The sequence below is a fragment of the Mustela erminea genome, chromosome 9 (genome assembly GCF_009829155.1).
Source record: "Mustela erminea isolate mMusErm1 chromosome 9, mMusErm1.Pri, whole genome shotgun sequence".
NCBI classification, from domain to species: domain Eukaryota; kingdom Metazoa; phylum Chordata; class Mammalia; order Carnivora; family Mustelidae; genus Mustela; species Mustela erminea.
In genome coordinates this window covers 57748764-57994033 of record NC_045622.1, presented here as the reverse complement: position 1 = coordinate 57994033, position 245270 = coordinate 57748764, and the positions used below count along the sequence as shown (strand labels likewise).

The 245270-nt window shown below is 43.0% G+C and overlaps 2 protein-coding genes, 1 non-coding gene and 1 pseudogene across 9 annotated transcripts; 2 read left to right on the top strand and 2 right to left on the bottom strand.

Annotated features, from left to right (window-relative positions):
• Positions 1 to 16402: 16402 nt before the first annotated feature.
• On the bottom strand, positions 16403 to 53351 carry RRM1 (ribonucleotide reductase catalytic subunit M1). 2 transcript variants are annotated; one of them, XM_032359523.1, is made up of 19 exons: positions 52927 to 53344; positions 45710 to 45798; positions 43107 to 43284; positions 41762 to 41862; positions 39511 to 39570; positions 38395 to 38434; positions 37982 to 38144; positions 33639 to 33780; positions 32004 to 32087; positions 29488 to 29649; positions 29040 to 29119; positions 28163 to 28364; positions 25350 to 25499; positions 24920 to 25141; positions 22786 to 22862; positions 20319 to 20454; positions 19325 to 19420; positions 18057 to 18245; positions 16403 to 17046 (listed from the first exon to the last, which is right to left on the bottom strand). In XM_032359523.1, exons 1-19 carry the CDS (start codon positions 52943 to 52945, stop codon positions 16858 to 16860), a joined length of 2379 nt encoding a protein of 792 aa, XP_032215414.1. In that variant the 5' UTR covers positions 52946 to 53344; the 3' UTR covers positions 16403 to 16857. The 2 variants fall into 2 exon arrangements, 1 of the variants encoding a protein (XP_032215414.1); XR_004289432.1 differs by lacking the exons at positions 16403 to 17046; positions 18057 to 18245 and adding an exon at positions 21909 to 21975 and having other exon boundaries at positions 52927 to 53351.
• On the top strand, positions 24406 to 24510 carry LOC116600410. Its single transcript, XR_004289624.1, has one exon. It is a non-coding gene; the product is annotated as a U6 spliceosomal RNA (small nuclear RNA).
• On the top strand, positions 30091 to 30973 carry LOC116599607 (annotated as a pseudogene).
• Positions 53352 to 54291: 940 nt separating the features above from the next.
• STIM1 (stromal interaction molecule 1) lies at positions 54292 to 243213 on the bottom strand. 6 transcript variants are annotated; one of them, XM_032359525.1, is made up of 15 exons: positions 242444 to 243213; positions 215602 to 215622; positions 143342 to 143530; positions 141309 to 141439; positions 111646 to 111760; positions 92210 to 92321; positions 88865 to 88980; positions 77045 to 77222; positions 72500 to 72677; positions 65204 to 65371; positions 64618 to 64718; positions 64104 to 64339; positions 62877 to 62969; positions 61117 to 61183; positions 54292 to 56226 (listed from the first exon to the last, which is right to left on the bottom strand). In XM_032359525.1, the coding sequence occupies exons 1-15, from the start codon at positions 242580 to 242582 to the stop codon at positions 55710 to 55712; spliced, it is 2361 nt and encodes a 786-aa protein (XP_032215416.1). In that variant the 5' UTR covers positions 242583 to 243213; the 3' UTR covers positions 54292 to 55709. The 6 variants fall into 6 exon arrangements, with proteins under 6 accessions (XP_032215416.1, XP_032215417.1, XP_032215418.1 ...); XM_032359526.1 differs by lacking the exon at positions 143342 to 143530 and having other exon boundaries at positions 242444 to 243211; XM_032359527.1 differs by lacking the exons at positions 143342 to 143530; positions 215602 to 215622; positions 242444 to 243213 and adding an exon at positions 178604 to 178670.
• Positions 243214 to 245270: the final 2057 nt, after the last annotated feature.

The following is a 245270-nucleotide window of genomic DNA, read 5'->3' as shown; positions in this document are numbered from 1 at the left end:
TATTATTTGAGAGAGAGAGCATGAGTGGGGGCAAAGGGAGAGAAAGAAGCACACCTCCCAGCTGAGTGGGGAGCCCAATGGAGGGCTCAATTCCGGGACTCTAAGATCATGACCTGAGCAGAAGGCAGATGCTTAACCAACTGAACCACCCAGTGCCCCTGTCATTCTTTTTTTATTTAAAAAAAGTATTTATTTTATTTGAGAGAGAAGGAGAGAAAGCAGGGAGGGATAGGCAGAGGGAGAGGGAAAGAATCTCAAGCAGACTCCATGCTAAGCCCAGAGCCCAAAGTGGAGCTTTTTCTCATGACCCTGAGATTATGACTTGGGCTAAAATCAAGTCAGATGCTTAACCAACCACACAGGTGCCAAATTACCTATTTATCTTTCTGTTTAGTTTTTTTGTCCTCTTCTCCCTGAGAAAGCCCCAATTGATATCTGGATGTATAGAGCCCCACTGGAAGTTGTACAAAGCAAGTCAGACAGACCACAACCCACTCTGAACATTCAGCCTGGAATAAATAAACAGGCCAAGCCCTTCCCTGGGGCCCAGCCTCTCCCAAATACAGCCTACACGCAGTCTGACCAAATATACAGATCAGCCTTGCGGTTTCCAGTCTAACCCAAGCACACTGGTTGGGTTCTAGAGTCTTATCGGTCTCAATCTTTCCTCTTGCCCCAGGCCTGATATCCCCAATCTGACACAGGCACATAGGTCAGGCCTACCCCAAGTATCCAACTAGCCCACACAAACAGGTCAGGTCCTGCCCAGGATCAGTTAGTCTGACAGACACCCAGACCAGGTCTTCTCCTGGGGCCCAGTCTGACCCAAAGACCAAACCAGACCGATAGGTTACTTAAGTCTGACCCAAACCCATAGGTTAGGCCACTCTTCTCATGACAGCCACTGTAAGCTACCTAAAAGTTAACTCCCTACTTAAAGGACTTCCACAATAGTCAATGGAATAGAATGCCCTTCAGGGATTTCCCAAAAAGGGGCTATGGTGCCTGCATACTGTGCGGAGCCATGTGTAATCCATGCCCGAGTCTTCTCTCCTTCTGTTTACTGATCATAGGGAACTCCCCATTAGGCCACAGGTGCAGGTTGGGAGAGGTGGAGTGGGAGTGAGGACCACAGGCATTTGGGCCACTTCTTCAGTAACTTACATGTACTTCCAGGGCCTCGTAAGCCAAATCTTGTACATACCACTTCAATGTGCATACCACTCAATGATGGAATGCTGCTGTGCATGCCCAGCTTTATGGCTTTGTGGGTCCAACACCAACCAGTTCATGATGGGCAGCTCAGGTTGCTTAGTGGCCCATGGTGAGGCATTTAATCTCTACTAAGGCTAAATAGCAAGCCAAAAGATGTTTCTCAAAAAGTGAGTAGTTATCAACAGAGAAGGGTAGGACTTTGCTCCAAAATCCTAAAAGTTTGCTAGAGGCTCCAAACAGCATCCTTATCTGCCACTGCCACTTCAACACCGCAGACCTGCTGGAGCATATGGCCCAGGGGGCAGAGCAGCTCATGTGGCAGCTTAGGCCTGCTGCAGAGCCTTCTCTTTTTCCAAGCCCCACTCAAAACTAGTAGCTTTTCAGGTCATTTGGTAAAGAGGCCAGACTAGCACACCCAAATGAGGAATGTGATGCCATGCTGCCTCCAAAATCCAAAGAAGCCCACTAGGCACTGTGTCTGTCCTTTGGTTGTAAGAGGAGCCAGATGCAACAATCTCTCTTTCACCAGAGAAGGAACATCTCAACATATCTCAAAAAAAAAAATCACTTATAGAAGAAGGCCCCTGAGTTTTTGTCAGATTTATTCCCCACCCTCTGACACACAAACATTTTATCAATAAGTCTAGAGTAGTTGCTACTTTTTAGGTCCAATCAGCAGATCATCAATGTACTGGAGCAGTGTCATATATTGTAGAAAAGGTGACCAAGATAAACTAAATTATAACATAGGGCCAGAGAGCTGATATACCCTTGATGTGGAACATATACATGATCACCCAGAACCTTGCCTCCTAAAGTATTTTATTGGGAGTACCCAGTGGTGGTATTTTGAGTGTCTCTATTACCACATCGCACTATAAACTATCAGTACTTTTACTACTAGAAATAGTCATGTGGCTTTAAATATAATCAGATTAGAGAACCAATTCCAGAAACTGTAGAACAAATTCAGAAGACTCATCCTGAGGATTCTATTCCTCTAGAAACACTTTTGATAACAAAATCTGTATCAGTCAGGGTTCTCACTTTCTAGAGAAACAAAACCAATGAGAGAATGGGTGGTGGGTTGGTAAAGGTGGTTAGGCAGGAGAGGGAGAAGGAGGGGGAGAGGGTGAGAGAAATTTTAATTGTCTCACATAACTGTGGAACTAGCAAGTCTGAAGTTGTCACAGCAGGCTAACATGCAGAAGACCTAGAGAAGAAATGATATTGTAGCTCAAGTCCAAAGGCCGCCTGAAGGCAGAAGTCCTTCTTTCTTAGAAGACCTCAATCTTTCTTCTCTAAAGGTCTTCAACTGGTTGGATGAGGAAACTCACATTATGAAGGGTAACCTGATTTACTCCAAGTCTACCAATTTAAATGTTAATTTCATCTTTAAAAAAAATAATAATCTTCACAGCCGTACCTAGGCTAGTGTTTGACAAAATACCTGTATACCATGGCCTAGCCAGTTGGCACATAAAATTTACCATCACAGATCCCTAGGCTCAAAGCAAGCCTAGTCACATGCAGAAAAAGTACCCCAGCACAGAGTCAATCTGCACAGAGAGCTCCTGAAACTCAAGGAAATCTGTCAAAACATTAACTTAATATGCACTAAAGGTATGGAGACTACAGTCATCACATGTACTAGGGAATAGTCTCTGCCAAAGTAGTTTGGAAAAGTCTCAAACAGAATATTCCAGTAACAATAAAAAAAATCACAGGCATTACAAAGAAACAGGAAAATATAGCTCATTCAAAGGAACAAAAATTGGCAGAAAACATCCATGAGGAAGCCCAGCCAGCAGACTTACTATACAAAGGTATTAAAACAACTGTCTTGGGAGAGGCAAGATAGTGGAGCAATAGTAGATTGAAATGACGTCAGATACCAGGAGTTCAGCTAGATAGGTATCATACCATTCCAAACACCTAAAAACTCAACAGGAAATAGAAGAGAAGAGCTGCAATTCTAGGAACAGAAAATCGAACACTTTCTGAAAGGGAGGCTGTGCGGAGAAGTGAAACCGAAGCAACAGGAAGACAGACTGCGGGGGATAGGGGCCGAATCCTGGGAAGCGGTGGAGCAGTGGAGCACAAAATCTGAACTTGTAGAAGTCTGCTCCACTGAGTAATGTCGCTCCAGAGGCTAAGTGGGGGGTGGAGCCCTCGTGGGGACATTGTGGTCTCAGGTCCTGCAGGGTCACAGAAATATTGGGGGTGTCTGAGTGTGGCAGAGCTGCCAGGTATCAGAGCAGGGACGCTGGCTACAGAGACAGAGCCAAAGAGAGAGCTTTCAGCTCGGGGTTACATTAAACCATAATCCAAGGCAAGTCGTGCCACTACTTTTCAAGAAGAGACCCCACAAGTGGCAGATCTGGGGAGACTCACCTTCCTGCTCTGGGAGGAGCAGCACAGCAGGAATCTGCTGGGTTTGGAGACTCCAAACAGAGCTGTGTGCCAGAGACAGAAACGGTTGGTCACAGGCAGAGTGAGCACGGAGTGCAGCCAGAGACCAGGGAGACAGGAGTGATTGGCTGCTTTTCTCTGACTGTGCAGAGGAGTGCGGCCCGAGCTCTCGGCTCCTCTGGGCTGGAGACTGGGAGGCCGCCATTTTCATTCCTGTTCTGTTCTCCACAGAAAGTGTTCAGGGAACAAAAGCTCCAAGAGCAAACCCAAGCAGATTACTTAGCCGTGATCCTGACAAGGGCCCCTCAATTCCAGCTTGGGCAAAGACATTTGAGAGTCACAGCAACATGTCCCTCCCACAGAAGATCAACAAGAACATCGAGCCAAGACCAAGCTCACTGTCAAGGAGAACAGCGGAACTCCAGAGCCAGGGTAAAGCGACACATAGAATTCATGGCATTTTCCCAATGATCCTTTAGTCTTACAAAGTTAAATTTTTTTTATTTTTTTTCTTATTCTATTTTTTTAAACTTTTCCTCTTTCCCCTTTTAACATTTTTTAACTAGTTTATCTTAACAATACCTTTCTAAAACAATCTTCTTAAACCTTCATTGTTATAGTCATAATTTTATCCCTTCATTGTATTTAACCTTATTTTTCTATACATATAGATTGCTTTGTTTTCTAAAAAAATTTTGGGATACAATTTCTTCCAATAGATCAAAATATAACCTAATCTAGCACATGGCTTTGTTCTAGTATCCAGCATGAGCACATTTTCTCTTCCTTTTTTTTTTTTCCAACCAACTTATCAATTCCTTTTTTAGTTTCTTTTTTAAATTTTCATCTTTACAGTCTTATTCCATCCCTTCATCGTGTTTACCCTTATTTTTGTATATAAGTTTATCTTTCTTTAAATTTTTGGTAAGTATGGGGCGCCTGGGTGGCTCAGTGGGTTAAAGCCTTTGCCTTCAGCTCAGGTCATGATCCCAGGGTCCTGGGATCAAGCCCCACATCGGGCTCCCTGCTCAGCAGGGAGTCTGCTTCCCCCCACCCCTCTCTGCCTGCCTCTCTGCCTACTTGTGATCTCTGTCAAATAAATAAATAAAATCTTAAAAAAAAAATGGGGGAAAGTAGTTTCTTCTAAGAGACCAAAATACACCCAAATCAAGTGGGTGGCTCTGCTCTATTCATCAGTCTAATATATATATATATATATATATAATTTTTAACTTTTTTAACTTTTTATTTCCTTTTCCCCCCTTTCTTCTCCCCCTGGGTTTGGGTCACTTCTGATTTGGTTAACGTACATTTTGGGGGTCATTGCCACCCTTTTAGTATTTTATTCTCTTGTTCATATGTTGGGAGCCTTGTGCCTAGAAGGGGTTAACCCAATAGAGCAACAGTTCTTAGGAACCTCTTCAACCGAGGACTTTCACAGGTGGTGAGCTAGAGTACCACCTTTTTTCCCTGGTGATTGTTATGAGAACATCGTAAGGTTTGGCTTGTTGCCATTGCAGCTGCTGTCTCAAGACTAAGTTAATAAGGCTCCTATGTTTTGTGAATATTGAGTTATGGCCTAAGTGTCGAAACCACGAAGGTCAAGGCTGTCTGATATCTCTGCATGGCCAGCTACTCTCAGGCCAAAATAGAAACTAGCACCAGATGTACAGGAGGTGATTCCCTTACTGTATGGTATAAATCAGAACTCTGCAAAATAAACTTTGGCACTATGGGACATCTCCCTTGGTGCTCCTCCTGCCCCCATCTTTGTCTCTTAATTTCTTTTCACCATCCTCTTACCCTCACGTTCCTGGTCAGTTTGTCGCGCCGGCCGCGACAAGTGGCACCCGAACGGGGACATGAGAACATTTCAAGGGAGTGCACATACAGGCAAGTAGTTGCCGACAATCAGGTGAAAGGAGCCCGGGTTGACCGGTGACAGCAGGAGTAAAATAACATGGGGCAAGGTCAATCAGTGAAACAAACTTTCTTTTTGTCACTGCATTGCAGGCCCTTATGAAGCAAAAAAGGTCCAAGGTCTCTAAAAGGGCCTTGCAGATAATTACGTAAATAGGCCTTCTTCTAGTATACCCAGGTTGCTGGGCCATCCCTAGCAAAGGGGACTCTGCCTTTTTCTCTCTCTGTTCCTCCTAATAGACGTAGGGGCTTCTCCCTCACTCATTTCCCGTGTTATTTCTTCACTGTCAGGAAACAAAAAGAGCACCCCCTGGATCTAATGTCCCCCAATCCAGATCTTTCCACCCAGGTAAACATTCAAAGTGGAGTGGGCCCAGGAGGAATGAAAATCAGGATTTGAACTAAGTTAAGTTTGTCAGGTTAATTAGGGTAAACATGTCCTTTGAGTTAACAGTAGTAAATGTAAAACTTCAAAATTTTTACTACAGGTCAAATAAGCTCATGTTATTTGTTAAAATCTGTTAAAATCTGTTAGCAAAGAGATGACTAAGTTGATGATTAATTGTCTGTCTCAGAGTTTTAATGGGTGATTATTAAAGTAGCTTTCAGTCTTTGGTAACCTGAAACTTTAAAGCTTTGCTTGGATGACAAATGAAATTAAATTTGTTGGACATCTAGGTCTTTTCCAGATAGGATAAAGTGCTAAAGCATTGAGTATCGAATATACGTATGTGCTTTTAACTAATTACAGCAAAGAAAATAACAATATTTAAATCTGTTGGTAAACATGTTTTATACTTAACTGATTGATAAATTTGCCATCTGAAGAATTCTGTTGTAACAGTTGACAATTGGTTAATACTTAGTCTTCACTAGAGATTAAGGTGTTTCTAAGAGTACAAAATTCTACTAACTGTAAGACTGATCACATCCCATTAGCCAGGGATACCCAAAGGGGAGGGTGTCCAACCTGTCTAAAGAGTGCCTGACTGTGTGAATGTGTCTGTATGGCTCCACCGCTTCGGCTCTGGAGTCTGAGTGGGCTGCACCCTGAGTCTTGCGGGGCGTCATATGGCATAACGGTCATCTACTCCACGGAGTAGCCTGGTCCGGGGTTTATACGGACAGACCTTAGCTAAGTCGCTCCTAAGTTCCCGCGAGGGACGCGAGCAGGACAACATCTGAAAGATCCCCCTCCCTTTGTCTGTGACATCATTCATGATGGGAGGGAAACCCAATAAACCCACTATCTTAGGACTACATGCTTAATAATAATAAAAAAGAAAAGACACATATAGAAAAGCTGGTTTTCTATCTGTTTAAAGGGGCAAAATTTTCTTAGGTTAATTGATCTGTTATGGTTTTTTTTTTGCCTGTCCAGAAAACCCAGTTTCTATGTTTTATCAGGTGTTTAATATCCCTAATTATATTTAGGCATGTATTTTAAAACTTTCTAAGGTTTTAGCAATTGCTGACAAGATTTAAATTATAAATGAGATCTCTGTAACTCATAAGGCCTTTCCTTGATATACTAAAATACTCAATAAGTACTACTAAACCTTGGGTTACATTTGAGTAAATGCTGTAACTACTCTAAGAGTTCTATACATTTCCTAAAGTTTTAATATTTTGATAAGGTCATCACCTGGTAACTTAACCATATCTATTCTGAGTTTTGTCATTTGTAATTGTTTTAATTCTCTTTTAAGATAAATTCTGTCTTAGAAAAAATTCATATGGGAGACTTTCAAGACAAACACAAATATTTGATATACTTAAAAATCCTAAAACTGGAATGGGTAAAAATTTCCAGAACTAACTAAAACTGCATTCACCAGATTTAGTAACATGGAACTATATGAACTAAATAATTATAATGTTCTATCTTTTAATGTTTTGTCTTATTTCAAACATTACTGGTTCTCTAATGTTTGCTCTTCCAGACTAAAATTTTTTTTTCTTAAGATGTCTATAACTTAAAAATGTAAAAATATTTATTTACAAACAAATCAAAACATTCAATAAACATCCCCTATAATTCACAAGGACAAGCCATTGTCAAAAAACCTAATGGTACCCTTAAATCATATCTCAAAAAAATTAAAAGAGGGGGAGATTCTACAGGGAACAGTGAAATACTCTCCTTATATGCATTTAATTTTAACTCTTTATGTTTAAAATTTTTAAATGTCAATGATATAGATCACACAGCAGCTGAATGCTTTTGGCATCCAGACTTTTCTCCTCTTCCTTATGCTAGGTGGAAAGACCCCCTAACGGGCACTTGGGAGGGTCCTAACCCTGTCCTCCGCAGAGGACACGGTTTTATTTGTGTTTTTCCACAGAATGAGGACACCTCACGCTGGATGCCAGAGAGATGGTGCCGACTCCTCACCCCTGCGACAACAAATTGCAACACTGACCCTGAATCGGAGAAATCAGCAGAGGAAAAGAAGATATCTCCCCACTTACAGCAGAGGGATGTTTCATGCAGAATTCTAGAAACTGGTTGCTGCCCTGGGACCATTGGGAGTGCAAATAGCCAGAAATGGTTATACTGCCACAAAAGACTTCAATCTGACTTTGCGGGCCTATGTTCCTAAACCTTTTTTTTACTGGAAGTGGGATTGAGATAATTCTCACCTCTTTTCAACAAGAACATCTATTGTATAATATCCATTGTGACCATTGTGTGTTAACAAATTGTCTACCTGTGTCCCTGCCTTAATCAGGCACAGGTCCCATAATAGTGTTTATAACTATGCAACCTCCATATATGTTATTGCCTATAGAAGTTACAGGACCTTGGTATGCTAACTATGGATATCAGTTCGCTTTGGAATTAGAAAAACAGTTAAAGCAAACATGTCGATTTGTTGGTACAATTAAAATGAGCAGGGCGCCTGAGTGGCTCAGTGGGTTAAGCCGCTGCCTTCGGCTCAGGTCATGATCTCAGAGTCCTGGGATCGAGTCCCGCATCGGGCTCTCTGCTCAGCGGAGAGCCTGCTTCCCTCTCTCTCTCTCTGCCTACCTCTCCATCTATTTGTGATTTCTCTCTGTCAAATAAATAAATAAAATCTTTAAAAAAAAATAAAATAAAATAAAATAAAATAAAATGAGCAATACATCGAATAGCCAAAAGGAATGTTGCTTATAACAGGTATTGCAGCTTTAGTTTCCCTAATAGCCACAGCCACTGTCTCTTCTTTGGCATTATCTCAGAGCCTTCACACTGCAGAACATGTGAATACTCTGTCTCAAAATATATCTTATGCTTTATCCCCTCAGGAGACCATTGATAGAAAGATATTGAGTAGACTAGATGGCCTTAAAAAGCAGTAGAATATTTGGGAAATCAATTATCTTTGCTCCGGACTCAAATGTCATTAATATGTCATGGAGGATATAAACACATATATGTTACGCCCTTACCCGCAGATAACCACTCCTGGGAAAATGTTCAGAGACATTTGCGTGGCATCTGGCATCATACCAATTTGAGCCTGGACCTGGCTGAGCTACAATCGCAGATTAACGCCATCAGACAATCACATTTGGACATTATAGACCCTTCTAATATTGTTGAACAATTCCTGAAAACTCTCAGGGGGTTTAACCCTGGGAACATTTTGCAACATTCCTTTTGGCTATTCGATGTATTGCTCATTTTAATTGTACTAATTGCAATCATATGGTGTTATATGTGTGATAGGTGGAACAGGTCAGCTGCTTTGACATAGGCACAAATCTATTTTCTACATTTAAAACAAAAAGGGGGAAATGTTGGGAGCCTCGTGCCTAGAAGGGGTTAACCCATTAGAGCAACTGTTCTTGGGAACCTCTTCAACCGAGGACTTTCACGGGTAGTGAGCTAGAGTGCCACCTTTTTTCCCTGGTGATTGTTATGAGAAAGAACATCGTAAGGTTTGGCTTGTTGCCATTGCAGCTGCTGTCTCAAGACTAAGTTAATAAAGCTCCTGTTTTGTGAATATTGAGTTATGGCCTAAGTGTCCAAACCATGAAGGTCAAGGCTGTCTGATATCTCTGCATGGCTGGCTACTCTCAGGCCAAAATAGAAACTAGCACCAGATATACAGGAGGTGATTCCCTTACTGTATGGTATAAATCAGAACTCTGCAAAATAAACTTTAGCACTATGGGACATCCTCCTTGGTGCTCCTCCTGCCCCCATCCCTGTCTCTTAATTTCTTTTCACCATCCTCTTACCCTCACATTCCTGGTCGGTTTGTCGCGCCGGCCGCGACATTCATATATTTTTTTTTCTTTTTAATAGCAGAGTAGAGATTTTTTTTCCTTTTTAAAAAGATTTTATTTATTTGACAGAAAGAGAGGTCACAAGTAGACAGAGAGGCAGGCAGAGAGAGAGGAAGAAGCAGGTTCCCTACTGAGCAGAGAGCCCAGTATGGGGCTTGATCCTAGGACCCAGAGCTCATGACCCAAGCTGAAGGCAGAGGTTTAACCCACTGAGCCACCAGGTGCCTCATTCACATATTCTAATCTGGATGAAATGACAAGGCAGAAAAACTCACCACAAAACACACACATACACACACAACCAAGAGGCAGTACCAATAGCTAGGGACCTAATCAATACAGACATTGGTAATATGTCAGAACTAGAGTTCAGAATGATGATTCTCAAGGTGCTACCTGGGCTCAAAAAAGGCATGGAGTACATTAGAGAAACCTTTTCTGGAGAAATAAAAGAACTAAAATCTAACCAAGTTGAAATAAAAAAAGCTATTAATTAGGTGCAGTCAAAAATGGAGGTTCTTACTGCTAGGATAAATGAGGCAGAGGAGAGAATTAGTGATATAGAAGACCAAATGACAGAGAATAAAGAAGTTGAGCAAAAGAGAGACTAACAACTACAGGGTCACGAAGGGAGAATTCAAGAGATAAGTGACACCATAAGACAAAACAATATTAGAATAATTAGGATTCCAGAAGAAGAAGAGAGAGGGGGGCAGAAGGTATATTGGAGTGAATCATAGTAGAGAATTTCCCTAATATGGCAAAAGGAACAAGCATCAAAATCCAGGAGGCACAGAGAACCTGCCTCAAATTCAATAAAGACAGGTCCACACCCCATCATCTAATAGTAAAACTTACAAGTCTTAGTGACAAAGAGAAAATCCTGAAAGCAGCTCGGGACAAGAAGTCTGTAACATACAATGGTAGAAATATTAGATTGGCAGCAGACTGATCCACAGAGACCTGGCAGGCCAGAAAGAACAGGCATGATACATTCAGAGCACGAAATGAGAAAAATATGCAGCCAAGAATACTATATCCAGCTAGGCTATCATTGAAAATAGGAGAGATAAAAAGCTTCCAGGACAAACAAAAATTAAAAGAATTTGCAAACACCAAACCAGCCCTATAGGAAATATTGAAAGGGGGCCTCTAAGCAAAGAGAGAGCCTAAAAGTAGCAGACCAGAAAGGAACACAGACAATATATAATAACAGTCACCTTCAGGCAATACAATGGCACTAAATTCATATCTTTCAATAGTCACCCTGAATGTAAATAGGCTAAATGCCCCAATCAAAAGACACAGGGTATCAGAATGGATAAAAAAACAAAATCCATCAATATGGTATCTAAAAGAAACTCATTTTAGACCCAAAGACACCTCTAAATTTAAAGTGAGGGAGTAGAAAATAATTTACCATGCTAATGGACATCAAAAGAAAGCTGGGATGGCAATCCTTATATCAGATAAGTTAGATTTTAAGCCAAAGACTATAAGAGATGAGGAAGGACACTATATTATACTTAATGGGTCTGTCCAACAATTCTAAATACTTTTAAATAAAGAGCTAACGATTTTAAATACTTATGCCCCTAACATGGGAGCAGCCAACTATATAAACCAATTAATAACAAAATTAAAAAAAAAAAAAAACACACACATCAACAATAATACAATAATGGTAGGGGAATTTAATACCCCCCTCACTGAAATGGACAGATCATCCAAGCAAAATATCAACAAGGAAATAAAGGCCTTAAGTGACACACTGAAACTGATGGACATCACAAATATATTTAGAACATTCCATCCCAAAACATCAGAATACACATTCTTTTCTAGTGCACATGGAATATTCTCCAGATCACATCCTGGGTAACAAACCTGGTCTCAACCGGTACCAAAAGACTAGAATCATTCCCTGCATATTTTCAGACCACAATGCTTTGAAACTAGAACTCAATCACAAGAGGAAAGTTGGAAAGAACTCAAATACATGGAGGCTAAAGAGCATCCTATTAAAGAATGAATAGGTCAACCAGGAAATTAAAGAAGAATTTTAAAAATTCATGGAAACAAGTGAAAATGAAAATACAACTATTCAAAATCTTTCAGACACAGCGAAGGGGGTCCTGAGAGGAAAGTATATAGCAATAAAAGACTTTCTCAAGAAACAAGAAAGGTCTCACATACACAACCTAACCCTACACACCTACAGGAGCTGGAAAAAGAACAGCAAAAAAAGCCTAAACCCAGCAGAAGAGAAATAACAAAGATCAGAGCGGAAATGAATGAAATAGAAACCAAAAGAACAGTAGAACAGATCAATGAAACTAGGAGCTGGTTCTTTGAAAGAATTAGTAAGACTGATGAACCCCCTAGCCAGACTTATCAAAAAGAAAGAGATAGGACCCAAATAAAATCATGAATGAAAGAGGAGAGCTCACAACCAACACCAAAGAAATACAATTATAAGAACATATAATAAGCAATCATACACCAGCAAAGTTGAAAATCTGGAAGAAATGAATGCATTCGTAGAGACACATAAACTACCAAAACTGAACCAGGAATAGAAAACCTGAACAGACTTATAACCAGTAAGGAGACTGAAGCAGTCATCAAAAATCTCCCAACGAACAAGAGCCCAGGGCCAGATGGCTTTCCATGGGAATTGTACCAAGCATTTAAAGAAGAATTGATATCTATTCTCCTGAAACTGTTTCAATAAATAGAAATGGAAGGAAAACTTTCAACTCATTTTATGAGGCCAGCATTACCTTGATCCCAAAACCAAAGACCCCATCAAAAAGGAAAATTACAGACCAATATCCTTGAACACAGGTGCAAAAATTCTCACCAAAATACTAGCCAATAGGATCCAACAGTACATTAAAAGGATTATTCCCCCCAACCAAGTGAGATTTATTCCAGGGTGGCAGGGTTGGTTCAACATCCACAAATCAATCAATGTGATACAATATATTAATAAAAGAAAGAACAAGAGCCATATGATACTCTCAATTGATGCTGAAAAAGCATTTGACAAAGTACAGCATCCTTTCTTGATCAAAACTCTTCACAATATAGGGATAGAGGGTACATACCTCAATATCATAAAAGCCATCTATGAAAAACCCACAGCAAATATCATTCTCAACCAGGAAAAACTGAGAGCTTTTCTCCTAAGGTCAGGAACTCGGCAGGGATGTCCACTATCACCACTACAATTCAACGTAGTACTAGAAGTCCTAGTCTCGGCAATCAGACAACAAAAAGAAATAAAAGGCATCCGAATCAACAAAGAAGTCAAACTCTCAGTCTTTGCAGATGTTATGATACTTTATGTGGAAAAGACAAAAGACTTCCCTCCATAACTGCTAGAACTCATGCAGGAATTCAGTAAAGTGTCAGGACATAAAATCAATGCACAGGAATCAGTTGCATTTCTATACACTAACAGCAAGACAGAAGAAAGAGAAATTAGGGAGTCGATTCCATTTACAATTGCACCCAAAACTGTAAGATACCTAGGAATAAACCTAACCAAAGAGGCAAAGAATCTGTATTCAGAAATGTATAGAATACTCATGAAGGAAATTGAGGAAGACACAAAGAAATGGAAAAACGTTCCGTGCTCATGGATTGGAAGAATAAATATTGTGAAAACGTCTATGCTACCTAAAGCAATCTACACATTTAGTGCAATCCCTGTCAAAATACCATCAATTTTTTTCAAAGAAAGGGAATAATCCTAAAATTCATATGGAACCAGAAAAGACCCTGAGTAGGCAGAGGAACGTTGAAAAACAAAAACCAAAGGTGGCGGCATCACAATTCCAGACTTCAAGCTCTGTTACAAAACTGTACTCATCAAGACAGTATGGTACGGGCACAAAAACAGACATATAGATCAATGGAACAGAATAGGGAGCCCAGAAACGGTCAACTACTCTTCGACAACGCAGGAAAGAATGTCCAGTGGGGGAAAAAAAAACAGTCTCTTCAACAAATGGTGTTGGGAAAATTGGACAGCCACATGCAGAAGAATGAAACTGGACCATTTCCTTACACCATACACAAAAATAGACTCAACATGGATGAAAGATCTCAATGTGAGAAAGGAATCCATCAAAATCCTTTTGGAGAACGTAGGCAGCAACCTCTTTGACCTCGGCCACAGTAACTTCTTCCTAGTAATATCACCAGTCAATGGAAGCAAGGGCAAAATGAACTACTGGGACTTCATTAAGATCAAAAGCTTTTGCACAGCAACGGAAACAGTCAACAAAACCAAAAGATTACTTACAGAATGGGAAAAGATATTTGCAAATAACATATCAGATAAAGGGCTAGTATCCAAAATCTAGAAGGAACTTATGAAACTCAACACCCAAAGAACAAATAATCCAATCAAGAAATGGGCAGAAGACATGAACAGACATTTCTGCAAAGACATCCAAATGGCCAACAGACACATGAAAAAGTGCTCAGTACCACTAGCATCAGGGAGATACAAATCAAAACCACAGTGAGATACCACCTCACGCCAGTCAGAATGGCTAAAACTAACAAGTTAGGAAACAACAGATGTTGGCAAGGATGCAGAGAAAGGGGAACCCTTCTACACTGTTGGTGGGAACACAAGCTGGTGCAGCCGCTCTGAAAACAGCATGGAGGTTCCTCAAAAAGTTGAAAGTAGAGCTACCCCACAACCCAGCAATCGCACTATTGGGCATGTACCCTAACGATACAAATGTAGTGATCCAAAGGGGCATATGCACCCTAATGTTTATAGCAGCAATGTCCACAATAACCAAAGTAGACATCCATCAAAAGATGAATGGATAAAGATGTGTATACACACACACACACAAACACACACACACTGGAATACTATCCAAAAAATGAAATCTTGTCATTTGCAATGATTCGGATGGAACCAGAGGGTATTATGCTAAGCGAAATAAGTCAACCAGAGAAAGACAATGATCCTATGATCTCTCTAAGGAATTTGAGAGGCAGGGCAGGAGGCTTGTGGCAGGGTAGGGAAGGAAAAAGTGAAACAAAATGAGTTTAGGAAGGAGACAAACCATAAGAGACTCTTAATCTCATGAAACAAACTGAGGGTTGCTGGGGGGTAGGGGGGAGGGATGGGTGGTTGGGTTATGGACATTGGGGAGGATATGTGCTATGGTGAGTGCTGTGAAATGTGTAAGATTGATGATTCACCGACCTGTACCCCTGAGGAAAATAATACATTATATGTTAATATTTAAAAAAAAAAAAAAAAGAGGGACGCCTGGGTGGCTCAGTTGGTTGGACGACTGCCTTCGGCTCAGGTCATGATCCCGGAGTCCCACGATCGAGTCCTGCATCAGGCTCCCAGCTCCATGGGGAGTCTGCTTCGCTCTCTGACCTTCTCCTCGCTCATGCTCTCTCTCATTCTCTCTCAAATAAATAAATAAAATCTTAAAAATAAATAAATAAAAATTTTTAAAAAAAGAAGAAAAAGTGAATGAACTCTAAAGGATCAAAAGGAAAAAGAAAGGGGCAAAAAGATTATCTGAAGATATGTAAGAAATAATGGCTGAAAACTTCCCAAATTTAATGAAAGATGTGAATCTACTTACCAAGCAGCTCAACAAATATCAAGGAGGATAAACTCAGAGATCCACACCAAGACACATTAAAATCAAACTGTCAAAAACCATTAGGATGGCTATTATAAAAAAAAACAAAACAAAACAAAACAAAAAACTAGCAAGTGTCGACAAGAATGTGGAGTAATTGGACTCTCATCCTCTACAGGTAGGAATGTACTATGGTGCAATGCCGACAGAGAAGTTTGGCAGTTCCTCAAAAAGTTAAACTAAATATTGTATTATGATTATATATGTATAATTATAATATATTCCCACAATTCCACTTCTAGGTATATACCCACCAAAACTGAAAACAGTAATTGAAACAGATACTTGTGCATCAATGTTCATAGCAGCATTATTCACAATAGCCAAAAGGTGAGAATAACCCCTAATGTCTAATAACGTATGAATGGGGAGACAAAATGTAATATATACACACAATGGAGTATTACTCAGCTTTTAAGAGGAATTAAATTCTGCTACATGCTACATGGATGAACCTTGAAAACATGCTAAGTGAAGTAAGCCAGACATAAAAGGTCACGTATCGTAGTATCCCATTTATATGAGGTACCTGGAATAAGTAAATTCAAAGATAGAAAGTAGGACAGAGTTTATCAGGGACTGAGAGAAGAGAATGAAGATGTTGTTTAGAGTTTCTGTGCAGGATGATAAAAAAATTTCTGGAAATAGGTAGTGGTGATGCCACTAAACTTCATGCCACTAAACTGTATGCTTTAAAGTGGGTAAAAATGGTAACATTTATGTTATGTATATTTACCACAATAAAAAGAGGAAATAGGCATATGTTAAAATCAGAATTCTACACAGCATCTATGTAATTTTTCTTAAAATTTCTTCTCTGAACTCTCAAAGCACAGAAAACATTTTTTTTCACATTTGACTTTTGTATGAAAATAAATGACAAATTTGGTCTCACACAATCACTTAGAAATGTTTATTTCAGAATGACCTATAGGAGCTTATCCAGATAAAGGTCCTGATAGCACTTCTCACAGGTTATGACTCAGTTTTGCTTCTCTGGACCCACCAGTCAAAGCAGCAAAACTGTGTCTCCTTTCAAAAACTGAGGTCACCAGAAAAAGGGTGCCAGGTGGGCAATGAAACCCTACTCAATCACTTCCTATTTGCAAGGTGACTTCTTTTGCACTCCTAAAACTTCTACTTTGATTCCAGAGATAACAATTTTAAAAAATTAATACTTTCACTCTATATAGAAACAGTACTTTAAATTGACTGACACTTTTGCTGCAGTAAGGTCCAGCAAAGGCTTAGTACTTCAAGCAAACCTACTACATACACCTATCTATGCTCAAGAAGTAGTTTGGCTGTGAGGAAGTGCTGGTCTCCTCCAAGCCTTTCCTCAGGACCCACACATCAGACACTCCTCTCTATTCTCCAGAGAGCACACCATGGCTGCTGTGTTCCTCTCCTTCTCTTCTTCTTCTTTTGTTGCCTTCTCCTTATCTTTCAGCTTCTCCTTATTTAGAGTGAACTGGATTGGATTTGCTGCTGGTCGTGTCCTTAAGTAATACATCCCAGTCTTCAAACCCTACAAAGGAAGCAAATACAGCTATTAGAAATTTTAAGAACACTAGGCATTCAGGACCAATGTTTAAAATACACTTCCATAAATCAAATCAGATTGTTTTCTAAACCTGAAATTCCAACTCCTTTAGGAAGCCTTCTCAAAAATACTGAAGAGGTAGAAAGAGTCAGACAGTATACTGTGTTCCTTTTGCCACTAAAAATGCTTCTCTTTGGAAGTGTCAAATATTTTTGTTCTCTAGTCTTTTCTTGTATTTAGGTGTATGACTTCCAAGTTTGCCTAAAACAACACGTCTACTTTATAACTATTTATGGAGATAGACTGTGTCTCTGTAAAGAACAGATGATGACTACTTCAAGGGTCAGGATCATCTTCTATTCAGTAAACCCAAAGACATAGTGTGTGGTCAATAAATATCTCTTAAATTTAAAAAACAAACTGTACATCTGTATAAATACCCAGAAGATTACCAGGTACTAAGGATAGAATCCAGAATCACAGGACTTTACCGCTGGCAATGAGAAGCTAAGGAACTGGCCTTTATACTGTAAATAGGTAAAGTGGGGAAACAAAGGATGTTTCTGAATAGGGGCTGGCACACGTAAAGTTTTATTTCAGAAATGGCAGCAGGGCACAAGACAGCCTAGATCAGATACTAGAAGCAGGGAGATCAGTTAAAAAGCTTAAGAATAATGGCAGTGGAACAGGAAGAAAGATACTCAAGAAACAGTACAAAGGAACAACCACCACAACTTGGTGAGTGATTCTATGGAGAATAAGGAGAGGATTGTAGGTAACTCCAAGGTTTCAAAACTGAGAGTGAAATAATCCTAAAAGAAACAAAATCCAAAGTGTGATCTGGTACAAAAACCATGACTTGGTTTTAACATACTGGATTTGAAATGAAAAAACAGCTAGGTGGCAGTATCTAATAGGTAGCTAGAATATAAAACTGTTCCAATTTCAAAATATCCCAAGATGGCAACAAGTCCTCCTTGAGTTCCTCCACGAACCTGCTTCCAGCCATAGAAGTGCATACTAGTGAGTTTGCCGTAGTTAGGCTCAGCGATGTGGATGTTCAAAGACTGGCTTTGATCAATGAAAGCACCTCTTTCAGCTGCCATCTTAAGAACGGTTTTCTGTGAAATTTCCCACACAGTCTTATAAAGTTGCTTCAGGTCATCAGGAATTTCTGGTATGCTCTGAAGAAGGAAAAACAAATGTTTACTGCAGCCTGGCTGAAGAAATCGGGATAATTAACATAATTAATGACACAAGGGTCTGGCCTTAGTTCTACTTCTGCTAGATCTGACCGTACCATTTAGCATCATACAATATGATCCTTATCAGTTTTCCTAAGGCTCTTAACCTTTGGCTTAGAATGTCCAACAAAACTCCATTTAACCAACAAAGTATCTGGCTAGTGGTAATGATTATAAGATCCATTTCTATTTGGATCATAGCCAAACATTCATTATTCTAGAGGTACTTAATAATAAAAAGAGCTAAGCAGCAATAAATGACCCTTGAATTTTGTAGAAAACAAAAGTAGTCAGGGATGTAACTCACATGTAGACAATCAAAGGAAGCAATGAAATAAACCCTTTCTGGAGTCGATAGAAATAATGTTTTCTTAGGTCTAGGGTTAATCTGCTACAGATTAGCTGATTAGCTAATGCTACAATTTCTGCCACAAATAGAGAAATGTTACAGAAATCCTTATCTGTGTTACCAGGGAAACAAATGTTTAAACAGAGCCCTCCATCTACAAATAAATACTTCTTGATTCTTGGCTGCAAATATTTTATTGTTAAATACTATCTGTGGCTCTGTTTTTTGGACTTTGAGTCCTTGGTCTCCACCAAAGACTTCTTAATTAAGTTTGACTCTCTAATTTCACACTTTATACCAGTGGTCCGAAAATTTCGATGCATTTTGGAATGACCTAGGGGGTCTTTAAAAAATACTAATGCCTGTTTTCCATTTCCAGACATTCTAATTTAATTGTTATGGGGTGCAGCCTAAGCTTCAGAATTTTAAAAGCTCCCCAGTTGATTCTAATGTTCAGAGAAATTGGAAACTACTGCTTTATATTATTGCACAAACAAGAGGGTAAAGTCTAGCTATATAAAGATGTATATAAGCCTACCACAACAATGCAGGTGAACACAAGCCCATATGACCACAGTGAATGACTTTTCTCTCTACTGAATGGGGTCAGTGAGAAGGTACCAATGTCCAACTCAGATTCTAAAGAGCACACTTGATTTTCATACTGTACCTGGATAGAACCATTGCATGCGATAATCTGATTTTTCATCTCTTCATTCCATAAGCCCCGCTCAGTAAGATCCTTCAGTAAGTGAGGATTTACAATCTGAACAGAAAACCAAAAAAGATGTCAAGGAATAATAAGAACGATAGGGCCTAAACAGGGTCACAGTCCTTGAGCTTATAATAAATAAGATCACTGAAGAAGTATTTAACATTAAATTAGTTGGTAAAGTCTATCTTTTACAAGATTGAGAGGCCCATCCTACCAAACAAAAGTTATGTTCCTTTAAAATCTTAATCTGTGATTCAAGAAACATAGTATTTGCCAAAGTGAAAAGAAATAGCATTGCCTAAAATGGGTAAATCTGTGTAGATTACTTCTTCCCCCTCCCCCCAAGTAAGGAGAAAATAATACTTAAGAAGAAACATTAGAAATGTATCCACTCCAAACCTTACAGAAATTTATTTCAGGAGATCAGGAAATTCACAAATAAAAATCTTTTAAATTAGTGGTTCTCAACCCTAGTTGCACATTAGAATTACCTGGGAACCTTAAAAAAACACTGGTCCTACCCACCAGGAATTCTAATTTGTAAACCAGGTTGAGAACTACTGTCATGGTTCCATATACTTCTTGCTTTTATATACATCTTGAGTTTCACTGTATACATCTTGAGTATCATCAACTTAAGCATCTGAGGTCATAGTATACATCATTATGATTACAGAATGGTTAAATATCGTGTGAATTCTAGTATCAACAAGTTACTTTCCTACCCACCTATCAATACTTTCCTACCTAACGATCATTCTTTCAACAGATATTTATTAAATGTCTATTATTAAATAACATAGAAAAATATTGGATATGAAAGGGACTTACTTTATCAAAGCTCTGCCCCCATACAAAGCAAAAGGGACATACTAAATATGAGTTGGCATTTACTCCCAACATCAGGTTTTTGCAAGATCTCCTGTAGGTCTACTTGTGATCTTCTCACCTGAAATTCTCCTGACAAAACTCTGCGAGTATAGATGTTGCTGGTGTAAGGTTCGATGGACTCATTATTTCCCAGAATCTGAGCAGTTGAAGCAGTAGGCATCGGGGCAATAAGTAAACTGTTTCTTATACCATACCTAAAGAAAAGGAGATTATTAGGTGCTGGTACTAAAGCTACAATCTGCCCAGAAGGGAGCTACTTCATGTCACTGCAGTAAATGCAGATGGAGTGAGTAACATCATACATGCATTAGACTCACATAATGACTTTTGAATTTGACCCCTATAGAGATGCATCTCACAGTATGGGTGCTATAGCTCACCCCTCTTCTGAACACCTGACTCCTAAACAAAATTAGCACAATTTTACTGCTGAAGTTTCTTATCAGGCCATGACTTATTAGTACTTCATACACTAGCTTGCCTAAGGAAATAATCAAATGGCTGTTGAAGAGTCCCCACCTGTATCAGGGTACATTCATTCAACCCTCACTCTTTTCTACGTGCCCTATGATCACTGTGCTAAGCCCTTTCAGGAAACATAATGATGTGAAAGTGGTCAGAATCCAACATCTATCACCAAAATTCTCCACAGGGAAAGATTATGCTCAAAGTATATTCCTGACTTCCTCTATTACCTCTTCGCTCACAAGTTCCTAGAGGAAGGTTAACATCTTCTGCCTCTATTCACTGCCAAAGAGAGTGCTGAAGGAAGAATATGCCATCTGAACATGCAGAAATCTTCAAGCTGCCCTTAGCTCATCCTTCAAAGCTCAGCCTAAGAGATGACTACTAGAACATCTTTCCTGACCAGGCAGACAATACTAAATACAACTGTAAGTATTTCTTCCGCAAACATTTTCTATGATCTGTACACCTTTACGTATACTTTATGTGTGCTACATGTTTCACCTTAAGTCTTTAAGTTTCTCAAACACCAAGATTTTGTCTTTCCTATATTCTATACCTCTGGAATTATCCAGTACTTAGCGTAAAGCTTCATGTCCTAATGGAATCTGTACTACTGGGATCTTAATCTCACTTTGCCACTCCTAGTTTTGAGGCATCAAGCAAATCACCAGTGAATTTCATGTCTTACTTCCTCAGTAAAGTGGACAGTGATTTTTCCGGTCCAAAGAGAGGAAAACATTTTGAAAAGTCATATATATATATATATATATATATGTATATATATGACATACCAAACTATGGAATTGTCTGTAATCATTAAAAACATTAGGTAAATCTTCAAGTACTAAGAGAAAGACATCGAAAATAAATCACAAAGTCTTAGAAAATATCAAATTTGATCATATTTTTGCAACAAAACTGTGTGCATCTGCAAATGTACTGAAAAAGGTCTAGAAAAATACACACCATTAACAATAGCTATCTCTGGGAAAAGGAGTAAGTTGGTTTGTATTTGTTTTGTGGAACAAGTGGTTGGCAGGAGAGGTATAAAGAAGGGCTTTCACCTTCCATTTTATTTCTGTACTTGAACTTTGTTATTTATGTATTAATTTTGAAATTTTAAAAAGTTCTATATAGAAAAATATCCATAGTATTTTGAAAATAATATAAAATAAAATACATGTCCATTTTTGTAGAAGTTGAATTTGCATATAAATGTACACAGGCACACACGCTTAGAAGAAAGTCTGAAAGATGAAAGACAAAAAGATACAAACAGATTTTTAGGAGGTGGTATTGGGATAATTTCATTTTACTCCCTTTCCCACATACATTTTCCTAAATTTTCTAACAAGTATTATTAAGTAATAAAACAATTTTAAGGCAAATAGATATTTTTTAAAGAGTATTTTTAAAGCTACTGCTTCCTTCCGTAAACATTAAACACTCTGCATATTCATTAATAATCCAGAGACAACAGGCTCATGAAGAAAGTGAAAACAACTTGTTTTATTATTCACTAAGCAAAACATCCTACCCGCCCTTAAATCCTTTTTATTTTTATTAGTTTGAAAGGCCTTAAAAACCTCAAGTTTTACTTTTTCTTTCACAGTTTAACACATTACCCTCCAAAAGCTCTTCCAAATCCCTAACTTACTCCTGTGACAACCAATTCAGCAAAAGCCATTTAGATGCCCAAGGTAGTTAAGCAATAAGTAAAAGTGAAAAACACCTAAAAAGCAAGCACACTCGGAAATATGAAGTTTAATGAGAAAAAGAACTGCTTAATCTGGGTAGTTACGCCCCTAAAACAAGACCAACTAGTAACACCTACCATTTATTAAGATTCATTGTATCAAGCTATTAATAGGCTACTATTCATATATTATCTTACAAAGTATTTTTACAAAAATAATTCTGTAGATAGGTCATTTTTGCCCCATTTTAAAGAGGAAAAGTGAGTTTCAGAAGTTAAAATAACATACCTAACTTCTGAAAGCCAGAATGAGAACCTAAACCCTCCTTACTTTAAAACTACCTTACAGCTCTTTGCTTACTTTGCAATCTTTTCCTTGAGAAGTTTCCAGTCCCACAAGTCTGTGGGAGTAACATTCCACATATCATACTGAAGGATCTAGGGAATAAACAAAGCAAACTTAAGACAAATCACTCTATAACAATTTAAAACCATGACAAAAAGCAAATCACTAACTGCCATGCCCCACAACCAACAGATGTCTTCTAGTGGAACTGTGTGAGGAATACAAGGTCCAGAGATTTCTCTGAACAAACTTTCATGCAGTCATATTGATCAAAAGCAGGCTAAGAAAACTGGCTAAGGCATATCTCTTCCCCATGTCCCTGCTGTGTGCCCTCAGAGGGCCCATAACATATCTACAAACCAGGAAATCCTAACATTCATGTAAATATGTTGCTGAGATGCATTTTTTTTTGTACATAAAAATGTTATTCTAATTTCATCTTTAATTGCTTTGATCTATTTACTTAGCTATTACTAACACCTATTTTCAAACCACTGGTTATCAGATTTCCTAAATACCAGCAGGAACATCAGGACTAAACATAACATAACATTTTACTTCACACTGAAGAGACTCATACTACCAATAATAAAGGCAGTGTGGAAAGCAGAATTCTAACACAGTTCCCAGGTTCCCCAGTTGCACAGGCCATGTATAATGTCCTCCTCCTGAGTGTCACTTACATAATCAAGGCAAAGAGGAAAAGTTTCTACAGATGTAATTAAGGTTACCAATCAGCTAATTTTGAGTTAAACAAAAGAGAGATTATCCTGAGTGGATCTGACTTATCATGTGAAAGCCTTCAAAAGAGAAACTGGACTGGGGCCTTCTTGAAATGAGAGACTCTCTCCTACTGGCTTTCAAGAAACACAATGTCATGAGTTGTACAGGTACAAACAAATGAATTCTGCCAAAGACCAGGTGAGCTTGGAAGAGGACTCTGAGCCTCAGAGCAGACCGGAGCATCTATCAAGACCTTGGTTATAACCTTGAGAGACCCAAACAAAATGACCTAGCTAAGGCAAGACGACCCCGATTCAAGGAAATGGAGATAATGTATGTTGTTTTTATCTACTAAATTTAGCAAAAGAAAACTAATACAGTTAGCATGCTTCTTAAGTCACTTTTACCAATGACTAGTTCTAAATAAAGCATTAAAATAAAGGGGTATCTGGCTGGCTCAGTCGGTGGAGTATGCGACTCTTGATCTCAAGGTTTTAAATTCAAATCCCATGTTGGGTGTAGAGATTACTAAAAAATAAAATCTTGGGGTGCTCAGCTGCTTAAGTGTCTGCCTTCAGCTTGTGTCGTGATCCTGGGATCCCGGGATTGAGCCCCACATGGGGCTCCCTGCTCAGCAAGGAGTCTGCTTCTCCTGGTCCCTTTGCTCCTCCCCCCAGCTTGTTTTCTCTCTCTCTCTCTTCCCATGCTCTCTCAAATTTTAGTGTATGTGCTACTGAAGGAAGTACACTCTCTCTCTCTCAAATAAATAAAAATCTAAAATAAAATCTTTAAAAAACCCCACATTAAAACAGAGTATCTTTTTTACTCTAGAGAACAAAAGTACCGTATTAGTTTCCTGTGTCTGGTATAACAAATCACCATAAATTTCGTGGCTTAAAATAACAAAAATGTATGCTCACTTCGGCAGCACATATACTAAAATTGAAATGATAGAGAAGATTAGCATGGCCCCTATGCAAGGATGACATGCAAATTCATGAAGAATTCCGTATTTTTTTTTTTAAGTGTATTCTCTCATAGTTTTGGAAGCCAGAAGCCCAAATGAACATGTTGGGAGGGCCACGCTCTCTCCAGGTGCTCTGGAGAAGATTCTGTTCTTTGACTCTTCCAGTCTAGTGGCTATAGGCATTCCTGGGTTATGGGTGCATCACTCTGACTTCTGCCTCCATGGTCATGTTGCCTCTCCTCTTCTCTGTCTCTTGTAAGGACTATTGTCGCTGGATTTAGGGCCCACCTGGGTAAGCCAGGATAATCTCATTTCGAAATCCTTAGTCACATCCGCAAAGACCCTTCTGAAATCCAAAAAGGTAACATTCATAGGTTCCAGGGATCAGGATGTGAATACATCTTTTTGAAGGCTACCATTCAGCTTACAGGCAAAAAGAAACATTATCCATATACTTACTCCTCTGCTAACTGGAGAGCCCTCATAGGTTTCATACGGGCCATGCTCCTTGGCCAAGTCACAGCTGGCTTCCAAGGCTCCATAATAAATGGTTTCAAAGATCTGCTTGTTCAGTAGCTGGGCTTCTGGACTCTCAAACGGATACCTCATCAGAATAAAAGCATCTGCCAGACCTTGTACCCCGATTCCAATGGGGCGATGGCGTTTATTTGATAAGCATGCCTTTGTGCCAACAGATTTAGAGAAGAAGGAGACATTACTGAACAGAAAAGGCAACATTCTGCACCAAATGACACACGCTCTTTTTTTAATCTCTATTTTCTCACAAACATTCTAATGACAGCCGTTTAAATGAAGACTGTCAGGCTGACTGTCCCTCCTACTAGTTGGATTTCAAGAATTATCAGTAAGCGGAGACTTCTATTCATACCTCTGGGATAGGGTAGTAGTTAATATCAATAATTTTATTCAAGTTTCGGACAATGACTTTGGTGACTTCAGCCAGCTTCTTAAAGTCATACGTGTGTTCTGACGTGACATACATATTGAGGGCCAAGGAAGCCAAGTTACAGACTGCAACCTGGAATGCAAAGAAAAAGGGTCAAGAATCACACAATTTTTATTTCTTCCCCCTGTGTCAATGACACCACCATGTAAGCCTCTAACGCTCTATATAAATTTTTATATTTATCTCCTCCCTGGTCACTGTTCATTTCTAAATCCCAATACCTATTCATATGTGAGTTGTAAAATGCAGCAGTGAAATAGGTAAGACAGAGAATCTGTGTTCCATAGTCCATGGCTCTATTGCCAGAGAGACCTCCCACTGTGCTCTAATTTCTTAAGTGTACCTGTCTCAGTCAGTAGAGGTACTGTCCAATACAGTAGCCAATAGCCACATATAGCTATTTAAGTAAAATTAAAAATTCAGTTTCTCAGTTGCACTAGTCCTATTTCATGTGCTCAATAGCCACTAGATACACTTCCATTGCTCCAGAAAGCTCTTCCAAATTACACATTCCCACCTTACTCTCACTGAAATTCTGATAAGCCCCTAACAACAGGGGATCCAAGTTTGTGAATTCTGAAAAAGCTTTTCAGGTGATTTACCACTAGGTGGTAAGCTTTTTCAGGAAAGAAACGTATCTTATTTATACTTATATTTTTAGTACTAGTTCCACATCTGGTATATAACAAATGCTTAATAATGTTGAATGAATACACTTTACTTCCCATTTTGATTATGACTATCCAAACACAAAAATCTCAACTCCCCTCACCTAGACTCCCTCATGCCCTTCGTATCTACTCAATTCTACACATATCGCCTAAGTGCCCATTTTTAAAGCACAGCTTGGATTGCTAAGTCTGATAAATGTTACAAAGAAAAATAAGGCAGGAAAAGACAAAATGGTTCTAGGAATAAGGACAGAAGGAGTGCCATTTTAAAACAGAGTTGTCAAGTTAAGACCTCACTGATAATGAGACATATGAACAAAGAACTGAAAAGGTTAGACAGCAAAGCCACGTGGCTATTTGGGAGGGGAGAGCATTTTCACATTCAAAGTAAACAGCAAAAATCCTGATAAAGGGGGTGTGCTTGATATACTTGGAAATTAGTAGGGCTGGAGCACAGTGAACAAAGGGGAAAGTAACAGTAGATGAGATGGGCATACCTAGTTGTGCATGAACTCATATACGGCACTGTAAGAATTCTGGATGGAAATTAAATACTGATACATGTTACAACACAGATAAGCTTTGAAAACATGCTAAGTGAAAGAAGCCTGACACAAAAGACCACTACATTACATGATTCTGTTTATAGGGAATGCCCATAAGAGGGAAATCCAGAGGCAGAAAATAGATTAGTAGTTGCCAGGGGCTGGGGGAAGAGGGCTAATGGGTATTAGGTTTCTTTCTGGATTGATGAGAAGCGTTCTAGAATTAGATATTGGTGATGGTTACACAACCTTGTGGATATACTAAAAAACACTGAAATGTACACTTAGAAGGGTGGATTTTATGGTAGGAGAATTATATTTCAATTTTTAAAAAATGAACAAACTCTGGATGGGTTGGAAAGTCAAAGAAGTGTTTTGTGGAGGAATGTTATGACCTGATTTTTGTTTTAAGGGTCACTCTAGTCTCTATAGCATAATCTATCTTGTACAACAGGTTACTTGAGTACAGTATATGCCAGTTTTCTCCAACAATGAATTATACATTTCCAGAGGGCAGGGCCTGAGCCATAATCATTTACATCCCAGAGCATTTGGTACAGTGTCTTACACATAGCTGGTGCTCAGTAAACTCTGGCTGAATTAAACCACAACCCTAGCAGTATGTTCAATTCACTTCACATTTTCTTCCCAACTTTAAATTTGTTGTGTTTTTTAGGTCCTAGCATATGGGATCTGCTCCTTCCTCCTCATTTCCATAGTTTACATCCAACATCTAAGCAGCCTGTCATCCAACCGCTACAATAATCTCCACAAGCTAACCTCCAACCTCCTCTAACACCAAGACACTCTATTACCAGAAACAAGATCTATCCTTCTCATCCTAGCATTTTTGATGCTATTTTCCTTTCAGGACCTACAAGGGCTTCCTACTCTGTGACATGCCAGACATTTCACCTACTATCTCCCCACCCCCAGCCATAGCCATCTCTGCAGATACCAAACCATAATGTATTTGCTCCATCAGAACAAACTTATTTGACAATCTCTGCACAAAACCTATACCTGTCTCTGATCTGACAGGCTATTCTTCCCTTTTCCATAAACTTAAAAAAAAAAAAAAAAAAATGTCCCATTTCTAGCCTCACCTCTTCTGCAGATCGCCTTAAAGATTTGCCATTAGAATTTTGTCTCTCCATTCACTGAAAAGACTCTCTACCTGCTTACTGAATTAGCATCCTGACACATTCTTGTGTTTGTCCTAAACCGCCATAACGGAACACTGAGAAAATATTATTAAATTTATTTTAATTGTTTATTAAACAATGGGTGTGTAAGAAAAAAAGTGAATCTTTTCTATATAGTTTAGACTCTAAGATATTTAAGGGTACAGATCACATCTGTTCCTTTCTCTTATCACCTCTACTTTAGTGCCCTTCTACTTACAGCAAACTTTGGAAACTTCATTCCCCCATTTCAATAAAATCAAGTAAGGGATTCACAAAGAATAACTGCCTAAGATTCTCCTCTCAGGACTCAGGGCAGAAGTTTGTCTACCTACCTCATCTTTGCTGGTATACTCTACTATTTCTGTGCACAGGTTGCTGCATTTGATTGTTCCCAGGTTCTGCTGGTTGCTCTTCCGATTACAGGAATCTTTGTAAAGCATGTACGGGGTACCTGTCTCTGTCTGAGACTCAATGATGGCATACCAAAGCTGCTGCGCTTTTACAACTTTGCGGACACGACCCTGTTTCTCATAACTGAAAGGCAAAGCTAATATTATTTTAATATTCCCTAAGAAAATCTTTATTGCAGACAACTTGAAGACACTAATGTATAAAATTATGAAAACTCTTATTAAATGTTTACTGTTTTGCTAAGAGAGCAGAGGAAAATCGGGCAGCTCTGGACCCATTAGAATATACCCAAATCCCATTAAATCAATAATACCCATCATAAGGAAAAAGAATAACACCTAAAGTTGTCAGATCTACTACTGTGCTATTATTTAATGAACTAGTGACACATGTCCTGGCTGTTCTTGATTTCTGTGGGCAACATAAAGCGTAACTTTTTATATCATATATCTTATTTATATATTTGCTTTACACTATGAGACAAAGCAAAATATTAACCTTCACCTTAATTTTTATAAGTATCAATTAAAAACCAAAGCACCTCTGTATAAGTCACAAAGGTTTTGTTGTTGCTGTTTTTAAGTCACAAACTTTTAATTAAGAAAGAAGACAGAAGCAAATTTTGGTGAAGATTCAGGTAGCAAATCTGACCACAATAAAATTACTAATCATATTCTCTCCTGGATATTTCTGAAGATTCCTAGAAACTGGTTAATAACTGATGAGGTTTTGAAATTTGAATCCCCCAAATAAAAGAAACACATGATTAAAAATTACTACTTCACATTTTTCCCATACCTTTCATATAGCTTCTCAAATTCCTCTCCCCAAACCTCATCCAGACCAGGACATTCATTTGGACACATCAAAGACCAATCCTACAAAGGGAAGAACCCATAAAAGACTTGAAATAACCAATCACACATAGTCCATTAGGAACATTACAAGGGTTAGGGTGGCTTCCACAGACTCTCCTGGAAATCTGCTATATAAATAATCATTTCGGGCTCAGGCTCAAACATCTAGTTCCGCCTGTTTATACATGACCTTTTAAGCATTTAAGTCAGATGGAATCTGCTTTAGAGAATAAAAACCCAAGAGGGTAGGAATGGCATCTCTTAAATTGCTTAAGATGCCTTCCATAGCATAACACTTAGGTGGATTCTTCTTAACCATGATTTAAGATGACAAAAAAGAAAGCTGATATGAATCAAGTTGTTCTTACCAACAGGTACCTCTTTCTTACCTGATTAGTCTCCACTCGTTTCATGAAAAGATCTGGAATCCAAAGGGCAAAGAAAAGGTCCCTGGCACGCTGTTCTTCCTTTCCTGTGTTCTTCTTTAAATCAAGAAACTCAAAAATGTCTAAATGCCAAGGCTCCAGGTAAATAGCAAATGCCCCAGGTCGCTAAAAGCAAGTAAACCATCATTCTTTTCAGAATCAGAATGAAATAAAGAAACTTCATATTTTCCAAAGCACTTTTAGAATATCACCTTTGATCTACATTACAATTAAGGAATTAAATGAGAGAATACAAATAAAAGTACTACAAATATAAGTAGTAATATTGTTCTTACAAGTCCAGGAGTAAAAAAGTGCACTTGATAAGAACGAGAGGAAATAACTCATCCAAAGTGACCTAGTGAACTGCAGATGGAGCTTCCTTTCAGCTGCCATACAGTTCACTTGACCTTACATAACAGGTACACAAAGCCCACAGGAAATCATCTTAACTTTGACAATAATATGTTGTGCTCTTATTAAAGATCAAAAACGTGATGTCTTATCAAGGTCTCCACAGATCGTTTTTAAAGTCCATCAAGGGAGCTCTCTTTACCATTTTGCAAGATGGCAGGCGAAAAAGCTGAGAAGCTGGATACTAAGAAAAAACCTGAAGCCAAGAAGCTGATGTTGGTGATAAGGCTCAGAAGGGTAACCCGAAGGCTAAAAACGCCAAAGAAGGGGAAGCCCCAGTGCAGCCGAAACCCTGTCCTAGTCAGAGGAATTGGCAGATACTCCCAATCGGCTATGTGTTCCAGAAGGGCCATGTACAAGATGAAGTATTCAGCAGCTAAATCCAGGGTTGAAAAGAAAAGGAGAGGTTCTTGCTACTGTCACAAAACCAGTTGGTGGTGACAAGAATGGTGGTACCCGAGTGGTTAAACTTCACAAAATGCTGAGGTATTATCCTACTGAAGCTGTGCCTCAAAAGCTGTTGAGCCATGGCAATAAACCTTTCAGTCAGCACATGAGAAAACTGCGAGCTAGCATCGCTCCTGGGACCATTCTGATCCTCCTCACTGGCACCACAGAGGCAAGAGGGTAGTTCTCCTGAAGCAACTGAGCAATGGCTTGTTACTTGTGACCAGACCGCTGTCTCTCAACCGAGTTCCTCTGTGTAGAACACAACAGAAATTCATCATTGCCACTTCTACCAAAATTTATATCAGCAGTGTGAAAATCTCCAAACTTCTCAGTGATGCTTACTTTAAGAAGCTGCATAGGCCCAGATACCAGGAGGGTAAGATCTTTGACACCAAGAAAGAGAAATATGAAATTACAGAGCAGGACAAGGTTGATCAGAAAGCTGTGGACTCACAAATTCTGCCAAAAATCAAAGCTGTTCTTCAGCTTCAGGGCTACCTCTGTTCTGTTTTCTCTCACAAATGGAGTTTACCTTCACAAATTGGTGTTCTAAATTTCTTACAAAGAACCTAATTAAATAACTAATTAATTTTTAAAAAATAAAAATAAATAAAGTCCATCAAGGGAAATTCATAAGCTAACAGGTGATTAGTATGCCTACATATCTGTCAGAGGCAGGCTCAAATTGCAAACTATCCTGCTGTTAACACTGGGTAAACAATCCAGTCCTCTCAACTTTACTTCTCCCTCTGTGAAATCGGCAGAGTTGTGTTTTTGTTTTTGTTTTTTAAGATTTTATTTATTTATTTGACAGAGAGAGATCACAAGTAGGCAAAGAGGCAGGCAGAAAGAGAGGGGGAAGCAGGCTCCCCGCTGAGCTCTGTGCTCAGTGGGGAGCAATGTAGGGCTCGATCCCAGGACCCTGAGACCATGACCCAAGCTGAAGGCAGAGGCTTAACCCACTGAGCCACCCAGGCACCCCTGTTTTTGTTTTTTAAAGAAAAAGCTACAAGACTATCACAACCCCTTTTCAAGGTTATGTATTAAGTCACAACTTTAGAAATTCTTTGCCAATCAACTTTCATACAAAAAAGCTGACTAGGGGGTGCCTGGCTGGATCAGTGGGTACAATATGTGACTCTTGATCCTCAGAGTCATGAATTCAAGCCCCGCACTGGGTGTGGAGTTTACTTAAAAAATAAAAAATATAAATATAAATAAATAAATAAAAGCTGGCTAGACCACTGCTTGCCTGGAGCCAGGGGCAAAGCATGTATGGGTGGGAGTGATGTGATTAATCAATGGTGCCTGCAGAAACATTTTGGGGTAATAGGAAATGTTCTAGATCTTGATTACTGTAGTGACTACACAAGTATATAGATTTGTCAAAATCCACCAAACTGTACACTTAAAAGTGTGTACACACTTAAAGTAAGTAAAGTATACCTCATTAAACTGATTTTAAAAGTGAAAAAAAGTAGTTGCAAATATATACAGTATATTAGCAAAGTAGTTAGAAATATACAGAGAGTAAATCATCTTATTTGAAGCATACACGTTTTTAGGTTAAAGATTTCTAGTTCTGATTTCCAGGACTTTCAAGTAACATAACATACCTTGTTTCCACCTTGATCCACATATCGAGCTGTGTTGTTATATACTCTCAGCATTGGTACAAGGCCATTGGAATTGCCATTAGTCTGAAAAAGAAACCAAGAATACAGGCATCTGGAGTAGAACAGTGCGACTAAGAAAGCAAAAGAACAAAATGGCTCAACAGTGAACAAATTACTCTCTTCATATCTGGATCTGCTCTCCATCTCTCCTTTTGCTTTGCAAACAGAATACCCAATATAAAATAAACAAAATGCTGGTTTTCTCTAATTATTGCTGTAATGTTGTTGTTACATCTCTTATTTACAATGAAATATAACATTACAAGTCAAAAGAATCTGAAATCAGGGTAGGTAAATTTAAATTTCATACCTTCTAGTGGACATTTATATAGAACTATTTTGGGTAGAGTAAAAACATTACCACAGTGTCTTTTTCCCTAAAGAATTCAAGGAAACTTACAGTAAGAATTATATACAATGGATAAATGAGGACAATAAAGATAAATGGAGATTCTCAACAATAAAATAGAATCTAGAATAAAGATAAGAAAATATAGACTTCTAAAACTAGGATACCACATCAAATTATTTAAAAATAATCCTTCTAACTCCAAAGCAAGCCTTTAAACAGATTAGAAAAATAAATAAACAGCTCACTCTACTATTATGTGTAAGTGCTCCAAAACACTACATAATACAGTAATTTCCTTCTAGACTCTCTAACTTTATTGGTAGGGTTAGATATTTCCTTCACATTACTGGTGAGGAAACAAACTCAGAGATGTAAAATAACTTATGCTAGCCTCCATTACTGGTAAGCAGTAGAGACAGAATTTAAATCCAGGTCTTACCCAACATCCTTATTTTGACTCTCAACGAATAGTGAACTAGCAAAAGACTAAACTTACATCACAAGGTGCCAATGTTTAAAGCATGAATCCTGGCTCTCTCACATATTAAGTGACTGATCTCTAGAAGTAACTTAATTATCTATGCCTCAGTTTTCTCACTTGTAAAATGAAGCCAATATTGGGACACCTGGGTGGCTCAGTTGGTTAAGCAGCTGCCTTCGGCTCAGGTCATGATCCCAGCGTCCTGGGATCGAGTCCCACATCGGGCTCCTTGCTCAGCAGGGAGCCTGCTTCTCCCTCTGCCTCTGCCTGCCATTCTGTCTGCCTGTGCTCGCTCTCTCCCCCACTCTCTCTCTGGTAAATAAATAAAATCTTTAAAAAAAAATAAAATAAAATGAAGCCAATATTGCCTATACTCACAAAGTTATTATAAGGAGTGAAGTTCCTGCCATGTGTCTATCTCCTACCGTTGTAGTAAGGATTAAATGAGTAACTCAGGTAAAGCTTTTATAACAGACTTAGCATATAGTAAACACTCAATAAATGATAGCTGTGCTATTATTATTGCGAAGACAAATCTGAATTCCAAAATCTGACCTAAAAAAAATCCTACAGATCATCTAATCTAAACCAGAACCTAGAAGTAGTGAAATGACTCCCTCCATGTCAAAAAGCCGGCTAGAACTTATCCGGGAGCCAGGTCTCCCAAGCCCTATAGGGCATATGCCCTCTCAACCTGAATCCCTCTAGCCTACAATTTTTTAGTCACAAAACAGAAGCTTACCCCAGCAATGTAGCTGCCAGTAGCTCGAATACAACTCACAGCAACACCAATTCCCCCAGCAGACTTGGAAATCAATGCACACTGCTTTAGAGTGTCATAAATGCCTTCAATACTATCATCCTTCATACTCAGAAGGAAACAGCTATGGGGGAAGAAAAAGTCACAACTCAGCAAGGAAATGAAACAAAACAGAGAAACAACATTGACTATACACCCCAAAAACAGTAAGTTAGACAAATAAAAGATCTAAGGTTTAAAAAATTCCTAGGTATTTTAGGAAAAAAAAAAACAAAACAAAACTTTTACTGGATATGATACAAGACACATCAATAAATCATATTATTTTAAAAATATCTCGCTGCCTATCCCAGATGCTAGGCCTAGAAGGAAGTTTTATAATAAAATCTAAAATATTAATTTACATGTTCCTCAGACTGCAGATGTGCTTTATCACATTTTCTCATGCAAATTCCTAAGCATACATAACTAATAGGTCTTTCCAACCTATTACTAAGCCAAGTAAAATTAAACATTTATGGAATAAGAAACATCTATCCCATGGTCAAACAATTCATTGAAAGGCCCTCCAAAATTTAGCTCCTTTACAGCCTTTTGGAAGACAGCTCCCCTAACTTGTGATTTGGAACTTATTCTGCTCCCTACTTCAGGAAACTTATTCTACCAATGATCCCTTCACTATCTTGAATCTACACCCACTCAAATGGATTCTATTCAGAAAGATAGTATGACATACTTCGTACTTTTCATCTACTTCAAGAAAACAGACACTACAGATATAGTGAATTAGAATCCCATACGATATCCATGCATTTCTACCTTTTTTTTTTATCATTTTTAAATTTCTGGTTACACATTTATTTGTCCTTCTGCAACTTGCTTTTAACTTAATACTGTGTTAGAGATCCTTTCCTACTGTTGTCACTCTCACTAGCTTACTCTCATTGCTATAAATTGTTGCACTATATGAGTATATCAATATATTTGTCTATTTGCCTGTCGATAGACATTTGGGTTATTTCCAATTTGTTTGGTATTCTAAACAATGTTGCTGTAGAAAATCTTAAACATATCTCCTGGTGCTTAGGTTGAAGGATTTCTGTAGAATACAAACCCAGCAGAGGAATTCCTGGGTCAAAAGACACGTGTGTGTTCCACTTTACTAAAGATTCTCCGAAGTGGATGGGTAAGTATACTCACCTAGCAATGTATGAGACCCTGTGTTCTATATTCTTGGCCAGATTTGTTATTATCAGCCTTTTAATTTTTATCAGTCTGATAAATATGAAACATCTCAATATGTTAACTTTCATTTTCCTAATTACTAAACTCACATGTTTATTCACCAGTCAAGTTTCTTCTGTGAATTATTTCTTTATATCCTTTGCCCATGTTCCTATTTAGTTTTGTCTTGACACAATCCCTTGACAGTTAATATACACTGCCAATATCTTCTCTCAGTCTGGGGGCACCTGGGTGGCTCAGAGGGTTGGGCCACTGCATTTGGCTCAGGTCATGATCTTGGGGTCCTGGCATCGAGCCCTGCATCAGGCTCTCTGCTCAGCAGGGAGCCTGCTTCCTCCTCTCTCTCTCTCTCTCTCTGCCTGCCTCTCTGCCTACTTGTGATCTCTCTCTCTCTGTCAAATAAATAAATTAAAAATATATCTATCTTCTCTCAGTCTGAAACTTGTTTTTCCACTTTGTTTTTGGTTCACAGTTTTTAATTTTAATGTAGTTAATTTTTCCTTAATGTTGTTTTGTCTAACTATTTTAAGAAATCCTTTACCACTGAGATCATACATATTCTCTGATTAAGATGTAGGTTGAAATATTAAGAGTCATTACATCTATAGCTCACTTTCAAATGACTCAGACAAAAGAATATTTTTTTATTTTAAAGATTAAAAAATATATATGTGTGTATATATAGCAAAATGGTAGCAATTTTTAATCTAGGCAGAGGTAAGTATTGGGTGTTCATGACCTTTTCTTTAAGCTTTTCTGAATATTTAAAATTCATAGTAAAAGTAAGGAAAAAAATACACATTTATCTATTTTCTCGAATGTTCTTCCAAACGTTCCTACTTTCATATTTACATTTTCTTTCTTGAACATGTTTCTGTATATGGAATGAAAAAGGGAAAGGTAATTACCTTTCCTTCCATAAGATAACCAATTTCCCTAGCACCATTTCCCCCAATGAATTGCAATGACACCTTCCCATATAAGCCTGAATCTCTTTCCAGGCTCTCTGTTATACTCCACTGGTTTATTTGTATTTATCAGAGTAAATACCACACTGTCTTTTTTTCTTTTCTTTTTTTTAAGATTTTATTTATTTATCTGTCAGAGAGGGAGGGAGAGAGAGTGAGCAAGCACAGGCAGAGTGGTGGGCAGAGGGAGAAGCAGGCTCCCTGCCGAGCAAGGAGCCCGATGTGGGACTTGATCCTGGGGCACTGGATCATGACCTGAGCCGAAGGCAGCCATTTAACCAACTGAGCCACCCAGGCGTCCCAATATCACACTGTCCTATTTACCATGGCATTATGGTAGTCTTGAAACCTGGTAGGGCTTATTCTTTAAAACTTGCTATTACAATTTACATCAGTTTCCTACAGCTGCCCTAACACGTTACCACCAACTTGATGGCTTAGAACAGAAACTTATTATCTCATAGTTCCAGAGGCCAGAAGTTCAACGTAAGTTTCACTAGGCCAGAGTCAAGAACACTCCCTCCAGAGGCTCTAGGGAAAAAAGAGATTCCCTGCCTCTTCCAGCTTCTAGCGGTTCCTCTGCTTGTAGCCACATCACTCCCATTTCTGCTTCTATCTCTATCTTGCCTCTTCTCTCCTGTAGGTATCTTACTCGCTCAGCCTCTTTCTTATAAAGATACTTCTGACTGGATTTAAGGCCCACCTGGGTAATTCAGGAAAACCTCCCTAGGTCGAGATCTTTTTTAATCATACTTTCAAAGACCATTTTTCCTTATAAATTAACATTTACAGGTTCCAGGGATTAGAACTGGTATCTCTGAAAAGCCTAGGAAATTATTCTTAGCCTTTGCTCTCCAGCATAAATTTTGGAATGAGCACATTCGACATTTTGACTGGATCCATAACTTAAGAAAAACTGACATCTTTATATTATCAAATCCATTTATGATATAAAATCACTCTCCATTTGTTTCTTAATGTCCTTCAATTATGTTTTAGAATTTTCTCTTTAAATGCCTTCCACATCTTTTATTGCATTTATTCCTGGGTACCTTCCAGTATCATAAATGATATATCTTAAAATTTAATCTTCTAAAAGCTAAAGTAGAGATCTCCTTAATTCATATTGAACTTATATCCAGATACTTTGCTGAAATCTTTTTAATTCTGATAATTTATGTGTAGATGCTCTTGAATTTCCTATGTAAAAACCATACCATCTGTTCATCACTACAGTTTTGTTCCCTCATTTACAATCTACTTTTTTCTTATCTTACAATGCCAGCTCAAGCCTCCACTACAATGCTGAAAACAGAGGTAATAGACCTAAGTTTTTAGTGGATATCTCTTACCAAATAAAGAAAGTTATTTTCTGTATCTATCTTGTTCATTTTTTTAAATTATAAAAAAGAGTATTTGATGGTATAAAATGTTAGTGCAATGGATTATATTAATGCAGTTTTTGATGTTAGCATATCCTTGAATTCCTCAATATACTAATGTTGCTAAGGGGTATTTTTTTTAAATCATATTACTGGATTCTGTTTCAGTGTTCCCTTTTTCAGAAAACGGCATCACCATTAATTCTGTTATTCTACCCATAAACTCAGGAACCAACTTTGCCCCACATCCAAAACGTCACCAAATTGTCAATTTTACCTCCTAAATATCCCTGAATCTGTCTACTCTCTCAATCTCTACTTCACTTCCCTAATCCAAACTACCACAATCTCTTGTACAGACTATTAAGAGTCCCAAAATTAGTTTTGGTATTTTTTTTCAAAACAATGTTATTGAGATATATTTCATATACCATACAATTCTACACTTAAAGTGTATAAGGGATGGCTTTTAGTATATTCGGAGAGTTGTGCCAACATCATCACAGTCAACTTTAAAAAATTTCATTATCAGTGTTTGTCTCTCCAATTCATTTACCACACTGCAGGAGATCTTTCCAGGATGTAAAACTCATTTGATTAGAGCAGGAGTGATTCAATGTTCATTAAATTAATTCTTATGTGATTAACTGCCTTGTTTCTTCAGGTGGAGCTTTATTTCCCCAATCAAAACCATCTTGGAACATTAAAAATGACCACAGATGACACATACCTAGAAAGCTGTGGGCGGTTGGTACCAGCATTGAAGAGAGTGGGAGAGGCATGGGTAAACCACCTCTCAGAAAGAAGGTTATATGTTTCAATAGCAGCATCAATATCTTCTTCATGAATCCCCACAGACACCCTCATCAACATATGTTGTGGTCTTTCTGCCACTAAAAACAAAAGGGGTTTCAAATGATGGGACATGTCAGGAAAAACTAAACTGAGACACATACCTGAATCAAAAAAGAACACCAGAAGACAATTTAAAAAACTTTCTACCAATAAGCACCAGCAATTATTCAAAAGCCAAACCTAAAGTTAAAAATGTTAGTGTTTAAATAGAAATATTAAGGCTAATAGCTCAGAGCTCTATATTCAATGTAATCAATAGAAAATATAACAAATACGTTCATTTCTCACCTTTCCCATTGATCTTCAACAAATAGGATCGCTCCAGCGTCTAGAAAAACCAAAGCAACCAAAATACTTCCAGAGCACAGTTTTTAAAGACACAAGAGATATATCTTTCACAATAATGCAATCTATTTTATTAATTTTATTTATTTGAGAAACAGAGAGAGAATGCGCACACAAGATAGAACCAGACCGAGCAGGGAGGTAAGGGACAAAGGGAGAGGGAGAAGCAGGCTCCCCACTGAGCAGGAAGCCCGCCCCGCATTGGAGGACCCTGGGATCATGATCTGAGCCTTCGAAGGCAGACTCTTAACTGACTGAGCCACCCAGGCACTCCAAGGCAATCTATTTAAATATTTTCCATTTTTATATTTTAAATGAAAAGAACAGCATATTTACTCTTAACTGGCTTCAGTCTGGAACATTATCAGTTGGCTGTTTTTTTGGAAAAGACTACAAGAAAAATCCTGGAAAAAGCCAGCTCTATATTAATATGTATAATGTTAATTGCAGAAGTTCTGGTATTCTTCATCATCATCATCATCATCATCTTTATGATTAACACTTACAAAGTGCTGTTCTAAGGTTGGGCACTGATGTAAGCAACACACACACACACATTTAATTCTCAAGAGAATTAGTTGTTGAAATTTTATTATTATTATCCCCATTCTAAGATGAGGAAAATGAAGCAGAGATTAAGTAACTTGCTAATAAGAAATAGAACAGAGATTTGAATCTGGATGGTCTACAACAACACATGTTCTTGATCACTACACAATACTGTTTATCAACACAAATGTACTTAAAAAAGCACTTTGCACATAGTAGGGATTCAATAAATAGTTGTTATATAAATAGAATAATAGGGAATAATTCTAGCAAAGTATCTACATAACTCAAGTAATCCACAAGTAGTATTTGGAATTCAAAAAACTGCAAATGGATAAGCTACCTTTCCTTAATTCAAACAACCACCACCACCCTAACCTAATCCGCACCCCAGGTCCATTCTGGCTCCCAAAACTTACTGCCTTTATAATTATATTACTAAAACATAAACAAAAACCTGTATTTCCTGATTTAAGGAGGAATTTCCACTTGTTAAAACCCATTATTTACCTTAAATCCGAAGTAGTTGTAAGAGAAATCTCGGTCATAGATAATGGCAGAGTTCAAGCGCTGAAAGAGGTAAAGAAGAAAAAAAAAAAACCTTGTAATTAAGATAATTAGATTTATTTTCACAAAATCTGATATCTTTTAGCCCTGACTCCAGAACTAAAATGGACACAGAATACAGGAGATAACACTAAGTATTGTGGACTAGAAATTTATAACTAACATTAAGGAAAATAAAATAGTTTATCAAATGAATACGTTACTTACATTTAAAAATGTGTATTAAAAGACTAGAAGAGAACACGTAAACTGTATATAAGTAAAAATATTAATATGATTTTCCAAACTTTCCCCGTTATATTTACAGTTCACCTCTAATTAAAAAAGGAACGAACATGAGCACAAGAGGGACCATATTATTATCCTTGAACATGTTTTTAGACCACCTATTAACCTAAAGGTATTGGTATCACATATTTACTAATACATATTTTTTATCTTAAAATTAGCCCATTTTAAACTGCACGTAACAATATATATGATTACAATGACAGAAGGTAGGATTACATTAATTCAAAGGCTCTTCAAAAAAAATTTAACCAGTTTTAAACAAACTAGTGTGTTACAATGAAATTTATAGCAGAATTGGTCATTGTTACAGAATTTTTCTTGGCTATAAAGCTGTTCAAAGGAAAACAAAAGGAATCAGGTACAAATAATCATTCTGGATAGAAAAAAATGGAGTTAGTATTATTTTTCAAAATACTAACAGTGTTTCTAAATAATGATCCATGGCCAAGGCCTAGAAAAATCTCTATGAAACCTTTCCTTTTCTCTTAAACTTTTAAGAGTGTCTTTGTTGCCAAAAGGAGGTAGGTGCCTAGCACGAATAATGGGGAACTGAAATATTTATCAGTATTTAATTTACAAATACAGGTTTTTGCTGCTGTTCTTTATTTTTGTTTACCTATCTTCCAGATTATACAACACACATCATGAACAACACACAACTCAATTTTCTCTCGGTCTCTTTAACATCAGATACATATTTTGAAAGACAGTTGACTAATCATTGTATTACCCAAGGTTAAAACTGGTTTCTAATCTGTACAAATATCGGTGGTAAATAAACCCATGTACAAAAGGTTGGCAAGATCTATACATCTTTCCCTTTCTCTCCTGTGGGATCTAGTTAAAAAAGGGGTTAAAGGGCGCCTGGGTGGCTCAGTGGGTTAAGCCTCTGCCTTCGGCTCCGGTCATGATCTCAGGGTCCTGGAATCAACTCCCGCATTGGGCTCTCTGCTCAGCTGGGAACCTGCTTCCTTCTCTCTCTCTGCCTGCCTCTCTGCCTACTTGTGATTTCTCTCTCTGTGTGTCAAATAAATAAAAATCTTAAAAAAAAAAAAAAGAAAGAAAGAAAGAGGTTAAAATACAAGTGGATATTTTTAAGTTGCTGGCAAGATCTCTCAAGATTTTATGCTGGGAATCAGTTTGGCAATGTCTACTAATTTTTTTTTTAACAAAATTTTTGAATGTATATATTCTTTGGCAAACTCCACTGAAGGGATTTATCTTATTGATATACTCATCTATGAGCAAAACTCCTACCATACGTGGATATTCACTGCAACAAAAAATGGAAAACAAATATTCATCACTAACAATTCTTACATATACATACAACGACAAGACATCTATAAAATGGAAGGCCTTGCAGCTGTTAGAAAGAATACGGTAGGGGCGCCCGGGTGGCTCAGTGGATTAAAGCCTCTGCCTTCAGCTCAGGTCATGATCTCAGGGTCCCAGGATCGAGCCTGGCATCAGGCTCTCGGTTCAGTGGGGAATCTGCTTACCCCCTCTCTCTGCCTGTCTCTCTGCCTACATGGGATCTATCTGTCAAATAAATAAAGAAAGAATAGGGTAAATTCATAAATGTTGATATAGAATCACCTCTAAGATAAACCTATAGGTGAAAAAAGTATTAGCAAGAACAGTATGCATATTACACTATCACTAAAAGGAAAAATATATATGTACACATATACAAACACACACGTATTATAGAATAGCTCTAGAAAAATATATTTAAAAATGATGAAACATTCTTGCCCTAGAAAAGAAAAGTAGAATTCAGAGGAGAGAAAATAACTTTTTACCTACACTATCTGTAGTGTTTAAGTTCTTTTAAATGTGTTTTAAAAAAAAAAAAAAGAATCTATAAAAAAAGTTTTCACCAGAAGAGCATTATACATACATCTTTATTGGCCAAAACAATATCCAGTGTTGACTTGGCCACCATGGGAGAGTGTCTGCCATTATGTGGATTTATATAATTGTAGAGATCTTCCATCACATCTAAAAAATTTTTTAAATAAATAAATGTCAAAATCACTTAACAACAAATTCAATCCTCCGGTAATAGTCTAAAACCCTTTTTCTCATGCCAACGTCCCTCAGTGCCTAGCACAGAAAGTGCTCAATAACCATATACATGTTGAATAAACACATAATAATGCCTCAATTAGGGAAACAATCTCCCAGAGTTAGCATAAACATAGGTTTTTGTAATTTGAAGAAGATTCCCTGGTGATTCTGATCACCAAACCATTGAGAATTATTGGTTGAAAATAAAGAACAACAGAAGTTATTACCTCCTCTCAATTTTTTTTATCCCAACAGAATAGAAACTCAACTTTAAATTCATGATCTATCACCCCAAGCATTTCATTTCTATAAACAGTTAATAAGCCCTGTCTTTTTGCTCTTCTTCAAGACATCATAGCAGAGTGTGGCCCTCTGCATTTACATATAAAACTTACTTAGGCACACATAATGCTGGCATTTTGATTGGATTGTCTTGAACCCATAGATCAATTCTGGGATAACTAATGTATCTACAATAAATCTAATGAAGAGGTTGATATAACATTTGAGCTCCACATAAAGATCTGGAATTGACAGCCAAAAGATTTCTATCTCGGGTCTACCAATTAACTTTTCATCTATCACTTGTTACATACAGAACAAATTATTTAACCTTCCTTTGTCCACATTCCCAGAACTGTAAAATGGGAATGATGCAATAAAGTGCTTGCCAATGGCGACAAAGGATATTTTGTTCAACCAAGAACTTGTCAATAAATATTACTAATTTTTTCAAGCACACCACCACCAACCACCTAAAGACAGGCTTTAAAAAGAAGGGGGGAGGGGCAGCTGGGTGGTTCAGTCTGTTAAGCCTCCGCCTTCGGCTCAGGTCGTGATCCCAGGGTCCTGGGATCTAGCCCTACATGGGACTCCCTCCTCAGTGAGGAGCTTGCTTCTCCCTCTCCCTGCTGCTCCCCCATTTGTTCTCACTCTCTCTGTCAAATAAATAAGTAAAATCTTTTTAAAGAGAGAGGGAGAAGGGTAAAGAAAAGGACCCAATGACTCTCACATGGCAGGTCAGCAGCATGGAGAACCAGAAAGTTCCAGTCCCCTCTCTGCCACTAACTTGCACATTTTTAAAATAAGATGCAACTTTTCTTTTGACATTTAAGGTTTCATTTGAGGAGCCTTATACATTTTCTGAGAATTCTAACTTTTTCCTTCAGACTCACCACTGAATACTTTCTTTGTTTCTTTGTGCAAGTTGGAGACAGCAATCCTTGCTGCCAGGATGGCATAGTCAGGGTGCTTGGTCGTCAAGGTCGCAGCCGTCTCAGCAGCCAAAGTATCTAGTTCCACAGTGGTGACCCCACTATATAAGCCTTGGATTACTTTCATGGTGATCTGAGCCTATTAAAACAAAACCAAGAACTACTTGAGCTTCCCCAAGAACCATTAGCCTCCTTAAAAGAGCAATGAAGAAAACAATAAAATTTATTATGGAAAAAAAAATTTTTTCCTTTTCTGAAAAATTATCTTTCAGAATGTTGGACTATGGCAAACTTAGTAAACCAAGTAAACCAAGTAAACCAACAAACCAACAAAGCCATTAGAAAAGCCACACTACATTTGCAATGAAGAGGCAGCACCAAACAAACAGAAAACCCAAGGACAGCTTTTAGAAAGAGTAATGGTCTCACCAGAAAACAGCTGAAAACAAACCAGTGATTTTATAAGTATCTCCTCATCTTTCATTCAAATTGTGCCTCTGTGGTCGGGGTTCAAGATACATACTTACCCATTTTCCCCCAATCCTACTTAAGGACAAGTATGAGAAAGCAAATGAATCAAACTTTAATCATTCCAATTAAAGGAGATGAAGGTGTAAATCAGTTAGTGACTACTCTTTTCTTAGCACCTCACAAATTACAAAGTAGCTCGATTTTCACCATCTTCTCTGACATTCCACAGCACTAAGTTAAGATGGGTATTATTAATTATTACTATCACCTCTTCATGTGAGAAACTGAGGCTCAGGATACTGGGACTTGCCAGTTACTATGTTACTACAGTTACCATGACCCCTGCTCTACATCCTATTCAACCTCACTGCAGTCACTGTTTTCAAGACCATATTGTAAGAGATTCTCCTTTTTAAAACACACAAAGCACAAGTTATTACCATACATTTTTTAGAAAAACAAATTCTTGGCTGTTTACTGAATCTTTAAGACACCTTAATTCAACAGAAAATTGATGCACTTCCCAGATGACCAAAGTATGTCCCCTTCAAAAAAGTCTGTGTGTGTGTGTATTACTAGTTTATAATCCATTCTACTTTATTATACATAATACCAAGCTCCTGATCACTTTCTTCTCAGATCCAAGAGGTAAGTTACGTCCAGCAAAAGAATAGTGAAGTCTTCTGAATAGTTTCTGGCACTATATGGCGAGTAATCAGAACTCAGGATAAAATAACAAGTCACTTGTATAAGTCACTCCCCCTCTTTGAACCTTTCTTATTTCTAAAACAGGAGGATGAATTAGGATGATCTCTCAGATACATTACAACTCTAACATTCTACTATTCTAATTATTGTTTAGAATTCCTAAATATAAAATATATTTTATTTATATTTCAAAATATTTATTTATAATTTATTTATAATATATTCCCAAATATAAAAGAGAATTTATGATAAGCATATTTTAAAGTCATTTAAAATTATTTTCTTTTGAACATTTTGGTCAATTCAATATTTATCAAGTGTCTAATTACATACTTGGCAAGTACTACAGATCACAAGAATAAGACAGAGCCCACCCTTGATTCTAGGTGAGAACAGAGACATATAATTAATTTCCATATCATGTGATTAATGCATGGAGGCCAGCATTAATGCCACAGCAATACAGATAAAATACCTAAATAAGGCTGGGGCAATATAGATGGCTTTGGAAAAAGGGTTCTTAGAGACTCCATTTCAAAGATCATTTTGGAAATAATGTGTAAGATGCACCTGAACAGGGCAAGATTAGAGGAAGACACTTTAGAGGCCACAGCAGTCCAGATTAGAGATGATGAGGGTCTAGAGTAAGGGAGTTATAAAAAATAATGAGAAAAACAGAATAACTTGCTTATGAAGCATTCTCTTTAATTTAAATGTTGTCCATGAAATCTACTTTCTATTACTTAAATGTATTTCTACATAAATAACAAAAAAGCAAATTTCAGGGTGCCTGGGTGGCTCAGTCATTGGGCGGCTGACTTCAGCTCAGGTCATGATCCCAGGGTCCTGGGATCAAGACCGACATTGGGCTCCCTGCTCAGCAGGAAGCCTGCTTCTCCCTTTCCCACTCCCCCTGCTTCTGTTCCCTTTCTCGCTGTCTCTCTCCGTCAAATAAAAAAGTAAAAATCTTAAAAAAAAAAAAAAAAAAAGATTAGATACATTATTAAAAAAAAAAAGAAAGCAAATTTCAAACTAGTTCCTATACAAACGACCACAACTCCAAAACAAGCTTTCTATAGGCTTTTCCACTTATGAATAAAACAATTCACCCAAGGAAGTCTCTAATATGAAATGTTAATGTTAAGTTTTCCTCTTTGTTCACTCTGATAATTCTCTGAAAAGAACTCACAGGACCAAAAGTTAGAAACTAAGTTTTATTTTGTTTTATTTTAGAATATAAGTTTTCAGCAATGAATTCATATTTTTATCCAAGGCCGTAACCAAAATACCAAACCAAAATATTTATCAAGTAAATGATAAAAGATAAGGGACTAGTAGAAAGAATCATAGGAAGCAAGGTTTAAATGTAAACCATATTTACTTACAGGATCAACAAAATCCATATTAAGTCCATAACATAGCTTCTGGATTCGAGATGTAATTTTGTCGAACATAACCCGCTCTTGGCGGCCATCTGAAGAATCAAACCATGCAATTCATATTAGCACTCATTAAGACAGCAACATCAAAGAATCGGAGGTAATCAACACATGAACTTTAAAAATTGACAAACATGAGATGCTTTTTCACAGATAAAAGATTCAGATCCCAACACTCATCAAGAAATTATTTTTTTTTAAAGATTTTATTTATTTATTTGACAGAGAGAGATCACAAGTAGGCAGAGAGGCAGGCAGAGTGACAGAGGAAGAAGCAGGCTCCCCGCTGAGCAGAGAGCCCAACGTGGGGCTCAATCCCAGGACCCCGAGATCACAACCCAAGCTGAAGGCAGAGGCTTAACCCACTGAGCCATCCAGGCGCCCCAAGAAATTATTTTTTTATCTTCAAAAAGTAGGGATTCTATACACAAAGTCTTCCCTTCTTCCCTTACATTATATATAAATCAGCTGGATTCTCACAGTAACATCCTAAATGATGTTTCTTCCTTTGTCCCACCCAGCAGCCAGAATTATTCTTTAAAACTTAAGTCAAAATCATGTCATTATCCCCTTCAAAAGTCCTTAACAGTGGTTTATCATCTCCTTCAGAATTAAAGTCAAAATCATTCTAACAGTCCATAGAACCCTGCACAACCTGTCCTATGTGCCCCTTCCCCAACTTCAACTTTTGCTTTCCCACCGTTCCTCACTTCCTCTACCCTGGCAACCCTGGCCTCATGACTATCTATACTTTTTTAGGTCTTTGGTCAATGTCATCTTCTCAGTAAGGCTCCCTTGATCACCTTATTTTAAACTGCAATTCCCCAAACACGGGTGTGCTCTTCTTATCCCCATTCTCATTCTATGCTTTATTTTTCTCTATAGCACTTAGTATCATCTGACACACTATATATTTTACTTATGTATTTGTTTACTGTGTGAGTCTCTCCACTCATCCACGAGAATATAGCTTCCAGAAGGAAAACGAGTTTTTGATGTTTTATTTACCAATATATTCCCCAGCACCCAGACCAAGGACCAAGGACTAGCTCATAGCAGGAACTCAAATATTTACAAAATGTTAAATGATTTAAAACCTCCAGGGAGGGCGCCTGGGTGGCTCAGTGGGTTAAGCCGCTGCCTTCGGCTCAGGTCATGATCTCAGGGTCCTGGGATCGAGGCCCACATCGGGCTCTCTGCTCAGCAGGGAGCCTGCTTCCCTCTCTCTCTCTCTCTACCTGCCTCTCCATCTACTTGTGATTTCTCTCTGTCAAATAAATAAATAAAATCTAAAAAACAAAAAAAAAACAAAAAAAAAAAAACCTCCAGGGATGTCTCCAGGGATGCCTGGGTGGCTAAGCCTGCCTTTGGTTAAGCGCCTGCCTTCCGCTTAGGTCATGATCCCAGGATTCTGGGATCGAATCCCTCATCGGGGTCCCTGCTTAGTGGGGAGTCTGCTTCTCCCTCTGCTCCTCCCCCCACTTGTGCTCCCGCTCTTCTCGTTCTCTCGCTCACTTTCTCAAATATAAATAAAATCTTTTAAAAAATTAAAAATAAATAAAGCCTGTTTCCATTCTAACACCTTCATGATAAATTTGGCTTACATACCCTTCTAAGGTAACAAAAGATTTTGAATGTACTTCACACAATGTAAAGAAGTTCTTCCTTTTTTTAAGATCTTATTTATTTATTTTAGATAGAGAGAGAGAGCATGAGTTGGGGGAGGGGCAGAGAGAGAAAATCCCAAGACTCCCCAGTGAGCACACAGACTGAGGTGAGACAAGATGGGGCCAAGATATCAGGATCTGGGGCACCTGGGTGGTTCAGTGGGTTAAAGCCTCTGCCTTCGGCTCAGGTCATGATCTCAGGATCCTGGGATTGAGCCCCGCATGGGGCTCTCTGCTCAGCGGGGAGCCTGCTTCCCCCCTCTCTCTGTCTGCCCCTGCCTACTTGTGATCTATTAAATAAATAATTAAAATCTTAAAAAAAAATAGTTGCTCTTATTGGGAAAACACCGATCACAGTTATCTGTGATACACAAGAGACACTCAATAAATGTTAATTTATCTCTTTGCCCCTCCCATTCTTTTTAACTAGTAACTAAGGACAACATATTAAATATATGTTTACACTTGGCCTTCTCATTCATGTCTGTATGTTGAAACTTAGCTCAGTGGCTGGCTGAAGAATAAATCAACAGTAAGCACTACTAACCTGTCATCAACAAAACTATCACGAAATAAAACACCTCGGGCTCTCGTGCACTGAATGGCAGCCCTTCTCTTTCTGATCACCATTGTGATCTCCTATTCTGACCAGATTGACATATGCAGGGTTTAACTCTGCAACAGAGTAAATCTACTGGCCCTCACTGGGACTAGGCTGTCAGTGCTCTACCAGTTGGCTAACTAAGCAGACAGGTGACTACAAGGCAATATTAGCAAACAGATTTCTGTAGCTGCCAAGTTAACCAGGTAACTGACAAAAAGTACAATAGCAATTGATTTAACTCGCACGGGAAAGGGGAGGCAGACTAATGGTCTAAAGGACCACTCTCTAGCCTATCATTCCACTTAGTCAACTTTGCAACCCCTAGATGCTAACTTTATCACATCATTAATCCTTGTTTCTCACTGCCTACATTATCCTCTTCTCTCAAGCAAAGTCTTCCTTAATTTGGCCCCTTATCGCCTCTTCACCTGTTCCCAGTGAAACATCATTAAGTCCGAACAGGGCCTCCCAGTCCCATACTCACATCAATACCTGTACCTTGCTCTGCCTACAAGTCCCTCTTCCCACCTTTCCATACATCTAACTCCTACTTAATCTTCAACTCTCACCACATCCACGAGACCTGCCCTGAACACTTACTCACAGTGACCTCTTCCTCTTCTGAAATCTTCTAGAATACTAATTGTCTGATTTCCTCTTGATTATGAACTGTCTTCTCTAGGGGCGCCTGGGTGGCTCAGTTGGTTGGGCGGCTACCTTTAGCTCGGGTCATGATTCTGAAGTCCCAGGATGAGTTCTGCATTGGGCTTCCTGCTCAGGGGAGAGTCTGCTTTTCCCTCTGACCCTCCCCCTTCTCATGCTCTTTCTCTCATTCTCTCTCAAATAAACAAGTGAATAAAATCTTTTTAAAAATAAAATAAAATAAACTATCTTCTCTAATTCTCTCTTCAGCAATATTGCTAATACCGTAAGACCAAGGATGTGTCTCTTCTACAAGATGAACTTTCAATCCCTTCTACCTGGAAGGCTCAGCCCACAGATCTTCACATAGCTGGCTCCTAATATTATTCAGAGCTTAGGGCAAATGCTAACTCCTGAGAGCTTTCCCTGACTATCTAATTCAAGATTACCTTCTCCATCACCTCTATTATGGGTTTACTTGTCATGATCTCCCTAATGACTATCTGGAAATTAACTGATTCCTACCTTTGCCTGTTTCTTATGTATACTTACCACTCTCACCCACACAAGAATGTAAACTCCATGAGAAAAGGGATTTAGCTTGTTTTGTTCATACCTAAAACAGTTCCTGGCACAAAGTAATACTAAAAAAACACTTTCTGAATAACTGAACAAATGGGCTCCTACAGCCTTTACTTTACCTACCACGGTATTTATCGTATTTTATTATATTAAGTTTTCTGATGTGTCTATCTTTTGCAATTGATTATTAAGATCCTTGAAAACAGGACGCAGGTCTACTTCCTCACCACTGTTTCTCAGTGCCAGCAGAACATCCACACAGATTTGTAAGATAATACAGTGGGCTGTGGAGGTGATTAGAAAGAAAGTAGGGAGGGAGTAAGGGGAAAAAAGAGGAAGGGCTAGAGAACAGATTTAGAAGAGAGATTACCAGAGTACACATAGGTGCTTTAAAAGGAATTATTTGGAAATGTTAATTTCATTTTATGAAAACTAGTACACACACACATACACTAGTGTGTTCTCAGTCATGATGTAAAATGTAATTCTTACTGTAGATTGCAACCCAAAGTTTTGAAAACCATATACTATATTCCAAAGCACACTTTAAAACTCTGCTACACTGCGTTTATTGCAATGGTTCTCAACTTTAATTCTTTAACCTTAATCTCCTTGAGCAATACAATACTCTCCCATTAGGAAAAATATCTGAAGATAGCAAGAGAAAAACTCATCTACTATTTCCTTCTGTTATCTAACAATTTTCATGTGGATTATTCCTATGTCCCTAATAATCATAAGATCTCTGAAGATGAAGCTGCTTTCTTCCTCTATTATTTCCCCCAGAATCCTTAGCAAGATATAAGCACATTCAGTAAGTACAGTAGTACTCCCTTAGCAGCAGGGGATACACTCCAAGACTGAAATCACAGAATGTGTGCCTGAAATCACAGAAAAGTACCAAACCCTATATATACTGTTTTTCCTATACATACATACCTATGATAAAGTTTAATTTATAAATTAGGCACATTAAGAGATAAACAATAGGGGCGCCTGGGTGGCTCAGTGGGTTAAAGCTTCTGCCTTCGGCTCAAGTCATGATCCCAGGGTTCTGGGATCAGGCCCCCGCATCGGGCTCTCTGCTCGGCAGGGAGCCTGCTTCCTCCTGACTGCTTGTGATTTCTGTCAAATAAACAAATAAAATCTTTAAAAAAAAGAGAGATAAACAACAAAAACCAGTAATAAAATAGAACTATTATAACTGTATACTACAATGAAAGTTATGTGAAATGTGGTCTTTCTCTCAAACTATCTTGTGGTATTGTATTCACCCTTCTTGTAATGATGTGAGATGATAAATTGCCTCTGTGATGACATGAAGTGAGGTGAAAGATGTAGGCCCTCTGATGTACACTTAGGCTACTACTGATCTGACAATACTCGAGAGGATCATCGGCTTCCAGAACACAGTTGTTAGAGTAACTGGAACCACGGAAAGCAAAACCCTGAATAAGTGGAAGAGGGCTACTACACAAGTTAGGTTGACTGCCAGCTGCCCTCCTGGATAATTACATTAAAATTAACAAAAATGACAGAAGCTAGTCTGCTATTCATTGGTAAGCCAAAAATAAGAGAGAAAAAGAAAAACCCCGAGCACATTAAAAATAAAAAATAAGGGGCACCTGGGTGGTTCAGTCAGTGAAGCGTATGCCTTTGGCTCAAGTCATGATCCAGGGTCCTGGGACTGAGCTCCACTCCAGGCTCCCTGCTCAGCAAACAGTATGCTTCTCTCTCTCCCTCTGCCCCACCCAACAACCACCCACCTCGTGCTCTCTCACACTCTGCCTGAAATACGTAAATAAAATCTTTAAAAATTTTGTTCAAAAATAAAATAAACTCAAGTATAACTGTGTAAATTAACAAGCTCTGCTGAATGCTACACGAGCAGAATCTAGCTGAGAATCATCTGGATCAAATTATGTTCTCTGAAGGAATAAGAAACAAAATAAGCTCCACCTTTTAGAGCTTGTTGTAGGTAGTACTTTTTAAACTACAGTATTTCAAAGTAGACCCTAAGGTTAAAAACACAACACAGGGGTGTTACCTACTCCAGGAATTTAAGTTCACAAGTTTTCAATTCATATTTGTTACAGACTTATCAAAAGGGAATCTACATCCTTCCATACCTTTTTCTAAAGCTCTAAAAAACCAGATGTTTCTTTCATTCACAGGAACAGACCAATAGAAGTGAACTGTGTATTCTGGTCTTTTGGTCTCATCAGCTAAAATGGAGGACAGGGAAATTCAGAGAATGATGTTCTCAAGATACTAAAAACTGGAAGAAGGGCCATCACTGTCCACTTCTCTATCTCTTGGCTTTTAATAAACTCCCTGGACAAAACCAAATCAACCACCTGCCTACCCAGAGAATCCATTAAATCCTGTATTTTTAAATAATTTTTCTCATTCACTCTTTGAATTCCTGTTCGTGGCAAATCCGATGCTAAGTGTGGGCATAAAGTCCGCATCTTCTGAATGGATAACCGGCCAGTGGAGGAAACCACCAGTCAGTCAACCAGTAGTAAGTGCCTACAATTCTGAAATAACTTTATTGTTTTAACAGAGGCAAGCAGATTCAAGTCAAACTTTGTTCCTACCTGCTTACAGTTCTCTGCTAGACACACGTTTTGCTCTTGTTTTTCCAATCTGATTAAAACTTTGGCCAAGGCAGGGGCTGTCTCCTCTTATAATTTCACACTGACAAGCAAAGATCTGGCACAAAGGAGGAACTCGGCAAGTCTAACGGGAAATAATTGCTGGGGAAGAACCCGAGTCCCTGGCTCTTCCCAGTCAGTCCCCATCCTGTCGGAAGTTGTCCTGGCCTTCCTACTCCGATTCGGTATCAGTAGCCCCAGTCCCAAACTTGGCCGCACACCTCCCACAAAGGGCAAATTCCAGGCATGTCTGTGGCTAAGATCTGTTCTTTTCCACCCCACATCCCCACAAAAGAGATCAGGAAACTGAAGAACAGTCCCTTCTTTCTGGCTCCTCCCACTTCCTAGGACAGGTCACCAGCCCCAGGGTGTTCCAGGACACTCCGACGTTAGCCTTGGGTTCGAAAACCGGCCTCACTATCAAGGGTGGCCTTGCGTCAGTCACTCCTCTCTGCACTTCAGATTCTTTGCCCGAGAAGCGGAGCTAATAAATACTGCCCCGAAAATGCTCGGTGCACACAGTAACTACTCGATAAAGGGGAGGTAGTATTTTTTTTTTTTAAGATTTTGTTTATTTATTTGACAGACAGATTACATGTAGGCAGAGAGGCAGGCAGAGAGAGAGGAGGAAGCAGGCTCCCTGCTGAGCAGAGAGCCTGATGCGGGGCTCGATCCCAGGACCCTGAGATCATGACCTGAGCTGAAGGCAGAGGCTTAACCCACTGAGCCACCCAGGCGCCCCGGGAGGTAGTATTCTTTTGAAAGGCGGCAGGATGACAAAGCAGAGGGGGCTCAAGCTGAAGACCAGCGGGGGGCGAATGTGGGGGTGGGACGGGAGGGACAAACTGACGCAAGCCAGAGGCCCAGCGGGCTTGACAGGGCGGGAAGCCGGGGCGGGCCGGGCGGGAAGCGGTAGAGGTGGGCGGGCGTGGCCAATTGCAAGGGCGGCAGCAGCCCGCGACCCCTTTACCTGCTCCCCAGTAACCTGCTGCCCCCTCCCCAGCCTCTCACCTCGCTTGATCACATGCATCGCGGCTAGCGGCTGAGGCGCTGAAGGATTCGAGACGGGGGTGCAATTCAGAGGCGCCGGCGGGATCGAGAAGGTGGTAGAGTGCGAAAGGTCGGGTTCCTGAGGGGCGCTCAGGTGCAAGGACTGGATTTCGGAGCCAGAGAACACTTTCCTCCACGGAGCGGAGGCGCGACAATCCGAATCCCCTTCCCGCTCCCGCCACCCGAGACGCAAAATCGGCGCGACGGAGCTCGAATGACGCTTACTCGACGCTGCCAGCGTCCCGGCTCGTGGGCAGGGCCAGCGCAGCCCCAAACGGGCCTCGCCCGATAGCCGCCATGTTGACTACGGGCAGGGCCCTGGAAACTGCGCCTTTTTATCATGGCCACATTGGGTGTGGGCAAGCCCGGCGAGAAGGCCGTTCTCCTGCCGCCATGTTGATTGTGGGCAAAGCCAACTCTGGGCCGGAACCCCGCGCTGCGCGCACAGCCCGCCAAGCCTGGGCCCGCCCCTCTCCTTGGCGCGCCCCGGCCTTAGTCAAGATGGTTCAGGTATTTTTGAAATAAAAACCCAACCATTCAAAACCCTTTCTTGCCTTGAGGACTGTTAGAATATAATAACCCGACTGCTATCCGATGTGAGCTGCAGCCTGTGATCCATAGCTGGAGGCAGCCGGGAGCCCCACGCTCCTACATCGGAGGAAATCTGACACTCAGTCCTTGGAAGAAAGTCCTGCGAGCCCGTGTTTGATTTTATCCTGATGGGAGTGGGAGCTCTGGAAGAGTTTTGAGCAGACCAAGGCAGAGCCGTGGCCCATTTGCTTTTATAATTCTCCAGTGGGTGGTGGCAGAAACAGTGGAGGCAGAATGGACAGTGCTTGGTGATTGAATGAGGGGAGTGAGAATAGGTAAAAGACGTTAATACACAAGAGTGATGTAGAAGCCTGTGATCTGGACGACACAAACTGATTATCATGAAAGCTCATGTGGCATCCCTTTATAAGATCTTTCCATCGGTTCCTCACTACCCACCAAGCTCCCTGTGAAGTAATTCTTAAAGTCATAGGTGATAGGCAAAGGGTAAGGATGGTCCAAAGATGGGGTTATCAGATTTAGCAAACAAAAATAATGTGTTCCAAATGTTGCAGGGACATGATTACACTAAAAAAGTTTTTATCAGAAATTCAAGTTTAACCAGGCAGGCATCCTATATTTCAACTGGGACATCTGGTATTTCAACTGGCAGCCCTCTCTGGAGACCTTTTGGGTATGTGTATGAGAGTTTCAGTTTTCCCTGTCCAAGGGGAACAGTCCCTTCTTCATCCTGTCTCCAATGCCACAAAGAACACAATGAGAGTCAAAGCCAGCAGAGGTTAAAATCTCCTACATGCTTTATTGGACTTCAAAGAGTCTTATGAAATAACACAGAAAAACCATGTGAGGGTGTCCAGGGGGTACAAGGCAGTCTGCAGCCTAGCACCCTCCTAAGACCAGCCCCAGGTGCCTGCACCCCAGGCCCAAAATAGGATCCCAGAGTAAAGGCATGGGAAGGAGTGGGGCAAAAGGAAAATACCTTTACAGCCATAGCAAAAACAGGTAAGGGAGAGAGTTGCCTAGAGGGTGGGAAGGGTGTGGGGGAAGAGGTCACACAGCTGTCTTCAGCTACACTATCTTCCTCAGCCACCCCCTTCCCTAAACCAGCTGTGTCCTTTTTGAGCCTCTGGCCCAAGCTATGCAGTGACATGAAAATGGGGTCTGACAAGGGGAGTATGTGGTGCAGGCACTTGGGAAATTCAGAAGATTTTCTTTTTTCAATTTAAAAATGATTTTTTGGTTCAAATGCAACAATATCCTGCCCAACAGCTCCAGCGTCCCCTTAGAGCCCTGTATCATGACTGAGGCTCCCATGGCCAGGGGAGCCATTTGTCCTGAGCTCCAGGAGTACTGATGCTTAGAGAGCATTTGGGCAGCACCTCTTATAGTCAAACCCTCCTGCAGTGTGGGAGAGCAGGGCTAAGAAAGAGGCAGGTGTAGGTGAGAGAAGAGAGAAAAGGTGACTGCCCTGTGGCCCACACATCTGGCTTCTACTCATCCCCCAACTAAGAGAGGAGTCTCTCCCAACCTACCCCCTAGCCTAGCCTCTCTTCAAAGTTCTCTAGTAGCTTGTTCTCTAGGAATGTGTTCCACTCCCCCACAAACCCCTAGAGGCTCAAGCGAGCTCCAGGCCAAGTTTCCTTCTGGCCCACCACACTCCCAAAGAACAGACCTCAAATATTGGGCCCTAGGCCCCAGTCTGAGGCAAACAGAACCATCGTGGGTGGGGTGGAACATGTCTGAGGCACAGATGTCGGAAGTTACTCCTCCTATCTTCCCCCCCAGGCTGCCAGGGGAAGTTGGGGAGTGGTGGGAGGGAGGAGCCTGAAAGCAGGAAACAGAGAAACAAGAAACCAAACTTCAAAACTGGGACAGCAGAGACAGAAGCTGGACCCCAGAGGTGGAGGTGAGGGCTGAGGGGACAGCAACTAAGACATGCACTGAAGTAGAGAGGGAGTGGCAGCAGCAGCCCATGGTTGGGAGAAAGGCAGGGCAGGCAGGCCATGGTGGTCAGTTAATAAATAATATTGAAGGACCCAAGGATGAGGGGGGCAGGTATGTACAGTGGCCAGGCCCCTGGGCCAGCCCCTCCCCGTACCCCGCTCTAGGGGCCAGGTATCTTGGAAGGGGAGGAAGGGGGGCAGAAGACCAGGGAAGGACACATTGTCCCGCCACTGCCACTCTCATCCTGCCTATTTCTTAAGAGGCTTCTTAAAGATTTTGAGGGGAAACTTCTTCCGGCCTGGGCTGGCATCTGTCTCCTCGCCAATGGAGCCATTATCCTCCTCAGCCACAGCCTTCTTGCCAGCTAGATGGGGAATGCGTGTATTTCGGCTAGCCTGCAGGGCTCGGCTGTCCCCAACTGGAGATGGCGTGTCTGGGTCTGGGGAGCTGGAGCTGTGAGAACGGGAAGAATCCAAAGGTGGAGAGCCACCAGGTGGGGCTGAGGGGCTCAGCTCCATCAGGCTGTGGGCCTTGTCCAGCCCATGGTTCAGCGCCAGGAGTGCCTTCTTGGCCAGGGCAGGACTGTCAGGCAGTTTCTCCGCCAAAGACCCGGGGTGGACCCCCTCAATCAGCCGGTGGCTGCCATTGGAAGTCATGGCACCGAGGGCCTCATCTGCAGCACGGACCATTGGAGGAGGCTTGGGGGCCACACGCTGGCGGTCACTCATGTGGAGGGAGGACTCCGAATCGGAAAGGGTCAAATCCCTGCAAGACAGGGCAGAGAGGAAGAAAGAGATACATACAGGAGAGGCGGGTGGAAGAAAGGTGAAGAAGAGAGAGGAACAGCATGAGAAGACAAGGAGGGGTGGGAAATGGGTATAGAAATAGGGGGAGGAGCGAGAAAAGAGGATGAACAGGCAGGGAGGCAAGAGAGAAGGATGAAAACCAGAAGGTAGTTGAGTATGCCATAAGTACAGGACAAGAGACAGGCAGGAATAGGGAATGGGGACAGGTTGGGGAAGAAAGAGAGAGAGAGGAGGGTAAAATCAGGGAGAAAGAAAGGCAAAAGGAGGAACAGAAAGAAATAAGAAGGGCCAAGAGGATTAAAGAAAGAAAGAAAGAAAGAAAGAAAGGGAAAAGTGATAGAGAAAGAAGAGAAAAACAAGAAGCAAAACCAAAAGTCATTACACCATCATCTGTCTGGCAAAGGACTTTCTAATGACGGGACCCCACCCTGCTGAGTGGCCAGGTCCTAAACTGGTGCAACCATACGCTTGAATCCACCCCCTCAACAAAATCTCTGCCTTCCCATAGCGGGCTGGATTTCTTAGAACTCAACCCTAAACCAACACAGAACCCACACATTACCCTGAATCACCATTCCCCATGCCTTCCTCCCTGAATGACTCCTGTCACACCCCGGGACACATCCAGACTGGGCCAGGCAGCAAGGAACAGGGCGCATGCAGTAAGTGGGCCTGACCCAGGCTGGGGAGGAGAAGGTTAGAACAGCCTTGCAAATAATCCCTTATGCACCCCCAAAAGGCCAGGCAGCAGGCCAGGCAGCAGTCCCTCACAGGACTCAGGAAAGTGTTTCAGAGTTCAAACCAAAGTCTGCTGGCAGTTGGAAAGGGGGGTCTTTTTCGGAGCTCTGTGAAAGGGAGAGTGTAGGCAGGTGCAGAAAGACAGAACAGGACGCTGGTCTCTAAGGTGGCAGTGGTTCCGAAGAGCTGCCACTAGAAGTCATAATTTCCATCTCTGCTTGAGGCGTGTCGTGTGACCTAGGACAAGTCATCTAACCTTGCTTGGTCCTCAATTTTGGCCAAATGAAGAAATTACCAATTCAATTATCTTGCAAGGCTATTTGGAGGATCTGATATGTTGGCAAATCACTTAGAAATGTAGACAGTTTGGGGGAAGGAAGATGATGAGGCCAGTCAAGCTGGAAGACCCATACGTGGGCCAATCTTAAGAGACTTCTTTGCAAGGCTGAATCATGGGGACGTAGCACTGCACACTGGACATGCACACACAGAGGTTAGTCCAGAAAGCTGAGGCCCTCTAAGGGGCTGGCTATTCCTAAGAAGGCCCATGAACCAATTCCAGATGCCTCCTCTCCTGCCTCTACAGACAAAAGGGTAAATACGGGGGTCCCCTGCCGGTCTCTAAACTCTCCCTCTACTTTCCCAGAGGAGAACCCATAGTAGGGGCAGAGGAGAAGGCTAAGGGAAACACTTAAACACCCAAGTCAGGAAGCAAAGGGGAAAAGTCAGGAGTGGGAGAGGAGAGCACCATAGGATCTGGAAAGGAGGAGGCTGTGGATCAAAAATTAGGGAGGGCACCAGGGCCCAAAAATAAGCAAAAGCAGAAGGTTGACTCATAGCTCCTGAGGTTTATTTCTCTGTAGGAAGCAATTAACTGGGTAGCTACCCTGTGGGCCAGTATCTTCCTGGAGACAAGGAGCAGCAGAGAATAATGCCAGCTACAGCTCCATCCTACAGCTATTGTTTCAACCACATCCTCTACTGTTTACTCACGTTCAGTTTCATATTTGGTTTCGTATATCTGATACGGTCCTCACTTCTGTCTAAACATGCCCTCCTTTCCCTAAGTTTCAAGATGATCCACTCCATACCCTGCCTTTTCCACATACATATGGACCACAGAGCAAGGCGCTGAGACAGTTATGGGGAGCAACCGCACTGGGAAAAGGGGCCCTCTATCCTGATGAGGTGAGGCTCCAGGGGGCTTACTTTTCTAATGCCAAGGGAGAGCGGTCAGTGCGTTGGGGCCTTCCCAGCCTCACTCCTCTTACCCCAAGCCCCATTTGGCCATGATTCCCATCCCTCTGTGCCTTGTCATCAGTTAAAAGCTGAGACTTTCCAAAGCCAGAAAAGAGCCTGAGGAAGCTCCAGTAGACGCAGGAGGTCAAAGGCCTGCTGAGGCAAGCTCACTTTCCCTCCCTGAATCTTTGAGACACTCAGGTCAGGGGTGTCCCTCCCCACAGGCTGGGCTGCCTTGGGCTTCCATACCAAGCTACTAACCTTACTAGAGAGCCTGTTTGTCTTTAGAGATGGTCCTCTGGTGCATGGTGCAAAAGAAAATTAAGTAGTGAACAGGCCAGGTGGGTGCAGGTACCTCCCCGCCCTCCCTCCCCACTGCCCTCAGCTTCGGCCTTTGGAGCATGGGATTCACAGCATCCCCTAGTACCCTGAACCCCAATCCAGTCTTCTCCACCTCTATGGGGAGGGGCAGTCTCCCTGCCTAAGCTTCTGGATGGCAATGAGGATGAGAATGAAAATGAGCCACTGTGCTGGGTGAAAGTGCTAGCAAAGGCAGCCCCTTTGTGAAAGACAAAGGAACAGCCCTCACGGATAACTAAGAAGTAGCAGAGCAAGAGGAACTGGCATCCAGAGTGAAGCATGACCAGAAATCCACAAATCCACAGCAGTCAGCAGGCTGTAGCCCCAAGGCCAGGGCTGGGCCAGGCCACGACTTCCAAGAAGAAAGGTCCCTCTAGAGGAGAGGGACTTTCTAAGGCTCCCCTAAGCTTGTTCCAAGGAAGGTCAAGGCTCTCTCATCTCTGATCCTAGCTTATCTCCTGAGGTATTAGTGGGGAATGGCCCAGCCCCTGCTAGACCAAGCTATGGGAGAAAGCCTCTTATCAGTTCTTCCAGAGTTTGCTTACTGAGACCTCTGGGAAGCACAGAAATACCCAAAAAGTGTTCCGAGACTGGAAAGTCAAGTTCTATACTGTGTTCTGTTCCTAATGAGCTGTGGGACAAGGGGAAAATTACTGGACCCTTCAGAACATTTAAAGTGGGGGCACCTGGGCTCAGTTGGTTAAGTGACTGCCTTTGGCTCAGGTCAAGATCCTGGAGTCCTGGGGCGCCTGGGTAGCTCAGTGGGTTAAAGCCTCTGCCTTGGGCTCAGGTCATGATCCCAGGGTCCTGGGATCGAGCCCCGCATTGGGCTCTCTGCTCAGTGGGGAGCCTGCTTCCTCCTCTCTCTCTCTCTGCCTGCTTCTCTGCCTATTTGTAATCTATCTGTCAAATAAATAAAAATCTTTGCGGGGAAAAAAAAAAAAAACAAAAAAAACAAAGATCCTGGAGTCCCAGGATCGAGTCCCATATTGGGCTCCTTGCTCAGTGGGGAGCCTGCTTCTCCCTTTGACCACCACCCCCATCTTGTGCTCTCTCTTTCAAATAAATAAACAAAATCTTAAAAAAAAAAGTAACTTGAAGTGAGTACTTTAAGCTCATCCCACCGATAAACTTTTCTTGCTCAAAACCCTGAACCTGTTCCCCCTCTTCAGTTCCCTAATTCCGTGTAGGGTCCCAAATCCATTCAGTCACCCAAGCCAGAAACCCGAGTGTCCTCCTAGGTTCCTCCCTCTCCTCCACCCCTCCCAGACACCTGCCAAATTAATCCTCTCCTTTCCACCCCTAGACCTCACTACCTCCCCTACTGGTCTACCCCAGAGTCTACAGAAACTCTGCAGTTTCTGTACTCTCCCCTTCTCTTCTTCATACAGGCCCCTATCTCCAAAATGTAAATCTGATTCTCTTCCTTTTAGAAATCCTTTTGCAGTCCTCCATCTCTTAAAGGGTAATGGCCCAAACCGCCCCCCTCAGAGCCCTTCCTCCTCCTAGCCTCATCTGCCACCCCTTCCCACCAACACACATCCAAGGTCCTAACCACAAATACATCCTATTCTCTTGTACCTCCACGCCTCTGTGCGTCAGGCTTCCTCTGCCTAGACTACACTTTCTTCCTCTCCTGCACACCAGGTGTTGTCGCAAATGTCATCTCTTCCATGAAACATTCCACCCTTTGCACACTGCTGGTCACTCCCTCCTCAACACCCCCGTAGCACTTCTCAAATTGTTCCCTAATTATCTGTGTACCTCTCCTGGATGGCTGGGATTGTATCTTATCACATATGAACCCCATGCCCCGCAGAGCCTGGCCCAGAATGGGTATTCATAAATGTTCCATCAAAGGAGCAAAGGAAGCAAGGCCTCCATTGAAACAGCGGTTGTGAAGGTGCATAGTTTAGGCCCAAGTGTGAGAGGACCATGAGGGAGGAGTGCTGTCCTCATTTTTAGGGTCAGCAAACCCCACACAGAGAAGAGCACAAAGTTGTGGGAAGTGAGGCTGACATTAAGAAGGAGCCCCGGGGCCGGGAGAGGACAGGATGAGGAGAAGATGCCCCACCGCACACTGCCCCCCGTCCCCCAACAGCTGAGCAAGCAGCAACCAGCAGGCAGAGGCCAAGGTAAAGGCAGCAGAAAGGGAAGGAAGGCAGGAAAGAAAGAGAAGAGAGACAGCCAATACCCCAAGCTCTCTGAGTGCCCAGGCATCACAGCGCTGCTGTCAGAAGGGGGTGGGTCAGGGTGGGGCTCCATCTGGAGGAAATAGGAAGTGCTGTGATGGTAATAAACAGGGTGGACATGGACGGTGGTGATGGAGGTGGTGGAGGAGGTGGTGGTGGTGGTGGTGGTGGTGGCAGAGGAGCAGGAAGAAGAAGCAGAGGCAGATGGAGAGCTGGTCCCGTGGCCTTCAGAACTGAAAGACTGTCCAGATGAAAGGCTGCGCATTCGCCGCAGAGAGACCCGGCTTGTCAAGAAGTGGCCAGCCTCGCCCTCTACCAACCTCTGAGATCCCAGGCCATGCTGCGGCTCTGTCAGGCGCTGCCGGACACTGCACTGCAGGGTGGGAGCTGCAAAGAGAGGAAGGAAGGGGTGAGGAAGGGCCAGCCTCCTTTGGGCTGGCAGGCAAGCAGGTTTGCCCCTAGTGAGATGCTTGCTGCGGGCCATTCTGGGCCCTCGGTGCCCATCTGGAGAATGGGGCACCGCCTCCCAAAGACCTCCCACCAGGGGTCCTGAAAGGAAGGGGAGATTAACGATGAGGTGCCCAGGGCAGTTTTAGTGGCAGCTACAATGGAGGGAGAACGAGGGTCACCATGACTAGAAAGGAGAGGCAGGGGGTGAGTGGGAGGACACAGGCAGGGCAGGTTGGGACAGGGGTGTGGGGCAAGGTCCGGGAGAGCACTAAGAACCAGCCTTTCTAGAAAGCCAACCTCAGGAAATAATTCTCAATGCGGACAAGGTTTATACATACACACGCTCATCACATATGAATTAATAAGCGTATGAAAGTACACATAAAGTTGGAACAAGGGGAAAAGGATGGTATATCTGATTGCTGACAAACTATTAAAAATGCTGCTTAAGATTTGAAAAACATACAAAAATACCTATTAAAATGCTCAGGGGAAACAAAAGGATACAAAATTAGACATAAAAGAAACATCTCAAACTATGAAACACAAAAGACTAGAGTCTGAAATGGGGCCTTTCTACTTGTAGCCATGACTCTGTGCAACTTACTTCCCGATTTGAGGTCCTGATTTATAAAACCCTGCAGTGTTGTTGTGAGGCTTCAAGAGAGCGCATTTAAAGTACCTGACACAGTTCATGGCGCTCAATAAATAGCAGTGGTCATTATTACCTCGACCACATAAAAATCATTTAAAATTCCACAGACTTCAGAAGACTGTACGAGAAGATGCTCAAATAGGGTGGGGCTATAGGTGCCCCTTTTTTATGCTCATATTTACACTTTACACTTGCCAAATTTCTTCTAATAAGCATGCAGGCAACAAAGAGCCAGCTCTTGGAGCAACGCTACCAATCAGGCTCTTGGCAGATGACAGCCACCATGCCCAGTGAACGGGATATGTGGACACCGGGTAACTTGGGAAAGTACTAGAGCATCCCCCTTGGGCTCACGTCCAGCACCAGCTGAAAGCAGAGTTTCTACCTTTGTTTTTTCCTCCTTTACCCTGAGAGATGGGCCACCCTGACTTCTCCCTAAAGATGGGAGAAAGAGCCAGGTGACAAGGGTGCCAGAAGCCACAGAGAGGCCACAGGGGAGAGAACACGATTCCATGGTGATGGACGGCTGGGAAGACAAGGCTTCTACGGCTGGTGGCTTTGAAGGCATGAAAGGGAGGCGGAAGAGGAAGACGCAGCATGGAATGAGAAGAGGCAAAGGGGGAAGAGAGGAAAAGAGAGAAATGTGAAAAGGAGAAAAGAGGAGAAGGATCTTTCCTTCTCTCTTTCCATCCCAGCCCAGCTGGAAGAAGGGCCACCAGGACTTCTGTCTAGCTAAGCTGAAAAGAGAAGCCAAAGGCTTCCATCACCATGTGTGCTCTCCCTCTGGTCCTCAGCTGAGCAGGCTGATCCTTCTCACCCCCCGAACCTCTCCCAGCAGTTAGTAGGGGCAGTGCTGAGGGAATACAGGGAGCAGGCAGGGGAGTGAGGCAGGCAGGGGAAGGGGCTCAGAGGGTAGGTGTGTTGGTTTAGTCCCAAAAGTCGGAAAAACAAAGGCCCCAAAGGGGCTCCTCAAACCCGGGTATTTCCAGAGGGACTGATCATCCGAGCCACCAGATGTTGAGCAGAGAGAGCGGTCACTGAACCTACGCCCCATCAGCCAGGCAGCATCTAGGGTCCAACAGCCAGGCCAAAAGGAGAAGAGAATCTAATTTACAGAGGGCTTCAGCCCACCCTTCAGTGGGATCAGGGGAGGGCCAGGGGCAAGGGGTGGATGGCTCAGAGCTAATGAAGTTCCCTCCCACTCCATGGAACAGCGTTTAGGATCAAGGCCAGCCTGCAAGTGATTCCAACCTTGCTGGGTCTTTGATTAAAGCCCTGATAGGGTATCACATTGCTGTAACAACACAGTCTGGCCACAGGCAACCTATTGCTGAACAAATTTACAAACAAATCCTGTCTGGAGCTGGAATCCAGCCTGATGAAAGAATCTGGCTTTCTGAAACTGAGCCCCTAATCCAGCCCCCCATGGTATATGGGCCCAGGACCACAGCTTTTCCTTAAAATCGCCCCTGGTCCAAAGAAAATTTCAAATGGGCCACTCAGAGGTCAGCCCCTCATTTGCAGAAGTTTTCCTACACAGAGTTGTCTCTTTGACTTTGCTCTACTCAGCTTTCACCACTGGAGGGGAGAAGAGGGGAGGGAAGGCCCAGGAAAGGGTGCAGAGGTCCAAGAACTCAGGTGGAAAGCCAGACATGCTTGTGCAGGAGATCCCTCCGGACAAGAACGTCTTTCTGGCTTAGAGGATTTAGGGCTATGTCTCTTTAAGGGAGGACTGCTTCATGGGGCCTCACACAAAAAGGCAGAGAGATAAAAGATATCATCCCACTCATCCCCTTTAGCAATTAAGAATAAAGAATATAGAAATGAAAACACAAAAGCACTTGGAAGGCAAAAATAAATACCATTTTTGTATTATGAAACACCAAAGGAAATTGTTTTTATGAGGGCACATGGGGAAGAGAGAGGAGGATAAAGGGATTTGGAAAACACAGAGTGAAGGAGACACACTGAACACATGGCCCCTGAGGGGCAGACAGAACATACAGTGAGGGAACCCCACCAAGAGCACCACTATGGAGAGCCAGCCAATGGGAGCTGGGCGTCGGAACCATGGCCCGGCACTGACCACTGACTGTGCACCCTCGGTGTCTGCCCCAGAAGCTGTTTCAGCCCTATGGCCAACAGTTCTCAGCCCCTGCCTCAGAGGCCCCTTCCCTCCCCCACAGCCAGGAGGTCACCTACACTGCATGGACAAGGGTGACACAATCTCCTCATCCATGTCATCCACATCGTCCGTCATGATGAAGTGGGCGGGGTTGGGGCGCGAGCTGCCCATCCAGCTGGGGTCTATGTTGAGAGCAGCCACCAGGGAGTGGATGCCGGGGTTGTTGACAATCTGGAAGCCACAGAGGATCTCAATCTGCTGCCAGCGGTGCAGGCGCTCCCGCAGTGCTGCTGTCACCTCGCTCAGAGCTTGCCTGGAGCATGGGGAGACAAATGAAGCCATGGGCACCTGGGAGCCCCAGCAGGAATGAGTCCTCTCAGAGGAGCAAGCGGGGTGGGGGTGGGGGTGCAGGTCAGAACCACAGTTAAGTCAGACACAGAAGGGCAAGGTAGGAGCCAGGTAAAGGCTGGGGCGGGAGACCAGCACTGCCCCTGGACCAGAGAAGAAGTACAACTTGGGTGGGGACTTTGCCCTCCCCCAGCTCAGAGGCTGGGTGGATGTCACCAGAGCCAGGCAGCAGGTGCTACTCACTTGGCAGTCAGAATTTTGTGATCCACATCATCCAGAGAAGAGCTGTGGGCCACGTGGAAGGTGCCGAAGAGTGTGTTTCTCTTCTTTTTTATCTTCTCAGCCTGCAAAGATGAAGTCCTCAGCTTAAACAGAGCAGGGATTAGAGACTGGAAATGAGACGTCCCTTTCTGTGGTGCGGTCCCCCTCCTCCTAGCACAGCTTGGGCTGCGCGAGAGAAAGGAAGAGAAGGAAAAGGAAGGCAAGGGAAGGGCAAAGAGTGAGGAAGGAAGAATATGGAGGCACTGAGAGAAGCAGGAAGACCCCCGACCCCCGGAGTGCTCTGGCCCATGGCAGGCCGGGGCTGTCAGAGCCTTCCCTCTACCTGCTCCACCGGCTTCCTCTTTCCAGAAGGCAGGTGGGAGCACACCCATACCCTCATTCCCTCCTCCAGAAACTTGAGGACATCATCAGGAACTATATATCAGGAAAAGAAAAAGAACCGAGCACCAGGATACCTCCTGGTCCCACAGGAGGGATGGAGAGAGGAGGAAGGGCAGGGAAAGGGAGCAGGCCAGGAGCGGAGAGGACACAGGAGGGCGCATCTCACCCCCTCCTTGGCCACCAGCAGTTGCTTCTCGGCGTTTTGCTTCTTGATGTTATAGTACTGCACCTCCACCTCGTGGGTCAGCTGCAGCCACTTCTGAAGGGCCTCTGGAGCATACCATGAGCTGTGTGATTCCAGTTCCTTCTCAGCTTTCCTCAGGGCCTCCCGGACCTGTGCAGCCAAGAGGTGCGACCCATTTACTGATGCCAAGACCCCCTCCAGTCTTCTGTCTGATACCACTGAGTTCAGAGTTCTCACCTGCTAGCTCATGGGAGCTTTCAAGCCTCTCAAGAGGCTTGTATTTTATACACTACAAGGACACAAGCTCAGGGGACAGTCACCTACTTAAGGTCACCAGATCTCAAACTGAGATTTTTCTGTTGCCTGGACTAGAGCGCTGTTTGCCCACACAATGAGCTGTCCCTCCCGGGGCACAGCCAAACTCAGCAATCCTCCCTGCTCTCTTGAGGCACAGGTCAGTTTAGTGAATCATCTTCTTTCTGGGAGTTGGGGGTCTGTGTTTAGACCTCATGACAACACAATGTGGCAGAAAAAGCACTCGACTGGGAATCTGGTTCTGGTCCCTGGTCTGTCACTCAACTGGTCCTGCAGATCTCAATTCTGTCTGAGGAAGGATTTTTTTTCCTTGAAAATCCAAACCATAAGTGAAGGGTGATCTCAGGAGGAGGTATGCAAACCGCTCAGGTCAGAGAGACTTTAAAAATGATTGCTACTCCCGGGGCACGTGGGTGGCTCAGTGGGTTAAAGCCTCTGCCTTCAGCTCAGGTCAGGATCCCAGGATCCTGGGATCGAACCCTGAATCTGGCTCTCTTCTCAGCAGGGAGTCTGCTTCTCCCTCTCTCTCTGCCTGCCTCTCTGCCTACTTGTGATCTCTGTCAAATAAATAAATAAAATCTTTAAAAAAAAAAAGATTGCTACTCTGGAAGGGGGTTGGCCTGAATGGATTTCCCTGATCTGGGGGTGCTGGTCTGGGTATCAAAAATTTCAAATGCTCTCACAGTGTTCTAATATGCAGCACAGCTAATAACCACTGGCCATGTGCTTTACAGGGTCACACCGGGCTCCCACTTCCCTATAGGATGCAGTAGGTCATGACAGAAGAACAATTCTGATCCAACACAAAATCTGGGGAAAGCTAAGTTACAAAAATTATGAAATTTTCGAATGACAAATTATTATAATTATGAAAATTTTTCAAAGACATCAAAGGGCTACAGAAGCAATAAGACTAGGTCTATGGTTCTCAAAGTAGGACCCAGTGATCTTTGAACACATCCTTTCAGAGCATCTGTAAGACCAAACTATTTTTATAATAATACTAAGACATTATTTACCTACCTTTTTCTCTCCCTTTCTCTCATAATGACTATGGATTTCTACAGAGGTTACATGAGTAATATCAAAACAGACTGACCAGAGATACTAATGTAAGAATCCAGTAGTCCATTAAGCCACACAGTAAAAACAGTTGCAAAATTGTAAAGAAAAAAAATTCTTAATTTTTTATTTTGAAAAATGCAGTAATTTTTCAAAAATGTTATTTGTGTTGATTTATAAGGAGTTTAATATATTTATTTTAAATGAAATAGTATTTTTTTAAAGATTTTATTTATTTATTTGACAGAGAGAGGAGACACAGTGAGAGAGGGAACGCACGCCGGCATAGTGGAAGAGGGAGAAGCAGGCTTCCTGCGGAGCAGAGAGCCCAATGTGGGGCTCCATCCCAGGACCCTGGGGTCATGACCTGAGCCAAAGGCAAACGCTTAACAACTGAGCCACCCGGGCGTTCCAGAATTAGTTTTTTTTTTTTTTTTAAGATTATTTGTAATCTCTACACCCAACGTGGAACTCAAACTCATGACCCTGAGATCAAGAGCTGCAAGCTCTTCTGACTGAGTCAGCCAGGCACTCCCAAATTAGTAAATATTTTTTTTAATTTTCTCAGTTCTAACTAGGTAAATAGCAACATATTTCCCCTTTAAAAATGTTTTAAAATAATTTTTAAGAGTAAAAGGGTCCTGAGGCCAAAAAGTTTGAGAACCACTGGACTAAATGAACTAAAAATCCAGAGAGGGAGAAAAAGCCTTTCTAAGCAAGTTCACAACTGTCAGCCATTTTCTTCCTTGGAGGCTTTTGATAGTTCTGGGTGAGAGCTGATAACTGGGCTTGGCCCAGGCAGTGGGACTCCACCAGAGCCCAGAAAAACCAGCCTAGCTTTTGTTGGTAGTATGGTACTGATATGACAGATTGGAAATGGAGATATCCCAAACATACATACCATCTTCTTCAATGAACATTTACTGAGCTCTGAGGCTGTGCAGAAGAACACATAGCTAGGCCAAAGGACAGACTAAAATCTCCCATAATTTCAAAATACTTGGGAAACAAAATATTGCAGGAAGGAAGGGACCTGCCTCAAACACTTCAAAATTGTGAAGCTGTAATGAGCAGGAGGCCGATGGGATAAATTAAAATCCTCCCAGTGACAGACATGAATCTCTCATGGGTTCAGGAAAAAGAAATCCACCAGCTCTCAAGAAAAAGGAAGGGACACGGTTGAGAAACTGGGACAAATGAGTGCTAGACCAAGTCCTACTAAAACTACAACCCAGTTCCAACATGGCTCAATTTCAGATTGGCCTGAGGTGATGAGATGTTCACACTATGTACCTAACAGAGGAAAGGGAGTGGGAGGTGTCCCTATTTGATGGAGGACAAATCATCTGGGGTCTCTGTTATTGTTTTATACACACTGTCCAGCATTTAATGAAAATAAATCGCTAGACATGAGAAGAGGCAGGAAAATATAACCAATAATTAAGAGGAAAAGTAGGCAGTTTCATAAGTGATCTAAATGTGAGAGTTACCACAAAAGGACTTTAAAATAACCATGAAATCTTCAGGAAAATATAGAAAAGATGGAAGCAATAGTTAAAAAGACAGAAATTCTGGGCAGGAAACTGAAATCTACAAGAGAGAAAATTGAGCATTCTAGATCTGAAAACTACAGTATCTGGGAGTAGGATCCCACTGAATGATGGGTTAAACACCACAAGGTTCAAGCAGAATACAGGATTGGGGAATCAAAGATAAATCAATAGAAAATAACCAAACCAAAGCACAGAGACAGAGAGAAAGAGAGAGAGAGAGAGAGAGAGAAGACACAACTAAGTAAGCATAAGAGACAAGTGGAGTCCAATGAAAAGGTCTCGCATGAAGACTGGATCCCCAGGAGAGGAGGAAATGGAACAGAAGCACTAGGCAAACACCAAAGAGCAGGTGCACCCGGCGGCTGTCGGGCAAAATACTCTGTATGTGTCCATAAGGGCAAACTGATAATCATGTTTAAGTGTCTTACACCCGTACAGCCTACATCCAAAAATAATATTTTGGGCTGCTTATTATGGACAGCGGTGCTTTACGATCTCTAACTTTGATTATAAATGTGTCTATTACCCTTTTAGTTTCTTCAACTTTTGCTTTAGATATATTTTAACTATATTGTTAGATGTATGCAAATTGAGTGTTGTTATATGTTACTGTTGGATTCACATATTTATGATTTTTGTCTCCAGTAATACTTCCTGCCCTAAAGCCTGCTTTGTCTGATACTAATATAGCTACTCCTGATTTAGTTTCTTCTGTGTTTGTATCATGTATCTTTGCTCATCCTTTTACTTTGAACCATTTTGTATCCTTCAAGTGTATTTCTTATCAACAGCACATACCTGGGTTTTGTATTTTTATCCATTCTGACAACTCTTTGCCTTCTGATTGTATCGTTTAGTCGGTTTACCTAAAACAAGTCTCAACACATTTGAAATAATTGAAAACATATAGTATGTGTTCTCTGACCACAGCAAAATCAAATTAGAAATCAATGAGAAAGAACTAGAAAAGTTCCCAAGTGTGTGAAAATTAGGCCACATATTTATTCTAAATAACCATGGACTCCCCCTAAAAAATTGCAATAAAAATTAGAAAATCTTTTAAACTGAATGATGATGAAAATATGAAATACCAGAACTCAGCAACAGCTAAGGCAGTGCTGAGCTGGAAATTTACAGCTCTAAATGCTTATGTTGGAAAATATCAAAGGTTTAAAATCAATAACCTAATCTTCCACCTCAAAAAGCTAGGGCAAAAAGAAAGCTAAAAAATAAGAGGTACCGAGCTGGCTCAGTTGGTGGAACAGGCAACTCTTGATCTCAAGGGTCATAAGTTTGAGTTCCATGTTGGGCATAAAGATTGCTTAAAAATAAAATCTTAAAAAAAAAAAAAAAAGCCTAGAAAAATAAGCAAGTTAAAAAAATTTTTCAAAGTGAAAGATATCTACACTGAAAACTACATAACATCTGACAGAAATTTTAAAACACCTAAGTAGGGGCACCTGGGTGGCTCAGTGGGTTAAGTGTCTGCCTTTGACTTGCGTCATGGTCCCACAGTCCTGGGATCGAGCCCCGAATTGGGCTCTCTGCTCAGCTCTCTCTCTACTCCTCGCCTAGCTTGTCTCTCTCTCTAGCTTTCTCTCTTTCTCTCACTCTCAAATAAATAAGTAAATAACCTAAATAGGTGACAGGACAAACAATGCTCATGGATTAGAAAACTTGTTCGGTTAAAATGTCAATTTTCGGGGTGCCTGGGTGGCTCAGCCACTAGCGTCTGCCTTTGGTTCAGGTCGTGATGCCAGGGTCCTGGGATGGAGCCCTCCTTTAAGCCCCGCATCCGGCTCTCTGCTTGGCGGGAAGCCTGCTTCTCCCTCTCCCATTCCCTCTGCTTGTGTTCCCTCTCTCACTGTGTCTCTCTCTGTCAAATAAATAAGTAAATAAATCTTTAAAAAAATAAAAAATTAAATGTCAATTTTTTCCAGCATTTATCTATAGATTCAAAGCAAAAACTATAAAAATCCCAGCAAGGCTTTTGGGGGGAAGTAGGGAAAAGCAGTAGAGTGACAAGCTAATTACGGAAATGCAAAAAACCTAGAAGAGCCAAGGCCACCTTGAAGAATAAAGCTGGAGAACTTACTAGCAATATCAAGCTTTAGTAGAAGATAATGTGGTAGAGAGACTGACAAATGGATGACATAATAAAGCATCTACCTGAAAAAAAAACAAAAGAACCTTGACTTCCTACTTCATGTCATACACAAAAACTAATTCAAAATAAACTACAAACCTAAATGTGAAAAGTAAAACAATAATATTTCCAGTAGAAAATTTGGAAAAATATCGTGGGGATGGGCAAAATTTCTTAAACAGGCTACAAAAAGTACCAATTGTTTAAAAAAAAAGATTGATTAAATTGGACTTCATTAAAATCAAGACCTGTTCATTAAAAGACAATATTAAGAGAGCAAAACAAACAAACAAACTACAGGCTGGGAAAATATTTGCAATACATCTATACAGACAACAAGACTTGCATTCAGAAAATATAAAGAACTCTTACAAATCCATTAAGAATAAGAAGACGACAGACCAAAAAAAAAAAAAAAAAAAAAAGGAGAAGAAGACAGCACAAAAGAGATTCCCAAACAAAATGGTCAATAAATTTATGAAAACGTGTTTCTTATTATTAGTCATTAAGGAAAATGAATATTAAAGTCACAATGAAATATCACTACATCCCTACCAGAATATGTAAAATTGGGGCACCTGGGTGGCTCAGTTGGTTAAATGACTGCCTTCGGCTCAGGTCATGAGCCCAGGGTCCTGGGATGGAGCCCTGCATCGGGCTCTCTGCTCAGCGGGGAGCCTGCTTCCCCCCTCTCTCTCTGCCTACTTGTGATCTCTCTGTCAAATAAATAAATTTAATTTAATTTAAAAATCTTTTACGGGGTGTCTGGGTGGCTCAGTGGGTTAAAGCCTCTGCCTTCGGCTCAGGTCATGATCCCAGAGTGTCCTGGGATGGAGCCCCGCATAGGGCTCTCTGCTCAGCGGGGAGTCTGCTTCCTCCAATCTCTCTCTCTGCCTATTTGTGATCTCTGTCTGTCAAATAAATAAATAAAAATCTTTAAAAAAATAAATAAAAGTGACCCCTTTAAAAAAATTTAAAAATCTTTTTTAAAAATGTGTAAAATTAAAAAGCCTAAAACTAACAAGGTTTTTAGGTTGTGGCTCAACTAGAATTCTCACACTTTGCTGGTGCTAGTACGAACTAGTCCAACCATTTTTCAAAAACTGGCTGTTTCTAATAAAGCTAAATATATAAATTCCCTATTATATCCAACAGAAGTAAGTGCTTATGCTCATCAAGAGACATGTGCAAGGAAGTTCATAGCAGTGTCATTCAGAAAAGGAGAGAATAAAAAAGAACTGCAAACAACCCAAACGTCTACCAAAAGGAGAATGGATAAATAATTTAGAATATTCTTGTGCCACGAATTATTACTTGGCAATATGAATAAACTGACTACCACTACATGCTTGGTGAAAGAAACCAAGCATGAAGAAAAATACTATATATAATGCCATTTATATGAAGTTCAAAATCGGGTAAAACAAATCTGGTTTAGAGATTATAACTGCAGTTACCTTCTAATGGAATACTGATGGGGGAGGTTGGGGGAAGCAAAAGTGAGACTTCTGGGGTGCTTAAAAATATATTGGGGGAGCACCTGGGTGGCTCAGTCAGTTAAGCATCTGCCTTCAGCTCAGGTCATGATCCTGGGTCCTGCTCAGTGGGGAGTCTGCTTCTCCCTCTCCCTCTGCCCCTCCCTCCATAGCTCCAGTTCCCCCCAAATTAATAAAATCTTAAAAAAAAAAAAAAAGGTATTCTGTGTCTTGACCTGGATGGCAGTTATACAGGTACATGCTCAAGTAAAAGCTTGAAAAAAATAACTGTTAACATCTATTATCCCCGAGGCACTTGGGTGGCTCAGTTGTTAAGGGTCTGCCTTCAGTTCAGGTCATGGTCCCAGGGATCAAGTTCCACATCGAGCCCCACATTGAGCCCCACATTGAGCCCTACTTGGGGCTCCCTTGCTCAGCAGGGAGCCTGCCTCTCCTTCCTCTGCCTGCTTCCCCGCTCTCCTTGTCAAATAAATAAAATAAAATAAAATAAAATAAAATAAAATACACCTGTTATCCCCTATTCTTTGACTATTTCCTTTGCAACTTTTCCACTACGCCTATTGGTACAACTCTAGCAACTCTTGAAGGTATCGTTTAAGCCAGATTGCAAAGTCCTCCCTCATGAAACATTCCAGCCAGGCTTCTGGCCCCTGCACATTTTCCCCCTTCACCCCCAAGACGCCCAGGAATTTGTACAATTTCCTACCTGCTCCAGCTCCTCCTCAGCATATTTTTGGCGGCTCCGCTCATTCTCGGTACCCTCCCTCAGCTCCTTCAGCCGCTGGGCTTCCTGCTTGGCAAGGTTGATCTCATCACGCAGCTTCTTCTCCAGATGGACCTTCTCCACCTCCACTGTGCGGTGCTCCTCTTGGGCCTTGTGCAGCCTGGGGGCGATGCGGGGAGCTGGAGAAGGCCAGGCAAGGGTGCCAGCCAATATGCCACGCGTCGGGGCATCAAAGAGGAAAATGAGGGCTCTGGCACTGAGAATGTATTCTCCTTATTTTGTTGACTGGCTGTGAGTTAGCTCAGGGCCAAAAGGAAACATAGTGGCAACCACGTCTCTTATGTTGGCCATCATTTTGCTGCCAGTAATCAAGCTAGGTTCCTGGATATGTGAATCCCTCCTCCGAGGTGCCTCACATACTAAGATCCCAACAACTGCTAGTTTACAGGGTACTTCCATGTGTCCTCCCTTCAGATAATTAAATATTGTACCATTAGCAGCTTTGACAGGTCCGGATTTAAGACTTAGAAATGGAAAGTAATTGCAGGTAGAACTGAGACTAGAATTCCAATCTGTATGACTCCAAATCCCATAGTTATTCCCCTTATCCTGGGGCTGTCTGGAAGATTCAGCAAATGTAGAATACCCTGCAAGCTAGGCCAAAGATCCAGAGAAGGCGCAATGGCTGAGATATGACTGGGGTGGTGGCAGTGGGGATATTTAGGGAAAACAAGAAAGGAATGAGGAATTGAGCAGCAACTCTTGGAGTCGTAAGTACCTGTTCCCAGAGGCAGAGAAAAATGAAATTCATGAGAAAGGGGCTGGGCAGGGCTTGGGAGATCCCCTGCTGCCCCCAGGCCTGAGTTTCCTTTCTGAATATCTTCCATGGTGGTAAGATCTCAAGGACTGTATCATGAAAATACACCTTTGTACCCACCCACACAGTCCCTCTGCTCACTGACAAAACCACCCAGCCTCCTTCCTTCCTCCCTTCCTTCCTTCCTCTACATATCTACGTTAATCCACCCATTCACTCATCCATTCCTTCAGCAAGCACTTCCAAGCACCCACTGAATGCGAAGCCCTGCACTAAGTCTCAGATCCATGGAGATGAATGAGAAAACTGCCCCTGTCACTGGGGAGCTCAGGATCTAGCCCAATATAGACAAGTAAACAGGTAACTATACACAGTGTGACAAGTTCTATGAGAGAGAGACATACAAGCTGTTGGATGAGCCCAAAGGATGGAGTGATCAACTCTCGCTGAGAGGAGTCAGGGAAGGTGAGGCCTGGGCTAGACCCAGAAGAAAGAGAAAGAGTTTGCTAATCCCTCTGGAAGAAAGCAAGGACTTGGCCACAGTTGGGTCTTCCTACCTTAGTGAGAAATACCAAGTGACAGGAGACCAGGGCAGGAGAGGAAAAGATGATGAAGAAGACAGGGATCTATGGCTTAGACATGAGGTACAGCTGGATAAGTTACAGAACAAAAGGAGCCCTCAGAAAAAAGCACTAACCTCTGAGTTAATCAAGCAGGTGAAACGGAAGAGGCAGAGACAGAACAGAAGTTCTGAAGACAGAACTCAACCTCTAACAACTGCCAAGTCCAGACCTGTCAGTGGCTGGAGCCACAAATGAGGTCGTGGGACGAGAAGGGAGGGACAAAGGGAAAGTTCCAGGCGGCAAGCTTCCCACAGACAAACGGCAGTCTTCTGCCCACTCCGTCCCTGGAGAGCAAGGGAGGGTGGGTCTCCTCAAGGTACACACCAGGTGGCGCTACAGGCACAGCTGAAAGCAAACCCGAGGCGCCATTTCCTGCCCCCTCTGCTTCCCCTTGCTGAATACCCTCCTCTACTGTATTCTTCAACCCAACTGCCTGGAATCACACCATTAGGGATTCAGTTCTTCACCAAAGAGCAGCCTCTTCAGGAAAACCTATGATCTGTCAGTCTTGTCCAGCTGAAAGGAGCTCCTCTAAAGTAGAATCAAAAAACCAAACCCCCTTTTATAGTCCTAACGAGATCTGGTAGAGAAGATCGTTAAGTACCAGTGGGCGCAGAAATGAGCAAATACACGCACGGTCAAGACTCCACAGAAGCCGGGGCGCCTGGATGGCTCAGTGGGTTAAAGCCTCTGCCTTCGGCTCAGGTCATGATCCCAGGGTCCTGGGATGCAGCCCCACATCCTGCTCTCTGCTCAGCAGGGAGCCTGCTTCCTCCTCTCTCTCTGCCTGTCTCTCTGCCTACTTGTGATCTCTGTCTGTTAAATAAATAAATTAAAAATCTTTAAAAAAAAAAAAAAAAGACTCCACAGAAGCCTGAGCATCCTGAAGGCTGCAGTCAGTCAGCCTTACAAGTAAGAGATTGAGGCAGCCTGGCTGCAGCTGTGGGACTATGGCAAGTCCATTCCTTGCACCAGGCCTGTTTCTTCATTTCTAAATGGGAATCAAAATCCCTGCATCAAAGAATTATCTCAAAACCCCATGAAATCCTACCTGGAATGCACATGTGGCATTACATTTATTCCCCAAAGTATCAGGAACTCTGTTAAAAAAAAAAAAAAAAAAGCTCAGTGGTATCTGGCAGCACAGGGCCAGTAGAGGAAGGAGGGACAAGGAGGCGTGTGGGCTCTGGACACTGTCAGAGGAATACGTGCGTGTGCCTGTCTCTGGGCGTGCGCATGCATTCGGTCCTCCAAGTGCCACAGTGGTCATTAAGCTCTGGAGGCCTTGGGGAGTAGGGAGGGTTGGGAGCTTAGCTTTATCCCCAAACTTGGAATGTCTCCTGCCTGGATTCTTTGCCTTTGGAATGAAAACAGTACATGCTTTTCAGACAAACGAAGAATGCCCAGACAGCAGCATTTAGCCCCCAGTTGGCAAAGGGCCCAGGACCAAGGGGCCCAGAAAAGTAGCCAGGAATCAGCTCAGAGATAAAACTCCACTTGCCCCTTAGAAACCTAAACCATGGAAATGAATCTGATAGGGCCACCTTTACTGATACAGCACCTGTGGCTGTCCAAACTCTTGGCTCATTACTTCCTGCTATGTGACCCTAAGCAAAGCACTCACCCTCTCTGAGCCCTCATCTCTTCAACTTTAAACTAGGGATGATAAAAGTACCTATCTAACGTAGTTGTGGTGATTAAAAGATAATGCATTTAAGCAGCTAATAATCCCTAGTTCATAAGAAATCCTTTCCCCGCCCTCCAAAGAAGAGTATCATTTTAAAGTGACAGAAAAGAGCCAGATGTCATTTCCTTTTACATGGATTCCTCAAAGACTTCCACTGGAATCCCTGAGCTGCCAGAATAATTTTCTAAAAAACAGTCCTGAAGTAGGTCCCTCCTCTTCTCAAAAACAAAGCTGGGGTGCCTGGGTGGCTCAGCCAGTTAAGCGGCCGCCTCCGGCTCAGGTCATGATCTCAGGGTGGTGGGATGGAGCCCAGCATCAAGCTCCCTGCTCAGCGGGGAGCCTGCTTCTCCCTCTCCCTCTGCCACTGCCCCCTGCTCGCTCTCCTCTCTCCCTCTCTCAAATGAATAATTTTTTTAAAAAAAACAACAACAAAACAAAGCACAATACCAAATACATGCATTAACACTCTACTGCCTTTTGCATCTTACTAAAACTTCTCCATGTGAGTCTTAAGGTGCCAGGGATCTGGCCTCACTCTATCTATGTTCAACCTTAACTACCAGGACTGCCCCCCGCCCCCCGCCCAAAAATCCACTCATCTTTCAAGGTCGCCTTCTGGAGTCCATATCCACTCATCTCCTGCCTCTGTGCCCTTCCTGTTCTTAGAGTCCTCATGCCATCAGTGGGCACAAGTCACTGCACTAAGAGTGTACTCACTGCTCCTTCGTATGTGTGTGAGCTTTGTTGCCCCAGGAGCAGTGAATTCCTTACAATTCCCAGCACAGACCTGGTTCCTAGACATCAGAAAGTACTTTGACTGACTGACTGACTGCCACCTCTGTTCACAGCTGGATCTCCTACAATAATAGTCTTTAAGCCATGTTTTGTTTAAACAGAATCCGACTGTCAGAGCTAGAAGGCCGTTAGTGTTTTCCTGATCCAACCCCTTCTTAGTACAGATGAGGAACTAAGTCCCAGAAGAGGAAGAGGATTTACCCAAAGTCACATAACAACTGAGTACTTAGGAGATTTAGATTCCGTACAAGAAAGAACTACAAGTATTAGGAAGACAGATTTGTGAGCTTTGGGGAACAGTGAGGAACAGTTAATTATGGGAAGGATAACAGTTCAGATGCAGGAAGAAGGATAGAGTGGGCAAGCCATCCAACCAGGGAGGCTCAAGGTCTCTGACAGAAATAAGCTCCTGCCCTCAGGAGGAATATTTGCCTACACAACAGCAATGGCAGGACCCTACCCTCCCAAAGCAGTTCTGGAAGTAGGCACAGCCTCGGCAGCCACGGCAGCATATCTCGGGGTGAGACGGCCCACAGCCCAGGTGGACACAAAAGGCTCCCAAGAGCTGGCGGCACCACGGCTGTGGGGAAGGGGAAGGGCCTTACCTTTCCTGAAGGTCGTGCAGACTCTGCTCAGCTCGGTGTAACCCCTCCAGATCCTTCATCATCTTCTTCATGTGCTCCTTTGAGTAACGGTTCTGGATATAGGCGAACCAGCAGCCGCCCACACCAATAACGATGGACACCACCAGCATGAAGTCCTTGAGGTGATTATGGCGGGTCACTGCCGAAGAGGAAGCCGTGGTGAGACAGGATGCCCCCCGCACATTCAGCCTTGCACACCCCACTGCATCCCGTCCTGCACGAGGCCTTCCCACTGCAGAGAGTTAGTTTCTCTTCTTGGACACACACTTGCCACACACCAGTATAGCGTGTGGAAGTACAGTTCTTTGGAAAAGATGAGAGGCCCGAGGGCAGGACAGGAAGCTTACTAAACATACTGGCCTAAAAACGAGTGCCTTCTCAGGACATCCCAGCTGCCCCCGGCCTACAAGGAGCCCACGTGCCCACATGCAAGGGCTTCTGTCTGACGAGTAAGCGATGCTAGAGCGCTAGAGTAGGGGGGACGGACGGTCGGTATAAAGAGTATAAAGCCAGATGACGAGAGCTTGAGGCCTGGCTGTGGAACTGAAGTTCCTGCAGAAGCCGGGCCCCCTGGACAGCTCGCCTCTTCTAGGCATAAGACACAGAGCCCAGATCAGGTAGAGGTCTGCAAGGTCCATCTGTGGAAGAGCATTTCTAGGCTGTGGCTTGACCCACAGACCGGGTAGGACAGGAGGAACATCGAGAGGCTGGAATGTGTAAGACACTGCAGGTGCCAGGAATAGGGGGACAGAGCCACCTCTGGAGAATGCCCAGCGGCAATGTGGCAAAGCGCTGGTGGCTGGGGTTCAGAGCAAGACTGAAAAGCTGAACAAGGAACAATACCAGAAGATAAGTACAAAAGATATGTCCTGAGAACTGAGCCAAGCAGAAGAGGGCCACTGCTGGAGCCTGCCATTGTTCCTAGTCTACCAGATCTGGGCTCTGCGCCACGGCACAGGAGACCTGAAGAGCCCGTAAGGAGAGCAGGGCTACTGCCGTGGCCCCTGCCTGGGCTGTTCTCAATTTGGGATGGAGTAGCAGTGGGCTCGGAGAAGCTGCAGGCCTGGGAGTCAGGGTAGTGGGTTACCCTCAGGTCGAGGAGGGGGAAGTGGGACAGACAGGGTCCCAGGGCCTGGTAAGGACAAGGGCTAAGGTGAATCCAAAAGGACCCAGGTGCAGCCACCAAGGTGGGCCCGAGACAGCAGGAAAAGACACATGTAGCTGAGGCCCAGTCTGACAAAAGTGTTATATTCATAGTTCCTGACTGACAGCAGAGCAACAGGGCATGTGGATGGGTGTGGGATCAAAGACAGATTAGCACATTCTATTTCCATCCAAGGGAGGGGAGTTATGAGGACTGGGGTGGCAGCCATGTCCTTTATATGTTTATGCCAGAGAAAACCGAGGGTCCCCTGGCGACCGTCCTCTAGCCTCCAAGCAGGCTGGGCCTCCCGACCCCAGGCAAGTCTTCACGCTCCTGCCCTTCAGGTCCCAAGACGAGATACGCCTGCAGCACAGCGAGCTGCCTTTCTTTCTGGAACACACCGGCCCCCCACAGCCTCTACCAGAGGTTTCCAAGGTTCCCCAGCTCCAACACCAGCTTTACGTCCTTGCTGAAAGTCAGAGGTCCTCCTGCTTAAATAAGACTCTGCGAAAGCCAACACCCGCCCCCTGTCACCTCCAGCACTTCAAAGTGCTGCAGGTGGGCATGCAGACTGGGTGTCGGGCTCTTCTGTTCAGTCCCCATCCTACCTTGTCCAGATCACGGTGGAACAAGAGCCTATTATTTTCTCCAACTTCATATTCTCACCCAAATCATGACTACAAATACTGAATGACCAGGGCCGAGGACAGGATCTGACAGTGACCCTCACTCCTCTAAGGTAATACTGCTCCACCTGTCAGTAGCCTCTGGATCTCTTCAACCCGTTGTAACTCCTCTTAAATACACCAGCATCCAGTCCATACACCCCTCTGCCTTGTCAAATGCATGGCCAGAGCTCAGAGATCCAGCCTGCCCCATCTCATGAGCCACCAAGCTTGGCAGGAAGGAAATGAGCCTAATGTGGCTGACAGACTCTGTGGCCCCTAGCGGTCGTCACTTGTCCGTACGCCAGTGCCCAGCACAGTGCTGGCCAACTCACAGATTCAGGAGATATCTGTGGAACTGAATCTTTACTGGTAAGTTTCCAATATGTTATCTCTCTCCCCTTAACCCACACAGGAAAGCAAGGGAAATAGAAAAGATATATAACGTATCAGACACTTATACCCACCAGCTCGGATTCTCACAGTGATTCTAGAAGGCAGGGTATTTGTATTCCCACTCTACAGACCAGAACACCGATGCTTCCCAGGAGCCCTGCCTTGCTGGGGTCCATGAAAAGTGACAGAGCTAGGGCTCGGATCCAGACTTGCCTGACTGCATGGTCTTTCTGCTACATCCTGGCTCTCATTACAACTTTCCGACTTGTGTGGCAGGAGGCCTTCTGCTTTGTTACATGCAAACGTCGCTCACCATGGAGCTGATCCCCTAGTCTAGCCTAGTGTGGCCGTAAAGTTTTTCTCCCAAAGGACACACTGGGAATGGACTATGGCACTGCCATCAGGATGGTGAATACCCAAAGGCCAAATGGCCAGGCCTCTAAGGTTAAATGGAAGGCCTTCCATAGACAGATTCTTGTGCCATCAAAAGCAGCATCCTGCACTAGCCTTAGGAAGTCTGGCTTCTCTGCTTGCCTCTGCCCTCGCTGGATCTCTGCTTCCTCAGCTTTCAAATGCATCGTCACATAATCATGAACAAGACCAAGCGTGCAGTTATGAATGAGGGTGCTTTGAGGTGTTCTGGAAATCTTCAGATGGACAGTCCCAGTAGGTAATTATGAATGTGGATGTGGGATTTAAAGGAGAGGAGAAGTTTAAAACTGAAAGAAGGAGAGGTGAGAATTATCAGGTCCCTTCAGGGAAGTCCTGGACTGGACTGAACTCCACAGTCCTAAGGGAATCTGTGATGTTAATTTTACATGTCAACTTGCCTGGGCTAAGGGATGCCAAGGAAGCTTTCTGGGTGTGTCTGTGAGGTTGCCTTCATAACAGATCAGTATTTCAATCAGTAGACTGAATAAAGAAGACTGTCTTCACTAATGGAGTGCATGTCACTCATCATCCTAAGGCCACTGAGAGCCTGAGTAGAACCAGAAGGCTGAGGAAGGATGAATTTGCTCTCTCAGCTTGAGTTGAGACATCCATCTTCTTCCGCCTTCTTATATCAGCACTCCTGCTGGTCGCGTCTTTGTACTCAGACTGGGACATAGATCATCAGCCCTCCTGGTTCTCAGGCCTTCGAACTTGGACTGAATAGTGCCAATGGCTTTCCTGGTTCTTTGAGTGCAGATGGCAGATCAAGGAACTTCTTGGCCTCCATCATCACATGAGCCAATTCCTATAATAAACCTCCTCATATCTATTTGTCTATCTATCTATCTATCCATCCGTCCAACCATTCATCCATCCATCTATCCAGCTTATGTTTCTCTGGAGAACCCTAATACAGAATCTACAAACCAGTATATCAGAAAAAGAGGGGAAATTAAGAATCTAGTCCATGCCTTACTAATGATGTACTTCTCCCCATCATAATTCCATTTCCATTCCTCACTGCCCAGCCTACAATAGTCTACAGCAATATTTCCATTCCTTCTCCTCCGACCAGGATTCCCTAACCAACCCACTCTTCGGACAGTAAACATGGGTTATTTACTGCTATCTCAGAGACTCCCTTGTGTGTTTTTCAACCTTCACGCTGGTTGCCTTCTGATAGCCTGTGAGTTTCTCAGGGCCAGGGCACAAGACTTACTTCTCCCTATGGCCCCATACTTAACACAGAGCCTGACCAGAGCAGGTACTCGGAAAAGGCAGAAAGGAAAGAAAAAGGGAAGAAGGTAGGCAGGTTTCAGCAGGGAAGGGGTCATAGTACAAAGTGTGTGCAAAGAGCACAAGGGGAGTACAGCAGGCTCCAGCCCCGCCACAAGCTCTGCGCTCAGAGCCCACACAGAACCAGTGAGCACAGCCCAGGGAGATGGACCGCGGAGCATTAGGAGAGCAGCAGTGGCTGGCTAGGTGAATGGAGCTAAAGCCAGGGATGCTGGCAAGGACCTGGGATCCAGAGAGTGGCAGAATTCCCAGCCTAAGTGCTGCAAACAGACTGTAGCAAAATGAGGTCAACTGTTAATGTAATCAGGCCTGAGACAAGGAGGAGAGTATAAACAAATGAGATGCTACTGTGGTTTTTTTAATTCACATTTATTTATTAAAAAATTTGATTATGCTCTATTCTGTTTCCCAAGTTGCTCTTCACTTAGCTATATATTCCAACCATGTCTGCACATGGAGCACCATCACATTGTACCAGTATGCCATAATTCTTTTATCTAAATCTTTAAAGATTTCAGAATTTTTTCTTGTTTTTTTTTTTTAAGATTTTTTATTTATTTATTTGACAGAGATCACAAGTAGGCAGAGAGGCAGGCAGAGAGAGAGAGGAGAAAGTAGGCTCCCTGCTGAGCTCCCTGCGGGGCTCGGTCCTGGGATCATGAGCTGAGCTGAAGGCAGAGGCTTTAACCCACTGAGCCACCCAGGCGCCCCCAGAATTTTTTCTTGTTTGGTTGTTTCAGAAAGTGCTGTGCTAAATATCTTTATGCATTAAGTCTTTGATAGCTGTGTAACTAGTTTCTAGAAGTGGAAATCCTATTTGGATACAGGGCAGAGATTGCTAGTTGCCTCTAAATATCCATGATTCCCTACTTCTTTATTTTTTATTTTATTTTCTTTCCAGTGTTCCAAGATTCATTGTTTATGTACCACACCCAGTGCTCCATGTAATATGTGCCCTCCTTAATGCCCACCAGGCTCACCCATCCCCTCACCCACCTCCCCTTCAAAACCCTCAGTTTGTTTCTCATGCTTCATCTCCCCCTCCAACCTTCCCCAACTCACTTTTCCTTTCCTTCTTCTAATGTCCTCCATGTTATTTCTTATGCTCCACAAGTAAGTGAAACCATATGATAATTGACTTTCTCTGCTTCACTTATTTCGCTCAGCATAAACTTATCAGGACAAGAAACAACAAGTGTTGGAGAGGTTGTGGAGAAAGGGGAACCTTCTCACACTGCTGGTGGGAATGCAAGTTGGTGTAGACACTTTGGAAAACAGTGTGGAGATTCCTTAAGAAATTAAAAATAGAGCTACCCATGACCCTGCAACTGCACTACTGGGTATTTACCCCAAATATGCAGATGTAGGGAAAAGAAGGGCCATCTGTACCCCAATGTTTATAGCAGCAATGGCCATGGTCGCCAAGCTGTGGAAAGAGCCAAGATGCCCTTCAACAGATGAATGGATAAAGAGATGCTACCATGTTAACAGATGCAGGAGTAATGGTGAGAATTTTCAGGGTACAGTTCACACTAAGAAAGTGAGCCTCCAATCATTATCACTTTCTAGAAGAATCCCCTCTCCCAATCTATTCTCACAATTTTCTCTGCTGCCCACAATACCCCTTCCCCTGGCAGATACACCTAATTCATCCCTTACTGCCGAAAAGTATGCTAGGAATTTCTTTGGTCATTCACACAGCAGTCTGTGCTGAATTGTGTGGTTAACCCGCAGTATTCCTCCTGCTTTCTGGTTACAGCCCACACAGGGCTTTAGCAGGCTCACCAGTCCATGGAAGACACTCCACGGTAGTCTCCCCACCACCAAGCCCGGCCAGACTCTTCTCCCATCTCCCCTGTCCTATAGCTCTGAGGACACCCAGTCTCCTTGTACAACTTCTAGCATACATTTCCTAACACCTGCTCATTGCTGGGCCATATGCGGAGTTATGACGACAGATGAACAAAGCTGTTTCTACTCTCAAAGAGTTCCATTTTAAAGGGTAACAGGAAAATAGACTGCTATTTAAAAGAAGGAAAAAAGAAAGCAGATATAAAGGGTTATAGAATCCCAGAAGAAAAGTAAGAGGGAAAGGTTGAACATGCCTGGGAAGAGGCTGGAAAGGCATCCTGGAGAAGGTGAAAAGTGAGTTGAAAAGAAAGAAAGAAAAAGAAAAAGACCATAAGGATAGAGCTGACAGAGGAGAAAACAAGCTTTGCTGGAGAGGAGCCACTCCCACTTCCAGCGGACTTCTCCTCATTATCTGAGCTGCTGAGGAAGTAAGACAAGGTGTAGGCTTGCCTTCCTCTCCACAGCATCCCCCTGCCCCAACAACTACTCTGCATACTTCTCCATACCCCTGCTAAAAGCTCAAAGGCTACACTAGCCGTTGGCCCAGGATTAACCACAGTAGGCATATACTAAAAACCATAGCTACCATTTATTTAGGGGAAATTAGGACACAGGGAACTTAACAAATGTACCCAAGGTCACAAAGCCACTAAGTGATAGAGCCGCTGGCTTGATTTCAAATGGAATTCTTATACTCTATCTTGCTTCTTCCACCAGAAGTGGAGGACAGAACAACAAAGTACCAAAAAACACTGAAATGGAAGCCAGAGACAGGGTCTGAGCCATGGCTCAGCTATTTAAGAGCTTAATGACCTCCAAAAACTCAACTCATCTCCTAAGCCTCCATTTCTCTGAGACATTCCCTTCCGAGGAGGAAAAGCCCCCTCAGTGAATGATTGGGGCCCAGAGTGAGGCATCAGCCAAGGCCTCCACGGCAAGCTGCCTTGGGACTTCATGCGTCAGAGCACACCTAACCCCTGACCATGGATGGCACTGTTAGGAGAGCCCCGAAGAGATCATGCAAGCCTAGAGCCAGCTCTGCCGGCAGAGACTGAAAAGGCCACATGCACTCTGCAGCCATGAGGGGAGGACAGAGTTGCCTTCTACTGTTGGAAAATGGGCCCTGAGGTGCTCTGTGATGAGCCAGTCTGACCCTTCTTCCCCCTTCCCAAACTCGGGAGGCTGCTGGGGACAGAGGGACCCTGATCACTCAGCAGACCTTCGTGGCTACTGCACAACAAACCTCTGATCTGAGATTTCTCAAGCTTCGACTGAGGGCAGGATTTTCATTAAGGCTGGGTAAGGTAGCTGTACCTGGCCCAGGTTCTCTGGGGTGTTTATCTACTACCTGCTTTCTGGTGAGCCCGAAGGACCACAGCCTTAAGAACTCACCCTTGGGGCAGAAGCAGCTCAGCAGTACCCGCCATCACACTAAGCCTGCATGGGGTTGTGAGGTTGGATAGGGAACAGTGCTGAATTTGGCATTTTAGCCCATGCTTAGATGGGAAACAGAGCTGGAGGGCCCCACAGGACACAGATCAAGGGATTCTTTGCAGGTACCCGTCATGCACGGCTCTATCCTTGCAGAAGTCTCCTGGCAAAGAGCTTCCTAGTATTTTCCTCAGATTCCATCTGGCAATTTTCAAAAATTTTCTTTAACGAGCCATCAGTAGTAAAGTATTCAAACGGTATTTGCCATCAGAATAGCTGCTGGATTCCAAAATCTAAGCTCCCAGGAGAACACCCAGGTCTATCAGAGTCCTTGAAGGAGGGACCCAGTAAGAGCCTATTTAATGACAAAGCCCATCTTACAAATAAGGAAACCTAAATCTAGGTAGGAGAACTGAATTGCCAAAGGTCACTTGATAAGGCAAGGGCCAAGGACCAATTCCTAAAAGTACAGGATATAGACAAGCAGCGGAAGGAACAGACTTCCTATCTTTTATCCTTTTACCAGGACACTTCTCAATCAAAGGTTTTCCCCTCAAAAACCATTGAATGTTCACCTGAAAGGAATCAAAATCCTTTAGTTCAATTGTTTCATAATACAAATCAGAAAACACATCCTGAGAAAACCAACCTATACAAGGTCACACAATAAGTGGAAATTTGGAAAAGAGCAAGGTACTTTACTTTCCTAAATTTTACAGGAAGTTCTCTAAATGGAAGTCTAAGAGTTATAAAAAAAATCAAGTTCTACATGTTTTATTACCATTGAGATATAATTTATATACCCTAAAATTCACTCTTTTTAAATGTACAATTCAGGGGCACCCGGGTGGCTCAGTTGGTTGAGCGTTTACCTACTGTTCAGATCATGATCCTGGGGTCCTAGGATTCGGCCCCTGAATCAGGCTCCCTGCTCAGCGGGGAGTCTGCATCTCTCTCTCCCTTTGCCCTTCTCTCCACTCATACTCTCTCTCTCTCTCACTCCAATAAATAAATCTTTGAAAAATAAAAATAAAAAATGTACAATTCAGTGGTTTTATCATATTTACAAGGTTGTGCAACCACAAGCACAATTAATTTTAGAACATTACCATTACCCCAAAAGAAACTTTATACCCACTAGCAGTCCCTCCCCATTTCTCACTTCCTCCAGTCTCTGCCAGCCACCCATCTGTCTTCCGTCTCTACAGATGTATCTATTCTGGATATTTCACATAAATGGAATCATACAATAGGTAACCTTTTACGTCTATCTTCTTTTACTTAGCGTGCTTTCCAGGTTCACCTATGTTGTGGCATGTATTAGAACTTAATTCCTTCTTGTGGCAAGATAACAGTCCATTGTACTGATATACTACCACTTACTTAGCCACATGTCCACTGATGGACACTTGGGTTATTTCCACCTTCTGACCACTGTGAACAGTGCTGCTCTGGATATGTGTACCTGGACTTGTTTGAGAGCTTGTTTTCAATACCTTGGGTACATTCCTGGGCTATATGGTAACTCTACGTTTAACTTTCTGAGGAACAACCACACTGTTTTCCACGGTAGCCGAATCATTTTACATTATCATTAGAAACGTACGAAGATTCTAATTTCTTCACACCCTTGCCAATACTAGTTATTTTCCACATTTTGTCTCCCTGTTTTTGTTTTTAAGATACCTATCCTAGTGTGTATGAAGTGTCTTCTTACCTCTCAGAAAACACTGTTTGTCGCTGCCCTCTGACTCCGGTAGGTTAGGTCACATGTAAGTTATAGGCTGTATGAAGGTAGCCTAGGAGAAAATACCTCTCCCATGCTGGTATCAGCCTAACCTGCTACACTAGCCCCTCTTGCTACCTCTGGCCCCCTGGACCCATTATCGGCACCTAGGACTCTGGTTCCCATGCTTTCCAGCCCCAGTTGATGTTCCCAGGCAGAATCCTTGCCTACTTTGACCTGCAGTTTCTAATGCACCCTTTCAGATATGGTAAATCCTATTTTGATACAGAACAATAACAGTCTGATAATATATCTCAGAATACTAAAGAAGGCTTTCAGGCTGCGAAAGGCCTCCCACTCCTGGCGGGGAACAGAGGATAGCCTCTGCAAAAGTAGCCTAGCTTTTATCACTGGGTTTGATTCTTCTGCTGTAACAGTCTTGCTGGTATATACAAAGAGAGGGGTGTAAGCTGTTCATGGGAAAGTCTAGTAAAGCTCCCTTCCATTTTTCAAGACTCAGCTCAAGAATGATCTCCTCCATAAAGCTTCTTGGACTCAAATTGAAAACCTGTTCCCATTTTGTGCTCTCAGCTGAATTCTGGAAACGTTTCCATGACAGCTATAACACTGTATTTGTTGATCACTTACTGTATTGTTGATGTGCTTATCTCCATTTATTCTTTTTTTTTTTTTTTTAAAGATTTTATTTATTTATTTGACAGAGAGAGATCACAAGCAGGCAGAGAGGCAGGCAGAGAGAAGGAGGAAGCAGGCTCCCTGCTGAGCAGAGAGCCCGATGCGGGACTCGATCCCAGGGCCCCGAGATCACCACCTGAGCCGAAGGCAGCGGCTTAACCCACTGAGCCACCCAGGCGCCGCTTATCTCCATTTAAATGGAACTTTTTTTTTTTTAAGATTTTATTTATTTGTCAAAAAGAGAGAGCACACGCAAGAGAGAGAGCGAGCTTAAGCAGTGGGAGTGGCAGGCAGAGGGAGAAGGAGGCTCGCTGCTGACCAACGAGCCCGTGCAGGACTTGATCATGACCTGAAGGCAGATGCTTAACTGATGAGCCACCCAGGTGTCCCTAGATGGAGCTTCTTGAAAGCAGGGACCCTGTCATTTAAACTGGTATACAGTAGTTGTTCAAGAAATGTAAGTGAATGAGAGGCCTTTGCTCAGTAGTGGGCCTCCCATAAACGCTAGAGCCATCCATTGTGTCATTTATCCAAAACTTATAAATGAATGGTAAGCAAAAATGTGCCCTAGAAAGAAAGAAAGAAAGAAAAACAAGCAAGCAAGAGAAGAGGAAGAGAAAGAGAAAGAGAAAAAGGAAACCAGTCTTCTCTCATGTTGCTTTGTTTTACATTTTCAAAAGACACAGACCTTCTGGGAAAGGCAATACTATAGAAAAATTAAAAAAAAAAAAAAAAGACCAGTGGTTGTCAGGGATTGAGGGGGAGAGAAGGATACACAGGTGGAGCACAGAGGATCTTTAGGGCAGTGAACTAGCCTATATGATACTATAATGATGGTAGGTCATATCATTTTACACTTGTCCAAAACCATAGACTGTGCAACACCAAGAGTCAAGTCCAATATAAAGTGTGGACCCTTGAATGCTGGTGATATGTCAGTGTAGGTTCATCATTTGTTACAAATGTACCACTCAGGGTGGGGGGAGGGTGTGCTGTTAACCATGGAGGGGGCTAGGCAGGTATGGGGGCAGGGGCATATAGGATATCTGTGTATCTTCACTCAATTTTGATGCAAACCTAGGACTACGCTTAAAAATAAAGCTTATTAAAAATTTAAAAAAACAAAAAAGGACAGACCCACCCACCTCTAATGAGACATCAGCTTGGGCGCCATCAAGCCAAACGCATGGATGGGAAAATGTTCTAGAGTCTCCGACCCTGCCCGCTGGCTGCTTCTCTGGACTGATTCTTGGTTCTACAGCATTCTGCTGCTGGCATCCTCAACCGATGCCAACAGCCCCAAAGGGCAAGAAGTGGGCCCTAGAAGCCTGCTTGGTGAAGATTAATTTTCTCAGAAATCTTACCACTTTTTCTCCCCAAGAGTTCACTTAGAATAAGGAAAAGGATGGCAGGATTGGCCATTCCCACCTTGCAGATCTTCAGGAATTAAACAACCTAATTCTCTCAAGTAATCCCTGGCTGAACAGACTACTCCTTTCTTCGGCCTGAGTATGTCTCTGTGACTCCGTGGAAGTCCACTGAGACCTCTGTGGCTGTTCAAGGACAGAAGATGATCAGCAATCAGTTCATACACTCTGCATGTCCACAGTGAAAGTAAGGAACAGCTAAATGGCGCTCAGACCCTGTGGGTTCCTTATTATCTCTGAGCATACTTTTCATATTTCAGCTTTTGTATTCTTGCTCCGGTTGTTTCTTCCACCAAGAATGTTCTCTCCTGCCACCCGCACGAAATAAAGCCCTACCCACCCTTACAGGCAGAGGTCACATGCCACCTCTTCTACAGGATGCCTTCTCTATCCCTCCTCTGGACCTCAGAAGCATTGTGTACCTCTCCGACACATTCATTTTATCCCCTTAGAGCAGAATAGGATTCATCCAGATCTCCCTCTAGGGCACAGAACTGGCCTAAAGTGAGTATTTTCTTAATGGATCTAATGAATGGACCTTGCATCTGGCTGTATTAAAATATAACACTATTTGATACCTCATGTTTTCATTTCTTAGTGGAAAGAGCAGCGGTGCTGCCTTGCATGTATGCACAGGAGACCCAGGACCTCGGCCTCCCACCCCCCCAGCCTCGGGTCCCACGGTACATCAGCAGCCCTTCTCTCCGCAGCACTCACAGAGGGGAGGCCCAAACAGCACTGTGTCCAGGGCCTTCAGCTGCAGCTTCTGCCGATGGCTCCGGTCTGTCATCTTCAGCACAGTCCCTGTCATGGTGGTGTTGGTCACAGCAAGCCTGTTGAAACAAAGAGGAGGAACTCAGTTTCCTGCCGCTAAAACCAGGAGGGTTACTGGTGGGATTACCCACCTCCTCCAGGAACACTTCCATGACCTCTAGCTCTTGGTGATAGCTCCCCTCTGCACTCCAGAACACAGAGTCTATACCAGTGGTTTTCAACAGGGAGTAAGGAAGGACACATAACATTTACCAAAAATGTTCCCTTTCTGCTCACGTCCGCCATCTCCTGAGAATGCTACTCTCTGAGGATTATCCATCTGTGACCATTCCCACACCCGACTGCAAATTTTCTGTCATGTTTCTCCTGCCAGGGATTATCCACTATACACCTGTCCCCATACTCCCACCATTTGTAAATGCATTCTCCTGTCCAACCCAGCTCCAAACCCTATGCCACATGACCCAGTGATTCTGAGGGCCTCTGATCCTAACCCACTGCCATTAAGTATAAACCTGCTGATGACAAACTGCATTAGTCTTGTTATCCTGTATCTGAGTCACTGCAATTTACTCCCAGTCAGATTACTGTAATTTTTTATGACCTTCAACATACTATTCATGATAACTCTAATAAGAGAGGGTCTGTAAACAAGAAAATGACCCAGGAAAAACTGGACTTTGTTTCTCTTCTGCAGGAACACAGTGGGTATAGGAGGAGACGGGTATAAGATATGAAAGGTTATCAGTGCACTGGTCTGAGCCCCACACATGAGCATTTACCACTATCCTACTCCATGAAGGCAGTGCTCTTTTCTGATGCATAGTTTTGTCTCCCCGGGTAGAAGAGAGCCCTCTGACATCGTGGTGTGTGATTTACACTCCTCCCTGGGCATGCAGGAGCAGCTACTTCCTTCTCTAGCCCTGGGAAGCAATCAAGCCAGCCCGCCTATAAGAGAGACACTGCGATGGGGCGGGGGGTGGGGGGCAGCAGGTAAAGGGGTCAGGAGATGAAGCTTCTGGTCCCAGCTGAGTCAGCAACTCACTTGTCTGATCCTGAGCAGCTTGGTCTCTCCTCTGGGACCCTGTCTCCTCCTGTGTAAACTTATGGAAAATCAGATGCTTCCTACAAGCCTGAGAGTTCTCAGGGTTCCTCTTTAGAGAGAAAACTTCTATCAGGTGTACTGGCCTTCATCTAACTCATCAAAATAAATGTCATCTTTTCCACAGTCTATTTGTCAAAGAAACCTAAGAACTGGAATAGTATCTATTTCTGAGCAATGAGAGAAATGAGAAAGGAGCTAACATTTACCAAGCAACTGCTGTGTATCTTGTACCATTCTTCACATACAACACCTTAGTCCTCTGACTTTAGAAACACAGTTCTGTCATTAGCTCCACTTCACAGGTAAGAAAACTAAGACTTAGAGTTACCTGCCCACAGTCATACAGCAAGTAAATGGCAAAGGCAGGAAATGAACTCAAATCCTTCAGACTCTTCTTCACCTTATACCATGATGCCTCCTTCCCACACACCAAGCACACCAAGCACTGAGGCTCCATGCTTCCTACTCTCACTAATGTGCCACAGCTTGGCTTCCTCTACCCCTCTGCCTGGCTTGGCTGGGTCTGGCTACAAGAGGACTACATGAGCCCATGACCCGAGAACTGACTTCTTATCCTATGTTTTAAGGATAATGTTTATCCTTAGAGTTTTAATCTAAGCCATAGCTATTCCTCAAGATGGAATGAGCCAGGCATCCACAAGGCAATGCTGCTGTTTCCATGGGTAATGAGAAAGAAACCTAAATCCTGGAGCTTCATGGTCAGTCATGTATTTAATGGGGTCTAATGCATTTCTTTGTCCTCAGGGCCCAGGAGAGAACCCTGCCCAGGGTAGATGATTGGTAACGTTTTGTTAAAGAGAACTGCACTGAATATTTCCAAGAAGCCTATCTTCAACTACATGGGGAAAAAGGAAGATGCAGTGGAAGAAAGCAGGGCACTTAGAACCAAGGAGACCTGGGTTCAAGTCCCAGCTCCACCACTTACCAATTTGGATTAAATCATAAAATATCTGAAATTCAGTTTGCTCACCCAAAAGCTGGGGCAGTTAATTCTTTCCTCCCAGAATTGTGAGGGTCAATTGAAATAAGAATTAGGCAAGTATTCTATAAGGGGATGTACGAACATTAGGATTACTACTCTCTCCAGAGTAGAGGAAGCTGTGAGGAGAAGGCTGCAGGTAACAGAGGAGGGAAAAGGCAGCTCATCTGGGCCTGGACAGCAGTGCCCAGTAGTTCTGGGGGTAGAGGCTGCCATGTGTGGGCATTCCAACAGCTTCACCTTCCCCTTTCCCCTTTGTGGAAGCTCACAACCAGGTGCACCTACGTAACAAGATGACAGATCATATGTAAGCAGCACTTACCAGACAGTGAGCCCTTTGAGGGCAGGGGCAGGCTGTTGTCAGCTTTATCCCCAGCACCCAGCACAAGTGCTTGGCACAGAGCAGGTACCCAGTAAATATGTGTCGAATGAGTAAGTAAATGGATTAATAACTGAATGACACATGGCACTAGTTTGACATCACAAGAAGCCCACGCAGTGCTCCATCCCTTCCCCACTCCTGCCACAGGCCCCGGCGCACTGTGCCTGTGAAGGAGGCAGAGTTAGGGGACCGCAGCCCTTGCAAGAGTCTTTCCGGAAAGGAGGCTGGGGCTGAGGGAGTCACACCAGCCTTGCACTGCCTCTTTAGAGCAGATACACAGAATATGGATAATTCAGGGGAGGCTAACAGAGCCCCGAGGCTCCTGCTGGGGGCACAGCAAAAGAGGAAAGAAACATCCACAGGCTTTGAAGTCTACCCAGATTTAGTTTCAAATCAATTTTGCCTCTAACTAGCCACATGACCTTGAAAACATTACTTAGCCATGTTCACCATCTATATGCAATAACTCCTACCTTACAGGATTGATGTGAGAATTAAATGAGATACTGTATACAACGTGTTGAACAGCAGTGCCTGCCACGTACTAAGCATCCAATAAATGGCAGCTCTTAGTACTATGCCTAGGCGTGGCAGAAATACTAAATGAGAGAATGGATGCCAAGTGACCGTCATGCTTTATGGTAAGTGCACAACAGACGTGAGAAGAGGAGAGGTCTACAGATTCTGCCCTGGAAAGGGTGGAACCTCACTTAACCGGCCAGAGCAACCTGAAAGTAGGCGACCACCCCCACCCCCGCACTCCCCACACCCCCAGGGGAGGGAATCCAGTCTCCTACTGACCTTGGCATGGCATGGCCACTAAGTTGCAGCTTCCGGAAGGTCTCCTCATATTGAGGCAGCTCCACATATGTGATCAGCCACTGCACCACCTCGTCCACGGTCCAATTGTACACTGTGGGAAGAGACAAGACAAGCCATGACTCCAGAATGCAAGCACTACTGTAACTTACCGTCAGAGTAACATCAGCCTTCTCGCTGACCGCATACTTATATGCTTATCATCTCCCCCTCCCACAGAATCCTAAGTATTATGGAGTACATACTGTACTTTCTGTTTGACCTGTAGGGGATGGACTCGCTCTTTCACTACACCAGCATTTGGGATGAAGTCATCCTGAACTAGAATACGATCATGATAATATTACTACTAAATGCCATTCTTTACCTGGCACCTACTACATGACAGGTACTGTTCTAGGAGCCTCCTATATATTAACTCATTAATCTTCACAACTACCATGTGAAAGATAGTCCTATTTTATCTCTATTTCACAGATGAAAAAACTGAATACAGAGACATTATATATAACTTTCCCATAACTGTGCAGCTAGGAATTGGTAAAGCAAAGGTCTGGACTCAAGCAATGTGGCTCCAGACCCATGCTCTCAGCCATTATGTACTCTTGTGCTCTTGTGCCCTCTCTCTCTAGTTGACAGATAAACAGATGGCTGGATGGATCATATCCAGGGTATATGTATCAGATGACAACTACTAACACTGGCATGCTGAACCTAAAAAGCCTGGGGGCAACTGAGTTTCAGCAAAAACATCATTTTATTGGATTTGAAGTTTGCTTTTACTTAATGTATCAATCTGGTTTTGTTTATATTTGTATGCAAATTTTATATAGTGACTTAAACCTCATTTTGTTTATATATTTTCAAATAATAATTATTATAACAAAAACAATTTAAGTCAGCATCGTAGGTCCAAGATAAATTATTTCCCTTAAGAGGAATCTGTACATTCCTCAAGTTTGAAAATGACTGCTGTGAGCAGCAAGAAGCCAAAAAAGTTCTGAAACAGAATGAAATAGTGAGATTCTCAGCCACTTCTCTTAAGGTCCGTCCGTGTCTTTCCCAAAAACTACCTTTCATCAGAATGCTGTCCAGGTTCCTTCTAAACGTCAGACAACAGTGAAGACATGGACTATGTCCCGTTCACTATTGCCCACCCCACCACACTATCTCTAAAGCAGGGCTACTCTGGGGGACCTGGGTGGCTCAGCCGGTTAAGTGTCCGACTCTTGATGCTGATTCAGGTCATGATCTCAGGGTTGTGAGATCAAGCCCCCAGGTCAGGCTCTATGCTCAGAAGGGAGTCTGCTTGAAGACTCTCTCTCTTCCTCTTTCCTCTTCCCCTCTCCTTCGACCCCTCTCCCCAACAGTCTCTTTCTCGGGCCTCTAAAATAAAGAAATAAATCATAAAATAAAGTAGTATACATACATATACATACATAGTAGCATCAATAAGAATTTACTCAAAGAATAATGACTCCCACATGAGGAGTTCCAGACATGTTCTGACTGTGGGCCCCCAAACAGAAACAACAATCTCCTTAAATACACAGCAGCAACAGCGCAGGTGTCAGGCTGTTTGTGTCATGCTCAGGGAAGCTGGAGAAGCTGGAAGGCTGAATCTGTCCCTTCATTCTCTTACCTCCCCTATAGTGCGGCCCAGCCCATGGTACAGACTAGACACTCAGACACCCTGCAGGAAACAAGGTTGAAGGAAAAAATGCTCCAATCTCTCAATATCCTCAAGAAGCTTCTAGAACTCAGGAGGGAAGTTCTGAAGCCGAGAGACTTTGGGGGTAAGCTATCTGCAGAGGCACAGGAGATGAGAAGGGGAAGGGGCTTGGGGAGATCTAGTGCCCCCAGACTGCGTCCCAAAAGCTTAGGCTAAGGGTTTTTAGTCATTGCTTGGTTAAATTTCGAATTCCCAGACTAGAAAACATTGAAAAGAAGACAGAAATTAATGTCCAAGAGCTACGTTCAAATCCTAGGGCTTGGGAAAGGAGGGATGAAAGATCAGGGTTAGAAAAGTGGGACATGGGGCGCCTGGGTGGCTCAGTCGTTAAGCGTCTGCCTTCAGCTCATGGTCCTGGGATGGAGCCCCACATGGGACTCACTGCTTGGCGGGAAGCCTGCTTCTCCCCCTCCCCCTCCCCCTGCTTGTGTTCCTTATCTCACTGTGTCTCTCTCTGCCAAATAAATAAACAAAATCTTAAAAAAAAAATACTCTGTAGTAATGTTGAATACTAATAAATTTATTTTAAAAGAAAGAAAGAAAGAAAAGTGGGACGTATTAGCCTTTTCTTCCTGAGAAGGAACGTAACTGCCTCTGTACACATCTGATGACATGACAAATGTGCTCGTTCACTATGGTCTGGAATGCCGGCTAGTGAAGGTGTAGCAGAATGACACACAGATCTGAGGCAGACAGACAAGTACCAGCCTGTGAAGTGTGGGGAACAACACGCTTCTGCCACTGCTGCCAAGGGCGCTCGGCCGCGTCTCACACAAAGGGGCCTTTCTGCTAGGCATGTGGAGTGGAAAGAAGGCCACTTTTTTGTTGCTAGAAAGGCCTGCGGCTAGCTGAGCTACAAGGGCCTTTTGTCTCCTGGGAGGACGCCTTAATACAAGTGCAAGCACAGACGCAGGCGTGGGAGAACTCCTCTAGCTGCACCCTCTGCCGTGGTGCAGATGGGCAGGAGGCACTCTCGACCAGGGCTTCTCAGTCTGCACCGCTGACATTCTGGGCAGAAGAATTCCTTGTCAGGGTGCCGTCTTCTGCAGTGGAGTGTGTTTAATAATATTCCCCAGCATCTAGCCACTAGACGTAGCATGCTGCCACTTGTGACCCTCAGAAATGTCTCTGGGTACTGCCAAATGTTCCCTGGAGGACAAGATGCCCCACCCCACCCACCCCGGCTGGGAACCACTGCTCTAAACACTACATTAAGTGAGACAGAGAGGCTATAAGGGGGCCACCTTACTCCAGGAAGGATGGACTCTCAACATAGTCATCCCCCACACGGCTAAGCTATAGGGGAAAGGATAAGGGCTTCGGCTGTGAGGATAAGTCTCAAGATAGTTCTTCTGTGTGTGTGCGTGTGCGTGTGTGTGCTCCACACATCGTTCTGCTACCAACGGAGACACCCTATCTGGGTAGGTTCGGCAGCATGGTATGACCATCCAGAGTCACCACAGTCTGAGCCAAGTAAGCCAGGACGGGCTGCATCCTTGTCAGAGGGCAACCCTGTGTCCCTCTCACTCAGTAGTCAAGGCGAGATATAAGGGCCTCTTGTCCCTAAGGTTCAAATACCTAAAAGCTAGAAGTCTTGTTCTGCTTTCTTATTCCAAAAGAGAAAATGTGAAGAATCTCCAGGCCAAAGTGAGGAAGAAGGTAAAAGCAAGTACTGAGAGCTGTGGCTGTCAGCAGAAGGCCAAAGAATTTGGCAAAGAGGGCTTCGTACAGATACAGTCTCCAAATGACTCATGTGTCCAAATTCCAGGAGGACATGGGAGCAAGAGACAGTCTTCTAAAGTCATGAGCCTCTCATCACCCGGAGCCTGTCCATGAGGTCCCTAGAGAGATCAAAAACTACATCTCCGGGCAAAACGACAGACAGCACTACAAGGAGTCAGAGAAGGCCAAACCCTTGGCGTTTTCTGTACCAAGTCCTTCCTAAAGAAACCTAGAGATGGCTAACTGTAGTCTCCAACCTTTTTCATGACATACTCTGTGTTTTGCGCATACCTTGCCAATATATGATGATCTGTTTATAAATTAGATTCACATGCTGACATGAGGTATATTATAAAACATACACAGAAATTAAAGAATGAGATAAATGCAATAGAAGCACAAGCTATAGCATTGTCTTGTGGCACCCCAGCTGATTGTCTAGTGCACCTGGACACCCCGGGGCAAACAGCAGAACTCCTCCAACACGAAGACCTTTAAGGCTCCGCCCTGGATGCCATCTCGGTCGTAGCTCTTACTTCAGCAGACCTTAGATAGAATCAGGATCTTGCACTATTTTCTCATGCATCCTTGGACATTGGTCACAGATTTCTAGGTCTTTGCTCTTTCCAGAAAAGCTCCTTTCCCTCTCCGAGGCCTGCTAAACACCAACTAACTCTCCTACTTTACTCTGAAATAACCACCCAAAAATAAAGTCATTCAGGATTGCCAAATACCTGGCCATTTTAGTATGCTAGATTTTAACATATATATGAAAGAGGAAAGAAGTGTGAGCAAAGACAGAACTTTAAATGTGAGGCCTGTTCAGAGAACATGAACTCCAATTTGTCTGGAGTCGAAGGGTAACATATAGAAATAAGAAGAGTGAGGTATTACTGAGGCCAAATGATAAAAGGCCTTGCACACTGGTAGTCTCAAGGTCCAAAATCATTTATTCACTGAAAAAAAACGAAAAAACAAACATCAAACACCTACTACTTGCCAGGCACTGCTCCAGGAGCTAGGGATACAACAGTACACACAACAGAGCCACAGATCCCTGGTGCTTGTACGCTGGTGGAGAGAGACAAACTAAAACACCATAAACAAATAATTCTATGTTGGGTGGTGATAAGTACAATGAAGAAAAATAAAGCAGAGTAAAAGAATAAAGAATGGCACTTCCTCAGATCAGTTCGGGGAAGGCCTCTCTGATGAGGTGACACTGGAACAGAAAGTGAAATGAAGGTATGAGCCATGTGCACACTCGGGGGAAAGGGCATTCCAGAAAGATGCAACAGTAAGCATTACCCCCTAGCACTTGAGCTATAGTGATACCTCCGGGAATATGCCAGAACAGATCCTCAGACTTGGCCAATTCTTTCTCTTGCCAGAGAAAGAATAAGCAGTAAGAAATGGGCTCCTGAATCATGATCTCTTTCCCCTAATGGACGGGTGGTGTCTCCAAATGAAGCCCTCGTTTAGTTTTGTGGTTTCAAACCCACATCCCAAAAGAAAACTACGTCTGCCAGTCCCTTCTTTGCATCTCCCTCACACAGCTGTTAGTCACTTGATCTCTCAGTCAGCTTTTGCTCAGCCCTTTGGTCAGCCAGTCAGCACAGTGGTTAAGAAGGTGGGTTTCTATTTGAATTCGGGATCTGATGCTTACTAGATGTAGGATCACAGACAGGTTACTTAACCTTTCTGGGCCTCCTTTCTGTCACCTATAAAATGGTGAGAACCACACGTCTCACATCACAAGAGCAAAGCGAACATATGGGAAGCTCCTAGCATACATAAATGCCAAGGAAATATTAGCTATTATTAACCTCACTGTTCACCAAGCTATCTTTCGCTACCTACTCTGGTAGGTTCTTGGTAAGTTACTACATACAGAGACCAATATGCACAACTTTTGTCACAAGGGCTCTCTTCTAGAGAAGGAGCCATATAAGAAAACACATGAGGATAAGACAGTGTGATAAGTGTTACATCAAAGGTATGTATGGGGTGATGCAGGCGGACCAAGAAAGGAACAGACTGATTGCTAGAGTGAGACAGAAAAGGCATCACAAAGCCTAGCTTCTTATCTGGCTCCTCTGGATAGAGAACACTCTCAGACACCTATAGAATCTTACCAAAGTGGCCCTCCCTCAAAAGTAGTTCATAGCATAGGCCTATGGTTTGTCTCTATAAATGGTTTCCTTCCGGCTTTCACTAGCAGCTTGCCATCTGAGCCTAGAAGGAGGCAGGGGTCTTGGTTTTCTGATGTGGTGTCAACCTCGAGCCCTGAATCATCACTGCAAAAAGAATCCGGTCCTCAGGCCCAGGCCTCATGTGACAGGCACACTAGGCCACCCTGCACCAACCAGGTTGACGTGGCTGCAGAGCAGGAAGAGAACCTAGGTGTCAGAATGTCGAATGATCTTGTTTAAGATCACACAATGGCAGAGGCAAGGACAAACTTTCGTCTCCCTCATCCCTACACTGGGCCAGGCCCTGTGCTCAGTGTTAAGATATAAAAATCACATAAGATAATGTCCTCAAGCAGTCTGGTGTGAAAACAGGCAAGGGAACAGATAGTTGCAATTAATGTGCTAAATGCCAATATGAGATAAGGGTAAGGAGCTGTGGGAACACAGCTGGCACCTAACCTAGCATATGGTTTCAGGGGACAATTTCCTAAAGAAGGGTATACTTAAATTGAGTCTTAAATGTAAATAGAATTTAATCAGGTCAACAGGGGGAAGGACAGAGGGAACAGTATATATGAAAGCAGCAAGGGATGAAAGGAAATGATATATCCCAGTAACTGCAAATAAATCAGTGCAGCCATAGAAGAGATGTGGTGAAAAGTTGTAGAAAATAAGGAGCACCTGTACCCCCAATGTTCATAGTAGCAATGTCCACAATAGCCAAACTATGGAAAGAGCCCAGATGTCCATCCGCAGAAGAATGGATAATGAATACGTAGGATATACATAAAACAGAATATTACTCAGCCATCAAAAAGAATGAAAGCTTGCCATTTGCAACAACATGGATGGAACAAGAGGGTACTATGCTAAGCAAAATCAGTCAGTCAGAGAAAGACAAATACCATATGATTTCACTCACATGTGGAATTTAGGAAACAAAACTGATGAACATAAGGAAAAGGAAGGGAAAATAAAATAAGAGAAAAATAGAGAGGGAGGCAAAGCATAAGAGACTCTTAACTACAGGAAACAAACAGGGTGGCTGGAGGGGATGGGGAGATAGGGTAACTGGGTGATGGGCATTAAGGAGGGCACTTGTTGTGATAAGCACTGGGTGTTATATGCACCTGATGAATCACTAAGTTCTACCTCTGGAACTAGTAATATACCATATTTTAACTAAGTTAAACTTAAAAATTTCAGCAAAAATGAACTTTTGGGACTTCATCGAGATAAAAATCTTCTGCATAGTAAAGGAAACAGTCAACAAAACTAAGACACAACCCACTCAACAGGAAAAGATATTTGCAAATGACATTACAGGTAAAGGGATGGTATCTGAGATCTATAAAGAACTTATCAAACTCAACAAACAAGAAACAAACAATCCAATCAAAAAAAGGGCAGAAGACATGAACAGACACTTATCCAAAGAAGACATGCAAATGGCTAACACACATATGAAAAAATGCTCAACATCACTACCATCAGGGAAATACAAATCAAAACCACAGTAAGATATCACCTTACCTCAGTTAGAACGGCAAAAATGAACAAAACAGTTAACAACAAATGTTAGCAAGGATGTGGTGAAAGGGGAACCCTCTTAACTGTAGGTAGGAATGCAAGCTGGTACAGCCACTCTGGAAAACAGTATGGAGGTTCTTCAAGATGTTAAAAATAGAGCTACCCTATGACCCAGGAATTGCACTGCTAGGTATTGACTCCGAAGATACAGATGTAGTGAAAAGAAGGGGAATATGCACCCCAGTGTTCATAGCAGCAATGTCCACAATAGCCAAACTGTGGAAGGAGCCAAGAAGCCCTTCAACAAATGAATGGATAAAAAAGATGTGGTACATATATACATACAATAGATTATTACTAGCTATCAGAAAGGATGAATACCCACATTTGCATCAAATGGAAGGAAATGGAGGGGATTATGCTAAGTAAACTAAGTCAAGCAGAGAAAGACAATTATCACATGGTTTCACTCAGTGGAACATAAGGAATAGCATGGAGGATGATAGCTGAAGGGAGGCAAAACTAAAGGAGGAGAGATCAGAGAGGGAGATGAACCATGAAAGACTATGGACTCCAGGAAACAAACTGAGAGTTTCAGAAGGGAGGGGCATAGAGGAATGGGGTAGCCAGGTGATGGGTATTGAGGAGGGCATATGTTGTGATGAGCACTGAGTGTTATACACTACTAATGAATCACTGAACACTACATCAAAAAGTAATGATGTACTATATACAGTAGTTAACTGAACATAATAAAAAAATTTTAATTAAATTTTTCAAAAAAATAAAAATAAGTAGATCACAGAAATAAGCATGGGCCTGATATGCTAATCTAGCACAATGCCAGGTATATAGAAGGTATTCAGTTAATTTTTTTCTTTTTTTAAAGCAGACATGTTTACAGTAACTTTTGGGGCCAATACTACAAAGGTGAATAGGGCATGATGGAGAAACACAGTATTAAAATATGAAAAAACTCTCAGGATATTAAAGACAATCAGCTTTTTATTTATATATACATATAGGATCTTTTTCCCCCAACTGAGATAATTCCATTGAGATTACAAATGGACATTTAATTTTAATGCATCTAACATACCATAGATAAACATTTTAAAGAATCAATGGCATTTTCTAGAATAATCTGTTTCATCAACAACTAATGAGCTTTCAAGTACCTTATTTTGTTGAGTCCAAAATGAGACAGCAGTTGTAACCTAAGCTTACTGCTAATTCTATAGAAACTCAAGTGTTACCTAACCAATAGAAGAGCCAATATTTTTATATCTTCAAAATAACATATGATTATCATATATGATTACACAGGAATTTACTTGTACCATCTTTAGCAATACCTTTATTCATCCAAGTTCCAATTAAGAGTGTTTCTTCCAACCAGGAATTTGGTATCCTAGCATGACTGTTTCATTATTTTTTTTTAATTTTTTTGATGAGAAGCCACTGAACAATGTAAGCAGAGATATGGCCAGATATTTACTTTTGAAAGATCTCTCTGGAACCAATCAAAGGACAAACTGCAATAGAGCTAGAATGAGTCAAGAATAGTATGAAAGCATCCAAGCAAAAGATAATTAAGCTGAGGTTTCTGCTTCAGGCTAAGATGAAGTAACAAGAATGGAATTCATCCTCCCTCCTGAAACAACCAAAAGAAAAAAAAAATGAACAAAAAAAACAGGAGGAAAAAAAAAAGACAAAATATATGAAACAATGGTTTTCAAGACACTGGACATCAGCCTAGAATGGACAGTGATCTTTGAGATATAGTAAACAAATGAGGCAGGTGATACAATTGCCCTAGCTTCTGGCTTTGAGAAAAGTTTCAGGCTACAATGCAGAGAGTGGAACTGGGGTTGAGAGGGAAGAAATGGAAGTACACTACTGTGTGGTTCTTACACTATATATGTGGTAAGATATAATATCTTGAGAAACCTCATGTATTATTGGTGGGAATGTAAACTGGTGTGGTCACTATGGAATGTAGTATGGAGTTTCCTTAAAAAATTAAAAATAAAATTACCATATGATTCAGTAATTCTACTACTAGGTATCTACCCAAAGAAAATGTATGCATCTAATTTGAAAAAAATGTATGCATCCCTGTTTACTGCAGCATGATTTACAATAGCCAAGAGATGAAAGCAATCTAAGTATCCATTGGTAGATGAATAAAGAAGATATGCTATATATACAATGGAACACTACTCAGCCACAAAGAAGAATGAGATCTTACCATATGCAAAAACACAGATGGAAGCCATTGTGTGAAATAAATAAGTCATACAGAGAAAAATAAATACCATATGCTTTAACTTATATGTGGAATCTAAAATCAAAGCAGAAACAGACCCATAAAACAGAGAACAAACTTGAGGTTGCCAGAGGAGAAGGGACAAGGGGAAAAGACAAAATGGGTGAAGTGCAGTGGGATATACAAACTTCCAGACAGAATGAATTAAGTCACAGCAGTGAAAGGTAGAGCAAAGGGAATATAATCAGTGGTACAGCAACTGCAGTAGCATCATATAGTGACAGTAGCTATAGCTGTGGTAAGCACAGCACAACATACAGAATTGTTGAATCACTATGCTGTACACCTGAAACTAATGTAATTTGTGTGTCAACTATATTTTAATAAAAAACAAAATACTAATATCCCTAGAAAGTAGACTGTGATAAGTTAAACATGCATATTTTATCTCTTAAAGCAATCACCAAAATAACAAAACAGAGTTAAACCAATTAAAAAAAAAACAGAATCATAAAAACCACTTATCAATCCAAAAAAGGCAGCAAAAGTAGAAAAGGTAATAAAAAACACCAGGAAAAAAAAACAGAAAACAAATAGCAAGATAGTAGCCTAAAATCTAATCACATTAATAATCACATTAAATGTAAATGGTCTCAATACCCCAACTAAAAGGCAGAGATTTTCAGATTGCAAAAAAAAGGTAAGACCCCAGCATAAACTGTTTATAAGAAATGGATTCAAATATAAAAACACAATGGGGTGCCTGGGTGGCTCAGTAGTTTAAGCATCCAAATCTTTTTTTCTTTTTTTAAGACTTTATTTATTTATTTGTCAGAGAGAGAGCACAAGCAGGCAGAGTGTCAGGCAGAGGCAGAGGGAGAAGCAGGCTCCCTACTGAGCAAGGAGCCGAATGCGGGACTCAATCCCAGGATCCTGGAATCATGACCTGAAGCTGAAGGCAGCTGCCTAACCAACCGAGCCACTCAGGTGTCCCTAAGCACCCAACTCTTGATTTCAACTCAGGTCATGAACTCAGGGTCATGAGATCGAACCCCAAGTCAGGCTCCTCACTGGGTATGAAGCCTGCTTAAGATTTTCTCTACCTCTTCCTCTGCCCCTCTCCCCACAAACACACACACACACACACACACACACAGATTAAAAGTGAATGGATGGAAAAAGATACACAAAACCAATAATACTAAAACAAAGTCATATTAATATCAAAGGAGATTTCAGAGCAAAGAATAACACCAGGAAAAAAAGAATATCATTTCACAATAATGAGGTCAATTAATCAAGAAGACATAATAATCTTAAATCTTGGGGCACTTGGTAAAGAATGAGGCTCTTAATCTTGGGGATCATGACTTCAAGTCCTACACTGGATGTAGAGATTACTTAAGTAAATAGACTTTTTAAAAAAATCCTAAATCTTTATGCACCTAGTAAAAGACTTTCAAAATACATGAAGAAAAACTCATAAAATTAATATGCAAATCCACAATTATAGCTGGAAATTTAAATACTCCCCCTCAATAACTGATAAGAGCAATAGGCAGAAAATCAGGCAAGATACAGTAGACTTGAACAACACCATCAACCAACAGGGCCTTACTGGCCTTTATAGAACAGTCCACCCAACAACAGTCAAGTGTACATGGAACATCTACCAAGATATATGATGTTCAGGGACTTAAGAAAAAGGTCTTAAAAATACATAAAAGGATTTCTGTTCCTGAAACCAATATTACACTGTAAATTAACTAACTAGAATTTAACTAAAAATTTTAGGAAAAGAAAAAAAAGAGTAACTTAGAATAACTTGGAATTCCTTTTGCATGGAAGCCTCTTCATTAATTTATTCACTACATTTATAATGTAAATTTGGAATACATTATGAAGTTATTGAAGACTGTATATCAGACCAAAAAAAAAAAAAAAAAAAAAAAAGAAAAGAAAAGAAAAAGAAAGAATGAAAAAGTGATAATAAGGATTCACATAAGAATTCACCACCATGGGCGCCTGGGTGGCTCAGTGGGTTGAGCCCCTGCCTTCGGCTCAGGTCATGATCTCAGGGTCGTAGGATCGAGCCCCGCATCGGGCTCTCTGCTCAGCAGGGAGCCTGCTTCCTCCTCCTGTCTCTCTCTGCCTGCCTCTCTGCCTACTTGTGATCTGTCTGTCAAATAAATAAATAATATCTTTAAAAAAAAAAAAAAAAAAAGAATTCACCACCAGTTGAGTTTTCACTTTAGATATTTTTACATTTTAGATATTTTTACAAGGTAGAAAAAAAGCAAACAACCACAACATATCAGAATTTTCAAAATACCTAAAGCAGGACTTACAGGAAATTTATAGCATTAAATGCCTATATTAGAAAAAAGGAGGGACGCCTGGGTGGCTCAGTCTAAGTGTCTGCCTTCAGCTTAGGTCATGATCCCAGGGTTCTGGGATGGAGTCCCACATGAGGCTTCCTGCTCGGCAGGAGGCCTGCTTTTCCCTTTTCCACTCCCCCTGCTTGTGTTCCCTCTCTTACTGTCTCTCTCTGTCAAATAAATAAATAAAATCTGTAAAAAAATAAAATTAAAAAAACAGTTTTAAAAAAAGAAAGAAAAGAAAAAAGAAAGGCCTCAAATCAATGATCTTAGTTTCCACCTTAATAAACTAGAAAGGAAGAACAAATTAAACATAAAGTAAGCAAAGAAAGAAAATAATAAAGATGAATGTAAAAATCAATGAAATAGCCAACAATAGAGAATATTCTTGAGAATAAATATTGGTTCCTTGAGCATATTAATATATTAAAGGAATACTAAGAAAGATCATGAATAAATGTATGCCAGTAAATTTGATGAGTTAATGAAATAGAAAAATTGAAGATATAAACTAAAAGGGCTCACTCAAGAAGAAATAAATAACCTTAGTCCTATACCTATTCAAGAAACTGACACTATTAATAAAAACCTTCCCACAAAGAAAAGTCAAAGATCATGTGGCTTTACTGGTGAACTCTAGGAAGTATCTGAAGAAAAATAATACCAATTCTAATACGAAGTCTTCTGAAAAATTGCAGAATACTTACCAATTAATTGAATGAGGCCAGCATAATCCTGATACCAAAAACAAAGGTATTATAAGAAAACTATGAACCAATATCCCTCATCAACAAAGATACAAAAATCTGAAACAAAATTTTAGCAAATAGAATCCAACCGTATAATAAAAGGATAATGACCAAGTGGGGTTTATCCCAAAAATGCAGGGCTGGATTAACATTTAAAAATTAATCAATGTGGGGGTGCCTGGGTGGCTCAGAAGTTAAGCATCTGACTCTTGATTCTGGCTCAGGTCATGATTTTGGGGTTGTGAGATCAAGCCTCAAGCTGGGCTTATGCTCAGCATTGAGTCTCCTTGGGATTCTCTCTTTCTCTCTGCCCCTCCCCCTGCCCATGTACTCTCTCAAATAAATAAAATCTTTATAAAACAATCAACATAATTCACCACCTTAGCAAATATAAATAGAAAAACCAGGCAATCATCTCAATAGACACAGAATATTCATTTGATAAAATCCAACATCCATTCCTGATACAAGCTCTTAACAAATCAGTAATAGAAAGTCACTTCCTCAATTTGACCAAAGGCTTTTGCAAAAGAAATCCCCACAGCTAATATTATATTTAATCGTGAAAGATTGAATGTTTTCCTCCTGAGATCAGAAAAAAGACACTGATGCCTACTCTTACCACTTCCCTTCAAGACTGTACTGGAGATACTAATCAGGGCAATCAGACAAGAAGAATTTTTTTAAAACCTTATGTATTTAAGTAATCTCAACACCCAAGATGGAGCCCAAACCCACAACCGTGAGATCAAGAGTTGCATGCTCTACCAACTCAATCAACCAGGTGCCTCCACAAGATGTTTTTAAAGACATTCAGATTGGAAAAGAAAATAGTAAAACTTTCCTTAGAAGATTTCATTATCTCATTTGAAACTCTGATGGCATCTCACTAATAAGTGAATTTATTAGCAAGGTTGCAGAATATAAGACCAATATATAAAAATCAAATTTTTACATATTTTACCACAATTTTAAAAATACTACTTATAATAACATCAAAATCTTTGAAATAGAAATAAATCCAACGAAAGACATGAAAGACCTGTATACTGAAAACTACAAAATACTACTGAGAGAAAGTATGTCTCCTAAATAAATAGAGAGATGTACCTTATTTATCAGAAAATTCAATATTGTTAAGATGTCAGTTCTGTCAAACTGATCAGGCTTTTATGTAGTCACTGATGAGTTGATTCAAGAACAAGCAGCCAAAACAACTTGGAAAAAGGGAAACAAAGCTGGAAGGCGAACACTATCTAACTAAAAGAGTTATTATAAGACTATTGTAATCAATATAGCATGGTATTGACATAAGGACAGACAAATAGATGAGCAGATCAGAATACAAAGTCCAGGGCACTTGGGTGGCTCAGCTGGTTAAGCATCTGCCCTCATCTCAGGTCATGATCCCAGGGTCCTGGGATTGAGTCCCGCATCAGGCTCTTGCTTCTCCCTCTCCCTCTGCCTCTCTCTCTCTCTCTCTGTCTCTCATGAATAAATAAATAAAATCTTAAAAAAGAAAAATAAGAAGAATACAAAGTCCAGAAATAAACCCATACTTGTATGGACAACTGATTTTTAATAGAAAGTATAAGGCAATGCAGTGGGAAAATGACAGAATTTTCAACAAATGGTTCTAGAACAATTGAGACATCCATGAGCACAAAAAAAGAACTTAGATCCACACTTAACATATACAAACACAACATACTCAAATTAATACAAAAGAGATCAGGGGCCTAAACATAAAATCTACAACTATAAAACTTCTAGAGGAGAACATGGGAGAAAATCCTTGTGTGACCGTGGTTTAGGCAAGTATTTCTTACATACAGCACCAAGGGATGATCCACAAAAGCACAAAATGAAAAACTGGCCTGCAGAAAAATTAAAACTTATATTCTTCAACAGAAAGATAAGCCACAGGCTGGGAGAAAAATCTTTGCAAAACGTCTATCTCATAAAGGATATCCATTTGCATACACGTGTCAAAACTCAAAAAAATTACATACACTTTCAATATTTACCCTGATTGTATTATCAATTATAACTGAATAAATCTTTCAAAAAGATGAAGTTGAAATAAGGCAGCATCATAGGAGATGCACATAAAATACAGGAGAGAGGCAGAATCCTCAGGACTTGGTGACAGAAATAGGTGAGAGATGCTCAGTTTCCTTTAATAAATGTGGAGACAAGTAAGAACTTCAAGTAGCTATTTAATATAAACCGAAAATGACTGCAGTGTCAAATCACCGCATTGATGCTAGTGGGGGGGTTTCTCTTGTTGGAAAACAAGTATCTAAAAGAGATGGGGCGCGTGGGTGGCTCATGGGTTAAAGCCTCTGCCTTCAGTCCAGGTCGTGAACTGACCTGATCCCAGGGTCCTGGGATCAAGCCCCGCATCAGGCTCTCTGCTAAGCGAGGAGCCTGCTTCCCCTCTCTCTCTCTGACTGCCTCCCCACCTACTTGTGATCTCTGTCTGTCAAATAAATTAAAAAATTAAAAAAAAAAAAAAAAGAATCCAAGAGAAAGAAAAGTCAATTGTATCTTCCACCCCAAAAATGTAGCAAGGATGGCTGAGGTATTTAACTCAATGACTTAAAGATTCTCTTAGCAAAGTAATTTTTATGTAGCTAAAACCACAGGATAAACATCTTTCTCCCTGGGTTTATGTAAAAGCAAAAAGGGGATGCCTACTCTTTTATACTGATCTGGTTCAGACAGAAGTCCGATGCCACCTGCCCCCACTGGGTATGTCAACACAGAAAGGCCAGCTCTGCTGGGTTTCTCTCTAAAAGCCTCCTGTTTTGCCAGTGCTGTTCCAGCAGCCTCCTGTGAAAAACCCATCCTACAAAGAATAGTACAGACAGAACTGGAGATCTGTTGAGTTTATGTCATTATTTCCAAATTACTATTTGGAATTATTTCCAAATTATTCCCAGTAGAGAAGAAATATTTTCTAAAGGCAAAGTTCAAAGTCACACTAGAATACTGGGTTCTTTTGCTTTTCAATGGAATCATATTATTTAGTTAGAATCAAAGTTGATAGTTTGAGACATCTTTGATCCACACAATTGGGGAAAGAAATTATTACTTTGTTTGGCTGATAGCATCTTTTGAAATCTCATGTCCAGGAAAGGGGAGAAAAAATAGTAATGATGCACTTTGTTTAGAGGAATGGAAACCGTGTTTTAGAGGAGAATCTTCTTAGGTCAGTGCCTCCCACCACCCCTCTAATGGCACTGTTACTGGTTCTACTGGCTCAAATACGCAAACAATAATTCGGGTTCTCAAAGATTCTACAAAATCTACCTGACCTCCCTTCCTTTAAAGAACTGCCACCTCCCCCCCCACCCCACCCTGCCCCCCTCCTGCCCACCTCTCCACAGGGTCTTAGAGGAATTGGAAATTGCTGCACTCCCTCCCAGCCCATACATATTCTCTCACTGCCACTACCCCACATAAGTCTGTGATCCAGACTTTTCCAATCTGATTCTCCCTCCGCCACATCTGACCATTGAGCAAAGATACTTAGAAGACAAATGAATGAAGCAGAGACATCTAAAAGTAGCCAATTAGAAAAGGCCAATCCCCTAGCTCCTGCTGCTGGGACCCCTGGAGTTACACTTTGCTCTTGATTCTTCCCCAGCGCAGTTTGTTCAGCTCTTTCTTACTTAATTTTGTGTAACAAAGAATTTGGTCTTCACGTCAATTTCTTTCTTTCCGAGGTGGTGATAAGAATCCCTCCCTCCGTTATTCATGGTGCTGCCCTTGGATCACACCTGAGTTTGAGCTAATGAGATGACTCTGCAAGGGTGGGGGGGGGGGGCAGTAACCAGGAAGACTAACGAGGTGACTAGTGGATTGGGGCTTTGGGGAAGGAGATAGTAGCCCCAAACTTCAGAAAGGACAAAGGGGTGCAGACTGAGGCCCTTCATGGAGCCAGTGATGCAATCAATCATGTATATGTAATAGGAGCACCATAAAAGCTCTGGACACTGAGGCTCAGATGAGCTTTCTGGTCGGCAAACACATTCATGCTTAATGTGCCGGGAGGGTGATAGGTCCTGATGCCAGGGGAAGAGACAGAAGCTCCAAATTCAGGACCCTCCCAGCCTCGCCCTATTGTTCTCATCGTTTGGTTGGCGTTGGCCCTAACTCTTATCCATTACAATAAAACTGTAATCATAAATACAGCACCAGGCCTGAGTTCTGCGAGTCATTTAGCAAATTTATCAAACCAGAGGGGAAGTGGGAACCCATGATTTATAGCCAGTCGGTCAGAGCACAGGTGGCTGGAAACACCCAGAGTTTATGGCTGCTAGGTGGCTTAAGTGACAGCAGTCCTCTTGGGGACTATGCCCTTAACCTGTGAAGTCTGCACTGACTGGGTATTCAGTGAAAGAATCATATTGCACTATTTCATTACACACTCTCTTTGATTCGTATTTCTCAGCTGTAAATGGAGGCAATCATAGTATTTCTACTTCAGAGGGTTTTGTGTAAAACGAATGAGTTAATCTATATAAATCACTCTCAACAGTGGCTACCATATATCAAATACTATATAAATATTAAAGTTGCTTTTTAGTTCTCGTGGTTTTTATTACTTAAGTCTAGAACTGGCTAATGTAGCAATTATCAGGCTTTTCTGTTAAAATCTAAATAACACTGAGAAAACACTGGCTCCCACCATCAGTCAGAAAATGTTAACAACACTAATCATGTAGATGGTACTGGCACTAGTCGGTGAATGTTCTGCACACAAACGAACACTGCTGATATCTATCTCCTCCAGCAGGACTCAGGCCAGCCGGCTTGTGCCAGCGCCAGAAGATCACGTGCTTTTTGTAGCTCTGGAAATCATCACTCCAGAGATTAGGGGCCTTGTTCTAAATAATGAAGCAAACTGTCCGAGGAATAGTCCACACGAAGATTCTAACTTTTAGCTTGGCATGGCACATACCAGGCATGGTGCATTATGAGTGATCATAAAACATACATGTCACCTCGCAGCTTAGCTATGAGCTACCTCCCAGCACACTGATGTTTCTCTGCTCCTCAGTAATGGGAACCAACCCTTTAAAACTCACTCCATTGTCTTTCATCTTCCTGTCATTTAGAACATATCTGGAAGTGTTCCAAATAGTTGCTGAATCCAGGAATAAAGTTCTTACCAGAAAATTGTCTTGGCTGCATTTTAGTCTTATGATTTCTTCCCTGTTTCTGCCCTCTCTTGGTCACTTTCCCTTCCCAGCTACTTCTGTGGAGTTTACAGAGAAGGCCAGGAATGCTTTCCCTGCCATCTTCATTCCAAATTCCCACTTAATGAAACCCACTTTTCAAACCCAGGCGCCATGTCCTCATGTAGTTAGAGAAAAAAGAAGAAAACTAAAATTAAACAGAACTAATAGAAGATTTTTCCCGGCAGTGCTGGTATAATTCCAAAAATCATTTCACTGGTTGATCTTGCAACAGTACACAGCCAGAGCTGCTCAGGAGCTATTTAAAAAAAGCCCCCACAAGGAACTCAGCTCCTAAAGATTTCCAGAAAGCTGTCTATATAGCTAACTTACGCTTCTTTTAAATGGATAATCTCATGTTTCCGACCTAAATTATACATGATCCCTTCCAGATCTAAAATTCTATAATCCTAGGTAAGATTAAAACAAAAATAGAAACAGCCTCATTTCCTACCAAAACTGGGTTTCTCTACCACCAGACCAGTACTTCCAACCAGGATGGCATAGAAAGCACTGACTCGGGGACAGGAAGGTCCAGGTCTAAGTCCTGGCTCTGCTATCTACTAAGTACATGACAACAAACAATCACTTTGTAAATCTGAGCCAAAGGCTCCTCACCTACAAAAGCAGGGGCCCTGGTGGTCACTTAAGTTTAACCCTTCTTAGCCTCAAGACCTCCCTATAAGACCCTGCGAAGAAACTGCTTCCAATCTTGTTAGTATCAAAGGACACTAACCACAGACGAGTTGGAGAGGAGACTAAAACCCTGTTTTTCCCTCCTCTGTCAAGCTTCACACAATTAGATATGCTCTTTCACTCAGAGCTCTGAAACAAATGCTTCAGGGGAAAAAAAAATGGTAGTCATGGCTTAACAGTTTTCTGCATCAGAAATAACTCAAGTTTTATTTAATAAGTTCAACAGGAGTCCACAGAACGACATGATGGTTGAAGGCTCCAGGAGCTAATCAGGCTGCACTGACAAGATGCATACAGGGTCCAGAACTAAGAAGTTGAAAGTCCTGTTCAACTCTGAGCTGGTCAAACCACCCCTGCAGGTCTGTGTCCAACTCTAGGAGCTATGATCTAAGACAGTAACAAAAATGTTCACAGGTAGGAAACCAAGACAAGGAGGAGACTGAGAAAACATGTTTCCTTCAAACAATCTGGAAAAGAGAGGACTCAGGGGGAGAATGCATCTTACTTCCAGCCAATCTTTGAATCATCTAGGTCTCAGCAGAGACCAAGCTGAGACCAAGTGGGGAGCTATAAAGGAAGGGGCTGCCTCAAAAAGCCAGCAAGCCCCCTATTTCTGGAGAAGAGCAGAAAGTGGGGTCGGTGGTGAGAAGGCAGGTGGGGACCCAATGGAATTCAATTGAAATTCCAACAAAGAGCAGCTCCAACACCGGAGCACCTTCCACCACTCCCAGCCCGAGGATTAGATTCAGTCTTATTCGGTGACTGTATGTAGAACCATTTTAATAACTTGCTCTTACAAAGCATTTTATCCTCATATACTTTTAAAGCCAAGTCCCTGGCCATCTTCTTCTGTCTTCTCTAAACCTTTCCAGCAACAAAGATTGACAACCAAGCTGCCTATTACCTTCTGAAGACTTCCATGCTTTCCACAGGTCCTCCACACTGATGAGCTTATCCTCACCATGGAAGGTGCTGTGTTTCACTGTCGGGTCATGGTAATTGAGGTCTTCCCTCAGGAACTGCAAGGGAAAAGCACACAAGTCACAAGAGATACCTAGGAGCCAGCCCACCGAGATCTCCACACAGGCCATCCAGCTTTCCACAACACATTCTATCCACCCAATGTACATGTGTACCACGTCACTCATCTGTCCTTCCATGTGCCTATGTCCTAGTTGACAACTGCACTGCCTCTTCTTCTTTGTTGTATGTCTCACTTGAACAAAAATGAGTAAGAGAGTCCTTTCTCATATTTTTGTAACTATGGAAAGAAAGATACTAACTGATAGTTAACCGGAATTCCATATGCTAGAAGAAGGAAGAAGGATAGGGAAAAACAATTAACAATTTGTGATCACTTGTTTATATACTAAGCAATATTCCAAGAACTTCTACAATACTTTTTCATCAAATCCTCTATAACCAATGAATTATCACACCTATTTTACAAACATGAACAATAATAACTCTAAGATAATGCAACTTACCCCAAATCACATTAAATTTAGAGACAGTAAATTATTTATGATGGTTTTAAAACGTGTCCACAATTCTATGACAATCCTCCCACCGAAGGTGAATTCCCCTCTCCCTGAATATAGGCTGACATGAGTGACTCATCTTCTAACAAACAGAATGTGGTAGCAGTGATGTCAAATGACTTCCAAGACTAGGTGAAAAAAGGCAATACAGAGTCTACCTTGCTTTCTCCCTTTTGGGAAACATGCCTTTAGAGCCCTGAGCCAACAACTATATACAAAGCCAGGCTACCCAAAAGCCACCACTCTGAAGAGACCATGCGGAAAGACTTACTAGAAACACACAGAGATGTCTCCACAGCCCAGGGATCAGACATATGAGTGACTGAGACTTCAGGTGATTCCTGCCCCCTGCTTTTGAGTCACTGCATCTGAACCCAAGTGGACATAGACGAGCTGTCCCTCCTGAGCCATGACCCGACTACAGGTAAATAACAAAATAAATGTTGTTGCTGTTTAAAGCCACTGACTTTGGGGGAAGTTGGTTATATGGCATTAGATAACTCAAACATTTGCTCAAGGTTACAGCTGGTAAGTGATAGATTTGTATTCCAACCCAGAATTTCTGACTTTATTGTCCAAATTTTTCCCCAGCACTGTAGGTGCTGTCCTTTAATTATTGGTATTTCTTTTCATAATATACTCTTACAAGAAAGAAGCAAAAGAAATCGAAGCTTTTAGGAAAAAATTTTTAAAGATTTCATTTATTTATTTGAGAGAGAGAGGGAGGGAGACAGAGCACACATTTGCACAAGGAGGCAGAGCATTGGGCAGAGGGAGAGGGAGAAGTAGGTTCCCTGCTGAGCAGGGAGCCCGATGCAGGGCTTGATCACAGGATCCTAGGATCATGACCTGAGCTGAAGGCAGCCGCTTAACCCAATGAGCCACCTAGGCATCCGTGAGAATTTATTTTTAATAACGATTACACAGTGATGTGATAAAGAGCCCTGAACAAAAAGATTTTGTCAATTCTTAGAAAAACTAAACTAACGAAAATATTTTTTGATTTTTTGAATAGTCAGCTTTTTAGGCCATCTGACCTTCGATTCATTTTATGCTGTAAGCTGTGAATTTTAACATTTTTTCCCCAAGTCGCCACCTTGTTATCCCAACCTCATTCATTAAATTATCTTTTATTCATTTTGAAAAATGCCATTTAGTAATAAATTAAGTCCTTATGTATACTCAAGTATATTTCTAGGCTCTGCATTCTTTTGCACTAAATGATATTTCTATTTTTATACTAGTTGTTGACTATTTTATTATCCCTTTCATCTTATTTTATACTTCAAAAATAATTTCTAATGCCTAGACCTCCTCTTACCATAGCTCTTATATTTCAGAATATTTCTTGTCAATCTCAGCTGCTTATTTTTCAAAATTAATTTTAGGACAATTTTATTAATTTGTTGAGAGTCTGACTGTTCTCACTGGACACCTAAGTGATGAGATCACTAGACCTTAGATAGCAGACACTGGGACATCTCAGGGAAGACACAGTCACAAGCAGTCTGACATGGCCAGTCTGGAGACAGAAATTCATTCATTCATTTAGTCAGCAGACAGAAGATTTCTAAATACCATGCATAGTTCCAGGCACTAGAAATACAGTAAGTAATAAACAAAACAGATACAAATCTTTATTGTCATTGAGCTAACATCCCCTTATGTAATTCCAATAAAACAAACCAAAAAAAAGGAATAGGGAATGCAGAGTAGTGGTATTCATGGAGGAGGAGTCATTTTAGAGGGGTCACAGAAGGTCTCATTAAGAAGGTAACTTTCGGGACGCCTGGGTGGCTCAGTTGGTTAAGCAGCTGCCTTCAGCTCAGGTCATGATCGCAGCGTCCTGGGATCGAGTCCCACATCCGGCTCCTTGCTCCGCAGGGAGCCTGCTTCTCCCTCTGACTCTTCCTTCCACTCCGTCTGCCTGTGCTCGCTCTCACTCACTCTCTCTCTGACAAATAAATAAATAAAATCTTTAAAAAAAAAGAAGGTAACTTTCAGGGACACCTGGGTGGGTTAGTGGTTAAGTGTCTGCCTTTGCCGCAGGTCATGACCCCAGGGTCCTGGGATCGAGTCCCACATCAGGTTCCCCACTCAGCAAGAAGCCTGTTTCTCCCTCTCCCACTTCCCCTACTTGTATTCCCTTTCTAGCTGTGCCTCTGTCTGTCAAATAAGTAAATAAAATCTTAAAAAAAAAAAAAAAAGAAGGTAACTTTCAAGCATATATCTGAAGAAGATGTTGGAGAAAGGCAAGCAGAATAACTGGGAGAAGACTATCCAAAGCACAGGGAATAGCATATGCAAAGGCCCTGAGGCAAGAACAAGCTCAGTATGTTCAAGGAATAGCAAGAGGCCAGTGTGGCTAAAGAGAAATGAGAGGTGGTGACTAGTGGGAGATGAACTAGGGAAGCACCAGAGGTCCAGATCCTAAGCACCCATGTAGGCCATTATAAGGACTTAGACTTTGACTCTGAGAGGGAAGCTATTGGAGGAATTTGAACAGAGATGCAACGCGATCACATTTATATATACATTTTAAAATTTATTTCTTTATTCCAGAGAGAGAGAATGAGCTGGGGGCGGGGGATGGAGGGAGAGAGAGAATCTCAAGCAGACTACCTGCTGAGCATGGAGCCTGACTTGGGGCTTGCTCCCACAACCATGAGATCACCATCTGAGCTGACACCAAGAGTCCAATGCTTAATCAACTGCAACACCCAGGTGCCCCTACATTTATGTATTTTTTAAAGACTGTTCTAATGGGTATTAATGAGGGCACATGTGGTAAGGAGCACTGGGTTTTATATGCAACTAATGACCCACTGAACACTACATCAAAAACTAATCATGTACTATATGTTGCTAATTGAACATAATTTTAAAAATAAAATAAAATAAATGAAAGACTTGTAAATACTGTGCGGGGGAGCAGCCTATAGGAGGACAAGGGTAGGTGCAAGGAAACCAGTTTGGTAGCTATTACAATAATCCAGCTCGAAATGAGGTAGTAGTGTGGACGTAATGGAAAGTTGTCGGGATTTACAAATGTTTTAAAGAGAGATCAAACCTGTAACCCTCCGATTACAGATATAGGTATACCCTGTGTTGGTTCTCTTGGGCTCTAACACAGACCCTCTTAACCTAAGACTAGAGAAACACACATGATATGCAGGCCTAAGGAGCAGAAATGCCAAAATCTCCAAGAAAAAGGAGATTTTTCTGTCATTCCCAGCTAACTTTAGGAAACTATCTGACAACACATACCAGCTGCTTATTGGGAACCAATAAGAAATAAACTGCTTTTCATAGGCAAGTCTGATCACTGAGGTACAGGGAGAGCAGAGAAACTCATGGGAAGAAAGTACAAGGAGGACCTGCACGGGGCTCAGCGAGAAGATGTGCCAAATGAGGAATGTGGGCTGACAGAAGCTACACCTGAAGGAAGGGCCTGAAGCTGAGGGGAACCTCGTTTGAGAACAAAGAAGTGGGATGCACCAATCAGACCTTAAGAGGATGAGAAGCAGTATACTATAAATAGAAAGGGTGCACAACTTACAGAAACAGACCCCTTCCTTCCTGTATGACTTTTGGGCAAGCGATTCGGCCTCTCTGACCCAGTTTCCCTCTCAGAATGAGAACTAGGCATCCCTCTCATCTAAGTGTGCTAAGGAATAAATGAGGCATGCTTGTAGAAGTCACAAGCTGCCTTTGCACCTATCTTTTAAAGGTCCATAGAGCATTTTCTAAATTGAACCCATATTTAAAAATCAGATTTCAGGGTGCCTGGGTGGCTCAGTTGGTTAAGTGACTGCCTTTGGCTCAGGTCATGATCCTGGAGTCCCAGGATTGAGTCCCACATCAGGCTACCTGCTCAGCAGGGAGTCTGCTTCTCTTGATGACCTCTCTCCTCATGCTGTCTCTCTCTCATTAATAAATAAATAAAATCTTTTCTAAAAAATCAAATTTCATACCAAGAAAATCCAGCTTTTCAGGTTATCTTTTTTTTTTTTTTTTAATTTTATTTTTCACGGGGCGCCTGGGTGGCTCAGTGGGTTAAGCCGCTGCCTTCGGCTCAGGTCATGATCTCAGGGTCCTGGGATCGAGTCCCGCATCGGGCTCTCTGCTCGGCAGGGAGCCTGCTTCCCTCTCTCTCTCTCTCTCTCTCTCTGCCTGCCTCTCCGACTGCTTGTGATTTCTCTCTGTCAAATAAATAAATAAAAATCTTTAAAAAAAAAATAAAATAGAAAAAAAAAAAGATTTTATTTTTCAGTAATCTCTAAACACAACATGGGGCATAAACTCACAACCCTGAGATCAAGAGTCCCATGCTCCACCAACTGAGCCAGCCAGGCATCTGCAGGCTATCTTTTTTTTTTTTAAATCTAAAGATCTAGACACTGAACTCCTGGATCTTAAGGGCTTAAGGGCTGCAACTTGATTGGAAAAGAAATTGTGGCTCAGGGACTTGTCAAGAGCTGGCGTCAGCATGGAAAGCTCCTTATTTTCTTTTTCTTTTTTTTAAGATTATTTATTTATTTATTTATTTGACAGATAGAGAGAGATCACAAGTAGGCAGAAAGGCAGGCAAAGAGAGAGAGGGAAGCAGGCTCCCTGCTGAGCGGAGAGACTGATGTGGGGCTCGATCCCAGACCCTGAGCCCAAGGCAGAGGCCCAACCCACTGAGCCACCAAGGCGCCCCACTCCTTATTTTCATATAGGTTGCAGTTAATTACAAATTAACTTCAAAATGCATCATTTTCTGAAGATGTTGTTATTCACATTTTACTTAAAGCTAAGAAAAAAATCAATTGTCCATATCAAAGGACATGATGTCCATGTTGTCATTTGGAGCAGCTTGGAGGTGGGGGAGTGGGTGTTGATGAAGGTCATGAGGGCCTCCACCCCCACCCCCAGGGCTCCACTCCTGGCTTTGCAGAGGGAGCTGGCAACAATGTGCCAGAGCTGAGCGTCAGCTGCCCCCTTTTGAAGAGCCATGTGCTCTCTGGGCTGAGGGCAGAGAGCTCGTGATGCCTGATGCCCACAGAAGCACTCTGTTACATTGTAAAGCACAAATCAAATGTTAGCGGTTGTTATTATTGGCAGGCAGGTGAGATACGGATGAGAAAGCAAAAGAAAAACCTTCTTCATCAAAGATGACTCCTCTGCGCCTTGTAGACCCTCACCAGTGTTTCGGTCTATCTCCCCAGTCAAACCATATTGGCTCTGATGGAGGTCCCAGGGATCCAGTCATCAAGACAGCAGACAAGAATGCTATACCAAACTTGAACTCTGACGTCCAAGGTGCCTGGGGTAGACACTGCCATATTACCACTCTGAACACTGCCCCCATCCAGCTAATAGCTAAGGTCTGAAGACAAAGTTTAAAAGCAACAAAAAGCAAAACCCAAACCAAACCAAAGAGGCAACTTTTGGCCCCTACAACAAAGATTTACTATTTCAGACTCAGAGCAAGTAGTAGCTCTTCTCTCAGGAAGGTCTGAGAAGGCTCCCTAAAAGTCTTGCCTTACCATGGGGAATGCAGCACTGGCTACAGCCACAGCTCAGTAGCTCTCCGAAGAGCAGGGACCAGCTGTCACAAGGTATATTTAGCTCTATGAGCTCAGAAAAGTGATCTCCCTGGTGGTGGCGCAAAGAATGCAATCCCATCCCTACCCCGGGTGAAGCAGTAATGAGATGTGGGTGAGGACAGACAGAGAGGAAACATCTCTCTAGAATCCTCAACAAAACAGGCACAGCCAGCCTCAGTGGTGAACAGAAATCACAGATTGAAAGCTAGAAGAGCAGAGCGCCCCTGGGTACAGGGATCCCGGCAGAGCTCCTGGGTGTTTCCTTAGAAAATTACTCCTTCCTCCCATTTCCAACTGTGTTCCCAACTGCTCACCCTCCCTGTCTCCCAAACCAAACCACAGCACCCCCACTCCCACTCAGCCCCTTCCTCATACCTCCACACTATTTAGAACACAAAAGATACACATCCCAGATCTAAGACGCTTCCCAACTCTTGTTCACCTCTTCGACATCTAACAAGGACCCATGTTTTAGCTACAAGAGCTCTAAATGCCATTTGTACAAAGTGCTGGGGACTTGGATGTCTCATAGGGCTAGTATCTGTCCACAGTGACATCAGAAGCTATTGCTGAGGGCACCGAGAGGACAGTCATTTCTCACTCACCTCTGTGCATCTAGTCCCACTTCTGCCACTCCATCTACCACATCAGTCACCAGAATGACCTTTGTAAAGTACAAATCTGTAAACTATACGAATGCACCTACTTAAACTCTCATGGCTCCTTATCACCTACAGAATAATGCCCTAGCTTCTTGACCTTATTTGCAAGGCCTTTTACAATCTGGTCATAGACTAACTCTCCAGGCAGCCGTTCTCCCTCCTTACCAGATACCCAGAGTCCAGACCAAGGGTCAAGAAACTATGGCCATGGACCAAATCCAGCTTCCTGCTGCTGCTTACAAATAAAGCTTTACTGAAACATAGTCGCAGTCATTTGTTTAGGTACTGTCCATAGCTACTTTCATGTTACAAAGGCAGAGTTGAGTTACTGTGACAGAGACTATATGGCCAACAAAGCCTAAAATATTGACCATGGGGCACCTGGGTGGCTCAGTGGTTAAGCATCTGCCTTTGGTTCAGGTCATGATCCCAAGGTGCTGGTATTAAGCCCCACATCAGGCTCCCCTCTGTTTGCCTCTCCCCCAACTAGTGCTAGGTCTCTCTCTCTATCTCTATCTCTATCTCTCAAATAAATAAATAAAATCTTTTTTTAAAAAAATTTTTTTAAAGAAGAAAAAAAGAATAAAAAAGTTCAGCAACATTTGCTCTAGATACATCAAGCCACTTCAGGCTTCTTGAACAAACCATGTTCATCATACCTCTAAGCGTTTATACAAGGTGCTCCATTTAAAATGTTTTCTCCTTCTCTTTATCTGCTAGAGAAAAAGTCACTGCCTCTGTGAAGTTTTCCAGACCTCTCCCAAGCAAGTTAATTGCCCTATTCCATTTGTTCTCTTAGTTCTCAGGGCATACATCTATGACAGTACTTATCCCATTACACTGTAATTACTATTGAATTACCCCCCCTTACTATCTCTAAGCAACTCAAATATAGACACTATATTTTGTCATTATCTCTAACCCGCGTCTTACAAATTCTCTGGAACACCTAAACGAATCAGTAATTTAGCTCCATAAGCCCGCTTCCAAGCACAGGCCTGGCACAGAGCAGGGTATGTAGTTATTAAAGAACTGAATGAATGTCTCTCACGCTACAACACCCAGCAGGGGGCCTAGCGTACCACAGCTAGTCAATGCATCTTATCTCCCCTACACAAAAGGAAGGAAACTGTCTCCAAACTGTCAGCCAATCTAAAATAAAGATATTCAGCTAGGGGCCAGAGGGTTACACTGGCTTGGATCTGGTGTAGCGTGATGGCTTAGAGCCTGATTCTGGAGCCAGGCTGCCTGGATTTGAATCCCGGTTCTAGCACTTACTTTCAGTGTACGATGCATATCATTTGTAAAATGGAGATAACATAGTACAAAACTTCAGAATACCCTCATGTTAAGGGTATTACAAATGAATTAATTCACATGAAGTACTCAGAATAGTGCCTGGCACAAAATAAGTTCCCTGTGTGTGAGTGATGTTCTCTTAAATATGAATATATTTAATGTATTGTAAGAAGAATATAAAGATACTAAGAATGTGCAGTCCTGGAGCTCACTATTCCAGTGATGCTGATCCCTCATATGTAAAGAAGAGCCACAGGGAGGTAAAAGGTAGCTATTTCCTAAGTCATTGCTATATAAAGGCCATGTGCCAAGAGATCAGCAATAGAGATAATTAAGACAAGGTACTTGTAATCTACTGACCTTGAAGGTCTGTTGTATCCTCCTCTATGATTTTTACTTTGAAAGTGTTAACTCCAATTAAAACCAAAATTCTACAACCTTATGCAACACCCTACCTGACTTCTTTGCCACATCAACTGCCACTTTCTCCCATCTCCTGTGATAATGAATTACTTGAAAGTCTCTGAAAGCATCAAGCTCTTCACCAGTCTAATGTCTTTGCATATGCTATTCCCTCACCCAAACACTCTACTTTTTCTCTTGGTCATTCCAGTCATCTCTTTAGACCCAAATTACATGTCAGCAACTCTATGCATGGGCAAAACTAATAGGTAAGTTCTTCTCCTATGACTCCATCCCAGCATTCTCTCATGCTACTGCAGTATCCTCATCCACTGACATGGCTATTTCCACCACTAGAGGAACTTCTTCCAAGGCAGCAACTACACCTTCCCTTTTTCTCCCATATATCTAGCACCTAGCACCCAGCCCCCAGCACATACACAGGATCCTTCTGAGGCCCAGTCCTTGTCATGGGATCATCCTTGATGTCATGAGACCAACGGGGCACATGATAGAGATTAAATCCTAAAGGTAGCATCTCAAGTTCCAGCCTTCTAGGCACCTGGCCAGAATGGCAAAGACTGGGAAACGCTGACATCTCTTGTCGTATAAATTTTTTTTAATAAACATTTTTAAAATATTTTATTTATTTATTTGACAGATAGAGATCTCCAGTAGGCACAGAGGCAGGCAGAGAGAGAGGAGGAAGCAGGTCCCCTGCTGAGCAAAGAGCCTGATGCAGGGCTCTATCCCAGGACCCTGAGATTATGACCTGAGCCAAAGGCAGAGGCTTTAACCTACTGAGCCACCCAGGTGCCCCTTGTCTTATAAATTTTAAGGACCAAAGTATATAAGCTAGCCAAGTACTACTGGCTAGGGAATCCTTGTCTCATGAAAAAGAGGACAGAAATAGGTCACTAATTTAAAACTATTCCTCTAGAGAAAAGGGATCATCTTCTTAATTGGGGTCAATATTGCCACATCTTTCAGAGAAGGAATACACAGCACTGCACAGAATGTATTGTGGGTAAGGATGTTTTCAAAAATTGATGAATCAGCAGGGACTTCTGGCTTGATAGCATGAGAAGCTCCATGGACCCATTATCCAGTGAAACTGACAAGAAAAAAATTTTTAAAACAACTGTTTAAAGTTTCTGGAAATGGTCCTAAAGCATACAGCAAATGAAGAAACATCTGCTTAAGAATATCTCCTAAAACTCAGTAAGAACTGTGATAGAGTCTGTAGAACCTGAATTAGTATCTGCTCCCTCTCTCTCTCCCCACTTCCAAATCAGTAAGACAGGAACTCCACTCTAGACTGGGGCCACCAAGAACACAGGGTTCTCTGACCCCAAGCTCCCAGCTCAAGGGCTATCTGTGTGAGAGGAGCAGTGTATCTCCATTTCTCACTCTGCCTCCAGTTACTGTGGCTTAGGCTAAGTTCTAGGTGAGTCCAGCCAAGAAGCAGGCCTCCCTGCTTCTACCCAGCCCCCACTTAAGAAGCAGGGACTTCACCTTGGATGCAAAGCCACTGAGGATCCTGAGGCCCTGACTGCCATTGCCCTGGCTTATAAGACAGCAAATATACTCTGGGAGAGGAAAGCCAAGACAGCCTGAAGCTTCTACCATGCCACCACTGAGTGCTCAGCTCCTAAAGTGGGGTAAAACACTCAAAGAGAAGCACACCATTACCCCACCTCCAGCTCCAGAACCATGGCTCAGAGATTTTGCCTGGGGTGGAGAGCAGGCTTTACAAAGAGTTTCAAACCTCTTCCTAAAGGAAATTATTTTATTTGCAACAGAATGTGAAGGAGTTCAAGACCAAGTGCATTCTCAAAAATAGTGAAGGTAGTGGTGAAAGGCATCTAGGAGGAGACTGGTAGATTCATTAGAGATAAAAGCTAACTGTAGGCTGGAGAATTTGCTGGTGAGAATAGGAGAATGAGCTGGGAAGAGTCCTCCTGGGTTAACAACAAATCTCAAACACTTATCTCAGGAACTATCCTTTCAGAGGAGCCCCAATATGATTGGATCTGTCTGTGGAACACTGTTGAAAACAATAATCAGAAGACTACACTTAACAGCTAAATGTGGCCAGGAAAAGAGAGTCAATGAGGGTCCTACCCAAACCACTGTCATCCAAAAGTGACTATGGACATATCCAAAGCTTTACCCTCTAAGGAAGAACAGGAGAGGCTTCACACTGAAGGGAGTGGGTGGGAGGGAATGGACCACAAATAAGATCTTGCCAGCCACCAAACAAATGAACAAGCAAACAATAAGCAGCTGAAGGGGTTGAACCAGTACCTAGAGTTGCTACAATATACTATCAGAAACATCCAGTTCCCAACAAAAATATACAAGACATACAGATTAAGAGGCAAATATGACCCATATACCAGAAAAAAAACACAAGCAAAGGAAACTGTGAGAGTAATCAAATATCAGATTTAACAGAAGAAGACTTATTGATTAAAGACATTATATATATGTTCGAATACTAGAGGAATGTGTGATGACAAAGTCACATCAGGTAAAAAATGTCAATAAATATAAATTACCAAAAAGAACCACATGGATTTTGTGAAGTTGAAAAGTACAATAACTAAGAAAAAAGTATAGGTCAGGGGCTCAAACAGGAGAGCTGAACAGGCAGAAGACAGAACTGACAAACCTGAAGAGAGACTGAAAGAAATTACACAATCTAAAAGAGCAAAAAAAGAATGAAGGAAATGAATTGTCTCAGAGAAATGTGCCATACCATTAAACACATAGGCATAATGGGGGAATCAAAAAAAGACTATAAAGAGAAAGAAGCAGAAAAAAATATTCAAAGAAACAACGGCTGGGAAATTCCCAACTTTATTGAAAAACATTATTCAGAAAGCTCAATAAACTTCAGAGAGGATAGGATAAATGCAAATGGATCCAGAGGCACATCATAGAAAATACTGAAAGCCAGGGATGCCTGGATGGCTTAGTTGGTTAAGGGATTGCTTTAGGCTCAGGTCACGATCCTGGAGTCCCAGGATTGAGTCCACAGCATTGGGCTCCCTGCCCAGCAGGGAGTCTGCTTCTCCCTCTGACCCTCCCCCTTCTTGTGTTCTCTCTCTCTCCCTCTCTCATTCTGTCTCTCAAATAAATAAATAAAATCTTTGAAAAAGAAAATACTGAAAGACAAAAGCAAGAAGAAAATCTTGGAAGCAACAAGAGAAAAATGATTTGTCACAAAAAAAGTAAACTTGGGGCACTTGGGTAGCTCAGTGGGTTAACTCTCTGCCTTTGGCTCAGGTCATGATCTCAAGAGTCCTGGGATAGAGCCCCACATCGGGCTCTCTGCTCAGTGGGGAGCCTGCTTCCCCCTCTCTCTGCCTGCCTCTCTGCCTACTTGTGATCTCTCTCTCTGTCTATGTCAACAAAATAAATAAAATCTATTTTAAAAAAATCTTTAAAAAAGAAAAAATAAACTCTCATCAAAAACAATGGATGCCAAACAGCAGGGAGAGGACATGTTCAAAGTGCTAAAAGAAAGAACTGTCAACCAATAATCTTATATCCAGCAAAACTATCTTTCAAACGTGAAGGCAAAATAAAGATACTTCTAGATAAACACTGAGAAAATTCATTGCTAGGTGACACACCTTACAAAAAACACTAAAGGGAGTTCTCAAGTCTGGTAAATGACCCCAGATAGTCATCTGAATCCACATGAAAAAATATATCTGCTTCTTTTTAAATAAGATTCACTCATTCACTTAACAGTATTTACTGGATGCCAATACTGAGCCAGGTACTATCCTAGGCGGCTAGAGATTTAGCAGGGATTTAGGATCTGAATAAAACAGATCTCCTGCCCTCATTAACCTCATATTCTAGACAATAAATAATAATCAATGATTAAATGACAGAATCCAGAAGGTGACTGAGTCCTTAAGAGTAAAACAAATTAAAAAGAAGTGACGTGTAATGTAGGTCTGTGCCAGAAATGGGGTAGAGTGAGCAGAATTCATTACTAAATAGGGTGGTCTGGGAAAGGTCTCATCGATTAGGAGAAGTTTGAGAAAAGAAAAAATATTTGCAAACATGTGGGAATTATCAAAGCAGATATCTGGGAGAAGACTATCCTAGGCAGAGGTAAGAGCTAGAACCATGGCCCAAAGACAGAAACAACAAGATGTGTTTGCAGAACAGCAAGCAGTGTGACTGGAGTGAAAGACCCAGGGAGACTTATGACCTATAATAAATAGGGAAACTGTAATGATAAGGTGAAGCCAACCACATAGGGCTTTCCTGACTCTTTTGGTCACTCTGGCTTTTGCCCTAAAAGAAAAATGAAGCTATTACAGGATTTTGAGCAGAGGGGTGAAATGATCTGGTTTGCATTTTTTCCTGTAAAACTCTCTAGCTACTACACTGAAAACTGACTGTAGACACAGTGATCTGTGATCTGTGTGAAATGATCATATTTGGGCTATGTTTTGGAGGTACAGCCCACTGGATTTATCAGTGGGTGTGAGTATGAAAGGAAATATGAATGATTCAGAGTATTTCAGGGCCAGGCAACTGAAACAATGGAGTTGCCTTCAACCGAGATGAGGAAGCCTGCGAGTATAGCAGGTTTTAGATGAGGTGGTACTTAGAATCCATGTGAAGTATGTTAAGCTTCAGATGTCTTTAAGATTTTTAGAAGAAAACACAAGGGTAAATCTCCATGATGTTGGATTTGACAATGAATTCTTAGATAGGACATCAAAAGCCTGCGGAGCAACAAATATAAATAAACTGGACTTTATCAAAATCAAAAACTTCTGTGCTTCAGAGATCACTATCAAAAAAGTGAGAGGTGAACCTACAGAATGGGAGAAAACATTTGCAACTGACATACCTGATAAGGAACTTGTATCTAAGATATATGAAGAACTTTAACAACTTGATGGTAAAAAGACAAAACAGCCCAATTTAAAAAAAACAGGCAAAAGGCAAAGGATATGAATAAAGACATATGAATGAAAATGAATATGAATAAAAAACAGGCAAAGGATATGAATAAAGCATTTCTCCAAAGAAGATATACAAACAGTCAATAACCACATGAAAAAATGTTTGACATCATTAGTCATGCAAATCAAAACCATAATGAAATATTATTTCACATCCACAAGGATGGCTGTGATTTAAAAAAAACAACAACAGATAATAACAAGTGCTGGTGAGGATTTGGAGAAATTGGAATACTCATTCATTGCCAGCACAAATGCAAAATGGTTCAACCACTTTGGAGAACAGTTTGACAGTTGCTCAAACAGGTAAACACAGTGACTGTAAGACCCTATAATGACACTCCAAGGTATATACCCAAGAGAAGTAAAAACGTATGTCCACAAAAACTTGTACATGTCCGTATACAGCAGCATTATTCATAACAGCCCAAAGGTAAAAACATACTAAATGCCCATCAACTGAGGAGAGGAAAAAGGAAAGGCAGTGTGTTCATACAATAGAACAGTCTTCAGCCATAAAATGGAGTGAAATTCTGACACATGCTACCACATGGATGAACCTTGAAAATCGTATGCTAGGTAAAATATGCCAGTCAGATAGGACCACATACTGGGGATCTCCCTTCAGCACAGGGCATGACCCAAGGGTCCGCGAACCATTGCATTGGGCTCTCTACTCAGTGGGGAGCCTGCTTCTCCCTGTCCCTCTGCCTGCCACTCCACCTGGCGCTCTGCCTACTTGTGCTCTCTGTCAAATAAATAAAATTTTTTTAAAATCTTTTTAAAAAAGGACCACAAATTATATGATTCCATTTGTAGGAAGCGTCCAGTAAAGGCAAAACTATAAATACAGAAAATAAATTAGCAGTTGTTCAGGGCTATGAGGAAGAGGCAGATAGGGGAACAATAGTCAATGTGTATAGGGTTTCTCTTTGAGGTGATGAAAAGTTTCTAAAATTAACTATGGTAATGGCTGCACATATCTGTGAATATACTCATAACCACTGAATTATATGCTTTAAAGGGGTTTAATTATATGGTAAGTGTATTTTACCTCAATAAAGCTGTTTTTTAAAAAAAATGATGGGTTAGACCAGGGGCCAGGCAAATGTTTTTCCATAAAGGACCAGCCAGTAAATATTTTAGGCTTGGTAGAACTTGTTACAACTACTCAATTGAACTTGTTACTCTACACAATTCTTGTGAGAACAGCCAAGGACAATATGAAATGAGTGGCTCTGCACCAGTCAAACTTTGTATTTACGGACACTGAAATTTGAATTCATGGAAATTTCACATGCCATAAAACTCTTCTTTGCATTTTTCCCCCAACTATTTAAAAATGCAAAAGTCATTCTTAGTTTGTAAACTCTACAAAAAACAGGAAGGGGGTCATGACCCCTTGATTAAATATACCTACTCCTCCCTCTGTTACAGCTTCAAGTATTGAGGAATTCTCTCTCCCTTACAACCTCTATAAACAAGAGTCAACTCCGATTCCCCTCTCAATTTTTCCCCCATACTACTGGCCCTAGGCATGACTTTCCAAGACTCTGGGACACCCAATTCCAGCCAAGCACTTAATAGCAGGAAAAGTTCCTGAACTCCATTTCCAAAACAGAACACTTGGCAGAAGAGTTGAGTATTCACCATGTGTTCCTTTTAAATGCCTCTCACCTTTAGGCAGTGAGGGGACAAGGGGAAAGGCTTGGGAACAGAGAATATAAAAGAGTAAGGCTGGAGCACTTGCATGTTCCAACTGGTAGAGCATGCAGATCGATCTGGGGGTAGTGAAGCCAAGCCCCACACTGGGCCAAGAGCATACTTTAAAAAAAAAAGAAAGAGTAAGACAAAGAGTAAGACAAACTCAGGTTCCTCTTTTACAAGCTTCTGGCTCCTAATCACTGTAAGAGGGAGAATTTAGGCTTATGCGTCAAAGAGCAATACCAAATAACTTTCCTTAAGAACAAAATCTATTCGTGTGTTCTAGTACCCCAAGGGAAGGAAGAGGGAGTAGTGAAGACATTAGGTGTTCTAGAAGCCTTTATTAAGAGGCATTTTATTTATTCATTTGCCCAACCAGTCATTTAAATGAGCAACACTATGTGACATGCCCTGTGCTGGGATCCAAGAACACAGAGATTTTTTTTTTTTTTTTAAGATTTTATTTGAGGCACCTGGGTGGCTCAGTCAGTTAAGCATCTGCCTCTGCTCAGGTCATGACCCCAGGGTCCTGGGATTGAGCCCCACATCAGGCTCCCTGTTCAGCGAGGAGCCTGCTTCTCCCTCTCCCACTCTCCCTGCTGGTGTTCCTGCTCTCGCTATCTCTCTCTCTCTGTCAAATAAATAAATAAAATCTTATTATTTAAAAAAAAAAAAAAAAAAGGCAGGTTCCCAGCTGAGCAGGGAACCCAATGCAGGGCTCGATCTCAGGACTCTGAGATCATGACCTGAGCCAAAAGCAGACACTTAACTGACTGAGCCACCCAGATGCCCTGAATACAGAGATTCATCAGACATATCTAAAGCACCAAGATGAGGGGCACCTCAGCTCAGGTCATGATCCCAGGGTCCTGGAATCGAGCCCCATATCAAGCCCCACATCGAGCTCCACATCAGGCTCCCTGCTCATCAGGGAGCCTGCTTCTCCCTTTCCCGATACACCGCCCCTCTGCTCATGCTCTCTCTCACACTCTCTCTCAAATAAATAAAATCGAAAGGAAGGAATGAACAAACAAACAAAAGAACAAACGAACGAACAAACCATGGTGAGACAGATACAGAGAGAGTCAGTCCTTGTCAGCAAGAACCACTATTCTATGTGGAGGGTATGGCTGAATCCATCCTCAGTCCCAAGGACAGAGCCCAGAAACTCTCTTTCCAATCCTTCCAAGCCCACACTGCCTCAAACCCACAGAGTTTTCCACTCTGAACTAATCAGAGAGCTTGCTCACCCCCCAGAGACATCGAAAGCCTTCTGAAGTAATACCTGGGACAAATCTCCCAGATACAGCACTTGGTCACAAGGTCACTGTAAGCCTGTAAAATGCAGACAACCTCACAGGGATGACGTGGAGAAAATGAGATCATGTAAGACATCCCTCACGGTGCCTATATGTAAAAGGTGCTTCATAAATGTTTCACTCTTTTGAACTCAGCTCCTTTGGCAGGAGGGCTCATACTGTGGAGAATGGTGTGTTCCGAGCCAACCGGCCCCTGACCTCTGAGTCCCAGAGACTTCTAATCTTAGCTCCTGCTCTCCAAGATGCCACGTGGCTCAAGAAAAGACGGGTGCATCTGTGCCACACTGCTCTTCTCATGCTTACCTGACCTACAGCTGGGAGGAGCTAGCATTGCTGGGCACCAAGGGAAAAAGAAGAAGCTGGATAACAACACCACTAATGACATTTTCATGCAGCATTATGGGTCAAAAAGGATTCTTACCATCTGTTATCTTATAGGAACCACACACCAGCCATCAAAGATAACCCTACCTTACTAAGAAACTATTCCCTAGACACCTCCCTACTTGATGTCTCCCAAACTTGCCGTATTTTTTTTTTTTTTTTTTTTTTTTGCCTCCTGCCTTTACTCATGAAGTTCCTTCTTCCTGGGATGCTCCTCCTTCTTCTTTTCATCAGGAAACCCTGCTCATCTTTTTAAAAACCAAGTTCATGTGGGTGGGGTGGGTGGGGGACAAAAAAAATAAAAAAATAAAAACCAAGTTCCAGTTTCACCTGCTCTGCAAAGCCAGCTTCTGACACCCTGTCAGTCGGAATGAGAGCCATCTCTGTTTACAGTCCTTCTAATTCATCATCTTTGGGATAAAATCCAAGTTCCTCAGTATGGCAAGAATCTGGCTAATGCCTGTCATTCCCACCTCATGTCATCTCCAACCTCTCCCTCCCGGTCCCACTGTTACATTCTATGCTCAAGTTAAAAGAACCACTGACTTCCTTCACTGGCTGTACCCTTCCCACCTCTGTCCCCAGGTTAACTTCTCTGCATCTCCCAAAATCCATCTCAGGCATCACTTCTTCTGGGTTATGCTCCTGGCATCCTAGGATAAGTGAAATTCTCTCCTCTTAAAATTCCAGGAAAAAAAAATTCCAGAGTATGGAGATGAACTACTCTCTCATCACAACATCTATTAGGACATGTATGTTCTCCTGCCTCACTAACGTGTGAGCTCCTTGCAAGCAGAAAATTTGTCTTCATTGTTAGTCTATGCATATCCAGTACACAGCAGACACAAAATATGTTTGGAGAAGGAGAGTGGGGGAGAACATGAGAACAAATAAGGGGAGGGTCACAAAGCCTCAAGCGGATCAGCCATTACATCAAAACCAATTGTTTCTAATGCCATGAAGTATACTAAATGGGATACACATGCACAGACATGCAGAGAGAGACTTGCGTAAATCAACACAAACACCAGGTCCAAAGGCACGCGAGGCCAGCCCCTGATTCCTCCTTAGACAGGAAGATTTGGAAGCTTATCCCTGAAGCAGGGCTTTTCTCTCTCTCTCTCTCTCTCTCTCTCTCTGGACTTGGCCATTTCTGGCTGCTAGATGACCCATCCTTGCATTCTGCCCACCACCATGTAGGGTCCACGCCAGCCTACATTAACAGCATCTTTGGACTCCCGATTATACCTCTGCCTCTGTTTTCAACCTCCAGGTCCTGCATACTGTGCTGTTGCCTAACCATTTCCTCCTTATCTTCTCTTTGATTCTCGACCCAGCTTTCTCAGTTCCTGTGTCCTTGGATCTATGTTTCTCTCCTTCCTCCACTTCCTATCATACAGACACACTTAAATACAGAAAGACACATACAAATATAAAAAGGCATAAAATGATGTACACACATGCAAAAAAACAAACACGAGGCGCATAAACACAGCTACACATACAAACACACAGAGAAGTCTTACAAATCTACCTAGTCCATGTCATTGACAGGACAGCAGTCCAGAACAGACAAAGCAGACTCACCAGCGAGGGGTGGGGGGTGGTGAGGAAAACAACAGTCTGCGTAGTGAGAAAGAATTTCCCTGTCTGTCAAAGCAAACCACCGTCTGGGTTTTCCTGGAAACATGAGCGGTCCCATCTGGGGGAACTGCTGCTTCATGCTGTATCTGGCCAAGGCACTGGGACAGATTGCAAACTAGGCCTACTCCCTCTGATGTGTAGCTCAGCTTGTCTGGCAACTGGTCCCTTGCCCTGAGCGCTGGCTGACAAGGCGTCTTCTGCTACCCCAGCACATGTTAGATTACTTTGCCCTTATTTCTCTCGCAACTCCTACAGTCCTGCGCACGCCACCATCACGGCCTGCAAATGTGCCATTGTCATAGCCAGGTCCCAGGTCTTCCTCTCTTGCTACCCTGAGGGCTTATCAATGGCAAAGAGTACCTTATTTTCATCTCTACTTTGTAGATGAGGAAAGTGAGGCTCCAAATTACTTGGCCTTACAGCTCTGCACCGCAAAGTTTGGATCTGAATTCAGGTCAGCCTCCAAAGCTTATGCTTAGACTTTTAAAAAGGCAATGTCCAAATACTTTATTCGAGATATTCAGAAGAGTTTGGGCTGAATGCATGAGCAAGGCTTGAACTCAGTGAGAGCTGGGAGGTGAATGCTACCGCCACCCTACAGTTAAATGTTTACAAGAAAAAATGGGGATGGGTCATTCCCTTAGCCTAAGGACCAGATTTCACCTGAAGAACGATTATCATTCATGGTATCACTCATCTCTGTTCTGTCCAAAAGGCCTGAGCAGACCTCAATCTGTGCTTTCCCGAGATTAGGGCAGGGGGTCAGAATGTTCTACAAGGCAGGAGATAAGATGGTGATTGCACCAGGAGACTGGCAGGAAGCTAGAAGGCAAAAAACCAGAGAGATGCCTCCAAACTAGCAATCCTTCAGGTCAGAGAAGAATTACTGCAGCAACAGAAATGTACACAGAAACCCATGCTGAGGTTATCTGAAAAGCTGTTTGCAATTGTTTCTTTTCTGCCCTATTTTGCATATAGCAAACTGGAGGGAAAAAAAGGCAAAAGTGCCAGGCAGTCAAAGCCGTTAAAAGAGGAAGGAAGGAAATCTATGTTCAGGATTGGGTCCAGGGACCAAGGGGAAAGCTCCAATTCCCAGGGGCGGGCACGGCAATAGCAGTGGGAATCAGAGGGAGGCCCTGAGCACAAGGTGAATCCAGGAAAAATAAAACCAGGACAACATAGCCAGCTGCCTCTGACATCGCCCCTCCTGGAGTTCCATATAGTAAGTGCCAAGAATTTGATTCAGGTTCCTGGTATGTGGGTGAGAGGGAATTACCACCTGGGTTCTCCCACAACTTTCTTACCGTCTTAGCTTTCCCATAAGTGACAACTATAAAAAGGAAAAAGGAAGGGAGGAGGCAGGGAGAGAGAGAAAAAGAGGATGGATTCTCCCAAAGAGAATGCCCCAGGGCTCTTCAGTCAGGTGTCCTCAAAAAACATCCACACTCACCCCAACAACGGGCAACCTAGCCCTCAGTTAGCTAACTAGGGGTCTTTGCTTCCAGATACCACGGCACTTCTGACTTGGAAGCTCTCTGCATATCTGTCAAAGTCAGGAGTGGGGCAAATGGAGACAGAACTCAACATGGGCTTCAAAGTGTTTCCTGTAGAACCCTGTGGGTTCCTAGGGATTAGACTACAGCAAGTCAAGGCGGAGGTGACCGCTACACCAACCAGTGTTGTAGGGACACTTTCACTTTTTTAACATCTTTATTTCAATATAATTTACATACCAATTTAGTGTACAACTCAAGAGTTTTTAGCTTTTTCAGAGGTGAGCAAACATCACCACAAGTTTAGAACATTTTCATCAGTCTCATGTAGATCTGAGTTGCAAAAGATCTAAGAGGTAACTATGAGCTAATTCAGTCTCAGTTTCCTTATTGGTTTTATGGGAAAAGTAATACCTACCCCCACGGGTTTCTTGTAAAGGTTCCGTGTGAGAGGGCAGGGAAAGCCCCCAGCATGGGTCTTGCAAGTGGGAGCAGTGGCGGGGGGGAGGACATAATAGTACCAACGTGAACAAAACCACAGGCTGGGCACTTTCTTTCTTTCTTTCTTTTTTTAATATTTATTTATTTGAGAGAGAGAGTGAGAGAGCCCAGCAGGCAGAGCCACAGGCAGAGGGGGAGGGAAGAAGACTACCCACTGAGCAGGGTGCCCAGTACAGTGTGGGGCTTGATCTCAGGGCCCTGAGATCATGTGAGCCAAAGGCAGACGCTTAACCAACTGAGCCACCCAGGCGTCCCAGCCAGGCACTTTCTACTCAGAATTTCGTTTCGTCTTTGCTAGAATCCTTCAAGGCAGAGACCAATGCCCCCATTTGACCAGGAGGAAATGAAAGCTTGCAGATTTAAGAAACTTTCCAAGGTCATGCAACTAACTGTTGGTGAAGGTAAACCTAACCCCCTCATCTTTTTGCTCCAAAGACTGTGCATACTTTTGCTCAGTCACACAGTCTTTCAGAATTCCTTTTTTCCTCTTTTTTTCATCTCTGCCCTGCTTCTACATGTTTTTCTCTACATCTTTCCTAGTATTTTTTTTTTTAAAGATTTTATTTATTTATTTGACAGAGAGAGATCACAAGTAGGCAGAGAGGCAGGCAGAGAGAGAGGAGGAAGCAGGCTCCCTGCTGAGCAGAGACACCGATGTGGGACTCGATCCCAGGACCCTGAGATCATGACCTGAGCTGAAGGCAGCGGCTTAACCCACTGAGCCACCCAGGCGCCCATTTCCTAGTATTTTTAACTATAGTGATTTTACCTCCATCCAGATTCTGTATGTGACTCACAGCATAGGGTAGAGGGTTAGGGAAGGAGTCACAGAGGTCAGACATACATATCATACAGAAGGAGTCACAGAGGTCAGACATACACATCATACATAAACAAAGAATGTCGTATCTGGATCCTAGACCCTCACATTCCTAGACACAGCCCACCACTGACTCAGCCACTATCCGGCAGGAAACTCACAAATCCAATGCACACCGTCCCCATACCGCTGACCAACCAACCTTGCACTCTTGCTCTGCCCTAAGGAAACAACTGAAGGAGCACTAAGTGATAAGATCATTGCTTTCAAATCAAATTTCAAAAAAACTTAACTCATCACCTTTATGTGTAAGGCCCTGCACCAGATACTATGGGAGAAACAGTGATGTTTAAAGACCTGATTTCTGGCCCTAGAGGCACTCACAGTCTAACAGGATAGAGCACTAATTACAATACAGAGCAGAGCAATATGCCAAATGAGAGATTCATGCCAAGTACTCTGGAGCATGGAAAACAAAACATTATTTCCCACTATAGGGAAACAACAAGATTTCTAGGAGAAAACATTTAATCTAGGCCAGCAGGTCTCAACCAGGGGCACTACTTTTTTTTTTTTTAAGATTCTATTTACTATTTGAGAGAGAGAGAGCACAAGCGGGGGGTGGGGGGCACAGGCAGAGGGGACAGGGAGAAGCAGACTCTTCACTGAGCAGGGAGCCAAATGTGGGACTAGATCCCAGGACCCCGATGCGGGGCTCGATCCCAGGACCCTGAGATCATGACCTGAGCTGAAAGCAGACGCTTAACCAACTGAGCCACCCAGGCACCCCAATCAGGGGTACTTCTATTCCCCAGGGCAACTGACAATTGGCAATAGAGACATTCTGGTTGTCACAACTTTGAGAAGAAGGAGTGATGGTGGAGGTTTGCTACCCATATCCAGTGTATAGAAGTTGCGAAGCTGCTAAACATCCAACAAAGAGAGCTCCCCACAACAAAGATCCGTCTAACCCAAAACGTCACTAATGCTGATGTTAAGACACCCTGATCTAGGCCTTTGTGGACAAGTGGAATTTTTACAGGCAAATGGGAGCCAGAGAGACACTGAGATGAAAATTTATCTAAAGCAAAGGCACAGCGATTAGATAGAAAGAACACATTTGAGATGATTGTAGCATGAAGTAAATGAAAACTGTGTAATGTGAACTAGTCAGGAAAGCCAAAGGCAGATTGTGGGAGCACTGAAGGGCAGGTTAGAGTTTAGATTAATTTAGTAAGTAAAGGTAGGCCACTCTTAAGTTTCATCATCTCTAAAACACAGTAACACCTAGCTCATACAGTGGTTGAGCATTAAAGGAAAGTGTATATGCAACAGATAGAACAAGGCTTGGCACACGGTAGGGATGTTCCTTTTCCACTGCACTCCCTTTATAAGGCAGAAGTAATGATCAGAGTTGTGCTTTAGTAATCCCAGTAATAGTGCAAAAAAAGACAAACTTACAGGCAAGAGAATATACTCAAAACCTTCAGGGCACAAAACAAGACATTTTAATTACGTGCTAAATTGAGTTGCTTTCGACTGTGTGCTATGGGAGTTAGTCCTGGGATGACAGAGAGATCGGTGGGGGTGGGAAAAGTCAGGGAAAGTTCAGGACAAGTGAGTCCAGAGCATTCCAGAAGATATCTAAGACTGATGTGGACAGGACCGAGGGCTGAAGGGGAGGGTAGAAGAAGTTAATCTCAGCCAGGCAGAACTAGCTGAGCAAAGATAGGGCACTGCAATAAGCGTGGAATGAGCCTGAGGCAATGAGGGCCAGGGAAAACCACAGTGGTAGGAGGTCCGTCCAGAGAGTCTTAAGAAAGACTAAGGCCAGATCTGAAGGGATGGAGTGCTTGGCAAAGGAAGTCACGTGGAATTGGAAAAGAAAATCACATAGGACACAGGAAACCAAAATGTGACTTGGGAAGATCACTGGCAGCATGTACAACATGGGAGCTACAGGGGAAACTAGAGGCAAGGGAGCACGGAGAGGTGCCCACAGCCATCCGGACATACAGAAATAAGGCCCAAAGCCTAAGGAGGGAAAGCAATTCTTAGTAATCATGCTAGTACTTCTGGGCATACTCACCCACACCCAAATTAGCCCAGGCTGGCCAGAGCACCAGCTACGTGCAGGAAGCCCGTGGGGCTTCTCTCCCTCCCTATGTACCACCTCCTATCAAGTCCAACTCCTTCAGGCCTCTAGATTTTGCAGGTGGAGCCTCTCCTCTCAAGGTTTACTTCCCCCAGCACTGATTCCACCTGGTGCCAGATTTCATCTGGCCACAGTCCACACAGTCCCCCAGGACCCAGCGGGCCCCATGGGGGGACAATACAAAAGGGAGAAAGCAAGTCAACTTCTACCCCACTAATGTCAAAACAGATCTGATGATAGTATTATAGTATGGCTTTGTTGCCTTCCAGATGGGTGGGAGAAAAGGAGAAGTTCTCACTGGACCTTTTCAGAAGCACACAGGCAGGGGCCAGAGGCTGTCATGCCTCACCCCCACCATGTGGGCCACTCAGGGAATAGAGGACTGCCTCCTGCAGCACCTGCACCCAGGCCCTGGTCAAGTCACCATGCTGTTGGGGGGTGGCTCCCAGAGCTGAGTGCTACAGGTCGTGGGATGATGAGAGAGCTGATTTGGAAACTTGCTATAGAGCCCAGCCCTCACTATCTGCACCATCACACTGAGGGAGGAAAACATGGATTTAGCACCTATCCATGCACCAGCCATTTGCATACATTCAATTCTTACAACCCTCCAAAGAACTACCCTCCTCAAAGAGCTGAATAAATTGAGGCTTGGAGAGGTGCAGCTACCCGCCTATATGTCACACAGCAAGTGTGAATAGCAAAAGGTAACCATCACTGAGCCTCTTCCACACACCAGGCCTTGTCCTGAGTGCTCTTCACCCATTTTCTCTCATGAGCTTCGCAACAATTCCAGGAGACACCTACTATTATTGCTGCACTTCTAACAAGGAAACCGAGGCTGAATGAGATTCAAGAACTTCTCCAAGTCTCCATGGCTGCTAAAGGCAGAGCCAGGCTTAGACCTAGGGCTGTGTGACTCCATTGCACCACTTCTCAACCCCGTGCTATGCTCCCACACCACACACCACAGACACTAACGAAAACAGAAGTTGGTTCTGCAGCTTCCTGGGCTCCGACTGCTACCTACCCATCCCCATCCCCACCCCAAAATGTGTGATCACACCCTTGTTCAAGCCTCCCTTCTCAGCAGACACCAGGCTGCTACAGCAGTATTAGTCAGTCATTCCACACGGTGATTAAATTAAACACCCATTCTGTACAGGACTAGGCTGGGCATCAGGGAAATAGAGTCAAACAAATGAAATAAGGGTGGTTCCTGCCCTGAAAAGTCTCACAACTTGATGAGAGAGACACATCACTGAAGCAAACATTGAAATACAAATTGTCAGATGTAGGGGGCTTTCCTAGAAATATAGAAGAAACGTAAAGGGGAAAACCACCAGCATTCACTGACCTTCAGTCGTGTGTCTGCTCCTAAGCTGACAACTTTTTTCTTAATTAACATATGATGAAATTAACTTTGGGGGGATATAGTTCTATGAGTTTTGACACATACTTAGACTCTCTGGGTCTTACAACCCAGACCCAGGAAAATTCTATTACTCCCCCAAATTCTTTCATTCTGTCCCTTGGTAATCAAACCTTCCCCACACTTCTAACACATAGTAACCACTGACCTAGCTCCCATCCCTACACTTCTGTCTTTCTCAGAACGTCATCGAGATGGAATCACAGAGCATGTCACTTTTTTAGTCCGGTGTTTTTTACTGAGTACAAGGCCTTTGAGATTCATCTATGTGGTGTACATCAATATTCATTCCTTTTTTATTGCTGAGCCATTTCCCACAGTTTGTTTACACACTCACACATGGAAGGACATCGATCTGTGTCCGGCTTTTGGCCACTCCAAATAAAGCTACTATCAACACTATATACAAGTTTTAGTATGAATACAAATTTTCATTTATCTATAGGGGTAGATACCTAGAAGCAGAATTGCTGGGACAGGTAATAAATCATGTTTAACTTTCTCAGAAGCTCTATAAGCAAAAGTTCCGGTGGCTCTTCCTCCTCGCCTGACACTTGGTGGTGTCCATTTTTTAATTTTAGCCATTCTGCCAGAGGTGTAGTGGTATCTCACTGAGGTTTTAATCTGTACTTCCCTAATGGCTGGTGATATTGAGTGATGTGAAATCTTTTCACACATTTCTTTGTCATCCATATAACTTCTTTGATGAAGTGTCTTTTTAAATCTTTTCCCATTCTGGAGTTGCTTGTTTTCTGTTGTTCAGTTTGGGAGTTATTTGTGCCAGAAACCTTTTTTTATGATTTATTTAATTTTAGAGAGAGAAAGAGAGAGAGACCATGCAATCTGGGAGAGGGACAGAGTAAGAGGAAGAGAATCTCAAGCAGACTCTCCGCTGAGCGCGATCCCATCACGGGACTCGATCCCAGGAGCCTGAGATCATGACCCAGACCAAAATCAGGAGTCAGATAGCTGTTGCACTGAGCCACCCACACACCACTGTGCCAGAAACTTTTACCTTTTCTCACTGAATTCTGACAGTAACCCTGCAAGGATAGGAGTCATTAACCACCATTTTACATAAGAAAACTAAAGGAGAAGTCACTAAACTACTACAATGACAGTTCTTCCTAATTTCAGAATTTTACTCATTATTTAATTGCCTGTGACATACAGACCACTAGAAGGCAAGCTCTGTGAAAGCTGAAATCTTATCTGTTTTGTTTGCTATAGAATCCCTATTCCTATAATGGTGCCGGGCACACAAAAGGTATTCAATAAAAATCCGTTTAACAGCTGGATAAATGCCTTGATTACCCATGTAGCCTCCAGGAAGACAATAACACTGCTCTCAAAATGTCAGGACAGGTCAAAGGGATGGTGGCTGTTGACTGCCTCTCTCTGTATACCTCAGACTGCCAGACAACCCGATAGGACCATCCCCCTGCAGCAAATCCTTTCCCAATGGGCAGTGTTCCCACCCAAGGTCTCAGTAGAACATAGGCCGTGAATTTCCACACTGGTGGGCTGGTTGAACTTTCTCCCAGCCTTGAATGAGGGGCACCATCGCCAAGATTGCCATCTTGCTCATCTGAAGGGCCCACAATCCATAGCCTCTGCCAACTCAGAAGCAAGCAAAGAGAGTCCTTGAGCAGCCAAACTGGCTGCCCCCCACACAACTGATTATATATTTTCTACAAAATGCCTGCTGAGTCTCAGCTTGCCATAAGTCAAATTTCATAGCTCACAGCAGAATAAAAACAGCAATTAGAAATGGGGATGAATCAAAGACAAGATGGAAATTATAGGAAGAAATCACAACAATGGATATGGGAATCCAGGAACTGGGGTAATCGTGTAAGAGGCCCTGAGGACATGTTTTGAATGACTCAAATAAAGGCACCACTCTGTTCACAATAATCTTTGAAAAGAGAGACTTATTTCAAAAATGGCTAAAATATTAAGAGAGCTAGAACTGAGGTTATAGTTCAGTCATCTGAAAAACTTAGATATGAGGCTGAATAAATGAGGCCTTATAGGGCATCCCTTCAGACTTGCGTTAAGATCTTTGGAGAATCAGCAGGGCTTTTTAAGTGGTCATGAAAAGCTCATGTCCTTCATGGTCAGCACAAGCAGGGTTTCATCACTCACGCCTCAGGGCCCATCAGCCAATATTCTAAGCTCTGAGCTGTCCACCCAACGCTCTAGTTAGCTAGAACCTGACCTCTAAGGTTGTCTCGTATGTTTACACGGACTTAAGCACACATACTTTGCTACCATTATTTCTCTTTCAAAGACAGTTGCTTGTGACAAGTCATGAAAACCCAGAATGGGAGGCCCCGCTCACCACCAGCTGAAGCCAAGGCAAAGCCAGAAGTTATACTGAAAAAGAACAGCTCACCACTGGCACAGAGAAGAGCAGGGTGACAGCTTTTGTGTTATTTTAGAACAGTTTGTGCTGATGAGCTTTTTGTTGTGGTAACATTCCTCTAAAAAGAACATTTTCTTCCTCCCCTCATTGACAAAGCAATCAGCAGAAAGTGAAAAAAAGGAGGAGCAGATAACAAAGATATCCAGGAATTTGTGGATCTTGGATCATATCACCTTCTTAACTGATGTGCCATCCATCCCCTAGTCCTGTGGCTAGGCCCCCAGAGAGAGATCAGGAAGCCTCTAGGCCTCATCTGCTTCTAGGAACATGGTTTTATTCTCAGCACAAGCAAATAAAATTTGGGTTCTTTGAGGGCCAGAGCCACTTCTAGATGTAACTAAAAGTTCTGCTACTTTTATCAGGCGTCCTTGCTCAAGGACCTACAGTTGGCAGGTTCAACAAGGAGACCTCTCTCAGCCAGGCTGCCTGAGCCCCAACTTTCCTTTCCAGGTTTTTGTCCTGCTGCCTTCCCCCACGGTTGCTCTGTCTGACCAAACCCACCCACCATGCTCTTACTACCTCCACATCTGTGCTCACGCTGGCTCCCTACTTACTACTCAGGCTGCCCCATTCCTTCCACGCCACCTGAATATCTACTTTTGCTCCAGGAGGTCTATTTTTGTCCTCCTATAAATTCCTTGGACCTCATCTAATTCAACCTAATACAAGGATCCCCTCGGCTAACCAGTCAGTAGGATGCTGTTTTCTACAGGCTCACCCTAAGTGACTGGGAGCTCACTGCATACCTACCAAGGAAGCCTTTTCTACAAGATGGTGCTGGTAGACAATTCTTTATTCTAAAAGAATATGCCCATATTTTATTTTTCTCACACTGGTCCTGGTTCTGTCCTTAGAATAAGAGAAATAGTACACCAGTACTTCACAGCATGAGCTTTGAAATCAGATCTGTACTCGTACCGAGTGTGTCCTTGGAACAAGCCTTCCCAAGGCTCCAATCCTTGACCATAAAACCAACTTCAAAAGGCTGTTAAGAAAGGTAAAAGAGTTAATTATGCAAAGAGCTTAACACTGTGCCTGGCACGGAATAAGAATTCAATAAACGCTAGCTAGTGTTGTGGTTTTCATTGCCTGTACCATCGATATTTAAATCTGATTCCTCCACTCCTAGTGTATTTGAAGATAGAAATTTTATTACCTGAATCTTTTCTTTTCCAGGCTCATGTTTCTCCACTAGACTGTAAATGATATGAGGACAGATGCGTGTGTCCTCTTCACTGCCACAGCCCCATGTCTACAATCGTGCCTGGCACATACATGATACCTATAAATACTGAATTCTACTGGACGTCTCCATTTCATAGTTTCCTTGCCCTTCATTGTTCACGTCTCTCCTTTACAGGCTCTCACCGTTCCAGATGCTTCTAACAACGTGAGATCCAAAATTGAGCTCAAAACTTAAGGTGGGCTGACGAGCAGGGTGAAGAGACTGGGCTTACCTCTCCCTTGTGACACACACCATATCATTATTAAAGATTTGGCACAACTTGGCCGCTTCACCAAACTGCTGGCTCGTGTTGAGCTGGAAATCAACTGAAACCTTTACATCTTTTCACACACGATGACTTCATACTCTGGGCTCTGTGGAATTGGAACTGCAGTGATGCCAAAAGGTGAGAAAATAACAGAGTTTTTTCCTTCTAGAGATTTCTCTCATGCCTACTATCTGGACTACTCAACAGGCTCCCAGCAACTGCGGCATGCAATTCAGAATGATGTTTCTAGAAACATGTGTTTCTTCCTCCCAAACAGAGTATAAACTCCCAGAGGGCAAGATAATGACCGCCTTGACTTCTCTCCTGCTTGCCAACACAGGACTGAGCACACAGCAAGGACAGATGGATGCCCTCCGCCTGCAGCAGGATTACAGTAAGGAGGCAGGGGAACTGCAGAGACCAACCTCGGGGCTCCCTCTCCCTCTCAAACAGCACAGCGCAGTCAGTGTTGTGCTTCTGGCTGGTAGGCGATGGGAGCCAGTCCAGGCAGAGACACAGACATCAGGCCTGCACGCGGACAGGCTGGGTCCTACAGAATCACCTCCCTTGACAAGGAGGAGCTCCTAGAGAACAAGCCAACATCAAGAACATCTCTCCACAGGGAAGAGTGTCTGGACAGCTTTCGGGGACTGTCCACACAGGAGGAGAAGAGAGCCACGGCACGGTGAGAGAGCTCACCTCATCGCTTTCTTCCACGTCCACATCACCATTGGCATCATCGTCCATCAGCTTGTGGATGCTGCGCACTGCGTCAAAGCTGAGCTTCTCATCCTCACTGTGGCACAGGGGCTTGTCAATCCGGCAAAACTCTGTACAGGAAAAGCAAGAGACAACATTACTGTGGGCCGTGCCCCGCCTGTCCCTGGGTCCATAGCTTCCAGCAGCTAAATCCTCAGGCAGTCACTTCACTGGCTATTTCTACAGCGAGAAAAGGGTTTCATGCAGTCTTCAACTCTCTCCCCAATGATGTGCTGAGCTTCCCCATTTAGGGACAATGCCTTATTATCCTAATCAATGCCTGGCAGGCAAGTCAAGAGTAAGACTACACGGGAATCGGGCGCCTGGGTGGCTCAGTGGGTTGGGCCTCTGCCTTCGGCTCAAGTCATGGTCTCAGGGTCCTGGGATCGAGCCCCACATCGGGCTCTCTGCTCAGCGGGGAGCCTGCTTCCCCTTCTCTCTCTCCCTGCCTTTCTGCCTACTTGTGATCTCTGTCTATCAAATAAATAAATAAAATATTTTTTTTAAATGTTGAGTTTTAAAAAAAAGGAATACACTGGGATCTAGAACAAAGAACATGAATAGGTAACTCACAAGAAAATATATATATAAATGAGAGAAAATACAAGCAACCAATGGACATAGGGGGAAAAAGTTTCGCCTTACTAGTAAGGGAAGAAATACATATTCAGATGAAATATCACTTTGAGTCAGTCGATAAATAAATGTTCATTAATACAGTCTTTCTAGAAACAGGAACACATCCCATTTACTACAGTGGCAAAAAAATAAGTTTTCCTTCTCGTTCACCTTATCACTGCTAGGAGTAGCAAAGTGCCAGCCCTGGGCTCCCTGCAGAGAGCCCTCACATGCTGAGCCATACAGTCAGCGAGAGCTATCAGGCACCCATGGTCCTGAGCACATCAGCTGCAACAATGTGGGAAGCCCACAGGCCCACAGGGCAGCTTCCTCCACCACCAATACACAGTCATGTGGCACTAAAGCCAGCACAAGAGCTGAGGCCACCTAACCCTCCCTCTCTTAGAACCCTGTGAGGGCCCCTGGGTGGCTCAGTGGGTTAAGCCTCTGCCTTCAGCTTAGGTCGTGATCCCAGGGTCCTGGCATCAAGCCCCTCATCGGGCTCCCTGCTTGGAGGGGAGTCTGCTTCTCCCTCTCTCTCTGCCTGCCTCTCTGCCTACTTGTGATCTCTGTCTGTCAAAAAATAAAATCTTTAAAAAAAAAAAAAAAGGAAGAAGAAGAAGAACCCTGGGAAACACTATGCACACAGCAGAAAGAGCCTAGCATCTCGCCTTAGCTCTACCGTGTCACCCTAGGGAGGTCACTTCCCTTCTCCAGGCCTCAAGCTCGGGTATCTGAAAAAGACATTGTAAGTAAAGTTTCTAGAATGTCTTCCAATGCTTAGATTCTAAAATTCCTCTTTCTCTGTGACCCTGATCTTGATAACTTCTCTCTGGCAAGAATCCTCAGATGACTCCCAAGGAAGAAGATGTCACAGAAGAGAAAGCAAGGACCGGGAAAGAGGCTGCTGCTGTGAAGCCTTCTAGAAAGCACTAATCAAAGACCTGAAACATTCCACACCATTTAATCATTTTCCCGTCTGCTGTCAAAGGCATCAACAGGACAGGACAAGTCACCTCTCTCTCACTGGCTAGTTGCTCAAATCCTTTTCAAAATGAGGGAGTGCTATAAATGTTAAATGTGGAAAATGTCCCATATGTGACTCAGTAGAAACAGGTTGGATACTGGAGCTCACAGATGGTAACTGTTGTGCCCAAAGTCAACGACAGCTGAATAGCCACAGCGAGAGCCCAGGCCTACTGACTCCCAGGCCCACACTTCACCTGACTGCTTTTATGCCAAGGCAACCAAACAGCTTTAAGGTGGTTTCATCTTCTGGAAGTCACAGATGGTAAGAAGCCCACTGAGGAAATGGCTTTACAGAAGCCAAAAAGTAAGATAAACAGTATACATACCAAAGAAATATCTCCATATAATCTTATATTCTTCTACATTTGTCCTACAAGTTGGAGTGGAGGGTGGGGTGGGTACTGAGAGAAAGAGGAGAATGCAGCCAAGCATTAAGGCATTGTTTCTCAACTTCCTCACCAACAAGAGTTCTTGGCATGATCGTTTTCGTTCATGGACTCCTATCCACGAACTACCTATCCAAAAAAGAACTGCAGTAATGACTGGTTCATAGACAGAAGCACACAGCACTGGGATTAATATTACCAACATAATGCTTTCCTTCCCTTACTCCTATTTTTGTGTTAATCAAAGGCACACATAATTGCCTATCAGAACAAGGAAAAAATTTTTAATTGCCTCTCAGAGATTTTTGATCAGCACATGATGTACCCATTTAAAAAATATTTACTGGGTGTTCTTTATGTGCCAGGCTCTATAATCAGCACGGGGCATAAAGAGATGAGATCTCATTCCTGCTCTCAAGGAGCTTAGTTATAAAACTAGAGGAGAGGGGTGATAATTACACGATGTGCTAAGCACCAGGATAAAAAGAAAGAATCAGGATTACCCTAGAGGTCAGCAAACATTTTCTGTAAAAGGCCAGACAATAAACAATTTAGGATCTAGGAACCAGATAGCCTCTGTTACAACTACCTAACTCTATCATAGAGCACAAAGGGTGCCATAGACAAAACATAAGTGCACGAGCTTAGCTGTGTTCCAATAAAACTTTATTCACAAAAACAGGTAGTGGGCTGAATTTGACCACTGGGCCATAGTTTGCTAAGCCCTGTTCTAGAAAACCATAGGTAGCACACCTGAACCATATTAAGGTGACAGATTTTTGAACCAAAGCAAAGAAATCCAGTCTTTTCACTAGCCTATTTCCACACACAGGTTTCTCATAAGTAAAGCACAACTTCCTTTTAAGTTTTATTTAAGAAATCTCTATGCCCAGTGTGGGGCTCCAACTCACAATCCCCAGATCAGGAGTCTCATGCTCTTCCAACTGAGCCAGCCAGGTGCCCTAAAGCATAACTTCTAATAGCATTTTCTTAATGCTGAACTAGTTTACTGAACTCTAGGGATGGGGGTATCTCCAGGCCAGGCACCATTGGCCTAAGTCACCCAGCCCCTTTCCCAAAGGCCTATGGCAGGTCCAAGAAGTTTGGGCTTCCCACACTAGGCTCTGGTTTGTAACCTGATCAGACACACAGGTGACCTTTGCTGCTGGCATCATCAGACATAGAGAAGGATTAAAGGGATTGAGGATAAAGGGATACAAAATCTTGATGTCCCATAAGGCCAGAGAATCCAGTCCAGAAAAACCACGTTAGCCAAAATTCACAAATGACTCCTGCTATCAAGCATTTCCTAGGCTGTCTCTCTTTCCTTCCTGAGACCTTTCTATCATCTCTTACACATTCCAATCTGGCAAGGTTTCCCACAGCCATGTGGAAATAGCCTTGGAAGATCCAACGATTTAGCAATGCATTATTAGTAAGAGCCCTGAATTTGTAGTCAGAACATGCATGTCAAAACCTCAGCTCCATCAGTTACAACTATATGATGTTGGACAAGCTGTTTAACTTCTCTGAGCTTCCAAAGCCTCATCTGTAAAATGAGGACAAACTCTGTAAGCAGACCACATTTGTTCAAACACCTTGCATAGGGCATGCAGAAAGCTGACAATCCATACATCTGTAGTCTCCTCCTTTCCTCCCAGAGAAACAAGTGAGCAGCTCCCATCCTCTGCTAACCAGCCACTCTCTCTGTCAGATGATGAAGAATCAAACACAAACATACAGTCCAATAAGACAGATCAGCATATGTTCTAGATGAGCTGACAAGTGATTATAACAATAGTCTATATTCCCACAACACTTATGGTCTATCACTGAGAACATTTATCATACTGTGTTGCAGTTCTCTGTTTGTCTTCCCTATGAGACTGTGATTTCCAGAAGGGCTTGGGACCATGTCCCCAGCCCCAAGCAAAAGCCAGGTTCTTGATAGATGCTCATTCAATGTCTTTTGATGAATACTTAAATACCAACTAACAATTATGTGTAGGCTTTCTCTAGGCAGAAAAGAGAATTCTAAGTAAAAAGATTAGTTCAGGGGCGCCTGGGTGGCTCAGTGGTTTAAGCCTCTGCCTTCGGCTCAGGTCATGATCTCAGGATCCTGGGATCGAGCCCCACATCAGGCTCTCTGCTCAGCAGGGAGCCTGCTTCCCCCCTCTCTCTCTGCCTGCCTCTCTGCCTCCTTGTGATCTCTATCAAATAAATAAATAAAATCTTTAAAAAAAAAAAAAAGATTAGTTCAGAACCAGGTTTTTAAATTGTTGGGTCTCAGGGCCCCCGTATACTCATGAAAATTGAAAATCCCCAAACTGATATTTACCATATTAGAAATTAAAATACAAATTCTAGTAGTAATCAGTTCCTTTTAGACCAATAAATCTCCTATACATTAATAGAAATATGATTTTTAATGAAAAATAATTGTTTCCTGGAAAAAATGTTTTCTGAGAAGAGTAGGATTATTTTACATTTTTGCAAATCTCCTTAATATCTTGATTAATGGGAAATGGCTGTAGTTTTATACCTTTTATACCTATGTCCACATTCAATGTGTTGTTTTGATCCAAGATCAAAACAGATATGTAGCTGGAAAAGACAGGATTATTTTAATAACTTCTCAGATAATTGTAAACATTCTTCTCTAATATTACATCAAAACTCAACAAGTGGTGGGCGCCTGGGTGGCTCAGTGGGTTAAGCCGCTGCCTTCGGCTCAGGTCATGATCTCAGGGTCCTGGGATCGAGCCCCACATCAGGCTCTCTGCTCAGCAGGGAGCCTGCTTCCCCCCTCTCTCTCTGCCTGCCTCTCTGCCTCCTTGTGATCTCTATCAAATAAATAAATAAAATCTTTAAAAAAAAAAAAAAGATTAGTTCAGAACCAGGTTTTTAAATTGTTGGGTCTCAGGGCCCCCGTATACTCATGAAAATTGAAAATCCCCAAACTGATATTTACCATATTAGAAATTAAAATACAAATTCTAGTAGTAATCAGTTCCTTTTAGACCAATAAATCTCCTATACATTAATAGAAATATGATTTTTAATGAAAAATAATTGTTTCCTGGAAAAAAATGTTTTCTGAGAAGAGTAGGATTATTTTACATTTTTGCAAATCTCCTTAATATCTTGATTAATGGGAAATGGCTGTAGTTTTATACCTTTTATACCTATGTCCACATTCAATGTGTTGTTTTGATCCAAGATCAAAACAGATATGTAGCTGGAAAAGACAGGATTATTTTAATAACTTCTCAGATAACTGTAAACATTCTTCTCTAATATTACATCAAAACTCAACAAGTGGTGGGCGCCTGGGTGGCTCAGTGGGTTAAGCCGCTGCCTTCGGCTCAGGTCATGATCTCAGGGTCCTGGGATCGAGCCCCGCATCAGGCTCTCTGCTCAGCAGGGAGCCTGCTTCCCTCTCTCTCTCTCTGCCTGCCTCTCTGTCTACTTGTGATCTCTCTCTGTCAAATAAATAAATAAAATCTTAAAAAAAAAAAAAAACCTCAACAAGTGGTAGATTTATTAAAGATTAGTTGCAATGTGAAATTTGAAACTAACTGGATGAACTTTTTGTACTTATTACATTAAAATCTATTGCTCTATCTTCAATGATCTTTTATCAGGTGTGATTTTGTAACACGATGCACTTGGTCACATGAAAATTAGTGATTCAATGAGTTAGGCCTAGCTTCCAAATTGGTCCATTTCATCCATATAATAGCAAAACAATCAGTTATTAATATCACCACTAATTTCATCAGAAAAGTTTTATTATTTATTTATTTATTTGAAAGATTGAGAGACAGCTCCAGCAGTCACAGGGGGGTGGAGGGAAGGGTGCAATGCAGAGGGAGCATGGAGTCTGATGTGGGGTTTGATCTCACAATCCTAAGATCATGATCTGAGCTGAAATCAAGAGTCAGACACCCAACCAACCGAACCACCCAATTGCCACCTTTCTTTCTTTCTTTCTTTCTTTCTTTCTTTCTTTCTTTTTTTTAAAGTAGCCTCCATACCAAGCATGGAGCCCAACACAGGGCTTGAACTCATGACCTTGAGATCAAGACCTGAGCTGAGATCAAGAGTTGGACCCTTAACCGACTGAGCCACTGAGGTGCCCCCATCAGAAAAGCTTGAAATCTGGGGAAGCGTCAAGCTCACAGTGGCAGATACAAGTTTTCCACAATTCTAAGTTTTAAATAAAAGCTAGAATTTTATCATTGGCAACAAATACTACCAGTGGTTTTCCTCTAAGTAGCAGACTCATCTCATTCATTTTCAAGAAAATATCGGCCAAATAATTAGTTTCAGTAACTGTAGTTTATCTCTCAGTTATTCTTTCAAATAAAAATAGTGTTTCCTGGGGCACCTGGGTGGCTCAGTCTTTAAGCATCTGCCTTCAGCTCAGGTCAATCCCAGGACACTACGATCAAGTCCCACAAGGGGCTCCCTGCTCAGTGGAGAACCTGCTTCTCCCTCTCTCTCTCATCCCTGCTTGTGTTCTCTCTTGCTACCTCTGTCTCTCTCTTTCAAATAAATAGAATCTTTAAAGAAAAAAAAGTGTTCCCTGAAGAAAGGAGGTAGTTCAGCTTCCAACTTGATGATACAAACACTCTTCCTTAAAATAAACATCAAATTCTACCTGCAGCAAAAGTGCTTTATGCATATTTCCTGTTTCATCACACAGAATACTAAAGAGACATGTATTCGTGGGATATATTTTATTTTATTTTATTTTATTTAAAGATTTTATTTATTTATTTGACAGAGAGAGATCACAAGTAGGCAGAGAGGCAGGCAGAGAGAGAGGAGGAAGCAGGCTCCCCGCTGAGCAGAGAACCTGATGCAGGACTCGATCCCAGGACTCTGGGACCATGACCTGAGCCAAAGGCAGAGGCTTTAACTCACTGAGCCACCCAGGCGCCCCTCGTGGGATATATTTTAATAAAATTCATACACTTTTACGTCTATATCTTAAAAAATTTTTTTTTTTTAAACAGAGCATATGAAGGTGAGGAAAACAGTGACCAATGGCACAGTTTGGTGCCACTGCTTTGACTCCTGAAAAGGAACCAACAGTTTTACTTAATTGCTTTCATGCCACCAGTACAAATGTAGACATGGTGGGAAAAAAAGCAAATAACATCTTAGCATTATTACTAAAATGTCTTTGACCTTTTGAACCTCTGAAAAGGTCTTGGTGATCCTCAATGGTCTGCAGACCACACTTTGTTAATCACTGGCAGGCAAAACCACAGTCTTTCCCCCGTGTCCCAAGCTCCTCTCCTTTCTCCAGGTGGAGCTAATCATTCACCACTCTATGCTCCAAAGCACTTTATACACAACTCCGCTGTATTAATTCTCATGCTCTGATGTTCACATACCACGTCCAGAAAAGGGCAAGGACTAGGTTTGACTCACTCTATCTTCCAGGGCCTAGGATGGCACCTTCACTAACATCCACCATCAAGTAGGAAATCAGTAAATGTTGGCTGAATGAATGAATGTGTGTGTAAATGGATTTATAGCAAACCGTATCTCCTCCAAAGACAAGAGAATTGCTGAGAACAAATGACCAATTTCTCCCACCAATATCCACCATCCACCTGATGCCTCCTCCCTTCCAGCCAGTTTCTCAACACTGAACAGTATTTCCTCCCCCTGAAACCACAGATCTGCAGGCATGCGAAGCAGAGCCTGGCAATGGATTGTCTGGTGTGAGACATAAGCCCAAAGGGAAAGAAGTGAGAAAAACAGCAGGTAAGGAAGAAGGTATAGATCAGGAACAGAGAAGGCCACTAGACTGCTCCTTACCACTTGGCTGGCACCTGAAGGGATGGATTCTGGAAATTGTGAAATCTTGCGAATAATTTCTCCACTTCACCTCCCACCCCCCCAAAGCTGGACCAGGAAGCTCTGCAGAAATTCTCCATGGGATCAGAATCCATCCTTACCCTTAGAAAGGGCTCCAAAGACGATTAAGACACAGCACCAGCCCTAGGAAGACTCAGATTCGACGAAGGACCAGGACATTCCAGAGATAAAACAGCACAGAAGGGGCGCCTGGGTGGCTCGGTGGGTTAAAGCCTCTGCCTTCGGCTCAGGTTATGATCCCTGGGTCTTGGAATCGAGCCCCACGTCGGGCTCTCTGCTTAGTAGGGAGCCTGCTTCTACCTCTCTCTCTGCCTGCCTCTCTCCCTACTTGTGATCTGTCAAATAAATAAATAAAATCTTTAAAAAAAAAAAAAAAACAGCCCAAAAGCTCAACTGAAGCTAGGGCTGGGGTCTGGAGAGGGGAAGGGGAGTAGGAGGAGAAAGGACCCTCTGCACAGAAATGTAAAGAATGAGAAGGGGAACTGGTTTGGGACCTGGAACTGGCAAGAAAGGGCCCTCTTGGAATACCGCACATAGTAGGTCCAGCCACAGAGGAAAGAGGACTCAACTCCCAAGGACTGGGTGAAATCCAGCATCCTGAGGGATGCTCTTGCCCCTGTTAGAACATCCAGTCTCATATCCAAGCAAAGGCCCAGCTCTTCTCAGCAGGGGGGTCAGGAATTCAGAAGAGATTTCCTTATGGACAAAGCTGGCACTGGTATCAGCCACCCAAGCAGCACTGACACAAAAGACTTCCCGTGTCTCCCCCCAGGGAGAATAAATCAAAAAAATAATCCATACAACACCAAGAGTGAACCCTGAGAGAAGCTATGAACTTCGGGTGATCATGATGTATCCATGTAGGCTCATCCTTTGTAAAAAATGTACCACTCTGGTAAGTAACATTGGTAATGGGGTTGGCTATGCATATGTGGAGGCAGAGAATATGTGGGAAATCTCTGTACCTCCCTCTGAATTTTGTTGTAGACCTGTAACCACTCTTTAAAAAAAAAAAAAAAAAAGCACAGCCTACGATATGTGTGTGGTCAGTAAATATTTTTACAATTCTTACTAGCATACTTAAAAAATATTATATATGTTTATTATAATGCACGATAATTATATTTTGACTCTAAACTGCAATCTGACTACTTTGGTAACAATTATTTTAATTCGTATGAAATATAATTATAGAAAGCCCTCAGGGGAAAGGAAAAATTCACAGCCTTGGCAATGTAAAGAGCTTCGATATGCAACAAACTGAGCTATAACCTCTGATTCCACCAGCACTTCTGACTTTGTACCTCTTCTGGCCTTACTTCAGTCAGCTTACAACTGCAGTTATTTGAAGGTATCTGAAGGCAAAGCTCACGTCTTTCTCATTTTTTCATAGCACCTACTACCACCTCACACATGATACACTTATTAGTTGATTGGCTTATTGTCCATCTCCCTCCAACAGAAGCAATGCTCACAGAACAGGGACTTTTTTGTTCCCTGCAGTATCCCCCCCCCAGAGACTCAGACAGTGCCTGGCACACAGTAGGTATTCAATATAGATCTGCTAAATGAAGGACTGTTTTCCAGAATGTGCAAAAGCAATTTTCTCCTCCAAACCTGACTTTTCAGTGTTGAAGTTTTGAAGAAACTGATCTGCGTTCAATCCACGGCTCTCTCTTTTCTTCATACTACTCTCTCTCCTAAAGGGATCTTACCTCTCCTCAGAGCCCTGATTACCTTTTAAAGAAATTACTAATTGATGCCAACTTTCCAAAAAAAGCAAAATGATCTTTCTGCTGCAAGTTTCACTTGTGACCCTCAGAAACCCACAGAAGCCAACTACTTACTAAATATCTCCACACAAGGATGCCTGACAGGAATGTGAACTCATCATGTCTAAATCCAAAGTCATTAGGTCCCCCCAGACTTCCTACTTCTCCAGTTGCTTGTGTCAAAAACCTTCACATCTCACTTTCACTCACTCCCCACTTCTAAACAAGCACCAATCCTAGTTCCAAGACTCAACTATTCCAAATCCTCTCCTCATAGGGGAGAGATTCTGAATACTTACTGAGGATCAGCAGGAATACTACCCACAGGCAGGGCTAGTGCATACCAGCTGATTGATTATCCAGCCAAGTCACCTCCCTACTCAAAACCCTTCAAAAGCTTTTCATTACTCTTTTTTTTTTTTTTAAGATTATTTATTTGTCAGAGAGAGAGAGAGAGAGCACAAGCAGAGGGATGGGCAGGCAGAGGGAGAAGTAGGCTCCCCACTGAGCAAGGAGCCCAATGTGGAACTCAATCCCAGGACCCTGGGATCATCACCAGAGCTGAAGGCAGACACTTAACTGACTGAGCCACCCAGGCATCCCAGCTTTTCATTACTCTTAAGATGAAGTTCAAATTTCTTAAAGTGGTCTGCAAGGCCCGGCATGATTTGTCACGTGTCACCTTTCTGGTCTCACGTCCAGCAACTCCTGCAGCTTTGTGCAATCCTCCTTTGATGTTCCAAGTCTCTCCCCTCCCTTCTACATGTAGTACACTGGTTCTCAACTCCAGCTGCATATTAGACTCACTTAGGGAGCACTGATGTTGCTGACGCTCAAGCCCCATCCCAGACCAATTAAATCGGTATCTCTGTGGATGGGACCTAGGTATGGGTTTGGTTTTATGGGGAGTTGTTGCTTTTTTTTCTTTGAGACATAACATATATACAGTAAAGTATATAAACATATAGATCAACTAACTTTTACATATGCATATATTTAAGTAATTACCACCAAAATCAAGAAATAAAACATTCCCAACACTCTAGGAAGACCTCCTCCCTCTTGCCCCTTTCCAGTTAATACTACCACGACCACTATCTCACCCCACCCCACAGGAGAAACTGCTTTTCTGACTTTTATCACCATATATGAGTTTTGCCTTTTCTTGACATTTATAAAAATAGAGCATGGATATTTTTTAAGGCAGGGCTGCACACAATAAAATGTCCCCATTTTAAGTGTACAGTTCAGTGTGTTTGACAAACACATACACTTAAATACTCACTACCCCATCAAGATATAGAACATTTCCATCGTCCCAAAATGTTCCCACTTGGCATTTCACTGCCAACCTCTACTCCCACCTACATAACCACTGATCTGATTTCTATCATTATAAATTAGTTTTGCTTACTCTAGAACTTCAAAGAAATATAATCACCAGTATGCACTCTTTTGTGCCCGGTGGCTTTTGCTCAGCATTCAGAAGATTCAGTCGTGTTGTCACATGAATCAGTTTTTTCCACATTATCACTGAGTAGTATTCCACTGAATGAAGAGACCAAAATTTGTTTACCCATCCACCAGTTTTTAGCTATCACAAATAAAGTGCTATGAGCATTCATGTACAAGTCTTTGTGTGGACATTTGTTTTCATTTTTCTTTTCTCTTTTTTTAAAGATTTTATTTATTTATTTCACAGACAGAGATCACAAGTAGGCAGAGAGGCAGGCGGGGGGGGGGGGGGAAGCAGGCTCCTCACTGAGCAGAGAGCCCCATGTGGGGCTCAATCCCAGGACCCTGGGATCATGACCTGAGCTGAAGGCAGAGGCTTTAACCCACTGAGCCACCCAGGTGCCCGTTTTCATTTTTCTTGAGTGAAAATGAGTTTTTCATCCCAAGTTCCAATAGGAGTAGAACTTTTGGGTTATACGGCAGGGGTACATTTAACGTTTTAAGTGCCAAGCTACTTTCCAGAGTAGTTGTACGGCTTTCTACTCTCCCAGGAAGCACCAGCAGAAAGCACCATCCCAGTTGTTTCATGTTCTCTCTTAGACCATGTGATGCCAATGTGCTACCCGGGGTGAGAATAACCTAGAATTCCTATTTGCCAAAAGAACACAAAAATACAGATCCAAAGGGGACATGCACCCGGTGTTTACAGCAGCATTATCAACAATAGCCAAACTATGGAAGGAGCCCAAGTGACCATTAACTGGTGAGTGGATAAAGAAGACGTGGTATATGATGAAGAAGCAGAAGGCAAACTGAGGACAAAGCACAAGCTGACACCCTCTAACCCCCTCCCCCGAGGCGGGATCTGTGTGACATTGCTCAGGCACTTCCGGCTGCCCTAAAACTAAGGGAAGAGAAAACAAATGGGTAACTAACACACATCACAGTCCTGCAGGACAAGAGTCTCCATCAGTTTATAAATGTCTTAGCGATTCACAAGGAAAAGGCATTCTTATCAATAGCCTAACTTTCAGAAACCCATAGACTCAATTTTCTGGAGCCCTAACATCACTCTCTCCTCCACAGTGATGTGGGAGACAAAGGTAGAGGGAATGTAAATAAAATAAAATAAAATGTCCTTATAACCTGTAGCCCACTGACAAATACTTGAGGCAGGCAGAGTATGACATTCCTCCAGAAAACTCCCAACTGTCTTAAAGTTAATGTCTTACTAGAAGGAAAAACCATCTTCACTTGACAATAGCCAAGCCTCCAGCATCCTATGAGTCTTCTTTAGCATAAAAAAAGTCCTTTTGGACACTTTCCTTTGTCCTTACCTGCCCCCACTCCCAAGTATATAATCAGCCATTCCTCACAACCCCAGTGCAGCAGTACTTTCTACCCACGAGTCCTGTCCTGGTGCTTTAATAAAATCACCTTTTTGCACCAAAGATATCTGAAGAATTCTTTCTTGGCCATTGGCTCAAGAGCTCACCAACATTCCAAAACTACATCAGTATATACATCTATAATGGAATATTACTCAGTCATCAAAAAGAATGAAATCTTGCCATTCTCAATGACATGGATGGATCTAGTGTATATTATGCGAACTGAAGTAAGTCAGTCAGAGAAAGACAAATACCATATGATTTCACTCATATGTGGAATTTAAGAAACAAAACAAATGAACACATGGGAGGGGGAAAGGTGGGAGGGGCACAAATCCTAAGAGACTCTTAAGGATGGAGAACAAACAGGGTTGATGGAGAGAGGTGGGTGGGGGATGGGCTAGATAGGTGATGGGTATTAAAGAGGGCACTTTTGTGTTAGGCACTAAGTGTTATATGGAAGCAATGAATCACTAAATTCTACTCTGAAACAAATATTGCACTGTAAGTTAACTAACTAGAATCTAAATAAAAATTTAAAGGAAAAGAAAGAAAGAATAACCTAGAATCCTTCTGTATGGAAGCCTCTTCATTCTTTCTTGACCTGCAGACTCTGACTCATACTGTTGGTCTGAACTTAAACACTTTTTCTTCAAGAATCTTCCTTGATCATCTTCCCTGCCAAAGTGGCTTAGGCTCACATTGTTACATTCTCCAAAGCACCCTATATTTTTTGTTGATAGCACTTTTCACAATTATAATTATTTGTGTGATAATTTGTTCAATATCTTTCTTCACTAAACCGTAAGCTCCACAGTGGCAAGAACCATGGCTGCCTTCATGGCTGAATCCTGGCTTCAAGCCAACACCCAGCACCTAGCAAAGTCCCTAGCACAACAGCTGGGCTCCAGAGAATATTCACTGAATGAACAAATGAATGCCCAAAAGAACTCCACTGATGAAAGAGCAAATTGAAACAGAGATGAACAGACACAGTACTTGCCCACAAAAAGTACAAGAATGAGCAGAGTATACGAATCAGAAAGACACAAAACAGAATAGGGTAAGACACAAGAGACCAGAGTAGCAGGAGATACCACTGTCTGAACAGGCAGAAGACAGTAGGAGTGGAAGGAAGGGAGGGCATCCCAACAAAGCAAACCCCAGAGCAAGCAGCACAGCATCTCACATAGATTAATTTGTAAAACCCAAAGTCAAAGGGTACTTTTTACCAATCTTGCAAAAACTCCTGGCATACAATGGGAGTAATGGATGTTGAGATCTCCATTGTACTTAGACTCTAGGCAGCAGAGTTGGAAGGGTTTTGGAAGCATCAAGGCCCATTGTCTGCCTTATGACAGAGGAGAGTGAGGCTATGAAAGGGGAGTGTTTTGCATGAGGTTGGTCAGCAAACTAGTGGCAGAACCAGATTAGAAGTCTCTAACTTGCTATGCCGCGTGGCATAGGGATGCCTTCCTGTGCCAGGGCTGTCTGGTTGGGAGACCCAGATGATTCTGTGCAAGAGGGCTCCCTAGAAATACTAACCCTGGGCGCCTGGGTGGCTCAGTGGGTTAAGCCGCTGCCTTCGGCTCAGGTCATGATCTCAGGGTCCTGGGATCGAGTCCCGCATCGGGTTCTCTGCTCCGTGGGGAGCCTGCTTCCTCCTCTCTCTCTCTCTGCCTGCCTCTCTGCCTACTTGTGATCTCTCTGTGTCAAATGAATAAATAAAATCTTTAAAAAAAAAAAAGAAAAAAAAAAAAGAGATACTAACCCTTACTTTCCAAGACCCACAATTAGGAGCAATACATTCTGCTTGTCCACTGAGGGCCAACCCAGGAGTCCTAGCTGGTCTTAACCCATTTCCCAAGGTAAAATAGCATTCCTGGTTTTGCCTTAATGTCTTTAGTGTTCAGCACTAGCCAGGGACCCCTTCCTTATTAAGGACATTGGAGAAAAAATACAAAGTTAAACGACATAACTTTAAAACAAAGTTAAAAAGACATTGGAGAAAAAATACTAGTACACTCTGTGGGAAGAAACAAAAAGAGCTAAAGAATATGCTTCTGTTTAATCATATGAAACATAATCACCTGCTAGATGAGATAAATTCTTCAGCCTCTCTCCACCCAGCCTGCCCATCATGTCCCATATCTACCTTCTTCCTCTCAGTATTCTTTTCTCCAAATACTGGTTTCACAAGAAGCTTCCTTCCCAAAGAAGGTAGCTAATCCCTAAAGTTAGTCCCCATCAAGCAGACCATGACCTCAGGAACCCAGGCTTCTGATGCAGGGGTCTTCTAGCTGTTCTGACTCCCTGTGCCTCCTCCCATGTCTCCTGCAGGGCTCTGGACTCTGGTCCATCCACTTAGCAGCCTATCTGTCCACCCTCTAATTTTTAGAACCTTTCTGACTAAATTAAGAGCTTCTGAGCCCCAGTTCAGCATTCACATGCTACCACTTCAACACTGATTTCTGACTTTCAAACACCTAATTGCTGACATTGAGCTAGCTAGCCCAACTAACCAAAGCACCAGGAATACAAAAAGAAGTAAGATACACTTCTCTGGCCTCCAGGGTTCCCCCATGCGCCTCAGTGATTAAAATACATACTGAATTACAGAAGTGGTAGTTGCAGGTCTTTAAATTTCAACTTTCCTATACTCTGAGTGCTCCTAAGGATTTTCTTATCTGAAAAATCAGTAAAGTCCTTGAAAAAAACAGTCAAGCCCTGTAAGTGTTAGTCACTCGCTTCTCAGTTGTCTATTCTCTGCTTTACCTGTGAGTCTTATCTTCCCAGCTATAGATGAGTCTGATTTTTCCGGTGTTCCCCTGTGTCTGGCAGAGCCCCAGGCAACACAAGACCTGGTCTAAAGACAACTGAAAGCAGCTTACGGGTTTTGAAGGTTTGCTTTCTCAGCTTTGGCGTCCCACATACCACAGGTCTTTACCTTCTAAAGGTATCTGTGCCAAGAAGCATGACAGCTCCAGAGAAATTAAATCAAAACACACTTGTTCAAAAGTTGCCCCAAATTCTCTGACCTGGCACCTGACCCAAACATTCCTGCCTCCTGGCCAGCACTTGTCGGAGTCTGAGATAGCCAAAAAAATAATTACAAACAACTCAAAACAGATTTCTGCTGGGAAAAGTTTTCTGAAAGTGCTGGGATGGGCCCCAAAGAACTTGCCCAGATAAGGACATTGCACAGTGCCCAGGGGAGTATCCAACCCATTAGCAGACCCTCTAGGATTATACCCCTCTGGTTCCAAAGTGGAGCTGGCTCCCAACAGTCTTGATCACAGTGGCCCCAAGAGCACAGTGATAAATGCCTGGGTGAGCCAGGCACACCACTGTGTGGGGTAAAAACAATGTGGATTCCAGGTTCCCTCAGAGCTGGAGGGCATCCTCCAGCTGCCCCAGGCCCACTACTGGCCAGCCTACCAGAGAACACATTCCTGGGCCCCCAAAGAGACCAGACCCAGGAAACAGTTTCTCACCACCTTCCTGCCCCCCATCAGCCTCCACTCAAATAATACGAAGAAGATAACTAGCCCCCTTTCTTCTTTTCTTGAGAGAGGACAACCAAGAACATCTACTGAAAGACCTTGCAGTCAGGATGATCATTCCAAAAACTGGGTTTGCAGCCCTTCCTCGCCGGATGGCAATGGCAATTCTCAGCTCTCGTGATGGCGACTCCTCAGAAGGGGGGCTGACTGTCCACAACGAAGTGTGTCTGTGCCTCCTGAGAAGCCAGGCTCCCTGGCCCTGCTCCCGCATGCCAGTGAGCCAGATGTGATTTCTCAGGAAAGGCCTCTATGGCCGAGCAGGCTCCAACTCACAGAGAACTGAGTTCAGGTCTCCATGTACTTTGCCTGGGTTACAATAGTTTCCTCAGTGATCTTCCCATCTCTGCTTGTTTCTCTCAATCTCATTCTCTACTAAAGCAGTTAGTATAATTTTTCTAAAATTCCAATCTGACTATACCACTCTCCTGAATAAAGTCCTTCAGAGGTTCACATGTAAAAACCCGTATTCGGGGACGCCTGGGTGGCTCAGTCAATTAAGTGAGTCTTGATTTCGGCTCAGATTATGATCTCAGGATTGTGACACCAAGCCCTGCATCAGGATCTGCACTCAGTGGGAGTCTGCCTGAGATTCTCTCTCTCCCTCTCCCTAATCCCCCATTCACATGCATTTGCTCTCTCTAAAATAAATAAATAAATCTAAAAAAAAAAAACCCCTGTATATAAATGTTCATGGAAGCTTTATGTCTAAAAGCCCCAAACTGGGATCAGTCCATATGCCTTTAACAGATGAATGGTTATATATGTTATACACAATGGAATACTACTCACCATTAAAAAGGAATGAAGTCATGATACAAAAAAACACTTAGATGATTTTCCAGGGAATTATGGCTGAACAAAAAAAGCCAATTCCAAAAGATTACAAACTCCATTCCATTTATACAACACTTTTGAAAGGTCAAAACTTTAGAAACGGAAGAAAGATGGGTTAGGAATAGGGAAGGGGTGGGAGAGAAAGCTGTGGTTATAGAGGGGCAACATGAAGGTGTTACGGTATGGGAATATGTTTACATACACACACACACACACACACACGTAAACAACCAGCACAAATAAAACTGGGGAAATCTAACCAAGATTGGCAGTTTGTGTTAACGTCAATATTCTGGTTATACTATTATACTACAGTTTGTCAAAATGTTACTGTGGGGAAAACTGCAAAGTTTCCCAATGATCTCGCTGTATTATTTTTTTTTTTACGCTGCATATAAATCTACAACTATCTCAATAAATATTCTAATTTAAAGCAAAAAGTCCTCTGCAGAGCTCCCAAACTCCTACCATAGTAATTCCTTTTTTTTTCAGTGATGAATTCCAAAACCTCCATATAATAATAGTTATGCTTTTGGGGTGCCTGGGTGGCTCAGTCAGTCAAGCGTCTACCTTTGGTTCAGGTCATGATCTCAGGGTCCTGGGATTGAGCTCCATGTCAGGCTCCCTGCTTAGCAGAGAATCTGCTTCTCCCTCTCCCTCTGTGCTTGCTCTCACACTCTCTCTCTCTGTCTCTCAAATAAATAAAATCTATAAAAATAACAGTTACACTTTTAGTATCCACAGACTGAAAAATAATTGGGAAAATAATTTGAATTCATCAGACACCCTTCAAGGACCCCCTTCAGTTTCAAATCCTGAAGCTGGAAACCAATGGCTTGTACACCAAATATAATGTAGCAAAGAATACAGGCTTTTCCAGAGGTGGTCCCTAGCAGCCTTAACTCTCCAGCCTTAACCCATACCACTCACTCACACACACCTCACACTCCCACCACACTAAACTACTTTCAGTTCCATAAATATGCAAGACTCACTTTGTGGCTTTGTACATGATGTTCCCTCTGCCTACAATATCCTTGCCCCATTTCACACCTGACTAATTCCTACTCAAGTTTCAAGATTCTACTCAGGCTTTTTCTAATTCCTCTAGGAAGTACTCTCTACACTGACTCCTTCGGTTAGATTAAGAGCCCTCTTCTGTGCCCTCATGGCCCCTGTGCTTCTCTCTATCACAACTTAGACCAATGAACCTCTGTAATACCTCCGTTTCTTTACCTACAAAATAAGAAAACAGCATTTACCTCGCAGAGTATTAGGAATGAAATGAGTTAATACATATAAAGTGCTTCAACTAGAGCATGGTGCACAGTAAGCATTCGATTACCACCAAGTTGTTTGTTGTTTTTTAAGATTTTATTTATTTATTTGACAGACAGAAATCACAAGTAGGCAGAGAGAGAGAGTGGGAAGCAGGCTCCCTGCCGAGCAGAGAGCCCGATGTGGGGCTCAATCTCAGGACCCTGAGATCATGCTGAGCCGAAGGCAGAGGCATTAACCCACTGAGCCACCCAGGCTCCCTGACCCAGTTGTTTTTATTATAACTGTCTAACCATTACACTGAAAGATACAAGCAGGAACAATATTTGCATCCATCACTGGTCTGGCCTACAGTAGGTGCTTGGTAAAGAAATGGGAAAAGAATGAAAGGATGGATCTAAGGTCGGTGGTGTAGGGAGGTTGAATCTTAGTCAGTGGTAGAACTGGAGATCTAGAGAATTGAGAAGTACTGCTAAGAGCAAGAGGTATATACAGTAGGAGCCAGGAATAAGATAGCCATCTCTAGAAGATAAGCACAAAACGATGGACCATTACAGATTACTAAGAACTTGGGTGAAGAAACATAACTGAGAACTGCTGAATTATATGTATCTTCTCAACTAGCTGAAGCCATACTCAATTGTCATGCAGAGCTCTTTTGATTTGTCATTATAGCCTCTTAATTTTGAGCTGAAAAAACTGCTTCGCCTTTTGGAGGCACTGTTTCTTCACCTGTAAAATGTGACATAATAACATAATTTCCTAAGGATGTAAGATTATTGAAAGTAAACCATCTAGCCCATTGATTAAAGTAAAACTAGTTTGTTCCAGGTAAATGTTATGTCATCCCCTTGCCTCCAAATTTTCTTTCTCTTAAAAGATGTAAAAAGGAAAAGGGTAAGTCCCTTGGATAATAGCAGCCTAGATGGAGAGGAAGAGGATGAATGTGAAACGGACTTATACAAAGCCCCAGAGCTTGAGGAAGAGTAGGTGGGTACCTCAAGTTACTCTCCCCCCAGCTCTTCATGGTCAGAACTTGCTGGCCCTCCAAGGCTCAGGGAAAGCCCTATTCTCCCCAGCCTTCTTAAACCATTCCAGGCCCTTTGAGGCCACAGCACTGAGCCCAGCCTGGTTCCAGCACCACCTCATGAGATCTCTTCCAATCATAATCAGACTCTGTCCCCAGCTGGCCTGTTAGGTCCCCCGCAGTGGGACCTGAGTGTCCTCCTGCTATCTCCACAAGAATTAAGTACATTGTTACCATCTAAGGGAGAAGGGGAGCGGGGTGACTATGTCAGGAACTATGCTGGGACTTGTACATACATTTTCTCTTTTACAACTTTGTAAAGACAGTATTTTGATTATCCCTAATATCAGATGAGGAAACTGAGGCACAGATATGCTAAGTGACTTGCTCAAGTCATGTGAATGGTAAAAGAAAGGCTGTAACTGGGATACTGTCTGTCTTCTGAGTCTTGGTAAGAATAAATGCACACTGGCATCACCTGGTTACCAACTATATAGCTGATTTGCTGGGCAGTTTGGTCACACCAGGCCCCCCATCCCCCACCTCAACTCTTCTCTGCTGCCAATCTGGGCCTTAGATAACTATTTGACTTCCTTTCTTCCTCTTATTTTGTCCCAAATGCCAAGGGAGCTACCTTGGGTCCCTTTCACAATAGAGTATGTAGAAAAAACAGGCTCAACAGAGGGCCCTGCATGGGAGGAATAAAAGGGAGGCAAGTATTAATATCCTACAACAGCCAAGCTAGTTAAACCTTCTGGTTTTACAGATGAGGACACTTAACTCTGAGAAGGCAGGTTTTTGCATAAGGTAACAGAGGTTAGTGGAGACTGAAACCTTGTCTCCCAGACTCCCAAACTGGTGCTCATTTTGGTCTAACCGGCACAAGGCCATGCCCGAGAACTGGAGTATGGCCTGTCAGGCCTGTCACTAAGCAAAAAACCCAAACACTGTAAACACAGGAAATGGGCTGGGATGAGGTTCAGAGGGAGCAGCAACCTTTGCCAAGTTAGAAGTGTTCAAGGGTTTCCTGTCCACAGCTGTTAACTGTCACAGAAATGCTCCAGAAAGCAATACAAGGCAGAAAGGAGAGAGAGAATGAGGAGAAAATATTTAGGTCCAGAAGTGACTTTAAAAATTATTCAGCCCAATTTACTTAATCTTACAGATGAGGAAGCTAAGACCCCCCTAAAAAAAAAAATGACTTGTCCAAACTTACACTCCAAATTTAAGGACCCTTAGGAACCACTTATTTGGTTCAAATCCGTCATTTTAGTGATAAGAAGCCTGAGACCCAGAGAGAGAAAGAGCCTTGCCCAAGGTCCCCAAGGCTAGAGAGGAGGTGCAAACACTGGAACTGAGCTCTTCTACCTCAAACACCTGTGTACTTAGAGGGAGCCCGCTGAAGTGACTTACCTCATACACAGCTGTGTTGGCCATGGAGAAAGTACAACAGGTCAGGGAACTGAAAATAAGCAGGATATACTACCAACTAATGAAGAATAACAAAGACCAAACACAGCAAGCTTATAAGAACCCAAACAAAAGTGCTCTGGTTGCTTAAGATACTTTGGAAAACTAAGAGGCAGAAAAATATTTGAGCTATACCAGGAAGAGAATCCAAGGAAGAATGAGCAGGGTAAGCAGGCAGAAAAGGCCAGAAATGCTAAGGGAAATCCCAAATTCTGCTTCCTTCTTCTGTCCTAGAGCTAAATATTCAGGACACACCACTCCAGAAGCAACTCTGGGTTCAGCAGGCCACTACGGGGGTACTATCGTGTAGTAATTAGCCAATTACTGGGCCCCCACATACCACAGCTGGCAGCTATAGAGGGAAATTACACTTCCATGAGGACTGGAATATCATATAGATTCACTTCTCATGCCAGCCCTGAGACACAAGGATTACGATTCCCATTGAACGGATAAAGGAAACTAGGGCTTAGGGAAGACAAGTCTCTTGGTTTGGCATCAAGTTAATACTGTATATGGTAGATCCAGTATTCAAACTTAAACTCTCTTTCAAGAAATGTTTAGTAAGTGCATGCTGTTCCAACCCTGTCCTAAGGGCTGGGGATACGCTGAGGAAACAAACAAACATGGCCCCCAGCCCATAGGAATTCCAGTCAGGGAATTGTCAATGTTTACTGGGTCACCCACATTACATATGAAGCATGACTACCTAGAGGCTGCAAAGAACAGAAAGGCCAGAGGAACCCGAGCATCAAGGACTAGGCTACAATAGTTGATTCCTCCAGAGACAGAGGACTCTGGTGAGAAAAGATGGGAGGATGAGCAGCGTCACGGTCTTTTTCTCCTACTCTGATCAGAGCTTTCTCATCCAATGTGTCCCCAGTCCTCACTACAGTCAAGGCAGTCAGGCAGGGCAGAGGCTCTTGATCCTGCTTGACGAAGGAAGGAAATGAGACCAACAGCAGTGGTTTGTCCTAAGTGGCACAGTGAGCTGGTGGCAGTAAAAGTCAAGCCTCTTGGCTTCTGTTCTTTCTACTAGACTGACTGCTCTGACTCTAGACCACAAAGGGGGAAATCTAGAACATGGGGTGACCTCTAGGTATCTACAGCCATCCTCTTTTCATCTCACCATCACTCCTATCCCCACTTCCCCGTCCACCCCTCATTACCCTCGCAGAGTTCTGAACTTGGCTTACGTACACCCTCGTTCCCTCCCCTGGTGCCTCAAAGTCAGTGATTCAATCAGTGAGTTAATCAACCACAAAGTCTTGGCTGCCATCAGACACCATGTCCTCAGGGAAACATTCCCCTCCACCAGCTCATCCTCAGCATTCAGATCTTTAAATGGCAAAGAAGAGAGGAATGCTGAAAAAGGAAAGGCCAGGGGGAAACACCCTAGCAGGGGAGAACATTTCACATGATCTGAAGTCTGCACAGAAGACAACCAATTTGTGGCAGTCTGAGGTCCACCCGCCGAATCAACCCACGTGGGGTCTTGACTTCTTGGTAAGAAGGAAAAGTACTAAAAACCTACTATTAACTTATTCATTCATCCATTCTTCATTATTGATGTTTATTCTATTTACAACTTATGTTAGGTACTAAAGCCACAGAATTTAAAAAAAAAACAACTCTGCCTTCAAAAGTTTACCTTTTAGTTTGTGCTTCTGGTTGCAGATGAAGCCATTTTTTGACTAATTCACTTGTTTCTATCACTTATGTTGAACCTTGCATATATGTGACCAATTTCTGTTCTTCAAGTCTTTGTAATGTGACTGTGGGACATAATGGAAAGGAGGAAAGAAGGAAATTGTGTTTGTTCTCTGCTATATTTTTCCAACTGTTCAGGAACTTTTGTGGGGTTTGGGCCTATGGCTCTTTTGGTAAAAGCTGAGTTCAGCAGTAAGTCATCTTTTTAATTATTATTACAGCACAATAGCTTTACAGGGGGGAATAAAAGCTTACCTTCTAGTGAAGAAGACAGGGAATCGGGATATAAGGAAAAAGCTACAGTCAAGGGATATACCAAATTGCATGGAAGCAAGATGACTAATTCTCTCTTAAGGGTCGGGGAAAGGCTTCCCAGAGAAAATGCTACTGGCTTACTCTTAGGGGATATGGAATATCTGGATGCTAGAATGCCAAGTCCGCAGGGCTGGAGAGGTCTCTAAAGGCAGTCTAAAGAGTCCCAGGTTCTTAGCAGAAGAGCTGATGTGGGACCAATGAAATACACCATAGCCCTAGTTGCTTCAAAAATATTATACCTCTGGGGCATGTGTTCCAGGGAAAACCATCAAACTCTGTTATACATCTAGCTCCACTCTGCACTCAGACCCAAAGCACTGAGCGTAAGCTTGAGGCTCCACGAGAGACTTCTCTACCATGCGCACTCACACTTCAAGAGCTCTGCTGGTGAACACCACCACTAATGGTTTTAAGACTTAAAACTTTGGGTGCCTGGGTGGCTCAGTTGGTTAAGCGGCTGCCTTCAGCTCAGGTCATGATCCCAGGGTCCGGGGATAGAGCATCGCATCGCATCAGGCTCCCTGCTAAGTGATGAGTCTGCTTCTCCTTCTCCCTCACCCCACCCCATGCTCTCTCTCAGATAAATAAATAAAATCTTAAATTAAAAAAAAAAAGACTTAAAACTAAAAGCCAGCTAAAATGAGAAATGGTCCAGTTCAAATGAAAACTTCTATTGGTTTAACTTGGAGCCGGTCAGGATGAAGACAAAAATCCTTTAATGCAGCACAAATACAGAGCAAAGCAAACAGGTCATAACAAACCACAGTTCATTTAGTAGAAGCAGAAAATCCAACAGTCCAGTCCCTGCCACCCTACCCAACAATCACCAAACCCATGTTCCAGTTAGGCCCAGCCAAGGCACAAAGCACAAGCAGCACTGGAAAGAAGGCTAGGGGAGCCAGTCCTCAGGCTCCTTCCTGAAGCACTATCCCAACAGAAGAGAGTAGCTTCCCATCCCCCACCCCAACCCCACAGAAGACCAGCCCAGGCTGACCCTTGCGGGACTTGCAAATCAGCAAAGAAGCTGGTGATGTGCCACATGGGCTACACACACCACTCTTTCCAGGAAATGGGAGCTACTTTTGCGGCCCACGAGGTGAGATTGCCATGTGCAGTGTAGATATTATATGGCCATTGTAAGCAGTGGTGTTCTGTAGAACTCACTGGAATAGAGAAACTGGGTTAAAGTCTGACTAGCAACTTGATCATCCAATAAACCCATTCTCACTCCATGCATGGCCCATCCCTTCCTACCCCCTCCCCCCAACCAAATCCCACTGCCTACTCTGAGGGAAACTTTCAGCTTCCTAGTGGTCCTCAATGACCACTCCTATTTTATTTGAACAACATTTATCCACTCAAAAAGTATGTGGTGCTACTTTTCTTATGGCAGCACTGCTCCCTGTGGTAATGCTGCACTTCCCTCACTGGAACTCAAGTTCTTTGACAAGGCTGCCCAAGACCTACACTTCTATTGTCCAACCCTACCAGGAATTACCTCCAGATGCAAAATATGTCCTCCACTAGACGATTCAACACGGACACACCTCAACTCAAGAGCCCACTGCACACTGCCCCCCTCTTTGTCCTGCACCTTCTGGTCAGATCTTGCTTCCCACCATTTCATGCAGGTCTCACCTCGCTCAGCATGTTGATGACCCTGTTCCTTCTGCAGAGGCCTTCAAACTCCAGACATCAGTCAACTGACATCCCTCAGTTAATGGATCAGCTCTTTTTTTAATTAATTAACTTGCTTCAGAGAGAGAGAGCCCAAGCACGGGTAGGAGAAGATGGAGAGGGAGAGAAAGAATCCTCAAGCAGACTTCCCGCCAAACACAGAGCTCAACCCAGGGTTCGATCCCAGGACCCCGAGACCATGCCCTGAGCCAAAATCAGGAGTCAGATGCTTAACCAAATAAGCCCCCAGGCACCTCCAACTTATTTAACTGTTAGAGTTCATCAGTAAGAGCATACGCTTTTTATAAAAGTTCGTATCGTTTCAATTATGATTATAGCAGCTAACATTTATGTAGCACCAATATGTCAGGCACTATTCTAAGCACTTCATATTTATCTCATTCACCCTCATGAAAACCCTACAAGTTATCAATATTATCAATTTCATTTTTCCAATCCAGAGACAAAGGCACAGAAAAGTAAACTTAGAGGTAGCACTTAGAGACAAGCAGTCTGGCTCTAGAGGTCAAGCTCTTAACAACTACACTATGCTGCAGAGAACAATAAGGACCTTAATGCACACGCAGACAGGTGTACAGGGCTTAAATACACCTCCCATAATCACACCTCTTCTCAATTAAGTCCAAACTTCTGTCTCTTCTGCTTTACTCCGCACTGCTTCTCCCATGTGCCCTCCACCCCCACCAGACTAACACACTCCCAAGACCAGCCCTTCTGTTCCTGGCTTGCCATCCTCCCTCCTTCCTTCCCTGGAATCCTAATCAACCCTTCAGGCTTAGCTCCTCTAGGAAGGGGAGGGAGGGAGGGAGAGAATCACCATGGGTTTAACGTCTACCATACATCAGTCACTATGCAACTGCTTTGAACACATCACCTCATTTAATCTACACACACCCGTGAGGCTGGTATCACTTTGCCCATTTCATAGATAAGGAAAAAGTAGTTCAGGGACTGAACCTGTCAATGAACCACAGCTCCAAAGCACACACGCTTTCTGCTATACCTTCTAAGTCCTTTAGGACCTAGTCCCCACATTTAAATGTTTACATGTATACTACTTGATTTTGCATTTTATTTAAAAACTGTCTCAAACTATTTTCCTGCTTATGTATGTGTCTTATCTCTCCAACTGGATTCTAAGCCCCTCACCCCAAGGGCTTCCTCTAAATCCCTAACACATGGCTAGGCACAGAGAGGCTGCAGAGTTTTACTGAACCAAAGTAATAGGTCTGGGCTCAGTTAGAAGAGGGATTTGTTGTGCTCTGGGTAAAGTTGCTAAATAACATCTGCGTCTTAACCATACGTAACTATTGGTTAATTTCTTCTAGAGCTAAGAAAAAAGTTCTCTTAACCAAGAAAATCATACAGTGCAGTCTATGAGTCACTCTTGTCGGCAATGATACGAAGATCCCAGAAAACAAGCAACAAAAAAAGAACCACAGTGGGTGGAATGTTTTTTCCCATCCCACTCTGTAGGGAACACAATTGGGCTGATGTTCTCTAAAGAGTGCACACAGCTTCAGCTATAGAATGAGGGAATCCCAAAGGGAAGGTCAGCAAAAAGCAGCCAATCCTACAGATGCTCACAGGAAGCCCCCAGAGGGTTCAGAATAATGTGGTAGCAAAATGCTGGCCAAGGACAGCCAGAATCTAGGCTTCATTTATTCAACAAACAGTTTTTTTTTTTTTTAAGATTTATTTGTTTATTTGAGAGACAGTATGTGTGTGCTTAGGCTCGTAGGGGGGTGGGGGGGGGGAGGTTGGCCTGGAAGGAAAAAGGGAGAGACAGACTCTCAAGCACTCTTCCCAATGAGCATGGAACCCAACATGGGGCTCAATCTCATGACCCCGAGGTCATGACCTGAACTGAAAACAAGGGTCAGATGCTTAACCCACGGAGCCAGCCAGGCGTCCCTTAACAAATAGTTCTTTTTTTTTTTTTTTTAAGATTTTATTTATTTATTGGATAGACAGAGATTATAAGTAGTCAGGCAGGCAGGGAGAGAGGAGGAAGCAGGCTCCCCGCTGAGCAGAGAGCCCGATGTGGGGCTCAATCCCAGGACCCTGAGACCATGACCTGAGCAGAAGGCAGAGGCTTTAACCTACTGAGCCACCCATGCACCCCCTTAACAAATAGTTCTTGACTGCACTGAAGATACCAGTCAATCTGGTTTGTAATCTGGACAGGCAAATTACTTAACTTCTCTGGACCTCAGTTTATTCACCTCTAAAAAGACGTTAGTAGGCACTTTTTTGCCCATATCACAAGGTGTTGAGAGGGTCAAATGAGAAAGGACAGATCAACGTAATGGACAAAGAGTACGGCTCTGCCTTTTTTTTTTTTTTTTTTAAGATTTTATTTATTTATTTGACAGAGATCACAGAGAAGGAGGCAGAGAGAGAGGAGGAAGCAGGCTCCCTGCTGAGCAGAGCCCGATGCGGGGCTCGATCCCAGGACCCTGGGATCATGACCTGAGCTGAAGGCAGAGGCTTTAACCCACTGAGCCACCCAGGCGCCCCCGGCTCTGCTTTTTTAAATTACAGTCAGACATATATAACGTAAGAGGCTGTATTTTATTCTGTATTTCTCTGGTGTAAGGGGAGAGCAGTGGCTGGGAGTAATGTGGAAATGAGACCCGTGGTAACCTCAACTGCATCAAAATCACCCATTTTCCTGACCCCCTATTGGGCTTGTAAGATTTCTAGGAGTTACTGCACAAAGTCGGTCCTAGAATTTTCAGGATTGAAACCCTAGAAGAATCCTGCAGTCTCAGAGTTATATGTTAGAGGCCAACATATTCTAACTCATACTCATTACTCATCTAGCTTCCAGCCCATCACCAGATAATCAGGATGGCACTGCTTATGCATATATCCTCTGGGTGACCCAGAGATCAAGCAACATGATATAAGCCAGATTATCTAGTTTCAATAACTATGTTTATTTTCCTATTGTTACCCCTGAGTCTTTAGAAAATTCTTGTCTCAACATTCTATGCAGGGTTCAGTTACATGGTAATAAAGAAAAGTTCCTGTGCCCAACTTGGACCCAAACATAAAAGGAGAGCAGTACCTTGCTGAAGCTAGTAGGATAGAGTGGAGATAATTAGTAAAAATCCCCCCATAGACGACAGAGTTTTAAAATCCAGGTTCACACGGCCATGGTCCACTTGCCCCTTCTCACATCTTCTGATGCTAACCTTATCCATTCTGGATGGTGGGTGGTCTTATTAAGAAATCCAGCATTTCCTCACAATAGCCCTAGGCAGCTAGTCTGTTTAACAGTTGTAATATCAAAGCACTCATATCTCTGGGTGGCCCACTCCAATGGTAGGAATTTCTAGTAGTTTGAAAAATCCTCCCTGTACAGCAGGGGACCAGATTAAACAGTAATTCAAACTGCTTCAGTTATGGAAACTGCCATTTTAAAGTTGTCAGCCCCCACTGCCTTAGAAACATCAAGTCACCTTGGCGCAGACGTATGTTCTGAGAGGGTCCCCTTTTAACCATATAAATATAAAACAAGGGAGCACATATTCCCTAGTGGGAAAGGAAACAGCATGGTCTTTTATGACTTGGCCAAGACTGTTCCCCATACCCCTTCGTACATAAAGGGAAAGTGAACACTAATGAATGAACACATGTATATATAGGATCCAAAGCCCTTTCAGGACCAAAGACTAAAACCTTCACCCCTTTCTTTTGAGGTTCAATGCTATTATTATTTCCCTAACAGACTGAGATTCTAAGTCAAGTTAAAGGTAGAAAGGGACATTACGAGCCTATGTGAAGTGCTCACGCAGAGGAAACAGAAAGTCTGAATGGGTGTTTCAAGTTCAATGCTATAACCAAAATGACTATAGAAGAAGACTGGTTCTGGAACTGAAATGTGGCTAAATCTAAAATACTTCTAGACCCTGCCAACTGGTGACTGCAGGGGTTCCCTCTTCCAGTGAATGAACTTATACATATATGAACTGAAGAGCATTCACTCTGAGAGCTCGAGCGTGGTGGAGCCTATCAAGCGTGAAACTGAAGGGGGGCTGTCATCCTCCCCCAAAGAACCACCACCCCTTGTGTGGAACCAAGTCCTTGTGGCTACGCTAAAGAAGGAAAAAGCATACTGTGAGACAGCCAGTCTTAAAAGCCACACTGTGTGCCCGTGACAGAAGCTGAAAATGGAGCCCACTAACCAATAAGATTTTCTAGTTCTCTGGAACTAAGCCTGACCCCGCTGGCCCGAAAAAGCCTATGAAGCTCTTAGATACTTCAGAAAGAGAGAGAAAGAGGAAAGGCCCCAGGAGAGATGTACTAAATTTCCAGATAATTTCATCTTCATTCAAGAGATCAATCTTACCATCGAAAAGAGATCTGACCTTATTTGTACTCTAAGCTGATGACAAGCTGATGAGGTATGTCATATCCACTGTACCTCAGTTTTTCCAAAACATGCTATACTGTCCCACCCACAAGGCTCTCTAATTATGCCTTCTGAAGCCACAGAGAAAAACAAGTTAACGCGCTTGTCCAAAGCATGGCCTTTCAGGATATGAAGACAATGATTACATTTGCTCTTCAGGACTTCTAAATCTGGTTCCTCAACCCCTCTTCAAACGACTAGATTTTCAGGATCTCTCTCCATCATGCCTCCTTTTATATATGCTCTGGCCTGTCCATGTGGCCCTTAGAGTGCCTGGCCCAGCACTGGAGGCAGGCCACCACAGACAGCACTCCCAGAGCACGTGAGACTATTCTTCTGTGTCAGATCTCAGTTATGGAAGCCGAGGAGCCAGCCCCTTTTTCAGGCTCTACATGATACCTTGTGAAGAGGCTCCCTAGTCAAGGCCTGGAGAGGCAAAGACTGGGCAAAAGGCAAGTAGCTCTGCCTGCTTGGATCCTGGGACTCTAGCACTGAGACTGCCGTTTCATCCCTCCCCACTGCCTACCCCTGGGCCTCTTGCCCGGGATGCTTGAATGCTTAGACTCTAAGCCTAAGTTATCTTACTCCTTAATGTCTTATCCACCTGAGCAAGAGAGGCCATGACTGAACCACAAATGAAGAGATGGAAAGCAATATGACAGTTAAGAATATGGGTTCTGGAGTTCAAATCCTGGTGCTATCACTTATAAGCCACGAGACCTTGGACATCCCTTCAGTGTCATTTAACTCCTCTTACACCTCACTTTTCTGCCTCTTGAATGAGGATAATAATAGTACCTATTGATGGAAATGCTCTATACCTTGACTACAGGGGAGAGATTACAAAGGCTATACATATTTGTCAACACTGAAAACAAGTGAATATTACTTTTTATAAATTTACTCAATAAAGTCACTTTGAAAAGTTTTTTTTTTAAATTATAGTAACTACTCATGGAGGATTATAAGGATTAAGAGAATTATAAAATACCTAAAATAGTTCCTGAAAGCATGATAAGCACTGGACAAATGTTATCTATCTGTAATGGAATTTGCAGCGTTACACAGAATCTCCTATGATTGCTGCTAGGGAGCAAGGGACAGGTCTGAAGACCCAAAGGCATCCTTGGCTAGCCCAGATGTGGTGTGTTCCCAGAAGCTTCATTACAGATCTGGCTTCCACAAGGATCAAACACCACTGTTACAAACCACATCTCCTCCATGCTCCAGCCAATGCTGCGTTTAACACTGGGAAAGCCAAACCACAGGAATCATCATCAAAACCAAAGATGTTCCAGGAAAACAGAGAGGGATCTGTTTTCTTTAGTCTTCTTCTGGCTTAGTTCATGAGGTCCTCCTGCAGCAACTTGGGTTTTTATTCAGTCCTTCACCAAGTCTTTCCTTAATGTCTCCTGGGTCCAGGCAGTGCAAGAGTGAGGGAGCGACCAAAGGACAAGATAATCAGTTTCCCAGCTGACTCATCCTCACCAAGTTCACAATCTACAGGAATTACAAGTAGAAAAAGAAAACTGATATTAGAGGCAGAGAGGTATAGCGAAGGGAGTAGCACTCTGCTGGGAGTGGGAAGACCATCGTCCAGCCTCAGCTGACATATGACCTTGAGCTTGTCCCATGCCTCCTTGTGGACCTGAGTATCCTTCTCTATTAAAATGAAGGGAGATGAATAACAATGTCACAGTCCATGGCCTAATGTTGGGGGGGAAAACCAAGTGTAATAGGACTTGTTCCAGGCTCACGGCCCTGTGAGAAAGGTTAGAAGAAGCTAGGTTAGGGGCGCCTGGGTGGCTCAGAGGGTTGAGCCTCTGCCTTCGGCTCCAGTCGTGATCTCAGGGTCCTGGGATCAAGCCCCATATCGGGCTCTCTGCTCAGCAGGGAGCCTGCTTCTCCTTCTCTCTCTGTCTGCTTGTGATCTCTTGCTCTCTCTCTCTCTCTCTCTGTCAAATAAATAAATAAATAAATAAATAAATTTTTAAAAAAAAAAAGAAGCAGCAGCAGCAGCTAGGTTAGAAGAAGAATTGAGGGTCTCAGACCCAGCTGCAGCTTCCGCCACACCGGCAACCGTACACACAATCTGAAGGAGATCTCTTTCGGCTGCTGTTACTAGGAACAGTTCATTTCCATTTTCTCCCTTTGTGCTGCCCCACAGGGCCAAACTTGAGAGTCAAAGAGTCAGGATGCCAAGAGTGGCTCATTTCTGGCATTTCCTCTCTACTCATTCCCTGGATGGGGCCCAGGGGCTTCGAAGAGCACTGTGGGTGAAGGACAAGGTAAGGCAAAGCAGACAAAGATACCATCTGTGGCGCACAGCAGACATGATTCCCTGTGCATCACAGCCACTGCGACCCGTGGTTACAGGGCTAGGGAACCTGAACGATGACGTGCAGTATACTAAGTCACAGAAGAGAACCCTTTTGTAGCTCATGGAGGTACACAACAGAGCGGTAGGCAACCATCTACCTCCAGCTCAGACATCAGCATCATTCAAGGCAACAATTACGGATACTCAGATCTCCCTCAGGCCCTGTGCCTGCTAACAAGAGACAAAACCGACTCTGTTTCTTGCTCTCAAGAGGCTCCATACATGGAGAGGGAGGCAGACAGTTAGGTGGATAATTACAGCACCACAGAGGCCTGTACAAAGTGCTGTGCAGGCACAGAAGTGGGTGTGCCTCCCTCCACAGAGAGAAGAGATAAGACAGCATCACTGAAAAGGTGACATCTAAACTAGGTCTTGAAGGACGAGTGGGTATACAGTGGGTATACATGGGGTAGAGAAGAAGGGAAGAACATTCCTGACAGAGGGAACAGAAAAAAAAAGCCTGTCATGCTTCAGGCACTGCAAGCAGTCAGGTGGAGTTGGAACACCAGATGGGTGGGTGCAGCAGCCTGGTGGTATTTAGGACCCTACTCTTCACACAAGACGGAGACCGCAAAGCCTCCATGGAGGCACAGGGGAGAAGAAAGAGTGAACAGACACAGCTGAGGTAGTGCCTACACATCCCTCCTCACTAACCCCTTCCCCAGACTCTGCCCCACACACCTCCCTCTCCACAGCAAACATACTCCTACACCCCTGACAGCTCAGGAAAGAAAAAGCCCTCTCAGACTAAGGTCAGTAGCTCCAGGATCCCCAGGTAAAGAGACTGGTCCTCCATTAAAAGAAAGAAATAAGAACATAAGCCCCTGGAAGGGGGGCTACTAATTTACAAAGATCCAACCAAGTCCAGTAGTTGGGCCCCTCAGGAAGCCTGAGGGGATCTCATCCCACCACTCATGCTCAGACCCAGTGCCTTTTTCACTCAGACTCCTTCCTCTCTGGTGAACTATCCCCTAGTCTCTGTCCTACTGAGAGTGCTGGGGAAGCTGGAGCGAGAAAGGCGGCCTGACAAATCCGGAGCTGACTTACTTCTCAAAAGTGACTTTAGCCACAGTTATATTCTTGCCTCACACCAAACACATGCACAAAAATTTAGATGGGAAAAACAATTTAGATACTCTAGGGTATCTCCCAAGCAGGCACATTCCTGAACCTCGGCCATGCTGAGAATCCATGGGTTACTGACACAGGGAGGCCAGGCAGATAAGTCCAAGTAGACAAGGCCAAGGAAGCCATGGCAACGCGATGAGAGGCAAGACCTTAAAGCCTGTAACCTCACTGGGAAATAGCTGGGAGTGGGGAAGAAGCATGGACTTCAGTGAAACCAGAGCTCGAACTCCAAGCCACCACGAGCTAGCTTCCCTGGACCTTCAGTCTTCCCATCTGTAAGTGAGGATCCTAATAGCATTTACCTCAGAGCATTCTTGGGACTCTTAAGTGAAGAATATAAACCACCTACCCTGGGGCCCACAGTCAATGTTTAAATAACCTCCCATCAACCAGAGCCACAAAGATGAACTGTTGCACAACTAGGGAGGGGTGGCCCCATTCACAACACAGTCTTGTCAATGCCGCACCCTGCAGTCACACAGTGCATTGTCCAAGACAGCCAGCCCCTAAGACTCCTGTCCACTAGACAGAACTCATTAACAACAGACATCAGTTCAAGAAAATGGATGGGTCTGATACCACTCAATCCTAATAACAAACACGAGACCAGTGACAATGAGCTCCAAAAACCAAGGCAACTTCATCTCAGCCAGAAAGGCTCTACTATGTTCCTACTGGGGTAAAAACCAATCTCTGGACCTCCATCAACCTCAACTCTATAGATGAGCTCCATCAACCAACGATCTGGTGAGTGTGAAGCCTGGGATAAGAGCAAATGCTGCAAGTGTCCAACTAAGGTCCATGTCCTCTCTGCTTGACAGGTGCACCACATGCTCAAGGGCAGGTCATTTCTCTAAAGGTGTTAAGTCCTGTCACATGGAATCCAGGAGACTGAGTCCAAGATCTAGGGTGACCTTAGCATCCTGGTTACAAGGAGCGATGCCACTGTTCCTGACTGAATTTCTCCAGACAGGAAGGGGACATCTGATTGTTTCTTATACCCCAAGTCCTAGCCCAGTACATGATATAACCCATCAGTTGTAAATGGTTGCTTAATAAATGAACCAACATGAACATGGCCTAATCCCTATCACCTGGCCTCCAGAGGTCTTTGCATATACTCTGTCTGCTGCCTTAAATTGCCTTTCTTAACCCCATTTCCTTATCTAATTCTTCTCAATTGTCAGGTCTCCCTTAAATGTCATCTCCTTAGGTAATGTGAGGAGATAAAAGTTCCCTTGAAATATGTACCCTCTCATCACTTCCCTTATTTCCACTTCATGACATTCATCAGATTTTACTGTAATTATTTGCTTCATTTTTGCACTCCCTGCTACTCTGTAAGCTCCAGGAGAGCCCAAACGATATCTGTCTTCTCATGTTACTGATGCCCAGGGCCTGGTACAGTGTCTGGGATAGAAAGAGTGCACAATATGTTAGAAGGTCTGAACGTGAAGGAATGAAAGAATGAGTGAGAGAGCTTAGTCCAAAATGATTCTCGGGTAACTAGGTATTCAAAACTGCCTGCTCAGCCCTAGGTGGACAATAGTTAAGTTTGTTTTTTTTTTTTAAGATTTTATTTATTTGACAGACAGAGATCACAAGTAGGCAGAGAGGCAGGCAGAGAGAGAGAGGAGGAAGCAGGCTCCCTGTTGAGCAGAGAGCCCAATGTGGGGCTTGATCCCAAGACCCTGGGATCATGACCCGAGCCGAAGGCAGAGGTTTTAACCCACTGAGCTACCCAGGCGCCCCAACAGTTAAGTCTTAACTAGAATCTTCCCAGAGCCTATAAATGTCCATGCTTGGAAGATGGAAGCAGATTGGTGAACAATAGAACAAAGAACAGTCTGTGTGATAGGAAGTAAGGAGAGATACAGTAGGGGTTTTGAAGCAGAAACCCCACCTCTGAGTGCCTTGAATGCCATGTAAAGAAACATGGTGACTAGCGTGCAGGACAGCCACTATCTGACCTGGGTTCACTAAGGTGGCACAGGGCAGCAGCCCTTCCGAGACAGCCATCCACTTAGCTCCCTTTGCTGCTCACACACTGACAGGCCTTCCTTCTCCCTCTCCCTTCAGGTTCACCCCCATTTCTCCAAGTCATATGGAATCAATCAATATCACAAGTAGCCCCAAAGATAGATCACCCCATTATCCTAGCCCTATATTTACTAAAGACAGTTATAAAGAAGGAAGCTGTCATTTAGAAAGGACAAGATCCGAAGACCTGGACTCAAGTTCTTAGCTGCGTGACAGTGGGTTACTTAGTAAATCTTTCTGAGTTTTAGCAATCTCTGTAAAATAACAAAAATCCCAACCAGGGCAGAAGGGTATTACTCCCTCCTAAATGCTAAGCACTTCCACTTCATCTGATACAGCAAAGACCCAAGAGGCCAGAGCCTGCTCATACAGACTTAAGCCTGCATTGCCTCCTAAAAGGGGATGGGCAGATTGCCCTGTTTCCATTCTCTGTCTAGCTGTCTGAGCACTGAGGAAATTACCACCAGGAAGGCTGCTGGGAGTGGGGAGGTGGGGGAAGAGCTGAGGCTCTCTCAGAACTTCAGATCTATTCATAGCTGGTCACGTGTCCACAGAGGCACAAGACTGTTGTCTGTAAACTTGGTAACCTACAGCCCCAAGCATACAGTTTAGGACTAGGGTGTGATTCAGACCAAGCACTGCAGACTGAGGTCCTCTCTAAATAATGAAATGTGGGAACAAACCAAAGCAAATGAAGTGAGGTGTTGACTCTTGACAAGATGCAGGAAAGGCAACCACAGAATAAACCCTACCCCTCCCCAACCCTGCCAGCTTTATGTTGCAGTGGGTCTCAGGTGGAGCTTAGCCTTTGCAGGGATCCCAATTTGCCCTTGTTAGTATCTTCAGATACTAACACCTTGGACAAGTTAAAGGCTTGTGTCTGCGCCTGAAACTCAAGAAGGCTAGGCCAGAGGATCCCTACGCCTTGATTAGCATGTTCAAAGAACTTCATCCCAAAGCTCCAGTCCTGATTTATGGGAACCCAAAGTCAAACACTGTGTTCTAGGGATGGAGAGAGAAGGACCTCAGGTGTACTGCCCTCCGCCACCAGCCTCAGCCATTTCACCAGGAAGAAAGGCAATAACTGAATGAACTAGGAACAAACCACCCCAAACTCTCAAAATCCTAGCACCTCCAGCCTCAGAAGGTCATCATCTCATAGCCCCCAGGAAGAAGCTCAGGAAACATAAGCAAATGACCTCATGGCAGGAGAGTATGGGTGCTAACTGCCAATTCTCATAAAGGGCAGACCTGAAGCAGAGGTCTGCCTGCTTTAAAACAAGAGGAAAGAGGAAATAAAAGGCCTGTATTTCCTGTCTTTCCCAATCTCAGAGAGGGCATCAGAGGAAAAGCAAAAGAGGATATGTATATACAATTTACCAACAGTCGTAAGTTATTAGGTGGCAAATCTGAGGTTCAACTATAGTTCAGTGTGTGTGTGTGTGTGTGTGTGTGTGTGTGTGTGTGTACGCGCGCGCGCACGTCACTATCTATGGTTGTATGGTCTTTTTTTTTAAAGATTTTATTTATTTATTTGAGAGACAGAGATCACAAGTAGGCAGAGAGGCAGGCAGAGAGGAGGAAGCAGGCTCCCTGCTGAGCAGACAGCCCAATGTGGGGCTCGATCCCAGGACCCTGGGATCACGACCTGAGCCGACGGCAGAGGCTTTAACCCACTGAGCCACCCAGGCGCCCCGTATGGTCTTTTCTTTATTCCACCAACAAGCCTCATGAGGAAGATTCAAGAAATGATGGCTTCCAGAATGCCAAGAAAGCTGTGATACCAGGAAAGGATTCAAGTTCTTATGGGTACTTTAGGGCTCTGCGAGGGGCCCTTCTATACACACACACACACACACACACACACACACACACAAATCACAATCATAATCACATAATCCCAGAGCTAAAATAAAAAGTTCACAGAGGACAGATAAACCAAGAGAGTTTAAAAGACAGAATAGTTCCCAAGCCAGGATTACATGTGTATTGACATACCTAAGGAAAAAAATGCATCCTCTTTTTTTAAAAATTTTATCTATGTGTTTATCAGAGAGAGAGAGTACAAGCAGGGGGTACGGCAGGCAGAGGGAGAAGCTGGTTGCCTGCTGAGCAAAGAGCCCAATGCAGGACTCGATCCCAGAACCCTGGGATCATGACCTTAGCTGGAAACAGAAACTTAAGAGGCTGGGCCACCCAGGCACCCCCCAAAAATGTATCCCTTATCAGGGAGGTTGATCAGCTATAGAAGGTGGGAAAAAGCAAAGTCACAGACATGTATTGGCAGACACACAAATGGATTCATTGGCAGAATGAGCCCATCATTCATTTCCTTCCACAAAGGTTTACTGAGCAACTGCTATATGCCACGGCCCTGGGAATAGAGCGATTCTAACATTCTCAAGGAGAGAGGGAGCTAATGACATTAAAACGTTCCAGTTGCTTTCCCATGACCTTGGCATCCCTACTGTGAGGTGACTGCAGCAGGCTATCATAGCCCCTGGATCAGCCAGGGTTCCCAGTTGCAAGAGCAACTTAGTTTACAAGTTCAACAACCAAAACTGATTCTGGATAGTCTAAGCAAAAAAAAAAAAAAAAAAAAACTTATTAAAAAGAGAAGCTCAGCTTCACCTGAAAAAGTGGAAAACCAGAGACAGATGCCAAGAACAATGCCTAAAATCAGGTGGCAGAACTAGTCTGTCAGCAAACCTCATGTTCCCCTGTTACACTGCTCCACAGAGCACAGAGAAGCCAAGTGAATGCTAGCTGCCAATGCCCAGGCACTCCACTACCGCCAGCCTCCACAACACAGCCACTGTACCACACCTCTGCTATCCCAGGAGCTCCACTCTGCTACATGCACCACCACCACTGCCATCTGCTGCTTCACATCACCAGCTCTTCAGAGTCCAAGTCCACGGGGAGTGGATCAGACCAAAAGAACCTATGGCAAGTGACAAAGAGGCTGAAAGCGAATGGCTGGCATTTTAGGTGAAGAAATTCTTAAAAGGTAATAAATACTCATTTTAGCCACTTTGGCATTAGAACAAAACACTGCATTCATCTAACTAAGGCCCTATTCAGATTCTATATTCACCATAACCATTCTGATTAGGATTTGGTGTTCCACGGTGCCACCCAAAGGGAGAAAAGGCACTGATCCTACCAAAACAGGCATTCCAGTAGATGTGATAGTTCCATGTCTCGAGGTAAACTTAAAAACTGGCATTCTTGTTTCATAGATCAGCCTCATGAATTTGGTTAAGAAAGTCTGCTTAGACTGAAGGCTGCTGGAGGGGAGGGGGGTGTCAGAGGATGGGGTGGCTGGTGATGGACACTGGGAGGGTACCTGTGGTGGTGAGGCCTGTGTGTTACATAAGACTGATGAATCACAGACCTGTATCCCTGAAACGAATAATACGTCATATGTGAATAATTTAAAAAACAATAATTGAATAGATACTATTTACATTAAAAAAAGAAAGTCCAGGGACGCCTGGGTGGCTCAGTTGGTTAAGCAGCTGCCTTCGGCTCAGGTCATGATCCCAGCGTCCTGGGATCGAGTCCCACATCGGGCTCCTTGCTCCGCAGGGAGCCTGCTTCTCCCTCTGACTCTGCCTGCCTCTCTGTCTGCTTGTGCTTGCTCTCGCTCGCTGTTTCTCTGACAAATAAATAAATTAAAAAATCTTTAAAAAAAAAAAAAAGAAAGTCTGATTAGAAAAATAAATATTCTCAGAGTGCTGACAAAATCTGAGCCTTCAAAAAGTGAAACACTAACAAACATTCCATTGAGCATTTCACACAAGCCAGATACTATTCCAAGCACTTTATATGGAAAAACTGATTTTTCCTAGTAACCTTATAAATTGGATACTATTCTCCCCATTTAACATCAGAGGAAACTGAGTCATAGAGAGATTAAAGTAAAATTGTCTAAGAATACTCAGCTCATAAAATAGAAAGTCCAGAATTTGAACCCAAGCATTGTGACTCCATACTTAAACTTTTGTTAACTCCACAAAGTGAATCCCCAACTAATAAGGCCTGCTGGCTTGGTGGTTGTGCTCACTGCAGTATTTCTGGTGGGTTATGGACTGGTAAGAAGACACAGTCCTATATCCTCCGTTCGAAGGTTAAATTCTTGGATTAATTAGCCACAGATTCACAATCTTATTGGAACAGAGCGGCCCACACACGGTAAGAACAGATGAAGCATCTAAGGGAGGCTTTGCTCGGCTTCCAGGTTCTGTAACTGCAGCTGCTGGCAACACTGTCCACACAAGGTCGACTTTACTGGACTCAGAGTTGTATTACGCCATAAACTTGTATTTATATTCAGAAATCATGCCCACATTCAGAAGGAATTTATACAAACAATATATATTAAGACAGTCATCTCCAAAATGGATTGCACAAGACTTTCCAATAAAAGTACAGGAAGAAAAGTGAAAACTCTTATTCCATATTTGTTGGGGTTTTTTTTTTAAGATTTTTTATTTGTTTATTTGACAGAGAGAGAAATCAAAAGTAGGCAGAAGTAGGCAGAGAGGCAGGCAGATGGAGAGGAAGAAGCTGGCTCCCTGCTGAGCAGAAAGCCTGATGTGGGGCTCCATCCCAGGACCCTAGGATCATGACCTGAGCCAAAGGCAGAGGCTTAACCCACTGAGCCACCCAGGCGCCCCCATAATTGTTTTTAATCTTAAAACATAAGAATTATGCTTTGCTGGGCGCTTGGGTGGCTCAATGGGTTAAAGCCTCTGCCTTTGGCTCAGGTCATGATCTCAGGGTCCTAGGATCGAGGCCCGCATCGGGCTCTCAGCTTGGCAGGGAGCCTGCTTCCTCCTCTCTGCCTGCCTCTCTGCCTACTTGTGATCTCTCTCTTTCTGTCAAATTAAAAAAAAAAAAAAAAAAAGAATTATGCTTTGCCAATATTAACCGTACAGACTAAGGATGATCCCCTTTCTGAGTCTGTCAGATGTTTCCACATCAACTACCACATACAAGATGTCCTGAGGGTAGAGGGGGCACTCCACAGTGTCTGAGGGAGAACATCAGTGAAGTCACTCATTTGCTTTTAGGATACTAGGAGGTATTGCAGTTAAATGAACTTATATATCATGGCTTTTATTTTTTTACCAACCAAACCAACCCTCACCACACAGATAAAATGATTTTAAGGGATTCTTGCAAATAAGTAAACAAAAATAAAAAAATAATCCTCATGGATTAAGGATAATATTAAAATTACAAATAAAAATAAATAATAGTAAAATAACAAAGTTGACCCTTCTATTCTTAGTATAACTTTTTATAAGCTACAGTACAGGGTAAAAAATAATCTAATTGCTTCAAACAATAACTTGACCAAAAAAATTCAAAATTATCAAGAGACTACTTAAAATATGGGTTTACATTTATTACTAATAATGAATTGCATCCTTAGTGGTATATTAAATCAGAGTCAGCAAATATTTTCTGAAATCCCAGAGTAAATATTTTAGGCTCACAGGCCATACATTTTTTTTTTAAAGCTTTATTTATTTATTTGAGAGAAAGAGAGAGCATGCACGGGTACATGCTTCAGCAGAGTGGCACAGGGAGAGAATCTCAAGCAGACTCCCACCTGAGTGCAGAGCCAGACTCTGGGCTCAATCTCATGACCCCGAGATCATGACCCAAGCTGAAATCAAAAGGCCCATGCCCGGGGGCGCCAGGGTGGCTCATCTGGTTAAACATCTGCCCAAATCAGGCAGATCAGTGGGTAGTCTGCTTCTCCCTCTGTTTTTTCTGCTCCCCAGCTTGTGCTCTCTCCTCCCTCCCTCTGGCTCTCTCTCTCAAATAAATAAATAAAATATGGAAAAGAAAAAAGAAAGAAAGAAAAGAGTCCCAAGCCTAACCAACTAAGCCACTTGGGTGTCCAGGATATATATTTTCTATTATAACTGAATTACTTTGCCATTAGAGTATAAAAGTACCCATAGGTAATATGTAAATAAATGAATATGGATGTGTGCCAATAAAACTTTATTTATATAAGAAGGCATAGCTTGTTCACCCTTGTATTAAATAATGAAATAAAGCCAAAAACAGATCTAAAATTTAAATCTACAGATAAACCTCTATATATTTTCTGTGATGTTTAAAGTCCAGAGAAAACCCAATCTATTTAAGAAGTCTCTTCATAGGTTTCCTGCTTAACAGTGAAAAACAAAAGGCACATATCATTATGAAACCCTATTTCCTTCTTGCTGCAGTAAAAAATGAGGCTAAATGGTACATGAAAAGCAGTATTTTTCTATTTTTCAAACTGCATTCATTTGTTAGCAAATGCTGATTGAACAACATATATAAAATATTTCCAGGGTGCCTGGGTGGCTCAGTCAGTTAAGCACTCACCTTTGGCTCAGGTCATGATCTCAGGGTCATGGGATTGAGCCCCACACTGGGCTCCCTGCTCAGTGGGGAGTCTGCTTCTCCCTCTGCTTCTGATGCTCCCCTTGCTTGTGCTCTCTCTTTCTCTCTCTCTCTCTCCCTGGCTCTTTCTCTCAAATAAATAAATAAAATCTTTAAAAAGTAAAAACAAAATATTTCCTAGGATTTAAGAAAATATTACAAATTATGGAGCATAGGAGATTTGCTATACAGTAGGATATAAGTTTTCTTCACGTGCCAGTTAAAGGATTCTGTCAAGACATTCTGTTAAACAGTGAAATATAAAAGGAACTGTCACTTAAGGACCAATAAAGGGAAAATGTACAAGAGAAAAAAAATCTTCTACAGTGTAAGATTTATTTTGTTAAAATAAAGTTCTGGGGCGCCTGGGTAGCTCAGTCCTTTGAGCATCTGCCTTCAGCTCAGGTCATGATCTCTGGGTCCTGGGATTGAGCCCCAGCTTCAGAGAGCAGGGAGTCTGCTTCTCCCTCTCCCCACCCCTTCTGCTCCTTCTTGGTCTCTCTCTTTGTCTCAAATAAATAAATAAAATTTTAAAAACTAAAATAAAGTCTTATTTTAAGTAATTAGGGTGCCTGGATGGCTCAGGCAGTTAAGCATCTGCCTTTGGCTTGGGTCATGACCCCAGGGTCCTGGGGTAGAGTCCCACATTGCGCTCCCTGCTAAGGTAGCCTCCTTCTCCCTCTGCCTGCTCATGCTCTCTCTTTCTCTGCAAGTAAGTAAATAAAATCTTTTAAAATAATAAATAAATAAATAGTTTTATGAAACACAACTTAAGTATACCCACTGATAAAGCAGCTGATTTAACCGGAAATTTAAAAGGATTCTAGGTGGGGGTAAAGAAACAGCACTATGCATGGAATTCTTTCCTGAGTCATTCTTAAGCAAGCTACTACAGCAAAGAAATTGAAGATGGAAGTGTTGAATGCTAAATGACTTCACAGAAACGGTTTAATTTATAAAAAATAAGACTTTTACATGATCTCAGGGTTGTAAGATCCAGGGGCTCCTCAGTGGGAGGGGAGCCTACTTAAGATTCTCTCTCTCCCTCTAAAAATAGTAATAATAATAATAATAATAATACCTTTAAAATGTAGTAGTACCATTTACTATTGTGTCAAAAATACATTAAATCCTGGGGCAAGGGGGAGGGATACAGGACTGCCAGAAGGAAACTTACAGACTACCATAGAAAAAATAACTGAAAGCTCTAACTAAATGGAAGGACATATCACGTTTGTGAACTGGAAGACTACATCTAATTAAGATGTCAGTCCTCTCAAATTAAAACACAGATTCAATGCAAACCCAGTCAAATTTCCAGTAAGTTTTTTTTTTCTTAGTAGAAACTGACAAACTGATTCTAAATTTCATCTAGCAATACAAAGGACCAAGAACAGTCAAGGCTATCCTGAAGAATAAGCTGATAGACTTACACTACCAAATATCAACACCCATTATAATAATAATAAAGACAGAGTGGACTTGGTGCAAATGTACAAAATGACCAATGGAATACAACAGAGAATCTGAAACAGGTCCACACATAATGGCCAGTTGGCTTATAACAAAGATGACGCTACAGTACAGAAGGGAAAGAATAATATTTTCAATAAATGGTGTTAGATCAACTGGATGGATATCCATTTGTGGGTGAGGGATGTGGGGATATACCTTCACTACCTCACACCATACCCCAAAAAAGTAACTTCACATCACTGCAGATCTGTGTGAAAGTAATGAAAGAATAAAGCTTAAGTTTTTTTTTTTTTTTAATTTGACAGAGAGAAATCACAAGTAGATGGAGAGGCAGGCAGAGAGAGAGAGAGGGAAGCAGGCTCCCTGCCGAGCAGAGAGCCGGATGCCGAGCAGAGAGCCCGACTTGATCCCAGGACCCTGAGATCATGACCTGAGCCGAAGGCAGCGGCTTAACCCACTGAGCCACCCAGGCGCCCCAAGAATAAAGCTTATAAGTGAGAAAATAGAAGAATAGCTTCCTGATCTTGGAATAGGCAAAGTTTTCTTTAAAAGAACACAAAAAGGGCTAAACATAAAAGAAAAAGTTGATAAACTGAGAAAAGATATTCACAATATAGAACTTGTATGTTCCAGAATACATAAAGAACTCCAACAAACAAATAAAATGACAAGCAACACAATAAAACGGGGGGTGGGCAGAAAACCTGAACACTTCACAGAATAATAAATCCAGAAAGTGTGTATGTGTATGGATAGATATAGATATGATAAATGTGTATATATGCCGTATTTACACACATACATACTGTCTAGACATATATATATATTTGCCATATGTACATATTATTCATATATTTATCAAGAAAAAGATCCTCTACTTCGTCAATCATTGGGGAAACACAAATTAAAACCACCTGCAGCAATACTACACACTAACCAAAAGGGCTCAAATTTAAAAAATAGGCAAATACTAGGTGTCGAAAAGAATGTCCAACAACTAGAACTCTCACATACAGCTTGTGGGGCTGTGTATTAGTATCTATTGCTACACAACAAAACTAAGTTGCTTAAAACAATAAACATTTATTATCACAGTTTCTGAGAGTCAGGGATCAGCAAGCACCTTAACAGGTGGTTCTGGCTCAGAGTTCTCAGAAAGGTTCATGAAGGGGGCTATTGTCACTGAAGACTTGACTGGGTCTGGAGGATCTGCTTCCAGGATGGGGGTTAATCAAGGAAGCCTCAGTTCTTCTCCATGTGGGCTTTTCCCTAGGCTGTTTGAGAGCCCACACAATATATTGGTGGGCTTCCCCCAGAGTGAGTGATCCAAGAGACAGACAAACTCTTATGACCTAGTCTCTGAAGTCATGTACCATCGCTTTTAGTTTACTCTATTTGTTGGATTCAAGTTACCAACTTAGTCAAGAAGAGGGGAATTGGCTCTATCTCTTGATAGTATGAGTATCAAACATTTGTGGACATATTTTAAAAACAAATACATCCACTTTGGCAAAGAAGGTGACAGAACCCACTGTGGAGCCCATGTATCTTACCAAGGCCTGCAAGTGCTCACCTCCTCTTGCTCATGCTGATTATAGCATGACCTCATCAATGTAATGACTATGATTATGACTAGGAGCATGACAAGGAGTACAGGAGTGGAAGTGTTTATGCAGCCCTGAGCAAAACCAGAAAGGTATACTGAATCTGCTCCACTGGACTGACTGAGATAGAAAAGAGTGCATTCACCAAATCAATGTCCACATATTAACATGCTCTAACAAAGATGCCACACGCACACCAGCAGTCATAATTAGGGCTATTCAGATGAACTGCTGAAGTCACATTCCCTAGGATCCATCCAGTTTTGTAGGAAGGCAGACCAATGAATTAAATGTCAATATAATAGGGACCACCATCATTGTATTCTTAAGATACTTAAGAGTAGCACCAATCTCCACCGTCCCTCACAGAATGTGGTATTGGTTTTGACTCACGCTCACTGGAGGGGAGCAGGCAGCAATTGAAAAGGCTTCTACTTGCCCTTCCCCACTATGAGAGCTCTTATTTGACAGGTCAAGGATCTGATGTGGGTGCTACTCCCAACTGTTAGGTAGGTCCATCCCAAGCATACATTTCAAGATAGAAGAAATGACTACCTGGTAGATCTGTGAGATAATTCTACTTCTAAAAAAGTATCATAAGACAGTAATAAGATAAATATATACTAGCATTATACTAAGTGAAAGAAGCCAGACATGATTCCATTTAAATGACATGTCCAGAACAGGCAAATCCACAGAGACAGAAAGTGGGTTGTCAAGGGCTAGAGAATAGGGAGTGACTGATTAATGGGTAATGGGGTTTCATTTTAGGATGATGAAATGTTCTGGAATTAAGATAGTGGTGATGGTTGCTCAACACTGTTGGAAAAAAAAAAGCACTGAACTGTACACTTTAAAGCAGCAAATTTTATGTTCACTATTTTATCTTAAAAAAACAAAAAAAAACAAAAACAATACTGAATGGCTGTTAGCTGTGTGGTGAGCTGGCTGATGTATAAGGGCAATTTATAAAACAGAATCCAGCTCACAGCTCTATACACTCTAGCACACGGAGCCCTTGCAAAATGCTGAGGATACAACTATATTTCACCATTCACATTAACCAGTACATTATAAAGTGACTCCTTCCTGTTCTCTGAGTCTCTATTTAAATTCGAAAGGCTTGGGGTACCTGGGTGGCTCAGTGGGTTAAATCTCTGCCTTTGGCTCAGGTCATGATTTTAGGGTCCTGGGATGGAGCCCCGCATTGGGGCTCTCTGCTCAGCAGAGAGTCTGCTTCCCCCTCCCCTCTATCTGCCTACATCTCTGCCTACTTGTGATCTCTGTCTGTCAAATAAATAAAAATCTTTAAAAATAAATAAATAAATTCGAAAGGCTTGGGGCTTCATCAAGAAAAGCAGTTTGGGGGCCTGGGTAGCTCAGTTGATTAAGTAAGTGACTGCCTTCTGCTCAGGTCATGATCCCAGAGTCCCAGGATCGAGTCCAGCATCAGGTTCCTAGCACCATGGGGAATATGCTTCTCTACCTCTGACCTCCCCTCTCATGCTCTCTCTCACTCTCTCTCTCAAATAAATAAATAAAAGCTTTTTTTAAAAAAAGAAAGAAAGAAAAGCAGGTTGCTGTCAGGGCTAACTAAGCAAGGTCCTTGGCTTCTTCAGCTCCAGGCAGTAACTGGCTCTGGTACTTACCTCACTTTCCCTGACTAGAGGGAACAATCTCTTCTACAGAAGTCCAGAAGGATAGGAAGAAAGGATTCAAGAACTAGCACACATCAAACAAATATTTAGTGGATAAACTGTCCAGAAGTTTTCAAATTCTGCTCTGCACACCTCTCCTCTCACCCAAGTTCCTTGGTAATACCTGGTTCTTCAAGCACAGCAGCTCTATTTGATTGAGTTTCAAGTACTGGAAACAGGCTTCTTTTTTTTTGTAGTAAACGTCTGTGAATTTTGCTCATCTATCTCCCCACTTCCCAAACCCTTTTTCATGTAAATGCACCTTGATCTTCCCTTAAGGGACCACTCTTACCTGCTCTCAGCCCACATGGCTCCAAGGAGCTGACCCTAACTCCTGGGTTCCCTGAGTAGCAAGAATGTAACTGTTGGCCAATGAAAGTCCCGCATTCTTCTGTGATTACTTTAGGGTGGACACATGACCCAAGCCAAAATCGTACCCTAGGCTGCCAGCACCGTCAGGAATGAGGTATTATCTTTCAATAGCGGTTACTTAGCTAGTAGAATGCACACCCAAAACTGATACTATCTTTGCCACTGCATGGGTGGAGCCTGCCTAAGAATGACACGAAACAAAGAAAAGCAGAGCCAAAGGAAGAGAGATTAGGTCCAAATGATATCATTCAAGACCCTTGCTGTTTTGAACCTTGCTGTTTCTAAAGGTAAATAGACTTCTGGCCTCTTAGTTACTTCAGTCACTAAGTCCCTCCCTTGCTTAAGTCAGCTGGAGTTGTAGTTCTGTCACTCACAAAAAGACAGCATCACAACAAATGTAAAATTTGGAAAAACTGAAAAACAGGGGAGCCTGGGTGGCTCAGTGGGTTAAGCCACTGCCTTTGGCTCAGGTCATAATCTCAGGATCCTGGGATCAAGTCCTGCATGGGGCTCTTTGCTCAGCAGGGAGCCTGCTTCTCCCTCTCCCACTGCTTGCCTCTCTGCCTACTTGTGATCTCTCTCTGTCAAATAAATAAATAAAATATTTAAAATATATATGTAAAAAAAGAATAAAAAAAAGAAAGTGAAAAGTCTATCTATAGAATGGGAAGGAATATTTGCAAATCATATTATCTGATAAGGGTCTAGTATTCAGAATATATAAAGAATTCTAACAACTCAACAACTGAAAGACAAGATAATTTTAAATGGACAAAGGATTTGTCATTTAATGTCATTGAACAGACATTTCTCCAAGGATGCACATGGCCAACAAATACATGAAAAGATGCTCGACATCATTCATCATTAGGGGAATGCAAATCAAAGCCACAATGAGGGGTGACTGGCTGGCTCAGTCAGTACAGCATGTGATTCTTGATCTTGGGGTACTGAGTTCGAGCACCAAGCTGGGGAGTAGACTGTACTTAAAATTTTTTTTAAATCCTTTAAAAATATAAACATAACATGATAAAAAATAAAATCCTTTGTTTTTAAATTTTTAATATTTTATAAACATATATTTTTATCCCCAGGGGTACAGGTCTGTGAATCGCCAGGTTTGCACACTTCACAGCACTCACCATAGCACATACCTTCCCCAATGTCCATAACCCCACCCCCCTTCTCCCAACCCCACTCCCAAAAATAAAATCCTTTAAAAAAACATACTCAGGGGCGCCTGGGTGGCTCAGTGGATTAAAGCCTCTGCCTTCGGGGTGGCTGGGTGGCTCAGTGGGTTAAAGCCTCTGCCTTCAGCTCAATTCATGATCTCAGGGTCCTGGATCGAGCCCCACGTCAGGCTCTCTGCTCAGCAGGGAACCTCCTCCTCCTCTCTCTCTCTCTGCCTGCCTCTCTGCCTACTTGTGATCTCTGTCTGTCAAATAAATGAATAAAATATTAAAAAAAAAAAAAAAAAAGCCTCTGCCTTCGGGTCGGGTCGTGATCTCAGGGTCCTGGGATCGAGCCCCACATCGGGCTCTCTGCCCAGCGGGGAGCCTGCCCCCCCCCACCGCCTGCCTCTCTGCCTGCTTGTGATTTCTGTCTGTCAAATAAAAAAATTAAAAAAAAAAAAAAAACTCATATAAATAAATAAATAAAATAAAAAAACATACTCAGTTTGGGGTGCTTGGGTGGCTCAGTGGGTTAAAGCCTCTGCCTTCCGCTCAGGTCAAGATCTCAGGGTCCTGGGATCGAGCCCCACATCAGGCTCTCTGCTCAGTGGGGAGCCTGCTTCCTCCTCTCTCTCTGTCTGCCTCTCTGCCTACTTGTGATCTCTGTGTCAAATAAATAAATAAAACCTTAAAAAAAAATACACGGACACCACATCCCACTCACTAGAATAATTGTAACTAAGACAAAATGAATGAAAAATAACTAGTATCGGCAAAGGAACTGAAAAATGGAACCCTTAGACACTGCTGATAGGAATGTAAAATGGTGCAGCTGCTGTGGAAAAAAGTTCAGGTGGTTCCTAAAATAGTGGAATATAGAATTATGCTTTAATCACAATTCTACTCCTAGGTCCTGTATGTAGCCAAAACAATTAAAAACTGGTACTCAGGGGCACCTGGCTGGCTCAGCCAGTAGCGCATACTACTCTTGATTTCAGGGTCATGAGTTTGACCCCTACATTGGGCATGGTGCCTACTTAAAAAAAAAACAGGTACTCAAACAAGTACATGTACATGCATGTCTATCACCACACTACTCCTGAGAGCCAAAAGGTGGGACCAGCCCACAGGACTAGTGTCTATCACCAGAAGAATGGACAAACAACTGTGGGGTGGGGTGTGTGTGTATATTCTATTATCATATGATATAATACCAGCCATAAAAAGGCATGAAGTTTTCTGATATATATTACAACAAAGATGAAACTTATGAACATTATGCTAAGTAAAATGAGCCACACACAAAAGGAAAAATACTGTATGACCCTATATAAAATACAGGATATACAAAATATCTAGAATAAGCAAACTCATAGAGATAGAAAATAGATTAGAATTTAACAGTTGCTAAGGGGAAGTTATTGCTTAATGGGTACAGAGTTCCTTTTGGGATGACGAAAAAGTTTTGAAAACAAAGAATGGGGATGTTTGTATAACACGGTGAATGTAATTATTGCCACAGAATTATGTATTTTAAAATGGCTAAAATGGCAAATTGTATGTCATATATTTTACCACAATAAAAAAGCTTTTAAAGAAAATGATGTATTGATAAATGCTACAATGTGGACAAACCTTCAAATTATTATGCTAAATTAAAGACACAGGGTGTCTGGGTGGCTCAGTTGGTCAAGCATCTGCCTTCAGCTCAGGCCATGATCCTGATCCCAAGGTCCTGGGATAGAGCCCCGCATGGGGTTCCAAGCTCAGTGGGGAGTCTCCTTCCCCTCTGCCCCTTCCCCTGCTCCTGTTCATTCTCTCTCTCTCTGTCACACACACACACAGGGCAAGCAACCTGTGCAAAAATAAATAAAATCTTTATAAAAATTAAAAAATAAAGAAGTTAGACACAAAAGGGTACATATTGTATGATTCCATTTATATGAGATCCCCAGAATAATTAAATCCACAGAGAGAATGTAGATTGATGGCTGCCAGGGGTAAGGGGAAATGGGAAGAAACTGCTTAATAGGTAGGTGCTTTACTCTGCAGTAGTGGAAATGTTTGGAACTGAATAGAGATGGTGGGGGCATAAAACTGTGAGTGCACTGGATGCCACTGAACCGTTCAATTTACAATGGTTAACTTCATAATGATACAAGCTTCACCTCAATACATTTTTTTAAGTACATGAAAGAATTCAGGGAATCATCTGAGCAATAGGAGTTAGGGCTAAGAGGCAGGGCAAGCAACAGCAAGGAGCCCCAGCAAGGAGACTGAGAGTCATCCAGGAGCAGCAGGAAGAAGCAACTTGAGGCCGCCCTAACCCAACACCTCCCTGCATCAGTGAGGGGTAGCTAAAGCTACTATAACTAAGAGACCCCGTTCACAGTAGATTAAATCAAAGAGAAGTTTACTTCTCTCGCATATAACAGTTCAGCAGTGAGCAGTCTGTGGCAGAGAGTGGAACTTTGTCGTCCTCACTCAATGTGACACTTCCATCTCTGGGACCAAAAAGTGCTGTAGCTCTCATCATCCCCCAGCTGGCAGGAAGGAAAAAGGACAAGAGAAACATTCAGCCAGTACTTTTAAGCACATGATCCCAAAAGTGGCAGATATGCCACTTCCACTTAGATTCCACTAGTTCGAACTTGGGCATCCGGGCCACATGTAGTTGCAGAGTTACAAAAAGTTGATATACGCCCAGCTAAAACTCAAGTGCTCTGTCATTTAAAAAAGAATGAGAGAGTCAATATTGGCAAAGACAACTAACCGTCTCTGCCATTTATAGTCACTTCAGATACTCTTTATTTTTTTTATTATTTTTCTAATGAAAGAACTAATTTCTTTTTTTTTTTAATTTATGTATTTGACAGTCAGAGATCACAAGTAGGCAGAGACGCAGACAGAGAGAGAGGGGGAAGCAGGCTCCCTGCTGAGCAGAGAGCCCGATACAGGGCTCAATCCCAGGACCTGGGATCACGACCCGAGCCGAAGGTAGAGGCTCAACCGACTGAGCCACCCAGGCACCCCAAGAACTAATTTCTAAGCCCTGAGGTTTGCAGTTACTGTTCCATGGAATCTGTTGGCTAGAGTGGAAAGAAAAGGAATGCAAGGCTGTTATGGATTTGATGCTTCCTGTTAGCCTCACTACACAGACCAATACCAACAGAGCCTATTATTTTTATTTGTCTTTTGTGACTGGGTATTTACGGTGTAGAAATAAGAATTTCTCTAAAATAATCAATGAGAATCATCTCTGTGCAAAACTGGGTGAGGGATGCAGAGAAAAAACAAAGTAGGGTCCCTGTCTTTAAAAAAATTCCCAATTTGTGTGACAACTACACACAAAGCAATCATAACACAGTGAGATACCTAACAGACATATCGAGTATAATGAGAGAACAGTGAAAGGGCTTCCTACCTATGGGCATGGAAATCAGAGGCGGCTTCCAGAAAAGTGGTGACGCAGGAGCTGGGTTCTGAAGGATGAGGAGCTACCAGACAAGGAAGGAAGACATTCAAGCAAAATGGAAAGCGGGAATGAAAACAAAGATGTTTGCTGAGAAGGCAATAAAGAAAAGCCAGATCAATGGAATATCATGAATACCAGAATCCATCAAAAGCTTGATTTTATAATCCGTGGGGAATGGGAAAGCAGCAGAGGCTTCTGAGTAGGGAAGAACCATGGTTAGACAGACCTGTCAGATAACTCTGGCAGCCAACAAGAAAGAAGGACAAAAAAAGGACATGCCTTAGTCCTGAGAGGAAAATATATAGCGGTACAAGCCTTTCTCAGGAAACAAGAAAGGTCTCAGGTACACAACCTAACCCTACACCTAAAGGAGCTGGAGAAAGAACAAGAAAGAAACCCTAAGCCCAGCAGGAGAAGAGAAATCATAAAGATCAGAGCAGAAATCAATGAAATAGAAACCAAAAAAACAATAGAACAAATCAACGAAACTAGGAGCTGGTTCTTTGAAAGAATTAATAAAATTGATAAACCCCTGGCCCGACTTATCAAAAAGAAAAGAGAAAGGACCCAAATAAATAAAATCATGAATGAAAGAGGAGAGATCACAACTAACACCAAAGAAATACAAACTATTATAAGAACATACTATAAGCAACTCTACGCCAATAAATTTGACAATCTGGAAGAAATGGATGCATTCCTAGAAACATATAAACTACCACAACTGAACCAGGAAGAAACAGAAAGCCTGAACAGACCCATAACCAGTAAGGAGATTGAAACAGTCATTAAAAATCTCCAAACAAACAAAAGCCCAGGGCCAGACGGCGTCCCGGGGGAATTCTACCAAACATTTAAAGAAGAACTAATTCCTATTCTCTTGAAACTGTTCCAAAAAATAGAAATGGAAGGAAAACTTCCAAACTCATTTTATGAGGCCAGCATCACCTTGATCCTAAAACCAGACAAGGATCCCACCAAAAAAGAGAGCTATAGACCGATATCCTTGATGAACACAGATGCGAAAATACTCAACAAAATACTAGCCAATAGGATTCAACAGTACATTAAAAAGATTATTCACCACGACCAAGTGGGATTTATTCCAGGGCTGCAAGGTTGGTTCAACATCCGCAAATCAGTCAATGTGATACAAAACATCAATAAAAGAAAGAACAAGAACCATATGATACTCTCAATAGATGCTGAAAAAGCATTTGACAAAGTACAGCATCCCTTCCTGATCAAAACTCTTCAAAGTGTAGGGATAGAGGGCACATACCTCAATATCATCAAAGCCATCTATGAAAAACCCACCGCAAATATCATTCTCAATGGAGAAAAACTGAAAGCTTTTCCGCTAAGGTCAGGAACACGGCAGGGATGTCCATTATCACCACTGCTATTCAACATAGTACTAGAGGTCCTAGCCTCAGCAATCAGACAACAAAAGGAAATTAAAGGCATCCAAATCGGCAAAGAAGAAGTCAAATTATCACTCTTCGCAGATGATATGATACTATATGTGGAAAACCCAAAAGACTCCACTCCAAAACTGCTAGAACTTATACAGGAATTCAGTAAAGTGTCAGGATATAAAATCAATGCACAGAAATCAGTTGCATTTCTCTACACCAACAGCAAGACAGAAGAAAGAGAAATTAAGGAGTCAATCCCATTTACAATTGCACCCAAAACCATAAGATACCTAGGAATAAACCTAACCAAAGAGACACAGAATCTATACTCAGAAAACTATAAAGTACTCATGAAAGAAATTGAGGAAGACACAAAGAAATGGAAAAATGTTCCATGCTCCTGGATTGGAAGAATAAATATTGTGAAAATGTCTATGCTACCTAAAGCAATCTACACATTTAATGCAATTCCTATCAAAGTACCATCCATCTTTTTCAAAGAAATGGAACAAATAATGCTAAAATTTATATGGAACCAGAAAAGACCTCGAATAGCCAAAGGGATATTGAAAAAGAAAGCCAACGTTGGTGGCATCACAATTCCGGATTTCAAGCTCTATTACAAAGCTGTCGTCATCAAGACAGCATGGTACTGGCACAAAAACAGACACATAGATCAATGGAACAGAATAGAGAGCCCAGAAATAGACCCTCAACTCTATGGTCAACTAATCTTCGACAAAGCAGGAAAGAATGTCCAATGGCAAAAAGACAGCCTCTTCAATAAATGGTGCTGGGAAAATTGGACAGCCACATGCAGAAAAATGAAATTGGACCATTTTCTTACACCACACACAAAAATAGACTCAAAATGGATGAAGGACCTCAATGTGCGAAAGGAATCCATCAAAATCCTTGAGGAGAACACAGGCAGCAACCTCTTTGACCTCAACCGCAGCAACATCTTCCTAGGAACAACGCAAAAGGCAAGGGAAGCAAGGGCAAAAATGAACTATTGGGATTTCATCAAGATCAAAAGCTTTTGCACAGCAAAGGAAACAGTTAACAAAATCAAAAGACAACTGACAGAATGGGAGAAGATATTTGCAAATGACATATCAGATAAAGGACTAGTGTCCAGAATCTATAAAGAACTTAGCAAACTCAACACCCAAAGAACAAATAATCCAATCAAGAAATGGGCAGAGGACATGAACAGACATTTCTGCAAAGAAGACATCCAGATGGCCAACAGACACATGAAAAAGTGCTCCATATCACTCGGCATCAGGGAAATACAAATCAAAACCACAATGAGATATCACCTCACACCAGTCAGAATGGCTAAAATCAACAAGTCAGGAAATGACAGATGCTGGCGAGGATGCGGAGAAAGGGGAACCCTCCTACACTGTTGGTGGGAATGCAAGCTGGTGCAGCCACTCTGGAAAACAGCATGGAGGTTCCTCAAAATGTTGAAAATAGAACTGCCCTATGACCCAGCTATTGCACTATTGGGTATTTACCCTAAGGATACAAAGGTAGTGATCCAAAGGGGCACATGCACCCGAATGTTTATAGCAGCAATGTCCACAATAGCCAAACTATGGAAAGAACCTAGATGTCCATCAACAGATGAATGGATCAAGAAGATGTGGTATATATACACAATGGAATACTATGCAGCCATCAAAAGAAATGAAATCTTGCCATTTGCGACAACATGGATGGAACTAGAGCGTATCATGCTTAGCGAAATAAGTCAAGCAGAGAAAGACAACTATCATATGATCTCCCTGATATGAGGAAGTGGTGATGCAACATGGGGGCTTAAGTGGGTAGGAGAAGAATAAATGAAACAAGATGGGATTGGGAGGGAGACAAACCATAAGTGACTTTTAATCTCACAAAACAAACTGAGGGTTGCTGGGGGGAGGGGGTTTGGGAGAAGGGGGTGGGATTATGGACATTGGGGAGGGTATGTGCTTTGGTGAGTGCTGTGAAGTGTGTAAACCTGGTGATTCACAGACCTGTACCCCTGGGGATAGAGTATTATGCCTCCATCAGAAAGGATGAATACCCAACTTTTGTAGCAACATGGACAGGACTGGAAGAGATTATGCTGAGTGAAATAAGTCAAGCAGAGAGAGTCAATTATCATATGGTTTCACTTATTTGTGGAGCATAACAAATAGCATGGAGGACATGGGGACTTAGAGTGGAGAAGGGAGTTGGGGGAAATTGGAAGGGGAGGTGAACCATGAGAGACTATGGACTCTGAAAAACAATCTGAGGGTTTTGAAAGGACGGGGGGTGGGAGGTTGGGGTACCAGGTGGTGGGTATTATAGAGGGCACGGATTGCATGGAGCACGGGGTGTGGTGCAAAAATAATGAATACTGTTATGCTGGAAAAAATAAATAAATAAATAAATAAATATGCAAAAAAAAAAAAAAAAAAAAAAAAAGGACATGCCTTGGGCTCACGTACTTCCTGCTATGGCTAGTCACATCCTTGACCCCCGTGGTGAGCCCAGACCCTGACGATGGGGCTCAATCTCATGACCCTGAGATCATCACCTAAGCCAAAACAAGAGTCAGATATTTAACCGACTTAGCCACCCATATACCCCTAAAGTTGACTATTTTATTTATTTTTTAAAATTTTGTTTATTTATTTGACAGAGAGATAGAGCACAAGTAGGCAAAGCAGTTGGTGAGGGAGAGGGAGAAACAGAATCCCCAGTGAGCAGGGCGCCCTACTCAGGGCTCCATCCCAGAATCCTGGGATCATGATCTAAGCTGAAGGCAGACGCTTACCTGACTGAGCCACCCAGGCGTCCCCAAAATTGACCATTTTAAAGTGACAATTAATTCAATGGCATTTAGCCCATTCACAGTGTTGTACAACTAGGAGGTTCTTCATTTTTTGTTTCGTTTTGTTTTAAAGATTTTTTTTTAAGATTTTATTTATTTATTTGACAGACAGAGATCACAAACAGGCAAAGAGACAGGCAGAGAGGGGAAAGCAGGCTCCCTGCCAAGCAGAGAGCCTGATGCGGGGCTCGATCCCAGGACCTGGAATCATGACCTGAGCCGAAGGCAGAGGCTTTAACCCACTGAGCCACCCAGCCGCCCTACGTTCTTAGTTTTTGGTAAAGTCCAGGAAAGGCTCTGTGATTTTCCTGAGACTCCACTCCCTCCCTCATATATCTCAACTCAGACACATAATCCAGATCCTTGTGGTTTCCAGCAAACATTTGCCTCAAGTCCCTAGGCTGTCATAGTCTATCTAGCCTTTCCTGGCCTTAGCTCTCCTGGAAACACAGGGCACAGTGACCAGAAGCAAATTTGACTATCTACCCCTTGACACTTTTCAAGGACTCTGCATTACCAAAGGAATAAAGTTTCAAATCCTTAACAGGACATACAAGGCTCTCTACAATCTGAGATCTGCTTGTCTCCCTAGCCTCAACTCCTCAATATGCTGCCCTAAAATTCTTTCCTCTCACTATGCTTCCTTTGCTACTTGTGCCTGCTCAAACATACTATTTTCTTTCTCTCACCCTGGGAACAGTATTGTTACCCCCCTACACTTTTCCCACGGGCTTACCTTACCCTGCGGAAAGTTCTCATCCTATTTTCATTATTTCCTGTGAACAGCTCTGATTCCAGTCTCATTTTACACTGGGGACCATTCTGATGCACACTTCACTATCACTATTCTCTGGACATGTCACTGACCATGTCATACCCCATGATGACTTTTTTCCACTTCTTCCTATTCTGCTCCTATCATGTCACTGAGAACAATCTTACCTGACCCAGCTGCTTCTGCTCCATGTGTCTGGGTCTCTTTCAAGTCCAAGGCTTCACCAGGCCCCTCACCCCAAACTTACTGGGTCCTGGGTTTAGAGTAGTCAAAATCATGGAGACAGAAAGTAGAATGGTGACTGCCAGGGGCTTGGGGACAGGGGCACCAGGAAAAGGGAGTAAGTGTTTAATGGGTATAAGTTTCCATCTTACAAGATGAAAAGCATCCTGGAGATGCATGGTGGTGATGGTTTCACAACACCATAAATGTATTTAATACCATCGAACTGTGTACAATTAAAAATGGTTAAAATGGTAAATTTTATGTTATATGTATTTTATCACAATAAAAAAAAATGGTGGGGGTGGTACCAGGTATGGAGACTTAGGAAAGAGAGAGTGTATATCCCAGTGGCGGGGCGGGGGGCGCAGTTTGCATCCCAATCTTATTCTTCCTCGCCTTCTTTTCTGACAGTGACACACTTCTATTAGGATCACATCTGAATTCAGCCTCATTTTACCCTAAAGAGAGTTCAGACAGTAGTCCCATTTTACTCTAGGAACAGCTCTGACTAATCACCACACTAATCACCACCCCATAAAAAGGCACACTCCAGTACACCCTGGATGTGGCTGACACTCCGACCTTGGCTGACATTAAACCTCAGGAAAGAAGAGCGATGTGAGGTAACCAGCCTGAAGTAAATCTAATGTTATTCCAAACTGTGGGAAGAAGGTCTTTCCCAGGGAGGAGAGAAGAAGATTTTCCTTAAATCATCACAAACCCAGAAGGGGTTTCCTTTCTGTGTGTACAAGCCAATGGTGTGTCAAATGGCACACAGGAAGATCGCACCCAGAGCCCTCTTTCCAGGCACGTTGTTGGTTTCCAGCTGCGGCTGCATCCCGGGTATCAATATGTTCCCATGGGAGCCAATGAACAATGCCCAATGCAGGACATTCAGACTTTGCCTTTCCTCTGGTATCCAGGCCTATGGCTTATACACTTCGCTCAGCAGCAAAGCAATAATATTTAGACTCTGCCCTTCTATAATATTTTTGGGGATCTGGCAATGTATTAAGTGCAGCAGACCCAGGCGGTACAACCTTCTAGCCATTCAATCTCGGACAAATTATTTTCGTCACTTATAACTGTCCTCACCTTGCTAGGCTGTGAAGAAAAGTAAACAAGTATCTGTACAACCTCTATCAATGTACCTACCCCAAATGATTTCATTCAACAAATACTTACTAAGCCTATGCTACATACCAGTCAGTATTCTAGACACTGAGGACTGGCAAGGAACCAAAATCCCCCCTCCTGTGCAACTAACAAGGTAGAAGGCTGGAGAAAGAAATCTATCAGAAGGTGATAAATGCTGTGGAGAAATTCAGAGAAAGAGGTTGCAATGTGCTTTGAGAAAGGAGTGGCTATTTTTAAATAGAATGACTAAAGAAATCCTCACTGAGAATTTGGCATTTGATCAAAAGATCGGAAAGAAATGAGCTAAGGAGCTACTCAGAGGAAAAAGAGGGAAGAACAAATGCAAAGGGCTCGAGGCAGGAGCATGAAATTGAAGAGGAGCATGTCCGTCTTGTTGGAAGAACAGCGAGGAGGCCGGCAGGGCAGGGTGAGCAGATGGAAGGGAGATGAAGATAAGCTAGGTAACTGAGAGCCCAGGACTTGGGCTTTTTCTCAAAAGATACAGTTTTGAACAGAAGAGCTATATGATTAGATTTACATTTTGAAAGCATCGTTCTAACTGTTCCATTTAAAACAAACTATTGGGAGACAAGGGCAAAAGCAGGAAGCCAACTAAAAGGCTATTAACCCTCCAAGAAAAGGGACAAGAGTAGTTCAGATCAAGGTGGTAGTAGCAGAAGTTATGAAAAATACCTGAATTTTGGATACATTTTAAAGGTAAAACAATAGGATCTGCTGACAAACTGAAAGCGTGTGAATTTGTTAAGTTTAAAATGCTGATTAGATAAGATGCCTAGGTGGCTCAGTCAGTTAAGCATCTGCCTTGGGCTCAGGTCATGATCCTGGGGTCCTGGGATCAAGTCCCACATCGGGCTCCTTGCTCCACAGCGAAGTTGTTTCTCCCTCTGCCTGCTGCTCCCCTTGCTTGTGTATTCTCTCTCTGACAAATAAATAAATAAGATCTTTAAAAAATAATAAAATAAAATGCTGACTAGACATCCAAAATCTCAATTAAGAAGTTAGATAAACAAGTCTAAAATTCAGAGACATCTGAGCTGGAAACACAAATTCAAGAGTTTTCAATGAACAGGTGATCATTAAAACAACTCTGTGAATCACGAGTGTCTTATGTAATGTCAGTACATGGGTTTATTTGGAGTTTGCGGGTAGGCAGCAGGGAGAAGGGTGGAATTTCGTAATCCAAAAAAAAAAAAAAAAAAAAAAAAAATAGGAGAAGCACCTGGCTGGCTCAGTCCAGACCATGGGACTCTTGATCTCAGGGTCATGAGTTCAAGCTTAAAAAAAAAAAAAAAAATGTAGGAAACCCTAGACACCTTTCCTTATCATATTAAAGGCTCCTAGACTTTCCAAATCTGACCTTAAATGTCTCTTAGAGTAATACCTATTGTCTTTTCATATGAGAGCGATATTCTGAAGAACACTGATTTTATTTTTTAATTTACTTTTAAAGAACTTATTTTAAAAGAATGCAGTGTACAAATGTATAAAGGTACTATTATTCCACAATTCCCCAAATGGACGGGACACTAAATAGGAACTGGACTTGGACTACTAAAATTATATTACTTTCTTGAGCACAATAAGCGTGGGAGAAAGTCAACCTGGATTCAGATCTGCCTGCTAACTTTAAAGCCTCTATCTTTCTATCATTATACTATATTCCTTGACAGTTGTTTATTCTAAAAAATCTTCACTGAGCTGCAGATGCAATCCTAGGTACAAGAGATATAAGGAAGTGTAAGATTAAGTAATCTTTGCACTCACTGAACTCGTAATTTGGTACTGCTCATTGCTATGATAGAGGGAATAGGGACATTCCCCATTTGGCTGCCACCCGATACAAAGAGCTGCCCTCCTGGAAACAATTAGGTGTCAGTTTTTATTTTGACAGAATCTTAGGCCTTAATGGAATATTTTGAAATCGCTTAAATAAACTCCCAGTTTATTGATAGTAAGAGATCCTAAGAGAACCTGCCTTCATTTGTCTCAACTTGCTCTGCATACGGGAAAAACACAGGTTAGACAATGATAATTACACTGGTTGACAATTAATGAGAGCTTATTATGTGTCAGGCAATCTGCTAAATGTTCAACATGAATTATCTCATCTTAATCATCACAACAGCCCTTAGAAGTAGATATGATTATCTCCACGTTGTAGATAAGGAAGTAGGCACAGAGAGGTGAAGTAACTTGCCCAAAGTATTACTAGCAAGTGATGGGACCTAAGTAGACTGACCCCAGAGCCTATGCGCTTCATCGCTAGACTAGCTGAGGTACTTACTTCTGTGGGAAGCCTCATATCACAAATCCTCTATCATGAAAGATTGGGCTCCCACTGCCTCCTATCCCTCTATCTACTTCTTGTCCCCATTCCCTCTAAGGTAGCAGTCAATCATCACCAAAATTATGAGTTCCACGAGGGCAGAGATCACTGAATCTTACACTTTCTTGTAACCTTTATTCCCAGCATCACATCTGCAGCTTCAGTAAGCATTTCTCAGAAAAACAACTGTCAAGGAATATAGTATAGTGATAGAAAGACATAGGCTCTAAAGTCAAACAGACTTATAGATGAATCCAAGCACTGCCACTTCTCAGCTATAATCTTGGCTAAGTTACTTAACCACTCTGGGGCTCAGAGCAGTACAATTTTCTCACCATATAACATTGTGAGAAAACTAGCTAAGCGCCTTACACAGTGCCTGGCACATAAAAGTTACCCGATTCTATTTGCCATCCTCCTCCTTCCCCCTTGTCTTTCAAATATTGGTAGGAAGACCTCCACTCTGGGAATCCAGAGTATAATTAGCTATAATCTTAATTAAGTACTACTTTCTGGGCTTCAATTTCCTCATCTACAACTCACAGACTACTGGTTCAGAACAAATGAAATAAAAACGTGTGGTTGAACTGGGGAGGGTATGTGCTTTGGTGAGTGCTGTGAAGTGTGTAAACCTGGTGATTCACAGACCTGTACCCCTGGGGATAAAAATATATGTTTATAAAAAATAAAAAATTAAAAAAAAAAGTGTGGTTGAAAAAGCACTGCACAGAAGGAAAGAATTTTTGTCATTCCATCACACCAGCTTTTAAAATCAGCCTTCAAGAGTACTACACAGAAGTGTCTTGAAGCTCACAAAGAAGGGCCATCTCTCAGAGACCTGAAAGCTGTAAAAGGAGGGAGTATTTGCACTGTCACTAGGAGAAGGAGCCAGTCCCACGGCAGAAGGAGCCAGTCCCACGGCAGAGTCCCAAACAGCTTTGCTCCAGCAGTCCCTACTAATTAAGGCCTTGCTCCCCTGCCTGTCTGCCAGTGACCTCTGCAAAGGCTAGAGAACACCAAGTGCTCCACAGAAGCTCTTCTCTTGGCCAGATTGACCTAAGGTATTTCAGCCAAGCATCAACCAAAGCTATTGCTAAGAGGTCCCTGCAAAAGTCCCCTTATGCTAGAGAATAAGGATAAGGGATCAGTCCTCCTGTTCTTAACTGGAAGTATCTAGTTTTAGATGCTGTCAAGGTCACTTTGCAGGCTCTTCTAGAAGTTGCATAGGCCCCAGAGACTTAACCACTTCCTTTGTTCATTAAAGCAGAACTTTCATTCCACCCCTAAGGCTCCCTCCCCCAAGCCTGGCTCTAGACTAACACAGTCCATCCACTCTGCTCTGTAAAAGTTAAAACATATGGGCCCTTTTTGTTGTAATGTAAGGCTTTAACTGCTGCATTGGTTAGGACTGTAGGCCAAAAACAGTACACATGAGGAAGTAAAGAAGGTTTAAAAAGTACTACAAGTTATAGTCACTGTCCCCACTTAAGAGTTCCTGATTCCTGGGGCACCCGGGTGGCTCAGTTGGTTAAGCGGCTGCCTTCAGCTCGGGTCATGATTCCAGGGTGCTGGGATCGAGCCCCACATCAGGCTCTCAGTAGAGAGCCTGCTTCTCTCTCTCCCCATCTCCCTGCCACTCTGCTTATTTGTGCTCTCTCTCTAGCTGTCAAATAAACAAATAAAATATTTAAAAAAAAAAAAAAGAGTTCCTGATTCCTGTAGTTATTGGTGCTCTTAGAGAGCAGCTAGCTCTACAATCTAATAGTCTCCGAACTTTATTTTTGAACAGTGTAACCCTCTCTTTCAAATGCAGTTCAAATTAAATCTATTTATTAGGACTCTCAATATCTAATTAGATCTCTAATGAAATAATGGATCTAGGTAGCAAACATCAGTGGCTCCTAAAATCATCAGGCAAAAAGCTGATGGGAGGGGTGCCTAGGTGGTTCAGTGGGTTAAGCCTCTGCCTTCCGCTGGGGTCATGACATCAGGAGCTCTCTGCTCGGCAGGGGGCCTGCTTCACCCTCACTCTCTGGCTGCCTTTCTACCTACTTGTGATCTCTTTCTCTGTCAAATAATTAAATAAATAAAATCTTTTTAAAAACATAAAATAAAAAATTTTTATAAAAAGCTGATGGGTCAGGGCGCCTGGGTGGCTCAGTGGGTTGAGCCGCTGCCTTCGGCTCGGGTCACGATCTCAGGGTCCTGGGATCGAGCCCCGCATTGGGCTCTCTGCTCAGCAGGGAGCCTGCTTCCTCCTCTGTCTCTGCCTGCCTCTCTGCCTACCTATGATCTCTCTCTGTCAAATAAATAAATAAAATCTTTAAAAAAAAAAAAAAAGCTGATGGGAAATATTTTAACAAATAGATCAAATTGACAATATCTGAACCTACTCATCATTCTAAACATTATAAAAAGAGAGAAAACTAGATATAGTTGGACATCCTTTCAAAAAAAAAGAAAAGCAGCACACCTCAGTGGCTCAGTCAGTTAAGCGTCTGCCTTCAGCTGTGGTCATGACCTCGGGGTCCTGGGATCAAGTCCAGCCACATTCCTACTCAGCCAAGAATCTGCTTTCCCCTCTGCCCCTCCTCTCCACTCATTCTCTCTCTTTTCTCTCTCTCTCTCAAATAAATAAATAAAATCTTAAAAAAAAGAAAATTAAACCTGAATCTGATGAAACCTCAAGATCCAACTACCAATTTCTAGTACAATACAGGGAACATAGAAACATGTTCAATGCCACCATAGAGAATAATCAGCAAAATCCAGAAACTGGGAAACTCTTCTGGACAAATAACCCAGTTTCTCCAACACAGAATTGCAAGGAAAGGGGAAAAGAAGAGAGAGGGGAGGAAACTATGGATTAGAAGAAACTCAAGATTTAGATCAACCAGAAAAAAGAAATAAAAGACATCCAAATTGGAAAAGAAGTAAAGCTGTCACTATTTGCAGATGACATAATACTATATATAGAAAACCCTAAAGACTCAACCAGAAAACTATTAGAACTAATAAGTAATTCAGTAAAGTTGCAGGATACAAAATTAATATGCAGAAATATGTTGCATTTTTATATACTATTAATGAACTATTAGGAAAAAAAATAAGAAAATAATCCCATTTATAATTACATCAAAAAGAATAAAATACCTAGGAATAAATTTATAAATAAACTTACCAAGGGGGTAAAAGACCTATATAGTAAGACATGGATGAAAGATATTAAAACTGTTAGACACTGATAAAATTGAAAACTAGAAGACATTGATGAAAGAAACTAAAAAAGACACAAATAAATGGAACGATATATAATGCTCATGGATTGGAAGAATTAATATTGTTAAAATGTCCATACTACCCAAAGCAATCCACAGATTCAGTGCAAACCCATCAGAATACCAGTGGCATTTTTCACAGAACTAGAACAAATATTTCTAAAATTTGCATGGAACCACAAAAGATCCCAAATAGCCAAATAATCTTAAGAAAGAATAACATGGGCGCCTGGGTGGCTCAGTTGGTTAAGCAACTGCCTTCTGCTCAGGTCATGATCTTGGAATCCTGGGACTGAGTACCACATCAGGCTCCCTGCTCAGCGGGGAGTCTGCTTCTCTGTCTGACCTCACCCCTTTCCCCATCATGCTTTTTCTCTCTCATTCTCTCTCTGTCTCTCTCTCTCTCTCAATTAAATGAATAAAATCTTAAAAAAAAAGAAAAAGGAGGAACAACAAAGCTGAAGGTTCCCTGATTTCAAACTATACTAAACTATCTTGTTCCCTGATTTCAAACTATACTAAACTATCTTGTTCCCTGATTTTAAACTATACTACAAAACAATAATAATCAAAACAGTATTGTACTGGCACAAAAACAAACACATAGATCAATGGAATACAATAATAGTCCACAGGCACCTGGGTGACTCGGTCAGTTAAATATCTGCCTTCGGCCCAGGTTGTGATCCCAGGGTCCTGGGATTGAGTCCCACATAGGGCTCTCTGCTCAGCAGAGAACCTGTTTCTCCCTCTCCCTCTGCCTACCGCTCTGCCTACTTGTGATCCCTCTCTCTCTCTGTCAAATAAATAAACAAAATCTTTGGAGGAAAAAAAAAAGAACAGTCCAGAATTAAACCTACATTTATATTGTCATTTAATCTTTAACAAAGGAGGCAAGGACGTAAAACAGGGAAAAATCCTTCCAATAAGTGGTGTTAGGAAAACTGAACAAATATACAGAAAAGAATGAAATTGGACTACTTTCTTACACCCTACACAAAAATAAGTTCAAAATGGATTTAAAATTTAAATATAAGACCAGAACCCATAAAATTCCTAGAAGAATACATAGGCATACTCTGGAAAACAGTATGGAGGTTCCTCAAAAAGTTGAAAATAGAGCTACCCTAGGATCCAGAAATCGCACTACTGAGTATTTACCCTAAGGATACAATGTAGTGAACTGAAGGGGTACATACACTGGAATGTTTATAGCAGCAATGCCCATAATAGCCAAACTATGGGAAGAACCTAGATGTCCATCGATGGATCAATGGATGAATGGATAAAGAAGATGTGATCACACACACACATAGAAACACACAATGGAATACTATGCAGCCATCAAAAACCATGAAATCTTGCCTTTTGCAATGACATGGACAGAACTAGAGGGTATTATGCTGAATGAAATAAACCAGTCAGGGAAAGACAATTTTCATACGCTCTCTCTGATATGAGGAATTTGAGAGACAGGGAGGAGGGTTGTGAGAGGTTAGAAAGTAAAAAAGGAAACAAGATGGGATCAGGAAGGAGACAAACCATAGGATACTCTTAATCTCACAAAACAAACTGAGGGTTGCTGGTGGGTGGGGAGTAGGGATTGGGTGGTTGGGTTATGGACATTGAGGAGGGTATGTGCTATGGTAAGTGCTGTGACATGTATAAGCCTGATGATTCACAGACTTGTGCCCCTGGGGCAAATAATACATTATATGTTAATAAAAATGATTTAAAATGTTAAAAAAAATAAAAAGAATACATAGGCATATCTTAGACACTGGTCTAAACAACTTTTTTTTTTTTGTATCTATCTCCTCAGGCAAGGGCAACAAAACCAAATATAATGAAATGGAACCATATTAAACTAAAAAAAAAAAAAAGATTTAGATCAACCAATGTACAGAGCTTCACTGGACACTGATATAAATAAATTAACTTAAACATTGACTAGTTGATGATACTAAAGGATTACTGTTATATTTTTAGGTGTGATAATGGTATTTCGGTTATGTTTTCAAATACAGTTCTTTTAGAAATACACAATAATGTTTGTGAATGAAATAATATGCCTAGAATGTGCTTCAAAATAATCCAAACAGATGGAAAGGTAAAGATGAAATAGGATTAAAAAAACTGGCCTTGAGGGGCGCCTGGGTGGCTCAGTTGGTTAAGCAACTGCCTTCGTCTCCAGTTGTAATCCCAGGGTCCTGAGATCAAGTCGCACACTGGACTCCCTGCTCAGTGGGGAGTCTGCTTCTCCCTCTGTCACTCCCTCAGCTGTGCTCTCCTGCTCTTTCTCTGTCAAATAAAATTGGCCTTGAGTACATTATTATAGACGGGCAGTAACGGACACATAGAGGTTCATTATACTACGCTCTCTAGTTTTTTGTGTTTTGTTTTGTTTTAATTTATTTATCTGCGAGAGAGAGAATGCGAGCACAAGCAGGGGGAGTGGCGGTGGGAGAGGGAGACCAAGGTTGTCTGCTGCACAGGGAGCCCTAGAGCAGGGGCTGGATCCCAGAACCATGGAATCATGATTCGCCACCCAGGTGCCCCTCTCTAGTTTTGTTTTTAAGATTTATTTATTTATTTAAGAGACAGAGAGAGAGAGAGAGAGAAAGAATGGGGGGGGCAGAAGAAGAGGGAGAGAATCTCAAGCAGACTCCCCACTGAGTGAAGCTGGACTCCAACCCACAACCCTGAGTCATGACCTGAATTGAAATCAAGAGTGGGGTGCTCAACCAACGGAGCCACCCAGGTGCCCCTGTCCTCTCTAGCTTTAAATGTTTAAATTTTTCCATAATACAAAAAGTTGGCTTTTTTGCTTTTTGTTGAGAGAAAGTGTGCATAAGCAAAAGCCGGGGGGGGTGGGTAAAGGAAGAAAGGAAGAGAGAATTTTTTTAAAGATTTTATTTATTTAACAGGGATAGAGAGAGCACAAGCAGGGGGAGCAGCAGAGGGAGAGAAGGAAGCAAGCTCCCCGCTAAGCAGGGAGCCCAACCCAGGGCTCAACCCCAGGACCCCGGGATCATGACCAGAGCCAAAGGCAGACCCTTAACCCACTGAGCCACCCAGGTGCCCTGGAAAAGAGAATCTCAAGCAGGCTCCATGCCCAGGACAGAGCTTCATCTCATCTCATAGTCCTGAGATCATGACCCCAGTAAAAATCAAGAGTCAGATGCTTAACTGACTAAGCCACTCAGGCAACCCCAAAAGTTTTTTCAAGTTAAAAATTAAGCTGAGGGGGGCGCCTGGGTGGCTCAGTGCGTTAAAGCCTCTGCCTTCGGCTCAGGTCATGGTCCTGGGTCCTGGGATCGAGCCCCACATCGGGCTCTCTGCTCAGCAGGGAACCTGCTTCCTCCTCTCTCTCTCTCTCTCTCTGCCTACCTGTGATCTCTATCTGTCAAACAAATAAATAAAAAAATCTAAAAAAAAATAATAATTAAGCTGAGGGCACTTGGGTGGCTCAGTCCATAAAGCATCTGCCTTCTGCTCAGGTCATGATCCCAGGGTCCTAGGATCGAGTCCCACATTACACTCTCTGCTCAGTGGAGAGCCTGCTTCTCCCTCTCCCTCTGCTGCTCCCCCTGCTTATGTGCTCACTCACTCTCTCTCTCTGTCTCTCTGTCAAATAAATAAAATAAATAAAATCTTTTAAAAAAAATAAATAAATAAAAATAAATTTAAAATAAGCTGAGTATGAGGGACTACGGTTGAGACATGTAAGTAAAGCCTAGAACTCTTCCAATGACTCACTTCTCCCACAGTGATCCCTGAGGCAGCTTGGGAAACCCTAGGATACCTAGAAACAGTCCGCAAACCAAAGCTGCATTACAGGGAATACAGATACCTGAGTAAGAGAACCTGGCTTCAGATCTTGGCTCTACATCTTAATAGCAGTGTGACACCTTTTAAAAGTTACCCTCTGAGCTTCTTAACCCTTGTGCAAATAGGCCTACCTCCCAGGATAGCAACAAGGATCAAATAAAATAAGAGCTTAAAATACTGTGTATTCTTTTTTTTTTTTTTTTTTTTTTTTTTTTTTTTTTTTTTTTTTTTTTAGGTGTATAAAATACTGTGTATTCTTAAAGTATGTATGATTGTTAGGCCCCCTTAGGGAGATAACTTGCCTTTTAAACCTGACACTACTCAACCCCATCCCACCCCAGCCTTGATGCCAATCCCTTCAAATCTTCAGAAAACACACATAAAACTCTGTGAAGACATGAGAGGCAGCAGGAATTAAGATTAAACGGTGTGGGGGTGCCTGGGTGGCTCAGTGGGTTAAGCCTCTGCCTTCGGCTCAGGTCATGATCTCAGGGTCCTGGGATCAAGTCCCGCATGGGGCTCTCTGCTCAGCAGGGAGCTTGCTCCCCCGCCCCGCCTGCCTCTCTGCCTACTTGTGATCTCTCTCTCTCTGTCAAATAAATAAATAAAACATTAAAAAAAAAAAAAGATTAAATGGTGTGCCTATGTGCCTAGCCAGCTATAACGTGTGTGTCGGGGGAAGAAGGAAGGCAGTAGTGGGCAAGTGCCCTAGAGATGACTGAAAATTTACCCTCAGCCTAGGTGTCTCTAACTACCAATACCAAATGACAAAAAATAAATAAGTACCGGGCACTTGTGATAAAGGCCCACTCTCAGGGGAAAAATGTTTCACGTTAATGACAGTTTAACTGCCTATTTCTGACTCAGAAATAATGAAACCTATCTTTTTTATCAACACTTAGATTCTATTTTCTTTCTAGAGCCCCTCATGTTTTGAATGATCTTGTGTATAAACAAAGTACACTTATTGAGAAATAATTCAACATTTTCAGCTGTGTTTAATATCACTACTTTCTCTTTTCAAAACGCTGATCCAGATTTCAACCAACTGTATACAATTATCAAAGCTTCAGAATATTTTGAAATCATACACCTCATCATCTTGGCTTTGATACTAATGAGGAAGAAAGTGAAAGTAAACATGCAGACATTCAAGCACTGGGCTGTGCTACCAGTTGCTTATTTTGGCCGTATACTTATGTCCAAGGTCATTCACTCACTGGACAGGTTTATGTCCTATGATGTCATCAACTGCCACTCAAAGCACCAATCAGCTTGAGCAAACTAGTGTTACCACACAGCACTGACACAAAAACCAAAAGCAAAGACACTTTTATTGTAAGTAAATATACAATTTCCATTAGGCTTACTGAAAGCAAGTTACATTCATTTATTCATTCAAAAACAAGTATTTACTAAGTGTCCCCTCCAAAACCTTGTGGCAGGCACTACAGACAAAATGAAGAAGACATGGTCCATGGCCTGAGAGATTACACAAATACACCCCTTCACTGCTTTCATGGACCCCCAAGTTACCAGAGACCACAGGCCACCAAAACTGTGTGGGAAGACATGACATTTTATTCCCTTAGGAACACAACTTGTGGAGAGGCAACCTGTTTCAAGATGTACTTCTCGAAAGTACTGCAGGTACAAGTTGCTCCACTACTAGAAAAATCAAGAAAATGGGTTCTAAGATCAAAGTCTCTGTCAGTAAATCCACAGATATTTACTGAATTTCTATTTTGTCTTTGGGCACGGTGCTAGATAACAGATATGCAAACTGTGGTCCTCCAGCCAAATCCTGACCAATACATGTCTTTGCAAATAAAGTTTTACTATAACACAGCCATGCGTGTTCATTACATACCGCCTATAGCTGCTTTCCTGCAACAACCTGTCACTTCAACAAAAACCATAAGGCCCATCAAGCCTAAAACATTTACTATATGGTCCCTTACAGAAAACATTTGCCAGCTACCATGCCAGACTCGAAAGATACAGAAATGCATCTATATGTTAACCTAGGTGGTAGTTACACTGGTGTATACGTGCATAAAATGCATCAAGCATTTCATTCATTTAATCATGTTTATGCCATAACTCAATACTTTATTTTAATGAAATAAAGAGTATTCAGTCCTTGCCCAACTCCAAATCTGGCAGGACACCATAAAAGTAAATAATTATAGTACAATGGTGATAATAATCATAATGAAAAGCTATACTAATTACAGTAAGGGCACAAAAGAGAAAATACCTAGCTGGGTATGCAAGGCTAAGTCTTTAGAGAAGATAATTGAGGTTTATCTCGAAGAATGAGTATGTGTATGCCAAGTGGGTGGTGCTAGGGGAAGAAAGATGGTGGGAAAAGGGAGAGGTCATCCCAGGCAGAGAGCACAGCACATACAAAGCCTCAGAAACAGGATAGATAGATAGATAGATAGATAGATAGATAGATAGATAGATAGATAAAATATGACATGGCTTTTGGAGACGACAAGTAGTCCCTAGAAATGCTTAGGTAAGGTACTAGCAGAGCAATGTCAAAAGAGGAGACTGGAGGAATACGAAGGGGCCAGACCACGGAAAGCCTCATGGGGAAGGTCACTATGGTGAATGGTCATGTAATTTATGGTCTAAACGGGGTAACTTCTGTTTTTGTTTTGGGTTTTTTTTTTTTTAGATTTTATTTATTTATCTATTTATTTGAGAGAGAGAGAGAGAGAGAGAGAGAGAGAGAGAGCGGAGGCACCTGCAGGGGGAGGGGCGGAGGGAGAAAGAGTATCCCAAGCAGACTCCACCCTGGGCATGGAGCCCAAAGTGGGGCTTGATCTCAGGATCCTGGAATCATGAAGTGAGCCAAAATCAAGAGTCAGATGCTCAACCCACTGAACCCCAAAACATGGTCACTTCTGAGAGTAAAAGAGAGCCAGAAAAGTATTTGTAAACAAGGTCTATCCCAGGAAGATATGATCATCCTATTATTTGCAATATTAAAGAACACAGACTTTAACCCACAAGACAGGACAATATAAGATTTTAAAGAGAGGAATACCAAGATTTATGCTTTAAAAAGAGTGTCCTTCACCTATTTATTTTATTTAACCTATTTATAGACTACTTACTACATGCCAAGCACTACCCGAAGCACTTTACAAATATTACTTATTAATCCTCATAACTACCTTGTGAAATAGATACTATTATTATCCTCACTATTCAGATAAAAGGCACAGACTAATTAAGTAACTTGCCAAAAGTGGCATGGATAAGTGGCAGAGCAGTCAGGTTCCGGAGTTTATGCTGTTTCTTTTCCACCCCAGGGCTCACCTGTGACATTTACTCAGAAACTCCTGAGCCCTCAGACGCTGTGTGGTCCCTCTCTGCAGCAACCCACACCACTCTGCACTTCTTTCCACTACTCATCATACTGTTAAACATGTGTTTAAAAATAAATTAATAAATAGATCTATTTTCTTCACTAGACTATAAACTCTGTAAGGTCAGGGTTGAAATTATCTTGTTTACCACTGTATTCCCACAGTCTGATCTATTTATTAGCCCTCAATTTATAAATAGTATTAATAATAGCTAACATCAGGACACCTGGGTGGCTCAGTCGGTTAAGCAAAGACTCTTGGTCTCAGCCCAGGTCTCCATCTCAGGCTCATGAGTTCAAGACCTGCATTGGGCTCCACACTGGGCCCACACTGGGCATGGAGTCTACTTACACACCACACACACACACACACACACACACACACACACACACACACAAAATAATCATAATGACAACAACAATAGCTAACATTTATTGAGCACTCACCCTGGGCTACACACTATTCTAAGAGCTTTAAACATATTAATTGATTTAAGAGAAGCTGAGTAAGCCATTCAAAGGTCACAAAGCTAGTAAGAAGTGGAGCCAGGATTCTACATCCAGCTCAATGCCCTCTACTTTTTGCTATATTACTTTTTTTTAATTGAATAAATAAAAATACAACTTAACAAAATTAGTATCTCTGGTATCTAAACAGTGCCTGGCACTCAGCACACATTCCAAAAATAAATGACTCTTTCAGGTGCTGAGAAAGAAACAACCTGTTACTACATCGCCTTCCTCCCAACAAGGCAGCCTGGCCCACAGAACTATAAGCATACACCCAGATCACTGGGGAGGCAGCGTAGTGCAATGGTTAAAAACACAGGCCTTGGATTTAGAACATTAAATCTCTAATTAGGTTGAGTCCCACTTACACCAGTTACTAGATATGTGACCTTAGATTCCTCATGTATAAAATGAAAATATCAGTATCTATCTCACTGGTTATTGTGAGAATTAAATAAGACAAATAATAATTGTACAAAACACAGAAGTACTCAATATACATGTGTTTTTATTATTAACAATTAGCATTATGATTTTTATTATTATTAACTGTCTGATTAGTTAATGATGGACTTAGCTGTAGCTCAGTTTCTGCGACCTCCTGCTAGGTATCTTGGGACCCCCACCCCAAGTCTTATACCAAAATTGACTATTTTACAAGTTTAGAGTTCAGGTGGGTACTGTGTATGACCAGTGTTTCATGGAGCTGTAGACTTCTGCCCCAGTGCCTGAAGAAGTGACTATCCTAAGGGTGGGGTCCCATTCCATTGCTTAGGCTGTACCTTCCAGAAGCAAAAAGGAAACCACTAGCTCTAACTGACACAGCTGCCAATGAAAGACACCACACTAGAAAACATATGTACATGCAATAGCCTGTTGAACTTAAGACTTCAGTCACATCCTTACCTTCAGGCTAGAAACACTGATTTAGTCCACGAGACTGGCCAGGAGAAGCCAAGAGCTTCTGTCATTACTGCGGGGTCTAACGGTGGTGACAGAAAAGTATTAGAATTCTGAGGTGCCATAAAATATTCTCTGTAACCTCTGTGACAAACTTAATTCCAAGCCCCCTAGATGCCCAGCCCTGTATTAGGACCAGACAGGTCTGATCACAGAAATCACAGAGTTGGGAGAACAAGGGGAATCTCCAGAGATCAACACCTGGTTTGGTCCCTGCTTTCAGACTGTAATATACCTATCACTAGCTTCATTTTACAGACAAGGCAGTTTAGATCCCGAGTGGCTAAGCAACCCAAGACTAAGTGGTGGCAAGAAAAAATGAGCATCTAGTCTCAAGAAATTACAAGGTAAGACTCATAACACTGTTGAAACACACGGTCAAGCAGTGAGGAAGATCACTCTGAGAAGCTGCAGGGATGGAGCAGAGCTCAGGTAAAGAAGGTCTCCCTGTAACAGCTGGCAGCCACCACACCCCTCACAAAATGAAGGGGCCCCACCTTGCTTTAATGGCTCCTTTATACCTAGATCCTATAATATCTATATACCTATCATCCCATGAGATGGTACTTCCTCGAGGTTATACACATTTTATTACTCTTACCTATATTATCCACACCCTGCCTAGGCACATAGCAGTACCGCCTGCTGACTTCAAAAAGACTCACACTAGCCCCACTCACCCCACTCGCCACCTAATACTGAAAATGAGGCACACTTAGTCCATCAGGCACCTGCCATGCCAAGATGCAGATCCTCAGCAAAGCATCGAGGTAAGGCTGACAAAAAGTGACTGTGGCCAAGTAATGAAGCTCTCATCTGTGCATGTAAGATATTGATGACAACAATCACCTCAGAAGGATGTATAGAGAGTTAGATGTGGAAGCACTTACCACAGGACCTGGCACATAGCGGGCACCCAATGACTACTAGCTCCCTCCTCACAACCCTTCTGAGTTCTTGTAAAAACTATTTTGGTTTTGGTTTTGTTATGTTCGTAGACCAATGTGTACTAAACCGCAAGTATTTATTTTTGTGCAGAGCACTGTGCTGATTTTGTCTTGGGTATCTCGGATACACACTCAGCATCTAGCCTGGGACCCACCCAAGCTGCCCGGCACACAAGAAGCACTCACTCAACAGGGATCTCCAGGGAAGACTCGGACGTGGACCACGGATGGGTCACTTGCCATGACCAGAGCTATCTGTTCTGTTGGTCCTAGAGACGCACTGGCATCGAAAAGATCGAGTCCCTGGCCAGCATCAGGTGTCGACCTTTTGAGAGAGCCCCTCCCCCAGTAGAACCCAGCCATCGCAATGATCATAAAAATGCCAGAAGGATCCAGATGAGTTCCTCAAAACTGCTTTAGGGACCATACAGCAATGTTCCAAACTACCGCATCTCCATTTAGGACCTGGGTTGCAATATTAAGCTGACCACCCACCTTTGAGTGTCCATGAGTACCCACTGAGAGGAGAGCAAAGTGCTTCTTCCTTTTAGGAAAGCTGACCTCCTGGGAAATGACTGGGTCTATATCCTGGCAAATACAATCTGGCAAAAGCTTGGACCCGACAAAAGCATCTTAATCATTCCACCTTGCTGGGCTCCAGGGCTGAAAATAGCCCCAAATGAAAAACAAGCTGTGTGGACTACTTATCCAGTTTCAGAGCAAAGGCAGGCCTTAAGCTGGCTCAAGAGGACAAACCACTCACTCCTGAACTCAACCAGGCCAGAGGCCTCACCTGTTTCTAGCCCCATAGCAACTGGCATAGCTCTGGCACCTCTCAGGCTTCATCTTCCCAAAACAGCAATGGAACAAGTGCAGGACAGGGAAGGGCCTTCCACAGTCAGCCGAGCACTGAAGGGAGGAGAGAGCAGGGAGGGCACTATTCCTGGACACAGATGTGAGGGCAAAATCAAAGGCCCACACCTGACAAAGAAGCACTCTAGACCTCTGCTCCACCTTCTGGAAATGACCTTAAGAGGTTCCTCTACGGAGGCCCTGTCTCAACGGCTGACTAATGAAGACTTCCCTAATCCCAAATCAGAGTCAGTCAGTCCACAGTCTTGCACACCCAGCCCATGCCTGTTATGCACCCTGACCCATGACACTAGAGTCAACTCTTCCCATCTCTGTGTTCCCCAAAATATTAAGCATTTCAAAAGGCAGGTCCCACATCTCATAATGTCCGCGTCTCTAGTTTTGTCCAGTACCAAGACAGCCTCAGAGTAGGTGCTCAAACGCCGGTTTACTGTAGAGTGAAAGTAAGCAGGAACATTGACAAGACAGCAAGTACGAAGACAAGAATGTATCCTGCCTTGCTCTCCCTGTTGTCCCAAGTGTACGCTATCTGCCAGCCTTGGGTTCTGGCTGGCTTTCCTAGGCTTCCTCTCATCATCCAGCTCACAGCCATCTCTCCCTCCTCTGACAGTATGCATCCCAGCCGAACCATTCCCTGGACCCCAGGCATCCTAGAAATCTGTTTCACCTCCAGTGTCTGTTTGGGAACTCCTTCAGGACACAATCAGTGGAATGGCCATATGAGAGCCCACCAAAAAGTGTTTACAGACTAAAAAGGAAAAAAAAAAAAAAAGTTGGAGCACCTGGGTGGCTCAGATGGTTAAGCATCTGCCTTCGGCTCAGGTCATGATCTCAGGGTCCTGGGATCAAGCCCCGCATCGTGTTGGGCTCTCTGCTCAGCAGGGAGCCTGCTTCCTCCTCTCTCTCTCTCTCTCTCTCTCTCTGCCTGCCTCTCTGCCTACTTGTGATCTCCCTCTGTCAAATAAATAAATAAAATCTTTAAAAAAAGAAAGAAAGAAAGAAAGCAAAAAAACTTACCTTGAGCTCTCAATAGCTGATCTGTAAGAAGATGAAAAAAGTATCTGTCACTGGTGTCTGTCACCTGGTTTCACCTGGTTGCTCCCACAAGCTTCGATTATCTGTTTTTCTCCCTATCCTCCACTGGTTCCCAGGGAATTCTCCATGAAGAATTCAGGGCAAATGGTTCAGCACCTATATTTGGATCTACAACTGTGATACTCAAGATGTCATCAGAACAGAGATGACAGCTCACTCTTCACATCCCACATCCTTCAGACTATAAGGAGTGATTCATCCATACTTCTCCCAGCCAAACGCAAGAAAAGTCCCTTGAATCAAAGGAGGACAATGTTGCATCCCCAACCCACCCACTGGTGGGCCCAAGCCCCAAATCATGTTCAGGTTCACATCTAAAACTGGGAAGGGGTCCATAAGTCCTCACCTTTGTGGGCTGGGAGAAGACTTCCAATCAGAAAGAAAATAAATGATAAATTTCTACAACTGTGTTCAAACCAACAGTTTTTAGCAAATCCAAGTTATTTTTGATTTTATTGAGATATAATTTGCATGCCATACAATTCACCATTTTTTTTAAGATTTTACTTATTTATTTGACAGAGATCACAAGTAGGCAGAGAAGCAGGCAGAGATGAGAGAGGGAAGCAGGCTCCCTGCTGAGCAGAGAGCCCGATGCGGGGCTCAATCCCAGGACCCTGGGATCATGACCTGAGCCGAAGGCAGAGGCTTTAACCCACTGAGTCACCCAGGTGTCCCCAATTCACCATTTTAAAGGTACAATTCAGGGGCACGTGGGTGGCTCAGTTGGTTGGGCAACTGCCTTCGGCTCAGGTCATGATCCTGGAGTCACAGCAGGGAGTCTGCTTCTCCCTCTGACCTTCTCCCCTCTCATGTTCTCTCTCTCTATCATTTCCTCTCTCACATAAATAAATAAAATCTTAAAAAATCATAATAATAAAGGTACAATTCAATGTTTTTCAGTATATTCAAAAAACAAGGAAGCCATCACCACGATCTAATTTCAAAACATTTCCATCACCCTAAAATAAATCCCATGCCCATTAGCAATCACTCCCCATTACTCCTGCCACCTAGCCCCCACCAACCTCCAATCTACTTTCTGTCTATACAGATATGCCTATCCTGGACATTCCAATAAATGGAATCATAAAATACATTGTCTTTTCACTTAGCAAAATTTTTCAAGGTTCATCCATGTTGTAGCATGTATCAGTACTCTGTTCCATTTTATGGCTGCATAATATTCCATTATACGGATATATCTTTTGTTTATTCATCAGTTGATGGACACTTGGGTTGTCTCCACTTTTTGGCCACTATGAATAATGCTACTACAAACATTCATGTACACACCTTTGGCCTTGCAGGTGCTGAAAACATCTGACTGGCTCCCACACTGTTCACTCATTCTCTTGACTTAGAAAGGGCAGAGTCAAGCATCATGCCGCTCACCATTTAAGAAAGCACTTTCAATGTCCAATCACTCACTGAATCTTTACAATTCTCCCCACAATCTCAAGGCAGTTCCTGCTACCATTTTATACATTAAGAAACCCTAACCTTGAAAATTTAAGTAATTTTGCTAAGTCACAAAAGTACAGGGACAGAAGAACCCAGATATTCTCATGATTTGAGGCAGACAATAAAAAAGTATACCATTATAGAGATGTTCACAGCAAAGAGTACCTAACTAGTGGCATAAGGAGGAGAAAGGGGTTAGTAAAGCTTCTCAGAGGGGTAACATTTGACCTGAGCTGGGAAGAACAATTATAATCTCAGCCACCAGAAGAAGGGAAGGATATTCCAGACAAAAGAAAAAGTATGATCATAGGCTGAGAGACATAAAAGATATATAGATATATATAATAAATAATTTATTTATATATCCTAAATAAATAAGTTTATGTATTTAAAAGATTCACTTATTTATTTTAGAGAAGGGAGAGATGGAGGGGCACAGGGTGAGGGAGAGACAGAATCCTAAGCAGACTCCCAGCTGAACAGAACCCAATGTGGGGGCTAGGTGGCAGAGAGAAACATAACATTTCTGTCTGTATATACAGATAGAAAGAGAGATACAGATATGTATAAATATATATATCAGAGAAAATTTATTATAGGAATTGACTCACATGGTTATGGAGGCCAAAAAGTCCCACGATCTGCCATCTGCAGAGAATCAGGAAAGCTGGTGATTCAGAACAAGTCCAAAGGGCTTGGCCAGGTGGTGGGGTGATGGTATAAGTCCTAGTCCAAGTTTAAAGCCTGAGAACTAGGAGCTCTGATGTAGAAAAGCAGGAGAAGATGGATGTCTCAGCTCAATCAATGAGAAGAAGTTTACCCTCCTCCCCTTTTGGTTCTATTCAGGCCCTCAGGAGACTGGATGATGCCTACTGGTATTGGTGAGGGTAGCCTTCTTTACTTACTCCTCATCCACATACTAATGTCTCCTGAAGACAACCTCACCGACATACCCAGGAAATAATGTCTTATCAGTTCTCTGGGAATCCCATAGCCCAGCCCACATAAAATTAACCATCACACAATTCAACAAGAACAAAACCCAATTAAAAAATGGACAAAGAGGGGTGCCTCAGAGGCTCCCAGGTGCTTAAGCGTCTGCCTTCAGCTCAGGTCATGATCCCAGGGTCCTGGAATTGAGCCCCACATCAGGCTCCCTGGTTGGTGAGGAGACTGCTTCTCCCTCTGCCTGCCACTCTTCCTGTTTGTACTTCCTCTCTCTGTCAAGTAAATAAATAAAAATATTTTTTTTAAAAATGGACAAAGAATCTGAATAGACATTTCTCCAAAGATGATGTACAAGTGGCCAAGAAGCAGAGGAAAAGACAACATCATTAGTCATCAGACAAATGCAAATCAAATCCACAATGAGATACCACTTCACACCCACTTGGATGGCTATAACCAAAAAAAAAAAAAAAAAAAAAAAAAACCCAGAAAATAACAAATGTCAGAATGTAGAGAAATTGGACCCCCTTGTATACTGTTGGGAGGGAGTATAAAATGGTACAGCTACTTTAGAAAACAGTTTGGCAGTTCTTCAAAAACTTAAACATAGAATTACCACACAACCCAGCAATGCTACTCCTGGTATATATTCAGCAATTCTACTCCTGAAAACAAGTACTCAAACAACTACATGTACACACATGTTCATAGCAGTACCATGACAATAGCCACAAGATGGAAACAGCCAAGTGTCTGCCAACAGAGTAATAAACACATCATGGTATACACACACAATGGAATACCAGCTACCTATAAAAAGGAAGGGAGTACTGCTTTATTCCACATGCCACATGCTAAACAAAAATGAACCTCCAGAATACTATGTTAAGCCAAAGCCAGGCACAAAAGGTGACATATATTATGATTCCATTCATATGAGATATCCAGAATAGTAAATCCATACAGAAAAAATGCAGATTGGCGACTTAGTGAGTACGGGATTCTTTGGGGGTATAAAAATGGTTTGGAACTAGACAGAGATGTTGCTGACAGACTATTGTGAATGTACTAAATACCACTTAGTCAAACATGTGCATGGTTAATTTGATGTTATGTGAATTTCACCTGAGTTAGGGAAAAAAAAAAGGCGAATGGCCCACGATACCATATTCTAAAAAACTCAAATCCACCAATGTTTTTCCATCCAGCTTCTCCTTCCTGCCTTTCCACAAAGCCTGCCCTCATGTCCCAATGCATCCAAACCTGCCATTTTAGCAATGAGTTATATTCCTTTGCTCTTGTGTTCTAGTTATTTCTTGTGTCAGGCCTTCTAAAGTCTCCTATGAGAAAGCAAACTCCTTTTTGAATAGGGTCCGTGGGTACTTGTTCTGTTTCCCTTACAGCATAGCCCAGTCATGGGTGGAGAGCAGGGAAAGGCGCCGAATGACCTCCCCTCAAGCAGCAGTCCTGAGCAGTGCTATCTCTAAGAGCTGGAGGTTGGGTGGCCAGGTAGACAGAAGATACAGTCGGCACACAATCATCTAAATCTGATTGATTTGCTTTTGGGGAATGATGGGGGTTTAAGGAGAATAGTGAAGTATTTAAAAAATAGATTCGGAGCAGGATGCCTGGGTGGCTCAGTGGGTTAAAGCCTCTGCCCTCAGCTCAGGTCATGATCCCAGTATCCTGGAATGGAGCCCGGCATTGGGCTCTCTGCTCAGCAGGGAGCCTGCTTCCTCCCCCACCCCCCACCCCCGTCTGCCTCTCTGCCTACTTGTGATCTCTGTCTGTGAAATAAATAAATAAAATCTTTTTTAAAAAAAATAGATTTGGAGCAACACTTGATTTCAGAAATCACTGAAATCTCTCAATAACAACTGTGTTCTTGGGCACCTGGGTGGCTCAGTCGGTTAAGCATCTGCCCTTGGCTCAGGTCATGATCCCAGGGTCTTGGGATCAAGCCCCTCATTGGGCTCCCTGCTCAACCAGAAGCCTGCTTGTCCCTCTGCCCGTCCCCCTTCCTCTTCCCCCTTCTCCCTCCCCCTGCTTGTGCTCTCTCTCACATGCTTTCTCTATTAAATAAATAATTATTTTTTTAAAAAAAAGAAGAACATGTCCTTGATTTTTCGCAAGCAACAATTCTAATGCCGAAGTTTTTCAGGAAAACAAGGATTTTACCAGCAAAGTTTGACTCTGAAGCCATCCCTCTGCTGTCCAAAAGCCATTTGCATTGCGCACAGCAGTCAATAGAGACTAGAGACATCAGGCCCCATATTCCAGCTCATCATGCCCGCACCCACACCACAGGAAATAACCTGCAAGGGTCATAGGCATGTCCTCCTCAGGCTCCTCATGCCTTACACTTACAATAACATGGACAATAAAACCCACCAACAAATACCTCCTTAAGAGCCATCATGTAGCCCTTAAATACATTCTCATAGTAGCGTTAAGACTCATACAGATTAACAATTTCTCCAGGGCCAAGTGACTAATAAACAACAGCAAAGCCAGATTTTAAGCTCTAGTCTGCTTGCTCCCCAAGCTCACGCCACTGCCACACCACGAAATTGTGCAGCTTCACACATCCTGTCCTATTTCCTGGACGTCTGTGGGAGAATGCTCTGACCACACAAAATAAATCAGGGCTTGTCAGCTGAACACTAACCCTGGCCGCCACAGGGTCAGAACTTCTCTCAGGCAGTAGCAACCCAGGGCACCAACACCTCGGAGACGTACCTGAAACTGCTCTCTGGGTTTCCCCGGCATTCCCTGGGTCACCAGTCACGCCTCCTGAACACCCAAATGTAGATGTTCCGCCTTAGATGGCCCTCGAAGGCAGGGTCCTGGGAAATGCCAGGGACAAACACTCATGTGGAAGGAATAGCAAACAACACACAAAGCCAGAAATCAGTAGAGCTGAGACCTAGCCTCAGTTGTGTCCCCAAATAGTTATATGACCTTGAGAAGTTGTCTGACTTTTTGCATTTGTTTTCTCTGTTATAGTACAGAAATAATAACCCCCCCTACCATCATATCTCACAGGTTTGCTATGGGTGTGATGGACAGAAAGGCTCATCTTTTTTTTTTTTTTTAAGATTTTATTTATTCATTTGAGAGTGAGAGAGACAAAGAGAGCACAAGGCAGAGGGAAGGGGAGAGGCAGAGGGAGAAGCAGAAACAGACTCCCCAGTGAGCTGGGAGCCCGACATGGGGGTTGATCCAGGACCTGGAGATCATGACCTAAGCCAAGGGTAGACGCCCAACCATCTGAGCCACCTAGCCGCCCCCAGAAAGACTCATCTTGAACAGGAGAGGGCTTTGTAAAGTGCAAAGGAAAAAGTAACTGTGGGGTCATTATAATAGGACTACCACCAGCTGGCTGGAGAGAAGATTAATGTCCATGAAACAATTAGAAGGTGAAAGAGTAGATAATTAAGTACCAAATTATATGATACAGACCTGGAAGATTACAGTCTCAAAAGGGGAATCTCTGGGATCAGTCAGAGACACCACACAGAAAAGAACGGACAGGACTAGAGGACGATGACAGCAGAAATGTGCAGCCGGCGGGAAGGAGATGAAGCAGCAGGAGACTAACAGTGCTGATCAGATGCTGTGCTCTGGGAGGGCAGGGAGGCCACAGTGCACAGGCAGGGTCAGGCCAGACTGTGGAGAGAAGACAGTCAGGCCAAGGGGCTGGGGCAAGATGCCGCTCACTGGCGACAGGGAGCAACAGGGGAGAGCAGAGCTGGATTTGACAGCAAACACCTGTTGAGCACTAACAATGTGGCAGGCGCTGTAGAGGTTAGGGAGATGGCATTATGGATAAAGACATGAACCTTGCCCTCACGACTGCATTTGAATCCTAACTCTTCTGTCTGCAGTGACAGGAACATCAAGACACAAGCTTTGCCATCACAGGACTCTGAATTCAAATCCCCGCACTGACTGCCACATCAGTGACCTTCATGAAGCAACCAAAACTCTCTAATTCCCACTTTCCTCATTTGCAGTACAGAAATAATAACAATCTTTCACAGGCTGATGGTATGTACTAAATTATATAAAGCACATTAAAAAAAGAAACTTGGCAGGTGCCTTCCCAACATATAACAGATGATAACTACTACCATTATCATTCACCAGCCCTGTGACCTTGGGAAAGTTGCTTAACTTCTCTGGGCTTCAGTTTCATTGTCCGTAAACTTCATAAGGTTGTTGTGACGATGAAAGGAATAACTGGTCTAAAGCAGCAGGCATGAGGCAGTAGCTCAGCCAAGTTCTCTTTTCTTTCCTTAATTCCTTTCCTTAACCCTCTCCCTTTTCCCAGCTCCCACATTTGAGATCTCCCTTGTGATGCTCAGCCCCCCAAGGAAGGCACTGAGGACATAGCTAGGGCACTTGCTGACTCTAGAAGTCAGCAGGCCCATTTGAGCCCCAAACTAACTTACCCAGTGCGGGACCACTCCCATCCAGGAACACCTTCTTTACTCACTTCTTGCCACGTGGCTTCAATTCGCAAGCAAGAAGCCTTTTCTACCTGACGGTCTAACAATTCCTCCCATGAAACTAAACCAGAAAAGAAAGTTCTGAAGTCTAAAATGATGATAAAAGACAGGGGAGTGGTATTTCCAGTGTCTTTCCATAAGAGATAAGGGAAAGGTGCTGGGCACCCTGCTGTGGGGCAGACAGATCCCACAGTCCTCATGTACATAGGACAAGGGCAGCCAAACCTGAGGCAACTTCCAGTGGTTCCGGGAATGTCTGAGAACAAGGCCCTCAGCCTGCAGTCACTCAGGCGTGAGGAAAAAATTAGGTTTTCACCAGGAAAGGTCAACTCATAAATACCTGATTAACCCAAGCAAACACATTCTGCTCCAAGTCCAGGGAGAATTTACAACTGATCCAGAACAGAAGTCAAGCTGAGTACACGTTTTCAAAGCTATAACTAACAATTACTGAGGGAGGGCCTGGTGGAGGGAATGATGGCTGGCTGTAAAAGTTTAATCCAAATCAGGTGAGTCCAGACTCCCCAGTGGAAGCTGCTTTTTCTGGAAACGACTTCTGCACAAACCTGCAGTGCAAGCTACCTTGCCTTGACAGACAAGAGCCACCCTCCCACCAAGACCATGGGAGATGCCGAGAAGCAGAGCATATTAATGACCACATCCTTGCTTCGTCTAACCAGAGAATTCCTTTTGTGAAGAAATAATACCAATAACTCTAATCTGATACTTAAGGAAGGCATGGCCAGATCAAACCTGTGAAGCCATTGGCTAGATGTGCTTTTCCCTCAGTGCTTCCACCACACTTTGTAAATCAGGAAGGGAAAAAGGAAAATGATCTTTCATAGAGCACTCTTACTAGGACTCCTACAAAAGTTGTTAAACTTATAAAAATTTTTTTAAAGACTCATTTATTTATTTGAGGCAGGGGCAAGGGGGTGGTACAGAGAGGGAGAATTGAGAAAATCCTCAAGCAGACTCCCTGCTGAGAACAGAGCTTGCAAAGACGGGGCTTGATCCCAGGAACCTGAGATCATGACCCAAGTGGAAATCAAGAGTCAGAAGCTCAACGGACGGAGACACCCAGGCGCCCCCAACTTTTAAATGTTTTTAATCCTCCCAATGATCCTGTATGATAGCTAATCCCATTTTATTTGTTTATTTATTTATTCAGATTTTATTTATTTGTCGGGGTGCCTCGGTGGCTCAGTGGGTTAAAGCCTCTGCCCTCAGCTCAGTTCACAATCCCAGGGTCCTGGGATGGAGCCCCGCATCGGGCTCTCTGCTCAGCAGGGAGCCTGCTTCCTCCTCTCTCTCTCTCTCTGCCTGCCTCTCTGCCTACTTGCGATCTGTCTTTCTGTCAAATAAATAAATAAAATCTTTAAAAGAAAATATTTTATTTATTTGTCAAAAAGAGAGAGAGAGAACATGAGCAGGGGAGAGAGAAGCAGGCTTCCTGCTGAGCAGAGAGCCCAATGCAGGACTCCATCATAGCACCCTGCGATCATGACCTGAGCTGACAGCAGACGCTTAATGACTGAGCCACCCAGGGATTTCTGCTAGTCCCCTTCTATAAATTAAGAAACAGAGCCCCAGAAAGATGAGGCAACTTGCTCAAAGAAGGGGCTGGTAAGGAGAGACCTCAAATCTGAGCCTAGTCGGCCTGATTCTAAAAACTTTTCTTTCAACAATTATTTATTGAGAGACTACTCTGTGCCAAGCACTAGCCCTGGGTGAATATAGAGCAGTGTGTAAGGCATGCGAAAGCTCTGTCATTATGGAGCGTTCCTTCCCAAACACAGCTGTCTCCAAATACAGCACACCACACATCTAATAGTCTGATCCACGCATTTCTTCCTCCGCTTGCAGGCAGGACTCGACAAGTACGTATGGAAGGACTGAATCCAGTCCTTTCCCTCACCTCACAAGAATTCCTCTCAGAGGCTTCCCAGACAGCATTCAACTTGTACTCATCGAGTCTGCATCCCTCTTCCCACCTATGGCAAGCCAAACCTTAAAGCAAAAGCTTCCTTGTAGTACTGACAAAACGGCTCCAGCCAATGAGCAAGATGCCAGCAGACTTCAGAGTTTACAAAACACTTTCCATACGTTATCTTCTTTAGTCCTCATAAAATTTAACAAGGTAGGTGTTGTGCCCATTTAGAACAGAAACAGACACGAGAAAGTTTAGTTATGAGTTTCTTGTGTCCTTCTACACAATTGAGTACTGCATCTGAGCTAAAGCACAGTTCCCCCTGGTCCTGAATGCATTCTCCTCCCCTTCTCCTAAGAATACCTCATCATCTATTCTCAATACGAGAGAACCCAAAAGAGTAGCACATCACTCTCTAGACCACTCTGTCTGAATAAGCTTTTCAGGTTTCCCACAGCATCAAAACAGGGCAAATAAACAAAAACCACCATTGAATTTCATCCTATTGTGGTATTTACTTTGTTAGTAATATTTAGTTACTTTTCCCATTAAAGGTGTTTTAACTGTATTTTTTTATGTTCTAATTTGCCATTTATTCCCAAAAGAAATTTTGATGTGTAACACTAAGCATATATGCTATATGTGTAGAAAAGGCCCTGAAAATACTTTTATAATTTTTTCAAGTCAGTGAGAAAGATAATTCAACTTATGAAAATCCCTTCACAGACTTGCCTTCTTCTGGAAAGACTTTAGCTTCTGAAGTGACACAGACGGTTAGGTAAAGATTGCAGAAAGTATAAGCTTCAATTACAGATTAATAACTCAGCACATTCTTTCAAAAGTAACCCAACCCCGTACCTCCATCCCTCACACCCACCTCCCCACAATCAAGAGGTATATTCCAGTAACCAAGGCCAGACAGAGGGCTCTGCCACCACCATTCATCTGCATTGTCCTAACTTTACTAATTACAAGGAAACTTCAAGAAAGAAAGAAACTCTAAAGCCAGATGCCAAAGAAAAGGACCTAGAGGAACAGAGGCCTGCTCCCCAGGAACCCAAAAGGCATCCTACATAAAACGCCCTATTGCCTCTGGTATAACACAGAAAGCTCTGAGCAAATCAAGAAAACCCAGGCTTGGCTTGATTCAGAGAGCTAGCCAGGACTGCCCAACACCCTTCCCTTTACCAGTGCATCACGATGCCTGAAATTCTAACATTATTACAACTTCATTCGGATCTTTAACAAACACATCCTGAGGGGCACCTGGGCGGCTCAGTTGATTAAGTGGCTGCTTTAGGCTCAGGTCATGTTTTCAGGGTCCTGGGATCGAGCTCCACATCAGGCTCCCTGCTCAGCAGAGTTCTCTCTCCCTCTGCCTGCTGCTCTGCTTACTTGTGCGCTCTCTCTCTCTCTCTCTCTGTCAAATAAATAAATAAAATCTTTAAAAAAACAAAAACAAAACACACATCATGAGTGCCACCCCTTTCAGGAGCGGTAGTCGTCAAATAGGAAGGGGGTTGGGGGAGGCGGCTGCAGATCCATGCCTCATGAGTATCAGCCAGATTAGACATGGGCAGAAGGCTCTGGTAATTCAGGTCAAGAAAATAATTTTGCCTGCAGAAACTGAAGATGACTTTCTGGAGGTAAGAAATTAGCTCAGCATGGAAGTCCAGTCGGATGTGAAATCATTTGTGCTACTTTACAAAGGTAACAAGAGGATCTGGGAGAGACCCGGATTTGAATTCTGGTTCAGTTGTTAACAGGCTACAATGACAATCAGGCAAATTACTTTCCTTTCACGAGTATTTCCTCATCTGTAAAATGGGCATAATACATTATCTCCAAAGACAGCTAGTGAAAAACACTAGCCCCAACCTAGGCTATGGTAGGAACTAATAAACATCCTTTCCTTCTCCCTTCTTCTGGTTAGAACAGGAACACACATCAGGGGGAGTGCCCCAAAACAAGGGAAATTACTTTCCAGCTAACAGAGTAAAGCCCTTCGGAGGTTAATAGAACAGAGACTCAACCTGAAGGCATCTCAGGAGTTTATAGAGAGTAGCAAATCCAGGCATCTCCAGATCAAGGTCTCAGGCCCTATCTCTCTTCACCACGGCAACCCATTCTGGGCAAATACCACATCACTGTGCATTTAGTTAGATGAGGAGATGGAAACCCACTCCTCAGCTCCCCGCAAACACAGCTCTGTGCCAACTTCTGGTACTACAGGAGGCTGGAGCTGGACCCAGTAAGAAAGGTATTGAGTCCAGCTGCCAACATTTTAATTAGTCCAACCTTAAAAGTCTATAACCACAGGAGATTAAAAGGAGCCCCGAGGGAAAGACTCTGCCCTTCACATGGTTCAGCCAATTAGATCTGCTCAAGTGCCCTAATTTTCATCACTGAATTCTTGAGGGAATCAGGCCTGACCAAGCTCTAACTCCTGGCTAAGTACAGGAAGAGCAGTTGGGTGTGGGCTGCGAGAGAGGCAGTATCAAGTATGCCCTGAGGCCCTGACACCCTTCCAGCATCAGTAAACTAAGCCTTGCTTTGCCAGGCTCCATTCCTCCACCCTGGTGTCCTACTGTGACTCATTTTCCCAGTGGCTATACCCTAGCTGATCCACACCCGAAAAGCTAGCAAAGGCTAGTTTTGATTCTCAGTTCTGGGGTAATCTCGCCCCAGTCACACTTGTATTTTAAAGGGAGATTCTCCAAAATAGAAATAACTTCAAAACTCAAAAGAATAGCGCTACATGGTAAACCAACAGGCAAATACGAAAATTGAGGCAGGAAGGGGTAAAGCGTCTTGCTCAAGTTAATGATAAGATGCCACACTCCGAAAGCCAACAATCTCTGTATTTCCCACAGGCTCAGGCCCTCTCCCTTGCCTCTCCCTTCCCTTCTCCTGTTGTCATTGAAAGCGAAAAAGGAAGGTTGTAAAGAAAAGTGAGAACCCAAGGGACAGGGGGTAGTAAGGAGAAGGGATGAACCAGGGAATTAGTTAGAGGACCAGAAAATTCAAAGGATAACTAATAATAAATTACTTCTATATGTATAAAACTAAACACCTGTCACATTATTTCATAAGATCTGTACACATCAACCTTGTAAGTTCTATCATCCCCAAAATACCTGGAATGGGGGAAACAGAGGCCCAGAAAGGTCAAGAGTATCACCACCCACGTTAGCTATGTCTACTCAATTCCTAGTCTAGTGTTCTTTTTTACTAAAGTACCTATCCCATAAGAAAACTGTGAAGACTCAAGAAAACCAAGCCAGGAAAGGGGGGAAAAAAGAAATAAAGGCTCAAGAGAAGTAAGCGAAAAGAAAATGCTTTAAGACAAAAGCAACAAAACAAGAAGCAGCTATTTTATTAGAAAATCTTGCCATTCCCCTCCACTCTCTCGGAGGGATGTGACAAGACATCAGACAAGATGGCCACTTTTAGGCCTGCTTCGGTGACCGGCAGCTGTGTAACCACAGACCTGACAACACAAGCAGCCTACTCCCACTTCTCAAGAGGACTCAGGAACAGGTGTACTAAGCTGAAGAGATGACCTCAAGGGGACTCCAAGCCAGGGCTCACCTCATCTAGCAGGAGGCTCCCCCAAAGCATAGCCTCAAATTCAGCTATCACTCTGCCCCAACGCCTTGAGCCTGCAGAAAGTTGGTGGAAGACCCTGAGGGGAGGGGACAGTGCTCATCTCTCAGGCCAAGAACAGCTAATAGGATAAGATTACTTAATGTTCTTTCAGAAACTCCATTTCCCACTAGAAAAGTAGAGATGTGTAACTATGGAAAACCTGGAACATCCCCAGAGAGCCCCAAATGCAGATGAGTAGTCTAGGACAGCCTAAAGTGAAAGAAGACCTCCCATGAAAAACTATAAGGTTAAGTCTGCTCATATTTGGCCAAAATATTCACTATTTATATGGGCTCTACCTCAAGCCATAATCCTGGAATAACACCCTCACACACCGCACTTAAGAGTTTTACAAAGGGGGGCGCCTGGGTGGCTCAGTGGGTTAGGGCCTCTGCCTTCGGCTCAGGTCATGATCCCAGCACCCTGGGATCGGGCCCTGCATCGGGCTCTCTGCTCTGCAGAGAGTCTGCTTCCTCCTCTCTCTGCCTGCCTCCCTGCCTGCTTGTGATTTCTCTCTCTCTCTGTCAAATAAATAAATAAATCTTTAAAAAAAAAAAAAAAGTTTTACAAAGGATATTATCTTCTATTACTTTCATAAGGTAGAGTTTATTTATTTGTTTGTTTGGGTTTTTTGAGGGGTTTTTTTTTGCAAATTTGGAGACTAAGGCTCTAGGAGAAAAGGGAGCCTGTTTAAGATTTTATAAACAGAAAATGGCAAAGCCTGGAGTTGAACCCAAGTTTTTTCATCTCCAAGACTCTGATTTTCCTACAGTGAAGGCCCAACTTTGTCAGAAAGCTTAACAGCTAAAAAACAAGAAACTTGGATTCTCAGACTTGGAATCCACAAAGCAGTTATTGTATGACCTTAGGCAAATCAATTCATTTCTTTAGGCACCAGAAAGCTCATCCATAAAATAGTGAGATCTGAAATAAGTGTGTAGAGCAGTCTTTGGTTTCTAGAGTACTGTGAAGTATAGCCCCTTGCCTGACACTTCAAATAAAGTCAACTACCCCTCCATGTACCACCTCCTAGCACTGACCCTCCTTCTTTTATTTTTTTTTCTTAAAGATTTTATTTATTTATTTGACAGAGAGAGATCACAAGTAGGCAGAGAGGCAGGCAGAGAGAGAGAGAAGCAGGCCCCCTGCTGAGCAGAGAGCCCGATGAGGGACTCGATCCCAGGATCCCATGATCCCCAGATCATGACCCAAGCCAAAGGCAGTGGCTTAACCCACTGAGCCACCCAAGCACCCATCTCCTTCTTTAAAAAAAAAAAAAAAAAAAAAATTATTTATTTATTTGACAGAGAGAGAGAGCATGCACAAGCAGGGGGAGCACCTAGCAGAGGGAGAAGTAGGCTCCTCGCCGAGCAGGGAACCTGATGCAAAACTGGATCCCAGGACCTTGGCAACATGACTTGAGCCAAGGGCGGATGCTCAACCTACTGAGACACCCAAGCACCCCAATGACCCTCCTTCCAACTGTCATGTTTTCTATTAATGGCACCACCAGACTCCTCATTACCTACACTAAAAACATGGATGTACCTCTGACTCTTCTCTTTCTTTCCCTCCTACCCTTAAACCATAAGTCCTACTGATTCTACATCCACAATGCAGACCCTAATCTCCACAAAGCCTCCTACCTGGGCTTCCTGCCTCCAACCTCATGGCCACCAAAGCATTGTATATACACTCTGAGACTAAGCTCCCCAAAGCAAAACTCAGGTCATGTCCCTTCCTTGGTCAAAACCTGCAAGAATGACTTTCTGCCTAAAAAGTCATGTCTAAATTCTTTAGCCTGGCATTGAGGTCTTCCCTGATCTTTCCTCAATCTTTCCTGCCTTATTTTATAGTATGCTCCCTCATAGATGCTCTTCTCCAGCCAATCTGAACTAACTAATGTCCCCTAGAGACTACTTTTTTCCACTCCATGCCTTCACTCATGACATTTCCTCTGGCTGGAATGCTGGCCTCAACATATCTTATATTTCTACCTGAAGTACCTGAAGAGCCACTAAGCTACCACCTCTTCCACAAAGCTTCCCTGATCTCATTTTCCAAAAGGACTATCAGTATTATTCATAAGGCACTGAACCTAGATTACCTTGCACAATAAACTATAAAATGGGAGACCCAGGGGCACCCGGGTGGCTCAGTTGGTTAAGCAACTGCCTTTGGCTCGGGTCATGATCCTGCAGTCCCAGGATTGAGTCCCACATTGGGCGCCCAGCTCTGTGGGGTGTTTGCTTCTCCCTCTGAACTTCTCCCCTCTCATGCTCTCTCTCACTCTCTCTCGCTCTCTCTCAAATAAATAAATAAAATCTTAAAAAAAAAAAATGGGAGACCCATTGTGAGGATTATATAAGATCATGTATGTGAAAGTAAATAGCCCAGTCCTAGGATAGAGTAGGTACTCAATAAACAGCGGCTCTTATTATAATAAAGAAAAAAATCAGTGCACATCTTATACTCCCCTATTATACACAGTACTTGTACTGGGTAGGAACTGTCACATAACATGTGACATACACTGTTAAATGTTGACTGAGGACGTAAAGAACACTACGAAGATACAGACTCTATCCCAAAGTTTGTATCCAAAAGAGTTCAACCATAATGCTAGTTCTGGGAAGACACCAACTGAACACACACCACTCTGTAGCTATATACTTCACCACTGTGATAGTCCCATTCAGAATTTATAAGTGAAATACACCCTTTTCATTCCCTCCCCCACACCAAATTCCTAATCCCATTTCTTCCAAGCCACTTAAGGAAGAAACCAATGCCACCAACAGTCTGATAAGCTGTACACTTTTTAATCCAAATGCATATCTCTACCTAACTTAAAACAACTGTTTATTTCTCTCCCCACAAGTTATTAAACTAAAATAGAAACATTACTGGCCTTTGGGTCAGATAAATCTAAATTCAAATCCTGGCTTAATAACCTTGAGAAAATCACTTAAATCTCAGAGTTACAGTTTCTTCATCTACAGAATGAGAAAAATACTGTTGTATTGTTGTACAGATGTAAAGCACCTACCCCAGTGCCTAGAACGTAACAGGTTCTCAGTGAATAGTAGCTACTATCATTCTTATCATCAACTTATTTGAATTGTCTTAATTACATATTTATCTCTTTAGCGATAGGAAGGGTGAGTTTCAGTGAACTTTGCCCTCATCAGCAAAAATTACATGAAACAAGGTCTTTTGGAGTTTGGCAATCCCGCAACACACAGGCGTGCAAATACAAACACACACACACACACACACACACACACACTCTACTTTCTAACCTGGGCATGTATTATATGCGGCAGCCGTCTCCCCTGGCCACTACATTTTAGATGCTGGCTCTGGGAACTTGGCAAACATGGACACATTTGTTTTAACATACACAGTAGTGATGAGAGTTCTGAGAGCTTCCTGAGAGGCCTGAGATAACCCAGAGAGGCCGAACGGGAGCAGAGCTACTGAATCACCCTGGAGAGAATTAGAAGCACATGAGATTTGGAAGCCTGCCTGCCGACCTGCCAGTGAGATTTCTGGTCATTACCTAAGCCAGAACTGCACATTAGGCAGCCAGGAGCTCCGTAGAATGTGGCCAACAGAGGAAAGGGACGGATCTGTCCTCGCTGGGCCATGCTGGCAGCACAGCTGACTCTCTTAAACTTTTGCCTCCTCCACCAAGTCTCCCTGGAGGAAAGTGCCCGGGAGGAAAGCTGCTGTGATGTCTGCTCAGGCTGGAGTTCTCTGAGGTCCGGGGAGTTCCAGAATCAGAGATAAAGTTTTAAAAGCCAGCAGAAAAGAAGGCTCCCCCCTCCATCCCACAACCCAGGCTAAGAAAAGCAGTTAAAGTGTATTCTGTTCATTTGGCTGCCTCAAGTATGACCTGAGGTACACCCATGTAGACCATGGAACCAAAGACAGGAATAGCAGGACGCAAGGAAGGCCTGTCCACAGGACTCATGTCAGCCCTCTCGGAGCACAGCCCTGCTGCAGCCACCTGCTCAGGTATCCGTTGCTGTGACAAACAAAACCTGCTAGCCAGAGACGCCTGGGTGGCTTAGCCGGTTAAGCATCGGCCTTTGGCTGGGGTTGTGATCCCAGGGTTTTGGGATCCAGCCGCTGTCGCTCTTCAGGCTCCTTGCTTAGCAGGGAGTCTACTTCTCCCTCTGCCTCTGCTTGCCACTCCCCCTGCCTGTGTTGTGTGCTCTCTCTCTCTCTCTCTCTTTCTGACAAATAAATAAATAAAAACTTTAAAATTTTTATTAAAAAAAAAAAAAAAAACCTGTTAGCCAGAATTCAGGGCCAAACCATTCCCCAGTGTAACTAATAACTGTTGTCAAGCACAGCTTCAGTACGTCCTCCACAAATAAGGACAAAATACTAGGGACAAAAAAATCCTCAGAAAACCCACCCTGTGAATTCTACCCCTACTGTCAGAGCTCTCTGTCTAAGCTTTTCATTGGAACTGATATCACATTATCCAGCATTCTCCCTCCGTGCCTACTCAGTCCAAGGATGCACTCGTTGCTATCCACCAGCAACCTACTGAGCACACAGTCTCTGACCAGCACGGTGAGAGATCCTAAAGATACGTACTACGGCCAACAAATCAGACATGGCTCTTGTCTTCAAGACAGAGGAAAAGATGCAACATGAAACAAACAAAAAAAAAAATCAGAAAACTATCTGATAGGGCGCCTGGGTGGCTCAGTGGGTTAAGCTGCTGCCTTCGGCTCAGGTCATGATCTCAGAGTCCTGGGATCGAGTCCCGCATCGGGCTCTCTGCTCAGCGGAGAGCCTGCTTCCCTCTCTCTCTCTCTCTGGCTGCCTCTCCGTCTGCTTGTGATTTCTCTCTGTCAAATTAATAAATAAAATCTTTAAAAAAAAAAAAAAAAAAAAAAAAAGAAAACTATCTGATATTTATCAGATATCACAAAACTAAAAAAAGTGACTTTAAAATCTATATAACACTTTCATATAAATTAACTCTCTTTTAACCCCATTTTTCAAGTGAGAACCCTGTAGTTTGGGTCCTACAGCCAGTAAGAACTTCAGCCAGTGCTCTTGATTCTAAAGCAGGCTTATCTCTTGCTTCAAGAGGCTTGTGCTCAGGGTGTGAAGTGCCCAGAGTAGTAGAGACCCCAAGCGCCCCAAGAGCTTGATGGGAGAGAGAGGGAACTCGTGGCTAGTATTGTCAGGGAACACTTCCCAGAGGACTGAGAGGTTAGGTAGGAAGAAAGGAGGAGAGGGGGGCATTCTGGGAGGAGAGTACAATGACATAAGTAAAGGTAAAAGAGAAACACCGTGAGGTTCTGCAGACCAGGATAAAGAAAATAGAGTGGCTGGGCCAAGGCCCAGAGAGAGGAAAAGAGGCAGATGAAGAAGGCCAAGTGGTCTGGGACAAGAAGCCTGGGTGGAGAAGGAAACTACCACCCACCAAGGGATTTTAGAGGCTGCACCATCTTTACCCCAAGCTCCCCAGCAGAAGACTAAAGTACAGGGCTGCTGGCTCATTTCAGGTTTTCTGTCTCATGGTCTCTCATGAAATAAACCTGCTCCACTCCGACAAACGTGACAGGGCCGTAGCCATCCCTCTGCAGGTCCCCTTGCCCCAGCAAGTTATGCCAACACAGGCAAGGCTTTGTCAAATTCTCAGGGCCCAAGAGCTTCCCCTTGGCACTTTCCAGGTGTCCCACAAAGCTCTAGACACATTTACCCTGCCTGGGGAGGCCCCAAGTCCGTACATAATGCAAGTAGCTGAGCCAAACACCACTGAGACACGCAGCACAGTGACTGGATGCTCCTCCTTTGGGAAGCCTGCTCCTCACGTCCCAAGAGACAGAGATCCCTCCTCACCCTGAACTGAAATCCCAAGGGAGTGGTACAGAATGCAGACAGTTATTAGACACCCTTTGCCACAGATCCTCCTGGGCTGCCTTTCCTGGGCCTTATATGAAATCTCTCTAGCTGTGCAGGAAACTCCTTAGAAACAGTGCTTGGCGCTGGCTTTGTATACTCCCAATTCTGCCCAGCCCAGTTTCTGTGAACATGATACAATATTGCAAACTGCTTTCTAGTTCTCCTCTGTATAGGCCTCAGACCCCCTAACAATCCACACTGGCTGTGTTAGGGCAGAGGGGCTCTAGCACAGAGTAGAAATAGCATATGAATGAGAATCAGACAAAATTAGATTCTAGCCCAGGCTAAGACATTGGGCAAGTTTCGTTACTCTCACGTGGAAAACAGGAGAGATGGTCCTTAAAAGCCCTTCAGCTTTGACATACTAAGATGTTAAGTCCTAGCACCCAACACCAATGACCTAAAAGGTCATAGTAAGTTTTTCGTCTGTCAGTATGTAAGTTCCAAGTCAATGCCATTAATAAGTCTTTGAGGCCAAGCTGGCATGGTAAAGTCTCCAAGGTCAGTAGATGTACAATGGGCTTCAGAACTGAAGGTACCAAAATGAGGAGTTGCAAGACGAGGCTAGAAACTAGGATAAAAAGCTACTTTAGGATTGGGCCTAAGATACAGGAAGAATATAGAGGGAGGGGCCATGCCAACTCTACATGTCAAAGCAATGAAGTCATGCATGAAGCAAGAGGACACAATACCAAAGGGAGTACAGAGAGTCTCCACAAAACTCTAGGAGGCAAGTAAAAGAAGTTTAAGAAAAGCTAAGAGGGCATAGCTCCTAAAAGCCATTGTTCCCAAGATCATGGCCCTAGGGTGATACCACAGGCATCTTCTTTTTACCACAGGCAGGGTAAATGTATCATGGTCTTAGGGTGATACCATTGCCCCCAGTGATCCCCACCCTGCTGTTATTCACAGGCTTGTGTAAGCCCTTCACCTTGAGTATGGGCCAGACTTACTGATTTGCTTCTAACAAACAGAATACAGCAGAAGTTGTGGCATATCAGTTGCGAGATTAGGCAATAAAAAGACTGTCGCTTGGGTACTCCCTCTTGGCTCACTTGTCCTGAGGGAAGCCAGCTACCGTGTCATGAAGCAACCCAATGAAGAGTCCCATGTGGCAAGGGACCAAGGCCTGCCAACAACCATATAAATTAACTTGCAGATGTGCCACCCCTCATCAAGCCCTTAGCCCCAACCCAACAGTTTGATGCAACGTCATGAGAGACCTGAGCCAGAGGCACCCAGCTAAGCAAGCACCCAGATTTATAACCCAAAGAAAACTTTGAGATAATAAATGTTTACTATTTTAAGCCTCTGCGTTTGGGGATAATTTGTTATGCACCATTACAGGCAGGGACCAGGCCATTCCGGTCAGCCATTTCAAGCCTGCAGGTGGGGCTAGGGAAGTGGTTACACCCAGTAAAAGGAAGGGGGTATGGGGTGGGGAGGTTAGGTCAAATACAAGCACCCAGACTTTATCAATAGCTTCCCTACAGCCTAGAGTAAGCCCTGAATAAAAGCCTTGCTCGGCTATACCCAGAGTCTATAGGTGTTTGATGGGTATACCTCAAGTTAAACCATAGAACTGTAGGAGGTTAAGAGAAGCAACTACCTTTAGAGAGGTGCTACCACAAGCAGACACTTGGATTCTAACTGAGGTTTTTCAGATCCACAAAAGCTAGGGTTGAGAGATTTTATTTATTTATTTGACAGACAGAGATCACAAGTAGGCAGGGATGCAGGCAGGGAGAGAGGATGAAGCAGGCTCCCCGCTGAGCAGAGAGCCCAATGTGGGGCTCAATCCCAGGACTCTGGGATTATGACCCGAGCCAAAGGCAGAGAGGCTTTAACCAACTGAGCCACCCAGCCACCCCAACAGCGAACTTTCTAAGTGAAGCTTCTTTGTTCAACATTACCTAACCCTCTCCAAGGAAAATTTTTCCAACTTCTAACCAAATGCTTAGTAAACTACCGGAGAATCAGAAGCAGAAAATAAATTCCCTTCAGTGTAGTTTTACAAACTTCATTATGTACGAAGTATATTACATGCCAAGCCTTTGCTAGGAGATGGTGTCCTACCCTCCGAGGGGCTTACGGTATACTGAGGAAGGCAAGCACAGACACAGATAACTCCACAGGCACAGCATGGTTCTTAAGATTATAGACTCTACAAGACTCTTGGTGATACATGACTAGTCTATTCAAACACCCTGTCAACATAGCTATCACCAGACCACTGAGGCTAAAGGCTCTAAGTGCCAGATCCGTGAGGAACACATCAACAGGTAATACATTCTGATAAAAACAGCAAAGGCTTGGCACACGGATCCCCAGAGGTATAGTTCTAGTCGTACAAATTTTTAGCAATGGGAGCAAAAACGCAAATTTCTCAACCATCAATGTGTCACTTTAAAAGACCATAATAATAAAAATAGTCCCACCTAATTCCAAAGTTAAGGATAAAATAAGATAGATTGAAAAGAAGAAACAGGGATGCCTGGGTAGTTCAGCCGGTTGAGCGTCTGCCTTCAGCTCAGATCATGGTCCCAGGGTCTTGGGATCAAGCCCCATGTTGGGCTCCCTGCTCAGCAGGGGGGCCTGCTTCTCCTTCTCCCTCTGTCCTTCCCCCTAGCTTGCACTCTCTCTCCCCGTTTCTCAAATGAATAAATAAAATCTTTTTAAAAAAGAAAAAGAATAAACAGTTCTGAGCGTGGATGAAAATATCAAGTACCCTGGGTGAGCAGCACCTCCACGGGTTGAGGAAAAGTCCAAAATGTATACCAAGATATGAGATGGTTTGAAAGGAAGAGAGAAAATGTGATCCATTCAAACAGGCCCTGACTGCATCTTTTCCAACAAACTTTAACAGAGGCTTTTTCCAACAAACTTTAACCTTTAGGCTGGGCAAAATAAAAACAGAGATAAATAAAGTACAACCCATCTTCCCTTCTTCCACAGGCTTTATACTTGGGAGAGAGCAAACATATATACAATGTTGTTATGTGTTACATCAGAAATGTATACAAAGTGTCCTGGTGGTAATAAAGAAAACTCTGTATTATTATTATTTTATTTCTTAAACTGTGTCCTGGGCACATGGTATTCAATGTATTATTCTTTATACCTTGCTGTATATTTTAAATATTTCATTTTTTTTAATCAGCAGTAACCAAAAAAAGAAAAAGAAAGAAAGAAAGAAGAAGAAGAAGAAGAAGAAGAAGAAGAAGAAAAGGAGGAGGAGGAGGAAAAGAAAGAAAGAGAGAGAAAGTTCTGGTTGAAGCCCAGACTTCTCTCCCTAGAATTCTGACAGCCAGAGCTGCTGTTTCCTGGAGTATCATTTCCCACAAAGGGAAACATACCACAGCATGCCCATGAAGTCATTAAGCAACGGTATCTCAAAGTTACTCAGCAGGAAATGAGGGGCCCCTTTACTCAAACCCAAGTTCTATGGAGCCCAAGGAAACCATTTCCCTCAACAAGACCTCATCCCTTCCTTGCCAGAGAACAGGCGTTCTTAACATGAAGGCCCCACATTCCTGAGAAGCCCATGGATAGAATTCAGAGGACCCTGTGAATTTGGATGGGAAAGAAATTACATCTTTATTTCCAAATTTCTTTTACTGAAAGTTAACATTTTTTTCCATTATATCTTATGGGCAACAAACCACAGTATTCATAACAGTACCTATGATTTTGTCACCAAAAGAAATGACATTTTCACACCACATTATATTTGCACGTCTCAAAATAGTATTTACATTTATGACTACTTCAAAATTATGGTAGCTCTTAGCCCTGCCCCTAGATCACATATAACTGTGATCTTCCTGTCTACAGGCTCTCATGCGAGGTAGCTGGCCAAGTATGAAGCAGCTATTGTTCAGCCACCAACTGTGAGACTCCATGTACTCACACTGGTGACCCAGGCATCTATAATGCCCTTTCCTCCAGCCTTCCCCACATCAAACCACCACTCCCTCCTGGTTCCCAGGAAGCCCTCCCTAGTCACCTCAGCTGACCCTAACCCACAAACAGCTCTCTTAATTCTTAGCCTATGCTGTCTACACTGCCTGGTTCTATGCTTCTTTAAGCCTGTGCATTATGCTATATTTAATACAGAGCATGCCCCCTGCCCCCAGACTTAGACTCCTTTGGTACCCCTAAGTCTCTTCCATAGCGCAAAGTAAGCAGTAAACACTCACTATGGACTTGTGGGTTGAATAATCAATTAAGTCAGGGTCCTTGACTTGACTGTCTTCATCTAGTTTGACCAATAACCCACTGTAGAACTTGTATTTGATGCTTCTCTGGATGTTAGTTCCCTCATTTGTAAAAAAAATAAGTGGGCTGACCTAACTGATGTTTCCACCTCTTAACTTCTGAATTAGGCAACCACTTTCTATCTCCCAAGATCTGAGAAAAAATTATGGGGGAAACTGAAATGCCTCCCCCAGCTCTCCCAGGCAGTGTTAGTCACTTGCTCCTCTGGGCTTCCCACAGCCTTGTGTGTGTGTGTATACAACACCTCTATCACAGAGTTTATCACAAAATGTGAGAGTGTATAACCTAAGGGCTGAGGTGGAGGCAAGAGTCAGGCTGCCTGGGTTCAAATTCTAACTCTACTCCTTACTTGCTGTATAACCTTGGGCAAGTTACTTAACCTCTGATTCCATTTCCTCAAATATAAAACAGGGCTAATACCCAGCACACTGGATGATAGTAAGAATTAAGTGAAGGGGTAGCTGGGTGGCTCAGTGGGTTAAAGCCTCTGCCTTGGGCTCCGGTCATAATCCCAGGGTCCTGGGATGGAGAAGAGCCCCCATCAGGCTCTCTCCTCAGCAGGGAGCCTGCTTCCCCTCCCCCTCTCCCCCCCCCCACCTGCTTGTGATCTCTGTCTGTCAAATAAATAAATAAATAATCTTTAAAAAAAAAAAAAGAATTAGTGAAAAAAAATGTTTGGAACAGTGCCTGCCACACACTAAGCACTAACAAATATTAGTTGCTATTACCACACCATTATTAATGTCTTCCTAGGCACTGAATTGCTCCTTGAGCTGGATCTCTGTCCTCCTCCCCTTCTCAAAACACTGCTCTGGTTAGGCTTTCTTCCATAGCACCACACCATGATAAAATATTTATGTATTTATTTCTTATCTCCCCACTAGACGGTAACCTCCTTGAGGGCAGAGAACATATCTGTTCTGTTCATCCTTAAATTCCTGCCACTGAACATAGCATGTGGCACAGAGCAGACACTCAAATATCTGTTAAATAAACAGCACATGAGCTGGCACTGTTCAGAGTTTGCTGAGTAAATTAACCTAGCTAAGGAGTGATTGTCAAAGCTGAGGTGTGGGTACAGATGATGTCCTCGTTGCTCCAGGATTAGTGTGACCCTCTCCCAGCCCCAATATTCGCCTGGGCCAAGCCCCACCCACCTGCCCTTGGCCCCCATCCAGTTCCGGGAGCTACCCTCAGCTAAAATTAGCATAGCCACCAAGATGGCCAGGCCATTTATAGCCTTGGAGGCAGCAGCAACTAGCTGGGTGGGCAGACAGGGCTCTGGCCTCCCACGGCCATCAGGGGTTGATTGAGAACCCAGCCTGTAGTCCACACACTGCTTGGATGTCTATCCTCCAGGGTCCTGTTCTGGCTATACTGAATCACACCATAGTTCTGGATCAGAGTTATCTCCCACCCTGGGAGTCACAATCTGACTCACCTGGGATCTCCCACAAACATTCTGCAGAAAACCTTTTGAGTTTCTGGAAGCAATGAGCCCAGAGTCTACGCTTCTAAGCATCAGTTTCAGGCCAGCTTCAGAAATGCAGTCCCCAGGGTGGCACACCCAGGTCCAGATCTTTACTGAGAAAATGACTTAGCCCAGCTGGGTGTGCAGGAATCAAAGAGCCAGAAGGGGACAGGAATGGACTCTCCGCTGTCGGATGAGAGGGCCTCTTAGCAGAACACCTGCCTTCACTGCAGGAACAGGGTTTTAAGATAGACCTATACATCCAATGAGAAAAAAAAATCCAATTCTCTGGCCTCTGCAGAAGACTCTCCAGGTGAGAAAATGACAGCCTTCTCCTTGGATCTTATCAGCTCAGTTACCAGGGCCTGCCTAAATAAATGACCAGGAAGAAAGTAACATTCTCTTGGCCCTGCCTAAGCACTCCTTTAACAGGGCAGGGCCAGAGAAGATGGAAGAAATCTAAGACCTATCTGTAAGAGAGCACAGGACCTGCTTTCTTGACCTACAAAATAGGGGCTCATACCACCTGCCATGCATTCTACTAGGCTATCATGAGCCTTTTATAGGAAAAAATAGCTGTATAATTATAAAATATAAACTACAGAGAACATATAAATTGACCAGGTATGCCAAAGATAATAAGAGAAATGGCAGCTTTAAGAGCAAGTAAAACTCCTGCGGTCTAAGAATACATGGAGACTGGAAGGGCTAGGAGGGTTCCTGGCTGCATAAGGAGCTTCTCCCCAAATCCTTTAGCAGAGCCCAGTCCATAAGCCACCTCTTTGCCCAAAAAAAAAAAAAAAAGAGTCCCTGCCTAAGCCAAAGTCTCAGATAGGCCCAAGGGACAACCTAGAACAACAGTGCTGGGCTCCCCAGGTTCCCACAAACTATAATCATGCCTGGCATCTAGGGTCCTTCTCTAAGACTTCCCTCCCTGGGATTCAGTTTTATTATGACAACAGAAACTAATTTCTGAACTGAGAGGAATCAAGGACCAAACCAGAGGCCTAAGTGGTATAATCAGCATAGCCAGGCCTCTGAGATATGCTATGAGGAGGGCTGTCCCCACAAGATCAAGTCACCTCATGGTTCTGAGGGATGCTGGAAGGCCTCTTACCTTAAGCACAATCTTCTCAATTGAAAGTTAATGCTTAAAATTCAGAACGTCATCACTTTAGCTCATGTCTAAAATATAAATCACCTCCCGCCCTCCAAAAATATTCATTTTATCGCTGGCACTCATATTTTCGGGTGAGAAAAGGACATTTCAGCCTTATAAGCGGGACTGTCACTGACACAGCAGAGATGTTCCTAGGCTCTACTTCACAGTTTGATCTACATCTGCCTACTAGACTTTCCCCTCACAGACCAATGAAAACCTAGCTTTGAGCTACATTTCCGGGGCCAAGGAGATACCTTATGGAGGAAAAGGATTCATCTGCAAGAAAGACCAATCTTCAAAACAACAGCCTAGGTCCTATGCTTGTTTGCAGGGCAACCCTACTTGGAACTCAGCTGCAGGTACACCCAACCCAATCAAAGAAGTTAAAAGAGAGGGTTTTCCAAGAAAGGGTCTACCATCAAAGCCAGCATCTGCAACCATCCATGAAACTTCCCAGCCACCATGACCTATGTTTCCTTTCCCTCCTTCTATCAGTGGGTATCACTGAGCAGTCATCTCATTAAAAACTCAGCTATAAACTCTCCCTAATCTGCAGCCCACTGCTTTGGATAGAACACAGTACCAGGGAAAGAGAAACGAGGAAAGAAAACCAAATTCCTTCTAAGCCTTGTGTAAAACAACTGAATTTTAAAAGTATTCTTTTCTTTTGCATTCTGCAACAGAACTCCAGGGCTCCTGGTATCTAACAAGCCTCCATGAGTACATAAAGAAAAACAGGACAGATCAAAAATATCATAGAATTCCTACCCTCATCAGTCAGAAGAAATGGAATAAATCAACAAGTGGCCCCAGAAATTATACCATACCCACAATAAGAAAAATCCATTTAACTCCCTAGTGGTAAATAGTATTCGACCTAACGAACTACCTTGATATTTCAAATGGGATAGCTAAAAGACAGCAGATTACCTAAGGAAAGGGAGGGACTAAGTTTCCCACGCTTCTTGGAACAGAAAGGCACACCTCAACACCAAGCTATAGGGCAACAGAGTTGGCCCAGCCCTGACTTTCCCTGCCCAACCCAAGTAGCCTCAACCTCCCCTGTGCTGCCAAGTGCTGAAACTGGCCAAGAGCAAATAGACTTATCATCTGCTTAGGCCATTCTTCCAGAAAAGTAGTCCTGAGAATGGGTCCTGGCTTGCTGATCTGAAAGGCCAAGGTGCCCCAAGGGCCAACCCCTTCTCACTGCCAACAGAAGACATTCTGGGGAGAATGGAGGAGGAAAGTTGCTTGCCAGGGACAGAGACATTAGCCATGGCTCCTGAACAGAAAAAACTCCTTGCACTGCTGAGAACAGGCAGTGCTATCACCCGCACATGCAGAAACCTAAGGTTCAACTTGCCCCTCCGTTCTGAGTCAACGCTCCCAGCCCACTCCAGCCCGTGGCAAGGCCTTACCTGCTGCAGTGGACTCCTCGGAACTAGCCCCCGAGCCAGCTCCCGTCGCCCTCTCGCTGTGGCTATGGCTGAAGCTCTGGCCGTGATGCAGGAGAAGCCCCCAGAGGAGCCACAGGGCAACACGGGCGCACACATCCATGACTCCAGGTCTCAGTTAACATGCGCCTGATGTGGACACCTCGGGATCCCAGAGCAAAGCCGGGAGCCCAGAAGTGTAGCCGACAGTCCTGGAACCCCAGGCAAGATGCCCTCGAGGCGCCGCAGCTGTCCAGGCACCCGCCGGCCTGCCTCCTACGACAGCCAAAGGTCAAGTGCTCCAAGTTTGGGCGCGGGAGGAGGGCGGGTTCCTCCGTTCCAACAGTGGGTCCGCCGGAGCTGCGGCGGCCTGAGCGCCGAAGTCTGCTCTAGCCGCTTCCGGAGAGTTTGGACAGGGTGGCTGCGGGGCCGCTGTCAGCTCCGCAGCGGGCTACACCTCTGCGGGAGGAGGCGGACTGGCGGGATCTCCCGCGGGCTCCGGAGTGGGGGAGGAAGGGAAGAGAGGAGAAGAGGGGGGCACCTGGCCTCTCCCCGCCGAGTAGCCGGGAGCAGCACAGGCTCGGAGAGGGCGTGCAACTCGCAGGTCCCCGCGGGCGCGGGCGGCTCCGGGATCCCAGGCCTCCTAGGCCGAGGTCGGCGCCCCCGCCCAGTCCCGTGCCCAGGCGGCCCGCGGTGCCCAGGTTCTGCAGGCGGACGCGTACTGGCCAGGCCCGGGACAGCGGCTCCCCGGCAGGCTGGCGGGCGGCGCGGGGCGGGCCCGGGGCGGGCGGGGGCGTGCTCTCCTGCAGGCCCGCCCCGCGCCGCCCGGCCCCCAGCGAAGCCCGGCCCGCCCCAGCGCCGGGTTTATCCCGGAATAACCTGTTAGAGGCAGTCGATGGGTGCCCTCAGCCCGCGGTGGGCTCTCCCCGGCCCCGGTCCGCACTGGTGTCTGCAGGACCCCCCTCCCGCGCCAAGGGTCGGGACCCGGCCTCCCCTTCCCCCACGGGAATTCTCTCCCGCTCTAACCGCCCGCGGATGGGCGGGCGCGCCCCGGACACGCAGTTGCTCAGGTAACCCAGGCCTGCAGCGACGGCGACAGTAACTGCCCTGCCCGATCTCCGGGCCTCGGTGCTGCTCCACTCGCCTCAGCTCTAAAGCCGAGCTGGAGAGAGACCCCCGGCACAACGATTGCAATCCCGGGATGCCTGAAGCGACAACCGCCTGGCCCGGATGGGCCGGGGGCACGCTCCCAGCCCCCCACTTCGGGCCGGCTTTCAGGCTCCGCCCTCCCTCTGCGCCGCGGAGCCAATCAGCTTCCTCCTCCCTGCAGTTTAGGAACCTGCGCGCTTAGTCAGCCGCGCGCAGCGGCCCCTGGCGGGCAAATCTGGGTGCTGCACACAGGACTCGAGCTCCGGGGAGGCCCAGCCCCTTTGCGGAGGGTTTGGAGAGTGAAGCAAGGATCCGCCCCAGGGCAACCTATTAGGGACTGAGAGTGTTTTCAGAGGAAATGATGCTAGAAAACAAAACGAAACGTCCAAAACACTGTAGTTAAAATTGCCCTACGCATCCCTTAAGTCTCGGCTAAAGGACCCCATCAGCCCATCTGCTGACCCCCACCCCCTTCCTGCCACATTCAAGAGAAGTCGGATGCGCTCCTTTAACTGTCACCGCCCGTTTTCCTACCTGCCCCTCAAATCCCCTCCCCTTTGAGGTTTTTGTGGGTAGGGCCCGTGGCTGGTTCCTCTCTGCCTATCACTCTCCCAGCTCTCTGTGTCGGTTGGAGAAGGTGTTAGCGACTTAGAATGAGTGCCCCAGTGAAGAGAGAGCCGCGCCTGGGCCTCCTTCAACAGAGCCTGCATTTCCTGTTCTCTCTCGAGTATGCTGTCAGCAGATCTTGACTAAAACCTGCTCTGTGCCCTACCCTGTCCTTGGCACCGGAGGCAGGAGAAGGAATTGGGCACAGTCCCTCCTCTGACTGACAGTGCTAAGCCAGCTACCTGTTCTGAGAGAGCCCTCTGAAGACCAGGAACATGGATTTACCCAACAGCTGCCTGGCTTAAGGGTTAGACAGCTGATATAAAAATACACTTCTAACCTCATCTACTACCGCTCTCCCCACTCTCAAGCTCCAGTCACACTGGCCTTCTTTAAGTTCCTCAAACACACTGAACCTTCACCACCCCGCCTTTTTATCTGCTGTTGCTTCTGTCTGAAACACTCTCCCCTCTACCTCCAGCTCTGGGTATAACGGCTCTCTCCTTCTTCCAGATACAATTCAAGGTCTCCTCCTCAGAAACTTCCACTTCTGACCAACGCCTTGGGTCCAGAATTGGACCTTACAGATGTCTGCCTCCCTCCATCCCATAAGATTGAGTTTTCAGAGGTCAGGGGGTTGTGCCTTATTCATCTCTGAGAAAGGAGGATCCAGCCATAGGCCGGGCATGTAGTAAATGCTCACTAAAAGCTGGTAGACATGAATTAATTCATTTGATCACTAAAATATTTATTGAATAACAACTCTGTGCTAGGAAACTGTCCAGAACAGAAGATGAGCCCCTGACCTAAGTTCTACTAGACCTATGCACTGAGTTAGGGGCCTTAAGCTCAAATGGCAAAGTTGGCAGAGAGATAATACAATTCAGAGAAGTCGGGGGGTAATAGGGAGTGGTAGGGACTATGGCACACTGGAGAGCAGGCAGGAAGGTGAACTCAGTATTTCTGGATCATCTTTAAGAGAAGATGGAAAGTTGAACTTTTACATGACATATCACTTTTTTTAGTACTAGCAATTAATTTTTAAAAGTAAAAAGCC

Bases quoted from the DNA above. Each gene is read 5' to 3' on its own strand.
- RRM1 (XM_032359523.1), bottom strand. The intron at 28,365-29,039 runs GTATGGGAAAAA...TTTGCCTTTCAG, and splicing joins TTTGAGAAGCTATATGAAAG to TTATGAGAAACAGGGTCGTG. The intron at 18,246-19,324 runs GTACAGTATGAA...TTCCTTCTTCAG, and splicing joins CATGCAATGGTTCTATCCAG to AGCATACCAGAAATTCCTGA.
- STIM1 (XM_032359524.1), bottom strand. From the start codon at position 242,582: ATGGATGTGTGCGCCCGTGTTGCCCTGTGGCTCCTCTGGGGGCTTCTC. The intron at 72,678-77,044 runs GTAAGGCCCTTC...CATCGCCCCCAG, and splicing joins CTGCACGACCTTCAGGAAAG to GCTGCACAAGGCCCAAGAGG. The intron at 65,372-72,499 runs GTAGGAAATTGT...TTGGCTGCACAG, and splicing joins CTGAGGAGGAGCTGGAGCAG to GTCCGGGAGGCCCTGAGGAA.